This window comes from Pimephales promelas, chromosome 9 (assembly GCF_988280905.1).
Source record: "Pimephales promelas chromosome 9, fPimPro1.hap1.1, whole genome shotgun sequence".
NCBI lineage: Eukaryota > Metazoa > Chordata > Actinopteri > Cypriniformes > Leuciscidae > Pimephales > Pimephales promelas.
Window position 1 is genome coordinate 4,307,835 of NC_142777.1, and position 288,358 is coordinate 4,596,192.

A 288,358-nucleotide genomic window follows, 5' to 3' on the forward strand; every position below is an offset into this window, starting at 1 on the left:
TTTAAAAATAAGATATTATATAATTTAAAAGTTAAACTAAAAAATATTGAAATGTTGATTTGGCAATTATAAACTGAAATAAGTTTAAGTTGAAGCACTAATATTATTAACTGAAAATAAATAACTAAAACTGAAATAAAAATAAATTAAATTAGTTAAATAAAAATATGTGAAACCTATTTTAGTAAAATCTAATAAGGAAAACAGTTGTCATTATGCTTTTATCTCATTTGATTATCAAGTAAAAAATATTGTTTTATTTATATGACTAGCTCTTAATTGTGATTTTTTTTGAAGATTTGTAGACTCATAACAAGCATATTAAAACTTTAACAAATACGTTTATATCTGAATGTTACACCTGTGACATTTTAACATTTAAAATGTTTCATTTCCATTATTTTGACGTCTTTGTTTCTCTTTGACTCAATAAAAAACACAACTGCAAATAATTGCGTTTTAAGCAATTCGAATGACAATGTCCCGAGTGATGAATTGCTGTCCTCAGTTAGTGATTGATTGTGCTGATATGATGTGATTACAGATGTTCAGTGTTGCAGGAATCCATATGTTTACAGAGCAAAGATGCGCTCCACGAACGAGAGAGAAAACTGCACAGCGTAATAATGTAATAAAGACTGACAACAGGGAAATGATACGCATATGTCCATAGCATCACATGCATGGGTTGCTGGGAATTACTCTGCATTATAATGCAGGTTATAGGCCATATTTTCTAGTCATTAGGAGTTGATTATATAAGCCTCTGTCTTAAACGCACAGCACCTCATTATTGCAGATGAACTGAACCGGGTGAGCTCCATTTGCTCTGAACATTGTGAACTGAACACACTCGTCCTCTCTCTTGTTTTTCACGAATGGGATCTGCAGGTTTTCTATTGTGTCGTCTCCGGGCACGTAAAAGCCTGCCTCGACCCCCCTCTCAGCTTTTGTGCGAGAAGCACAAATAACACATCCTGCTTTACGTCTGTTCAAGCTGTTCCCTTTAATGTCCTCGCCACAGCATACCTCCTGAGTCTGAAATCTGATGAATTACACTGGAATATGTCGCGCAAGATGAATCATATGCAGATTCAAAATGGTAAATTTGAGCATTAGTAGCTGAGATTTCCTGACATCGTGGGACCGGTGGAGTGCGTTCTGCAGGTCTTAGAATGCGTTCTCTTATGTTGGTCTGAAAGGGAATAAGAGGCTCTCAGCATCTACAAGTGCCTTAACTAGAACAGCCTTCCTCAAACCCTGCTGCCGCTCAGATGGGGGTTTGGGGGGGCGCTGGACAAGCCTAATGTGCTTCCACATCACGGTCATTTTTTGGCTTCTCTTTAAAAGCATGAAAATGCTCTGCTCTTAGTTCCCGCTGTTCTTCGGGGCGTTGCAGACGGCAGGTTTGCGTATTATAATCAGGTGCTATTCGTGTGAAAATTCCCATTACTTTTGCAGAGGAGCCGTGCAATAACGCAAGTGTCGTTGAAATAGTTTTCACATTCAGAAAACAGAAAGCAATATATGGCATGCGTCAACATGAATTAATTGGTCTGATTCATTGGTGCATGTTATTGGAAATAAAACAAACAATTTAATATCTTGAAAACATAAACTGATGCTTAAAGGGTTAGTTCACCCAGAAATGAAAATTAAGTCATTAATTACTCACCCCCATGCTGTTCCAACCTAAGACCTTCGTTCACCTTCGGAACACAAATAAAGATATTTTTGATTGAATCTGAGAGCTGGATCAGTCCTACATAGACTGCCTAAGGGACTGGCTCTTGACGCCCCATAAAGTCATTAAAGAAAAGGTTTAAATATTCCATGTGCCTACAGCGGCTCAATTATAAGTTTATCAAGCGACGAGAATACTTTTTGTGCGAAAAAAACATAAATAACGACTTTATTCCACTATTCCATTACTTCCTTATGGGCGCATGCGCGAGAACTGAGACGAGGACGTTCTCATTCGTCTACTTTTTGTTACCGGCTGCTCACCGCTTAGGAGTTTTACCGCCCCCTACCGTATAAAATGATGATCCATATATAAGGCGCTCCGGATTATAAGGAACACTGTCGTTTTTTGAGAAGATTAAAGGCTTTTAAGTGCACAGCGCGCATCTTTCTCTGCTTGTACACAGAAAGTTTTGCGCTTCCAGCTATATCAGCACATCATCTTATACGGTAGGTGGCGGTAAAACTCCTAAGCGGTGAGCAGCCGGTAACAAGAAGTAGACGAATGAGAACGTCCTCGTCTCAGTTCTCGCGCATGCGCCCATAATGAAGTAATGGAATAGTGGAATAAAGTCGTTATTTATGTTTTTTTCGCACAAAAAGTATTCTCGTCGCTTGATAAACTTATAATTGAGCCACTGTAGGCACATGGAATATTTAAACCTTTTCTTTAATGACTTTATGGGCCGTCAAGAGCCAGTCCCTTAGGCAGTCTATGTAGGACTGATCCAGCTCTCAGATTCAATAAAAAATATCTTTATTTGTGTTCCGAAGATGAACGAAGGTCTTACGGGGTTGGAACAGCATGGGGGTGAGTAATTAATGACTTAATTTTCATTTTTGGGTGAACTAACCCTTTAACGTTGACCAACAGACATGCACTCACCTAAGGATTATGACCCTGACTGTGTTTGACCCCCTTTCGCCTTCAGAACTGGCTTGATTGATTCAACAAGGTGCTGAAAGCATTCTTTAGAAATGTAAAGATTCAGACCTGATCGATATGGGGAATTTGTATATAATAATTAAATAATTATTTATATAGGTTTGGACCAGCTCAGCCTTACATGTTCTTAAATCTCCTGAGAAGGGATGAAATCATGTTACCTGCATCTGCATGTGTACCTCAGCAATCAACCACAAATTGATTTACAGACAGGTAAAAATTAGTATATCAATATTTAATCAGAACGGATTATAATTAAATACTAATATGTCAATTATTGTCTTTCATATGTTTACTCCGACGATTTCCCTGTGAATCAATTGGTGGTCTGATGATCTGCTTGTCCAGCAAGACAGTCATGCGATCTTCATCGATTGTCATACAGAAATACTTTCAGAGACAGGAAAGGGAATTTCTGGCCGTGAACTAACCTTCCTGTTTAGATAGCCTGCTAACGTTAGTTAAAGGTGCCCTATACTGTTTTTTTTTAATGTTTCCTGGGTTGCCCTTATAATGTTAGTATGTTTTTTTAGATCAAAAATAGTCATAATTTAGAAATAAAAGGCATTTTTCCTAGCCTGATTTTAGCCTCTGCTTTGAACACTCTGTTTGAAGGGGCGTGTCTGCTGTGTGTAACCGGCCTCTGCTGTGATTGGCTGACATGCTTGCATATGAAATAGCTATGTATGACATGTGAAACTCTCTCGAATAATTTTACTACAGCTATTATAGGTTTTTACCATTACAGCTATCGATATTAACGAATCGTGAGATGTTTTTGAAGTATTTAGATCTATTCCCATCACATAAAGTGTTGCTGTGATTGAGCAAGCAAAGCACAGTGAGTGTGTCGATCGCGAGAATGAAGATCTTATCATTGCAATGCAGTCTCTCTAACGTTACTCTCTAATGAAGCAGACACAATGATGTAAATACAGTTAACGTTAGAGCTTCGTTGTGCAGTGTAACGTGCGTCATTGAATTCATAACGAGTTTGGCAAGTGTCCAGATAAACTCGCGCTGTGATTGTTCTTTGATCGCTTTCTTTCTGTATATAATTCACAATTTAAATAAGATTTTTTTTTCATCCTACTAAAAAAAACGATGTGAAGTTGATTTTTAATCACTGGCCTGACTTACTGATACGATTTTAAAGTGAAAGATTACCTGTCTGAACTTGAACAACACATCAGCTCGATTTGAGGCCAGCTCTCGGCAAGTTGAGGAAACAAGTCGTCGGTGAAATGGTTGAAAATTTCCAGAGAAAATAAAATTAATCCATTGTTTCTTCAGAGGCTCGGATGAAGGAACTAAAATATACTTAAAACCGTAATTTTCACGGTAAAAAACGGCAGCTGTGGTTGCCAGAACTTTACTGTTAAAAATATGATAGCAACGTTATTGGTTTTACAGTCTAAGCTTTAAATTTACAGCAATAAACCATATTTTATTATCTGATGTAATTTTAATTTACCAACTTATTGAAGTATTGATATCTGTTTTGTACCATTGTAATACACTGACAACAAACAGTTACAGCATGAGTCACATGATTTATCAAAGCTCATCACAAGCAGCTTTTCCACAAGCCGGATAATAATTATATAAAGAAGCTGCACAGTTTCATTCACTCAAACATTAAATGTCAAACATTCACACCATCATAAAATTAAAAAAAAACAACATTAACAACATTAAATGTATCATAAGACCCTAATGTACAAAACTGATTAGAAAAAAAGAAAACTATGAGGAAAAAATACACACAAATGGGAAGCACACACAGGGAACTGTGGGAATGTCAATTTACAGTTTGTCACTGTAGCATTTTTACAGTTTTTTACCGTTAAAATCACGATTATTTTTTACAGTGGGCATGAATCAAACAATGAATATAAATGAATTTAATAAAGGCAGACTAAATATACAATTACTAAGGTTACATGGGATATACAAACAGATAAACGAACAAACACAGAGGAGTTTTAAAAGTGAAAGTAATAATGGGAGAGAGAGAGTGAGAGAGAAGTTTGTTTGGCACAATTCACCTTGACAGTTTAAACCTTTAAGACAACACGGAAAAACACAATCTTAATGATCCGAAAGCTCGATAAAGAAATATGCTTCAAGTGTATATGGTTCTCTTTGTGTTGCTGAATAAGCCACCACCACCAGCCTGCCTAAAGTGTGCCAAGAAAACATCCCCACACCATTACACCACCACCAGCCTGCACAGTGGTAACAAGGCATGATGGGTCCATGTTCTCGTTCTGTTTACGCCAAATTCTGACTCTACCATCTGAATGTCTCAACAGAAATCCAGACTCATCAGACCAGGCAACATTTTTCCAGTCTTCAACTGTCCAATTTTGGTGAGCTCTTGCAAATTCTCGCCTCTTTTTCCTATTTCTAGTGGAGATGAGTGGTACCCGGTGGGGTCTTCTGCTGTTGTAGCCCATCCGCCTCAAGGTTGTGTGTGTTGTGGCTTCACAAATGCTTTACTGCATACCTCGGTTGTAACGAGTGGTTATTTCAGTCAAAGTGTCTCTTCTATCAGCTTGAATCAGTCGGCCCATTCTCCTCTGACCTCTAGCATCAACAAGGCATTTTGGCCCACAGGACTGCCGCATACTGGATGTTTTTCCCTTTTCACACCATTCTTTGTAAACCCTAGAAATGGTTGTGCTTGAAAATCCCAGTAACTGAGCAGATTGTGAAATACTCAGACACCAACAACCATGCCACGCTCAAAAATGCTTAAGTCACCTTTCTTTCCCATTCTGACATTCAGTTTGGAGTTCAGGAGATTGTCTTGACCAGGACCACACCTCTAAATGCATTGAAGCAACTGCCATGTGAATGGTTGATTAGATAATTGCATTAATGAGAAATTAAACGGGTGTTCCTAATAAACCTTTAGGTGAGTGTATATCATACCAACACTATCTCACGACCAATTCGTACGAATTCGACGCATGATTAAAAAGTGGATAATTCGTACGATTTGTCTAAACCCACGTGATGGTTAGGTTTAGGGGCGGGGTAAGGGGTAGGTCATTCGTACGAATTCATACGAATTGGACAATTCGTAAAATATGTACGATTTAGCAAAATCGTATTAATTCGTACGAGTGAGGTCGTGTGAATTGTTACGAATTAGCCACTTTTTAATCATTCGTCGAATTCGTACGACTTGGTCGTGAGATCGGGTTGATCATACCCATAGCATGTCAGCTCACATTTAGATCTGGATCAGATCCAGTCCCATACTCTCAGAAAGAAAGATAGACAGCTTTCTTGACAACATTTTAAAGAACACTGTATGTTAAAAGGTTTATAGAAGGATAAGAAGGTCTTTAATGATTGAATATACTCTTATGTTTAACTGGGTATTTAAATATATAAAGAAATCCTAGGGATACAAGTTGTTTAATTCATAAAATTGATTTTAAGTAAAAAATAATAATATTTCAAACAAATTTGAAGCAAATCAAGCAATTTGTTCCAGAAACATTTTTTTGTTATGTTGGTTGAAAGTCTCTTCACATCCTGATAGCAATCATTAAGTGAAGTGGTCTACATGTACTGTATTTATGTGTACACTGTACAGCTCCGGAAACAAATTAAGAAGCCACTTCAAAATTAGCAGTTTCTGTGGATTTGAGTTAAATGGATTTTTTATTTATGCTACAAACTATTGACAACATTTTCTTCCAGCATTTATTTGCAGAAAATGACAACGGGTCAAAATAACAGTCAAAATAAAAATATGCCATGTTTTCAGACCTTGAATAATGCAAAGAAAACAAGTTTATATTCATGTTTAAACAACACATTTCTAATGTTTTAACTTGGGAAGAGTTCAGAAATCAATATTTGGTGGATTTCCATTCCCAGCTTTCATGTCTTGGCATGTTCTTCACCAGTCGGTCACATTGCTGAGGCACATTTTCTTTCTATCACTCCTTAATGTGTGGTGAAGCTCTTGATCACGTTCCAGAGGTGTCCGGTGGTTCAGGTCTGGAGATTGTGACGGCCATGACAGGGTCTTGATCTCCTCAGCTCCATTGTCCTGGCTGTGTGGATTAGAGCTTTGTCCTGCGGGTAAAACCAATCCTTCCAGTTGGGGAACATTGTCAGATCAGAAGGAAGACGTTTTTCTTCCAGGAGAATGTTGTTCGTAAAGACAAAAACATCTTTCTGATTCGTCTAGTTTTCAGCTTTGCCCAACTCCTGGACCTCCACTGCTACGTACGTTCACACCGGACGAGGTCAAATTCACGTCTACCGTGTCTAGTTTGACGCTTGACCACTTTGTGTTAATTCGCGCGTCAAGAGTGAAACTGAAACCGCGTAAAATCAAAAGTTTGATTTTAAAAAAGAAATTTACGTGTCTCGCGAACCGTTTGGCGAACCGTTTGGCGAGTTTCACCATTTGCTCGCCCCAAGAGCTGCGCTGGATGACGGCCGCTGTCAGCGGTACTTCCGCCGGTTCCGCGCCCAGTTTGATGACCTGTTGTCCCGCATCGGAGCGAAGATCACCCTCGCTCTCATCTATCTAATCTGTCATTTGTTTTGATGATAAATAGAGCCAGCCTCCAAAAGTTATTAACCTGTCCTGTGAATTTTTTCTCTCTCACGTCCAGACACAAACTTATGCATATGTATATTGGTTGTCTTTACGTCATAATAATATTTCATATAATCTAGATATGGAATGAATAACATTCAATACAAAATGAACATGTCTCGTATATACTGTAGAAATAAAGTTTTAAGTGATAAAATATTTGCTTTGTTGCGTATTAGAACCACTCCAGGCATTTAGTCATATTACAAAATAATTTATTGAAGCATCCAGATACTTCACCACGTGAGCAAGCAGCTAGGCTCCTGATTGGTTAACACAGCACAAATTGACGCCAACGTTCTGTTATGGTTGGTCAACAATTCATATGTGTGTGTTTGCACTGATTGTCATCACCTGGACTGATTACCTGATTAGTACCTCATGATCATTGTTACATCTGTTAGTCGTTAGTTCTGTCTATTTAAGCATTTCCTGTTGGGTTGTTAACTGTTGGATCATTGTCATTGTTACCTGGTTCTTTGGCATGTCTTGGTTTCTTGTCATTCTGGATATCTGTTTCTGTGTTTAATAAATCTACGTTTGTTACTTGCATTTGCATCCTGATCATTATGACAAGTTCAGATTTTTCAACTCGGGCAATAGGCGCAAATCCGCGTCAAACGCGTGAATGCACAAATAACTAAATCATTCGCGCTTGAATGATTTAGTTAGTTAAATTAGTTACTAACTAAATCATTCGCACATTCTCAATTCGTGGCGTATTCGCGTCTACCGCGCCTCTACGCCCCAGTCGAGCCGTCTTTGCATTGACTTTAACATTGAAATCATTCGCGCCTGATGTGCTATTCACGTCTGGTGTGAACGTAGCATAATGGTTAGACGGAGACCTGGAATTCGTCCTACAGCCCACAGTCTCCCACACACTGCAGTTTGGTGGAGGATTGGTGATTCTTCAGAAAGGCTAGAATCAGGCAGATCTGTCTTTGTGAAGGATGCATAGCTCAAGCCACGTGCAAGATTATCCTGAACGAAAGATTGCTTCCCTCTGCTCGGACAATGTTCCCCATCTCGAAGGATGGTTCGACTGTCCTGCACAGTCATGCTAAACACGGAGACTGGAGCATTGCTGCTAGCTTCGGATAGAAAAAAGAAATAGAATAAAAAGACGAAGAAATGCAAAAGATGAAGAAATGCAGACGTCCGCGCCACTCACCAAGAAAATGAATGATTATGTGTGGAGGTCGTGAACTATCCTGGAGTCACCTTCAGTGCAGTGAACCGTGATGTTTGCTGTTCACTGATACGGATAGACTTCGCTTGACATTCTCTCCAATGATGGGATGATCTTTCCAAGTCAGTGAGACGTTGTTCACAGAATCCCATCTTCTTCTCTTCAGTGTTCAATCTCATCTCAACATGACTGACTTTGCCTTTAATTCAGCACATACGAAGTCCAGGTTTTTTTCAAACCTTCAACTTATAGGGCATTTTCACTCTGCATTTTTTTATGGTGTAAGAGAGTGTTAATCAGATTAGAGAGTGGCGAGATAACAGATGAGATGTCATCATCTGCCTTGCTCTTTTTGGATGCAGGTTTAGCTGGGATATCTGGAAGTGTGTTGGCCCCAGTCAGAGTTTCCTCAGACGCGTAGCTCTGTGAAAGCCCATCCTGTCGGACTGCCACGAAACGCGCCAAATCTTTCATTTTGTCAGCGGTCGACTTCATATTTCAAATCACAGAGAAAGCAGAAAGATAGATGTGGATGATTTTGCTCAAAATTAACTTTAAAGGTGCTGTATGTTAGTTATTTTTTACTGAAATCACAGCCATTCAGAACAGTTTGTGGGCGGAGTCTCTCTGTGAAAGCACACTGCTGGCCCGTAATCGCATTGGAAATGGGTAAGGACATAATCAATTCAAGAAATAACATTATTAAAAATCAAAACATTAACGAAATATACTCATTGACTAATTTTGTTATGAAGTACAGTTGTATGTTTGCATAGAATTCATTTTGAACGCTATATTACATGCTTTCAAAATCTGAGGTAAATTATCCACTATCGCTTGTGGCACAGTGACCTATTTTTAACTAAAGATAAATAACGTGAACTGATAACCAGTGTAATTTCTTCATTCTGTCAGCCGCGACGTCGCAGAAATAGGAACCGTTTCTAAATTAGAAACTTCGCGTGTCGCCGTCGCGTCTGGTTAGGAAAAAGACTGATTAAAATGGAAAAGATGTTGCGGCGTTGCGACTAACGTTAAAGGGTACCCTAAAACGTCGGATGTTGACGTATGGTCAAAAGCTTCAGTTAGATGACGTCGGTCTTGGGATAAGAACGGACTGGTAATTCTGCTTTTTGAGCCCATACATTCATTTCCCTATAGTGACCCAACTTGTACCCACATAGGGAGCCCATTTGGGAACTACCCAAGTTGTCCCAGATAAAATGCCCATTTTGGGCCCAGAGTATCCACCATGTGGGGCACACATACACATGTTGACTGGGATTTAGAGGCGCTACAGTGCCATATCATCTCATCTCAACTCGAACTTCGAAAAATCTGTGATAAAATATTTTGGAATGACAACTTTTGCAGGATTTTGCTTGTCTTCTAGTCTACTTTCCTGACAGTTAATTATCTAGAATAGAGTGCAATATAAATTGACATTTCTAAATTGGTTGGGCTGATTGTTACTCATTTGTTACTGTGATGAAGAACAACGTCCTCGCCATTTCTTATAGAATATTTGGCAGCTGAAGTGGTTCGACTGTGGAAGCGTGTGTTAGTTGTGCTGGTTTGTGATGGAAGGCCAACTGAACCTTAGCATCCACAGATGTCCATGTCTACAGTGATGTGTGTGTGCATCTTCCAGAGATCAGAGCTTAATGAGGAGGACTATATTCTCTGTTTACCAGGATAATGTCTCTACGTAGGCTGGGAATCACACAATGGAAAAGGAGACGGCAGGAGGGCAACGCTTACACAAATTGCCGCTTTGAACGACTGCCTCTAATATGCTGCTTTGCTCAACACCACAGATTGGATTTCAGTATTTTAGTTTTTTGACATGCAATAGCCTTTTACATCAGTTGTAGACAACTTCACGATTCTGCCTTGTCACGTGTGTTTGTTCAATCTATCAGCACTTCTGGTCTGGTTGTTCACACCTAGAACGATAACTATGCAGTAAAAAAAACGTTGGGTTATTTTTTAATAACCATATCAGGTCACATATTCACATATTGGGTCACTATGTTGGGTTATTTTGGGTAATTTCTAGTAATAAACCGGCTGTTGGGTTAAATACGTATGTTGTGCACTTATGTATTTTGAATATGTACACAATTATGTATATTTCTACATTAACTTCTAGACTCCCCAATATTTAGTTTGTAATTTAAAAATACATTTTTTTAAATCATATTTAGTGTTTTTTTTTTTTTTACAAATAAACAATCTGTATTATATTATTATATTATTAAAATAATGTCATATAAATAAAAATGAATATATAACTTAACCGTTGGATAACTTTTAACCCAACCTGCTTTTAACCCAATGTATTGGGTTAACATAACCGACCATTGGGAAGGTGCTATATTTGGGTCACTCGTTGAGTTATTTTTAACTCAACATTATTAAGTGAGTATAAAGATAACAACAGTATAACAAACTAGATTAGAGTCCACACACGATATTGTTCTGTTAAAAAAAAAGATTGTGATTTAGCATGACTACGTTAGCCTTACTGTTATATATAAGCTAGTGTGCTCCAAAACATTGACACAATTCACATGAGCATTTAAATCTTAGTCACATGAGCATTCAAACCTGGCTCTGGCTGAGCTGAGATTTAAAACAAACGCTATTGGCTATTTAAAAAAAGGGGTGGAGCTGTCCAATATGCCCCGCCCTGTCTTCCTGTTTTAGTGGAAATAACGAAATAGCTCTGTTCTGTGATGCGCATTCGCTACTCTCCTGTTCAAACTCGTTCATCAAAATGAACAAATCTTTTCCCGAGTCAATTCGTTCATTTCGTTCGTTAAATGAATCAAATGACGCGAAAAAAGATTTGTTCATTTTGAGTTCGAACAGGAGAGTCGCGAATGCGCATCACAGAACAGAGCAAGGCGAACATTTGAGCGTATAAAACTTAAACTTTGTGATTTTTTTTTTTAAATGAGTGATCGTTTCGCTTGATAAGACCCTTATTCATCGTCTGGTGTCGTTTAAAGCCCTTTGAACAGTTTGCACTGAAACTATATGGACTTTGAACCGTTTGGTTCAAAGTCCATTATATGGAGAAAATCATGGAATGTTTTCATCAAAAACCTTAATTTCTTTTCGACTGAAGAAAGAAAGACATGGACATCTTGGATGACATGGGGGTGAGTAAATTATCTGCAAAAGTTGTTTTTTTTAAAAAAGTGAACTAACAGCATATCTGCTCATCTGCATTTATTAGAAAACATGATCCAGCAGAGTCACAATACATGATTATGTTTACTTATTGCGTGTTATAAGGAAAAAAGGAAAAACAAAACTTTGTGGCCTTTTCACCTGTAGCACCTCCCCTTCACGCTCACGTCACGAGCCTCTGAGCACCGAGGGCGCGCGCACTCTGACGAGCCGGAGAGAGACGCGCGAGGCACAGGCACCGAGCAAGCGCGCTTACGAGACTGCGCCCATCATCATCACCACCACCACCACCACCACCACACCGAGACCCCGCAGCCCGAACAATGGCAGCATCCAGCGGCTGATGCACAGATGGAGACACGCTGGAGCTGACGAGTGGTCTTTTAAGACGCCGTCCTCACAGATGGAGCGATAGAGGAGAGAGAATCCGCGGGCTGTTCTCCATCACTGACGGGAGGCGCGTCCACCTGCGCTCGCACTGGAGGCCCGGGATGCGCGAAAACATGCACAAGTGCCTCTGATTAAAGGAAATTATTTCAACATTGTGCTCAAAAGAACTCGGCGTTAAGAACACATTCTGTCAGCTTAAAGAATGGGTAAGTGCTGTTCTGCATGAAATACGGACGAAAACGCACCACTTCACCAATGGTAGTGCTCATATGTAGTGCACATTGATATTATGAGGTGTTCGTAATGTGCGTATTAATGTTACTTTTGGATACATGAAAGCCTGCTCACTTCTGACACTTGACTCAAAACCAAGGTTTTTTTCTTTTTTTGCGGTGTGTATGTGTCGTGAAACCTAGTGCGCTGGCATAGACAGCATGTTTGGGCACCATAGACTCAACCTATACTGACAGCACAGTGGAACATCATGATCTCTAGAGCTGCATACATAGACATTTTTGGGGGGGCTTCATATGGTGTCCAAAAAACAAAAATAGTGAGGCGACCAATCGTTTTTGGACATTACGATTTCCTATAGAGGGCACTTTTGGGATTCTTAGTTGCATTTTTGGTGATCATAAGTGGACTGCTGACTTAGATGTCATGTGTTTTAAATATGCTCAATGATGATATCTAGGTAGGTAGTGTTGGAGCATAATACTTGTGCCAAAAAGTGTAGATGAAACAAACACGTTGAAAACTGAGTACTAAAATACATTATGATGCAAGATGCGTAATAGTTGTTATTATTAGCATTTGTCTCACTAACCTCAAGTTCTCTAGGTTTGATGGACCTAGACAGCGTTTTTGGGCATTATGGTCTCCAAACCGAGCTCTCCTGAGCTGTGTCCAGGTTCAGTGTGTCAGAAATGCTTGATGCATGATCCATTTGAAGAATTATGTGGTGACGACTGTTTGTTTGCAGTCATCTAAAAGAACTGAATCTCTTCTGATTGAACACATTGGCAGTTTTGAGCACTATGTCAGCTCAATCTGTGCCGCTCACTCAATGAGTCACAAGTCTATCAATGGGCTAGTGTGTTTCTTTCGTTCTTTTTTCCCTGCGTTTAGTCATAGCGTCTGCTGGTTTTCTTCCCTACGGTCTTCTCAACAATGCCCTCCGAGATGACGGCCGTAAGGATGGATGTTTGCGAGGTGAACAGATGGCATTGAACCAGTGAGATTCACGTATTGCGAGAGAAATAAAATAGACCTCTTCCACCCCCACATTGTATTTGTTCTCCATCATTTTTGATTTAATGACATTCCACAGTTCTGGTTACTATTTTTCTTTAATTTTTTTTACCCTTTATTTTGCAGCGTTCCATTAATTCCACCATTATTATTTTTTTCTCGCTTGCATTGATTTGCCTTGGACTGCAAGCGTCGTCGGTGTCATTGTGAGTGTATTGTTTTTGCTCGTTTAATTGAAAGATCTTGGCCTAAAGGATTTCTGAAAGCTTCTTTACTGCTTAGCTACTGCAGTGGGAAAAATCCCTTATTAGCCACATTACAACAACAGTTTTGCTAAGTGATTATGTGGTGAGAAGAGAACATAGGCTACCTTGATGATTCACAGGAAACTTGAGAATGTTTCAATTAGTGAGCCCAAGTTACGGCCCAGGCAGATTAATCGCTGTTATTCAGTCTTTATGAGATTATCAGCATTAGCGGCTATTAATGCCTGATTAACTGCTCATTGCACCAAAACATCGTTAGTTCAAATAGGGTCGTCTAATAAATGTGATTTTTGTTTTTAAATATTTTGAATGGAATTTGGCGTACATGTTGTGCAAAATACTGTTGATTTTAATTAAAAAAAAATAATTTATCTGTTATCAACTCTCTCGATTATTAACACCATACTAATACTGTGTTTGACCCCCTTTCGCCGTAATTCTACGTGGCATTGATTCAACAAGGTGCTGAAAGCATTCTTTAGAAATGTTGGCCCATATTGATAGGATAGCATCTTGCAGTTGATGGAGATTTGTGGGATGCACATCCAGGGCACGAAGCTCCCGTTCCACCTAGTGTTGTCACGGTACCAAAATTTCAGTATTCGGTACCGATACCAGTTAAAATTCACGGTTCTCGGTACCAATTTCGGTACCAAAGCTTAGTTTAAATTTACATATATTTAAGTGTTTATCAAGTATGGTTACAAGTATGGAAACTGTACATTTGTATTATAAACACTTTAGAAAAAGATTAGATAAAATGACCTAAAATAAACAATAGTATACACTAACACATTTTTAAAGTTGTTTGTAAAGTTTTAATCCATTATTTATTTAATGCACAATGAATTAAGTGAACAAACATGAACAATCAGGTGTTTGTAATAAATAACATTTTCAAACATTAATTAATGTTGTAAAAATATATTGTTCACTCAATGTGTTGATAACTAAGTAATGTTTATGAATGGTATCTTTGTAGCATTACCATAAAACATGTTTTATTTGACTTGACTGTCCTTTTATTAATCTAAAACTGCATTCATATTTAATTTTAAAAAGGCTTTTTAAACCTGCTGAGTTATAAAGGCAAGAATACGCCTAGAACTGGCACTGCCACTGACATTAAATGACAATACTAATACCATAGTACTCTGGTGTCGGGTAGATACTACTGTGCTCATGTACTCGTAAAACTACCCCGAAAGCACTTTAGAGGCCGTTCAAATGTCGCGCGTGTTTTTTAATTATATTTTTGCGCGTGCTTATTCTTTCCAATGCGCTTGCTCTCACGCGGCGTCTGTCGTTGCTATGCAACGCCAACGAGTTTTTATTAGGAGCGCGCTTGAATCACGCCTATATTTGAAATTGCGAATTTGCATGTAATCGGCCTCTTATGGCAACGTGACATTAGCCTAATCCAAAATATTTCCATATGTGGCTCTTTCCTCCTTTCGTTTCAACAAGTGGATTCAGAGAGAGAGCCATATCAGCGTTATGAAGAGGACGCAACTGTGCACGTTTCAGACATTGCGTCTAGAACAGAACTGGATTAACCTGGTACTCGGTACCTAGAAAAGCTGGTACCGTAACATTTTTTTTTTTTAGTACCGACTTGGTACCGAAGTACCGAGTTTTTTGACAACACTAGTTCCACCACATCCCAAAGATGCTCCATTGGGTTGAGATCTGGAGACTGTGGGGGCCATTTTAGTACAGTCAACTCATTGTCATGTTCAAGAAACCAATTTGAAATGATTCAAGCTTTGACATGGTGCATTATTCTGCTGGAAGTAGCCATCAGAGGATGGGGAAATGGTGGCCATAAAGGGATGGACATGGTCCTCAGGTAGGCCGTGGCATTTAAACGATGCCCAATTGGCATTAAGAGGCCTAAAGTGTGCCAAGAAAACATCCCCACACCATTACACCACCACCACCAGCCTGCACAGTGGTAACAAGGCATGATGGATCCATGTTCTCATTCTGTTTACGCCAAATTCTGACTATAATTGCATTAATGAGAACTTGAACAGGTGTTCCTATTATAATCCTTTAGGTGAGTGTATATATAAATAGCTAATTCAAAATCATTAACTCAGTGAGATCATTAAACGCAAACAAATTACCAAAGCCTGCAAAATTGCTTCATTAATGTAATTCACATCACACAGTTAGATGATCTCAGAAGTCGAGAGCATTTCCAACGCTAGGCAGGGATTTAAACCCCTCTAAAACGTTCCTAAGGATAAAAAAAAGATCTCTACTAATGCTATAAACTATAGGAGCCCTACTTGCACATTACTAGGTGAACAACAGATTAACTTTAAATCTAATTATGTTTTTCTCCAATTTGTTGTTGAAATATAATTATTTACACTGTAACTGGCATTTTTATGACAGGAATAATCAAGAAACTAAGTGTAATGAATATATATAATGAACATAGCGAAAGAGTTCATTTCTCTAGCTGACGAACAAGCTGTAGACACTGAAGGGATTTCCTGAGGTAAATGTTACAAGCTCTTTTATTGACGTTTTTCCACCGTTGAATTATCGATTGAGAGTTTACACGAGATATGATTTTTTTTTTGTTTGATCTCATAATAAAATGGGCCGAATTTGACAAACGCCGCTTTCTTTCGTATCAAAAGTAACACAAGAGCGTTATTGCGATTATTGTGGTGGTTGTAATTCATCAATTCCCCAACAGGAGACCTTAAAGTTGCAATGTAATGCATTCGGTAACTTACACATGTGCACCCTAACGGAAGTCCTGTAGTGAAATACATGCACCCCTAAAAGACGCCTAAATTGAACTTATAAAATGCTTGCAGAAAGTACAGTTTTGTGAGAATCACCCTTCAATCTGATGCTGGATATAGCAAATGATGACAAAATAAACAAGATAAAGGGTGTATGCTTAATTTCACGAGTGTGCGATTAATGGTTATTAAACATTGTAATAGCCTTCTGTCACGCTGCTTTCCAGTTATTAGAATCATTAAAAAATAGATCCACCGATCATTGGATGATTTGCATTGTCCACACTGATATCATCCGCACTCGGTCGCTACACGCTTCTCTGTGTTTGAGTCATATTGCAGCATGTCTTCTCTCGGAGCGTGGATAAGCTCAGTGAGACGCGCTGTAATTAAACAGAGGTGAGGTCCATGGGAGATTGTTCCGCTTCTTGATTGCTTTTCATGGCCGGAGGGGGAGAGAGCTCAGGCTTTTCCTCAGAGACAGAGAGAGAGAGAGAGAGAGAGCACAGGTTTACTGAGACTCACCCGAGGCTAAAGTTCAGGAGCCGGTGTAATGTTTCTCAGTAAATGACGTCAGAGATATTTATAATGATTCATGTTTGGCTTGTTAAAATGTCTTCCTTTTGATTGGACATTGTTCTGTAATTGACGATGAAGTGCAACATTCGGCCTCTGGAAGTAAAAAAAAAAAGAGAAAGAGATTTTTAACCATAACTTAAAACCTTTAATAGACAAAGTTCAGAGGTTGTTGAAAGTGAAATGCGTGGTGAAAACTACATTACCCATGATGCTGTGCAGAAAATATGACCAATGAGTCGCGAGCAAGTTAATTCCCTCTCTCATGACACACTGCAAATTATGTAATGGAGCGGTGCAGGATGATGTCACAACCCGAAAACTAATTCGCCGCTGGTTCCCTCAAGACAATATATTTTAAGGTTATTGACTATATATATATCTATATCTATATATATATGTATAAGAGCCAAACCGATATATCGGCCGGCCGATATTATCGGCCGATATTGGGCATTTTCCAAAATATCGGTATCTGCAGTTATAATGGCCGATAAATGAATATTTAAAAAATAAAATAAAAACGGACGAAACACACTTCAATCATCTCTCCTTGGCCTGTTGTATTGAAAATGTATGTTTTACAATTTGCAGTATGATGTGATCTATTGCTAAATTATGGCTCATCATAGACTAGCTAACCACAAAGCTAGCTAATGCCACTATAATCAGTGGAAGACCGCTAACGTTAACATTAATGAGCTTGGAAATCACAATGAACTTTTTCTGCCTAATGATTACTGTATTTATAACTAGCATATCAGTTACAGTCCCTGCATTGTAAAATGTAAGTTATACTTGCGTTGCGAGGAGTGAACATTTAGACATTTATCTTGTGCAGAAAAGTTAGCTTTTCTTTTACACGTGTGTGAAATCCAACATTATTTAATAAAAAAAAATTTCGGCCGATATATCGGAATATCGGATTTTAAAACCCCGAAATATTTGTATCGGTATCGGCCTTCAAAATCCTTTATCGGTCGGGCTCTAATATATATATTAAGGCTGTCAAACGATTAATTGTGATTAATTGCATCCAAAATAAAAGTTTGTGTTTACATAATATATGTGTGTGCGGTTGAGCCAGACCGATATATCGGTAGACCGATATTATCTGCCGATATTAGGCATTTTCCAAACTATCGGTATCGCCAGTTATAATGGCCGATAAATGAATATTTCAAAAATAAAATAAAAACGGACTAAACACGCTTGAACCATGTCATGAGTGTTGGAGTTGTATAGTTTGTCCACCAGTGGGCACTCTACACATCCCTGTTGGCAACACTCGTTGAGTTGGTCACGAGACATACATTGCTTTAATAACAATTATAAGAACATCCCCATCAGTTCTCTTAACTCAAATAAGCTTGACAAAATTTGTGACTATCATGTCCAGTTTAAAAAAATAAATAAATAAATAAATAAATAACTAAAATATCGGCCGATATATCGGAATATCGGGTTTTAAAACCCAAAAATATTTGTATCGGTATCGGCCTTCAAAATCCTTTATCGGTCGGGCTCTAGTGTGCACTGTGTATAATTATTTTGTATATATAAATAAAAACACATGCATGTATATTTAAGAAAAAATATTATTTATATATAAAATATTTATATTTATATATAATATAAAGTATAATCTATATACATGAAAATATTTCTTAAATATATACATATATTTATATATACATACACATATATACATAATAAACCCCTGAAGACTAATTTGGCACTGCCGCACTGGTTACTTTAAGATTTTCCTGTGAGTAAAATAAACATAACTTGGCAATACTCTGACGTTTTGTTCTACAAAGTAAATAATTAAATTACACAGAGCCATAGCCAAAAACGTGACTTTTGAAGCACTAATGTTTATTTTTGAAAAAAGTATGTTAAAACTAGATAAGCCAGTGTGTGCAGTTTACGCTGTAGAACAAAAGGTCAGTATCGTCAAGTTAGGTTTACCACAGGCTTTATTTTACTCACAGGAAAATCTTAAAGGAACCAGCGCCGAATTAGTCTTCAGGGGTTCATTATGTATATATATATATAACCTTAAAAATATTGTTTCTATATGTATATATAATCAATTTCTTTAATTGAATAGTTTTATATTTAACCATGATTTTAATTATGCAGTTATGTCCTTTACAATGTTTTTGCAATGAGATTGCAGTTCTTCTCCTCATTAATGTCTTGTCCCTTTTTCTGTTTGTCAGATTTTCAAGTACTTTTTTGTTTCAAATCGAAACCTAGTTGCTGGTTTGGTTGATTTGTGGCTTATAAGTTTCATTAAAATCCCTTTGGGAAAAGTACGGAAACAAAGCCACTGAAAACGAATGCACTAATGCACTCTACTGAGATGCTTCTAGTAGTTTCGGGCATTAGCCATGCTTTTCTCATGGTGTTGCAGTGTAAGTGAACCCTTCAGTAAAGCTGCCTAATTGGATTGTATTTTAGGGCATCTTGGTCTGAATACCCGGTGAGCAGTCTAGACAGAATTTCTGGCCATTTTATTATAAAATACGATGTCAGTCTGAGAAAAAAAAACTAACCTGCCTACCTAGACTGAATTGTGAGTTGCCAACATAGACAGCATTTTTTGGGGCACCATAGAGTCTAGTGAGTAGCCTACCTAGATGACATAACTATGCGTCATAGGTTAAAATCTAGCGTCCATACTTTGGGCTGCCTGTCTTGGGGTGCGTTTCGAGTCCTCCAGTAGTATTTTCAGTCATGCCTGACTTGTGTTGCAGTTCCCCATGCCGTTACAGTATAAGCCTTCAGGAAAGCGGTATACTGCACATTTCTCTACTCATTCTTGGCACATGTTAAAAGCTCACGTCTTTGGTTTCCCTCCATATTAAAATCCCATGCACATGGAATATGCTCTGGTTTAACTGTACTGTACTGAACAGAACACACACACGTCTTTCTGCATGATATAATAATTTGGTGAGTAAGCGTAGCTGTTGGGCTGAAGTAGCTCTTGATGGAGCGGGGGTTTTTTTCTTCGTGAATGCTGTGGTGGTTTTACGCCGTATGTAAATTGCTGGGTTGTAGTGGCTGTGGTCAAGAGCTCTTTGATGAAATCATATTCCAGCCATGTGCGACGCAGACCGTTGTCAACAGTGGGGATTCACGTAGAGAAGACTTCAGGTGAAACACAGCACTTAATTTCGTCGAAGACAAAGTGAATGGTCCACTCCACACGAAATATACTTGTAAGAGATAAAAAAAAACATTTGACCACAGAAAAGTTCAATGAACTGACTGAAAACGTCTCAAATTGATAGCTAGGAAGACAAAAGTGTTTTTTTTTTGTTTGTTTGTTTGTTTGTTTCTACCACCAGAGCAGATTCTTGATGTTATTCCACCTAAACAAAACTCAATGAAATATTAGCGTAAAATTAAAGTTTAATGGCCAGTAGGAAGTATTTATGGCCAATACATTTTCTCAATTTAAAACTGATAATTTTGGACTTTTACTGGTTTTATATTAATTTAATGGTCACCAAATAATATTTGAAGAGTTCAGATGCAAAAGCCTCTAAATGCCATTTGAAATTTCTTCTTTAATGATGATTTTTATCAAACTTGTACGTATATTTAAGTTCAGTAATTTCACTTAAATGGCAATGATAATTACCTATTAATTGTTATTTAAGTGAAATTACTGAACTTAAATATACAAGTTTGATAAAAATCATCATTAAAGAAGAAAATTTCAAATGGCATTTAGAGGCTTTTGCATCTGAACTCTTCATTTACACCTATTAAAAGAGTACCAAGAGCGTCAAAACACTTGTCGAGCTGTATACGTTTTTTTTATCCAGTTCAAACTATAGATGTATCTAAATTTCCTAAAAATAGTTGGTTATGCATTGATGAGGCTGACGGTTGCGTTGGAAACTGACTCGAAGTTAAGCTAACTGTCCCAAATGGCGCACTTCATGCAGATTTCGGTCTCGTGGACTTAGATTGCGCGTGCTCGCTGAGTCTACGAGTCCGTAGTAGGCCGTCCCATTTAGCATTTTAACGCTCTGAAGTGTGCTCAGCAGCGCCCCCTTTGTATCCTTAAAGCGGTCTTCCGCAAAGCCCGCATAGATGCCGGCTCCACGCACTTTAAATAACTACCCAGGAATCCTTGCGAAATTCCTATCAGGAAAAGAATGGGAGGAGATTTCGCTCGGGGACTGTAAACATGGCTAAGAAGAGAACATTTAAATGTTTAATTATGTTTTTTATGACATAGGTGTACATTTTACCAGTTGTTACTTACAGTTTATACAAACATATTATCGACCAGTGGTGGTATCTCTCTCCTTGGCCTGTTATATTGAAAATGTATGTTTTACAATTTGCAGTATGACGTTATCCATTGCTAAATTATGGCTCATCATAGACTAGCTAACCACAAAGCTAGCTAATGCCACTATCATCAGTCTGTTCTGTTGTGACAATAAAAGAAACAAGTAACTTTTTAAATTGCATTATCATAATTTTTTTTGGTTAAAACTCATAAATAACTACAAATAACTAATGTTAGGGGAATCTGTTAATGTTTTGTTGCGCGTTTCTGAATTTTTTTTAAAAAATATCGGCCGATATATCGGAATATCGGATTTTAAAACCAACAAATTTTTGTATCGGTATCGGCGTTCAAAATCTTTTATCGGTCGGGCTCTAGTCCACAAGTTCGGAGTGTGCCATTTGGGACAGGGCCTGTGGATCCAGCAAGTACACTTGGTCACTGGCCTATGCCAGTTCAAAATGGCAGCCATATTGGCTTTACTGATATATTTCAGATCAACCCAGGCTCATTGGAAAATCATTTTTTTTCCAGTGCAAAACTCCAAAAACGCATTTTTCACTATTACGATAACGATCAGATTAGTGATTTATAAAGATTTATTTTTGCAGAATTCCTTGCACATCACATTAAAAGAGCTCAAAGCTTTGTAGAAGCAAGATAAAATGGCACGATTGCTTCAGATGTTCATCTCTCGTTTGCTTTAGTTAACACTATTAGATTTAAGGTCGAGTTTAATGTAGGCGTTATTTTCCAGCGCAACTGAGCTTTAATCTTTTAGCGCCTTTTACCAGACATTTCATTTCAGAACTGCAGCGACACGTGCAACAAATAACATAATTAACGTAATGCATGCTATATGCCTTCATAACACATTAAAATAGCTCTATAATGCATTGTAGAGGCTTCAGAGATGGAGATCCTGCTTTATCTCGGGGGTTTTAATTGTGTGCTCGGTGGCGTTTTCATTCCCCAACCCCCATCATCAGTGGACTGCAGTGACACTAGAGTCTTTGTGTGTCTCGGCCTCTGAGGCTGGCGGCTCTGGTTTCAGGATCTTTAAACACCACCAAATGAGCGCCAAAAAAAAAATGAGCACTGTAATAATCTTTCATGCTCGTCTCTTTCATCCAGTTTTTAAAAGGTTGGTGTGATGGTGATCAGGGCTGTTAACCCAGTCAAGCCCCTGTAGGGTCAGTTTATAGGTGTGAGATTATGTATGTAAGGAGATGTCAAGCAAAAGGAATAAATGGGAATTAGTGACCATTTTGGATTTATTTCATGGCTTAAATTTTCAATGCATTTATTCATTTGTCTTCCCATTAATGGGACAATCAAAACAGATAAACATTTTAGTATATGTTAGGGCTGTCAAACGATTAATCGCGATTAATCGCATCCAAAATAAAAGCTTGTGTTTACATAATAATATATGTGGGTGCACTGTGTATAATTTTTTTTATATATATATAAATACACACACATGCATGTTATTATTAAAAAATATTATTTATATATAAGAGTTTTATATTTATATATAATATAAATTATATATAAATCTATATACATGAAAATATTTCTTAAATATATACAAGCATGTGTGTGTATATATATATATATATATATATATATATATATATAAAATAATTATACACAGTGCACCCACATATATTACGTAAACACAAGCTTTTATTTTTGATGCGATTAATCGCGATTAATCGTTTGACAGCCCTAGTTTTGGCCGTTCATTTGCACAACAATGGCGTTTTGGGCGCCTGAAATCGCAAACTTTTGAAAATGGGTTTCATAATGCAAGTTTTTGAAAACGATCTCTGATCAAATCTCTGAAAACGATGATGTCATGCACATGTGTATCACGTGTTCAGTCTATAGTGTTTCTTCGCCATCTAATGACTCGGCAGCAGAAGAATACAGTGTTTTTAGGCGTTTTCGCGGATCTGTGTGGATGATGGTGTCGTCTGTGCGCGGAAAACTCTTCTCTGTTTTAAGCATATCACTGTCATGTATACACACATCTGTTTCATGTGGTATGGCTGTCAGATGATAAGCGGTACTCGTTTATTCTCAGAGAGGTTGGCAGTATCATGTTTTGAAGTCCTTTGGCTTTTTACTCTGTGCCGCAAATGATTTCAGTCGTTCAGAACAGCGAACTTTGAAGGATGTTTGGATTTCTATGAGGTTGAAGCTAATATCATTTTAAACACTTTTAACACATGCTTTGTCCATGTGTTTATCACAGCTTCCATGCAGTACATTTCTTACTGGCTTATACATTGTATTGCATTATTTGCCCATTTTCCAGTATATACAGTAAATAATAGCACAGGTTATTGGGTCACTTGCTGCGTCGTATATATTCTAATTCCAATTTATTTATAAAGCATTAAAATATAACATACACAAATATACAAATAAAGAATATGCTAAATTTATTAGGGCTGGGTATTGAGACAAATTTCACAATTCGATTCGATTCCGATTCGATTCAATATCGATTATTTTGGATATCATTTCCAATAAATGGCAATTTTTCTCAAGGAAATCAAATCTCTTAACTAATGCTGTAAACTATGGGAGTCTAGTTGTAGCCTATAGGCTTCATTAGCCTAATATGAAGGTAATAATGAACTGTTTTGTAGCTATACAAACACTTAAATTACACTTTTATTCATTTTTATAATAAGAAGATTATATGAAATAAACATTTAAATGGTGCTGTCATAAAAACTTGCCAGATTTATCCAAATATGCATTAAATATTGAAGAACGTAGATTATAATGCACATGTAATATGGTGTATATATTTAGCAAAATGCTCCTCTCTAGTAGGGTTGGGTATCGTTTGAATTTGAACGATTCTGATTCCGATTACGATTCCTTGTTTCGATTCCGGTTCCTAACGATTCTCGATTCCGATTCTTTTAAGAGGCAGGGTCAAAAAATTTTAGCTAACCTTGCTAACCAACGGTCTTTCTGAAGGAAATACTCCTTCTGTAAAAATACTCCTTTTGTCACAAATTTTGCATTTTGCCGAGATTTCGTTATTTTTAGAAAAGTGAAGCCACACTTTGGATCGCCGACGTAAGCTACTCATGTTCGACTCGCGTGGTTATACCAACACTTCCGGTAGACGCTTCTTCGTTGGTGTTGTTTAGCTGTTTCTTCTTCCGCTCGGCGGACTGTGAATATCGAAACTAGGAATCGAAATTTTAACTTTTGAACGATTCCGGGAAAAACGAAAAGTTAGTCTCGGTTCCAATCGATACTCGATTCTCGATACCCAACCCTACTCTCTAGAGTTATTTTTTCTAGCTGACTAATGAGTTTATGTGGGTTTTCTGAGGTAAATATGACGATACATGACATTGATTACAAGCTGTTTAATTGACGTCTTTCCACGGTTGAAACGCTGATTGAGCGAATCAATGTGACATGATACGGATTTCGATAAGTTGTACTCTATCTTTAACACACTTTCAGATGCTCATTCATGTTTATTTCGCTCTGTAACTGGTATTATTAAGCCGGAAGAGAGATCAGCGCCGCTGCTTCTCCAGAGCGATCTCACGCCACAGCGCCAAAACGTCATTTATGTTTTTGAATTTCTAAAGAAAATGGACGTAATTTGAAAATTGAGACTTTGTTTCATATCAATAGTAACAAAGGACAAAGATTATTGCATTTTTTTTTGGATGCGCGCAGCCGCGATACAATGTAACATTCATTCAAATGAAACAGGATGACTAATCGATTCTTGAGATTTAAGAATCGATATCAGTTCGTAAAAATGAGAATCGATTAATATCGAGAAATCCATATTTATTACCCCAGCCCTAAAATGTATACTCTCAGATTCTTAAGTTTCTTAAATACACTTAAAATATCTTCAGACTCTTAAAAACCAATACATGTGACAACAGTTCCTCAACACTCATGTGTGACCAAAAGCTAACGTGTAAAAATGTTTTTTTTTTTTTTAATTGCCTTTTAAACTCACTAAGGGACAATAATAATGTAATATATTGGGTCGGCAGCTGCAAAGACACGGGACCCCTCTTGTTTTCAGAAAGTATATATGAAATGAGCCAGCCCTCATCTCTCAGTGACACAGTTTTACTTTAAAAATGAATATGCTTTATCTAATCAGTAGAATTGTGGCAACAGATTACAAGCAATATTATTAATTAAATTTAACAAATTAGAACTGAGTAATAATTAATCAAATTATTCCTTAAAAGTTAACCATTTAAAATGAGTAAAGTTTACACCAAAAATGTAACAAAAATATCTCATTAACAGACAGACGTCAAAGATGAATTAAGAACTCTTTATTTTATATTTTCAACATTGAATACACCTGATGTTAACAAGCAGAATCACTGAAGGAGAAAAACGTCATTTTAAAACAATCCTAAAACAAACACTGAGCACCATAATGGTGACTTCGATTGATGTTTTTTGGGTTGTTGTAAGTTTTACTCATTTTAAATGGTTAACTTTTAACAAATTAATTTGATTATTTTTTACTCAATTCTAATTTGTTCAATTTAATTAATAATATTGCTTGTAATCTGTTGCCACATTTTTTTTTTATTAGATAAAGCATATTCATTTTCACAGTGTGTGATTTGTTTCCTTATATATGGTGGTTTAAATATGACAAAAATGCATTATTTCAGATTCTGATTGCACAGCATACCGCCATCGCTCCTAGTCGCTCACTGGGAACCTATTCTGTAAACGGTGTCTCATCTCTCAGTGTAGGCAGCGAGACTTTCACCTGTTTGTACTCATTCTTGGCCGGGGAGCTTGAGCCGGCTGGCAGACAGGGTTGTCATCAGCATGCGGTGTCACACTGGGACCTGTCAAGGGTTCGCTTCTCCACCTCACTGGCACATCCTCACTGGACTCGAGACATTTCGAACACACCACCAGATCCAAACAGGAGAGGAAGAGAAACTCCTTTTTATCCATTATTAATCCACATATCTGCTCCAATGCCTTCAGCGGCACCAATTAATTTTCTATTAAGGTTCAAATTTGCTTAATTTCTTCATTTGTAGAGCATTGATGAATCTGTAGGAAGTCAAATCACTTACTGTAGAAGTGGCGTATTTAATCATAATTGTATTAATAACAGCACTCTAAATGCGTGTTCCTTGCAGTTATTCTGACTCACACATTAACCCGAGTTCATTGCACGCCGTCACCGACTGATGCAGTTGTGCTAGCGATGACAAAGACCCTACCTAGACGGCATTGCTCCCATATGTGAGGGCAACCCACCCTTCCCCGAAGGAGGGAATGGAGGACGCAGTCCCCTTGCCACTGCTGACTCCGAGTTACGCTCGGCTCCTCAGCGAAAAAGCAACTAGTGCGTGCATCCACTTCCGCATTTATACCCGGAGTGTGCGATGCACGAACGCCAAATTGACCTATGGATAAGCCACGCCCCCTCCACTCACTCGGACACACAGTCAACATTTGGGAACAGGTGCTGTGGCAGACATTTCACAGGAGGCAATTGGTGATTTTTTGGAGACAGAAAGATTATATATCATCTCGAAGTCACCTAAAGGGCATTAACTATGCATTGGAGGGTTATATTAATAATTTTATTGTTGAGAAGGTCGATGAAAAGCTTCAGCTCCAGGCAGAGATGTACAGGTCACAGTGTAAACATGATAACCCGCTTATCGTTGCCATCACCATTTGGTTCGACAGTATTTACATGAATCATTTAGCACAACATTGTTAACATTTGTTTTCTCGGTTATTTACAGATACGTTAAAGGTTTAGTTCACTTCTGAAAAAACTTTTGCTGATAACTTACTCACCCCCATGTCATCCAAGATGTCCATGTCTTTCTTTCTTCAGTCGAAAAGAAATTAAGGTTTTTGATGAAAACATTCCAGGATTTTCTCCATATAATGGACTTCAGTGGGAACCGGACGGTTCAAGTTCCAAAAGAAACTTTCAGTACAAACTGCGAACTTGTTCAAAGGGCTTTAAACGATTCCAGGCGATGAATAAGGGTCTTATCAAGCGAAACGATCGCTCATTTTTAAAAAAAATTTCAAAGTTTAAGTTTTATAAGATCAAACGCTCGCTTTCCTCTGTTCTGTGGTGCACGTTCGTGACTCTCCTGTTCGAACTCGTTTAACAAAATGAACAAATCTTTTTCCGAATCAATCTGTTCGTTTCTTTCGCCGAATGAACCAAATGACTCGGAAAAAGATTTGTTCATTTTGATGAACGAGTTCGAACAGTATTGCGTTACAGAACAGAGCAAGGCGAGCGTTTGAGCTTATAAAACTTAAACTTTGTTAAACTGGAATCGTTTAAAGCCCTTTGAACAAGTTTGCAGTTTGTACTTAAAATTTCTTTTGGACCTTGAACCGTTTGGTTCCCACTGAAGTCCATTATATGGAGAAAAATCCTCGAATGTTTTCATCAAAACCCTTAATTTCTTTTCGACTGAAGAAAGAAAGACATGGACATCTTGGATGACATGAGGGTGAGTAAATTATCAGCAAAAGTTTTTTCAAAAGTGAACTACTCCTTTAATGAAGCTAAGTGACATGATGTCCAATGCAACTAGAAGCTAACGTTTTCTAATGTACGTCTAACGTTAGCCTTAACGTTACGTTATATTTTAAAGATAACGTTCAAATACGTTGTTGACTTAACTTAGAACAGATGTAGACATCCTTGTTTAATTTATCCACGTTTAGTTGGTGTTGTGGTCTAGCTACCGCATAACTTAATCACGAGCATACACTTATCTCGGTTGAGATGTTGGGAAAGAGTAAAAGAAATACACACCGTCGCCCAGCCTCTCGGGATACCTAGTGTCGGAGCTGCCTCATGGACGGCGTTTGACCATTTTATACTTAAAATGACAAGAAAAAACGAATGAAAACTGACTAACTGCAATACATTTCAATGGACGTGGAAGCAGAGAATGTCCGAGTGTATTGGGTTAGCTGCGCACTGTGATTGGCTCATCGCGTTTGGGGGCGTGGCTTAGCCATAGGTCAATTCTATTGTCTCGTTCAATGGTACTCGAAGATGACTACCTCCCTGGCATGATCCCATTCAGTTGACCTCGACTACGTTTCATGTTATCACTGCATTCGCAACATGATTCAAGCGATTAGAAACTAAATTTATAAGACAGTTGTCAGATTTCATTGGTGATTTCAAATATGAAATTTAATCGTAAGCTTGGCGAAGAGTTTTGGAGAATTTGATGTTCTCCCATTTAAAGAGATGCACTCGCATTCACGTTTTAAAGATGGCCGCCAAGTGAAATAACTTGCCCTAAAGGGACTTTATTATAGTTTTAGCTAATCATCAACATGCTATTGGTAAACTCTATTGATCACTGTATGGATGAAGTGGCAGTGCTTTGTTGATTTTAACGGGAACACTTCAGTTTTGATGCATTGTGCCACTCACGTCCAGTCTAGATTGGGTGTAATTGCAGGTAGTTTATAGTTGCTGAGCAACTTGCTGCATTAATATAGAACTCATCTAATCAGCTATCATCAACATCCATTTCATCATGTTAGTTTTTAATGTGTTGTGTCTTGTTTTAACTTCTTAATAAAATGTTATTTTTGGCTTGTTTAGATCATGCTTTAAGTGAGAAAATAATCAAGTGATATAAAGTACCTTTCACTTATGAAGTATTGAATTCACTGGGCTGTCTAATAATAGTCATTACTGCAATGTTGTGTACATTTAAAACATTTTTGGGGTTGAATTTTCGGATAATGTAATCAATTAGCAGATGCTTTATCCAAACAAAGTGATTAACAAATCAGGAGGGCAATAGAAGCAATCAAACCAACAATAGGGAAACAATATGCAAGTGCTGTGACTTGTCCCTGTTAGTATGCATTATGAGGTTTAATATCAGAGCATGCTGCCTTATAAGCTTCCTAAAGCCGTGCACTAGCTTTCAAAACATATAGCTAATGTATTTGGTGGGCCAGTGAATGTTAATGTCGCTACACCAGTGATGAACAGGCCGTGCACATGCACCTGTTTTTCACAACAAGCAGGCGTTGTTAAATCAGCCGCCCCTGGGGCTATGACTCAAGAATTGGGCTTATGGGAAAAGCCAAAGCTGAACAACACTCAGGCCTCACTCCTGCTCTTATTTGTCAGTACAATACTTTAATGAAGATGCATTATAAGCCACCACATCATTAAAAATAAATATGAGTGATTGTAGACAAAGATAGATATAGTCACTGCTGCCAGTTTGAAGGATCAGGCTTGTGCAAGAATGTTGGATGAACCCCTCTCCGACTGATGTTTGAAATGTCTAATACACAAGCCTCTATTTGGAAAACCCTACTTTAGATGTTTAAACAATATTCCTCCTCTCCCCCCATCTGCCATTGGTCAGAACAAACGAGCTGTCCCATCCTCCACTTGCACCATTCATCGAACTGGTGCTGTTCAAGTATTGATGCTGCATACCTGAATCATTACCCAAACTAGTGGTTATGCACATGCACTATTCAACTGAGTCTGGGCTGGGTTTCCCAAAAGCATCATTAGCTAAAGTTGATCGTTGAACAATTGCCACCAATGGTCTCTGTGATCAGCGTAGGCTAAGAATACTTTAGCAGCCCCACAGTATTTTCCTCCATACTGTCACCTGATGGGCTTTTGGCTTGCTTGGGGACACTTAATATACAACAATACTATTGATCTGCCTGCATTCAGACCATTATATGAGAACTGAACTAAGCTGGGCGATGACATCACGATTTTCAACTAAAGTAATAACTTTTTTCTACAAAAATGAACCATCACTGAACTTACTTTAGCTGGACTGTGACACTATTTTCTTTTTAGGGATGTAACGATATTTAAACCAAACCGATTCGAATCGCGATACTCTCATTGCGTTCCGAACACGCCCCGCCCCCTGCCACCGCGGCCACGCCCACCCCGGCTCAATAGACCTCATGTCTTATGTGTAACTTACAGTACACAGCGAATTCAGTTTTGTAGCCTAACACACCAAATAACAAGCTCCGTGTTTTGTTACTTTCGATAATAAGCAATGTGTAATCTTTCAAATTCTGTCTATTTGATCACGAAATTCAAACAGTAAATGGCGTTTTGGCGCTCTTTGATGTGGCGTGACAGATCGCTTTAGGTCTAGCTCCTCATTTCAAGCGGCAGCGCGGCGCGCGAGTAAACGCGATCATCTCTTCCTCAGTCACAGAAAAGACACCTGAAGGTATGTTGAAAGATACAGCATACTTACTGAAAGACATCATAACTCGTGTAATCGCTCAATCAGCAGCGTAAAGACGTCAATAAAACAGCATATCTTGTCACTAGCATTATATTTACCTCAACAGGCAAGTGATTCAGTGTCCACAACTTATGAACTCTTGCACTAAATAAATGCACTATGTTAGTCTATATATTATATTTTACTTAACCTGTTAATGATATCTTGATTATTTAATGTACAGTAGTATGTATAAAATATCTTTCATGAAAATGACAACTGTGTAAGATTATATTTCAATAAGAAATTAGAGTAAAAACACAAGTTAATGTGAAAACTGCCTTATGTTCAGTTTACATGTTTTCATACAATGTGTTGTGTGTTGATTATTGTATCTAAAAAAAATAAATAGCATCTGAATTTAGGTAAAAGTCTAGGCTTCAACCTTTAATGTTATAGTAATGTGCGGCTCCCTATATAGTGTACAACATTAGCGGATTTTGTTAATCCTTGTGAAATGTTTAATTGTAATTGAATTAATTTAAAGACAGATTAATTTTTTTTTATTAAACCACTGTTTAAAAAAAAAAAAGAGAAGTAATTTTAGCTTTCTAAACGGAACCGAGACGTCAAAACCGTGGGAAAACCGAACCGTCAGTTTTGTGTATCGTATCGTTACACCCCTATTTCTTTTAGAAAAAAACAACAAAAAAAAACAAACTTTGTTGCATTATTATCTCTATAAAGCTGCTTTGAAACAATCTGTATTGTAAAAAGCGCTATATAAATAAAGTTGACTTGACGTGAATTTTTCTAGTAAAATCAATCCAGTTTGATCCAGGGAATGGATCCATGTTGATCCACATGTGTAATAATTATATTTTCAGAAACCCCCAAACAAGAAACGTTCACATATTCCGTTTCTCCGTTGTAAGGCTTCACGTGACACTTTTTTTTTCTTGCTAATGTCTATTTTAGCAGAGTATTTAATACTGCCGGAGTGTTAATTGTAATCTTCATAGAGCCGCGTTCCCACTGCCATTTCCGCTGTGATGAGCTCCACTTTTCTCCGGAGACCGTGGCTTCCCCCATCACATTTAAAATCAATTACATCTCATTCTGTCCGGCATTTCTCACTTTCTCATTTTCCCCGGACTCTCCTCATTTCAGGTTCTCTCTTCTACCGAACATTTTTTTTTAAGGCCTTCTAGGGGCAATTTGCGATAAATAATTAACCCTCCAGAGACTCGAATATCCATACGTGCCTTCCTCGTGCTATTGACTCGTTTAATGCTTCTGTAGAGATTCATATTACTGCATCTTTCCACTCGGACGTAATGAACAAGTCTTTCCCATTCTGGTACGGGAAACCTACGGATGTTTGTGACACAGCAGATACAAAAGCCATTAGGTGTCTGAAGAGCACGCATTGTAAGGGTTGTGCACACGCTTCCACGCACACGGCGCGGAGCGTGTTTGCCGAGCAGAATTAACATATATGTTCTTGACGGCTCCTGTCTATTTTAGGACACGCCAGGTAGGCGGATAACTTGAACTGCGGAGGATCTCTGTGCAGCGAAGACTGCGTCTAATTAGTTTGTCTAATTATGTCTTTGTGCTGGAAATTTTCTCGAATTAGTGGTATCGTGCAGAACGTGAGGATGTTCATTAGAGTTGTCAGGAGAAATGAGGACGGTCACTTCACTGCAAGCATCAGTTCAAGATTAACCTGTTCAGATCCCCGTTTCCTGTGCTAAACGAGCTGTTTACGTGCTACATGTAATGACCACACACACTATATATCGCAATACAAAAATGCAAGAATATGTATCGTGGATAGTGACGATCTGTATTGTTGTAGTTCACCTAAAATCAAAATGACTTTGTGAGAAAAGAGCTTTAGTGTCAGTACTTCATTAAACTGCTCTATATATATAATGTCGAATGTAATATAGTGCAAGTTTGCAGATATCCTCAAAATACAAGTTGCTACAAACCATTAAATGGTCACAGTGTTTCTATTCATTTAGCTGCTATAGGCTTCTGAACACTTTTTGATTTAAAGCAACTTGATACAGCACTCACAACCCATGTCATTCCATTGTTTGACATATTTATGAGTGAAGTTGGTTATTAAATAAGAAAAAACAAAACATTGATTGGTGAAAGGTTAGCATTGAAGAATGGAACTTGATAAATAACACTATGCAGCTGTGGATAGTGACAATATGTGTGTAATGCACTGAACATGAAAATGAATATGAAAAAATTCAAGTTTACAGAGTTTTAGTGTCAGTACTACATTAAACTGATGTATATATAATGGATAATAATGCAATGGAGGAATATTTGTGTCTAATAATGCCAGATGTCTGTTACCAGTAAAAAGTGGGCGACATTATTATAAATATATCTAGTCAGTGACTGACGTCAAGCATATTTGTCAAAAATAATTCAGTATTTTCATCTTCAGAATCATGAATATTGTTATTCTGGTGTCTCTATATTCCTGTGCTTTGGGTTTCAGCACCGAGTCCAAGACTATTCATTTACACACTCAATGTAACACCAAATTTAGCATTTTAATCAACAGTACATCTTTTGTTAAACTTTCACCATGTCTTGGAGTATCGCAATAATATTGTAGCATCAGTATGTGTCGAATCATATGACATGAGGGTCTCGTTACACCCCTACTGCGTATAGTAGATGTCCTCTAAATTTGTTACTAGTAGCTTTTTTATGTTCCTGATCACTTGAGTAATTATTTGTTACAAAACATGCATCATATGGTTTTGTTGTTTATATCTAGGAGTCGTAATCGCAAGAGAATTGGTTTGCGAACTGATAACTGATTCTTATCAACTGATTGCAAAAATACTGGCAAATGACATGTGCTTTCATTACTATTTTTGGAAATACATTCAAACAAACACTTTTCTGAACACTTTTGTTTAAGAGCTCTGGATCTACAGCATGAAACATTCGATTCATGAATAAGTGACTCTGATGTTTCGCCACCTTTAGTGGCTTTATAAACATGAATGAAATGAATGCTACCTTCCACATTTGTTTTTATTTTGTATTTTTTTCATTTATAGGTAATGTAATAGTTCACCCAAAACTTCAATCATGTGCTCATCCACTCAAAACTTGTAAGCTTTTTTTTTTTCCATAGAGCAGGAAGAATGACACACTTTTTTCCGATGGAATGAAACTGAATTGGGACTGAGACTTTCCATTATGGTTTACCAATTACTGACAGGTCTGCGAAAGTATAGAAATGTACAAGATTCATTTTTATTTGTCTGTTCAGTTGAAATGTCATTATTACGCAGGTGATTGTTTTTTTTTTCCTCTTAATATTTTTCCTGCAAAAAATCAAAACAAAAAATAAATAAATAAAGAACCATTAATTGAATCGTTAACAAACCAGTCTTTATGTGGAATCAAACAACAATCACTTATTCTATCTATACACTATTTTACCAAAAGATTTTTTTTTTCCCGAGAGATTGATTTCGTTGGTAATAGTACAGTAAACACATCGTTGGTTGCCGTCGCTCCTTCAGCTGTTGTATTAGAAACACGCATTACTGATATGAAAACCTTTTCACAACATTCTAATTTTGAATTTAGGGTTTTCATAAGCTGTAAGTCATAATCATGAAAATTATAACAAATAAATGCTTGAAATATCTCACATTGCATGTAATGAGTCAATATAATTTATTAGTTTCACCGTTAAGTTGAATTACTGAAATAAATGAACTTTATGTATCGTATTAATAAACTCTACGTATTAACGACATTCTAATTTTTCGAGTTTCACCTGTAATTATCTGACTGGCATGTAAAGCAACCAATCACAGTGTGTTTTGTTCAGTGTCAGACTGATCTCACGAAATTGCGTATGTATGACACGCCGATTCGTATTTCCATTTTTGGCGCGCTATCAACACGCATAATCGCTTTTCAGCGTGTTTATTAATAGGGCTGGGCAAAAAAATCGATTTTTCGATTAATCGTTTTTTAAAATGTGGTCGATTCAAAATCAATTCTCAACGGCCACGAATCGATTTTTTTCCATATAAAGGGCTCGCGGACGCGGTGCTGCATCTTCTCGTCTCTCTGCACTAGGCAAGCGCCAAGCGCTGCAGCTGTCGATACACACACGCGTTTAGGAGTCGGGACACGACGGAATATTCACTTAACAATCGGGCCAGCATTGCATCGTAACCTATGATCGTTACTAACATTTATCATTTAATTGCTCAAGCAATGTTAAACCATCCCGTGCTCGCGCACTCTCAGAGATTTCTTTCACTGCGTGCACAGCCTAAATCTGCCTCACAAACAGCTCGCCAGAAACAAAAGTTTTATCCCTGGATTATATCACTTTAACAGTTAAAACACGCAACATTATGTCAAAACTCTGGTCTTGGTGAGTAACCTCCTAAAGACAGTCGGTAATGTCTTAAATTAGCATTAAACGCGTGTGACAGAAAGTTAATGAAACAGTAATGGATTCGCGCACTAGTTCTTAAAGTGAACGCATCCATTTGTGTCAGTCATTAATTCTGTTGTCATAACAACAGAATATAGTATTAATTGTAAGCAATCAGAATTAATAGCCTTTGTATTTAATTCAGTCTGGACTAAAAAGACTATCCAATGTTATTTTACATTGGATTACTTTAGTCAGTTTCTGTAGTATTTCTGACATACCCAAAAAACTACCCCAAAATGTCTCTTAATTTTTGTCTTTATTCTATTGTATTATTTGTGCTACTTTTTTCAATTTAATTCAAAGATTGAAATCAAGCATCCATACATAAACTCTTAACAAAAAAAATACATTAACATTTAGGTAAGATCAATGTAAAAAAATGTCTAAATATTTATATATTTATCTATCTTAAACATAAAATAACATGATACTGTTTGATCAAGCTGTGCGACTGTTCTGTGCGACTCTTTTTTTGCATATTGCATCAAAATCCTGTCTAGTCTTTGTATGCATTTAGTGTACCTAAAATAAAAAGTGTTTTATATATAGGTTTATGGCTCTTAATTTTCTTGTATTAATTAACCACTAGTAAACTTATGTCCACTGTTCTTTTTTATAAATTATAAATATAGGATTTTTATTACATCTTCATTATAGTTGAATCGAGAATCAAATCCGGAATCGAGAATCGAAAATCGAATCGAAATCGAATCGAACTGAGAGCTTGCGAATCGAAATCGAATCGAAATTGAAATGTGAATCGATACCCAGCCCTATTTATGAACGCCGTTGACTTAACGTTATTACTGTATATATAAATATATGACCTACCCCAACCCCGTCCCTAAACCTACCCGTCACTGGGGTTAATAGCATTTATGAGTCTTCCCCTACCATCCTAGGAAAAAAAAATATCGCTCCCCAGATGTAGATCTGCATTTTGCTTCGTTTTGCTCGAACATTTAACGACATTTAACACGTGGAATCACGCGGACATTTAACGGTGTAGACATACACGCATACACGCGGATAGCTCAAAATGCGGATAGATAACACGCCACTGGACTTGAAAGTGGCGTGTATATGTGTATGCAAAAGTCATGATGTCATGTTGTCAGCGTCATGTTTAGGTATTTGTGAAAACGTAACATTGATGTCCTTTCAATAACAGACTGGCATGTAAAACTTTTCTATGCCTCAAACTTCCCATACTTTTGAAAATCCAGAATTCAGAGACAGGACTCGTTTCAAATCCTTTATACATAAGAGACTAGGGTTGGGTATCGAGAATCGAGTATCGATTGGAACCGAGACTAACTTTTCGTTTTTCCCGGAATCGTTCAAAAGTTAAAATTTCGATTCCTAGTTTCGATATTCACAGTCCGCTGAGCGGAAGAAGAAACCGCTGAACAACACCAACGAAGAAGCGTCTACCGGAAGTGTTGGCATAACCGCGCGTGTCGAACATGAGTACCTTACGTCGGCGATCCAAAGTGTGGCTTCACTTTTCTAAAAATAACGAAATCTCGGCAAAATGCAAAATTTGTGACAAAAGGAGTATTTGTGACAGAAGGAGTATTTCCTTCAGAAAGACCGTTGGTTAGCAAGGTTAGCTAAACTTTTTTGACCCTGCCTCTTAAAAGAATCGCAATCGAGAATCGTTAGGAACCGGAATTGAAACAAGGAATCGGAATCGGAATCAAAATCGTTCAAATTCAAACGATACCCAACCCTATAAGAGACATTACAATCGAGTTGGTTTCAGTACCCATTAACTAACCCCCCCCCCCAAACGGCTCAGTCTTCAAGATGCTCGTCATATAGCAACACTGATTCAAAATGACTTCTTGGAAGCTGCAAAGACCTTCTTGCTGTTTTGTGTTTTAGTATCCTCTCTCTCTCTTTCTCTCTCTCTCACTGTAAAGGTAGCACTGATCTAGCTGTGTTTGCCCCCCCCCCCTCCCTCTGTAAGCACACAGTAATTGGTATTCAGAGTGGCAGCTGGGAGCCACATAGACATTTTAGACCAAGCGCAAATTCAGTGAGTCAATACACTGGTTCATTAGAGCACTGAGTCACTGCAAGCTGCCTCATTTGTTTGTGTTTGTCCAATACTTGCTCTTAAGAAGCACCCGCTGTCCATTGACATGAGAGACCTGACAAAAGGATAGCTCTGTTTCTCAGTCATGTCGTTCTTGCGGTCAGTGGAACAATATCACACTGACACTGCACTCGGATGGAAGCGACAAGCGTATTTTGGGATTTCTGTTATTGCGCCATCCACGTGATATTGAAGGGAACACATTTGCACTCGCTATTAGGATTGAAAACTAGTGCTCTGAATAGGCTGTCGTATATAGAGGGGTCCTGGTGCTAGATTGGTTTAGAGGAAGTGGGACTTTAATGTTTGTCTCCAAATGGCTTGTTTGTTCCAGGAGCTTTCAGTCGTACACATGGACCAGCGTGACCCTCATTATGGTTGCTTGGGAGAGCGTGTAAATGGGCTAGTTTTCAGCACAACTCCAAAGGGCAGCTGAGTAGAGGCGCCTAACCTTTCCAACTCATAGAAGACGTCAACCATACAAATAACTCATTAACCTTATCCACTTAATGGGATGCCCACACCCCCCACACACTGCACTGGACTCTTTTAATTGGCCATCGCCTAAGCCTAAAATGGCACGTCCCTTTACGAGCTGGCGAAGTCACGGGCCGCCGTGCGAGTGGGGAATTGAAGGGTGTTGCTTTGGGGGTTGTACGCTATCATTGATTGGGTGAGCTCAATAAGAAGTGGCTTTTCATCACCTCATTCGGTAGTGGGATTGTCTTAGAGTAAACGCCCCTAAAGCTCCAGTGGATTTGCATGCCTCCTTCTTTCTCCCACACAAAGACCTGGAGAAGCGTCTACACCCACCAATCAATATTCCTGATTACTACAGGGCGAATAACTAGAGCCTGCCGTTTCTTTTTGAAGAACTGCCCAGAATCCTCTTTCCACAAAGCACTCTCTTTTCTGTAATGTTGTGGACGGACAATATAATTTCCCGTCTTATAGTAATGCTCTGCATTATGTGTGGATATTGATTAACATCGACTGGTTAAGCTAGAAAATCTATGACTGGTGCTGTGCTTTTGATCATGTGGGAAATAAGGAACACTTTGCAAGTATCACACATACTCTATACGTACTCAAATGCCTGCCATTCATTGGATGTAATATAATTCAAGTCAAAGGCTTCAACCATGTTGATAGGTAAACTTAACTGTAACAATTTATTATAGGGCGAAGGCGATGCGGTTACATGTACTTACTATAGTAATAGCAGTGATTGAATTATGCATGGCTGTCAGTTAATGGTATTGTAGGTAGGAATTTTATAATTTTCCCAAATTTGTTTAAACTTTCTGTATATATCAATGCATAATTAAAATGTAAGTACTCTGAAAAAGAAAGTATAAAAATCGAGTGTCTGTAGACCTCTCACGACTGTTTTAAAGACAGCTCATTATTTCCATTCACTTCACCCCCTCCCTTCTGGGCTCCTTCCAAAGCCACGCCCCCAAAACACATGAACGCGCGACTCCGACCGCTGAGCTGAAGACGCATTATTTACCTGAGATGAGCGGGGAGGAAGGCGCGCAGTGCATGGCGTGACGCCATGTCAGAATCACATGTAATAAAAAAATCGAACTTTATCATTATGAAGATAAACAAATAAGATGTATTTTAGTAACTATCAAGAGTCAAGCTCTTGGTAAAGTTTAAAATATATATTTATTGATTTGCTAACGACCTAGTTATCTATAAGGCAAAGCTAAAAACATGTGGCATGATACACGTTTTTCCATTGCCATCATTTACACTGTGATAAAGATGAATTTCGTGTAAGATTCATAACATATATATGGTGTTCTGCATGTAAGAGTTTCCATGATGAAAGCATTGTTGACTCTGATGAGGACTACACTCCCGAGACAAGATCTCATGAAATGGCATATGTATGACACGCCAATTCGTATTTCCGTTTTTGGCGTGCTATCAACACGCATAATCGCTTTTCAGTGTGTTTATGAACGCTGTTGACTTAAAGGGTTAGTTCACCCAAAAATAAAAATTAAGTCATTAATTACTCACCCCCATGCTGTACCAACCCCGTAAGACCTTCGTTCATCTTCGGAACACAAATAAAGATATTTTTGATTGAATCTGTGGGCTGGATCACTCTTCCATAGACAGCCTGAGGGACTGCCCCTTGACGGCCCAGAAAGTCATTAAAGAAAAGGTTTAAATATTCCATGTGCCTACAGTGGCTCAACTATAACTTTATCAAGCGACGAGACTACTTTTTGTGCGAAAAAAAAACGTAAATAACGACTTTATTCGACTTTCCATTACTTCCTTATGGGCGCATGCGCGAGAACTGAGACGAGACCGTTCTTCTTCGACTACTTTTTGTTACCGGCTGCTCACCGCTTAGGAGTTTTACCGCCCCCTACCATATAAGATGACGTACTGCTTGTAAACAGAACGTTTTGCGCCTCCGGCTATATCAGTACGTCATCTTATACGGTAGGGGGCGGTAAAACTCCTAAGCGGTGAGCAGCCGGTAACAAAAAGTAGTCGAAGAAGAACGGTCTCGTCTCAGTTCTCGCGCATGCGCCCATAAGGAAGTAATGGAAAGTCGAATAAAGTCTTATTTACGTTTTTTTTTCGCACAAAAAGTAGTCTCGTCGCTTGATAAAGTTATAGTTGAGCCGCTGTAGGCACATGGAATATTTAAACCTTTTCTTTAATGACTTTCTGGGCCGTCAAGAGGCAGTCCCTCAGGCTGTCTATGGAAAAGTGATCCAGCCCTCAGATTCAATCAAAAATATCTTTATTTGTGTTCCGAAGATGAACGAAGGTCTTACGGGGTTGGTACAGCATGGGGGTGAGTAATTAATGACTTAATTTTCATTTTTGGGTGAACTAACCCTTTAACGGTACATTACTGTATAAATATATGATCTACCCCAACCCCGTTCCTAAACCTACCCGTCACTGGGGTTAATGGCATTTATGAGTCTTCACCTACCATCCTAGGAAAAAAAAAATATCGCTCCCCAGATGTAGATCTACATTTTGCTTCGTTTCGCTTGGACATTTAACGCATACACGTGGAATCACTCGGACATTTAACGGCGTAGACATACACGCGGATAGCTCAAAATGCGTATAGATAACATGCCACTTGACTTGAAAGTGGCTTGTATGTTTACGCAAAAGTCATGATGTCATGTTACCGCATCGTCAGCTCGAGGACAGATCACCAACGAAGAAGCGTCTACCGGAAGTGTTGGCATAACCGCGCGTGTCGAACATGAGTACCTTACGTCGGCGATCCAAAGTGTGGCTTCACTTTTCTAAAAATAACGAAATCTCGGCAAAAAAAAAAAGCGAAGCAGAGGAGGTCGTTCAACTAGGGTCTGAGGAAGTAGAGGCCGAGGACAGGGTGGTCGAAGTGCAGGGCAAGGAGCACTTCTTGGACAAGAGGACCTGCGTCGAGTTTTGCATCTTCAAGCTCAAACAAGGGCATGTGAACCGGTATGATCTGGATACAAGCAACTGGGCAGGTCCTGTGTGGCAAAAGGGTGGTTGCCATGGTTGCGAGAGAGTGACGGTCGTCTAAGCCAATCCTTTGTTTCGTCCCGGTTGGAAATAATGAGCTGTGTTTAGTGCAGATTAAACGGTCTAGAGTCACTCGATTTTTATACTCTTTTTATCAGAGTACTTACATTTTAAATATGCATTATATATAGAGAAAGTTGAAACAAATTTGGAAAAAAGTTTTATATAAAATTCCTACCTACAATACCTTTAAACGCATTATTAACGGCGTTAACGCAAACCCGTTTTAACGGCGTAGCAAACTTAGTAGTTTTTTTCCACATGCTTTTGCAACAGGGCGTGGCATGCGCGAGGACGTTTTGTTGCTTCGTTGACCAAAGCACAAGTGGATCTAGCTAGACCGGAAACAAAACAACAGGCTCGCCACACACACTCGATTGGGCTTGCGAGCCGGCCAAATAGTTGGTTAACGTTACATTTTGAGTGGATGACGAGCGCAAGATGCCGAAATGGATGCCAATAAGATTCTGAATGGAATCTTGAATTGAATTCTCCGCCCCTCGTCAATATCAAGACCTCGTCAGTATTTCTTTCACCTTTTTATTGACGGACAGTGTTAAATTATGTGTGAGATTATTTGCTCCAAGTGAGAATGTTAGTGTGAATTTGAACACAGTATATGTTGTTTTCAATAAAAAAAACGTTTGCACAAAGCAAGCCGATCCACTTTTCCCATGTTGATAAGAGCATTAAAATGAGATAATAATTATGGGACAAAATGTGTGATTAATAATGGGACAAAATGATAAAAATGTGTGATTAATCGTGACATTAATGCGATTAATCGTGATTAAATATTTTAATCGTCTGACAGCAAGTAACTAACCCTAAACCAAACCCTAACTGTAACTATATATTAAAGGTGCTCTAAGCAATGGGTAAAAAGTAACCCTAAAATAAAGCGTTACCCTTTATTTTAAGGTGTCATTGTTACAGTGAAATTATATATTTAGGTACTGAGTAAGATTAATTAACAACATGTACTCACTATAAGGTTAGGATTATGAATTGGTTTAGGGCTAGTTACTTCAATTTACTGCGATTACTATAGTAAGTACATGTACCAAGCACACTTTAAAATATAGTTTCCAAATAAAGTAAAACCAAATTAACTTTCTCAGCAAGATTCTCTTCTCCCTGTCGCTTCACTGGGGCTGTCCTCGACCAAAACCAAATGATATGTGACTTTAAACATAATGGGTATTCAAATGGATATTCATTTTGTGATTTGCAAAAGATTAACAGTGTTTTGTTTTTTTTTAAAAATGAACTTTTAAGTGAATTTTAGATGATGGCAAATGTAATCTAAATGTAAAAATAGCTAAAACGAGTGCCCAATTAAAAACGGCTATTTTTGCAAATATAACCATAAGACCTAAAGACCACAGAAATATGAAATCTTTCTGTATAAGCTGATACTCTTTCTTTCTTTCTTTCTTTCTTTCTTTCTTTCTTTCTTTCTTTCTTTCTTTCACAAAGAACAAAGACCAAGCACCCTTGGATTTATAATGTTTCCTCACCGTAAGAGGTAAATATCTTCAAGTGCTATTTATACCTCATTTTAACCCACAGAAAATATTCTTGTTGCAATACAATTTGGTTGATTCGGTGATGTTAAATAGTATTTTTGACTTGAAGAAAACCAGTTCATTTAGATGCTACCCTTTTTTCCAGTGTTGAAACAAAAAGTCTAGTTATCTGTGTAAAACAGACAGCGATCAGGACACAGTCAGTCATATTTGATTGTTCGTGCTTTAAAACCATGTGGGTTATTTGCTGTTTGAGTCAGGTTTCAAAAATAATCAGAGTAGGCATGTCAGCGACAGAGTGGTGACGCGAGTCGCTGGTGTTTGTGTGGATTTCAACAGTGTCGCAGATATATCTGCCTATATATACACTGCAGTACAACTACAGCGTTTAAGTGTTAATCGCCATTCGTGTTTGTAGACATGAAAACGGCTGATTTGATGTCCTTGGTCTGTATCAAATCGAGCCAGTCTCTGTTAGCTGGAGCACAGGACTGAACCCGGGACAAAAGCAGAAGTGCTTGTGGGTTTAATTGAATGGTTGTAATTATCTGTGGCTCATTACTTAGCAAAATATACAAAAGAAAAGAAGTCGTCCATAATGGAGAGAAGGCCGCAGACAGCATTGCCCACAAGACGCAAATTAAAGCAGAGATTGTACGTGATGGATGGCATTAGTTATGCAATTATGTGTCCTGAATTTTTATATTCTGCTGTTATATGCGTTGTAATGGGAGTCCTTTAGAGGGTAATTTAGGCTCTTGACCCAGAGTATGCACATTTTGCAAACATTCTGACACTTAGTAAACACAATTACAAGATCAGTCCCAAGTGCAGGTTACATGTCAACGAAAAAATGGTCAAATTAAATGGGGAAAAAAAGGAAGAAAAATGGTTAAACCTTTCTTGAAAAATCTTCAAGTCTGTTCAATTCTGCCCTTTTCTTTCTGAGGAATCAAAGTTAGACAAGCGTCTTTAATTGATGAACAACAAAAGAAGTAATCTCACAAACAACAATTTCACTTCTAATCTATCTCATCTTCACATGAAGCATATCGTCGCTGTCGGTAATAATAACACTGTATTTTTGTGTTTTTTAGACTGCACCGTCAAACTTGATATTGTGGCTTTATATATGATCCGACACTTGCATGTGTCATCATTAACATTTGACCAAAATCAACTATAATCGAGACCAGCGAATTTCGCACATGCAAGTTTTGTCCGTCACGGTTGCAGTAAGTGCAGTATGAAGTTTACTGTAACTATGTGGGTAAAATCTCATGTTATAATGAAAGCATTTCAGGCTATTTAACAGTCCCTCCAGGATTTCACGATTTTTTTTTGGTGATTTTTGCGATCAAAATGACAAAAATCAAAATTTGTGAAAAAATTTGCGATTTATATATAACATTTACCATAATAGTATTCAGTCCTTCCAGAAAAACGCGGAGTTTTTTTTATGATTGTTGCGGGCAAAAATTGATTGATTACTCGGCCCGTTTTCTTTAAAAATGCGATGGAATATGCGGGATATTTATGCAATTTTATGCGATGAAATTGCAGAAATTTGCAAAAATTGAGAGAACTTGCTAAAATTGCGGTTTAATGAAAAAGATTTCTCTTTTTCAGTGATTCCCCCAACCTCCTGTTCTCACTAGGCTAATGTAAGAGTAATTTCTTATTACTTCCTTTGATAAGCAAGCAGACTACATCATAGAAAGTGCTGGGAATATTTAATTTCTCATCTTGTTTTATTTCAGACTATAACGAGTGTAAATAAGGTGTGGCCCCTTTAAGAGCTGCGCGCTCCCTGTTGAACTCTCTGCAGTGTCTCAAACACCCCATGTGTGCGTGTAATTTCTGTTTGATGCTACTTCTTTTATCTTATGTTGTTTATTAAGTAACGATGTGACGGTAGAACGTGTGACAGACAGTTATACGAGTTCGATTTGTGAGATGTCAATCGCCTCCGCGAGTCGGTCCGGCGTCGCGTAATTGCGTCACTTCATAACGTTCCCATGGAAACTGGGAAATGGCTGCTCTTGTGGGAAGCAAACAGAACATTTTTCAACTTTCTGCTAAAATACATGACTTTTTTTGCAACGAAAATGCGAGGATTATGAAATTATGCAAACCCCGCATATTTTGCAAGGAAATCGGCAATTTATGCGGCGAAAGTGCGGCGTATTTGAAAAAATGCGGCCCCCGCATAAATATGCGGACTTTGGCTGATTTTGCATTGAATTCAGCGATCGCATAATCGCGTTTTTCTGGAGGGACTGATTTAAGACACTACTGGCAATGTCTCAACGAAGACACTCTTATCCGCTCCTCAAAACTTAAAGAGTTGCCTATATAGTGTTTCTTGAGTAAAGAAAACGCTGTACTTTTTTAAAGATCAAGTTCTTTAATTACCATTGCATTGCAAACAAGCAGAGACGGTCCAATGTAAGGCACCCTCATTTGGACCGCAACTTTGTATTTTGACGCACTTCTTGCGTTGTTTTTGCCTCCTCACGATGACTCGCTTGGTTTAGTCCTGGATAAAGGCGTCTGCTAAATGATTAAATGTAAATGTAAGGCACTTCATTCACTATAGAGGCTTGACTGACAGTTTGAGGATCCAATGAAGTTACAAGTCACAAGATTTTTTAAATACGTTTCATAGGTTAAATATTTGGGCTTTCATAGGTTAAGCTTTCAAGGGCGACAACATGCCATTAATATGAACTTCAGTTGTATATGAGCTCGATTTAGAAGCTCAGTTGTTGTGGATTTCCAGTCATGATGGAGCTGGTTGTTGGTCTCAGGAAAAGTGTGAAATGACGTTTCGTTTTCAGTATGAGAAGAACACTGGTGATTTTACATCAAGACAATTTATGATATTTAGAGATAATTTGTTAGTATAATATTTTTTTTGTCGCAGTCACTTGTCATAATCACACATGAATTGAAGTGTGTGCTTATAAGTCAGTCTAGTCAAGTGGAACGACTGACTTGTAGTTTATAATTTATGGATTGTATATCCTTAATTACATGCTGTTGTCTGTGTGGAGAGAGCGTGTGATGTGATGAGGATGAAGATGAGGATGAGGAGGAGAGACCATTGATCCCTCTCACTGGAGATCACAGCAAGAGCTCTGACACGAGACACACACAGGTCTTGCCTCACACACACTTTTCCCTCCGCTTCCTTGACAGTGAACTCGAGGCAGAGCTCAGAATAGCTGCGTTCATAAATCTCCATTTGATCTGAACTGGATGACACCCGTTCTTATAGGTTAAGTTCACCCAAACATGATGATCCTGTCATCATTTCTTCACCCTCGTGTTGTTCCAAACAAATATGAGTTTCTGGTTAAGTGTCTTTAAATACTATGTACTAATTAGCCGTTTGAGACGAATCTACTTCCGAATCGTTCATGCAATGGACACTACTATCCCATGAGGCCACGGGAGAGGATTGTGAATGACAGTGAAGCAACACAGCTGACGCTGGGAGATCACATGATAATTACGTCTAGATTACATTCATACTAAACTATCTAAAACATACTATTTAGCGGTCATGAATTAATTACTTATAGAGCCCGACCGATAAAGGATTTTAAAGGCCGATACCGATAAAATCCGATATTCCAATATATCGGCCGATTTTTTTTTTATTAATTTTTTTATTTGCGCAACAAAAAATTAACAGATTTCCCTAACATTAGTTATTTGTAGTTATTTATGAGTTTTAACTAAAATAATATGATAATTCATTTTATAAAGAAACTTGTTTCTTTTATTGTCACAACAGAACAGACTGATGATGGTGGCATTAGCTAGCTTTGTGGTTAGCTAGTCTATGATGAGCCATAATTTAGCAATGGATAACGTCATACTGCAAATTGTAAAACATAAATTTTCAATATAACAGGCCAAGGAGAGATGATGCGTATCATTGCTATGACGGTCAAGCGCTATTAAAGAAATACTTCAGTCACATTGTCAAAAGTTAAAAGGACAGTCAGTCAACTACACTGTAACAACGTAACGTAACTATTACTAGCTAATTCCGCTTCACTCTCGGCTTATTTAACAGCAGCAAAACTGGACATGATAGTCACTAATTTTGTCAAGCTTATTTGAGTTAAGAGAACTGATGGGGATGTTCTTTTAATTGTTATTCAAGCAATGTATGTCTCATGACCAACTCAACGAGTGTTGCCAACAGGGACGTGTAGAGTGCCCACTGGTGGACAAACTATACAACTCCAACACTCATGACATGGTTCAAGCTTGTTTCGTCCGTTTTTATTTTATTTTTGAAATATTCATTTATCGGCCATTATGACTGCTGATATCGATAGTTTGGAAAATGCCTAATATCGGCCGATAATATCAGTCTGCCGATATATCGGTCTGGCTCTAATTACTTATTCAAAATATAGGGATGCACCAATATGACAATTTTGACCGATACGATAACCGATATCTCTATATATTCGAAAGGCGATGACTGAGAAATTGGCCGATAAATTTAAAACGAAATTTTTAAATAATTTGAGAGCCTGATTAGAAAAACAAAAGTCTCACCATTAAAAGCCATGACCCAAACACAAATATGTTTTCATTATGATTTTAAGTCTCTTATATGACCGATTTCCTTGCACTTTACTGTATTTGACTTTTTTTGAAAAGATTATATCATATTTCAGCAATTCAAAACCATCATGGCGAATAGTGCGTATCTAAAGTGTATGATCTGCAAGGAAATCATCCATAATTTATCGGCTTTAATATATCAGCCAAATTTTCTTACCAGGCCGATAACGATAACATTAAAAGTAAACATATATTAGCCGATACCGATATGGTGGCCGATATACCGAGCATCCCTATCAAAATAAGTACCTACTCATGAGAGTATGCGATTTCAGACTCTATATAAACTCAATTATAAATGTGTTTAGCATTCTGTAACAAACATTTTCAGATTTTCTTGACTATTCTAAAATGAGAGCAGGATATACTAAAATTGAGTGTGTGTATTATGAAACTAAGCAGGTCAATGTAAATGTAAATCTGTGGTGAAAAGTGGAACTGCAGTCATTGAGAGCTATACGCTGATTTCACGCAGCCGCCATTTTGAAATGGCTCCGGTGGGAAGAAAACAGGAAGTGTCGCTTTTAATCATAGGAGAGTTGTGAATACGATGGCGTATTGTTGAGTTTAATGTAGAAATTAGTCATTCTAAAAATGTATATGCATTTCTTTCATACTTTAGACTATATACAGTGAAATTCAATTATAAATAAAACGATTAAATGTTAAACGTAAAAAAAAGATATATACATATCCTATATTGGGTATATTAACATCTAATAGTGTAAATCGCTGCAGCAGCTTCAGGTTGGTAGTCCAAGGCATTGTTGTCTATCTGTACTTCCGGGGTTTTCTCCCACCGGAGCCTTGCTTTCGATTTCAAAATGGCCGCTGCGTGAAATCAGCGTATTGGGTTGCTTCAACTATGTGTAGATTAGTCAGCATAGCAACTAGTAGGCATGTCTGTTCGTATCATATTAATGAAAGTTGAAATGTGCTGATGTAAATAGCTTTTATATAGTACTGTTGTTTTTTTTTTTTTTTTAATTTTTGTTCTGAGATTAGACATGACTTTGTTTTCCTCACAGGAATTCAGTCAATTCTAAGATGGCATTCTATGCGCGCCTGTCAATCAACATTAGAGCGCCACCCTCAGGCTAAATAGCACAGGGATGTTAGACCTCTGCCAAAAGTGTGAATACTAAGCAGGGCCGGATTAACCATTGGGCGAACTGGGCACTTGCCCAGGGGCCCACGACATCTAAGGGGCCCTGGGCACCAGCGGCGGAGTGGCAATCGGGAGAGTCGGGAGTTTCCCCGGTGGGCCGGTAGTGTTTCGAGGCCGCGAGGGATGGTTTAATAAAACGGAGCGTATGTTTGCACTAAGTGCCTGTCTTTTCATGAAAAAAGACGCCGATCACGTCACAGCTAAAGTGGCGTAGGTCGTAACGCGCTGAGCGCGTGAATGAGCTTTATTCATTCATTTCATTCATTTTCAATGGAGAGTCGTACGGGAGCTGCGGGGAGTTCTGATCATATGCGTATGCGGAAAATTCGGATCCGTTTTGAGCTTTGGATCCGTTGAAATATCTGAACTTCTGCGGCTAGACCGTATGCGACCGGCCAACCGGAAGTGATGTATTCTAATAAAAACTATGAGCGCGAGGCTAGAATTACCAATATTTTAACTCTTTAATGTTTTTCTGTAAACGCTCGCTCTGTAAAATGTTGGTTATAATTAACTATAGCAGAAAATATATTTTATAATTATTAAACCAATATTTATACTACTATATTTTTATTTGAGATGAATTGAGGGTCATTTGTTTTGTGTAGATATATTCATGCATGCATTACATTTATTAAAATCATTAATTTTACCATTGTGAATATCCTAGGGTAACGGTTGCTTCACGACCAATTTCAAAGTTCTGTGCGACACTAGGGGGCGAAATGCGACAATCGTATGCGAATGTTGTGTGCAGTGGAAAGGCGGCTTTTAGATCCGCAGCGCTCGGACGCGAGTTCGAATCCGCTTTTTCCCGAAGTTTCTTCTCCCTTTTCCCAACACATATGAGATGTAAAATGTTTAACCTAACATAGGTCTCTAGCGTGTTATTTTGCCAACAAACTAAAAATCTAAACCATGACATGGCCTTTTGCGTTTATAAAACAGCACAAGACTTTAAGAATAGGCATCAGTGCTGGGTGATTTAAAGAAAAGTGTGCACATTGCTCACGTGATCAGGATGGTCTTTTCTCCTAAATACAAGCTCAAGGGTTTATTTCTTGCAAGTAATGAAATAAGGACAAAAGTATTTAAATTTTCCTATATTATAGTGTAATGTAGACCAAAATATACTTTTGAAATATTCATTTTCATTTATATAGTACATTTATACAGTAGTAGGCTACATGGATTTTACGTCATTATAATAATTATATAAATTATTATTACATTATTATAATAATTGTTTGGGATCCTAAAACTCCATTGATAATGTAATGTAGACTGAGACTCAACTAAAAAGATGTTTGAGCCCTGTTTATTGTCCTGGTACAAATCAATGCGTTTTCTTTGTTCAACAAGCAGTTCATGGGTTGAAGCTCTTAATTTTGATCTCTCAGAGAGCACGAGATTGATGTATTTAACCTTAAAATGTACAAAATTTTCTTGCGGGGGAGCATGCCCCTTAACCCCCCTAGAGGAAAAGTTAATCAGTAAAACTATAAATGCTATATTAAGGGTCCACCCAACATAGTTTTACAAATTCCTATAGGAAAGAACAACCATTTATGAACTTTACTCCAGCATAGTTCAACAAAGTTAATTAGTAAAACTGTACATGCCATATTAAAATGTCCTTGGTCAAAATATACATTTGGCCTGCTTAAGAGGGGGCCTACAAGACAGGGGCCTCTGAACTCTTAATCCGGCCCTGATACTAAGCTTGCAAAATGATTATCATAAAGCGCTAAGGCCGCTGAATACAACTATACCACCAAACCTGTCCCTACGCCTACCAGTATCCTACATTAATAGCAGCAAAAGTGTTTTGCAGTACAACTTGAGCACAATAAGTACACTGTACCTAATAATATTTTATGTACGTAGTAGTTAAAAAGACATCTGATATAGTGTAAAGTGCAACCGATCGTTATCTTTCCACCAAATAATCTTCACATTGTTTTTTTTACATGTAATGAAGGCATAAAGTGACAAAGTGACAAAACAAGCATTATGAAAGTAGTCATAAGTCTTTTGAAGTCATAGCTTTATGTGAGAAACAGATTGAACTCAACTGAAAAACAACTTTTTGTGTAGAAGAAAGAAAGTCATACAGGTTTGGAACAACATGTAGGTGAGTAAATGATGACATTATTTTTTTATACCAACTTTTAATGTTGTTTATACGTCTGTGTGATGTTTTTAATGTGCTTTAAGACAAACCATGTGCAAATTCGTAAGTCGAGTATTTTCTCCTTAAAACTGCAGTGAATCAAAGACAGTCTCAAAAACACGGTGTGAAATCCCTGGTGTTTTTGACATCACACACGCCCTTGTAATCAATCAGGGGTGCGTTTCCCGAAAGCATCGTTAGCCAACTATGGTCGCAAGTTCCGTCGTTATCAGCAGAGTTCAACGAGTCGGTGTTTCCCGAAACCATCGTTCCAACGAACATTCGGAAACAGCATCGCAAAGTTATGTGGTTTGTACGACAGCTCTCGACCTGTGGTTAGAGGCATCGTTTCTACATTGCAACACATTTGGAGGTAAATCCTTATCTTGAGCAAAATAAGCAAGCTGACATTCAGTACAACCAGTGTCTTTTATTTAGAATACAAACAAATGGAATTTACGTCTTTAGTTTTTCAAAAGATTTGAAGTAACGTGTTTGAAGAGTGCGCATGTGCGAAATGAGCCAAACGTTGAGTCTGGTAATAAAGCAAAACAACTTAGAACAAGTAGAAATTGTCCTCAGATGACATGTCTGTAATTTATATAAAACGAAACTAGCGTTAATTGGATCTCAAACAGTTTCATTAAAAGTATTATTACTCCACCACGTGCGAAACCAACGTGGTTGAACGATACTTTGCGACAGTTGGTTTCGGGAAACAGTCGTGACTAGCTAGTTGATTTTTCCAACGATGCATCGTACTAATCAGCGAACTACGCCGTTGTATGAAAAACACACCCCTGATGTGATTGTCAATCAGTGGATCTCTGAGCTGAGTGAGTGGAGGCGGGGCTCATTTGCATATTCATAGAACCACACATACTAAATGAGGCAAGGGTGTTGAGTTACATTGAAGATATTTTTAGGCACACGTTTTTTAGGTTTAAATTTGTCATTTTGGTGAACAAAAATGAGTTTTAAGGGATAATTGATAAAATGATTGACTACAGGGGGACTTTAATTGATAATTCTGATATATCCCTGTGTGAGTGTTTTTGTACATATGTAATAAGATTTAGCAGAGCTTCTGCCCTTGCTGGTGCAGGTAGCAGATCTTCAGTGTTGTGCTAGCTTTTGTTTGGCTGAGTTCATCACACACACACACACACACACACACACACACACACACACACCCAGCGTTTCAGCCCAGCTGCTTCAGAATCACCAGAATCACAATTAGCTCTGCTTCCCTCTCTCCTGGGGACACCTGGAAATGTTCTGTCACATTGCCTTCTTGTGATCATCTATCTTTACAGATAGTTTTTTTTTTTTTATTCCATGCTGAGGTACAGTAGTGAACAGACAAGACTCTACTGTAGGGATGCTCAATAAATCGGCCAATGTATTGGTCGATATAGGTGATATATTGTCTTCCGGTTCTGTTGTGGATCCGCGACCAGTGACGCTGCTGACGTGTGTCTGGTGCGTCCGTGTATTCGGGTTTAAATAAATATGGCTGGGCAAAAAAAATGCAAGTCTTCCTCTGTGTGGAAATCCTTAGACATGTTTGTGAAGATTGTTTTGTACAGCTAGTGTTGTTTTTGGCGGCCTGTTTTAATTTTAGTTTTAGTCTAGTCTTTGTGTCAAGCTGACATTTTAGTTTTTGTTAGTTTTAGTCACCTTCATACTCTTTTTAGTCTAGTCTAGTTTTAGTCGACGAAAACTGATGACATTTTAGTCTAGTTTTAGTCGACGAAAACGGATGACATTTTAGTCTAGTTTTAGTCGACGAAAACTGATGCCATTTTAGTCTAGTTTTAGTCAATGAAAATTTTATTTTAGTCTCTTTTTAGTAGGCAATTCTATTTAACCCAGTCAATGTATAAGAAGCCTACCTAGTAGTAGGCTAGCCTATACAAAACCAATTTTTTTTATTTTAGCCAAACCCATTTCAAACAATATCTTCTTATAGTTTTCTTCTTATATTATTGTTAGCTTATAGACTCAAGAATACATCCAGGAAGACGCTCTGAATTTAATTTACATATTTATTTTACCATTTTATTTATTTTACCAACCAAACATGTTAGTAGCCTACACGCATGATGAAATGAAAGTTTTTCCAAATGTCATTTCTTCTTTTTCTCCCACAGATGAATCCCTTTCTCTCTGTCAGACTTAACTTTGTTTGTTGTCGTTGTGTGCTAACGCCTGTTTCACACATACTCCAGTTGCAGTGCGTATGTTTCCCGCACCCATGTTACAGTTATAACAGTTATAGATTAGCGCTCATACCGCGCGCTCTAGGACGGGTGCGTGCATAACAGCAGAGCAGAAATCTACACAGTACCTCAACAACGTGACACAATGGATGTAGGCTAAAATACTGATTTGAAATAAAAAATAGAGAATAAATGTTGTGATTGTGGTACAGCCGTAGATCAGTTGCGCACTGCAAACGCAGCACATGTGAAAGCAATAACGCACGCTGCTCCTGCATACACACTGCAACACGAACCGCATACACGCTACACACGGATTGTGTGTGAAACAGCTGTAACTCACGCAACTGCTTCTTCTAAATAATGCCGCGAGTGGGGCTTGAGGATCTGAAGTCGCATGCGTTTGCACAGTGCGATCTAATGCAGCCCCTGAAGTGACACAGGAAACAGAAATGCTGCATACTAATAATGCAAGTAGGCTAAACGAGACAATCTAACGTTAAAAAACATTTCGGCTCGTCTCGTTTTGGTCAACGAAAATGGAGAGACATTTTAGCATAGTTTTTATTTTTGTAAACCACATTTAGTCTCGTTTTTATTCGTCAACGTTATTGCATTATACATTTAGTTATAGTCATCGTCACACGACCAGCATTTACGTTGCGTCTCGTCTCGTTTTCGTCACGTGATAAAGGTTCGTTGACGATGATATTTCGTCATAATTTTCGTTGACGAAAGCAACACTATGTACAGCGTGCGTCTCCCTCAGACTGACACACGTCAGCAGCGTCACTGAACGCGGATCCACAACAGAACCGGAAGACAATACAATGCTGAATAAAGTTGTATTTTTAGTTATTTTTGGACCAAAATGTATTTTCGATGCTTCAAAACATTGTAATAACCCACTGATGTCACATGGACTACTTTGATGATGTCTTTATTTCCTTTCTGGACAAGGACAGCATATCGTACACACACGTTTTATGGAGGGACAGAAAGCTCTCGGACTAAATCTAAAATATCTTAAACTGTGTTCTGAAGATGAACGGAGGTCTGACGGGCTTGGGACGACATGAAGGAGAGTCATTAATAACGCCGCTCAGACCGATCGGTATATGACACGGCGCTGCGAGAGCATGTAAACACACATAAGAGACAAGGGAAGCAGTAGGGCTGTACAATTAATCGAATTTGTAATCGCGATTACAATTATGGATGCCACAATTATGTAATTGTTCTAAGGCACAATTATAAAAAGTCCACTTACATTATTCTGTGTGCTTAAAATGTGTTTTTTTACAGCTTATCTTGAGGGTTTTTTCCCCATTGTTTTAATTTTAGTTAGTGTAACATTATAATTATAATTAGCATTAAAGCAACACTATCTAACATTGTTTACTTAAAATAATGTTTCCAAAATCTTATCAGTGGTTCATCAAGTCGTAACAGGGTGAAAGGCACTTCTGCCGTCTGACGGGGTCTGTATCACTTTTACTGGCACTATGTAACTTCGGGGTTCGGGTAGGAAACCGACCACAAAAAAAAACTACAAAATTCGACAGCTTTACATCAAGCACTATAATAGTCATTTTTTTTTTCGTTTTTCTTCGTTTCTGATGTCGCAATACATCATCCTTTCATGAAATCATGTAACATACTCTACCTTGTCTGTGGACATCGTTCATTCTAAAGCCGCTGCTGGATAAACAGCAAGCGTGCGTGTGACGGTAGGCTAAATTGTTTGCGACAGCGGCAATGGACAATTTCGTTTCCAACCAGTAGGGCGACCGAAGAGGAAAAGTTACTTGGTGTTACTTTAAACCATAGAAAAGCATTGAAAGTTTTTCAGGAGTTTTCAGCCGTTTTATTTTAACAATTTGCATGCAGTCACTTCGAACAATGGCATAAAGCTGTTCAAAACATCATTCAATGTAAATTGTGATAATCGTAATTAATAATCGCAATTATAATTTCAAGGCAATACTCGACAATTATGATTTTTGTCATAATCGTGCAGCCCTAGGAAGCACATGACATGATCAACTAACAGGAAACATGACTAACCTAAACACAGTTGAGTTGGAAGAAAGAAATCGATTCTCTGATGCATCACAATTCTCTCTTCAGTGATTCTGAATCAATTCTGTGAATAGAGGGAATGCATTGACGTCACTTTCCCGCCAGAACAACCTCCCTCAGCCTGACTGAGTGGCAAAAGAACTGCAGCGTGACTGGATTTAATAGGGGAAACTGCGAAAATGCGACTATAACGAACAATTTTATCAATTTTAACTAAACGTTGGACTCAATATACTGTAGTCTTCCTTACAACTTACTAAAGATCCAGTGATCCGTGGATATTGACATGCGGCCAGGAATCGTGTTGAGTGACATTTATGTTTGTCTGATTTCCACACCGGGGAAATAAAAGCAATATAGACCTAAACATAAAGCATATTTGCCTGTGAACGCTTTATATAAATACAATATGGGTCTAAATCCAGCTGATCACTTATATCAGTGTTATATATAGCCTATATCATCATATCAGCCCTAAAATTTATAGTTTTTTTGGTCAGTGTTTATTAGAAATCATCCAATAATACAGAATATGCAATGATGAATATTTAATTGATGAGTTGTTAATATATAACAATACAAAATATATGGGTCTGGTTTTACAGCTAAATTCAGCATATTGACACAAAATGATAACTGCAAATCCGCCGTTCGCTCACTGGAGTCCAGTTGTTTCTGTGAATTGCAGTGATCCATTTGCTCCTCTTTCTATCGCAGTCTGTAAAAATATACCTCTGATTTTTTTTTGTCAAATCTAGTTGTACAGTCAATCGCAAACCTCTTTCCCACTTTTTATGTGTTGTGTTTGTTTTTCGCGGCATTCACGCTGATAACAAATAAAGCCGCTCAGTCTTTTTGCCACTCACTGTGAGTAACTGCAGGCACTCCGGCTGACGGTGACGTCACGCGCATACCCTCTATTATGTGATGGAACAGCTGTATATTTCCTTGCTTCCATTTCTACACAGACACACACACACATTTCCTTAAAATCATCTTCTATAAAGTTTGAAAAGATTGACGTGAAATACAAGGGGTTGGGCTTCGCTGCACGCTATGCATGTTACGCTAACTACTAGGGGTGGCACGGTACATGAAAAAACACCCGAACCGTTCGGTTCGCTTGTCTCGGTTCGGAGCGCGTGTGCGTCTCACGGTTCGACGCATGCGCAATGTAACCTCGTGCCCGTATGTGACGTGTTTTCTTTTCGCTTGACATAAACTTGTTCGACTTGGACCGGCGCTGCACAGAGCGATCGGTGAATAACATCAATCTAGCGCGAGTCGGCTCCGTATGCATTCACTTTCGCGGTATTTGATGTCATTACCGATCGCTCTGTGCAGCGCCGGTTCAAGTTAATAAACAAGCCAGTAAAAGTGGAGTATGGAGCGCTGCAGGTCACGGCACGCGGAGAAATGGCAAGTGGGAGAGATGAGGGAGTTGGAGGACGCGCCAGCGTCGTATAAGTCTATGGTATAAGTCCGGTGTGTGGGAACATTTTGGATTTCATGTTATGATATTTTAATTTAACTACAGTGGCACTTTATGTATAGATAAGAGCTTCAGTCATACGTTTCCAAATCCTGCACTTTAATTTTAAGTGGAAAAAAGTACCCTCACATTTTGGGAATAGAAGCATTGTTGATACTGTTTTTGTGTTGAGGTTGAACTTCAATTTCACTTTATGTTTATGGCCTTTGCTATTGCAATAGCTTAATTATCTATAGGCAATGAGGTTTCATGTATATTGACATTTAAAAGACAGTGTTTTAAGAGTTGCTCTCTTTTTCTTTTAAAAGATAGAATTTTGGTAAGAGCTACAAAAGTTAGCAGTTGATACATGAAAGTTAATTTCTTTGTGTAAATAAGATTTATGTGATAAAAATGCACAAGTTATTGTATGATAGTGATACACATTCTCCTTTTTTTGCCAAATAAACAAAAAGCATGTCAATTTCTTCTCTCTTGCTGTATCTAAATCTCACCATAGCTTTCCTCTGAGATAGTCCCAAAATGTGCTTAAAATCAAAGAGTCAAATTCAGTTTGTGCATGATTGCATGAATATAATATATATATTTTTAATACTGTATCCTAAAGTGTGGATAATTAAGCTATATATCACATGCTGAAGTACATTTCTGGAGTGTTAAAGATTAAAAGAAAAAATAACAAGAACCGTACAGAACCGAAAACCGTGACCCTAAAACCGTGATACAAACCGAACCGTGGGTTTTGTGAACCGTGCCACCCCTACTAACTACTGATGTACAGTTCGCCAACGAATCGGTCTATTGATCCGGTTCTTTTTTAGTGGACTGGCGGAACCGGTTTAGAAGGACATGAGGGCGAGTAAATGATGACAGAATTGGGTCTAAATCATAATTCTCAAACTTGACATTTCTCTCACCTTGCAATGAATTCTGGGATTAGCTTTTCTGGGAAGGCCAAGTACAGCCAAAAATTGTTATCTTTGAAGGGAACATAATGTGTCTGCTTTCCTCTTGGAAGAGCCTTCATGTTGGGATTTGGCCTAACAAGTATGCAGTTCACTAAGGTTTGGGACGGTCTAAATAGGCTGTATTCTGCTCAATATACCAGTGATTGAAAATGCACAAGATGAACGTCAGATGGTGTTACCGCTGACAGCTCCGCCGGCTGGGTGTTCTGTTCTCGCAGTGTTTTCTTTAAAAGCATTCTCCAAATGAGAGGGCTGTTTTTATCAGCTGTCTGTCACAGTCAGAGCTGCTGGATGAAGGAGAGGAGATGAGCTTTCTCTCAGGGCCAGTGTTCTGGAAACATGTGAAATGGGCAGAAAGCACAGCACAAGTGTCGATTTAATTGCACTGTGTGGGTATTGACACAATTTGCGGTTCACAAGCTTGCGATTCGTTTTGATATCGTTTCATTGGGGTGTGTATCAGATAAAGCACATGGCACATTATAAATTCAGGAAGCCCTAATAAAGGATACAGTTAACTGATTTGTATAAGCTACTTGCATTTAATTTCATTTGTTCGTTATAATAATATACATTTAATAATTACATAATTGTGTTTCTATTAGTTTTTTTTGAAATATCAACATTTAAATAGTTCCTGTCATAGAAATACAGGACATACAGTATATACACTCGCCTAAAGGATTATTAGGAACACCATACTAATACTGTGTTTGACCCCCTTTCACCTTGAGATCTGCCTTAAGTCTACGTGGCGTTGACTCAAATTCAATTCTTTAGAAATGTTGGCCCATATTGATAGGATAGCATCTTGCAGTTGATGGAGATTTGTGGGATGCACATCCAGGGCACGAAGCTCCCGTTCCACCACATCCCAAAGATGCTCTATTGGGTTGAGATCTGGAGACTGTGGCGGCCATTTTAGTACAGTCAACTCATTGTCATGTTCAAGAAACCAATTTGAAATGATCCAAGCTTTGTGACATGGTGCATTATCCTGCTGGAAGTAGCCATCAGAGGATGGGGACATGGTGGCCATAAAGGGATGGACATGGTCAGAAACAATGCTCAGGTAGGCATATAATGATGCCCAATTGGCACTAAGGGGCCTAAAGTGTGCCAAGAAAACATCCCCACACCATTACACCACCACCACCAGCCTGCACAGTGGGAACAAGGCATGATGGATCCATGTTCTCATTCTGTTTACGCCAAATTCTGACTCTACCATCTGAATGTCTCAACAGAAATCGAGACTCATCAGACCAGGCAACATTTTTCCAGTCTTCAACTGTCCAATTTTGGTGAGCTCTTGCAAATTGTCGCCTCTTTTTCCTATTAGTAGTGGAGATGAGTGGTACCCGGTGGGGTCTTCTGCTGTTGTAGCCCATCCGCCTCAAGGTTGTGTGTGTTGTGGCTTCACAAATGCTTTGCTGCATACCTCGGTTGTTACGAGTGGTTATTTCAGTCAAAGTTGCTCTTCTATCAGCTTGAATCAGTCGGCCCATTCTCCTCTGACCTCTAGCATCAACAAGGCATTTTCGTCCACAGGACTGACGCATACTGGATGTTTTTCCCTTTTCACACCATTCTTTGTAAACCCTAGAAATGGTTGTGTGTGAAAATCCCAGTAACTGAGCAGATTGTGAAATACTCAGACACCAACAACCATGCCACGCTCAAAATTGCTTAAATCACCTTTCTTTCCCATTCTGTCATTCAGTTTGGAGTTCAGGAGATTGTCTTGACCAGGACCACACCCCTAAATGCATTCAAGCAACTGCCATGTGATTGGTTGATTAGATAATTCCATGACAAATTTAACAGGTGTCCCTAATAATCCTTTAGGTGAGTGTATATATACTTTATATATATATATATATTTTTTTTTGTTCACCTTCATGTCGTTAAAATTCTGTATGACAAAAAAAAAAAGTCCATGGGGTTCAAAACTACTTTTTCTACAATATTTTTTTCCACAGAAGAAAGAAAATCATACAGGTTTGGAGGAACATGAGGATGAATAAATAATTTGTGTTTACATCAATAACCTGTCAAGGTGGGCATTTTCGACAATTGCATTTGGCTTTTTACAAACGCAGACCCATCACTGACTTCACAAGTGCTCAAATTATAACCTTGTTACTGTAAAACATGTGTGAAGCCAATGAGTATAATAACCACAATTTGGGACAAATATCATTTAGGACTTTGAGTGCTTTAGAGTCGTACTGGGCTCAAAGAAATAATATGTTTGGATTTTAGGACGCACTGTGTCATCCTCCCGACCTCCGTTAATTAATCTGCATATTGCAGTACAGCTGTATAGTTGTAGTTTTGTTCTGTTTCTTGTGGGAGATTTCGTAACGAAAGCAACCTGGTCTCTTTGCTGTGTTTTGTGAAATGCTGAATATGAACACTTAGGGCTGAGAGTTAAGATGTTTGCTGCAACGCTCCTTACCTCAGGGATTTCCCCCTCAGGGACAAATCACTTAACACAGTACTTTAAATATCCGTAACGGTAACATCTCACATTCGCATGGATTCTCATGCCATATATGAACAACTGCTTCATGAAAGATGGATGAATGGAGGTATAAGTGTGCATCAAACGCTGATAATGCAGATATTGCTTTTGAATCTCTTAGTAGATGCACACAGCGCGTGTGTCTAATGATGGTGTGTGTGTGTGTGTGGCACAGAAGGAGAAGAGCCTGCTTTGGATCAAACCCTTCCTTCATTCACACATCTCTCGCTTTCACACGCACACATTCGCTTGCTTGCCTTATCTCTTTATTCTTCACACACATGAATATACTCAGTGGATTAAAATCCAGCTTATTCACGCTGCAGCGAACACACTGTAGCCTAATTTAATGCGCCTGCTTTACAATTGCTTCCTTATTCAGAGGATTGATGTTTAAAAAACAACATTTTAGATGAAGTTTAGAGGTTAGCATATGAAACCATGTTAAATGGTGTTTTTTTCAGCACAGTTGCGGTGTTGTTGTACAGCATCTTAAATCATGTGTTGTGCTGCAGTGCTTGAGATTCTCTCAAAGGTCTCATTGACAGAATTGATCTTCAATAGTGTTGGCTCCTGAACTGAAAACATATCCCTGGGTAGTATGTTGTGAACAGTAACAAGAGGGACGTTTTAGTCGCTCAGAGGTTCTTTCATTTCTCAGTTACGTTTAGATGAACTATAATGCTCCTACATTCCTTAAAGGGATAGTTCACTTGGAAATTAATTTTTGGTATGTTTTAGCTTACCTCAAGGGCATCCAAGATGTAGGTGTCTTTGTTTCCACAGTATTTTCAATTTTAATATTTTTAGGTCAAACCGTTCTTGTCTGTCAGTCATATAATGCAGGTCTATGGTCACCACCTCAAAGAGCATGCACAGAGAAGTCCAACTTAAACATGATTTAATGACTCGTAAATGCCTAAGACACGAAACGAGCGGTTTGTGTGAGAAAACGAACAGTATTTATATCGTTTTTAGCTCTTGTAACCGAGGCCACGTCCAACTGATCTGAAGGCACGGCCGCTTCGGTCTGTGCAAGCGCCGGAAGTGCTCTCTCGCGCGTGTGCGTCATTTAGTGTTTACACAGAGATTTTATAAGTGTTATCCTTCACTGTGAAGATGTAAACATATTTAGACATACAGGAAATCACAATGGAAGACAATTTCGATACATCAACAGACAACGTTGATTTTTTTCGCAACCGCGCAAGTTCCGCTGTTTTCCGGCGCTTGTGCAGATCACTTGGAGGTGGCTGTGGTTACAAGAGGTAAAAACGATATAAATACTGTTCGTTTCCTCACACAAACCGCTCGTTTCGTGTCTTAGGCCATCAATGTGTACTTACATTTATGAGTCATTAAATCATGTTTAATTTGGACTTCTCTGTGCATGCTCTTTGAGGTGGTGACCATAGACCTGCATTATATGACTGACAGACAAGAACGGTTTGACCTAAAAAAATATCAAAATTGAAACTACTGCGGAATAACGAACACGCCTACATCTTGGATGGCCTTGAGGTAAGCTAAAAAATAATTTCAAAGTGAACTATCCCTTTAAACAAGCGCAGCAGTCAGTCATCGACATCACTCACCGGTCAAATAAGTCTTTGGCGGGACAAAAATACGCCTTAGTAAGGCGCGCCACTTCCAGTCTGCCTCCGCTTGATGTTTAAACTGACAGGACTTGCACTGGTAACGTATGCGCTCGTGAAAAAACAAACATCCCCGCCCCCACACTCTAGCTACACACACGTCAAATACAAAGGAATGATTATTGACCCTATTTTGACATCGGAACGATACCGATGTGTAAAAAATGGTCTATCGGCGGCCGATATATCGTGCACAACTAGTTGAAACTTGTGAACTTATGGTGTTATGGATAAAACTTAAAACTATTATGGACATGGCCAGCTTTGATACTGCCGTGATGGTGGAGTTATGACTTGTTGTCCAGTGTTGTAGTACTCGGACTCGGTCTCGAGACCATATTTTAATGGTCTTGGTCTTATCATGGACTCGTGTCCATTTGGACTCGGAATTGACTCGTACTCGAACATTTTTTTTTTAGGACTCGGAATTATTCCCGAGTCCACTCGAGTTCAATTAAAAATATTTTTCATGATTATTAATGTATGTTGATAAAAATATTTCTTTAAATTGATTGACACGCCCAGTGATTGATGATTTTCTAGTGCGCAACTGCGCATGACATATTGTAATAAAATTACTTTTAACACCACCTACTATGTGGCCTTTTTACCCTAAACTGATCATATTTTTTAAACTCTAAGTAAATTCAGTAAAAAAAAAAAAAAAAAACTCGACTGTCTCTGGTCTCGGACTCGACTCGGACTCGACTCTCTCTGGTCTCGGTGTCGACTCGGACTCGAGTGAGGTGGTCTCGACTACAACACTGTTGTCGTCATTGTTTATGAGGGCAAATTTGGAATCTGTTATTATTTCCGAATCACACATTTTTAGCGGCCATCCGATCAATCGGCACTCTTCACGTTTCATAAGCTCCCCCAACACCGGTGAAACTGCACCACAACATGTCCCACAGCAGATTTTGCATGTGTGGCACAGTAAAGCCTGTTTTTGACTCAGGCTGCTCTCTGATGCGATCCAAGTTCCCGAAGGCTAGGCCTGCATTAGTACGCTCCATCAGCAGTATTTCCCAGGCCTGCCAGCTTCTTTGTGGCAAATCTCACTCCGACAAGTAGGCGATTGGCATGAAACCAGAGGCTAGTGACAACAGTGGAGATGCATTGGGAAGTGCCAAGTCTATTCTTCTGCAGCAAGAAACGGTGCCAAGTGGAGCTCACCTCCCTATCTGTAATGCATGTAAACTCGCACTACGTGAGAAACGCTGTTTTTCAATTGTTAGTCGTCGCCAATGATTTTACGTGCGCCAGCTCGGACTGATCATCTGCCCTCCGGTTGCTCTCGGGAATTAAACGATGTTGCAATCGTTGCGGCGGCACCTGTGTCGTGTAAAGACGACTCTTCCCGCTCTATCAATCCTGCGTCACATTCTTGAGGAAACAACAATTTTCTGCCTATGCAAAGCAAACGATCTTCCCCCTGGCTGTGTGTCACAGATGGTGAGAAAACCTTTGTAATGCTAATATAATATCACACTGTGCAGGGACAGCTTAGCAGCACATTTCGTGCACCGAGCGCCCTTTCCCATTGAGTGATTTAACTGGAGTCGGATGAAGCGACGGCCACCCTTGGACCAGAATGAAAAGCCAGTGTTGTGAGTGGGTTGTTTCACACAGCATAACATGCAAAGGCCTGATTTCCCTCATTGCTAAGTGCAGTTAATTAATGTCAACGCGGGATATGCGCCACAATGCGTAATGCGTCAGGCTGACATTTTAAAAACGTTCCTTAAAGGAATACACGGGGTTCAAAACAAATTAAACTCTCCCGGCAACATCTGTGACACACTATCAATTACCACAGGAAATAATTTAGACTCTTAGTTTGTAAAACCTAATAGTGTTCAGTGCACTTTGGATAATGGAGCGAGGCATTTCAGAGGGTTTAAAATCAGACGTGTGAAGCTCATAGTTTTGAGAAGTCACTGTTTATTGATGATTTTTCCTTATAGAAATGTGTCATTTGTGGTGTAAAGCTCGTCAAATAACCCTTTTAGTGGTTGACGATCACCGATCACAGCAAGGCTTTCTATTTTTCATGTTGTGTTATTAATTTATAGGGGTGAGACGAGACCCTCGTGTCAGGATATCCCGATACTAAACTCACGATATGATATTATTGTGATACTCCAAGACATACTAAAGGTTAACAAAAGATTGGTGTCACATTGTGTGCGTAAATGAATAGTCTTGGACTCGGTGCTCAAAACCCAACAATAGAGACACCAGAATAACAATATTCATGATTCTGAAGATGAAAATACTGAATTATTTTAGACGAATATGTTTGCGCTGTCGCTGACTAGATATATTTAATTTATATTTACTTTATTTGATTACCAGTTCTGAAGCCCCCAGTTCTGTCAAAACGTATTAGATATGACTGACAGAGATCGTAAACTAATGAAGACGGAGAATGTGAGGTGAGCGCTGTGTGATAAAAGTCTGCGCCGTCAAAATAAAAGTCCCGCTTTCAACACATCGGCCAATCAGAAAAAATTATCGGCTGACGCTGATATTTTAAAAATGCAGAATAACGGTCGACCACTACAAATATTCCCCCATTGCATTATTATATATCGTCACTATCCACAATACATAATGTAGAATTTTTGTATTGTGATATATTGTGACACGATATATTGTTAAACCCCTATTTATTTATTTAGCTATTCTTAACAAAAATTCAGATTTCAAAAATAACAAATTTCAGTAAATTGTCTTGAACTGAAAGTGAATTACTGTGCACACAATTTTTTTTTTTTTTTTTGACCAAATGAGCAAAAAATCTGTTAAAAAGCTTTGCATTTCTACACAGTTAAGCAGATTTGGAACGTGTCGATGATTCGGTGGCCCGTTGGAGACAAACTGGCAGAGCCGCCCACACACCAGCAATACCTTTTCTGTTTCTCCTTGTCACTTGCGAAGAGTTCAAAAGATAATGAGGAAAGCCAGGAAAGGAGCGTTAGAAGTGCGGCGTGGAAAACGAGAGGTTGTTAGGGCAGCATCAGGAAAACACTGAGGCGACAGACGTCCTCTGAGCTCCTTCAACTCCTCGCTTGCAGATCACTCTTTCCCCGCTCGTGTGTGTGTGTGTGTGAAGTCTTAGTTACTGCGTCACTCTCATTTTGTTTCTTTTCCTGCTATTTGAATCACAAGAGAGGCTTTGGGATCTCGCCGGGTGAAGCCCATTGCCTGTCAGTGTAATAGTGCATGCTGGATTACGGGGTTATTTCCCTGGAGTGCAGATATGAGAGAGCATGTCACTCATCCGCTTCTGGCTCAATCGTTGCCAGGGAGCCTCCTTGCACCAATTTTTGCGAGGCCGCGTTGCGGACCCGGTGCCACGCGGCGGAGAGCGAGATGAAATATGCCATTTGGAGAATTGTTGTTATTCCAGTCACACTTCAGATGCGGCGAGCTCCTCTAATTGGCAGACAGACCCTCTCCAGCACACGTGGGGTTTACACTCGGCTTTATTAAAATGCCTCTTTCTTTAATTAGCAACTCTAATATGTGTGTTAATCAGGACAGAGCTCTGATTGAAAGAGCCACAGATTGCAAATGTCAAGATTAAACTTAATTGCCGTTATATATATATATAAAAAGACATAACACATTGTATTTACCTTTCATGACAATCACTTCTTCTCAAGTTATTATAAATATTGAGAAATAGTAAAAAGACATTCAGCTTTTATCTAAATTTTTTTTTTCAAATGTAAAAGACAAAATCTGTTAAAGGGTTAGTTCACCCAAAAATGAAAATTAAGTCATTAATTACTCACCCCCATGCTGTACCAACCCCGTAAGACCTTCGTTCGTCTTCGGAACACAAATGAAGATATTTTTTTATTAAATTTGAGAGCTGTATAACTACCACATTGGCTCCTAAGGGACTGGCTCTTGACGGCCCAGAAAGTCAATGAAGAAAATGTTTAAATATCCCAAGTGACTACCGTGGCTCAACTATATGTTTATCAAGCGACGAGAATACTTTTTGTGCGAAAAAACAAACAAAAATAACGACTTTATTCGACTATTTCTTTTCTTCCTTGTTGGCCTGAAACGAGATTTCCTTAGATTTCCACGACGCATGCGCGAGAACTGAGGTAGTTGAAGGAGATCGCAATTCTCGCGCATGCGTCGTGGAAATCTAAGGAAGTCTCGTTTCAGGCCAACAAGGAAGAAAAGGAATAGTCGAATAAAGTCGTTATTTTTGTTTGTTTTTTCACACAAAAAGTATTCTCGTCGCTTGATAAACTTATAGTTGAGCCGCTGTAGTCACATGAAATATTTAAACATTTTCTTCATTGACTTTCTGGGCCGTCAAGAGTCATTCCCTTAGGCAGCCTATGTGGTAGTGATACAGCTCTCAAATTTAATAAAAAATGTCTTCATTTGTGTTCCGAAGACGAACGAAGGTCTTACGGGGTTGGTACAGCATGGGGGTGAGTAATTAATGACTTAATTTTCATTTTTGGGTGAACTAACCCTTTAAGGATTTAAGTGCAACAAATCATGTATAAACTTTATATGCTTCCTCTAGGGGGCGTAATTATCAGCACGGTAGGTGGCGCTGTTGCACATCTTCTGAAAGAGCACTGCATCTCCACATCTAAAAACCAGCCAAAAAGAAGATTTGCGTATACCCGGAAGCCTTTTGCTGCGTCCCAAACCGCCTACTTATACTCCGCCCTAAAAGTATGAGCTCTTTTTTGTGAATATAAAGTCGTTCCTTTTAAGTGTGTAGCAGAAGAGCACACAAGCTTTGGGACAGACTATGACGTCTGTAACGGTTGCGTCCTGTCACAGTAAACTGACCTGTCGATCATCTTGTCACAGTTAAAATCCTTCACATTTCATTTCATTTCCTACCGTATGGATAGCTTGTGAAATGCAGAAACACGTAGATCTGTAGTCGCGGGTCTTTCAGGCGGAGACTCTCCTCATATTAATGCATAATGATGATTAAAGTGAGACACTACAGGTGAATAGGGTACAAATTTTAAATAATAGATATCAACATTAAACTATGAAAGTATATAACAAATGTATCATAAGTTTTTGAAATTTGTGTGTTTAATTATGCAAATTAGGCATTATCTCATTAAATATGCGCAATTTTGCATATATTTTCGGTAGATAGATCTGAACATATGATAGAACCAGGTGCAAAATTCTTTTTTCATTTTGTTTACACACAAGATGAAGAAAATGTTCAGAGGGATTTCAGGATATATGCTTTCATTACCTAGGAAATCAAAATATACCATCCATGCCCTTAAAAAAATTGATTTTCGCCAAATTATTTTTATTAAAATGTCACATAAATCAGGCCAGGAATGATTTATTAACAAATCCCTCTGAAAACGTCTTCAGATACTGCTAAGTGTATAACTGGACTGTTCATAGGTGCTACATAGGCTGAGATGTGTGTCCTGAATGAAAAAGGCATTTAAAGAGTTAAGTAGGGAATTTAATACATTTCTATTGGAAAACTTTGCTCAAAAACAGAATAAATGCTCAGGCCCTTAGTAATAATAATATATAATATTTCAAGCTAATGAAAACTGATTATTTAATAACATTTAAGGCCTACAACTGCAGTAACTCAATGAATTAACATTGGCAGAGTACACCATGTGATGCCTCTGAGCGAATCACGTTAGCAGAAACCAGCGGTAGCCAATGAGATTTCGTCATTAGCTTTAAAATCACATTCACGATTGATCACTGATAGAAAGGAAATGCCCAGCGTTGTGCAGGAGACTCAGAGCTTTACAACGATACCAATCATGACAGACTTCAGTAACAGACGGAGCGCGGCGTGACGCGTTGGAATGCTAACTTCTTGGTAAATTCGGGAGAAATTTACTGCCGCAAGTAAACTAAATGTACTACAATAAACATCTTAATGTATATTTTCAACGTTTTTTTTTTATAGCAGCTTGAAAGAACACATATTGAAGGAGTAAATAGCCCAAAATCTCAAAACTGATCATTGCATGACAAATCGATGTTTTTGCCTGCAGTGTTTCGTCTTAATCTAACACACTGTTTAGGATGGACAGTATGAACACTGAGACGCAGGGATCATGTTTAGACAGTTGCCCCGTCCAAATATCAGGGATCAAGTGCGCCAGACTGTCCCATCTCTCAGAAATGCCAAAGTGCAGTGCCCTGGACACACAATAAACCATAGACTGTAGGGATGCACCGAATATTCGGCCGCCGAAAATTTTCGGCCGAAAATAGCATTTTCGGTTTTCGGCCGAAAGACTTTTATCACCGAAACAATACGGCCGAAATGTTGTGATGACGCAAACAGAAACCGCGACCTGCACGTGCTTGTCTGAAGCAACATGTCTGCGGTGTGGACGTATTTCAGTGCATCTGAACCCGCGAGGATACGGAAGCCTTGTTTATCCATCTGCTCTAAACAATGCGCGCCGCCATGACGACGACTCCGGTTGCGAGCGGGTCAAGAGCGGTGCGCGCGCTGTCTGTGGAGACTCGCGCTGCGGAGGCAGGCGAAAGTAAACAAGGCAGCGCGAGTCTCCACAGACAGCGCGCGCACCGCTCCAAACGGTCGAGGCGTTTATACTTGACCCGCTCGCCGTTGTACTATTCCTTGGGACGACTCAAGTAACTGTCCTCTAACCATCAGGAATCGGTGAGAAGAAGAAAGATAAACACATGACAATGCTTATTTTTTTAGTAGGCTATTCCACCACCAATACAAAAATAATCATGTAAAACTCAGTAAACTTTGAGATTATTACTTGTGCCATTACAAAAAAAATATGTATATGGGATTGGGAACTATGTATATTATGTATGTATAGAACTAAATTAATGCTCTCTTAAATATTTAAATACATTCACTAGACATGTTTCATTAAGTTTCATGTACATTTGTATTAAACATGAACCATTGTTCATTTAAAAAGGCTTTTTATGCTATTGTATGCTAAATTTAACTAATTTAGACATGCAAACTGGGTGCTGGTTGGTTTGATGAGAAGTTTGCGCTCGGCTTTGTTTTTGAGAGAACATTTCATTTTAAAACCTTTCTGCAGGCCAGTAAATTATTATTTAGTGTACACATGAGTGGAGTCAAGTTAAACATTTTAGTTTGAATTTTATTTTATACTGTGCATTGTGCTAAATATATATTTGCATAATTTGTAATTGATTTATTCTTTGAAAATGTGATATTAATATGCAATTGCAATGCCTTGATTTTAGTAAAGTTTGTACACAGTCATAGCCATAAATGCAATGATACTAATAATTCTTTCGGTGTTTCGGTTTCGGTTTTTTTTCGGCCTTGGTTTCCTCTTTTTCGGTTTTCGGTTTCGGCCAAGAATTTTCATTTCGGTGCATCCCTAATAGACTGTAAAAAAAAAGATGGACGACGCCCCTTCGCTCTTTTCCATCAGGGAGAACTGAAGCCGCCAGCGTCCCGATATAGAGTGCCGAAGTGATGATGTCACTTTGTAGGAAGTTAGCGGCACATTGGGTTCCCTCGATCAAAAAGCTATGCATTTTCCCCATAGACTTTTGGAAAATCGCAAAAAATAAGATCTCTGTTCAACACAGATACACGTTTCGTCTATCAAGATAATCTTTACAAGTTAATCCAAAATGAAGCCTATATAAAGTTTTTAAAAAACACAAGCAGACACAATAAAGTTTAAAAAACACAAGCAGGTTATAACTGTGCGTTCGATGTCATAGATCAACACGTGAAAATATTTAGAGGCTTTGTTCACCACAGACCTTATTTCAGGCGATTTAGCAAAAAAACATTCAAAAATCCCATAGACTTTAGAGCGAGGGAACCGGGAGTGCTAAAATGCTAACTCACTTCCGCGTTTGGCCTACAGAGTGACGTCGTAACTTCGGCACTCTATGGCGCTGACATCTTGGAACTTGAGTCTGCGCACTTGCGTTTTCGGGACCAGTCATGCGCAGTCGTGAGCAGGAAGTAAAGCCGCGAAATCAAGGCCGCGCCCTCATTCTCGCTGAATCAATCTCAAGTACGCCCCGCACTTTTCTTAAGCGGCCTCTGTCTGCTCCGTTCCTCTCCATTGATGTCTGCTGATTGCAGAACCTCGTTAAAATAAGGTAAATACAACTATCCACATTATGAAAAAAGTCTGCTGGGGCTTCAGTGACTACTTCGCACAGAGAACCTGTCAATCATGATGTCACAGCAACGCATCAAATAACTAACTAAAAACAAATTTATTTTAAAAACAAGCACTTGAAATTACATCAACGTGATAGAAACTACAGTAAATGACAGGAACTATCTTTTGGGAAAAGGAAATGTGAAATGTAATTGAATTGTTTAGTTGGTCTCACGTCCTGTTGAATAACATGGGGAGGCGGGGGTTATGAGCTATACTAGAACTGGCCACCGGGGGGCGATCGAGACGTTTTGGCTTCTCTTTTGAGGGCTTGTGCGGCACGCTTGCACTAAACCCACACTATCTATCTGGAATAGCTCTTCTCCGGAGCTGGGGAAGAGTTAACGGCACAAATATTTAATGAGAACTCTATCGCGCTCTTGAGCAAGAGGTTTGTTACCACCACAGAAACTCATGAATACAGGTGAAACTCGAAAAATTAGAATATCGAGCAAAAGTTCACTTATTTCAGTAATTCAACTTAAACGGTGAAACTAATATATTAGCCTCATTACATGCAAAGTGAGATATTTCAAGCCTTTATTTGTTATAATTTTGATGATTATGGTTCACAGCATGTGAAAACCACACATTCAAAATTAGTCTTCTTATCTGTCAGCCTTAATCATCAAAATTATAACAAGTAAAGGTTTTAAATATCTCACTTTGGATGGAACGAGTCTATATTAGTTTCACCGTTTGAGTTGAATTACTGAAATAAATGAACTTTTGCAGTTTCACCTGTACATGCTAATATGTAATGCTAATGCTAATGTTGGCCAAGCATTTGTGTCTGCGTACTTTTGGCCAAAGACAGCAGATCTCAGAGATTGGCTTTCTTTCTTCTCCTATTTAATCTTTCTGTTCTGAAACGCTATAGATTGTATAACGCTTTGAGCAATAGAGCAGCTAAAAAGATAAAAGGTAAAGATTGACCTATGTACTCCCGGACCATAATGCACCAGTCGAGCAGATACATAACAAAAGGCTGAATGTGTCAAGTCACTGGAGGAAAAAGCTGATTAATGAAGATTCGTCGTCTCGTGAGACAAGATGATAGATCCGAGTCTGATGGACAATTATGAACAGAGCCCAAGTCTTTTTCAGAGCAGAGAGAACATGGATGTTATCTGAACATTTTTTGTTCTTAACTGATGTAGGCAGATACCTCCTCGTATTAAGAGCGGTCCAATGTATGGTTCGAGTCTTAGTTTTATGGCGGCAGTGGCTCATGTAGGTCTACAAACCGGAAGGTTGCTGGTTCAATCCCCGGTTCCACCTGACCAGTGTCGAGGTGTCCATGAGCATGACCCCTGACCCCAGCTGTGTGTGCGTGAATGTGAGGCAATATGTTAAGCGTTTTGGTGGCTATTGGGTCTGTGAAAGCGCTATATAAATGCAGTCCATTTACTATTTTATGTGTGTCTGGAGGCTTTTTCACCCACCGGATGACAATCTGAAGTACATTTACTTTGAAAAGAGTTACGTGGGACTAACCCTGTGCAGTAGAAAATGTGATACGGCTTGAAAATTAAGAAATTAGTAACTATTAAGTATACTAATTAGTTGTTGTTTATTATCATCGGGAAATTGCGATAGTAATGTTTATTAGTTTTCATTAAAAAAATGAATGAATTATTTTTTTTATTTAATAATAATAATAATGATTGGTAATATTATTAATAATAATAATTTAATTATTATTCAGGGCAAGGCAAGTTTATTTATGTAGCACATTTCACACGGTGATAATTCAAAGTGCTTCACAAAAAAATGATTAAAAAAGGGTAATCATAAAAAGGTTAAAAAATAAACGTAAGAATAATAGAGGTTATAAGAGAAAAAGTATGTAAATAAAAACTGTTAAAGGGATAGTTCACTTTGAAATTAATTTTTGGTATGTTTTAGCTTACCTCAAGGGCATCCAAGATGTAGGTGTCTTTGTTTCCACAGTAGTTTCAATTTTGATATTTTTAGGTCAAACCGTTCTTGTCTGTCAGTCATATAATGGAGGTCTATGGTCACCACCTCAAAGAGCATGCACAGAGAAGTCCAAATTAAACATGATTTAATGAACACATTGATGGCCTAAGACACGAAACGAGCGGTTTGTGTGAGAAAACGAACAGTATTTATATCGTTTTTACCTCTTGTAACCACAGCCACGTCCAAGTGATCTGAGGGCACAAGCACTTCGGTCTGAGCAAGCGCCGGAAAGCCCCAGAAGAGATCTCTCACGTGTTTACGTCACTCATTGTTTACACACTGTGAAGATCTAGACATATTTAGATATACAGGAAATTGCAAAAGGAAGACAATTTCGATATATCAACAGACAACTTTGTTTGTTTTTTTCCGCAACTGGGCAAGAGATCACTTCCGGCCCTTCCGCAGACCGAAACGCCAGCGTCAGATCAGTTGGACGTGGCTGTGGTTACAAGAGGTAAAACGATATAAATACTGTTCGTTTTCTTTTGTTTTCGTTACCGCTCGTTTCGTGTCTTAGGCCATCAATGTGTACTTACATTCACGAGTCATTCAATCATGTTTAATTTGGTCTTCTCTGTGCATGCTCTTTGAGGTGGTGACCATAGACCTCCATTATATGACTGACAGACAAGAACGGTTTGACCTAAAAATATCAAAATTGAAACTACTGCGGAAACAAAGACACCTACATCTTGGATGCCCTTGAGGTAAGCTAAAACATCCCAAAAATGTATTTCAAAGTGAATTAATTTCTATGTGCGATCAGTACATTATTATAATAATTCTTATTTTATTGCCATATATAATCACTATATTTTAGAGCCCTACAAACAAGCACAGCAAACTGGTTTATTTATTGCAATCACTTTTTTTTTTCCCATCAAAAACACAATTGGATATTTTTTTCCTCGGCAGCTGATGTGTTAAAGCGTAAACTGAAAAATGGCAGCAAATCAATATTGATGACACTGAGCAATAGCCTGTGAAAGTAATGTTGTGTGACACGTTTGTGGACATCTCTGCGGTTGAATCGGCACCACCACTGATTTCCATTCCCTCAAACATTCAGTAATTTTATTCGGGCTAACTGACCTAAGTAACCATACGATTTAGATCAATGTGTTCTCGCTGTACTAGCTGTCAATAATCTATCTGGATGGGGTTTCGTCAGTTCGAGCGTTTCTCTCTCGGCGGCTCGGCTCCATTAAGTAAATTCAGCAGGATTCAGCTCATTAAGTCTGTGACTGCAGTCCAATGTGATAGTGACAGCTTCGGCTATATGACCTTTAGACACCTAATCAACTTCTAACACCTCGCTGACTCTCCTCAGCCGAGAGACCGAGAGGAAGATGACCGACCGGCTGAAATCACCCAATCTGCTCGATAGCAGTGCGTCGGCCCCCGAGGTGTCACTTCAGCGAGAGAAATCTGTTGAGCGGCGATCTCTGTGAAGCTAGAGGCTTTTTATAGGAGACGACAAGAACAATGTGATCCGCACAACAACTAAACAGACAAATCAAGATCAAGTCATTTCTGTACAAACTGCACAGGGACAATTGGCATTCTTCAGTGGCACGTCTCAGCCTATTGTTAGTACAGGCGCCAGTTTCTTTAATTCTCTTTAATTGCTTGTCAGAATCTTTCGACACAGTGTTTCTCAGTGATTTCATTTATGTATGTTGAAACACAATGTCTCACAAAGTTTGCAAGTAGATTGCAAGTCGCGGGGTTAAATTGACGTGAGCTATGTCCTCAGTGAGACATACTACCGGTGGATTCCAGCTAAAACTACTTTAAATGTCATCACTTTGTTATAAAATAATAGCTGTTTTATTTTCGTGGCACTTGTCACATTTCCACTGAAATTGCATTACTGCAATATCTACTTTTTATGCTTGTTTTCAATTAGATTTTTATTGCTATTTTGTTTTGTTTCCCACTTTAAATCAGCGTAAATCCAGTACATCGGACATTAACATTTTGTATACACACTTTTCTATTTAAAGGGATACTTCACCTCTGGAAAGATGAATGTGTATTTAAAATGGGTCATTTATGTAGAAGAAATATGAAATTATTTTTGAATTTGGAGCTTTCTAGATTGAGAATAGCCAGAAAATGTGTTTTCGGCTTACAGTATGTGGAAAGACAACAACTCCCAGTATGCACTTGCTTCGCTGCCCTAGGAGGCCACGCCTACCGATAACAGAGCGCAGTAGTTAAACAACAAGTCTAGGCTACTAGTGAGTCTCCGTGACGAGTCCGCCCGAAAATGTGTTTCGAGATCGCCCAAAATGTCCGGGATTGGGCTTTTGCGTTCTACAGTCGCCATTCATCATGTTTACTGTGGCGAGCGGGACGAGTGAGGGCCGCGGGAGAACGGCGCGAGGCCGGGGGCGTGATTACCGATGGGCACCGGTCTCGTATCTCTCACGGAGGAGCGGGGATTTTCTTAGCAATGTTAAAACGCACATCAACCGATCACTTGTTTAGCGTTCATATAAACACTACATTCAGATTCACCAATCGGAATGAATTCAGTTAGACTGAAACAAAAGCTCTGCATGTAAACAATGAATGGAGACTGCAGAGAGCAAAAGCTGAATCCTGGACATTTTGTACGATCTCGACGACCGGACATGTCAGGGAAAAAGAGGACGGTAACCCCTACTACTCAGCTTTCTCCACAGAACAAGAGCCTGCTAGCTTAGCTTCCAAAAAAAAGATGGCTAACACTATGTGTTCATTCTGTAAGTGAGATCCTCCCTCTATGGGCGGGTTGAGGACATGCGGGACAGACCCTACTACTGACTGTATTTTTTAGCCTCTGATGACGCAAAATGACGATTTTTGCATCATCTTAGGATTTTTTCCAGACAAAAAATACATAAATCTCTTGTCTCAGGGGGGATATGAGGGTGGAAAACATGGTAATTCGAAAATACTACAGGTTTTCTACTAATACAAAACTTAAAGGATTAGTTCACTTTTGAAAAAATTTTTGCTGATAATTTACTCACCACCATGTCATCCAAGATGTCCATGTCTTTCTTTCCTCAGTCGAAAAGAAATTAAGGTTTTTGATGAAAACATTTCAGGATTTTTCTCCTTATAATGGACTTCAATGGGAACCAGGTCCAACCGAGGTCCAAACGACAGTTAATAACAGTTTCAGATGCAGCTTCACATGTCATTAAATGACACCAGACGATGAATAAGGGTCTTATCATGCGAAACGATCGGTTATTTCAAAACTTATTCCAAAAATGTAACTTTTCTAAGGACAAATGCTAGCCTTTCACCATTCTGTGAGGCGCGTTTGCAACGTCACGTAATACGTAATTACGTTCAAAAGGTCACGGGCGACGTAGCCGGAAGTACAGAATCAAAATCGTCCGACATCGTTGTTTTACCTTTTAATTCCTTTTTTGTAAACGGCGTTTGAGTTAGTTTTCACGTTCAACCTATGCGTTCAACTTGTAAACACTCTGACTCTGTACTTCTGGCTACGTCGCCCGTGACCTTTTGAACGTAATTACGTATTACGTGACGTTACAAACGCGCCTCACAGAATGGAGAAAGGCTAGCATTTGTCCTTAAAAAAGTTAAATTTTTGGAATAAGCATTGAAATAACCGATCGTTTCGCATGATAAGACCCTTATTCATCGTCTGGTGTCGTTTAAAGACATTTGAAGCTGCATCTGAAACTGTTATTAACTGTCGTTTGGACCTCGGTTGGACCTGGTTCCCATGGAAGTCCATTATAAGGTGAAAAATCCTGGAATGTTTTCATCAAAAACCTTGATTTCTTTTCGACTGAGGAAAGAAAGACATGGACATCTTGGATGACATGGGGGTGAGTAAATGATCAGCAAAAGTTTTTTCAAAAGTGAACTAATCCTTTAATGCTGAATCATGAAATATCATGAAGTTTTTGTTTTTTTTAAGTAATGTATTAAAACTATTAGAGACAAATGTGCTAAATTGTAAAAAAAAAAAAAATACAAAATGTTTTTTTAAAGCATAATGATTTTTTTTTTAAAAAGGTACTTAAAAAAAAAAGAACATTACAATTATGTAAAAACACAACAATAACCCATTGCCAGTCCACTTTATGGAAAATAATGGAACATTTTATTGCCCTTCAGTTCTCAAACACATACGCAGTTGGTTTTGAGCCTCTGAAGAACAATAGACTAATTTACTTGTGTTAAAGCACATTGCTGTTTTTAAGATGCACATTTTGGAGTGAGATACTAAAAGCTGTTCTCTAAAGCAGAGGAATAATGAGAGGTATATGAGAACAGATGGTTAATTTAACCCTTGCTGTCCGCCTGCCTCCAGTTCTCAGATCAACAGCACACTACATTCACAGCTTTGACTCAGTAGGGATTTGTCTGTGAAACACAACGAGTGTTTTTTTTTTTCTGTTCAGACATTAATGTTTATTTATGACCTTTTTAGAATAGATGCTCTAGGGTGGATGGCCAATATTATTACAATATGAGTAATGTTATTTCACTATAACGACACGTACATCACAATGGAGCTTTAAACTAAGAAAAACTAATACTAGCCTAGCTAATGTGCAGTAAAAATAAAAAAAGGGTTACGTACATAACCAAGGCGTTCTCAAGGATACTCACGACAAATAAAATGTCATAAATAATAAAATGAGAACAAAGAATGTTAATAAATTTGACAAAACAGAAATTTGATTTTTAATTTTCTTCATCAGGTAGACACACACTCTAACAAAAGTAAGAAATGCTACAGAAATTAAATAATCAAATGTAAAAATAGAGAACTTCTTAGAGAAACTTTCTTCTTATTTAAGCTAGTGAAGTTATTTAAGAGCAGTGAGTGATTTTCTCTTTGTCTTTTGTTGTTTGATTAATATTACTGGCCAATGTGGGCATTTTGAAATAACCTTGTGTGTATTTAAGTGTTTAAGCACAATAAACAGTGGGTGAGAGCTGAATTGGGTTTTTATTTTGTCTTATTAAGGCCCGAGCACTAACAGTGCGAGGACCCTATTGAAACTGTTAGGGTTATTTTTTTTTTCTTTTTTCTTTTTTTTTTTCTGCAAAGTAAGCGCCATTTTCGGGGCCGCAACATCCTCAAAAAGTCACCAAATTTGGCATGCATGTCAGGACTGGTGAAAAATTTCGTATTTTGTGGGTTTCACGGATGGGCGGGGCAAAATGGCTCGCTAGCGCCACCTACAAAATTGGAAAAAATTAGCCCCTCGTCCACGTTCAACCTACATGCACGAAATTTGGTGGGGATGTGTATCATATCAAGATGCACAAAAAAGCCTCAAGAACCCATACCCTAAACTCGACAGGAAGTCCGCCATTTTGAATTTGGCGACCGATTTCGGACGATTTACACACTCCGTACTTTAACGAACTCCTCCTAGGGATTTAGTCGGATCAACTTCAAATTTCTGCTGTGCCTTCTAAAGGCATTGACGATGTAAAGTTGTGCTATCTGCGCGTTTTCGTCCATAAACGTGTCCGTGGCGTCGATGATTCGCCATGAAACAGGAAGTTGTAGTAACTTGGCTGTAAATGCCCAGATCTGCACCAAATTGTACACATTTGACAAGAGTCCCGCCCTGAACAAATCTACATGCCGACATTCACCCACAATCATAGCGCCACCTGCTGGCAACAGGAAGTGACCTTTAATTAAGCAGCGTAGCAAATTCACAGCCGCACCGGCTGAGCTGCAAAATATGCAACGCGGCCGCCTCACACCCCGACGCGCTACAGGTGCGAGGGCCCGCCCATCGCTGCTTGCAGCTTTAATTGCATTTGAATAGCTAAAAATCACTTTAAAGGTCTGAACTGCCGATGTTTCTATTGGTTTATCTAGTGGACTAGTAGTGGTATATCACTCACACTTACTCTAGATCTAGATCTCTAGGAACAGGGTTATTTATGTCCTACTGTCATCAGGACACCTCACAGAATGTCCCTCATTCAACACACACAACAAGCTGATGAGTTGAATCTGGGGCCTGTCAACTCAAAGTCAGGGATACAGGATTAGTTTCGAGTTGACAAAACCAAACCAATCTAGGCTTTGTTGGTACCATGATGGTTCTCGCCTCCTTTTTCCCATAACAACTGAACCCCGTTACAAATGTACTAGCAAACCTTATCTAGCATTAGGCCTACATATCGCTAGAATAATTACGATTACAATTAAGTTACTTTATCTTTATATTATCTTATAACTATTATCTTATAGTCAATCACTGAGTGGCTCAACAGGTAGATCTATAGATAAACTTTCTTTCATATATTCTTTCATATATTAAATATCTTTCAGACATTTGACCGACCGGGGATGCGTTTCCCATACAACTATGTAGTTCGCTGCTTCACTACCATAGTACGTTGCATCGTTGGACGATGGTCACGACTGTTTCCCGAAACAGATTGTCGCAAAGTATCGTTCAACCACGTTGGTTTCGCACGTTGTGGAGTAATAACTACTTTTAAAGAAACTGTTTGAGATCCAATTAACGCTAGATTTTTTATATATAAATTACAAACATGTCATCTGAGGACTATTTCTGATTGTTCTCAGTTGTTTTGTTTTATTACCAGACTCAATATTTGGCTCGTTCTTACATAGTAGAGCACGTTCGCACATGCGCACTCTTCAAAATCGGTACAAAATCTTTTTAAAAACTAAAAGACGTAAATGACATTTGTTTGTATTCTAAATAAAAGACACTGGTTGTACTGAATGTCAGCTTGCTTATTTGCTCAAGATGTGGATTTATTACCTCCAAATGTGTTGAAATATAGAAACGATGCTTCTAACCACAGGTCGAGAGCTGTCATTTGCGATGCTGTTTGCGAATGTTCGTTGGAACGATGGTTTCGGGAAACACCGAGTCGTTGAACTATGCTGATAACGATGGAACTTGCGACCATAGTTGGCTAACGATGCTTTCGGGAAACGCACCCCGGGTTGACACTTCAGCCTGAGAAATCATGTGTGTGGCATGAGATCGTGAGAATTGGGTCAATTGCGTGAGATTTGAATGTTCTCAAAGAACCTAGTGAAGCTTTAAAGCGTAAAGCCTTGTTTAAATCGACGCGTCCGCTTGAGCCCAAAGGTGCGTGTGGCAAAAAATTATATGATTGTAACAGCGCACGCCTCCGCATGAGTTTCGTTTACCATTTACTACACACAATAGGCTTTTTTGTCTGATTTTGAAAACTCTTCGCGATCGACTTAAAAGTGCTTCCAAGATCGACTTGTGGACCGCGATCAACGGGTTGGTGATTCCTCTAACATTACTGTTTTATGGTCTATGACAAGAGTATGAATCAGCGATCTCACGAACGTAACCAGCACATTTATCCCCACATAGCAAAGCCATAACACAGCGAGGGAGTACTAAGTTACATGAAACAGTCCAACTACATATTTTACACCCCTGAAGGCCTGTTCACACCGCGATATTCGTTGACGTTTAACACCTCGTGACTAAACAATGGACGCCAATGTGAGTGTTCACACCGACGCGATAAACGCCACGCGTAAAAGCGTCATTTTTTAAAAACCGCCTCGGGATCGGGATTTTTTTGGTTTGACGCGCTGCGTCAAAAACTTTCGGACCAATGAGATTGGCGGGTTTGCTCACGTGTCTGGTACTTCTGAAGTTACAGTAAAAAACAACTTGGGGGCGCTCAAACACAAAACGGTCTTGCCGAGCACACATACGGCGAAAAAGATATAAGATATGGGCAAGATGAATGTTGAGCTGCTGGTCTCGGAGCATAAAGAGCTATATGATAATATTTATATTAGTATTTCTGTAATAATAGTATAGTATAGTATAGGGTGACCAACAGTCCTGTTTTCCCGGGACATGTGTAAAACGGTCACTTTGTGCTTTATAGAAATCTGAGTTGAGATGAGAACTGCGCATAGTGTGCGTATAGTGTCAGTTAGATTTTGACAAGTGAGGAGAGGAGATAAATAACCGCTCTGCCGACTCTTTGTATTCTTTCTTTTCTTTTATTTTTCTATTGTGACCTGATGTTTGTTTGTGTTTTTTTTTCTCGCTCGATCCCCATGTATGAGGAGGACGAGTGTAACGTTTGAGTGGTTTTATTAAACGCGGGGAAATACGACAACTCTCGTCTCTCGTTCATCTGTTCATCCGACAATGCTATGTTTTTATCTCTGGGCAACATCTCAACTTTGCGTTACACATGTCCTGTTTCCACGTCCTGTCCTGACTGTTTTTAAGTGATGAAAATGTCCTGGTTTTCAAACAAACAAAAAAACTGCTGGGAAAGATCAGTTCTACAGCAAAATATAGATGGGCAAACAAGGTGGATGAGGAAGAAAAACAGGATAAAGAGGATGAAAACTAAAGATACAGTATAAATAGATTTTGTTAGTTCATTTTTGTTACTTTGTGAGAGCTATTTTTTGTTACATTTGGAGGCATTTCTTTTAGTTATTTATTATTTATATATTTATTTTTCTAATACAGAAGACATTATTTCTATCATTATTTCATACGTTTTTTTATCTGTCATAATAAAACATTGAGACATGAATATGATCACCCTAGTATAGTATTCTATTATTATTTCTGTTTTACATTAAGCGCCATCTAATGTCAGGGATTGAATTTGCATGTTCACTCGGCTCATCGTCAGCGAAAAACGCTTGGGTGTGAACACAAAAAACGCTGACGAATAAAGCGCGCTGATATTCGTCCCGGTGTGTACGGGCCTTGACAAGGGAAAAGTCACTACTCACGTTGTTTATGGCTAGCTTCTAGCTTTCTGCGACTTCTCTGTCAAGGTATTGATGAAACGCGCTCTGTAGCGCTGTTGTGTGTTCGCTGTCGGCTACGGTAGAAACATGATGTCACAATATGTTGACCTTCATAGAAGGGGGTAGATATAAACGTCTCATTCTAAGGTAATAAAAACATTAGGGTTTATTTAGTAAGTTCTTTATACATCACTGAAAACATAGTTATGGATGTCATATTGCATTTCTGTTAATATACTCAAAATTTGTTCACATTGCACCTTTAATTAATGAGACATCTAACACATTCTCCCCAGCACTGGAGTCGAGAAACACTGACCTAGACTTTGAATACATCTAGTTAAGAGTTGTATAGTTATATGAGGATTTGTTGCTGTGTACTGTGCAATGATTTATTGATATTTTCTTGCGCTGAAGCTCTGGAAATGTTAGAGATCAGCAGAAAAACAAATTAGGAGAAAGACAAATAAACAATTGTTTTAGGCTTAAAGTGGGAGTACAGTGCATTTCATTGTGCATGTGGAATTTTAATCAGAATAAAATATAAATGAGTTGTGGGGTTACGGTAATGGTTACAGTTTATGTATAGGTTACCCAACAGATTTATGGCTTCATGAGCCAAAATTGACTGCATTTAGATTTAAAGATGTCATGAACAGGTCAAAGTGAAGACTAATGTTCAGTTTATATTATTTAAGTTGATGTGTCCTGTGTAGACAATTATTATATTATATTAAAATGCTGCTCGACTCCTGAAAATCAAAAAAGAGAATCAAGATCACAAAAACAAGACAGAATCAATGAAAGTCGTGAATGTGAATGTCTTACAATTTAATCAGCATCACGATTTCTGCACAATGAACAATATTGCAACTCACAGAACAAAACTTAACATCTATCCCTGACACTCTTTGTTTTCATTCATGTCAACAGTTGTAAGGAAAGAGACAATGTTAGGCCTTCCACTACAGTACCGTGTACTGACACAAAGATGCATTCAACACATCCCCGGAGAGAGGTTTACTCTGAAATGCATAAGCCGGAGATATTCAGTACAATCAACATCCGTAAACTGACATTTAAGGCAACAGGAACATAATAGCTCAACTGTTTCTTTCCCTCTCAAATGCTTCAGGCAGTTTCTGGTGCCAACTAACCTCCGTCCAGACGTTAATGGAGGCTCGCTGTGTTTCTCGAGAGAGATTTGACTGTCTTTCTTTAAAGACAAATTAGCTCTGTTCCACAAGGTAAGAGCTCCTATCTAAGCAGTATTTTAAGGCTCCTGACATGAAGGGTCTTCCAGAAAGAAGGCATCAACATTAGGGCCAAAATGAAAGGCAGTTAAGGCTTTAATGTGTGAACCTACCATGAACTCTGATGCTGTTCAGTGAGGTTGACCGATATGGTTTTTTTCACGCCAATGCCGATACCGATCTTTTGAAATCCAGGATTAATGCTGCCGATTTATTTTGGCCGATATTTGCTTGGTTTTTTACGGAGGCGTATTGCATTCACTTGAAGAAAAAAAATCTACTCTGTTTTTCTGAATTAACGAGTTAATTTTTCATGAGAATTTTTTTTGCTCTGTTTTTCTGAATTAATGAGTTAATTTTTCATGAGAAAAAAAAATTTGCTCTGTTTTTCTGAATTAACGAGTTAATTTTTCATGAGAAATTTTTTTTTTGCTCTGTTTTTCTGAATTAACGAGTTAATTTTTCATGAGAAAAAAATTTTTTGCTCTGTTTTTCTGAATTAATGAGTTAATTTTTCATGAGAAAAACATTTTTTGCTCTGTTTTTCTGAATTAATGAGTTAATTTTTAGTGAGAAAAAAAGTTTTTGCTCTGTTTTTTCTGAATTAACTCATTAATTCAGAAAAACAGAGCAAAAAAAAAAAATCCATGAAAAATTAACTCGTTAATTCAGAAAAACGAAGCAAAAAAAAAAAATCCATGAAAAATTAACTCATTAATTCAGAAAAACAGAGCAAAATATTTTTTTTTCCTCATGAAAAATTAACTCATTAATTCAGAAAAACAGAGCAAAAAAAATTCCATGAAAAATTAACTCGTTAATTCAGAAAAACAGAACAAAAACTTTTTTTCTCATGAAAAATTAACTCATTAATTCAGAAAAACAGAGCAATTTTTTTTCTCATGAAAAATTAACTCGTTAATTCAGAAAAACAGAGTAGATTTTTTTTTTCTTTAAGTGAATGCAATACGCCTCCGTAGTTTTTAACCTCTATTTGAAAGATAAAATGTAAAAGAAATGATAATTACTTAACATAGACAAACTTTCTCAACAAAAACATTTTATCCTCTCAAAAACATGTAACATGTCCTGAAACATGTATTTTTGTTTTGTTTTGTTTGTTGACGGACAAAGACAAATGGACATAACCTAATTATCACAAAAAAGGAGAAAAAAAACTTTAAATGATTTAATTTTTTATATATGAGATTTAATTTAATTTAATTTAAATTCTAACAATAACGTATTTGACAGTATGCTATCATAGAAGTTATATCAGTGTGAAATAAGTACATTACCCATAATTCTGAGGAGAGATTGATCAGAAGTCTCTTGCTACAGTACATTCCAATTCGCATACTACTGTATCTGTTCGGTTCAGGACTACAAACACAAATAAAAAGTGCTAAAAACCAGGCATGCCAGATAAGCGAGACAAGATGGTTAGGTAGAGAGGTTTAGATAAAAGGGTCCGAGCGATTCATTCATTAGGGTCGGGAATCGAAAATCGGTTCCAATTCTGAAATCGGATACTTCGGATAATATCTCCTATCAATTTCTCTGTGTGCATTTTAACATTACTTTAAACCATTCAAGCACAAGAAGACCCGCATGCTGTTTTCTGTGCTGTGCTCACATCCGGTTCTCTTTCCTATCTGTTTACACTTGAATGGACAAATACACACAAAACTGTCAAAATATTCTCATACACAGTTGGTTACAGAGCTCCGACTAACTTTTCCACTGGTTGAACTGGTGCTACCAACTTTCTCAGTTGGTCGCACCAGCATTTGATTTGGTCGCACCTTTTTTTTTTTTTTTTTGCTACATGCCATGGGATAAATCAGTGCATGCTGATGAATAACAGTTTTAATGGACCAAAGCTAGCAAAGGCTTTCTGGGTTGCAGCATAAATACCTGTAAAATAGGAATTATCATTGTCAAATTTCAGGATTTTCATGGATTCTGGACAGTAATTTTAATTTGTAATTTTAAGCATTTTACATTTGAATTATACACAATCTATCTATTTACATTTGAATCATAATCGACTGTATCTATCTATCTATCTATCTATCTATCTATCTATCTATCTATCTATCTATCTATATTTTATCATCTTTCAGCATCTTTCTATCTTTTAAAAATCATTAAACATTCACATGTATGCATTGCATTTTAAAAGGTTATAGTATTATAATAAGCAATACAGATTTTTTGTTATCAAAGTTTATAGTCAAAAATCAGAAATCTCACATTCCTTACCTTCTGCATTTTATAATAATTTCCTTTTCCTCAGTCGAGCGATTACTCTCATCTAACCGCTGAAAAGATGTAGGAAGGGGCACGCTGTTTCGTGAGACATTTTCATTTTTATATGCCTTAATTTGTCAATTCGCCTTTTAATTGACCATCAATCCGCGAGACGTCTATGTTACGTGTCTTGTGTATGGCGATTCATCCGCATCCGAGTCGACCCCGGGATAAAATAGTCTGAATATAAACACTTATTATAGGCATACCGTAGTGATTCGGGATAAGTCAAAAACACGGTTTGGAAAATGGATTAATGATGTAGCCGACTCGTCCATTTTGAACATAAGTTACGGACTGCAGCAGCGGATACAACGGCGTTCTGTTGCGCGAGCGTCCACTCGCACATATGCGACCACATACAATTGTAACTCGCACATTCTCAAAAAATGGTCGCAGTCTGGAACCCTGGGTTATGTCTTAAAGTGAACGAAAACAGTTGAGAAAGAAAACGCACGTGTAACCAGTGTTGTGCAAGTTACTTCCAAACGTAATACATTAGGTATTACTTGTTACTGTTATTTAAAAGTAATTCATTACCTTACAATATTACTGTCCCACAATTGTAATGCGTTACATTACTCATGTATTACTTTTGAGTTACTTTCACCAAAATAACTAAGTAGTACTTAACTTTTGGGCTGTAACGATATGCAATATAAAACCGAAATCGCGATTCGCCACACGACTCAGATCAACGAACCTACAGAATCGCGACACACCTCTTCCAACTCCAGCGTTATTCTCCTTACCGTCCATATCCAATGCTGCCTTATCTTTAAATTAGGCTATTAGTATTATTTGAAGTTAACATTATAAAATACGTGGACCTACACCACAAAACTAGTTGAGGATAAATTATTTAAAATTGGGGAAGACCAGAATTATGGACATGACATTTGCAGTCAAAACTTGAAATAAAAATTCTCAGAAAATACATGTATTGAAACGTATATAGGCTACTTCCTTAAAGGACTCCAGACATTAGACAAATATCAGTCTATGTTTTATTTTTAATATTAGGGAAAAGACACACATTCATGCGTGACAAAAAAATAGGAGGCAAAATATATTTTTTGTAATTCTGTTAATTACACTGCGCAAATCGGATGAGGAGGGGTTGGCTCTCCAGTCTCCATAGAACTTAAAATATTCATTTTATTTTAGTTTTCGTGTTCGCATTTATGAGGAAAAAACAATGTTACAGACGCGACCGCTCTGAACTGGCTCTAAAAGACTGCTTTAAAACTTTCACATAGTCTGTTGCCTTTAAGTAAAAGCAGACAATACACTGTAATACAACTGTAATACAAGCCTCACTGAATATGTAACGAGTAAAATATTACTGAAAATTGATTAGTAATGCCTTACACTACTGCGTTACAGCAAAAAGTAATATGTTACTGTAATGTATCACTTTTGTAATGCGTTACTCCCAACACTGCGTGTACCATTATGGGCCCTATTTTAACGATCTGAAACGCAAGTGTCAAAGCGCATGGCGCAAGTAACTTTGTGGGCGGGTCCCGGCGCTGTTGCTATTTTCCCGGCGGGATAAATGCCTCTTGCGCCTGGAGCAAATCTAAAAGAGGTTGATCTGAAGTAGCTTCATTATTCATAGGTGTGGTTTGGGCGTTACGTGGAATAAACCAATCAGAGCGCCATCCAACATACCCTTTAAGAGCAGGTGCGCATGTTGCATGACGGATTGTTATTATAACGGCGGGTTCACCAGGCGCGCGCCAGGAGCGTTCACAGCCGATGAGACCGACGTTCTTTTCAGGACAGTTAAAAGACAGAGAGGTGACGTTGTATGGGGATGGAAGAAACCCTCGCACATCAGCGTCGGTTAAAGATTATATACGTATGTTTCTTGCCACTATTAGGCAAACAGGCCTGATCCAGTACTACAATTAGCCTTAAAAAATGGGTAATTCGTTTTTTTTCATCTTCATGTAAACCACTTTGATTTCCCTCATGTGTTAATATTTTTCCTTGTTATAATGTATGATTCATAAAAATAAAAACTGCATCTGTGTTGATGAGAGAATCACAGTGTATCCGCGTTGTGCACCCGCTACATTATGGCCAAGCATGCGCGCTTAAAATAGCATTATGAACAACGCGCCACTGACTTTAGAGCAGTTTTTTCTGGTCAGTGGCGCAATTGTTTTCTGGAAGTGTAAAATAGCACCAGGGAATGTTTGCGCCGAAACACGCCTCCTTTTTGCACCGATCCGCCCAGGGAGCGCAAGTTCATTCCCTAGTTTACTGACGTGCGACTGTGGAGGGAAAAATCCCACTTTGCGCGCGTGTAAAACAGGAATGAGACATGCGTTTGTGTATAAAGTCATTTGCGCCGAGTACAAGATGGAGCCCTATATTGAATCTGTGCATCTCTTAAAGTGACAGCAGCCTAATATCACTGCTGTCATCTCTATAATATTACATTAATCAAACAATAAAGACAAAGAGATACTTCACCCGCTGTTCTTGACTGAATAACTATATTTGAAGAGTTTGGTTCCAAAACGCTATAAATCCATTTAGATTAATTTGAGCAAAACTGTGTTTTCTTTAGCAAGAAAATGCGAAGATGAAAACCACTATTTTCGGTTTCAAATTTTCACATAGCATTTGTAGGTTATAATAACAATAAAAAATGAAATCCAGGTTTTGATGTCCAAAGATTTATTATAAAACAGATCGTTTTTTCCCCCCAAAATGCAATAAATCCAATAATTTATTTTTTTTCAAAATGCAATTAATCAAAATAAAATTTTATACACATTGAATTTCTTGTGCATACTATAAATCCATTGCTTTAATATAACAATATTCGGTAACACTTTAAGGGTACATGTCATGAATTATCATGAATTCGTGGATAAATGAATCATGCATGAATTATGCATTCATTCATATTAATATCATCAGGAACTAACAACGTTTTTTTTAACAGTTCAACGTTTTTCATTCATGACTTCATGGATGAACAAAACCTTAATTAAAACATTAACTAAGATGAGCACATCATCATGAATTATGATTTATTAAGCATGATCTAACGTTATGCATATCGCTGTTGTCAACCTTGGGACGTCGCCGCTGAACTTTTTTGACGGCGATCAGCTGTAAAGCGGCTCGGTCCTGCTCGGTTTTCGTTGACTTTGAATAAAACAACTGAAAGTTTTTTAAAAGATCCTCTGGGGGTCAGTGTGTCAGCGTGACAGAAGTTTGATGCTGTCGTGTGAGAACAAGCAACAGCCGGCATTTCCTCCTCCCGAGTCCATCTTCTTCCTCACGTAAATGATTCGATGTCACGTTTACCCATGCAGGATGCCTTACCCTCCGCAGGTTCACCAATGCTGTCAAAATTATTCATTTTTTTTGTTTGTTTGTTGATCGAAAGGACAAAATAGAGAAAACCTAGGAAGCCGGGTTAGTTAAAGCGCTGCCGTTACTGTTTACATTGCGTGGAATGGTGCGTTGTGATTGGTTGAGAGCGGATGTATCGCATTTTGCAGAAAAGGGAGACTGGCGTTTGTCACGGTTTGGAAAGAAAGGGAGAAAACATTACATAATAACACGACGGATATCCCATTTTACGTAAAATTAAACATTGTTTTGTATCTGGTCGGTATTGAAAAGTCAGATTTTTGCAGTAACTCTGGTGTCTAAAAATGGCGTTTATCGCGTTTTGGAACCAAACTCTTCATTTGTAATGTATGTGTTATTTATAAAGTACAGTGTTATTTTACATTTGATTAGTTTCTGTACCTGTATACTTCAATTTCAATCGTATCTTTGTTCAGTTGTATTTATTTGTGCGATTCCTAATGTTTTTGTTTGTTCTTTTTTAACTACTAAACGTTTACAAGTCTTTAATAATGTTACGTTTTATTTTTACCTTATTGAAATAGAAATTGGGAGTCGATAAGTATTGCAATCGTTATAAATCAAACGATACACAACCATATTAAAGGGTTAGTTCACCCAAAAACGAAAATTAAGTCATTAATTACTCACCCCCATGCTGTACCAACCCCGTAAGACCTTCGTTCGTCTTCGGAACACAAATGAAGATATTTTTGATTAAATTTGAGAGCTGTATAACTACCACATTGGCTCCTAAGGGACTGCCTCTTGACGGCCCAGAAAGTCAATGAAGAAAATGTTTAAATATCCCAAGTGACTACCGTGGCTCAACTATATGTTTATCAAGCGACGAGAATACTTTTTGTGCGAAAAAACAAACAAAAATAACGAGTTTATTCGACTATTCCTTTTCTTCCTTGTAGCCCAGAAACGAGACTTCCTTAGATTTCCACGACGCATGCGCGAGAATTGCGATCTGAAGTAGTGTAAGCTGGTGTAAGCAGATCGCAATTCTCGCGCATGCGTCGTGGAAATCTAAGGAAATCTCGTTTCTGGCCTACAAGGAAGAAAAGAAATAGTCGAATAAACTCGTTATTTTTGTTTGTTTTTTCACACAAAAAGTATTTGCGTCGCTTGATAAACATATAGTTGAGCCACGGTAGTCACTTGGGATATTTAAACATTTTCTTCATTGACTTTCTGGGCCGTCAAGAGCCAGTCCCTTAGGAGCCAATGTGGTAGTGATACAGCTCTCGAATTTAATCAAAAATATCTTCATTTGTGTTCCGAAGACGAACGAAGGTCTTACGGGGTTGGTACAGCATGGGGGTGAGTAAATAATGACTTAATTTTCATTTTTGGGTGAACTAACCCTTTAATGATCAATATTTAATCTGCAACAACTTGTATAAAGATACCAATCACAAAAAAGATATGTTTGGCCATAAACTTTTAAATATGCCAGTATGCACAAAAACACGAGGGGAGCTTTTGTCACACGTCTAATCTGTTCTGCTCTCCATGATCTTGTTTTTCTGAGTTGTCTTGATTTGTCGTTATTTATACCCGGTGTCTAGTTATTATCTCATTTGTTCTCTTTGTTTGGTCCATGCTTATGAGTCCTCAGTGTTTGTCGGTTCTCGTTTATGCCTTCCTGTCTCCAGTATATTTGTCATTAAAGTCTATTTCCTAGTGTTTATCTTCGTCTCTATGAGTTTTATTACTGGCTGATAAAGTTTTTTTCTCTGAACGTAGTGATTCATTTCGTTCGGTTCAAGAACTCTTGACATCTCCGGCCAAGTTGTTTCCTATGTAGTGCGTTTCAAACCGTTCCCCCGTGTTCAGTATGGTTTAGGATGTGCCCTGTGAAGGCTTAGTCCTGGTTCGTCACAGCTACACGTTGATTTATAGCACCCAGTTCCTTTCGCCTGCTGTGAAAAATCGTGACGGCTCGATGTAATTACCATAAACAAATATGTGGTATGAGTGGTATATATACACACAAAGTTTCCAGGGGTTAACAAACGTAGTATGAGTGTTAAATTGAGCCTAAAATAGTAGACTGTTGCATGCAGTTGTCGTGGTGATGGAAGCTCTGGATCTTTACTTACATCTTCTTGCCTTGCAGCTTTCAATTTCAAACATTTAGTTTATAGGAGAGAAATCATTAGCCCTTGATCTCTTTCAGATATGTTCAGCCAGACATTATTTACTCACCCTCACGTCATTCAAACTTCATTGTGTTTCTTTATGTAGGTAGCGGCGGTGTAATGAAGCCCCAAACGAGCAGGACAGACTCCCATTGATGGACTGGAAACAGGGTTTGGGCTCAACAGAAACGAGCGGACTGGACCAGTCGGGTAAGAAAATCAACCTCAGTAAAATTTCTTAATAATTAGCTTTTTTCTTCTTTATAATTTCACGTCACTTTGATATCTTATTAAAGGAGTGCATGGTTTGGTTAAATTGGTTAATTTTTTTTCCATATCATTTGATAACGATTTTTATCATGATGTTAATTTACCATTAATGGGAAAGGAAATGCTTTCCACATATTTATTAGACATTGAGAATTAAAATAAACACAACTTGTTTGTTCACCATTAAACTCCTTTCAATTTAGGGCCCCATGAAGTCCATTTAATTTTTCCCTAAATGATGTGTTTTTCATTAATAAAAATTCTGGATTGCAATTTTTATGATTTAATACAAATCTCTCATCAAAAATGTCGTCTAATAAAAGGAATCAATAAAACTTCAACAATCTAATCGAGATGAATATATAAGATGCTGCACAACAGAACTGTATAAATTAAACCATCGATAAATGATGATATTCTTTAAAAATAATAATAATATCATCATTACTTAAACAATTACATTTTAGAATGCAGTAGTGATATATTTCTGTCATGATTTCTTCAAGGTAAACCGAACTTTTATTTTGACGGATTGTCGTGAAGATCTTTCAGTTTTATTTTCAATTTCAATGTATTTGATGGTAGTTTTTTCCTCAAATGAAAGGGTGAAAAGCTTGTGAAGTGACTCAGCTCTGGAGATGAAGGTCATGTGTTTATGTCCTCATATATTTAGACGCCAGGCACTGAAAACACTGCGAGCGTCACATGATTTTGTGTATCAGATGAATCCGCGCCATTCCCTCACAGAAACATTCAGAAATCACTTATTAGCGACAGGCAGTCTCCAGTGTGAAAAGCCGTTAAGATTAATCCATATCAAGGACAAATGTCCGGAGCTTATCATCGTTATCGACATAAATTTTATCTCGATATGATTTTGTTTATCGCCCAGCCTTACAACCAACACCTTTTTGTTTTGTTGTGTTTTTCTTGCCTCATAGGTCTGGGATTATTAAGTAGCTCATATTAGGGGTGTGGGAGATGTATCATCTACGACAGTATTGCAATTGTCGTTTTAACGATGTGCAATCTGAATAATGCAATCTTTTGTAATAATGTCCCTGTAACGAGTTCGTTGTTGTGGGAAGAACGATGCGGGAACCGGGGAACGTTCAACAACTTTAATAGAATAAATGAAACAAATGCAAAACTAAAGTAAAGACATATAATAAAACAGAAACATAAATGCAGGCCTGGTCCTCTCTCATCCTTCACTGTCGTCGCTCCTCCTTTATGATTCCGCTCCTCCGTGAGAGATACGAGACCGGTGTGTCGCGCAGGTGTCGCTCATTAGCAGTGTTGGGAATAACAGCGTTATAAATAAATGATGTTACTAATGGCGTTATCTTTTTTAGTAACGAGTAATCAAACCCGTTACCGTTACTGACAATTAAATCTGCCGTTACTATAATTGAGTTCAATGAAGCGGTTTTCATCCGAGTACGCTCTCTCTCCACCATAGGACTTGCAAAGTTTTCTGTCTGGTGTGTGTGTGTGTGTGTGTGTTTATGGACTGGACAAAACAAAGCAAACTCCTCGAGCGAGTGACAGAGGGTGTCCGAGCATTATATAGTTTGATTATAAATAAATGACACATTTCAGCATTAGAATAATCGCTAGAATAAATAAATACATTTTAATTCGTTTACATGGTTATAAAAAAAAAAAATCTAAAAACTAACATAAATTAAACCCAAGAATAACCTGAGGGAACGTTCCCAGAAAGCATCGTCGTTCAACACGTGTGGCAAACACGCCTAGAATGTGGCTTAAATGACCTCTGATGATGGAAATAAATATTTTATTTTATTTTTATTTATTTTTGGTACTTTGTGTCCTGTTAGTATGTTGACTTAAAAAAAAATATATTATTTTTTTTTTTTTTTTTTTTTTTACATTAACACATTTTTTACTGACTTAAACTTAACACTTTGTGTATTAAATTTAGAGCACTTCTTGTTAAACGGTTTACTTCTGTGAGGAAGAAAATACTTCAAGTAGGTTACAGTATGTCTACCAGTGGTGAAGTCGTCTGACAGTTTCAGTATCATTTTAATTTGCACACACAAAGAGTGTATGTATATTTTGTATTATTATTGAATCAATCATTTCTCAAGAAGCATAATTTAATTTTTGATTATTTGTTATTGTGTGTGCAATAAATATTAAAAGTTCCATCTATTGTGTTTTAATGTTCCACTAGTAATGATAATATTTACAATGATATATTGAATTTAATAGGTGTCTCTCCCATTGCCCCACACACAGTAACATTCATTTTATACAACAGGTTTATAGACTTACATTTTAGACACAATATTTGCTTTATTTCGCCTACAGAATACTTCCAAACAAAACCAGTGTCGCTATTTTGCAACACACCACAGTGTTTCGTTACTGAATGATTCGGTCCATTCATTTGAATGAATCGGTTGAATTAATGACTCAATGATTCGCTCATTAACAGTGACCCCTACTGGCAGTTTTACTTTCATATTTAAAGTATCTTTTCCTTTTTTTAAAGCATTTCATTTATTATCAATGTTTTATCTTTAAAACATCAAAACATTATGTGTGCATTTGTAACTGCAGGTTAAATGCATTCATGAGTGCATAAATGTCACTTCAGATGCAGCTTCTGCTTCCTCTGCATTGCAAAGATTTAGTTGATACTGATTTAATTTAATTGGTGACAGCCCTGTCTTATTATTCTAAATAAGTTTATTGATTAAATGCAATAATTTGACTTAAACAATCGTTGTAGGCTACATTTAATTAGGTAAGGGGAAAAAAAGCCCTCACATAACTCAGAAAACAAAGTGCCACATACAGTTCTCCGTCTAGTTTACTACACTGTAAAAATTATTTTCAAGATTTATCACAACATATTTTCTTTTGTCAAATCAACTTCATAATAATTTATTTAGTTGAGATAACTTATTATTTTGAGTTTCTGATGATTAAATTAATCTCCTTCATTGTATTAACTCACTTTTTCCAGTTCAATCAACTTAAAATTTTAATGCAACCCAAGTTACTTACTTTTTTAAGTTAAACCAACAATATTTTTTTTTTACAGTGTAGTAATCACAACATTTTTTGTTTTGTCAAATCAACTTAAATACTTTATTTAGTTCAGATAACATATAATTTTGAGTTTCTGATGATTAAATCATTCTCCTTCATTGTATTAACTCACTTTTTCCATTCCAATCAACTTAAAATTTTAAGGCAACCCAGGTTACTTACTTTTTTAAGTTAAACCAACAATATTTTTTTACAGCGTGTCCTCACCACCAGTGGCGATGCAATAAAATGTCAGGGAGTGACTAGCAAAGATACTTTTACCATTAAATAAAGCACATAATTAGCACCTTCCATCCGCGATGTCACAGAAATAGAAACCGCTTCTAAAATAGTATCGCAGTCATGTTTTTTTTCTTTTTTTGGACAAAAACTCAGCTTTTATTGCGTGTCCTTGCATCGTACCGTGGTGTAACTCAGTCAATTTCAATTTCTTTCTAATATTTGGTTCCACAAACCTGGCAAATCCTGTAATTGTTTCATCAGCTGAAGTGCTTGCTGCATCAACATGCCTAAACACGTCTTTGTTTCCAGGCAGACTGATAAAAACACCTCTGTTTCCTTACTGATGTTATTGGAGGATACTAGATGGAGATAGTGCTCGCTTTGAGTTTTGTGTGCCATATGCCGTATATCAATCTGCAAAGTATTGTGAAATATAAGTGAAAGCTATTCCGTTTAAAATGAACCCGGCAAGCTCCGGCTACTCTTTATCAATCTTTTTGGCTTTGTCAAGCATTGACCTCTTTCTGGACACCAATCTTCAAGTCAATTTCATTTTTATTATAGATGTTGAACTATGCCCCTTAGTGGCGCTTTTTGGCCTTATCCCGCAAAGGTGTCCTTATCATCTCCACAATCAAATGCTGTAGCTTTTTACTAAAACTAAAACCCTTCCACACCTAGTTATGTTCATTGGATGTACAACCTGTTGCAGTTTATTCAAATAGAAAAATAGAAGCTTGAACAATTTCACACAATTTGGCAACCTTTCATTTTGTACTTGTAACCCTATATGTAACCCTTCCTCTGCATTCGACCCTTTGTCACCTTGGAAATATAAGGTTATATCTTACATTTTTGTCAAAATTGAGATGCTCACGTATTCTTATTTTGTGACAACCTTATTTACAGAATGTGGAAACACAACCACGAATGTTTCCATTTTTAAAAAATGCGATATTATCTAAATGTTGATAAAAGACTATTGCACAATGACAGCGTTTTCATTAACCGATGTCATGTTACAGAAATGTATTTTTTTTTTCCAAAAATCGAGGCAATGTTGGTACACTGATAAAAATAATCTGCTTGATTTACTTAAAAAATATAATGAATTTTTTTGCATAACTTTATTACGTAGATCCAACAAGACAAGTCTTTGTTGAAACTACTTAATTTTTCTGTTTGTTGAAATAGAATTTTCACATAAAGTTAACTTAATTTTAGTATTGCTGTAGTAATTTATTTATGTGTGTGATCTACATAACTTTAAGAGTTCTGAATGAGTAATTTTGATTGAATCCAACAAGCTTTTTACATTTCCATATTACAAATTTCAAGTGGGATCTATTTTTTATTTTTATTTTTTTTTTTAATGTTAGTGTATTTTAAAGTTACATTTACTCATTATTAAAAACTTAGTTTTTTACTGAAAGTATAAATGCAAATAGTTATTTTTTACTACTACTATTTCAAAACTGGTACTATCCCCGTGGAATGTGCTAATCAAATATAAGTTGACATTTTCGCCATTTGATAGTAAAAACTGACAAGGTCAGTATACAAAATTTAAAAGTATAATAAAATATATTCACCTCACAGGTTGAAACATTGTGTACAATAGAAAATTGTGCTTTATGGTGGTGCTAAAGGAATGGACGTGGAACATTAAGTGGAAGTTGACAGGCTTTATTGTCTTCAGGAATATGGTAACAAAATTCCCCTTCAATACTTCAAGATGTGCATGCTGTGACCAAGGGTTAGTTCACCCAAAAAATGAAAATGAAGTCATTAATTACTCACCCCCAAGCTGTACCAACCCCGTAAGACCTTCGTTCGTCTTCGGAACACAAATGAAGATATTTTTGATTAAATTTGAGAGGTTGATCACTGCTACATAGGCTGCCTAAGACATTGAAACTTGACGGCCCAGAAAGTCAATGAAGAAAATGTTTAAATATTCCATGTGACTACCGTGGCTCAACTATAAGTTTATCAAGCGACGAGAATACTTTTTGTGCGAAAAAAGACGAGAGTTCAAGAGATTTCCACGACGCATGCGCGAGAACTGTGATCTTCAAATCTATATAAACTTATAGTTGAGCCACTGTAGTCACATGGAATATTTAAACATTTTCTTAATTGATTTTCTGGGCCGTCAAGTTTCAATGTCTTAGGCAGCCTATGTAGCAGTGATCCACCTCTCAAATTTAATCAAAAATATCTTCATTTGTGTTCCGAAGATGAATGAAGGTCTTACGGGGTTGGTACAGCATGGGGGTGAGTAATTAATGACTTCATTTTCATTTTTGGGTGAACTATCCCTTTAAACGTACTACATCAGTCTCAACCATCCAACCAGATGTTTAACTATATTTCAACACTCTCAGTAAGGACTTTTCAATAAAAATAAACATTTACAGAGTATTTTCTATACAATTGTGTTTTTCAGTCATGTACAGTAACATATTCTAAGACTTTAAAGGAACACTCTGACTTTTTGGGACTTAAGCTTATTCACCATATCCCCCAGAGTCAGATAAGTCCATACATACCTTTCTCATCTACGTGTGTGCCGTAACTCTGTCTGACCCACCCACTGCTAGCCTAGCTTAGCACAAAGACTGGTGGTAAATAGCAGTTTACCTAAGTAAACTAAGTCAGTAAGTCAGCAGTCCCGCTAGCATACTAATCCTAATAAGTGTCAAAATAACACCAACACTTTCCTATTTAAATGTTGTGATTTGTATAGTCACAGAGTGTTCAAATAACAAAGTCACATGAGACACAGCCATCTTCTAACCGTATACACACTGGATACTATATTCTCAGAAGGTGAAGCACTTCTTCTATGCAGTGATTTTCTCAAAGCACCTGAGAAGCCCCGTGGTGAGGAGCAGAGAGTTCGCTGAGAGTGTTGCGCTAATCACTCTGACCAAGTAGAAGTGATTCACCTTCTGAGAATATAGTTCCCTGTATGTATACGGTTTTGAAGATGGCTGTGTCTCATATGACCTTTTTATTTGTACACACAGTGACTATAAAAAACACAACATGTAAATAGGAAATGTTGGTGTTATTTTGTCATTTATTAAGATCAGTATGCTAGCTGGATCTGTTTACCTCCAGTCTTTGTGCTAAGCTAGGCTAACAGTGGGTGCGTCTGACTGTTACGGCATGCACAGAGATGAGAAGGGTATGTGTGGACTTATTTAACTCTGGGGGATATGGTGAATAAGCCAAAGTCCCAAAAAGTCCAAACAGAGTTATAAACAACAACGTCTGTCATACTTTTAGGCCATAAGCTGGATTTTGGAGGGCATGTTTTTGTTAACATCCTCCAAAGGTGTATTTTAGTTTATTTGGATAAATAATGCCCATAAGGTATAGGTGCAAGCATGTGCTACACTGGGAATTCCAAAAAGGACCTCTTCTCCCTTGATGGCTATTCCAGCTTGCTTCTCGAGACCTCCATCCCTGGTTTTGGTGACCACGAACATGTTGAGTACAAATGAAGTGATTTCCTCTTGGATGGCTGCAGAATCGTCGTCATCACAAAACTGTGAAATATACAAGAGAGAATTTAACCTACTTTTTGTTTGCTAATGTGAAGAATGTATACAGCTCTTTGCTCTAAACAGAAATCTTGGTGGGATTACGTGCTGTGGTAGTTTTGTTCTATATACTTATGTACATTTGTGCAAGCATGTGCTCGAAGAATGTGCAGTGTGGTGTAGGTCTATGTATTTTATAATGTTAACTTCAAAGAATACTAATAGTAATTTAAAAATGTGGTAGCATTGGATCTGGACGGGAAGGATAACTCTGATAGTTGGAAGTGGTGTGTTGTGATTCTGCCTTCTCACACAGTGACACAGGCAGTGTCGCAATTTCGGTTTCATATCGAATACCAGCCATCATTTCTACTAAAGAAAAGGACAAAAATAGTAACGCACAGTAACTTGGATAAGTAAATTTAATCTGATTACGTTTTTGGAAATAGTAGCACATTATTGCTTGTGACTGACAAAAGTGTTCAGATTTCAGTTACTTATCCAAGTTACTGTGCATTACTATTTTTGTCATTTTTTTTTTTTTGTAGAAATGCCAGCATCACTGGTCATGAGTAAGTGTGTCACATGTACTGTATTGAAGAACACTAAAACTTTCTATATAAACAGGACAACAGGAATTTTGCCATTTGACATTATAACTATACCCCCAGTTTTCTCACTACAATAAAACAATTTAGAGAAATTTACAAACCTTTATCCAGTGTAGCCTACTTGTCAGGAGGATCACCTGGTAAGGACACAGTGTTATAGTTAACTGACCAATGCAAGAAACCAAAAACATGGCAAAAAATTGTAACTACAACTATAGCCTAATTAAAAATAGTTTAACATTTTACTCTCCCCAGAACACTGCAATTAGTTGACCTGCTCATCAGTAAGCAAATTTTCTTCAGTTTCGGTTTAATTGTTAGCCTACTTTGGGTTTGTTTTCTCTCGGAGCTCCGATGGGGAAGCGTGCAGCGAACCGCGTCATTCTGAAGGCGGGACTATGTTCACGAGATGATTGACGGCTGAAAAACCCCAATTAACGCGCTCTAACCATAAAGTATAAAAAACACCTTTTACACAACCATGAAGAAAAACAGAGCGCGCAAACTAAATCAATATTTCTAAAAATGCGCCCACGTTTGGAGTTATTCGCGGATGCTGTCAATTCCATCTATGTGAACACAAATAAATTATAAGGATATTATAATGGTTATCTGCACTATTTGACAAAAGAAAAAAAAAGAAAGAAAGACAGAAAGTCATTGCAACTCAGTTTTGTCATAAATAGTGGCCAAATATCCAAGCTGGAATCTTAAATCTTTCTAATATGATAGTCAGTTTTTAGATCAAGTAAAATGATTTAACGAGTTAATTTTAACGCTGGAGCTGTCCGCGATCTTAGGTAATGTCGTCAGACACTTAGAATAGCATGTCAGTGGCAAAACAAGCAGGTTTTGTGGATGTAAAAGAACGCAATTACCCATATAACGTACGATTTGCCTAGGCCTAACGTTAATTCTTTCGCATCTACACACTGAAGCGGTCTAAGCCTGGCCAATTTAAAAGATTGTTGTTCCCATCAGTCACAAAACACAAATACATATTTTTTTAAAGAAGAAAATTAGGCCCAGGTTGGGGGAAAAAAACGATTGATGTTACCCTAATTTATTCATGGCTGCTCTAAAAATCCACGTGCTTGCACTAACATTACATTATTTTATTGCTGGATTATAACGCTGGCTTTAAATTACACTAGAACAAACCATTCTATGGCCACTTGCAAAGTTTCAATTAATGTTAGACTACACGTAAAGCAACATAAAGCAATCCCAGCGTTGCCACATGGTAATTAACAGAAAATCCACGTACGACAAAGCAATCTTCAAATTACATTTAAAGCCTAATTTTTGTACAACAATTGGAACACTGTAAAGAATGTACAAACCCAAGTAACCTTAATTGTTAGCCTACTTTTCTAACTTTATTCTTACCTTGAGTTCAGTCTCCACGTGTAGGCTTCCTCTTCGTTTGAAATGCAAGGGGTTTCCAGACCAAAAAACAGGAAGGGGAGTAATTTTTTGCACTGAGTAAATTAAACAAGGTATTGTTTGTTGAGTGCATGTGCCTCAAAAGATTGGTTGAGATTACTTAGATTCATTTTGTAAGGTAAAAATATGCACATTGTCTTGTGTTTTGAACAAATGAAGATAAATTCAAAACCAGATATATTATGTAAAGATATAAACGTAACATTTTATTGTTAATATTACACATTTTAACTACGTAACATTTACATGCACTCAGAATCATTTTTTTCAGTGTAGATTTACGTATATATCGGAGTCACTGCACTAGCTATGATATGGAGAAGAAGTTTCTGGGTGTTTCTCCCTCATTTCTGCTTCAAGCTCTTGATGAATTGTGGCATTTCTTTGTTGTTTAGAATCCAGTATTCCCATATTAGTTTTGTCTTTTATGAGTTTAATGAAGAACTCTCGTCTCGTCTAACACACCGCCCCATCTACGTCAGGTGACCTGTAGATGCACAAAAATTCAAACAGTTCATTCTCTCATTGCAGATTTGAGAAATATTCCTTTTTCGAATCTGTGTAAAACACCACCTCATGCGAACATAAAACCGATTTAGCGATAAATAGGAGTTTTTGCAATGATGGCGTTTCCATTGGGCGTTTTTTTTCAAGTCCCAATTTCAATTTGCGCAGTAATGGAAGCGCGGCAAATGACATCACTCAACAACAATGCATGACCCTAATTTAAAGGGTTACTCCACTTTTTTTGGAAATAGGCTCATTTTACCACTCCCCCAGAGTTAAACAGTTGGGGATTACCGTTTTCTAATATATTGAGCCGATTTTTTTATATTTAGAAGAGTATCAGTAACCAGACAGTTTCTGGTCTCATTGACTTCCATAGTATATATTTTTTCCTACTATGGAAGTCAATGAGACCAGAAACGGTCTGGTTACTGATACTCTTCTAAATATCAGAAAATCGGCTGAATGGATTCGAAAACGGTAAAACTCAACTGTTTAAGCTGTAAAATGAGCCTATTTCCAAAAAAAGTGGAGTATCCCTTTAAAAGTATCAATAGACCTTATTCACAGCAGCGCCATCTTTAATATTTAATGGGAATGAAACCGAAGCTGTGAGGGCTTATACATTTTATAGACACAGTCAACTTCGCGAATACAGGAAGAAGCCATCTTTGAAAAATAGTTTCTACCAGTCGATCTACGAACGCCGATCCAAGTGCGCTGAACTGTGCAGAATCTCATATGGTCCGTTGTTTCCGGAAGAATTACAAACTATTTACATTCGGCAATCATGAAAACAAATCTCAGAGAACGGTTGACTAGGTAACAATGTGTAATTAGACCAAAGGTTCATTTTGCGCCGGAGTTCTCCTTTAACAAATGAGTATCGACATGAATTCTGGTCCATTTTAGACGTTTATTGTAGCCAAAAACTCACTCACAAGAGATGATTATCATGTAAAACCACTAACCGATCGAGTTGTTTATTGTCATGTCTTTGCAGTGCAGATGATAAAGTATAGCATTGTGAAGTCTATGTTTTGGGAACAGTGGGATCGTGGGGTGGATGGGAAGTCACTTTCACATTATGGGGAGATCACCTGTCAGAGGAAAAGGTTCTTGATTGTCAGCTATGGTTCAATGAAGATCCATTAAAGCTACACTGTGTAACTCTTTTAGTTTATTCTTAGCTAAAAACACTTAGTTCTTTCAAAAATATATGTGCTCATTAATATATATTAATTGAATAATATATGTTAATTGAAGCGTTGCCTTTCGCGTTTACGTTTGAGTTAACACTCATGGACGAGGTCGAACTGGAAGCCATGTTAATCTTGGACTACATTGGCCACCGTAGGAGTTCAAACGAAATCGTAATTGAGAGGAACAGAAAGTAATATTCACTGGATGGTCATATATATTTTCACCGCTAGAAATCACACAGTGTAGCTTTAACATCCATGTGACCATGTCTATTCCACAAAAGGTTATTTTTCGTGGAAAAAATGTTCTTTAGATTTTTAAAACTTCACACTAACAACAACAAATAATCGATTGACTGAAAATCAGAGGTATATTTTTACAGACTGCGATAGAAAGAGGAGCAAATGGATCGCTGCAATTTACAGAAACAACTGGACTTGTTCATTTTGTGTCAATATGCTGAATTTAGCTGTAAAACCAGACCCATATATTTTGTATTGTTATATATTAACAACTCATCAATTCAATATTTATCATTGCATATTCTACATTATTGGATGTTTTTTTTAATAAACACTGACCAAAAAAAATATAAAGTTTTAGGGCTGGATATAAGTGATCACCCGGATTTAGACCTATATTGTATTTATATAAAGCGTTCACAGGCAAATTTGCTTTATGTTTAGGTCTATATTGCTTTTATTTCCCCGGTGTGGAAATCAGACAAACATAAATGCCACTCAACACGATTCCTGGCCGCATGTCAATATCCACGGATCACTGGATCTTTAGTAAGTTGTAAGGAACACTACAGTATATTGAGTCCAACGTTTAGTTTAAATTGATAAAATTGTTCGTTATAGTCGCATTTTCGCAGTTTCCCCTATTAAATCCAGTCACGCAGCAGATATTTTGCCACTCAGTCAGGCTGAGGGAGGTTGATCCGGCGGGAAAGTGACGTCAATGCATTCCCTCTATAGACTGGTATGAATGGCCTTCGGTGATGCTGGGGTTTCTCATGTTGGCCCTCTGGTGGTAGATGTCTTGCTGTAATGGTGATAGTCTGCAGTTTTTAGTGCTTTATGAGCCTGGGCAGAGCTGTTGCCATAACATACTGTGATATAGACAAGGATCTCTGTATGTTCAACTAATGAGACTATCCTTCCCTTCAGAACAGAAGTAGTAAGTATTGATTAGTTGACAGAAAACAATATACTGTTGACTTTGAAGATAGACAAACAAAACTCATGAATATATTTATCGAATCCAGCAACTCGTTCTTCCTCAGAAGTGCTCATCGTAGCAGATAAAAACCTGTGCGGTCTGACTCTTGAATATCATGTAAAGCAGAGGATGCAGTTTTGTGAAAGCCTTTTCCATTTTGTGTGCAGCATACATAGTTCACCCCAAAATCATCATCAAATCTGTCATTGTGGACCTTGGCAGTCAGAATGGTTGACATCTCCACTGACAATACCTTTTTTGTTCCATGGCTAGTCGCGAAAGATGTCCAAGATCTGTGGCTTTCATATTTTGAAAAGCAAAACTGGCTTATTCATGATCCAATTCATATTCATGCTCCAATTTCACCATCTGTGTTCCTGTTACAGTAGTGCAGTTATTGACGGGATGTGTAGCTCAAGGCCACATGAAGATACCGTAATATAGCAGAACTGAATCTTTGGTGAACAGGAATATTTTTCGCACTTCTCTAGTGCAAGTTAAGCCTCTGGGATTGGGATATTTAAGCACCTCACAATTCGATCCGATTCTGGGAGTCACGATCCGATTGCAAAACATTATGTTTTTCCCCCTTATTAACTAATTTATTGATTTTGAATCTTATACACTCTAAAAATGACTGGGTTGTTTTAACCCAACTTTGGGTCAAATATGGACAAACCCAAAGGTGGGGTTAAAAATGTAATTAAAAATCTTGACCCAATGGCTGGGTTTGTCCATATTTGACCCAAAGTTGGGTTAAAACAACCCAGCAATTTTTAGAGTTTATTTAATTGAATTCTTACGTAATTTTAAGTACATTTTAAAAGTCAAAATTAAATTGATTAGAATCTTCAACTGACTAAATATACCTTTAAAACATACCAGCAAATAGTGAAAAATAAACAGGAGCAAAGAAACAATAAACAAAGAGCGCTTTCAGCATCTGAACGTTTTCCAGTCAAGAGCGGCGAGTGATTTTCTCTTTCTCAGCTTTATTGCTGTTTTATTAACTGATGACATTCACATTAATGCGCATATCTAATTTGACAGATCAGATGGTTGTCCTGTTTAATACCGTAAGACATAATTGACCGTGTTTGCATTAATTTCTTGTCATAAAAGCATTGTGAGATGTAAGTGCGTTTAACCTCTTTGACGGAGACACACACGCTCTTCGCAAAGCACATGTGAGCATTTGAAAGCTGCTGTCGGTCAGCAGATTCCCTGAAGCACTTGGAAGGTAAAACACTGAAAGTGAAAAGGCCGCACTTTGTAAATGTAACATCAAGCAAAGTGCACGATTCTCACCGCGCGTATCCTGTGCAATGCAGCCTGTGATTGCCCTTGTAATTTGCTTCAACCTTTCTGAACTGTATGGAAGATTATTTTATGGTGTGTGTGTGTTTGTGTGGAATTGAAAGCAAGCAGAATACGACTGTTTCTAGAGCATCTGCGGTTAAAAACTAAACTAAGAATCGATTCAGAATCATCAAAGAGAGAATCGTGATGCATCTGATGCTGCAACAAGGCAGGTATGAGGACACTGGCAATTTCCAAAAGCCCGTATGCTTTCCTGTACTTCCCCATGGATTCATGACATCCAGTCAGTTGTCTGATACTGATAGAACATATTATCCTAGAAGAGTCTAATAACATTTCACTCATCTGTTTCACAGCGGTCAGAGATTTCAGATTTCTGTTTCATACGTGGTGGCTAATTGTAAAGTCTATGATATTCCGTAGCAAATTGAAAATGAGTCCCGCCCGGCGCCCGATGTCAGAAGCAATTAGTTGGCATACAAGAACTCCCTATAATGCTGCGGTATGACGTATAGATCTGTTGAACAGCTGAGGCTTCTGTTCTGGACAAGCATGCAAGTCTAGACTCAATCCTAGCAGAAACACCTTGCGGAAGGCAGACGCAAAATGTGTGGGGAAGCTATTTCTAGCTATTATTCTAGTGAATGAGAAACAGCCGCAGTGTTAACCGCCCTAGAGCCATTGACGCTAAAGAGCTAGAACTAGTGAATTCATTTTACAGGTTTCATAGAAAGAGAATGATGCGAGTCAAATCAGTGGCTGTATGAGTACTATAATGGTTGCGGTACAACGTAGCTCAATAGGAGAGGCAATGCAAACACAAAGACTTTAGAAAAAACATAATAATTGTGGAAAGCAGGGTGGGGCCGAGAGCTGTGGGAACACAGCGAGGCCGGTGGCGCGAGTGTTAATGATCGTCACCTGTGCGTCACACCGGTCTCGAGTACCACAGAGGAACTCCGGAAGGATAAAACAAGGAGTGACGATAGTGAAGAGAGAGGACCAGTCCTGCGATAATTTATGTTGTTTTTTTTTTTTTAGTTTATGCGGCAGTCGTCCATGAGGGGTTGCCGCTGTATTTTTAACTTTATGTTTAAAGGGATAGTTCACTTTGAAATTATTTTTTGGTATGTTTTAGCTTACCTCAAGGGCATCCAAGATGTAGGTGTCTTTGTTTCCACAGTATTTTCAATTTTGACATTTTTCAGTCAAACCGTTGTTGTCTATCAGTCATACACTGGAGGCTAAGGGGGTCCACCAAAAAGCATGCACAGAGAAGTCCAAATTAAACATGATTTAATGACTCGTAAATGTAAGTACACATTGATGGCCTAAGACACGAAACGAGCGGTGTGTGTGAGAAAACGAACAGTATTTCTATAGTTTTTACCTCGTGTAATCACAGTGACGTCCAAGTGATCTGAATCAGTGCAATGTCCAACTGAACCGAACTGAATCAGTTCAATGTTACGCCGAAAGTGATCGCTTGCGTGTGACGTCACTCAATATTTACACGGAGATTTCGGAAGATTTACCTTTTACTAAACATATTTAGATGGAAATCGTCTTCCATTGCGGTTTCCAGTATATCTAAATATGTTTAGTGAAAGGTAAAACTTCCGAAATCTCTGTATAAACAAAGAGTGACGTAGGCGCGCAAGTGATCACTTCCGGCACATGCGCAGACCGAAGCGCCCGTGCCGTCAGATCATTTTGTCATGGCTATGATTACAAGAGGTAAAACGATATAAATACTGTTCGTTTTCTCACACAAACAGCTGGTTTCGTGTGTCTTAGGCCATCAATGTGTACTTACATTTGCGAGTCATTAAATCATGTTTAATTTGGACTTCTCTGTGCATGCTCTTTGGTGGACCCCCTTAGCCTCCAGTGTATGACTGATAGACAACAACGGTTTGACTGAAAAATGTCAAAATTGAAAATACTGTGGAAACAAAGACACCTACATCTTGGATGCCCTTGAGGTAAGCTAAAACATATCAAAAATTAATTTCAAAGTGAACTATTCCTTTAACATTCACCGTTTCCCGCCTCCTCTTTTCCTTGTCTAAAAACCATTGTTCATTTCAATCATTTCAAGTTTAGGCCTACAGTATATGCTTCGGTTTGTTTTCTTATTAAGTTTGAAAACCCAAATTTGAAAACACAAGGCCAAAATCAAGCTGCATTTCCACCGTCAGCCCCGCAAGCCCCTGGGTTTTTATATGCTTATGCTAGCATAAGTGTACAGTTGAACTCATAACCTTTCAAACCGCACTCCATTTAATAGCATGCGTGAATGCTGGCCAGGGGCGGCAGGCCAATAGAGGGCACTAGGGCGCCGCCCTCCCTCGATGAGCCAGACCACAGTTTATGAGCCAAATGCAATAAATAAGTAAATACATAAATCATGTATACAAATTGCCAATATTAGTGTGTTTGAGATGTTAAATACACCCAGTATATGTGAAAAATAAAATAGAAATTCAAAATGTCTGGTTTTTCTACACTTCCCCTTCCTGTAGTGCACGCATAGAGAGCACGTGATCAGCTCTGGGGCGCTGGAGAAATCGCCCCAGGAAGGCGGGTCTCTGGAGCAGCTTAGCCAATCGCTGATTTAAGATATAAATGATTGACATAAACTGTAGCCAATCAGCGAGCTCAAATCTAGTCAGCTATGGCCGATTCTTGGATCGCCCCAAGCAAGCGCGCGGCCGCTCCCGCGCCCATGCGCACCACTACTAAAGTCAGGACGAGTCTTATTTACTGTACATGTGGAATATTTGCTTGAAAAATCACTCAAAATTGTTTTGAGTAATACTTTTTTTAATTTAATCAGCTAATTAAGCAATCAAGTATATTGTTTGAGTTCAATTTCAAACGGAAAGTTTATGCAATATGTTTGTTTTTGTGCAAGAATGCCTCAAACTTTTAATATTGCCATTAAATAATTACTTTTTCTCAGAGCACTGGTATCCTTAAATTGTATTTGGGTGGTTATTAAAATTAATTATAATAATAATTGTTAATTATATAGCCTTTCCAACACCCCAGGTTGCTTTACAATAGGTTAAGAAATTCAAAAAAATAAACCTCAACATGCATCATGACAGAAAGTAAAATTCAGAGGTTACTTACAATAATCTCTTACAATATCCTTAACAAGGCATGGAACCTTTAAAGATTGTGAGCTGAAGAGTAATATTCAGATTATTTAAGTGTTTTTAAGGGGTTTTTGATAGAGAGAATGCTTGACGGATGTCTTGAGGAAGAGCATGCCACAATGCTAAAAGACCTGAGTCCCATGGTTACCAGACTTTTGAAAATGCCAAATATGACACAGCCCCACCTAAGATATTTTTCACCATCCGCCACTGATGCTGGCAGTTGAAACTTGCACTCTAGAAAGTTAAATCAGTGTCTGTGCTATTTTTCTCCAGAGGTTATTACCAATAAAAATGTATTTTACTCTTTTAAGCTAAAGTTGCGGCTCTCACAACCCCATCACACAAATGCTTGTCAATGTGGGCTTCTATTGATGTTGCAGTCTCTTTATTTTCCGCTTTTGACTGTGCAACTACGGGCAGTGTTGCCACCTTGTGGAACAGCCGATCGACCTGCGCAAACAAAGTAATTCATATTGGTAACAAAATAAAAAAGCGTGTGGCATGCGTACGGTACACGTATACTATTCTGGTGACGGAATTTGCAACATGCACTGTAAGAGGCTTTAAAGGGTTTTGTTACACACACACACACACACAAAATCATAAATTACTCACCATGGTGTTGTTCCAATGTTGTTTCCCCTTCTTTAATTTATGGACCCAGAACGATCCCATTTGACTCATGTCATGTATTTCAAGTGTTCTGGGAGTATACGATATGATATGAAATTTAATGTATTATTTAACAAATAATTATAAATTCTCTGCACTGCTACGCGACGTGTGTATTCGTATGACTCTCTTAGCACAGCAGATCTCTTAAATTCGGTTAAATTGTACCATCCCAGTTGAGGTTCCAAGCGCTCCATATCGATGCAAAAATGTGACGTGTCACTGCAGATCACTGATTGGTCAAAGAGAATCGCCACTACCAGCATCATTATATTTGCGAAACGAGACACCAAAACCTGCTAACGACAACAGCCACCACAGTATCGTTTGTTCACACGACTTTTTTAAACGACTTGCTTTAAACGACCGTCGCACGCACCTTTTAAAAAAAATAAATGGCTGAATTGTGGTCAGTAGACTAGGTGTAGACGTTGGTAGCCGAGGGGTGGATGATGTCATTATTTTATTAATGATTCTTTAAAATAGAGTACTGCATTGTTCCACATGACAAATGGTAGCAAACTGAAACTTGAAATTGTCATTACTATTCTTAAGCTACAAATAAAATCTCTTTACATAATTATACAAATTAAGAAACAATACAAGTATAATTTGAGTGCATTTTACAGGTAGTGGATTCTTGGAAAGCACAATTCATAACTTTTCATAATTTGTTGCTCAAGTGAGTACAAAGTGCTTAAATCCTTTTTCTTTATTTTTATTTTCTTTTATTTTTTTTTACAATTATATCAACATCCATGACCCAATCAAATTCTGATGTTACCAATGTTACCAATTACCAATGTTTCACTTATACATCACATTACAAAAGTCAAATGCATTACAGTCGTCTTAAAAATATTACTATTTTAAAGGGTTATTGTAGTATTCATTAACATTTGAACCAGTATTAATGTTGTGCTTGTTTTTCTTTGTCTAGGATCACACAATCTGAATGGTGTCGCAGATGCTGCCTTACACACATCCTCCACAGCTGCTGCAGAGAGCACAAAGAGAGGCAATTCGTACTGTCACAGTGTTAAATTGGCCTTAAAGGAGCACTACTTAACACGGACACCATCAACACGGACTCCTCTAGAGAAGCTCCCAACTGATGAGTCCTCAAACTACACAGTATCCTTCACACCCTCTGCTGCCAAGGGCTTGAGCCCGCTGGGCCTTTCCAAGAAGACCGCAATCAGATCCATTTCACCATGATAGAACCTGCGAGCATCCCTGGGCTCACACAGGACTGTTTGACTCAGCAGAGTCCCACCTGTCCGGGCTGCTTCATTGAGACCAAGGATTTGTCCAATGTGGAGGCCAGTATCAACCTCAAAATGGCTGATATGACCCGGGACTACACCACCTGCCCTATCTCTGATATTAACATTCAATGTATGAGCACAAGTGAAACCGTAAGCTATGGAGAAGCGCTGCTCTCGGATCAGCTTTTGAGCTTTCCTGTCCCCAAAACCCAGCTGGTAGAGAAGAAGGACACAGAGAAAATAGACTTAGATGACCCAGCCTCCAAAAACCTGTATGAGGGACTGCTATTAGACAAGTGCAATGGAGACGATGGCTTGCTGACCAATCCAAATCAGGACTGGGGATATTTTGAGTCCTTCATTAGCGAGAGCAAGATGGAATTGCTGGATCTCTGCTCCAAGAACGAGTTATCCGTAAATCTCTTCTCTGAAGAGGACGTGGGCAATTATATGTTTGATGATGATGATGACTCCACTCTGAGCAGTGACGTGTGCTCGCTAAAGATCCGCTACGAGTCCTTCCAGGACAACATGAGGGAGAAAACCAATGTTCTGCAAGAAGAAACCCAGTTCAACTTTTTCCCAAGTGTTTTGGTAAACTGCACAAAGAAAGAGAGTAGTGGGGTAAAGCGAGTTGTGGATGATCTACCGCCAAAATCAGAGGAGCTTGGATTCCAAAATGACAGCAAAGGGGATGAAAACGACTGCTCCATAGAGCAGACGCCCGACTACAACCCCAAAATGAACTACTTCATTGATTCAAGCAACTCAGCTGAAGACTCAGGGGAGTATAGTGATGACAGCTCCTCCACCATTTCCTCTCTTGACACCTTCCAAGACAACAGGCCTAAAAGCTTGTTCTCACGAAAAAACGCGAGCTGCTCAAACCCTCTGAACTATGGATTGCGGGCCAAGAGAAAAGTTAGGTATAGTGATGACTACTTGTATTATGTTGAGTCCACCGATGGGGAAAGAAACATTGAAAAGCGAGAGAAACTACCGATTGGTCCAAAACAAGAAGAGGATCTTGACTGGTGCCCTAAAAAGAGACGAAAATACTCGCGCAAGGATCCGCCTGTAATCATCAAATACATTATCGTAAACAGGTTCAAAGGAGACAAATGCATGGCTGTGAAGCTGGGCAGAATCGAATCAGTCGACACGACGGTAAGCTTAAATGAGGATAAAATCAACAAATATGAAAAGCTTGCACCTCTGAAAGATTTCTGGCTGGAGAAACAGAGAGAAAGAGAGGAACAGCTTAAGCTGGCAGCAGGAGGTAAACACAATTCTCACCATCATGCCTTTAGTTCGAGTCCCTCCAAAAGAAAATTCAAGCTAGCAAACAGGCTTAGAATTCAGAGAATTCATACTGTGGAGCAATCACCCAACACACAGGGCCCCTTTGCCTCTGATCCCAGGCAGGAGGTTTCTTCCACAGATGAAACTGCCTCCATGGGAATGCCATTAACAATAGCCACCAGCTGCGCAAGCACATTAGACCCCAATGACATCATACACACTGCCACCCGGAAGAGCAGATCACAAGAGAGGGAGGAAGGCAGAATAGGAAATAAAATATTCAGAATACACAAATTCAGAAGCGAAGCCAGACTTAGAAGCAAGAAAATGAGAGACCTTGTGGAGAATAGCGAGAGCGTGACAGACCTGACAGAAGTTTGCTCGCTGCAGAAAAACATGGACGCAGTGGGAGTTGCTGAAGATGAAAACGTCAGCCCAGCTGCACACAGTCCCCATTTGTGTGAGAGTCAAACAGCTAATGCCTCTGAAAAATTTGCTTTTGTCACTACCACCTGCTCCCCGAACAAAGGCGAGGCATCGTCTGAGAATATGGCTGCAAGTGTTTCCGTTATCCCAGGGGGCTACCTGCAAACATTGTTAGATGCCTCTGATTCATCAGGTAGCACTGGCATCCAGTTTTTCCCTCAGCAGACCCACCACTCACTGGATCTCTCTTTGGAAAAGCAGCAATTCACCTCAATTCAGCTTGCACAAAGTTGCGTCCTTTCTCCACCGTCAGAATCGGAGCTCCAACAGTCACCCCAGAATTGTCCAACTCTTGCCCAGATGTGGCACCCGCAGCTTGGCCCCAACAGCTTCACCGGAGAGATGGCTATGCCAATGTCTGGGAGTCTGACTGTGTCAGGCTATAGTCAGCTGAGTCTGGAGAGCAACAGAATGCTTTATGAAAAAAATTACATGCCTGAGCAGCCGTTGCCTCCGGATGCTGAGTTTCAGACTTGTCAGGGGCAGCCGCAGTTTCAAAGAGCCACACTGCACACCGACAATGGCCGACTCATCAGTTTCGACTCGGTTGGCTCGTTGTCAGCTACTTCTAGCAATTACAGCTCTCTGAGTCTTAAGTCCTGCGAGAAGGACGGTGAGGATGATGTGAATGAGAACTTTATGGCCCACTGCAGTCCCAAACTGGTGATTCAGCAGAGTGTCGAAGCTATCACACCCCTGAGGGAGTCCACAGACTTGCTGGATATCTCCAACTTCACTCCCGATAAATTCAGACACACATCATTGTCAGAACTCTCGCCTCCAGAGACACCCAACTTATCCCCTCAAGTGATGGGCCGTGAGATGAAGATAGCTGGCAATGCCACCGACCTCCAGGATGGGGCTAAGATGTCATGCACCAAAGACGTGGACTGGAACTGCAAAATGATCGAGCAGCGAGATCTGTCTAGGTATTCAGTAGATGGTCATGAGTATCAATTGCACATTTTTAACGGCGAAGACAACTTGAGCCTGGGGACGAAGGAGGATAATCTACCTGACTTTGATGGTGATATGATGAGTGCAATTAAGGGGACCAAGGCAAAAAGGAAAAATGCCAACAAACAAACTGCAGGGCAGGGTACCAAAAAAAGCAAGGCCCCAAGAGCTCCTAAGGCAGACAAGGGCAAAATTCCACGTCAGACATCAAGAGCGTCTAAGAAGTTAAAGGCTTTACTTGATGATAAAGGCCAGACTGAGGGCGCTGCTCATCCACCACAGGACAGCGGCTCTGAGGAATGGACAGGAATAGTGAGCAAAAGTCAAGCCCACGATGACCAGCGAGAGTTTGAAGAGCCATCCAACATCTTGTCGAATATTGTCTCAGGGATGGCCGAGGTACAGAGATTCATGATGGCCTCTGTTGAGCCAATATGGGGCCCGGCAGCAAATGCCTGCTTGCCCTCAGAGGCTAACAGCCTCAAGTTAAAAACTCTCAAAATCCTTGCGGGAACCTCATCTGACCCGAAGAAGAAAGGCACCTGCGGGGCCAATGGGGGCACAAAAGGCCGAAAAGGTGGGACAAAAGGTGGCAAAAACCAGGCAAAGTTAAATGCCTCCCTGCCTTTTTTCCCTCAGTTGGCTTTGGGCTGTAACGTGTTTGACAAGCCTAGCCTTGGCGTTCCTGGTGTAAACGGGCCTGCGCACAAAAAGATGTACCGTCACAAAACCAGTGCAAAATTCCCTCGGATTGAAAATCTAAAGGGCACGCGACCAGACTCAAATAAGGACATATCATTAATGGCGTCTTTTGAGAAACTGAGGTAATATTTTATATCTAGCTGCTGATGCACGTTCCTCACTTTCCCACTTCCTCCTCATTTCTTGACTCAAGACCAGAGATGCATGGATTTACGTTATTCTTTAGTACCCCCTCCTTCTTTTTGCCCCCCCGAAGAGGATATTGATATCTTGCATGAGAAACTTCTTGTACTCGCAAACTACCTATTGATTGATTGTGCAAGGCTTGATTTGAGATTTTAAATGACCATGGCTGCATTTTTCTTCTGCATTCTTGTTTTTGCTGTTTTTTTCTCCCCCCTCGCAGTTGCTGATTAGTTTTTGTCTGAAGAAAAGGAAAAACTTTGTTAAGTGCAAATTCTCTTTTTGGACCTTTTTTGTTTTGTTTTGTTCAGTTCTCGGCGAATCTTGCTGCCCTCATGTAATTATATTTCTCTCTTCAAACATGTAGCTATTAAAATGTCTTTGTGTGAAACAAGCTCCCGATTTGATTATGTATGCTGAAACAGAAGCCCTCTCGACTCTTTTTACCCTTTTACTGCCTGACTTTTTTAAGTGTGAATTGCTCAGCCCCTCGTCTAAGATAACAACATCCTTGGTATATCCCGAAACGTTATCAGCACACAATGGGACCATTTTGTATCGAAGACATATCAGATTAATGTTGTTCTAATTACTTTCTTACTGTTGGAATGTACTTATGATTTTCTCTTATTACAGGAGTTGTACTGGAAAATGTTTAAATGGACATTTCTATGCCATGGAAATCTCCAAGTGCTTCATTTTTGATTTTTTTGGTTTTTTTTACAGTATATTTACTGTATCACTCTACAGAAATGCACTCTTTAAAATGAATTTGTGTCCCAAATATAAATGACCTGTGCCCGTTTATAATCCGAATGAATGCTGGCTGTTCTCGCAAGACTTGACAAGATCTGACATTTCGTTTTGGTTGGTTGTTTTGTCTGTTTTCTTTGGGCACCCTATCGTTTGAAGAGCACCTGCAGCTGACAGTGGTACAACCACTCAACCAAAACAACTAAACTCTGAACTTTTTTTTACTTTTCCCACCTTGCTTGCCAAACTCAATGTACCTCTTCTGCTTAGAAACAAAAAGAGAAGAAAAGATTGACTTCTAAACATGAGAAAGGTGGACGCTGTATGGTATCAGTTGGTAAGCAATCATTTCACATCTACCGTGACAGGGACTGGGAACATAATGTTCCATATTTTGCGTATTTGTTGAATAGAAAACTTTGATAATTAAGAAAGTGTTAAGGATGCCTCTTTTCCTTCAACCCACTTTTTGCCATAAATGTTTAAGTATCCTGTGTTAACAATTTCACCTGGCAACAAGTACATTTTGATTGGACATGCTGTTTGTTTTTTTGTGATTTGTTCAGCCTAGTTCGTTTTAATAGTGGAACACATTTGCTTTGCTTTTGTTGCAGAATTTCCACCTTTGAAACCAAATTGGTCCTTTCAAAAGCACATTGGCATTTTACCACATATAGATTTATAGATGACACCTTTGATTTAAAAGAGTTGATCTAGGAGGATATCTCAGGTAAAGTAATGCCTTACATATAGCTTTTACCTTAGAAAGATTTCACTCCGCCACCCCCTCCGGCCAAGTTTAGCACCGGGACGATGCTGATGGGAAACTGCACATGGGCCGCTCGCCCGACTTGCCTGCCTTCTCTCATTTCTGCCTGTTGTCAACTTGAATGTACTTCTAGTTTTTTACAATGTGCCACTGTTAAGCTGCCTCCTCCTACTGGTGCTAAGAAGGTAATTGATGAAACAAGGAATATTTGAATCGAAAACCCCTACTCCTCTCTTTATGAATGTACGATATATGGTTCTGTTTGATGTATTCACGACACAACTATTTGTCATTAATTGGAATTGCTTTTGCCTTTTTGTTGGAGAAATTATCAAGCTTTATAAATATTGTCTAGAGTCGATACCAGAGGGACTCTCGACGTCACGAAAAAATTGTATATTTTTCTCTGTGCCAATTTGTAAGATATTTTGTAAGTGTATATTTTTCTTAGAAAGTGCTGTGAAGTATTAGTATGTGTGTGCGTGTGTGCGTGCGTGTGTGTGTGTGTGTGAGTAACCTTTTTTGTGCCTCTGTAGGCAGTGAAAAGGATGTATAATGACAAGCTTTTTGGTTTTAAAAACCAAAATATTGCGAAACAAAAAATGAAAAGGATAAAAAACCTTTTGTTGCAAGTTTTGTAAGAGGAAAAGTATCTTGTTGTGAGAGTGTTGTGTTATTGTGAAAAACACATATAGGCAAAAAAGTTCAGACAAAAATTGTGAATTATTCGCTGTTTTATAGATTTTCTTGTAAATTATTCTTGTATTATTTTATGTTGTATCTGTTGCAAAGGTTTTAAATATTTGTGATCAAGCCTGTATGGTGAAATGTAATACTGGTAACTTGCTGAGTTTTGTAATAATGTTTATGGAGTACATATACAAATTAAAAGAAGATTTTGAATGCTGCCTTTTGAATGTTGTCACATTTCTCCCATGACTGTTTACATGTGAACAAAGATGACGATAGGTGATGTCATTGTTTGAAGGTTAAGTTAAGTTTAAGTGTTATTAGGGCTGTCAAACGATTAATCGCATCCAAAATAAAAGTTTGTGTTTACATAATATATGTGTGTGTAGTGTGTATAATTATTTTGTATATATAAATACACACGCATTTATTTATTTAAGAAAAATGTGTTATTAATATATCAAACATTTATATTTATACTTAATATTAATTATGTATAAATATATATAAAATATATACATGCAAATATTTCGTAAATATAAACATGCATGTGTGTGTATTTATATATACAAAATAATTATACACACTACACACACATATTATGTAAACAAACTTATTTTGGATGCATATATATATATATATAGATGTATATATATGTTATCATGCTTATGCATTCAATGGTACTATATGTCAGCATTTGTTAAAGTATATGTTGGCATATAAAGTCCTAATTTCTAATCATTTCTTATAGGGGACATTGCTATAGGCCTCTGCGTTGTAATAATGTGACATATCTCCAAAACGCTGCAGTGATGGTTTCATATGAGGTGTGCAGACAGCATCCCTATAAGAACTAGCCATTGTTTTGTCTACTTAGAAATGAAGTCTTTATAGGCATCTGAATGTGACGTATCCCCAAAATTGTGCAGTGAAATGCTTTCTTATGAGGTAGGTTATGGACATAGTATGGAACATGTGCAATAATAACTGAGTCAATAATGCATTGCATACATTTAGTTGTTATTCCAGGAAAGTAAAACAAATGAAATTGCAAAAAGAGGTATTTTGAAAGAGTAAACTCTTTAAGTTGTCTGCTTTTTGCAAATAATTATGCTGTGGTAATTATGTAATCTCCGGGACCTGTACCTGATAAGGTCAGGTAAACCCTCTTTTTTGTGCAACACCCTTGTAAATACATTTAATATTCATATCCCTTTCAGCTGCAGAAAAGTTAATTAACATGTTTGTTTTCTCTCGTATAATGCGCTTCTGTGGGGTTTCTAAGCATAGGCCTACTTTAAATAAGTTACAGTAGAATTTTAACTATATAGGACCAAACCTAGAGATCATATCACTCGCTACAGTCACTACATTGGCTACCAGTTAAAGAAATAGGAATGTATTTATTTCCAAGTCAATAGAGTGCCGAAGTGATGATGTCACTTTGTAGGACGACTCGGAAGTTAGCGGCGCGTGGGTTTCCTCGATCGAAAAGCAATGCATTTTCCCCATAGACTTTTGGAAAATCACAAAAAATAAGATCTGTGTTCAACAAAGAGTTGTGACCCTTACACGTTTTGTCTATCTTTACAAGTTAATCCAAAATGTATACATTTTGAAGCCTATATAAAGTTTTTTATAAAAAAAAACACAAGCAGGTTATAACTGTGTGTTTTATGTCATAGATCAAAACGTGAAAATATATAGAGGCTTTCTTCACCACAGACCTTATTTCAGGAGATTTAGCAAAAACCCATTCAAAAATCCCATAGACTTTAGAGCGAGGGAACCGGGAGGGCTAAAATGCTAACTCACTTCCGCGTTTTGGCCTACAGAGTGACGTCGTAACTTCGGCACTCTATGGGGTCCATCAAATGTCTAGTTATTTACATTCGTCACTCTTATCTTCTTTTGTGTTCAGCAGAAGAAAGAAACTCATACTGGTTTGAAGCAACTTGAGGATGAGCAAATTATGACAGAATTTTCATTTTTAAGCGGACTATTCCTTTAAGTATGATTAAGTTATCATGCAAAGTATTGTCTGGCCTCAGAGTAGTCCTATTGATCTCGACTTTTAACACCTTATTTTCCAAACCGAAGTCTTCACTCTTCTCAGCAGTTTGTTAGTTGTCCATCAAACATGGATACGGTTCATGGTGGACAGAGCTTTTTCTATAGCTCTGTTGTGGAACCAACTTCTAGTTGAAATCTCTTGGAATTTTTAAAACAAAGTTTTAAAAATAAATAAAAAATAGCCTATATATGAAGAGTTCAGATGCAAAAGCCTCTAAGTGCCATTTTAAATTTTCTAAAACGATAATTTTTATCAAGCTTGTATATTTAAGTTCAGTAATTTCACTTAAATGGCAATGAAGATTACCTATTAATTGTCATTTAAGTGAAATTACTGAACTTAAATTTTCATGTAGTTGTGATTTTTTGTGTCATGTTTATCAAAAGAAAAAAAAGTAGATGCCACTGCATTGCTATATAGAAGATCTTGACCAAACATGTATGCACCTATTGGTGAAAATAACAGCACAACATTTATTTCCATCAAGAGGTGCATACATTTTTGGTCAAGATCTTGTATTGTCAATGCAAGAGTCCCTCTGTGAAGTCTCTTTCAACACATCCCAAAGACTCTCATTGAATTTAAAGGGATAGTTCACTTGGAAATTAATTTTTGGTATGTTTTAGCTTACCTCAAGGGCATCCAAGATGTAGGTGTCTTTGTTTCCACAGTATTTTCAATTTTGACATTTTTCAGTCAAACCGTTTTTGTCTGTCAGTCATACACTGGAGGCTAAGGGGGTCCACCAAAAAGCATGCACAGAGAAGACAAAATTAAATATGATTTAATAACTAAATTAAAGGTATTTACTGAAGTAAAAACTATATAAATACTGTTCGTTTTCTCACACAAACCGCTCGTTTCGTGTCTTAGGCCATCAATGTGTACTTACATTTACGAGTCATTAAATAATGTTTAATTTTGTCTTCTCTGTGCATGCTTTTTGGTGGACCCCCTTAGCCTCCAGTGTATGACTGATAGACAACAACGGTTTGACTGAAAAATGTCAAAATTGAAAATACTGTGGACACAAAGACACCTATTGTACATCTTGGATGCCCTTGAGGTAAGATAAAACATACCAAAAATTAATTTCAAAGTGAGCTATCCCTTTAAGCCTGGACTCGTGTGACCCGATTCATAAGTGGAAACGGTTCTTCATGCTCCTCGCAACCATTCTTTCATAATCTGAGCCTGATGACTCTTGACATTGTCATCCTGGAATATGAACATGATGTGTCTTCCTACATGAATGAAAAACACTCAATTAGGGTTAAGAACTGTTGCCAAACATTTAGCATGATAGAAACATAATCACTGCAATAATGATCTAATCACTCTTAAGCAAAAAAAAAAAAAAAAGATCATGTTTTTAATACCGCATCTAACTTCATATTTCACTGTTTTGAGCCATCAGTTTGTCAAACATAGCTTTTGAATGGACACACACACAGACTTTGACATCAACAATCAAATTACATTTCTTCGCTCTTGCTTTTTAGCGGGTAAGCTCTTATTTTGTTATTCTATGCACAGTTATGAAATTTCTGATTTACATTGATTTGACCCAGAACCAATATGTAACCACTGTTCAGATGAGTCACCACCCTCCAGCAGAGAAGCGCTGAATTTGACCCTTGACAATCAAGAACAAAGAACAAAACAACATCAACAAAAATTCTGAAGAACAACACTGCTACGACAGATATAGGTTAAAAGGATAGTTCACTTTGAAATTAATTTTTGGTATGTTTTAACTTACCTCAAGGGCCTCCAAGATGTAGGTGTCTTTGTTCCCACAGTAGTTTCAATTTTGATATTTTTAGGTCAAACCGTTCTTGTCTGTCAGTCATATAATGCAGGTCTATACGCCTTATTCACGGCAGCGCCATCTTTGATTTTTAATGAGAATGAAAGCGAGGCTGTGAGGGATAGACTTGCATCTCTTCAATGGGCTGAACTGTTATTTAACGTGTTTTCAGATTGTTCTGCTTATGAAACACTGGAAAAATACCTTTCCTTTTGACAAAAAACTCCCGACAATGTAAGCTGTGGAAAATTGTAAGTAATCTAGGAGCTTCATTCAGCTTTTTACAGCGGATGCCATTGGAAACACGGTAAGTCTATCCCTCACAGCCTCACTTTCATACCTGTCATGGTGCTGCTCTGAATAAGGTCTATGGGGTCCACCTCAAAGAACGGTTTGTGTGAGAAAATGAACAGTATTTATATCGTTTTACCTCTTGTAACCACAGCCACGTCCAAGTGATCTGAGGGCGCATCGGTCTGTACAAGCACTGGAAGTGATCTCTCGCGCGAAAAGTGTTACCCTTCACTGAGAAGATCTAAACATAGTTAAAAAAAGACTGGAAAGAGCCTTCAGATCACTTGGACGTGACTGTGATAACAAGAGGTAAAAACGATATAAATCCTGTTCGTTTCCTCACACAAACCGCTCGTTTCGTGTCTTAGGCCATCAATGTGTACTTACATTTACGAGTCATTAAATCATGTTTAATTTGGACTTCTCTGTGCATGCTCTTTGAGGTGGTGACCATAGACCTGCATTATATGACTGACAGACAAGAACGGTTTGACCTAAAAATATCAAAATTGAAACTACCGCGGAAACAAAGACACCTACATCTTGGATGTCCTTGAGGTAAGCTGAAACATACCAAAAATTAATTTCAAAGTGAACTATCTCTTTAAGTACATTTATTTATTGACATCATTCAGGAACGAATGTTTTTGACTGTTATGAGGATCTTTTTCATTAAATTCTAAGCTTACTGTAATATTAAGGCTAATATTAAATAGGCCTACTCAACCAAAAATGAAAACGTCTGTCATCATTTTCTTGCCCTCATATCATTTAAAACGTGTATGACATTCTTCTTCTAGAACACAAGATGTTTCGATCGGACCCAAAGACTTTTCTATTTAAAATATCATCTTTTATGTTCCACAGAAGAAAGAAATGCATACAGGTTCAGAATGACATGGGTGAGAAAATGTATGTTTGTGTTTAGTAATAATAGGGAGTGAAAAGCAGATTTTTGGGGGTATAATTTCCCCTGTTTCTCTTACTTCTTTTCTACATAAAATTCATGCCCAAAAATACTTGTACTCCTTAATCACAGTTACTCTGAATTTAGCAATACATTGCTCACAAAAATTGCAGCACAAACACTTGTTTTGTTTTCCAGTACCTACTAGTTTTGTATTATTTCTGAAAGGGTGTTAAGGTGCTGCTAATAACATTGAATCCTTGCAAATATAAAAGTCAGCATCAAACATAAGTTGAAATTGTCTTTTCCTTATTATTGTGACTTATATTTGAGTATACATTTAGGACGGGTCTAGGTTTGTTGTATGTTAGCACTCATAAGGGGGGAAAGTTAGCTGTAAAATAGCTAATGAATTATAATGGTTTCACTTGACATAATTTTGAGCCTAAATAGCAAATCTGCCATGAATATTTTTCCTGGTTGATGAATATGTTGATGCTTTTGTTTCTCCTGGTATCTCTTTTAAAATTTCATAATAAAAGTAAAAGCTCTTGATGTTTAGAAAAGTGTTAGACAATTCATCAGCATGTGAACTTAAAACTGGATTTGTTTTGTCATTTGGACAAACATTTACAAACAGTGTTACATTTCGGTGTTATTTTGTGTAATAATGACTACTAGCCTATATTTAAAGATCCATAATGTTTTAGCAGGATAACTATATGTGTTTGATATACAGCTCTGGGGAAAAAAATTAAGAGAACACTACAAAATTAGTAGTTTCTCTGGATTTATCATCTGTTTATTCTGCAAATAAAAGCTCTAAATGACAATATTTTTATTTGGAAGTAATGCTGTCAGTAGTTTGTAGAATAAATAAAAAAAAATGTTAATTTTACTCAGATAGGCCTACATAATAATTCCAGAGAAACTGCTGTTTTTGCAGTGGTCTCTTTTTTCCCCCCAGAGCTGTATTTAATATTATCTCTGAGGCACATTCACTACTAAAGGACAGTCGGGTGGAGGTGAATATTCAGCCGAAATAAGCAACATTAGGTGACTGTACACTGATTTATTGAGTTGTTCTTAGGTATGGCACAAGCGCTGCTTCCAACAACATGCTGTTGTTGACATAACGTGAGTTTCCATTTCAGCGTTAAATAAGGACTTTTAAGTTGTATTACGTTTTCGCACAGTTCCGCACACCGGAAGTAGATTCATGCCGAAGAGACGCTTGAGAAAATGTACTCCTGAATAGCTGTCAAGAATAACACTTATAAACATCTACAAGGCAGACAAGGGAACTGTTACTAGATACGGCTTCGACGAGTTCATAAAGGTATACTTCTGTGTTTTTGCTTATTTCACCAGTCAGTGATTGAGGTCGTCGAAATGACGGAGAGCTCGCTGGCTGTTTTTATCTCATAGCCGTGCTAACATTAGCTTCGCATTAGCTTAGCATGAACAAGATAGCAGTTTCTCCATAGGCTTCGCGAGCTAACTTGAGCCCAGCTTGAGCTCATGCTACAGCTAACATTAGCCTTCACCCGTTTCCCCAGTTCTTAGTGTCGAGAGATTTGTCGTCACACATTAAGAAATGTACAGTTACTGTAATTTTAGTGTGATTAAGTTAGTCCTAGCAGGACTCGCTTCCATTGGTAATGCATTCATTGTATGTACTATCGAGGACACACGCATGTTAATGGTTGTTTTCCTTTGAATTTCCCGAGCTTTACTAGCCTGTTTAGCTCACTGATGCCATTTTGTTTTCAGTCAGCTCTTTATATCTGATTCTGAACAGAGAGACTCGAGAGATCACAGCCTAACTCACAATATTACGTTTTTTTAAGAAGATTATTCTAGTCACCCAGCACGTTCACGTTTTAATCATTTATATTAGCTACATGTAACGTTAAAAGGCACGTATCCTATAGTAACTGTGGCCATATGATGATGGTGATGCTATCATAGAGAGAAGCTATGGTACTGAATGATTGCTGTAACCATTTATCATATAGTCACATACTTCTCATGTTGGGTTGAATGGAATGGTTTTGACTGGTTGACACTGTGTTGTAGTTGGATCTGACATCTGGGTCGCAGTGATGGAGGGTCAGGATAATGCAGATCAGGGCAGCAGCGATCAGTCTGAAACACAACGCCGGAGACAGCTGGACCGTCTGGACAGAGAAGAGGCCTTCTACCAGTTTGTCAACAATCTCAGCGAGGAAGACTACAGGCTCATGAGAGATAACAATCTGCTTGGCACGCCTGGTAAATCAAATTTTATTTATTTTTTCTGTGAAAAACAACTAATGTCTTCATTGAGACATTTTGGTCATGTGTAATAGCGGGGTCATTCCTTGTCAACTCAACCAGAGGTCCCCAGCTCAAACGTTTAATTACGTTCATGTTTTATGTGAAGAAAGTTTGAATAAATTAAATAAATATAAAAAAGTTTATAAATCCATCCTGGGTTTATTACCATCATATCTTTGTACATATATCTGTAAAAAGTATCCTTCTAGCTATAGCCTCCGATCACAGGACTTATTTTTACTGTCTGTTCCAGTGGTACGAACTGAATTTGGGAAAAAGGCATTTAAATTTGCTGCTCCCTGTGCCTGGAATTGTTTACAAAGTACATTGAAACTGAGGAAACTGGTTTCGTTGGACACTTTTAAATCAATTTTAAATGATTTAGAGAATGAAACATCGGGCTGTAGATGTTTTAGCTAGTTCTGTATTTTGATTTTGAAATTGTACTTGAGTTGCTTGTGTGTATATATGTGTTTGTATTGTTGGATGTTATTTGTTACACTCAAATGTGCTGTGTCTGTCAGTTTTGGCCAGGACGCTCTTGTAAAAGAGATTTTTAATCTCAATGTGCTTCTTTCCTGGTAAAATAAAGGTAACAAACAAATGCCATTGCTGAGTAATCCACCATTTTGTAGAGCGGGTTAAAATGGCTATTTTCACCTGTAATTTAAAGCCAAATTACAGTGAGGAGATGATGAGAGCATCATTATTTTCTTATTACACATTGATTGGTAGGTCTTGTCTTTAGCAATGTTACATTATATACCAATGGTGACAATTCATAAATGTGGAGATGTATGTTTTTTTTCTTTCAAAGTTCGCCTATAACTCATCGGTATGGTTTTAGATTCCCGCTCTTAAACTTTTCTTTTGGTGTCTTTTTAAGGATACTGGGATCTCAATATGGTTTTATGAGTAAACTGTTAAATTGTACACATTTTCAGTGGTCAAAAAATAAATGTGGGTTGAAACTGACTTTGTATACAGATGATTCTTTTTTCTTTTAAAGAGGAATGTCGGCAGAACAGATAATATTGGTCAAATATAAATCTAGAGCACTGAAAATGTGTACAATTTAACCGTTTACTTGTGGAGCTTGGGATCCCATTATCTCTGGGATTGAACCATATAGAGCCTTAAAATGAAGATCCCAAAAGATAAGTTAAAAACATATGAAGAGTTCATTTGCAAAAACAGATAACCCCGTTTTTTATTAATTTTCATAAATATTGTTTTTTAAATTGTATTTCAAAGTAATATCAACTAAACTGTAGTTGGGTTGTTTTGATTAAGGTATTAATAACTCATTATACCATTATATCAAAATTAAAGTTCATTGACACTTTTATATGCATATAAAACTTAAACTACTTTTCTGTATTTTTTTAATGCAAAAGGATGGTTAAAGTCAGCAGATTTAACTAATAGGTAAAAAATAAAATAATTATGCTGCCATTTCGCCCCCTGTAATCTGGCTCCAAATCTTAAAAAAAAAGAAGCAAAAAACAAAAAAAAACAACAGTCCACCAAAAGCAGAGAGAAGGCAGCGGTTTAAGGAGAGGTCGAAAATTGTTATTTTTACCCCTCTTTACAAAGTAGTGGATTATTTAATAAATATATCCAAGGCATTTGATTTTTTGGCTTTCATCACTATGTATATGAACAACATCAAAATGTCAGCCTGGTAATGTTAACTAAATTTGTTTGGTTTGACAGTGAATGTTTATATTTTAATAAGAAATAAATTATTTTGGATTTTAAATTGAATGGATTTTAACCTTTTAATATTCGTGATGCGGTCGTAACACCTAAACCACATGAAGGACCATATTAGTTGAGTGCAGCAGAAATTATAGTTCCTGTTGTCTTTCAGTTAGTGGCTTATAGGAGCAAATATACAGACTACATGTTAGAGTAATTGCCACTGACATTTATTGGTTCCTTTCCTCTCAATATTGAAGTGTTACTGATACTGAAGTATGAATTGCATCCGTTTTGCCTTAGCCACTCATTTCATTTTACTGAGTAACGATGTGGTTTCCCTGCATCCAGTGTTATATTTATCTCTCTCATGAGACTTGCAGAATTCAGTGGTAATTAGTATACGGTCAAACTTCATAGAGGAATTATTGAGCCTCTTAGGTCACTTTTTTACTAACATTTAACATGGTCGGACAAAACGATTCATTCTCAAATGGTTTGATCAATGTAATTGATAATTATTTCACTATTTTAATGTTTTTTTTGTTGTTGTGAAAGATCAGAGAGGTTATTTTACTGAATTTCAGTGCTGGTATTTACCCTGATATTTAGTCAGTCTTGGTGATGATGACCTTCAAAATGACAAAAAAAGAAACACTGTACTGTAAGAAAGTACTGGGTAATATAAGTTAACTGCATGGGTTAAGGTTGGTTAGGATCAGGGTTAGTGTAGTATTTACCCAGTTATTGAAATTGCTATATAAGTACATAGTATGCACTAGGGCTGCCCGATTAATCGCAATTGTTTGCGTTTGTTTTCTGTATAATTTCTGCACTATTTTTAAAAAAGTTTGCAATAAGCGTAATCTTCCTACGAACAAAGAAGCACATTAAGTAGAACAAGTGTCAGGTCTATTAATTTACTCTCCAAGACTTAATGCAAATGCATCTGTCATGACATACATTATCGGATTTTTTTTTTGTCGTATTGTTGCTATGGTTATCACCGTCAATTGTTGCGTTTTCAGATTCAATCTCACATTTAAATATGCCTGTCAATCCTAGGGCTGTGTTGAAATATCGATTCACCAATTCAGAATCGATTTTCATATTAATTTCTAAAGATCCATCCATAACTCGGAGAATCGATTTATTAATAGGCCTACATTTTCCCCGTGAACTTTAACTTGCCGCGACTGATCCCTATGTGTGCATTTCACTCAGCGCGCATATTGTTACGACAATGGACTTTGATTCATTAAACCGTTCATTCAACGAACACGTTCAAAAAAGCAGATTCATTAAATTAGATTTAATGAAACAACTTCAAGGTGTTAATTATTTTTAACTTTGAGTTCCACTTTTCAAGGCTCAGCTGAGCAGCAATGCGTCGCATGGGCAACGCTGAAGCTGATGCTTCATTATTTTATGGCATTGATTCAATGCGTGACTCACTGATTTTTCCCCGCTGATCAGCGCTGCTGCTGACGCGCATTTATGGTAAATACGTGTAACGTGAACGTTAAAAGGATGATTCGACAACTATTTCGCGTTCCTTTGACACGGCAAGCTTTCCACGAATACATATGACTTCAAAGACAGACGCAGGTAATCGCACGCGCTCTGCCGATCTTTCATTCACTGTCTGCGCGAAGCCTCTGTAGGCTACACATCACCACGATAAACAGTCTCGTTATCATTATGAACTTGTCTAACATTCAATACACATGCATGAAGTTCAAAACAAGAAGGGTATAGCCTTAAAAAAACGTTAATATCACGGTTTCTGCAGTTACTTGCAATCCTCCTGCTGATATACCTCTGCGTCCTCTGTCGTCTACACCAGTGCAAGTTTGTGAAAGCAGTTGTATCAACACGGAAGGGGATTGTTCTTTACAACAATCAATACTACATCAATTTTTACAAAGTTGAATGTCTATAATAATAGTATCAATATGTTGCATACCTACAGTCCTGTAATCGGATCAAATCGAATACTGAAATTCGATTCAAGATCTTGAGAATCGGAATTGATTCTTGAAATTTGAATCGAAACCCAGCTCTAGTCAATCCAGAAACTGCAGTGTGTCGCCAGTAGCATAAGAAACATGAACATTTTGAATGGGTTAGCTATAAACAAGCGAGTTTTCCCTTTATAATCACTGAAGCCCTCAAACACGTTAGCAGCTCTGTACTCTTGACGAAAAACCCTGTTATAATCAAATAAGTTGTCTACTGCACATTAAATGTCTTATTTACATTGTGTTTACACTTTGTTGGTTATAATGAAAGGATTTGTGAATGTGTCGAACAGTCAGTGAGGCGTGCTGAACGATCTCCAGCGTTTGGAGCGGCGGCATTGAGTGGATTTTGTCTAAGTTAATCAGAGGTGTTTAAGTTAAACACCTCAATCACAAACAGACATGTTTGTGATTGGCTATAATGCAAAGCGCAATGTAAATATAAACCTTTGATGCTGTTCACAAAACGCTTTACACAAAAATGCAAGGGAGCGTCTGCCGTCACTTTTGAGAATCATCAGAGTCTTTATAAGCAAATATACACAATTTTCCATAAATTTGTATCATCAACCAAAAAAGATGGATATTGTTAAAATTTGACATATTGCCCAGCCCTAGTGTGTACTGTGTGCTGTTAGACGTCTTCTAAAGCCTTATAAAGAACAGACCAAAGTTCCTTATATTACAGTCATTATACACAGAAAATCTCCCATTACATCGTCACTCTCGCATATAAACATATTCAGACCTAGTGTCTCAAAATATATCACACCACGTTTGATGGTAGTGATGAGAACCAATGATATTTGACATGTGATTCATGACCATTCAGTGCTTGTGAGATATAAGACATTCCAGTAAGTTTGTTTGTTTCAGCATATCTGCAGATGTTTAATGTATATTTCTTGCTGTACTGTAACTTAGGGCTGCATGATTTAGGAACAAATCTTAATTGTGATTTTTCTGGTTAAGATTGTGATTTAAAATGCATTGCAGATGCAAATGCGAATAAAGAACATTAAGTTTGTTGTGCTTTTGTGGTTTTTAGGGCTGCACAATTTACCCAAAAAGTTTTATGACTAATAATTATTATGATTATTATTTAAAAAAATATTATTTTATATTGAACAACAAATTAAGAAATATTACTATTGTAATTACACTTTTTCACTATATAATCGTAATAGTATTTAGGATATATTATTATCGTTTACATTTTATAAAAAAAAGCCTAAAATATTAAATGATTAGAAAGGTGTGCATTTTTATTATAAAATATGAAAAATTTATTCCAAAAAACAAAGCAAAAAAAATATTTTTTAAGGCTATTGACAGTATTCTGATTTATAGGATAACAAAAGTGGATATCCATAAATCCCTCTGTAATTTTTCCCATCTAATATGTGAACACAATGAAACAAGAATTTAGATTTTTTTTTTTCATTTTAATTTTGCAAATGAGTGCATATTTAATTAAATAATACCTAATTTGCATATTTTGACATTAAATTACAGAACTTGTAATCTTTTTTTTAAATCTTAATGTAGGTAATCAACTGGGAAAGTTCATGGTGATATCTGCTAGTTAAAAAAATGACCCCATTCACCTGTAGTGTCTCACCTTATGAATATGGGTAACCAAACAGTTGTTTGGCCCCATTAGCCGCGTTTCCACTGCCGGGCTAGGGCTGGGCCAGAGCTAACAGCGAGCCGGGCCGAGCTAGTGGCCTCGGGCCTCAAGCACCGGGCTTGCGTTTCCACTGCCGGGCCAGTAGCCCCACAGCGCTGCCCCAGACCCCACCCCTAACACGCCTTTCAGGATCAAACGTCATAAAACCCAACCCATTTCAGCGGGTATTATGAATTAATTTATTTTTTAAATTAGGAAGATAGCATGTATATTAACTCAACTGCCGTAGTGGCTGCAATAGTGTCCCGAGACCAGTACAGGCGATTCTCCATTTCAAGCAGCGATTTTTTGCGCGATATAACAAGTAGGGCTGCGGGCACGTTTTCAAGTTATTCATTAATCGTTAACCGAGGCCCATCGGTTAATACTCGGTGCATAGTGTGCGCGCCGCAACCTCGAGATACAGAGTAAATTTTTAACACCTTTAATAACTGATTGGACCCCATTTGAAACAAAATTAATTTCTAGAAATAAAACGCAGCAAGTACGGAGCAGTTAAAGCCCCATTTCCATCACCCTTCAAACTGAAATTGCCAATTGAAAATAAGCAAAACGTCCATTTCACAAAAACTCCGTGTCTGCAAATAATAATAATAATAATAATAACCATCATTATTGTAACATTTTATTAGGCTGCATATGTAGAAGACGTCTTTTTCCAAAAAAGGAACAGAGCACAAATAAACACAATATTTTTGACAAATATCAGCGCATATCCAGTGTGTGTGGAGCACGCACTGATGGCTGCGAGACGCCCATGTGAACAGTTTCATTGCATTTCTTTCAGTGGAAACAACTTAAAATACTCTTTAATTTCTGGTCATACAGAAAATAATAATACATTATTCGCAAATAAATTTATTTATAACAAGAAAACGTTGTGCTTTAACAATTAATCAAGGCTCGCGTCATGATCTCCGTGAACTGAAGCGCGAGACCTGAAACAGCCACCGCATTCGAATTTCGCATCCGGAGATGGAGATATGTTTTTAGCCGAAAATCATTTAGAAAACAATAGTTTATTAATAAACGATTAATGCCTCGTTATTTTATATTATTTTATTATCAGACACATTTATTATAGCCTATAAATCACCCATAAATCCCCTTTCTGTAGGCTGTGGTTACGGCTCTTCTCATTCAGCACTGCGGGGAAAATATCATTTCCAGGTTCTAATTTGGCCTCAGAAAACCAGTAAAATATATATTTTTTTCATATTAATTTGTCAAATATTTTAAATGTTTAAGGGGCAAAAAAATCAAACAAATATCTGAAAATTCGTCGATATGTAGCTATATATAGCCTATATATTGTTGCGCAGCATGTGGCATAGGCCTACAGTTCAAATTAAAATGTTATGCAATTTTAAACGGTTAATCGGTTAAACATGGACACCCCTATGTGCATCTTGCTTCAGATCATAACGTTCCATAACACCGATAAACTCCGCCTTTTACCTTGAACACGCCTCTAGCCCGAGCTGGCCCCCTCTGGCCCAAGGTATTCGACGGGCCAGAAATCCTGGCCGTTGGCCCTGAGGAAGCCCCGATCAAGCCCCGGAAGTGACAGTGGAAACGCGACTGGCCCTGGCACGCACTAGCACGGCCCGGCCCTGGCCCGGCAGTGGAAACGCGGCTATTGACTTCCGTAGTATAGAGAAAAAAAATACAATGGAAGTTAATGCGGCCTGTTTGGGCAAGAAGAAATGCTGATTACCGACAAATATGTCATGCTCAGTCATGGAAACCCATTCCATGAAGCTCCCAGCACACAGTTTTTGTGCTGATATTAATGCTAGTGGAAGTTTTGAGCTGTTCAGCAGTGTGTGGTGAGCTATGAACTTTTACTAACCATTCTCCTCAGGAATCAGTGACCCCGTTCTGTGGTTGCTGCTGTTCCTAAATGCTTCCACTTTCCAATAATACTTCTTACAGTTGACCGTGGAGTATCAAGCCGGGATGAAATTTCACAAATAGATTTATTGCAAATAGGGCTGAACGATTTTGGAAAATAATCTAATTGCGATTTTTTTTTAACCAATATTGCGATTGCGATTTAATATGCGATTTAAAAAAAAAAAGTTATTTACCTTCTGTGTTAGTCGACAAAGACGAACAATAAATCATTGTACAGTAGGGATGGGAATCTTTAGATAGCTCATGATCCGATCTACTTTTTTTCTTATTAATTAATCTTAATAACTCTTAAAATATGTATTTAATTACATGTGTAAAAACACATATTTTAAAAAATAAATATAAAAAACATTTAATTAAACCAATTACATGTTAAGAATTTTAAATAGGCTATATAAAATAATATAGCTTCAAAATATAAAAGCTAGTAAATAAAGAGAAACAACAAAAAAAAAAAACATTACAAGCAATAAACAAAGAGTGGTCTCAGTGTTTAAAAAGTAGGCTGTCTGAATGTTTATCATTCAAGAGTTGGAGTGATTTCCCCTCAGTTTAGATACGATAAACTGCATTCACACACTAATGCATATATCGCTTTTAAAAATTGTAAATGTGGTTTGTCCTGTTGGTTTAAGATATAACTGACCGTGTTTACATTAATTTTGCGTCATAAAAGCATTTTGACATGCAAGTACATTTACCAATGAGTCGCTCACAGCCGCATGCAAGAGCGCTCTTTACAAAGCACGCGTTAGTATTTTAAAATGAAAGCAGCCTTCAGTGATTTCCACGGTTTTAATATATAAGCCAACTGCTTTCCAAAAGACATAAATAATGCCTCTGTGAAGCATTTGTAAAGAAAATTCCCGCGGGAGAGAACGCGCACTGCAAGTGTAACGTTATAACATCAAGCAAAGCGGCAAAACCTGTTCAATGAAGCCCGCGAATGTCCTTGTAATTCGGTTCAATCCCGAACTTTATGAAATAACGTTACTATGTTTTGGAAGGTTCGAGCGGTGTCGTGTGTGTGTGAGTGAGGAAGAGAGAGAGCGAGAGAGGCTCGTTTCTAAAGCACGCGCAGCGTTATCACGCATCTGTGTTTAAAAACTAAGCTCATACTCGATTCTGAAATTCTCTGAATCGATCCAGGATTGTTGAGGAGAGGAGAGAATAAATAACACAATATCACATGCATTAAAAATAAACTGTTCTTGTCTGAACGCCAGACCGCGTAGCGTGGCAAGTTGATGCTTTATCTCAGACTTACAGACTGCTTTTCTCTCGCGTGTCACGTGACCAGTGTAATCGCAGCTCTTGCGATTACAAAATCGCGTTTCATCATATCGCGATTTTATCGCAAATGCAATTAATCGTTCAGCCCTAATTGCAAAGGAGGCGTCCTATCCCAGTACCACGCTTGAATTCACTGAGCTCCTCAGGACGAGCCATTTTTTCACATATGTTTGTAAATGCACTGCAGACTACATGGCTTGGTGCTTGATGTTATACGATTGTGGCAATGGGTCTGATTGAAACACCTGAATTCATTATAAGAGATGTGTCCCAATACTTTTGTCCATGGAGTGCACATCTATGTTCTTTTTAAGGACCAGAACACACTCAGCTGTCTCGCTGTTTTGATTCTGAAATTGTCAATATAAAAGGGTCTTTCAGTTCCCATCTTAGGTCTTTTTGTAAGAAGACATATTCCCATTTAGCAGTTTAGTTATAGTTTTACTGGTTTGCCTGTTGTTTATGTGCTCATAAACAAGTAAACAAACTTATGAAACAAATTCTTTTATTTCCCAGAACAGTTGAGAGGAATGTTATTTTGGAGCATCCTTTAACCGTGCGGCCTGCCAGAAGATGGCATTGAATGGACATTTCTTGTCCTGGTAAGTCGGTGGTTTTCAGAGTCTTTCTGGACAGCTACTGCATAAAGACCAGATTCATTTAGTTTATAAACTCTCGTTTGATGCAAAATTCAATTCATTTGCACCTGGCATTAATGTGCATTCTGTGATTGTATCACAATCAGATCTTACTTGGATCACAATAAATCCCAGGGGTAAATGCACCTAAAAGGCATTGTGAACGTAAACCCGATCTCTGTAAACCCGGGGGGAAAAAAACGTGGGAAAAAACCCCATTAGATTAATTAGCTGCACAGTACTTTTACTTTGGCTCTGACAGCGTTGCATTACGTTCAGCTGCGCAATATTATGGCTAGCCTATGATTTCCGAAAATAGTACTATGTCAGCTAGTGATATCAGCATAAGAACTGTTGAGGAATATGTGACATTTAGATAATTGTTTTTGTCGCATGTTAAAATAACTGACAGACACTATTATTTTAGCCGCTCTGTGCGAGGGATGTCCCGATACCACTCTTTCACTTCCGAGACCGGACATCAATGCGATATTTAGATTTTTTTTTCTTGAACTAATACTAATTAAATATATGGAAACACTTTGTTCAATTAGCAACCTAAAAACATCTCACTCAAATGGAGAGCAAATACTTCTCCAGTATATAGTCCACAACAACGTTTGATTATGAAAGACTGCCACTCTTTAATCAAACACTACAAAAAAAAAGTACAGGTAGGCTACTTCAGTACTTAAAGCTACCAACAGGTTTAAAGTTAATCATTGAAAAGCTTTAAAATTACCAATTGATCCGTGTACTTTTGCGTCCATTTTTTTTCCTTTTTTAACCCGTAAAACGGTTGTATGTTTAAAACGCAAAGTTGAACACCAAAATTTTAATTTGAACTCTAGGTGCACCAAGTGCTGGGTGAAAAAATAAATATTGATGTATTTTCAGATTTTTATGACTTTTTTGCCCCTTTATTAAACATTTAAAATATCCACAAATTAATATGGAAAAATTTCAATTTTACTGTTTTTCTAATGGTGCATTCACACCGGACTCGAATGCCGTGTCAGGCGTGAATGATTTCAATGTAAAGTCAATGCAAAGATGCGTTATGCGCGTAAAAAATCCTGCGGCGTGAATGAGGCGTTGAGCGCGGCGCGGTAGACGCGAATACGCCTCGTTCACGCGTCAAGTTCACGCGAATTGAGTGTCTGGCGCATTAAGCGCATATGATTTAGTTAGTGCTATTTGTGCATTCACACGTTTGACGCGAATTCGCGTCTGCCGCCTGAGTTGAAAAATCTGAACTTTGGCGTCAATTTGCGCCGTGTTGACCAATCAGGAGCTGCTTGCTCACGTGGTGAAGGATCTGGATGCTTCAATAAATTATTTTGTAATAACTAAATGCCTGGTGTGGTTCTAATGCACAACAAAGCAAATATTTTATCACTTAAAGGTGCTCTAAGCGATGTCGGGTGATGTGACTTGTTGTTGACGTTTAAAGTATTTTCAAACAAAACGGAGGCTAGATAGACCCTCCCTCCTCCTCATCTTCACTGACCCCCCCAAACCCCACCCCCAGGGCCTTCTTGTCAGTTATTGGCTGGAAAAGTTTGTTATGTTTCGTGGAGCGGGTCGCCGCAGTTTGCTTTTGTTGCCATTTGTGGAGCCTGGGCTGTCTGCATAGACCGCGTTTTTTTATAGTGTGTTTAGGGGACAGGCAGCTAGCGGATAGTGAGTAGATGTTTGCTGTATGTGACAAAAAAGGTTTTGCCCTAAAAAACATGTGACATCGGTTAGAGCACCTTTAAAACTTTATTTGAATATGCGAGACATGTTCATTTTGTATTATATCTAGATTATATTAAATATTATGATGTAAAGACTACCAACATATGCATAAGTTCATGTATGGACATGAGAGACAAAAAAATCACAAGACGGGTTAATAACTTTTGGAGGCTGGCTCTATTTATCATCAAAACAAATGACAGATTAGATGGATTAAGGGGGAGGGTCCTCGCTCCGATGCTGGACAACAGGTCATCAAACTGGGCGTGGGACAGGCGGAAGTACCGCTGACAGCGGCCGTCATCCAGTGCAGCTCCTGGAGCGAGCAAATGGTGAAACTCGCCAAACGGTTCGCCTCTGAAGGGTCCGGTGGACACAAATATGGCGACGATGATCCACACGCCGCTGTTCTGCTCTCCAGAGAAAATACAGAGCCGTGACTCTCTCGATGAATGCTCGATCAACATAAAAAAGATGGCCGTCAAAGGGTTTCGATTCTGATGCGCTTGACACGTGTACATTTCGCTTCAAACTTTTGTTTTTACTTGCGTCAGTTTCACTCTTCACCCGCGAATTAACACAAAACAGTCAAGCGTCAAACTAGACACAGTAGACGCGAATTTGACACGCTATTCGCGTCCAGTGTGAACACACAGCAAGGCGTTCACACCGTAAACTCATTTTTGCCCGCAAAATAGATTGCAAAACAAGCAGGCTGCACCGCTTAACTGGATGTCGCAGCAAGAGATTTGTTAATATTCGAGCATTGTTGGCTAGGTATCGGATCATATTTTTTTCTCCCCTGCAATCTAGTGTTCTGGGCCAGTATGGGCACGATACTGATGCTGTGGATCGGATCGGGACATCCCTACTCTGTGCATGTCCTCGCACGGAGCAAGGCTGAACATAGGAGCTCAGCTTCACAGCTGAGACGCGAATAGACTATTAACTTAAAGATTTTAGTCTTAAACACAAAAGTCACGTTTACTTTAATAAAACATTAGGTTTAGGCATTGGTTGGGCTAATCCAAAAAATGTGAAAACAAGGGGGGTACAAACACCCCCATTTGCAATTAGTGCTTTCCACCTGATGAAATTAAAGGTAGGGTATGGGATTTGAAAAACGGCCGGCAGATTTTGAAAATGCACAACTCAAAAGGTCCTACCCTCTTTCCTCCAACGCTGGCCTTGACTCCACCCATTCAAAGAACATGGATGCGCAATCATGCATCGGCAAAACTCAGATGCACAAGATATTATTTACTCTCTCTCGCTCTCTGTCCCGGTGTGACTTGCACTTACTGTGACTGGGTCACAAGCTTTGAGTATGCGCACGAAGGGGACACGTGCGCAAGTGGAAGGGGTGTATGGTATGGCCGTTTGATTTGACCCACTTACTGTCCAATGATTCTAGGTGGTCTTGGAAATGATTGGCTGGAGTTTTTTTGAGTCCTGCCTGTTCCACAGAAAATCACATACCCTACCTTTAACATGGCAAAAAAAAAAAAATCGACCAATAAATCGACTAGTCGACTGGGAGATTATACTGCCCTAGATACAACATTGTCAAGAGCAGTGAGTGATTTTTCTCTTTGCCTATTGCAGTTTAATAGCATTCACACAGCATCACAACAGCACAGGTTTATGAGGTTGCTATCACTTTAAGACCCAATGCAGAGGTCTGATATACTGACACCAGGGCTCCAGACTAACTTTTTTTACTAGGAGCGCCGTTGCCCCTGACTGAAAATTTTAGGAGCGCAAGCAGAAAATTTAGGGGCACACCTTAAATCAGCTCGCAATGCAATTATTCAAATTTTCCCCAATATAACTGTAATACTGACAAATTCTTTAATAATAAAGACTTAACATTATGATTTGCTGTTTTATTTTAAGTTCACAGGGCTCCAGACTCAAATTTGAGGGCAGCACCACCTCAAATCAGAACTCGAGTTATACAAAAAAAAAAAAAAAACACAGCACTGGGGCTGACAATAAATCACTTAGATTAATTTAGTTATCCTCTTATAATGTCTTAATATTAATTAAAAACAAAAGGAGAGAAAACATGTATGTATATAAGGACTTGGAGTGAATAGCCAATAAACATCTTACTGTTTACAATGTTTGTTTTTTTTAAAATAATAATAATAATAATAATAATTTTAATGTTTAAATAAGAGTTTTCCAACATCTTAAAATTTTTCGTTTTAGGACACTCTTTGAAGAATGAACAAAAAATGTGTTGATCATCACAAAAAAATACAAAAAATAAAACATTTATATATGATTATATTATCGTTTTGAAGAGCAGGACAAAGATGTGTAGGCTACGTTGTAAGCGTTTGACATCATATTTATGGTTAGAGTTAACTTACTAGCCTAAATCCATGGTGAATGTTGCTGATTTGTGGACTGAAAGCCTTCTATAAGTGTTTCTCCTGGTTTCCACGTCTGCGCTGTTTGATCTGATATGGTTTTTAACAGAACTCTGCGCCGAATCGGAATGTTTCTCACTGGATCTCGTAGCGATGATGTTATTAATTCTGAGGCGAATTCAATGGATTTATTCACTGGATCTGCTAGTAACAGTGTCGCGTGATCGAGATCGGCCCGCGACTGGCAAGTTCGGGGCTTTATTACTGTCAGTGGTTCGGGGGGCTCCACTACGCGCTGCTCTGCCCATTATGCACAGTCCAACCTAATAAAAACGCTAACGGTCCGTCCGTGAGTTGCGCATTTTAGTTCCACTTTCATTTTGTTTGTATTCGCTGCTAGGTAACGTGTCGATGGATCGCTTATTGCTCAGACGCACATTGCAGGTTGTGATATTTGTCTCCGTCTCCTTCCCACAGACATTTATTCGCGCTATTCTTGTCACGGATTCATTGACGCGTCCCTTCCACGCTTACCATGCGTTTAACGTGTGGCAAATTTACCGGTCGCACATGTGCGACTGGATGTAAAATTCAGTCGCACACTCTCAAATTTTGGTCGCAAAATGCGACTATTTGGTCGCAGTCTGGAGCCCTGGACACACATCTGGTGTTTACTCTTTTGTTTGTTCCCTTAAGTCATTTTGACAATTGTGTGTGTATTTGACTATTCAAGTGCAAAAAGCTACGAAAGAACACCGAATTCAGCAATTGCATGCTGTCTGAGAGAGGCTCACTTCAGGTGTGTCAGTCAGCATGAGCACCGCATCTTTTTAACATCATGCTCTTTATTTTTTCAGTCATGAATATTTCTTTATCATTGTAAATAAGTACATTTTTGTATTGTTAATAATCACGCTCAACAGATATGTCTGTGATTGGTGCTAAATTGGTAATAATCACGCTCAACAGATGTGTGTAAGTGTACTAAGCTCCTCACCAATGGTGGTTAATGGGGTTAAATGTACCCCATTAACCACCATTGGTGACAAGCTTAATACACTTTTCTATTTCCCATTGAAATAGGAAGTTTGGTTGGGACTTTGTTAGACTTCAAGACCCACCAGTGAACTATGATTTGCAGCATGCTGTTGCTAGTCAGAGACAGGTGGTGTTAGAGGGAGGAGACTTCTAGAGAGCCTTTTATTGAATGACTATTTGGAATTTCCTTTCAGTGCAAGAAGGGTTGTCAGTGTTTTTTAACCTTGTTCTCCAAAGAACAAGACTGTTTTAAATGTTCATAGCTTCTGAAAGTTTGTTTTCTTTAAGAGGTCTTAACGGAAAAACATTGAAAATTTGCATGTATGAAATTGTATGGAATGGACAACAGTAATCAATACATTTAATCGGTCTGATTGACTTTTCCTAGGTTACACATCCCTGCAAAATGCCCACTTTTTCTCTGGTGTCATAATTCTAACTAATATGTTTCTTGGTTAGGTGAAATTACAGCAGATGAACTCTTGAGCCGCCTTCGACAGGTCAAGGATGGCCCTGAGTCTCCCAGCAATGGCGCTACTGAGGAAAGAAGGGAGGGGCCTAGTGGTAAGTCAACTAAATTGCCTTGTTAGTATATAAAATCCATACCCATCCAGGTGACTTTACTGGTCATTCTGCCCTGTTTTAATAATTTCTTGTTTTTCTCAGCAACAGAGGTGGAGGGCACTGAAGAAAATCCCAGTGGTGAGACCCTTCTTGACTGGCTCAACACAGTACGACAGACAGGGAATACAACAAGGAGTGGTTACCGGGGTAATCAGTCATGGCGGGCTGTCAGCCAAACCAATCCCAACAGTGGTGATTTCCGTTTCAGCTTGGAGATCAATGTCAATCGCAATATAGCTGAACAGCAAACGCAGACAGAAAGGCTGGAAGGGGGCCAGGAAAGAGCAGATGGCCCTGTGTCTGAGCCGGAAAGTCTTATGGAGACTGCAGAGGTGGTTGAGGAACCAGTGGTAGACGAGCTGGCTGTTATAGTAGAGCCAGAGCTGGAAGTTCCCAACACCCTGTCTCTAAATGGGGAAGTTAATGCTCCAGATTCACCAACTTTAGCTCCCCCAACCATAGCTCCCCCAACCATAGTTCCCCCAACCATAGCTCCCCCAGCCATAGCTCCCCCAACCATAGCTCCCCCAGCCATGGTTCCCCCAACCGTGGTTCCCCCAGCCTTGGTTCCGCCAACCGTAGTTCCCCCAACCGTAGTTCCCCCAACCGTGAGTCCCCCAACCGTGGCTCCCCCAACCTTGGCTCCCCCAACCGTGGCTCCCCCAACCGTGGCTCCCCCAACCGTGGCTCCCCCAACTTTAGCTCCCCCAACCGTGGCTCCCCCAACCGTGGCTCCCCCAACTTTAGCTCCCCCAACCGTGGCTCCCCCAACTTTAGCTCCCCCAACCGTGGCTCCCCCAACTTTGGCTCCCCCAACTTTAGCTCCCCCAACCGTGGCTCCTCCAACTTTAGCTCCCCCAACCGTGGCTCCTCCAACTTTAGCTCCCCCAACCGTGGCTCCTCCAACTTTAGCTCCTCCAACCGTGGCTCCTCCAACTTTAGCTCCCCCAAATTTAGCTCCTCCCACATTGGCTCCTCCCACCTTGTCTCCCCCAACCTTGCCTACAGTGGAGCAACCACGTAGGGGTCAAATAAGGGCTCGCAGTAGAAGCCCAGAGCAGCGACGGACAAGGGCTCGTACTGCAAGAGGACGTTCACCACTCAACCTTGAAAGATTGGACGGACTTCCGCCTACTCAGCATGGTATACCTTCTCGCCATCCTGAGATCCTGCCTGAGCCCCAGGTAGAAGGAAGCTCAAGGACTCGGCAATTGTTTTTGTCTAGGCAGAGCACCGTGGATATGGATACTCAAGAGTTGGGAGCAGCACCTGAGTTACCTGGAACACCACAGGAAAGAGAGACAAATGCTGGGGAAGCAGGAGCTTCAGGTCGTCGTCCTCCAACCATAATGCTGGATTTGCAGGTACGTAGGGTGCGTCCCGGAGAGTACCGCCAGAGAGACAGCATTGCTAACCGTACAAGGTCTCGTTCTCAGACCTCCAATAACACTTTATTATACGAGACTGAGCGCGGGGGTTTCCGTCGGACTTTCTCCCGCTCTGAGCGGGCTGGAGTGAGAACATACGTCAGCACTATCCGGATTCCCATTCGGAGGATCTCAGATGCTGGACTTGGTGAAGCCACTTCTTTGGCTCTGCAGTCTATGATTCGTCAAATCATGACTGGCTTCGGTGAACTTAGCTACTTTATGGACTCGGACTATCCAGACTCGAACCGTGAAGACAGCCCACCAGCAGACCTTACTGATGCACTGGGGAACCCCGATGCTTCTCCTGAAACTGCTGCAAGTGAAGCGGATTCCCATCTTCCTGGGAATGGAGTCTCGAACCAGGGTGGTTTAGAGGCACGGACAGAGGAAAGGGAAGCGGAAGGTGGACTTCCCGGTGCTGCTGGTCCTCGGGAGAACCGAGGCAGACAACGGGCTCCCATCAGCCTGGATGAAACTGGATCTCTGCCCTTTCTGCGGCTTGCACACTTCTTCTTGCTCAACGAGGAAGATGATGACCAGCCCAGAGGTCTCACCAAAGAGCAGATTGACAACCTATCCATGCGAAACTTTGGTGAAAGCGATGCACTCAAAACCTGCAGTGTCTGCATTACGGAGTATGCTGAAGGCAACAAATTGCGAAAGCTGCCCTGCTCTCACGAGTACCATGTGCACTGTATCGACCGCTGGCTTTCAGAGAACTCAACCTGCCCTATTTGCCGCAGAGCGGTTCTTGTTTCCACCAACCGCGAGAGTGTTGTCTAGCCCGACTTGGTTTTGTGGCACTCTCGACAGGTTTAATGTCTCTTTTCCTCTCTTCCTTTTACATTTATTACTTAGTCATATGAGGACTCTTACTGAGATTTTTCCATACATCCTATATGAAGTCATTAAGTTTTATCAGATTTGCTGGTGCCAAGATTTTTCCCCACGAACTATACATCAATGTATTTTGACCCATCTTACAATAAATATTGGTGCAAGACACAACCGAGCAAGACCGTGCTGCAATCCCTTATCTTTTACTTTAATTGAAGAGCAACATTTGACAAAATCATTGGAGGAGGGGCAATGTAGTGAGGTGTACTAGAAGGAGAGATTTGAGTTGTACTTTTAAGCAAGTATTATCAGATCATTACAAAGATTGTGTTTTAATAAATGTTAATGATTTGATAATATTGTAGAGCAAGGATCAAGAATGGTGCAATCTGCTCAGCATTCACAAATACATTTCAATTGGGAAAAAAAATGCATTGAAACTGTCACACTGTGCTGCATCTGATCTTATTTTGGTTTCACAGTGTCGGTATGAAAGCATAGTATGTGTTGTCCCAATTGCAGCAGTATCATAAATGATTAAATAGTAGGAAATTCATGGAATAGTCCTTAATGAATTTGTCATCCTTTATAGAATAGGTTTTGATTTGGCGTTTGAAAGTGTTCTGCAATACTGGTTTTGAAAACCATATGGTCAGACACTTTTTTTTATTTTTTATTAAACAAACAAAAAAGGCTGTAAATATGCTGTGTTGCCGCATCAGGTTGTATTTCCGCCTGTCTTCCCAATTGACGATAATGCATCAGTTAGCTGACTCAAACATGTTTCAAATATCTTAAGAAATAAACTTGGCTGCATATAGGCGATGTTGTGCAATGCTAATAAGGAAAATGTAAAGGAAGTTTTGACAAATTGACTTGTATGTTGTAGTCTGTAAATATTAACATTTAAAATGAAGACTTAAATGGAAGTTTTTCTAACAGTTCTGTACATTGAGAATAGCACCATTTATCTTACTCTGAGGAGGAAATTATTTTTCTCATTATGTAATGGTTGGTTTATATGGGAGCTGAGGTTCTTTATTCCCGCGCGAGTAAAAAATGCAGTGTTATTTAGAAACAATAGATGTTGTTTCCTTTGTTTCTGTTTTGACTTGGAAGAAGAACCCCAAGCAAAATGTTCTCAACCATGAGTGACATCAACATTTCATGTATCGTAAGCAAGCCAACCATGCATTCAGTTCCGAGGTCATGTATTATAAGAGCGAGTTACTCAATAGAATTTCTTAATTTTCTCAGCATATTTATAGGTTATATTTTGAGTCAATATTTTGACTAGCTTCCAGTTTGCTGTGTTTGAAATGAATAAAATGATTTCCTCACCTGACCATTTCTCTGTGGCCTCACCAGTGTCTCCCATCATGTCGAAGAAACGTAAAGTGAATCATGCAGCCCTGCTATCGAGGAATCGAATTTAGCAATACTTTCCCTTGAACATCTCAAAAACGTGATGCTGTGAGAATGAAATGAATATATACACGCACACGTATATGTTCTGGTTTGTATTTTAATGAATAATTAAGATATTCCAGAAATGTTCAATATTATTTTGGGTTACATTTGGATTACTTAGGTGACATTTGCTTGTAACCACACCAGTGCTTACTGCACAGATGTTGCACACTTTCTGCTATACAACATAATGATCGGTTTGTTCTGGCTTCATCAAGCCATAATGTTATTTGTATATTACAATAAAAAGTGTACAGCAACAAGACTGGTTTGTTGTTTAAAAAGGAGTGTTTTTTAACTGTTAATTATTTATGGAATGACTGCATTATTTGAGCTTTTCTAACACACAACAAAACATCACAATATCAAAAACACAATTCAATCTGAGATGCGGTGTCTTTCCAGTATAGTCATGTCATCTGATAAAACTGCTCCAAATTATAGTAGCCTAATGAAGTAACTGTTGCATTACTTGTAATGCATAATTTTATGGAAACTGATGAACGCTACCATGTTTAGATCATGAAATGTTCAATGAAATACTGTTTCAGATTTGACGTTGCTCGATGTATGCCAAACCCACAAAGACAAAGTCTCGATGGAAATAGCGGTACAGTTCTCAATTTTTTTTCAGTAAACCAGATGATGAACACTGCTATTGAAGATTATGGTGTTTTTCTATATTGCAATTATATTTGCTTTGATTCAAAGAAACTATCCAATGCATTGTGTCTAGATCATGTAAATTAAAGGAGTAGTTCACATTTTAAAAAAACTTGCTGATTTACTCACCTCCATGTCATCCTTCAGTTGAAAAGACCCTTATTCATCGTCTGGTGTCGTTTAAAGACATATGAAGCTGCACTGAAACTCTCATTTCGACCTTGAACCGTTTGGTTCCCAATGAATTCCATTATATGGAGAAATCCTGGAATATTTTCATCAAAAAGAAAGAAAGACATGGACATCTTGGATGACATGGGGGTGAGTAAATTATCAGCAAAAGTTTGTGAACTACTTTAAAGTTCCTGTGGTGTTTTATGATAAATAAATTTCATAATTAAAAATAAAGTTTTGGGACTAGAGTTTTCAGAATTATTAATACAAATCTGAAATTAGTGTCATTATTTGTAGCTGTGAAAGGGTGCTATTTTACATCTTGGACATGGCAAACGTGACTGTTCCTCGTTTGTAGGCACAAGAGAAGAGATTGGCCATCCCTGAGCAGCGCTGAGAAAAGTAATAGGTACCATGCGGGACAACGTGCTACTTCAGTTGCGGGATAACGTACTTTAACTTTAACATATTTTGAATTGAAAATACATCGTTCAAATACATTGTAACTATTATTTAGACATCTCCTGGGCCACATTGTTTACTTTATTAAGATGGCTACACTATGTTGCATCCGATGGCGTGTGTAATAGAGTGATTACGGCAGGGTGTCTAACGCTTCTCGTTCTCCAAGTGGACTTGCTTTTCTGAGTTTGTTATTCCGGACAGGTTAGGACAGGTGATATCGTCAGTCTCATTGACTTTCCATTGTTAAGATGGCTCTACGCGTTTGCAGTTCTTTTCTGCGTTCTTACGCGACACGCGGCAAGGTAACACAATCTCTCTTTTTAGTTTGAAAATTACTTCCTAGTTTCTTTTAGAAAGCTGGAATGTAAAGTAGAGCATGTAAACAATTTAATTAAATGACACGAGACTAAGCTATTACTTACTTACTGATTAATAATGTCTTATTACAGTACAAAAAAATGTGAGTTTCCTGGAAGTGAATTTGAATGAATGTTTGGTGCATAAATATTCATGAGTGACGTCTCAAAGTGATGGTTCTACTGATTGGCTCAAAGTGCCATTAGACACTTCTGGATTGTATGTGAGATAAATAAATGCGAGTAACCTTCACGGTTACTATAAGAAGACGTTTGTGTTTTATTTATATTCATAAGTTAAACCTTGGTTTAATTTCACTTCCGGGAAAATTTTATTTGGGCAATGGTAGCAAACGGTATCTGCCCTTGATATAAAATTATTGTTTGTTTTTCATCTCCACGGAATCAGACTCAAATTATTTAAGACAAGTTGAAAAGCGGATTGTTTATCAAATCGCAAATTTTATTGTGAATCATCTCGAATCTTTCACCTGAATTTGTCATGCTCATTTAACGTTATGTTTAACTCCTGAGCCCAAATATTACTTTTTTTTTTGGCCTTATGATATTGGTATGCTCTCTGTCCTGCTTTGTAAATGAGAGGTGAAAAAAAAGTAATTTAAAACAATTCACATTTCCACTTTCGATTTCAAATTCAATTGTAAACTTCGTTCATCAAAACATCTTGATAAAAAAAATGTAAAAAATACTTCCACATATTCTTTCCACAATTTCAATAAGCAGCACCAGCGTGTTCAGATAAATGTTTATTGAGCATAAGTTCTGAAGGACCATGTGACACTGAGTAACAGGAGGTAAAACATTTTCAAATATATTCAAATAAAACAGTCCTTTGAAATGAATATAAAGTTTTTAAAGTTACACAGGAACTTTAAAGTAGTTAACTTAAAAAAAAATAAAAAAAACTTTTGCTAATAATATACTCACCACCCCCCCATGTCATCCAAGATGTCCATGTTTTTTTTTCTTCAATCGAAAATAAATTAGGGTTTTTGATGAAATCATTCCAGGATATTCTCCATATAATGGACTTCAATGGGAACCAAATGGTTCAAGGTCCAAATGAGAGTTTCAGTGCAGCTTCAAAGGGCTTTAAACGATTCCAGACGATGAATAAGGGTCTTATCTAGCGAAACGATCGCTCATTTCCAAAATAAATATAAAGGTTTGTTTCATAAGCACAAATGCTCGCCTTGCTCTGTTCTGTGATGCGCGTTTGTGACTCTCCTGTTCGAACTCATTCATCAAAATGAACAAATCTTTTTTTGAGTCATAGACTCGGAGGGTCCTAGAAAAGACCCTTATTCATCATCTGGAATCGTTTAAAACCCTTTGAACAGTTTGCATTGAAACTGTCTTTTGGACCTTGGACCGTTTGGTTCCCATTGAAGTGCATTATATGGAGAAAATCCTGGAATGTTTTCATCAAAAACCTTAATTTCTTTTCGACTGAAGAAAAAAAGACATGGACATCTTGGTTGACATGGGGGTGAGTAAATTATCAGCAAAATGTTTTTAAAGTGAACTACTCCTTTAAAAGTGTTACTTACTGATATAGTATACAGTACAACAAATAACAACCCCAATGTTGTTCTTATATCTTGTTTTTTTTCATAAAGAAAAATTATACTACTTTTAGGACCATTAAGATTCTTTTTTTTTTTATTATTTATTTTTTATTGACGTTGCAAGACATAAAATACACGTTTGGTCATATTATACAACATATTTGTCCTTGTCCTACATCATCATTTTTTCCAAAACGAAACAGAAAATCAATAATATAAAAAAATAAATAAATAAATAAAAAAACATGGTAGCAAGAACAAAAACAGGGCAGTGCCTCAGGTATTATGAATCAGACGAAGTCTGATCTTATTGTTTGAATAAATTTCAAGAATCCATTCCACAACCTCTTGAATTTATCCATTTCAAGTCTACAAGTGGAGGTCAATTTCTCCATAACATATATATCATGCATCACATCAACCCAATTTTCCTTTCTTGGCGCTTCCACCTTTAGCCATTTCCTAGTAATTCCCTTTTTTCCTGCTAGTAACATGATTTTAAACATTTTCCAATTCAGATTCTTTTTACCTTGCATATTAAGTCTTCCCAAATAAAGTGTAGGACCATTAAGATTCTTGTTTCAGTAATGCTGAATAAATCAAAAATACCCAAAATTGCAAACTATTCATTTTTGTGATATTCTGCCATATACATTTATCCCAAACTATAATTTCAATATGTTTTTTTTTTTTTTTTTTTTTTTGCCTTCACATCCAGCCGTTTCTCAGTGGACTGTCATCAGTCCGGTTCAGAAGTTCCTGTCCTGTTGACATCAGTCATCTGGACCACCTGGTGCTCACTGTCCGGGACCTGAACAAAACCACTCATTTTTACTCCAAGGTTTTGGGAATGGAGGTCGTCACTTTTAAGGTAAAACGTCACACAAAAACCTCACAATACCACATGGTGGCAGCAAAGTATAAGGATTCTCACCTATCAATGCCTACGTTTCAGGGTGACCGTAAAGCTTTGAGCTTTGGAGAGCAGAAAATCAACCTGCATGAGGCTGGGAAGGAGTTTGAGCCGAAAGCCAAAAGCCCAACACCAGGATCTGCTGACTTGTGCCTTATCACCAAGACCCCGCTGACAAATGTTGCTGCCCACCTCAAGGTATTAATTGCAATTCATTTGACAAATAAAATCAATAGTCCAACACTAGTTTTGCTAAATAAATGAATAAAATAATGACTATTAATTTGGACTTTTTATTCATATTCATTAATTATGTCATACAGCACCACAGAACGTCTGAGAATGCTTCATAAATAAGCAATACCACACAGTGCTGTTATTTTTAATATTAATTATAGGCATGTTCGAATTCAGTACAACATGATTGTGATATTGCTTTTATACAGCAGGACTATAAACAAGAAGTTACTGCTGAGTAACTTACATTTTAGACACAATATTGACAATATTCAACCGAGTAATATCATTCTACTTTTACGGACAAAACATATTTCCAGACGAAGCCAAAGCAAAATCTGAAGGAAATTTTCATGTTTTCGAACTCAGTCAGATTCGAGGGCCAAAACAAACTATTCAATAAAGTGAACCTCAATGATTAAATAAAATATTTAAATATTTTTACATTTGAAATATTAATAATGTCAATCAACTGTTTCTAAAACCCTTCACCCTTCCTTTTGTTTTATTATTATGCAATAATAAAAAAAAACCAAGACAATAATAAACAATACAGAGGGTTACATTACATAATCATAAAGAATATTAAACTAGATAAAATGATTGAAAACATTTCAGAGTCGTACATGCAGCAGTGTTTTTACAGTTCCTCAAAGAATTTAGATATCAAAAAAGTGAAAATTTACACTTGTGAAAATAAAATTTGGCAAGAAAAGTAGCAAGTTAAGAACAAATTAAAAATGTTATGGGTCTAATTATACAGAAGTTTAAAGCTATATACCTTTTAACAAAAATTTTCCCAAAACAAATGAATAAGTGTCTCCTCAAACTCATGACAAAAGGAGCACAAGGGGGAAATAAAATTATTACAAATTTATAGGGCTGGGTAATAAATATGGATTTCTCGATATTAATCGATTCTTATTTTTACGAACCGATATCGATTCTTAAATCTCAAGAATCGATTAGTCATCCTGTTTCATTTGAATGAATGGGACATTGTATCGCGGCTGCGCGCATCCAAAAAAACGCAATAATCTTTGTCCTTTGTTACTATTGATATGAAACAAAATCTCAATTTTTTAAATTACGTCCATTTTCTTTAGAAATTCAAAAACATAAGTAACGTTTTGGCGCTGTGGCGTGAGATCGCTCTGTCGGAGCTCAAGAAGCAGCAGCGCTGATCTCTCTTCCGGCTCACAGCGCCAAATAATAAACATGAACGAGCATCTGAAAGTGTGTTTAAAGATAGACTACAACTTATCGAAATCCGTATCATGTCACATTGATTCGCTCAATCAGCGTTTCAACCGTGGAAACACGTTTAAGTTAAACAGCTTGTAATTAATGTCATGTATCGTCATATTTACCTCAGAAAACCCACATAAACTCGTTAGTCAGCTAGAAAAAATAACTCTAGAGAGGAGCATTTTGCTAAATATATACACCATATTACATGTGCATTATAATCTTAATGTTCTTCAATATTTAATTAAAGTTTGAATAAATCTGGCAAGTTTTTATGACAGCCACCATTTAAATGTTTATATTTCAAATAATCTTCTTATTATAAAAATAAATAAAAGTGTAATTTAAGTGTTTGTATAGCTACAAAACAGTTCATTATTACCTTCATATTAGGCTAATGAAGTCTATAGGCTACAACTAGACTCCCATAGTTTACAGCATTAGTTAAGAGATTTGATTTCCCTGAGAAAAATTGCCATTTATTGTAACTGATATCCAAAATAATTGATATTGAATCGAATCAAATCGAAATCGAATCGAATTGCAAGCTTGTGAATCGAAATCGAATCGAATTGTGAAATTTGTCTCAATACCCAGCCCTACAAATTTATAATTAACTGTGTAGCAATTGTGAATCGTTTCAATAGAGACTTCAACCACTTTATTAGATAACAAGAATTTCTGGTGAAGAAGCCAGACATTCTCTCATACTATATCATCAAATGTATTATTATTACAAAAGCTTACACAAGCAGGCAAAGAAATCTGAAAGGTGCTGAGAAGACATTGATCAACTAATAGATTAGTGCGGTCAAAAATAGCTGGAGAGCATAAAGGACCTTTATCTAAATGTATCTAAAGGTTTCACACAATCAGGAATTTCACCAATTTTTTTTTTCCTGATCTTTACATATGATTATACCCAAGTATTTAATTTCCGATTCGACTTTAACATCAGTGGAACGTTTAATAGATAAAAGTTCACATATTAAGAACTAAGAAGCAGATGAAAAGAGATCAATTATATTTAAGGCTACAGAAACTCAATCCGGTAACACTTGACTTGAAGGAGTGTGCATGAGACCTTCATAACCATGGCATGACATATGTCTTGAATATGAAGTAGGGTTCATGCATGTTTATGACAATTGTCATTAAGTGTCTTTCGCAAAATTATGACATTTTGAATGCAAATATAACATTGTTTGAGATGTCTTTGTTATGGCATACATACCTCTGTCGTCTCGACCTAGGACGGTGACAACAAATAAAACGTTGCGCTTTTCTAAGCGTGTAAAATTGCTAACTATATTGTATGGCGGAATACCAAAGCAAGTGATTGGGAGCACTTCGACTCGGCGCAATAATATCATCACTCCGGAGGGGGAGATGACTTTTCTCGAGTGATGATATTACTGCGCAGAGTCGAAGTGCTCCCAGTCACTTGCTGTGGTATTCCGCCATACAATATAGTTATTCACTTCACACGCTTAGAAAAGTGCAATGTTTTATTTTGTGTCACCATCCTAAGTCGAGTTGCACTGCTCGAGTAACTGTATTTAAATAGGGGAAACGTGGAGGTGTTTGGTCGCTTCTCTGCTTGAAATAGTCTCTGTTATTTTACTTTTAAACTTGTGCTTTAAAGTTAAGACTCCTGCTGAAAGATTAGAACCATATGAAGAAAACAACTCATCACCCCATTGTGATTTCCCAAACTTCAAAATAATTGCTGTTTGCATGAGAATCTTATAAAACTAAAATCAGAGGTAAGAGATTTGGCATACGGAACAATAGCTTTACTTTTAATGTCGTTATGCAACCCTTGTGCGTTAATTGAGCAAACAGAAAGTTCAGGAAACATTAGAACAATATGACACAAGAACTGTTACAAGTGAGTCAATCCATGGCATCCTGTAAAAAAAAAAACGCAGATGAACCTCAAAGTGACTTTGTTAATCTTTCAGTAAGCATTTTGAAGACTGAGAACTGTTACTTAAGACAGAAACATGACAATAAAGGCAGAACAGTAATTACCAAACCAAAGTTATGCTACTATAGTCACTAAGATTTTTTTAATATTTTCGAAAAAAGTTTTGATGTTGTTTTTTGTTGGGTTTTTTATGTTAAAGTTTTATATATATTGTTATATATGAAGAGTTCAGATGCAAAAGCCTCTAAATGCCATTTGAAATTTTCTTCTTTAATGATGATTTTTATCAAACTTGTATATTTAAGTTCAGTAATTTCACTTAAATAACAATTAATAGGTAATTATCATTGGCATTTCAGTGAAATTACTGAACTTAAATATACAAGCTTGATAAAAATCATCATTAAAGAAGAAAATTTCAAATGGCATTTAGAGGCTTTTGCATCTGAACTCTTCATATATAGATTAGGCAATACAAAAACGCAACAATATGCATCGTGTGAGGGAAAAAAAATAGTGTTAGTACTAGGGTTGGGTATCGTTTGAATTTGAACGATTCTGATTCCGATTCTGATTCCTTGTTTCGATTCCGGTTCCTAACGATTCTCGATTTCGATTCTTTTAAGAGGCAGGGTCAAAAAAGTTTAGCTAACCTTGCTAACCAATGGTCTTTCTGAAGGAAATACTACTTCTGTCACAAATACTTGTCACAAATTTTGCATTTTGCCGAGATTTCGTTTAGATTTCATTTAGAAAAGTGAAGCCACACTTTGGATCGCCGACGTAAGCTACTCATGTTCGACTCGCGCGGTTATGCCAACACTTCCGGTAGACGCTTCTTCGTTGGTGTTGTTCAGCGGTTTTTCTTCCGCTCGGCGGACTGTGAATATCGAAACTAGGAATTGAAATTTTAACTTTTGAACGATTCCGGGAAAAACGAAAAGTTAGTCCCGGTTCCAATCGATACTCGATTCCCGATACCCAACCCTAGTTAGTACTACAATATATAATCTTGTTGATTATATTGTATAATAATGCAATGGGGAAACATTTGTGGTTCCTGATAATGCCAAATGTCTGAAAGTGGCTAACATTTATTTTAAATAGGCTATATCTAGTCAGTGACGGAGTACAAGCATATTCGTCTAAAATAATTTTGTATTTTCAGCCTCAGAATCATGAATATTTTTATTCTGGTGTCACCATTGTCCTTGGGTTATAAGCACCAAGTCCAAGCCTATTCATTTAAACCCACAATGTAATGTCAAATTTAGCATTTTAATCAACAGTACATTTTTGTTAACGTCTTGGAGTATCGCAATAATATCGTATCGTGAGTTCAGTATCGTGATATGTATCGAATCATGACATGAGGATATCGTTGCACCCCTAATATATATATATATATATATATATATACATATATATATTGGCACCCATGCTAAAGTTGCCTAAAAAGAGGAATAAAAAATCATCTTTTGGATATTGATCTTAATGCCTTAATTAGAAAAATGAGGAAAAGTCCAACCTTTAAGGACACCAATTTTCTTTGTGAATGAATAATGTATCATAAATAAATAAATGTTTTTCCTTAAAATACAGGGTGCATAAGTCATTGCCCCCCTATGTTAAATTCCCATAGAGTCAGGCAGATTTTTATTTTTAAAAGCCAGTTATTTCATGGATCCAGGATAATATGCATCCTGATAAAGTTCCCTTGGCCTTTGGAATTAAAATATCCCCACATCATCACACACCTTCCTCCACACCTAGAGATTGGAATGGTTTTACTTCAGTTAGCCTAATAGCTAGTTTGATTTGCATTGAAAGATGATCTTATGGAAAGTACCCCATGCCAATTTCTAGGTGTGGTGGAAGGTGTGTGATGATGTGGGGATATTTTAATTGACTTTTTTAAATTGATTTTAATATTTTAATTGCCTTGACTTATGCACACTGTCTTTTAAGGAAAAACATTTATTTATTTATGATACATTATTCATTCACAAAGAAAATGTGTGTCCTTAAAGGTTGGACTTTTCCTCATTTTTCTAATTAAGGCATTAAAATCAATATCCAAAAGATGATTTTTTTATTCCTCTTTTTAGGCAACTTTAATGGAATGTATAATTGTAATTGAAAACATTTTTGTGGATTTTAAATTATTGACCCCATACTTTTAAATGGCAGTGTACTTCTATCCGAAGATAAGCAACAGTTTTGCTATTGCTCATACTTGGGTTTAGTGATTTGAACAAAACCCTAAGTGTTTTTTTTTTTCTGCCTTTCTGTCTGTACAAGAGCACCTTCTATCATTTTGACGTTTTAAAACTCAACTTTTTCATGGCACCGTCTGGGGAGACCTCTCAGAAAGGCTAACATCACCCAGAGTTCAGCAGTATCAATGGTGAAATCTTGTGACCTTGGCCCAGTTTGTTTATTTGGATATGTGATGACTGGACCTTCTCTCCCGGCCACTCTGGGTTTTCCAGAAGGCCTTTAGATGGTTGCACTCTGATGGGGCTCTTTGCGGTTATCAGCTCTAATGCTGTAAGCAGTCCAGGAGAGATAGAAACAGCCTGCAATCCTGCAGCCCACATGATTATTATTATTATTATTATTATTATTTTTTTGCTGTGTATAACCCAAACATACCTGCGGGTGATGTTGAAGGTCTTCACATGCAAGCAAAGTGTGGTGAGTTCAAGTTCAGATGCTGCACAACTTAATTATTTTGAATTAAGACCTGAAGATGGATAGTCACAGGACTGACTTCTGAGGCTGTGTTATGTTGATAATATAGTCAACATAATGCACAGCAAAGTTTTAAATGCTTTTAGATTTTTTTATATTATGTAATTGGCAAGTAAAAGTTTGTAGGTGCATTCTGCACCTTAAGTATTGCCTGCAGAATGAATTTAAAAAAATAGTCCTGTCAACAAAATTGGTTGGAAAAGAATTGCATCATATAAAAATTAATGGATAAGAATAGTTTGGCCGAAATATAAATTGTCTTTCGAAACGTGGTTTATTTTTGTAGAACAAAATGAGTCGGTGTCCAGGCTGCTGTTTTCCATACATTGAAGTGAATGGTTTTTGTTTTGTTTTCGTTTTTTAGTCAAACTTATCGTTGTATTCAGAAGATTTAGATTTAAATTTATTTTTGGAGCTTGACAGCCCCTTTCCCCGTCTACTTTTATTGTCCGAAAGCAGCTCACTCGTTTTGCTAAACTGTTTTTTTTTTTGTCTTTGCCAAGAAAGAATGTCATACAGATTTGTGACGACATATGGGGAATATGGCAAAATTTTAATTTGTTGGGTGAACTGTCCCTTTAAGTTCCATCCTTCCGCAGCAAGATATAGTCCCTGGTTGACAGTCGGGTCTCTATGGATGCTGCGCAGTGATATAGTAACTAGGTAAACAGGTGTTTCGCGTTTCTACACTGAAAAATGTCTTGTCAGGTAACCTAAAATGTGATTCATGTGATAACTGTTTTTTTTTTTTTTAATTTAAGCTAAAAATATGAAATATCACGAGTTAGAAATAATCAAGTTAGTTAGAACAAAGTAAGGTAGATATTAAGCTAAACTATCCACACCGTTTCGCTTTTAACTGTTTATCGCACTAATATATTGTATATTTAGGCCTACCAATCTGCATCCAGAACCGAAAGTATCCGTTTTTTTATCCGTCATCCTGTCAGATCAGGACGTAAAAACTAAATTACGTTTCTCCTTTAAAAAATAACTCAAAAACCCTGACAGAGACAAGCACTCACAAATAGACAGGGGTAGTCAGTTAATAATTGTCCACCTCACAATGTTTGTGCGCGAGCAAAGTCTGCGCGTCAGGGGAAAAAAAAAGAAAAGTTCCTCCACGAGTGCGACAGTGACGCGCACCGAGAGTTGCGGAGCGTGTGAGTCCTGAAGGGCAAATATAGCAACATCATCAAATTCAAATCATTCAGTGTGTTCACATCACATTTTAGTATTGTTACGGTACGCTTGGAACCTCAACAGAGGTCATACCATTTAAAGCGAGGCGAAGCGAGTCGAGCCGAACCGTACCATGCAGTGGAAATGTGCCAAAGAGTACCTAACCGAACCGTGCCGTACCCTACTATACAGTGGAAAAGTGCCACAAGTGAGCTGTACCGAACCATGCCGTACCATACCTTGCAGTGGAAAAGTGAAAAACTAAAAATAGAATTGTTCTTTCTCTTCTCATTCTTCATGTGTGATAATCCTTTTTTTATGATTGACATGATTGGCACACTGACATGATTTCCTTTTGTCACTTGATGCGTCACTGATCAGTATTGTTTCCTCAAACCTCTTATGTAATATAGAAATCTTGACTAGACACTTTTTCCTTGTTCCATTACATAAACAGTTTCGACGGAAACGTTTTAGTTTTTTGCTTTTATTTTTGTCCTCATCCTCATACCATAGATGACAGGTATTTTGCCATCACAAAGGAGGTGGGTTTGACGACAGCTTCCTTTGACTTCAAAATCCATCAAATAAAGATTTGAACCAGGTGTCCGGAGCACCATATCTATCCTGAAAAGTTTATCTTAACTTAAGATAAGATTAACTTTAAATCGAGGCACAGAGACGGGCATTCTCTGTACTTATCTTTTGACCTTACTATTACAATAAGATGTTTCTGCAGGAATTTTCAGATTTTTTATCATCGAGGGTACTGTATTTTTGACAAACTATTAATTTTAGGCGATTTTAACGTACATGTTTGTTGTCCCTCTCATCGTTTGGTTAAGGAATTTCTTCAAATCATTGACTCACTCAGATTAAGTCTAAATCAGATTAAATCTCACTCATAAACAAGGCCATACTCTCGATTTGGAAAAGTGCCACAAGTGAGCCGTACCGTGCCAAGCCGTACCGTACCATGCAGTGGAAAAGTGAAAAAGTGTGCCGAACCGAATCGTGCCATACCGTACCATGCAGTGGAGAAGCACCAAAGCGTGCCGAACCGAATCGTGCCATACCGTACCATGCAGTGGAAAAGTGCCAAAGCGTACCGATCCATACCGTACCATGCAGTGGAAAAGTGCCAAAGCATACCGATCCAAACCGTGCCATACCGTACCATGCAGTGGAAAAGTGCCAAAGTGTGCTGAACCGAATCGGGCCATACCGTACCATGCAGTGGAAAAGTGCCAAAGTGTGCTGAACCGAATCGGGCCATACCGTACCATGCAGTGGAAAAGTGCCAAAGCGTACCGATCCAAACCGTGCCGTACCGTACCATGCAGTGGAAAAGTGCCAAAGCATACCGAACCAAACCGTACCATGCAGTGGAAAAGCGCCAAAGTGTGCTGAACCGAATCGGGCCATACCGTACCATGCAGTGGAAAAGCGCCAAAGCGTACCGATCCAAATTGTGCCGTACCGTACCATGCAGTGGAAAAGCGCCAAAGTGTGCCGAACCGAATCGGGCCAAACCGTACCATGCAGTGGAAAAGTGCCAAAGCGTACCGATCCAAACCGTACCATGCAGTGGAAAAGTACCAAAGCATACCGATCCAAACCGTGCCATACCGTACCATGCAGTGGAAAAGTACCAAAGCATACCGATCCAAACCGTGCCATACCGTACCATGCAGTGGAAAAGCGCCAAAGTGTGCTGAACCGAATCGGGCCATACCGTACCATGCAGTGGAAAAGTGCCAAAGCGTACCGATCCAAATCGTGCCGTACCGTACCATGCAGTGGAAAAGCGCCAAAGTGTGCTGAACCGAATCGGGCCATACCGTACCATGCAGTGGAAAAGTGCCAAAGCGTACCGATCCAAACCGTGCCATACCGTACCATGCAGTGGAAAAGCGCCAAAACGTGCCATACCGAACCGTGCCATAACGTACCATGTAGTGGAAAAGCACCACAAGTAGAGGGACGACTGAACCAGAGCACGAGTCGAAGGCTATGTATACACGGAAACGATTCTGAAGAGAAAATGCAAAAGTGGCGTTGCGTTATCACTGTTTATTCTGCGTTTAGACGAGTGTTTTGGGTGGGAAATCCTATTGCATATGGTGACGCAAAACTGTGTGAAATTCAATGTAGTAAGCACTCCAGGCGGCTAGGTGGCAATGTGGAGCACAGCGCACACGCCTGCATACAACCTTCACTGTCAAGCAGACTTTTGCGTTTTTACCCTTTACACAGGAACGCGGCGGAGTGTTTTTAAGATTTCCACACTGGAGGGTGGTTTCACTTTTTTGCGTTTTTAAGCCTCAAAAACGCTGTCGCCGTGTAAACGAAAGGCACATCCGATAAAATATTTTTACGTTTTCACCCGCGAGCGTTCTCGTGTAAACAGGGCCTTAGTCCACAACACTTGCACCAAGATCTAAAGATGAATCCGTCCGCCTCGATTTGCGTTTTTTTATGTTTTGTCATAGTTAAAAAAAAGGTCGTTTCGAGCACGTAACTCTAATGTGTTAGGCCTAAGTATGGAAAATCTAAATAAAAGGATGGGCCTAATTCATGACAATGAACATCCCAAAAGTAGAATAAAAATTAAATAAGTAACAAAACAGATCCCTAAATGATCAAAAATGCTTTCGATTAGAAAATAGTGTTAAACGAGATGCACTTTAAATTGTGCCATTTGTGCCAACTTCCACCCTTCATCTTTGAGTCTTTCCTGCTGAACAGTATATATAAACTTGTTCGAATTGCATTCTTCTATAATGTTACATACTTTAATTCAAACGTTAATTCTGCTTTCTGTTTCCAACTCAATTTCAACTGAAATTTAAAAAGCTTCTAGATTCAGCTCTACATGTTGCTCATCCCTGGCTTTAGAGGACAGAACACTGAAGTATAACCCATTGTTTTTTTCATAGAATGATATATTCTCTGATTTTCCTGTGTTTCCAGGCGTGTGGAGTGACAATCGAGGAGGGCCCAGTTGACAGGACTGGCGCTGTGGGTCCCATCCGTTCTCTCTATTTTCGTGACCCTGACAACAACTTGATTGAAGTGTCCAATTACCAACAATAGACGTTGCGTTGTATCATTGCCTGGAGAAGAATATAAATCGCTTTGTAATTAAATAATAAACAACTCCCATCAAGGTTTGAAGGAAGGAAACTATTTGCTTTTGATTTTGGCTGAGCTAATATTTCCTTCTTTTTAAAACTTCCTTATGTCGTGGCCTCATTATCAAACCATTTTGGGGCAAGCACGTACTGAGACACTGTATATGATTTTCAATTATAATTATTATGTGGGGTAAATTCATTTGAAGCCATTAAGTTCTAAGATTCTGACTATATTCACTTATAATCTTCCTCTGTTCTTTGGATAATGTTAAAGAGAATTCATTTAAATTTAAATGATAATGATAGTACTTTTAATATTAATAATATTAATTTAAAATGGTAATATGTCATGATATTATTGGTCCATTGCTATCCCTTAGTGATGATGATGATGATGAGTTTTATTATTACTACCATAATAAAGGCAATAAAACAAATAACAACCATGATGTCCGTGTTATATGTCATAAAGAAAGGAGATTTAGGTATGAAGATAAAGGTTAGGAGCATTACTAAGTGTGTGATTGCAACATTTGTCATTTGCTTTTACGAGCTGATTGAGCGTTTGACGTCGGTCACACTTTGCAAATGAAAACTGACGTATGAAATGAGACCATTGGAAATTCTCTGTAAATGACACCTGAAGGAATTCTAGTGGAGATAAGAGTTTCATTCTTCCTCAGAAATACACACACACTAGTGGACGTAGCCACGCAATAAAAAGTAAGAAGGCTCATCACAGTTACAAGAACAATACTAGTTTCAATAATACAATGCTCCAGTCTGAACACGTGAAAACAACACCACAAATAAATGAATGTTGTCTTATGATGCTATTTATAACACTATAACACTTTATTTTACAGTGTCCTTGTTACACGTTACATGTACTGACTGTATTAATGATAGAAAAATATGCATAAGTGCACAAAACAGACTTTAATTATCCTGTAAAGCCCAAACTGAAAAATAGAATGGTTATTTCTCTTCTCATTCTACATGTGTGATAAAATCATTTTTTATGAGCACACTGACCTGATTTCCTTTTGTCACTTGTTGTGTCACTGATCAGTATTGTTTCCTCAAACCTCTTATGTAATATAGAAATCTTGACTAGACACTTTTTCCTTGTTCCATTACATAAACAGTTTCAACGGAAACGTTTTAGTTTTTGCTTTTATGTTTGTCCTCATCCTCATACCATAGATGACAGGTATTGTGCCATCACAAAGGACGTGGGTTTGACGACAGCTTCCTTTGACTTCAAAATCCATCAAATAAAGATTTGAAGCAGGTGTCCCGAGCCGCTCTAGACCCTTCCAGAGCTGAGATCTCGAAACTCAAAAATTCGACCCGAAAAAAAAAAAAAAACGACAGTGGTACCCCTTTCGTTTTTTTTGGGGGGCGAAAAATTAAGTTTCTCCAATTTTCCCAAAACTCAGGATTCTTATAGAGGACCATGAGACTTAGACCTGAGTGCAAAAATGGAGGCTCTAGCCCCTTACAGAGCTGAGATATCGAAACTCAAAAATTCGGCCCGAAAAAAAAAACGACAGTGGTACCCCTTTCGTTTGTTTTTTTTTCGGGCGAAAAATTAAGTTTCTCCAATCTTCTCAAAACTCTGTATTCTGATAGAGGGCCATGAGACTTTAACCTGAGTGCAAAAATGGAGGCTCTAGACCCTTCCAGAGCTGAGATATCGAAACTCAAAAATTCGACCCGAAAAAAAAAAAAACGACAGTGGTCGTTTTTGTTTTTTTTCGGCCCTTTCGTTTTTTTTTTTGGGCGAAAAATTAAGTTTCTCCAATCTTCTCAAAACTCTGGATTCTGATAGAGGGCCATGAGACTTTAACCTGAGTGCAAAAATGGAGGCTCTAGCCCCTTCCAGAGCTGAGATATCGAAACTCAAAAATTCGACCCGAAAAAAAAAACCGACAGTGGTACCCCTTTGGGTTTTTTTTTTTCGGGCAAAAAATTAAGTTTATCCAATCTTCTCAAAACTCTGGATTCTGATAGAGGGCCATGAGACTTTAACCTTAGTGCAAAAATGGAGGCTCTAGACCCTTCCAGAGCTGAGATATCGAAACTCAAAAATGCGACCCGAAAAAAAAAACGACAGTGGTACCCCTTTCGTTTTTGTTTTTTTTCGGGCGAAAAATTAAGTTTCTCTAATCTTCTCAAAACTCTGGATTCTGATAGAGGGCCATGAGACTTTAACCTGAGTGCAAAAATTGAGGCTCTAGAACCTTCCAGAGCTGAGATATCGAAACTCAAAAATTCGACCCGAAAAAAAAAAACGACAGTGGTACCCCTTTCGTTTTTTTTTTTTCGGGCGAAAAATTAAGTTTCTCCAATCTTCTCAAAACTCTGGATTCTGATAATGGGCCATGAGACTTTAACCTGAGTGCAAAAATGGAGGCTCTAGACTCTTCCAGAGCTGAGACATCGAAACTCAAAAATTCGACCCGAAAAAAAAAAACGACAGTGGTACCCCTTACGTTTTTTTCTTTTTGGGCGAAAAATTAAGTTTCTCTAATCTTCTCAAAACTCTGGATTCTGATAGAGGGCCATGAGACTTTAACCTGAGTGCAAAAATTGAGGCTCTAGACCCTTCCAGAGCTGAGATATGGAAACTCAAAAATTCGACCCGAAAAAAAAACGACAGTGGTACCCCTTTCGTTTTTTTTTTTTTGGGCTAAAAATTAAGTTTCTCCAATCTTCTCGAAACTCTGGATTCTGATAGAGGGCCATGAGACTTAGACCTGAGTGCAAAAATGGAGGCTCTAGTCTAGCCCCTTCCAGAGCTGAGATATCGAAACTCAAAAATTCGGCCCGAAAAAAAACCGACAGTGGTGCCCCTTACGTTTTTTTTTTGGGCGAAAAATTAAGTTTCTCCTATCTTCCCAAAACTCTGGATTCTGATAGAGGGCCATGAGACTTAGACCTGAGTGCAAAAATGGAGGCTCTAGCCCCTTCCAGAGCTGAGATATCGAAACTCAAAAATTCGACCCGAAAAAAAACGTTTTTTTTTTTGGGGCGAAAAATTAAGTTTCTCCAATCTTCCCAAAACTCTGGATTCTCATAGAGGGCCATGAGACTTAGACCTGAGTGCAAAAATGGAGGCTCTAGCCCCTTCCAGAGCTGAGATATCGAAACTCAAAAATTCGGCCCGAAAAAAAAAACGACAGTGGTACCCCTTACGTTTTTTTTTTTGGCGAAAAATTAAGTTTCTCCAATCTTCCCAAAACTCTGGATTCTGATAGAGGGCCATGAGACTTAGACCTGAGTGCAAAAATGGAGGCTCTAGCCCCTTCCAGAGCTGAGATATCAAAATTCAAAATTTCGACCCGAAAAAAAAACGACAGTGGTACCCCTTACGTTTTTTTTTTCGGGCGAAAAATTAAGTTTCTCCAATCTTCCCAAAACTCTGGATTCTGATAGAGGGCCATGAGACTTAGACCTGAGTGCAAAAATGGAGGCTCTAGCCCCTTCCAGAGCTGAGATATCGAAACTCAAAAATTCGGCCCGAAAAAAAAAAACGACAGTGGTACCCCTTACGTTTTGTTTTTTTGGGGCGAAAAATTAAGTTTCTCCAATCTTCCCAAAACTCTGGATTCTCATAGAGGGCCATGAGACTTAGACCTGAGTGCAAAAATGGAGGCTCTAGCCCCTTCCAGAGCTGAGATATCGAAACTCAAAAATTCGGCCCGAAAAAAAAAAACGACAGTGGTACCCCTTACATTTTTTTTTTTTGGGCGAAAAATTAAGTTTCTCCAATCTTCCCAAAACTCTGGATTCTGATAGAGGGCCATGAGACTTAGACCTGAGTGCAAAAATGGAGGCTCTAGCCCCTTCCAGAGCTGAGATATCGAAACTCAAAAATTCGGCCCGAAAAAAAAAACGACAGTGGTACCCCTTACGTTTTTTTTTTGGGCGAAAAATTAAGTTTCTCCAATCTTCCCAAAACTCTGGATTCTGATAGAGGGCCATGAGACTTAGACCTGAGTGCAAAAATGGAGGCTCTAGCCCCTTCCAGAGCTGAGATATCGAAACTCAAAAATTCGGCCCGAAAAAAAAAAAACGACAGTGGTACCCCTTACGTTTTTTTTTCGGGCGAAAAATTAAGTTTCTCCAATCTTCCCAAAACTCTGGATTCTGATAGAGGGCCATGAGACTTAGACCTGAGTGCAAAAATGCAGGCTCTAGCCCCTTCCAGAGCTGAGATATCGAAACTCAAAAATTCGGCCCGAAAAAAAAACGACAGTGGTACCCCTTACGTTTTTTTTTTTTCAGGCGAAAAATTAAGTTTCTCCAATCTTCCCAAAACTCTGGATTCTGATAGAGGGCCATGAGACTTAGACCTGAGTGCAAAAATGGAAGCTCTAGCCCCTTCCAGAGCTGAGATATCGAAATTCAACATTTCGACCCGAAAAAAAAAACGACAGTGTTACCCCTTACGTTTTTTTTTTTCAGGCGAAAAATTAAGTTTCTCCAATCTTCCCAAAACTCTGGATTCTGATAGAGGGCCATGAGACTTAGACCTAAGTGCAAAAATGGAGGCTCTAGCCCCTTCCAGAGCTGAGATATCGAAACTCAAAAATTCGGCCCGAAAAAAGAAACGACAGTGGTACCCCTTACGTTTTTTTTTCGGGCGAAAAATTAAGTTTCTCCAATCTTCCCAAAACTCTGGATTCTGATAGAGGGCCATGAGACTTAGACCTGAGTGCAAAAATGGAGGCTCTAGCCCCTTCCAGAGCTGAGATATCGAAACTCGAAAATTCGGCCCGAAAAAAAAAAACGACAGTGGTACCCCTTACGTTTTTTTTTTCAGGCGAAAAATTAAGTTTCTCCAATCTTCCCAAAACTCTGGATTCTGATAGAGGGCCATGAGACTTAGACCTGAGTGCAAAAATGGAAGCTCTAGCCCCTTCCAGAGCTGAGATATCGAAATTCAACATTTCGACCCGAAAAAAAAAACGACAGTGTTACCCCTTACGTTTTTTTTTTTGGGCGAAAAATTAAGTTTCTCCAATCTTCCCAAAACTCTGGATTCTGATAGAGGGCCATGAGACTTAGACCTGAGTGCAAAAATGGAGGCTCTAGCCCCTTCCAGAGCTGAGATATCGAAATTCAACATTTCGACCCGAAAAAAAAAACGACAGTGTTACCCCTTACGTTTTTTTTTTTGGGCGAAAAATTAAGTTTCTCCTATCTTCCCAAAACTCTGGATTCTGATAGAGGGCCATGAGACTTAGACCTGAGTGCAAAAATGGAGGCTCTAGCCCCTTCCAGAGCTGAGATATCGAAACTCAAAAATTCGGCCCGAAAAAAAACGTTTTTTTTTTTTGGGCGAAAAATTAAGTTTCTCCAATCTTCCCAAAACTCTGGATTCTGATAGAGGGCCATGAGACTTAGACCTGAGTGCAAAAATGCAGGCTCTAGCCCCTTCCAGAGCTGAGATATCGAAACTCAAAAATTCGGCCCGAAAAAAAAAACGACAGTGGTACCCCTTACGTTTTGTTTTTTTGGGGCGAAAAATTAAGTTTCTCCAATCTTCCCAAAACTCTGGATTCTCATAGAGGGCCATGAGACTTAGACCTGAGTGCAAAAATGGAGGCTCTAGCCCCTTCCAGAGCTGAGATATCGAAACTCAAAAATTCGACCCGAAAAAAAAACGACAGTGGTACCCCTTACGTTTTTTTTTTTTGGGCGAAAAATTAAGTTTCTCCAATCTTCCCAAAACTCTGGATTCTGATAGAGGGCCATGAGACTTAGACCTGAGTGCAAAAATGGAGGCTCTAGCCCCTTCCAGAGCTGAGATATCGAAACTCAAAAATTCGGCCCGAAAAAAAAAAAACGACAGTGGTACCTCTTACGTTTTTTTTTCGGGCGAAAAATTAAGTTTCTCCAATCTTCCCAAAACTCTGGATTCTGATAGAGGGCCATGAGACTTAGACCTGAGTGCAAAAATGGAGGCTCTAGCCCCTTCCAGAGCTGAGATATCGAAACTTAAAAATTCGGCCCGAAAAAAAAAACCGACAGTGGTACCCCTTACGTTTTTTTTTTTTTGGGCGAAAAATTAAGTTTCTCCAATCTTCCCAAAACTCTGGATTCTGATAGAGGGCCATGAGACTTAGACCTAAGTGCAAAAATGGAGGCTCTAGCCCCTTCCAGAGCTGAGATATCGAAACTCAAAAATTCGGCCCGAAAAAAGAAACGACAGTGGTACCCCTTACGTTTTTTTTTCGGGCGAAAAATTAAGTTTCTCCAATCTTCCCAAAACTCTGGATTCTGATAGAGGGCCATGAGACTTAGACCTGAGTGCAAAAATGGAGGCTCTAGCCCCTTCCAGAGCTGAGATATCGAAACTCGAAAATTCGGCCCGAAAAAAAAAAACGACAGTGGTACCCCTTACGTTTTTTTTTTCAGGCGAAAAATTAAGTTTCTCCAATCTTCCCAAAACTCTGGATTCTGATAGAGGGCCATGAGACTTAGACCTGAGTGCAAAAATGGAAGCTCTAGCCCCTTCCAGAGCTGAGATATCGAAATTCAACATTTCGACCCGAAAAAAAAAACGACAGTGTTACCCCTTACGTTTTTTTTTTTTGGGCGAAAAATTAAGTTTCTCCAATCTTCCCAAAACTCTGGATTCTGATAGAGGGCCATGAGACTTAGACCTGAGTGCAAAAATGGAGGCTCTAGCCCCTTCCAGAGCTGAGATATCGAAATTCAACATTTCGACCCGAAAAAAAAAACGACAGTGTTACCCCTTACGTTTTTTTTTTTGGGCGAAAAATTAAGTTTCTCCTATCTTCCCAAAACTTTGGATTCTGATAGAGGGCCATGAGACTTAGACCTGAGTGCAAAAATGGAGGCTCTAGCCCCTTCCAGAGCTGAGATATCGAAACTCAAAAATTCGGCCCGAAAAAAAACGTTTTTTTTTTTGGGCGAAAAATTAAGTTTCTCCAATCTTCCCAAAACTCTGGATTCTGATAGAGGGCCATGAGACTTAGACCTGAGTGCAAAAATGCAGGCTCTAGCCCCTTCCAGAGCTGAGATATCGAAACTCAAAAATTCGGCCCGAAAAAAAAAACGACAGTGGTACCCCTTACGTTTTGTTTTTTTGGGGCGAAAAATTAAGTTTCTCCAATCTTCCCAAAACTCTGGATTCTCATAGAGGGCCATGAGACTTAGACCTGAGTGCAAAAATGGAGGCTCTAGCCCCTTCCAGAGCTGAGATATCGAAACTCAAAAATTCGACCCGAAAAAAAAACGACAGTGGTACCCCTTACGTTTTTTTTTTTTTGGGCGAAAAATTAAGTTTCTCCAATCTTCCCAAAACTCTGGATTCTGATAGAGGGCCATGAGACTTAGACCTGAGTGCAAAAATGGAGGCTCTAGCCCCTTCCAGAGCTGAGATATCGAAACTCAAAAATTCGGCCCGAAAAAAAAAAAACGACAGTGGTACCTCTTACGTTTTTTTTTCGGGCGAAAAATTAAGTTTCTCCAATCTTCCCAAAACTCTGGATTCTGATAGAGGGCCATGAGACTTAGACCTGAGTGCAAAAATGGAGGCTCTAGCCCCTTCCAGAGCTGAGATATCGAAACTTAAAAATTCGGCCCGAAAAAAAAAACCGACAGTGGTACCCCTTACGTTTTTTTTTTTTTGGGCGAAAAATTAAGTTTCTCCAATCTTCCCAAAACTCTGGATTCTGATAGAGGGCCATGAGACTTAGACGTGAGTGCAAAAATGGAGGCTCTAGCCCCTTCCAGAGCTGAGATATCGAAACTCAAAAATTCGGCCCGAAAAAAAAACGACAGTGGTACCCCCTACGTTTTTTTTTTTTGGGCGAAAAATTAAGTTTCTCCAATCTTCCCAAAACTCTGGATTCTGATAGAGGGCCATGAGACTTAGACCTGAGTGCAAAAATGGAGGCTCTAGCCCCTTCCAAAGCTGAGATATCGAAACTCAAAAATTCGGCCCGAAAAAAAAACGACAGTGGTACCCCTTACGTTTTTTTCTTTTTGGGCGAAAAATTAAGTTTCTCCAATTTTCCCAAAACTCTGGATTCTGATAGAGGACCATGAGACTTAGACCTGAGTGCAAAAATGGAGGCTCTCGCCCCTTACAGAGCTGAGATATCGAAACTCAAAAATTCGGCCCGAAAAAAAAAACGACAGTGGTACCCCTTACGTTTTTTTTTTTGGGCGAAAAATTAAGTTTCTCCAATCTTCCCAAAACTCTGGATTCTGATAGAGGGCCATGAGACTTAGACCTGAGTGCAAAAATGGAGGCTCTAGCCCCTTCCAGAGCTGAGATATCGAAACTCAAAAATTCGGCCCGAAAAAAAAACGACAGTGGTACCCCCTACGTTTTTTTCTTTTTGGGCGAAAAATTAAGTTTCTCCAATCTTCCCAAAACTCTGGATTCTGATAGAGGACCATGAGACTTAGACCTGAGTGCAAAAATGGAGGCTCTAGCCCCTTCCAGAGCTGAGATATCGAAACTTAAAAATTCGGCCCGAAAAAAAAAACCGACAGTGGTACCCCTTACGTTTTTTTTTTTTGGGCGAAAAATTAAGTTTCTCCAATCTTCCCAAAACTCTGGATTCTGATAGAGGGCCATGAGACTTAGACGTGAGTGCAAAAATGGAGGCTCTAGCCCCTTCCAGAGCTGAGATATCGAAACTCAAAAATTCGGCCCGAAAAAAAAACGACAGTGGTACCCCCTACGTTTTTTTTTTTTGGGCGAAAAATTAAGTTTCTCCAATCTTCCCAAAACTCTGGATTCTGATAGAGGGCCATGAGACTTAGACCTGAGTGCAAAAATGGAGGCTCTAGCCCCTTCCAAAGCTGAGATATCGAAACTCAAAAATTCGGCCCGAAAAAAAAACGACAGTGGTACCCCTTACGTTTTTTTCTTTTTGGGCGAAAAATTAAGTTTCTCCAATTTTCCCAAAACTCTGGATTCTGATAGAGGACCATGAGACTTAGACCTGAGTGCAAAAATGGAGGCTCTCGCCCCTTACAGAGCTGAGATATCGAAACTCAAAAATTCGGCCCGAAAAAAAAAACGACAGTGGTACCCCTTACGTTTTTTTTTTTGGGCGAAAAATTAAGTTTCTCCAATCTTCCCAAAACTCTGGATTCTGATAGAGGGCCATGAGACTTAGACCTGAGTGCAAAAATGGAGGCTCTAGCCCCTTCCAGAGCTGAGATATCGAAACTCAAAAATTCGGCCCGAAAAAAAAACGACAGTGGTACCCCCTACGTTTTTTTCTTTTTGGGCGAAAAATTAAGTTTCTCCAATCTTCCCAAAACTCTGGATTCTGATAGAGGACCATGAGACTTAGATCTGAGTGCAAAAATGGAGGCTCTAGCCCCTTACAGAGCTGAGATATCGAAACTCAAAAATTCGGCCCGAAAAAAAAACGACAGTGGTACCCCTTACGTTTTTTTTTTTGGGCGAAAAATTAAGTTTCTCCAATCTTCCCAAAACTCTGGATTCTGATAGAGGGCCATGAGACTTAGACCTGAGTGCAAAAATGGAGGCTCTAGCCCCTTCCAGAGCTGAGATATCGAAACTCAAAAATTCGGCCCGAAAAAAAAACGACAGTGGTACTCCTTACGTTTTTTTTTTTTTGGGCGAAAAATTAAGTTTCTCCAATCTTCCCAAAACTCTGGATTCTGATAGAGGGCCATGAGACTTGGACCTGAGTGCAAAAATGGAGGCTCTAGCCCCTTCCAGAGCTGAGATATCAAAATTCAAAATTTCGACCCGAAAAAAAAAACGACAGTGGTACCCCTTACGTTTTTTTTTTCGGGCGAAAAATTAAGTTTCTCCAATCTTCCCAAAACTCTGGATTCTGATAGAGGGCCATGAGACTTAGACCTGAGTGCAAAAATGGAGGCTCTAGCCCCTTCCAGATCTGAGATATCGAAACTCAAAAATTCGGCCCGAAAAAAAAAACGACAGTGGTACCCCTTACGTTTTTTTTTTTGGGCGAAAAATTAAGTTTCTCCAATCTTCCCAAAACTCTGGATTCTGATAGAGGGCCATGAGACTTAGACCTGAGTGCAAAAATGGAGGCTCTAGCCCCTTCCAGAGCTGAGATATCGAAACTCAAAAATTCGGCCCGAAAAAAAAACGATAGTGGTACCCCTTACGTTTTTTTTTTGGGCGAAAAAATTAAGTTTCTCCAATCTTCCCAAAACTCTGGATTCTGATAGAGGACCATGAGACTTAGACCTGAGTGCAAAAATGGAGGCTCTCGCCCCTTACAGAGCTGAGATATCGAAACTCAAAAATTCGGCCCGAAAAAAAAAACGACAGTGGTACCCTTTACGTTTTTTTTTTTGGGCGAAAAATTAAGTTTCTCCAATCTTCCCAAAACTCTGGATTCTGATAGAGGGCCATGAGACTTAGACCTGAGTGCAAAAATGGAGGCTCTAGCCCCTTCCAGAGCTGAGATATCGAAACTCAAAAATTCGGCCCGAAAAAAAAACGACAGTGGTACCCCCTACGTTTTTTTCTTTTTGGGCGAAAAATTAAGTTTCTCCAATCTTCCCAAAACTCTGGATTCTGATAGAGGACCATGAGACTTAGACCTGAGTGCAAAAATGGAGGCTCTAGCCCCTTACAGAGCTGAGATATCGAAACTCAAAAATTCGGCCCGAAAAAAAAAACGACAGTGGTACCCCTTACGTTTTTTTTTTTTTGGGCGAAAAATTAAGTTTCTCCAATCTTCTCGAAACTCTGGATTCTGATAGAGGGCCATGAGACTTAGACCTGAGTGCAAAAATGGAGGCTCTAGACCCTTCCAGAGCTGAGATATCGAAACTCAAAAATTCGGCCCGAAAAAAAAAACGACAGTGGTACCCCTCACGTTTTTTTTTTTGGGCGAAAAATTAAGTTTCTCCAATCTTCCCAAAACTCTGGATTCTCATAGAGGGCCATGAGACTTAGACCTGAGTGCAAAAATGGAGGCTCTAGCCCCTTCCAGAGCTGAGATATAGAAACTCAAAAATTCGGCCCGAAAAAAAAACGACAGTGGTACTCCTTACGTTTTTTTTTTTTGGGCGAAAAATTAAGTTTCTCCAATCTTCCCAAAACTTTGGATTCTGATAGAGGGCCATGAGACTTAGACCTGAGTGCAAAAATGGAGGCTCTAGCCCCTTCCAGAGCTGAGATATCGAAACTCAAAAATTCGGCCCGAAAAAAAAAACGACAGTGGTACCCCTTACGTTTTTTTTTTTGGGCGAAAAATTAAGTTTCTCCAATCTTCCCAAAACTCTGGATTCTGATAGAGGGCCATGAGACTTAGACCTGAGTGCAAAAATGGAGGCTCTAGCCCCTTCCAGAGCTGAGATATCGAAACTCAAAAATTCGGCCCGAAAAAAAAACCATAGTGGTACCCCTTACGGTTTTTTTTTGGGCGAAAAATTAAGTTTCTCCAATCTTCCCAAAACTCTGGATTCTGATAGAGGGCCATGAGACTTAGACCTGAGTGCAAAAATGGAGGCTCTAGCCCCTTCCAGAGCTGAGATATCGAAACTCAAAAATTCGGCCCGAGAAAAAAAACGACAGTGGTACCCCTTACGTTTTTTTCTTTTTGGGCGAAAAATTAAGTTTCTCCAATCTTCCCAAAACTCTGGATTCTGATAGAGGACCATGAGACTTAGACCTGAGTGCAAAAATGGAGGCTCTAGCCCCTTCCAGAGCTGAGATATCGAAACTCAAAAATTCGGCCCGAAAAAAAAAACGACAGTGGTACCCCTTACGTTTTTTTTTTTTGGGCGAAAAATTAAGTTTCTCCAATCTTCTCGAAACTCTGGATTCTGATAGAGGGCCATGAGACTTAGACCTGAGTGCAAAAATGGAGGCTCTAGCCCCTTCCAGAGCTGAGATATCGAAACTCAAAAATTCGGCCCGAAAAAAAAAACGACAGTGGTACTCCTTACGTTTTTTTTTTTTGGGGCGAAAAATTAAGTTTCTCCAATCTTCCCAAAACTCTGGATTCTGATAGAGGGCCATGAGACTTGGACCTGAGTGCAAAAATGGAGGCTCTAGCCCCTTCCAGAGCTGAGATATCAAAATTCAAAATTTCGACCCGAAAAAAAAAACGACAGTGGTACCCCTTACGTTTTTTTTTTCGGGCGAAAAATTAAGTTTCTCCAATCTTCCCAAAACTCTGGATTCTGATAGAGGGCCATGAGACTTAGACCTGAGTGCAAAAATGGAGGCTCTAGCCCCTTCCAGATCTGAGATATCGAAACTCAAAAATTCGGCCCGAAAAAAAAAACGACAGTGGTACCCCTTACGTTTTTTTTTTTTGAGCGAAAAATTAAGTTTCTCCAATCTTCCCAAAACTCTGGATTCTGATAGAGGGCCATGAGACTTAGACCTGAGTGCAAAAATGGAGGCTCTAGACCCTTCCAGAGCTGAGATATCGAAACTCAAAAATTCGGCCCGAAAAAAAAAACGACAGTGGTACCCCTCACGTTTTTTTTTTTGGGCGAAAAATTAAGTTTCTCCAATCTTCCCAAAACTCTGGATTCTCATAGAGGGCCATGAGACTTAGACCTGAGTGCAAAAATGGAGGCTCTAGCCCCTTCCAGAGCTGAGATATAGAAACTCAAAAATTCGGCCCGAAAAAAAAACGACAGTGGTACTCCTTACGTTTTTTTTTTTTGGGCGAAAAATTAAGTTTCTCCAATCTTCCCAAAACTTTGGATTCTGATAGAGGGCCATGAGACTTAGACCTGAGTGCAAAAATGGAGGCTCTAGCCCCTTCCAGAGCTGAGATATCGAAACTCAAAAATTCGGCCCGAAAAAAAAAACGACAGTGGTACCCCTTACGTTTTTTTTTTTGGGCGAAAAATTAAGTTTCTCCAATCTTCCCAAAACTCTGGATTCTGATAGAGGGCCATGAGACTTAGACCTGAGTGCAAAAATGGAGGCTCTAGCCCCTTCCAGAGCTGAGATATCGAAACTCAAAAATTCGGCCCGAAAAAAAAACCATAGTGGTACCCCTTACGGTTTTTTTTTGGGCGAAAAATTAAGTTTCTCCAATCTTCCCAAAACTCTGGATTCTGATAGAGGGCCATGAGACTTAGACCTGAGTGCAAAAATGGAGGCTCTAGCCCCTTCCAGAGCTGAGATATCGAAACTCAAAAATTCGGCCCGAGAAAAAAAACGACAGTGGTACCCCTTACGTTTTTTTCTTTTTGGGCGAAAAATTAAGTTTCTCCAATCTTCCCAAAACTCTGGATTCTGATAGAGGACCATGAGACTTAGACCTGAGTGCAAAAATGGAGGCTCTAGCCCCTTCCAGAGCTGAGATATCGAAACTCAAAAATTCGGCCCGAAAAAAAAAACGACAGTGGTACCCCTTACGTTTTTTTTTTTTTGGGCGAAAAATTAAGTTTCTCCAATCTTCTCGAAACTCTGGATTCTGATAGAGGGCCATGAGACTTAGACCTGAGTGCAAAAATGGAGGCTCTAGCCCCTTCCAGAGCTGAGATATCGAAACTCAAAAATTCGGCCCGAAAAAAAAAACGACAGTGGTACTCCTTACGTTTTTTTTTTTTGGGGCGAAAAATTAAGTTTCTCCAATCTTCCCAAAACTCTGGATTCTGATAGAGGGCCATGAGACTTGGACCTGAGTGCAAAAATGGAGGCTCTAGCCCCTTCCAGAGCTGAGATATCAAAATTCAAAATTTCGACCCGAAAAAAAAAACGACAGTGGTACCCCTTACGTTTTTTTTTTCGGGCGAAAAATTAAGTTTCTCCAATCTTCCCAAAACTCTGGATTCTGATAGAGGGCCATGAGACTTAGACCTGAGTGCAAAAATGGAGGCTCTAGCCCCTTCCAGATCTGAGATATCGAAACTCAAAAATTCGGCCCGAAAAAAAAAACGACAGTGGTACCCCTTACGTTTTTTTTTTTTGAGCGAAAAATTAAGTTTCTCCAATCTTCCCAAAACTCTGGATTCTGATAGAGGGCCATGAGACTTAGACCTGAGTGCAAAAATGGAGGCTCTAGCCCCTTCCAGAGCTGAGATATCGAAACTCAAAAATTCGGTCCGAAAAAAAAACGATATAGTGGTACCCCTTACGTTTTTTTTTTGGGCGAAAAATTAAGTTTCTCCAATCTTCCCAAAACTCTGGATTCTGATAGAGGGCCATGAGACTTAGACCTGAGTGCAAAAATGGAGGCTCTAGCCCCTTCCAGAGCTGAGATATCGAAACTCAAAAATTCGGCCCGAGAAAAAAAACGACAGTGGTACCCCTTACGTTTTTTTTTTTGGGTGAAAAATTAAGTTTCTCCAATCTTCCCAAAACTCTGGATTCTGATAGAGGGCCATGAGACTTAGACCTGAGTGCAAAAATGGAGGCTCTAGCCCCTTCCAGAGCTGAGATATCGAAACTCAAAAATTCGACCCGAAAAAAAAAACGACAGTGGTACCCCTTACGTTTTTTTTTTTGGGCGAAAAATTAAGTTTCTCCAATCTTCCCAAAACTCTGGATTCTGATAGAGGGCCATGAGACTTAGACCTGAGTGCAAAAATGGAGGCTCTAGCCCCTTCCAGAGCTGAGATATCGAAACTCAAAATTCGGCCCGAAAAAAAAAAAACGACAGTGGTACGTACCCCTTACGTTTTTTTTTTGGGCGAAAAATTAAGTTTTTCCAATCTTCCCAAAACTCTGGATTCTGATAGAGGGCCATGAGACTTAGACCTGAGTGCAAAAATGGAGGCTCTAGCCCCTTCCAGAGCTGAGATATCGAAACTCAAAAATTCGGCCCGAAAAAAAAACGACAGTGGTACCCCTTACGTTTTTTCTTTTTGGGCGAAAAATTAAGTTTCTCCAATCTTCCCAAAACTCTGGATTCTGATAGAGGGCCATGAGACTTAGACCTGATTGCAAAAATGGAGGCTCTAGCCCCTTCCAGAGCTGAGATATCGAAACTCAAAAATTCGGCCCGAAAAAAAAAACGACAGTGGTACCCCTTACGTTTTTTTTTTTGGGCGAAAAATTAAGTTTCTCCAATCTTCCCAAAACTCTGGATTCTGATAGAGGGCCATGAGACTTAGACCTGAGTGCAAAAATGGAGGCTCTAGCCCCTTCCAGAGCTGAGATATCGAAACTCAAAAATTCGGCCCGAAAAAAAAAACGACAGTGGTACCCCTTACGTTTTTTTTTTTTTTGTGCGAAAAATTAAGTTTCTCCATACATACATACATACATACATCTTCTTCCGCTCATCCGGGGCCGGGTCGCGGGGGCAGCAGTCTAAGCAGAGATGCCCAGACTTCCCTCTCCCTAGACACTTCCTCCAGCTCTTCTGGGGGGATACCGAGGCGTTCCCAGGCCAGCCGGGAGACATAGTCTCTCCAGCGTGTCCTAGGTCTTCCCCGGGGCCTCCGCCCAGTGGGACGTGCCCGGAACACCTCCCCAGGAAGGCGTCCAGGAGGCATCCGGAACAGATGCCCGAGCCACCTCAGCTGACCCCTCTCGATGTGGAGGAGCAGCGCTCTACTCTGAGCTCCTCCCGAGTGACCGAGCTTCTCACCCTATCTCTAAGGGATCGCCCAGCCACCCTGCGGAGAAAGCTCATTTCAGCCGCCTGTATCCGGGATCTTGTCCTTTCGGTCATGACCCAAAGCTCATGACCATAAGTTTCTCCAATCTTCCCAAAACTCTGGATTCTGATAGAGGGCCATGAGACTTAGACCTGAGTGCAAAAATGGAGGCTCTAGCCCCTTCCAGAGCTGAGATATCGAAACTCAAAAATTCGGCCCGAAAAAAAAACGACAGTGGTACCCCTTACGTTTTTTTCTTTTTGGGCGAAAAATTAAGTTTCTCCAATCTTCCCAAAACTCTGGATTCTGATAGAGGGCCATGAGACTTAGACCTGATTGCAAAAATGGAGGCTCTAGCCCCTTCCAGAGCTGAGATATCGAAACTCAAAAATTCGGCCCGAAAAAAAAACGACAGTGGAACCCCTTACGTTTTTTTTTTTTGGGCGAAAAATTAAGTTTCTCCAATCTTCCCAAAACTCTGGATTCTGATAGAGGGCCATGAGACTTAGACCTGAGTGCAAAAATGGAGGCTCTAGCCCCTTCCAGAGCTGAGATATCGAAACTCAAAAATTCGGCCCGAAAAAAAAAACGTCAGTGGTACCCCTTACGTTTTTTTTTTTTGCGCGAAAAATTAAGTTTCTCCAATCTTCCCAAAACTCTGGATTCTGATAGAGGGCCATGAGACTTATACCTGAGTGCAAAAATGGAGGCTCTAGCCCCTTCCAGAGCTGAGATATCGAAACTCAAAAATTCGGCCCGAAAAAAAAACGACAGTGGTACCCCTTACGTTTTTTTTTTTTTGGGCGAAAAATTAAGTTTCTCCAATCTTCCCAAAACTCTGGATTCTGATAGAGGGCCATGAGACTTAGACCTGAGTGCAAAAATTGAGGCTCTAGCCCCTTCCAGAGCTGAGATATCGAAACTCAAAAATTCGGCCCGAAAAAAAAACGACAGTGGTACCCCTTACGTTTTTTTTTTTTGGGCGAAAAATTAAGTTTCTCCAATCTTCCCAAAACTCTGGATTCTGATAGAGGGCCATGAGACTTAGACCTGAGTGCAAAAATGGAGGCTCTAGCCCCTTCCAGAGCTGAGATATCGAAACTCAAAAATTCGGCCCGAAAAAAAAACGACAGTGGTACCCCTTACGTTTTTTTCTTTTTGGGCGAAAAATTAAGTTTCTCCAATCTTCCCAAAACTCTGGATTCTGATAGAGGGCCATGAGACTTAGACCTGAGTGCAAAAATGGAGGCTCTAGCCCCTTCCAGACCTGAGATATCGAAACTCAAAAATTCGGCCCGAAAAAAAAAAAACGACAGTGGTACCCCTTACGTTTTTTTTTTTTTTGGGCGAAAAACTAAGTTTCTCCAATCTTCCCAAAACTCTGGATTCTGATAGAGGGCCATGAGACTTAGACCTGAGTGCAAAAATGGAGGCTCTAGCCCCTTCCAGAGCTGAGATATCGAAACTAAAAAATTCGGCCCGAAAAAAAAACGACAGTGGTACCCCTTACGTTTTTTTTTTTGGGCGAAAAATTAAGTTTCTCCAATCTTCCCAAAACTCTGGATTCTGATAGAGGGCCATGAGACTTAGACCTGAGTGCAAAAATGGAGGCTCTAGCCCCTTCCAGAGCTGAGATATCGAAACTCAAAAATTCGGCCCGAAAAAAAAACGACAGTGGTACCCCTTACGTTTTTTTCTTTTTGGGCGAAAAATTAAGTTTCTCCAATCTTCCCAAAACTCTGGATTCTGATAGAGGGCCATGAGACTTAGACCTGATTGCAAAAATGGAGGCTCTAGCCCCTTCCAGAGCTGAGATATCGAAACTCAAAAATTCGGCCCGAAAAAAAAAACGACAGTGGTACCCCTTACGTTTTTTTTTTTTTGGGCGAAAAATTAAGTTTCTCCAATCTTCCCAAAACTCTGGATTCTGATAGAGGGCCATGAGACTTAGACCTGAGTGCAAAAATGGAGGCTCTAGCCCCTTCCAGAGCTGAGATATCGAAACTCAAAAATTCGTCCCGAGAAAAAAAACGACAGTGGTACCCCTTACGTTTTTGTTTTTTTTGGGCGAAAAATTAAGTTTCTCCAATCTTCCCAAAACTCTGGATTCTGATAGAGGGCCATGAGACTTAGACCTGAGTGCAAAAATGGAGGCTCTAGCCCCTTCCAGAGCTGAGATATCGAAACTCAAAAATTCGGCCCGAAAAAAAAACGACAGTGGTACCCCTTACGTTTTTTTTTTTTTGGGCGAAAAATTAAGTTTCTCCAATCTTCCCAAAACTCTGGATTCTGATAGAGGGCCATGAGACTTAGACCTGAGTGCAAAAATGGAGGCTCTAGCCCCTTCCAGAGCTGAGATATCGAAACTCAAAAATTCGGCCCGAAAAAAAAACGACAGTGGTACCCCTTACGTTTTTTTTTTTTTGGTCGAAAAATTAAGTTTCTCCAATCTTCTCAAAACTCTGGATTCTGATAGAGGGCCATGAGACTTAGACCTGAGTGCAAAAATGGAGGCTCTAGCCCCTTCCAGAGCTGAGATATCGAAACTCAAAAATTCGGCCCGAAAAAAAAACCGACAGTGGTACCCCTTACGTTTTTTTTTTTTGGGCGAAAAATTAAGTTTCTCCAATCTTCCCAAAACTCTGGATTCTGATAGAGGGCCATGAGACTTAGACCTGAGTGCAAAAATGGAGGCTCTAGCCCCTTCCAGAGCTGAGATATCGAAACTCAAAAATTCGGCCCGAAAAAAAAAACGTCAGTGGTACCCCTTACGTTTTTTTTTTTTGCGCGAAAAATTAAGTTTCTCCAATCTTCCCAAAACTCTGGATTCTGATAGAGGGCCATGAGACTTATACCTGAGTGCAAAAATGGAGGCTCTAGCCCCTTCCAGAGCTGAGATATCGAAACTCAAAAATTCGGCCCGAAAAAAAAACGACAGTGGTACCCCTTACGGTTTTTTTTTTTTTTTCGGCGAAAAATTAAGTTTCTCCAATCTTCCCAAAACTCTGGATTCTGATAGAGGGCCATGAGACTTAGACCTGAGTGCAAAAATGGAGGCTCTAGCCCCTTCCAGAGCTGAGATATCGAAACTCAAAAATTCGGCCCGAAAAAAAAAACGACAGTGGTACCCCTTACGTTTTTTTTTTTTTTGGGCGAAAAATTAAGTTTCTCCATACATACATACATACATACATATATCTTCTTCCGCTCATCCGGGGCCGGGTCGCGGGGGCAGCAGTCTAAGCAGAGATGCCCAGACTTCCCTCTCCCTAGACACTTCCTCCAGCTCTTCTGGGGGGATACCGAGGCGTTCCCAGGCCAGCCGGGAGACATAGTCTCTCCAGCGTGTCCTAGGTCTTCCCCGGGGCCTCCGCCCAGTGGGACGTGCCCGGAACACCTCCCCAGGAAGGCGTCCAGGAGGCATCCGGAACAGATGCCCGAGCCACCTCAGCTGACCCCTCTCGATGTGGAGGAGCAGCGGCTCTACTCTGAGCTCCTCCCGAGTGACCGAGCTTCTCACCCTATCTCTAAGGGATCGCCCAGCCACCCTGCGGAGAAAGCTCATTTCAGCCGCCTGTATCCGGGATCTTGTCCTTTCGGTCATGACCCAAAGCTCATGACCATAAGTTTCTCCAATCTTCCCAAAACTCTGGATTCTGATAGAGGGCCATGAGACTTAGACCTGAGTGCAAAAATGGAGGCTCTAGCCCCTTCCAGAGCTGAGATATCGAAACTCAAAAATTCGACCCGAAAAAAAAAACGACAGTGGTACCCCTTACGTTTTTTTTTTTGGGCGAAAAATTAAGTTTCTCCAATCTTCCCAAAACTCTGGATTCTGATAGAGGGCCATGAGACTTAGACCTGAGTGCAAAAATGGAGGCTCTAGCCCCTTCCAGAGCTGAGATATCGAAACTCAAAATTCGGCCCGAAAAAAAAAAAAACGACAGTGGTACGTACCCCTTACGTTTTTTTTTTGGGCGAAAAATTAAGTTTTTCCAATCTTCCCAAAACTCTGGATTCTGATAGAGGGCCATGAGACTTAGACCTGAGTGCAAAAATGGAGGCTCTAGCCCCTTCCAGAGCTGAGATATCGAAACTCAAAAATTCGGCCCGAAAAAAAAACGACAGTGGTACCCCTTACGTTTTTTCTTTTTGGGCGAAAAATTAAGTTTCTCCAATCTTCCCAAAACTCTGGATTCTGATAGAGGGCCATGAGACTTAGACCTGATTGCAAAAATGGAGGCTCTAGCCCCTTCCAGAGCTGAGATATCGAAACTCAAAAATTCGGCCCGAAAAAAAAAACGACAGTGGTACCCCTTACGTTTTTTTTTTTGGGCGAAAAATTAAGTTTCTCCAATCTTCCCAAAACTCTGGATTCTGATAGAGGGCCATGAGACTTAGACCTGAGTGCAAAAATGGAGGCTCTAGCCCCTTCCAGAGCTGAGATATCGAAACTCAAAAATTCGGCCCGAAAAAAAAAAACGACAGTGGTACCCCTTACGTTTTTTTTTTTTTTGTGCGAAAAATTAAGTTTCTCCATACATACATACATACATACATCTTCTTCCGCTCATCCGGGGCCGGGTCGCGGGGGCAGCAGTCTAAGCAGAGATGCCCAGACTTCCCTCTCCCTAGACACTTCCTCCAGCTCTTCTGGGGGGATACCGAGGCGTTCCCAGGCCAGCCGGGAGACATAGTCTCTCCAGCGTGTCCTAGGTCTTCCCCGGGGCCTCCGCCCAGTGGGACGTGCCCGGAACACCTCCCCAGGAAGGCGTCCAGGAGGCATCCGGAACAGATGCCCGAGCCACCTCAGCTGACCCCTCTCGATGTGGAGGAGCAGCGCTCTACTCTGAGCTCCTCCCGAGTGACCGAGCTTCTCACCCTATCTCTAAGGGATCGCCCAGCCACCCTGCGGAGAAAGCTCATTTCAGCCGCCTGTATCCGGGATCTTGTCCTTTCGGTCATGACCCAAAGCTCATGACCATAAGTTTCTCCAATCTTCCCAAAACTCTGGATTCTGATAGAGGGCCATGAGACTTAGACCTGAGTGCAAAAATGGAGGCTCTAGCCCCTTCCAGAGCTGAGATATCGAAACTCAAAAATTCGGCCCGAAAAAAAAACGACAGTGGTACCCCTTACGTTTTTTTCTTTTTGGGCGAAAAATTAAGTTTCTCCAATCTTCCCAAAACTCTGGATTCTGATAGAGGGCCATGAGACTTAGACCTGATTGCAAAAATGGAGGCTCTAGCCCCTTCCAGAGCTGAGATATCGAAACTCAAAAATTCGGCCCGAAAAAAAAACGACAGTGGAACCCCTTACGTTTTTTTTTTTTGGGCGAAAAATTAAGTTTCTCCAATCTTCCCAAAACTCTGGATTCTGATAGAGGGCCATGAGACTTAGACCTGAGTGCAAAAATGGAGGCTCTAGCCCCTTCCAGAGCTGAGATATCGAAACTCAAAAATTCGGCCCGAAAAAAAAAACGTCAGTGGTACCCCTTACGTTTTTTTTTTTTGCGCGAAAAATTAAGTTTCTCCAATCTTCCCAAAACTCTGGATTCTGATAGAGGGCCATGAGACTTATACCTGAGTGCAAAAATGGAGGCTCTAGCCCCTTCCAGAGCTGAGATATCGAAACTCAAAAATTCGGCCCGAAAAAAAAACGACAGTGGTACCCCTTACGTTTTTTTTTTTTTGGGCGAAAAATTAAGTTTCTCCAATCTTCCCAAAACTCTGGATTCTGATAGAGGGCCATGAGACTTAGACCTGAGTGCAAAAATTGAGGCTCTAGCCCCTTCCAGAGCTGAGATATCGAAACTCAAAAATTCGGCCCGAAAAAAAAACGACAGTGGTACCCCTTACGTTTTTTTTTTTTGGGCGAAAAATTAAGTTTCTCCAATCTTCCCAAAACTCTGGATTCTGATAGAGGGCCATGAGACTTAGACCTGAGTGCAAAAATGGAGGCTCTAGCCCCTTCCAGAGCTGAGATATCGAAACTCAAAAATTCGGCCCGAAAAAAAAACGACAGTGGTACCCCTTACGTTTTTTTCTTTTTGGGCGAAAAATTAAGTTTCTCCAATCTTCCCAAAACTCTGGATTCTGATAGAGGGCCATGAGACTTAGACCTGAGTGCAAAAATGGAGGCTCTAGCCCCTTCCAGACCTGAGATATCGAAACTCAAAAATTCGGCCCGAAAAAAAAAAAACGACAGTGGTACCCCTTACGTTTTTTTTTTTTTTGGGCGAAAAACTAAGTTTCTCCAATCTTCCCAAAACTCTGGATTCTGATAGAGGGCCATGAGACTTAGACCTGAGTGCAAAAATGGAGGCTCTAGCCCCTTCCAGAGCTGAGATATCGAAACTAAAAAATTCGGCCCGAAAAAAAAACGACAGTGGTACCCCTTACGTTTTTTTTTTTGGGCGAAAAATTAAGTTTCTCCAATCTTCCCAAAACTCTGGATTCTGATAGAGGGCCATGAGACTTAGACCTGAGTGCAAAAATGGAGGCTCTAGCCCCTTCCAGAGCTGAGATATCGAAACTCAAAAATTCGGCCCGAAAAAAAAACGACAGTGGTACCCCTTACGTTTTTTTCTTTTTGGGCGAAAAATTAAGTTTCTCCAATCTTCCCAAAACTCTGGATTCTGATAGAGGGCCATGAGACTTAGACCTGATTGCAAAAATGGAGGCTCTAGCCCCTTCCAGAGCTGAGATATCGAAACTCAAAAATTCGGCCCGAAAAAAAAAACGACAGTGGTACCCCTTACGTTTTTTTTTTTTTGGGCGAAAAATTAAGTTTCTCCAATCTTCCCAAAACTCTGGATTCTGATAGAGGGCCATGAGACTTAGACCTGAGTGCAAAAATGGAGGCTCTAGCCCCTTCCAGAGCTGAGATATCGAAACTCAAAAATTCGTCCCGAGAAAAAAAACGACAGTGGTACCCCTTACGTTTTTGTTTTTTTTGGGCGAAAAATTAAGTTTCTCCAATCTTCCCAAAACTCTGGATTCTGATAGAGGGCCATGAGACTTAGACCTGAGTGCAAAAATGGAGGCTCTAGCCCCTTCCAGAGCTGAGATATCGAAACTCAAAAATTCGGCCCGAAAAAAAAACGACAGTGGTACCCCTTACGTTTTTTTTTTTTTGGGCGAAAAATTAAGTTTCTCCAATCTTCCCAAAACTCTGGATTCTGATAGAGGGCCATGAGACTTAGACCTGAGTGCAAAAATGGAGGCTCTAGCCCCTTCCAGAGCTGAGATATCGAAACTCAAAAATTCGGCCCGAAAAAAAAACGACAGTGGTACCCCTTACGTTTTTTTTTTTTTGGTCGAAAAATTAAGTTTCTCCAATCTTCTCAAAACTCTGGATTCTGATAGAGGGCCATGAGACTTAGACCTGAGTGCAAAAATGGAGGCTCTAGCCCCTTCCAGAGCTGAGATATCGAAACTCAAAAATTCGGCCCGAAAAAAAAACCGACAGTGGTACCCCTTACGTTTTTTTTTTTTGGGCGAAAAATTAAGTTTCTCCAATCTTCCCAAAACTCTGGATTCTGATAGAGGGCCATGAGACTTAGACCTGAGTGCAAAAATGGAGGCTCTAGCCCCTTCCAGAGCTGAGATATCGAAACTCAAAAATTCGGCCCGAAAAAAAAAACGTCAGTGGTACCCCTTACGTTTTTTTTTTTTGCGCGAAAAATTAAGTTTCTCCAATCTTCCCAAAACTCTGGATTCTGATAGAGGGCCATGAGACTTATACCTGAGTGCAAAAATGGAGGCTCTAGCCCCTTCCAGAGCTGAGATATCGAAACTCAAAAATTCGGCCCGAAAAAAAAACGACAGTGGTACCCCTTACGGTTTTTTTTTTTTTTTCGGCGAAAAATTAAGTTTCTCCAATCTTCCCAAAACTCTGGATTCTGATAGAGGGCCATGAGACTTAGACCTGAGTGCAAAAATGGAGGCTCTAGCCCCTTCCAGAGCTGAGATATCGAAACTCAAAAATTCGGCCCGAAAAAAAAAACGACAGTGGTACCCCTTACGTTTTTTTTTTTTTTGGGCGAAAAATTAAGTTTCTCCATACATACATACATACATACATCTTCTTCCGCTCATCCGGGGCCGGGTCGCGGGGGCAGCAGTCTAAGCAGAGATGCCCAGACTTCCCTCTCCCTAGACACTTCCTCCAGCTCTTCTGGGGGGATACCGAGGCGTTCCCAGGCCAGCCGGGAGACATAGTCTCTCCAGCGTGTCCTAGGTCTTCCCCGGGGCCTCCGCCCAGTGGGACGTGCCCGGAACACCTCCCCAGGAAGGCGTCCAGGAGGCATCCGGAACAGATGCCCGAGCCACCTCAGCTGACCCCTCTCGATGTGGAGGAGCAGCGGCTCTACTCTGAGCTCCTCCCGAGTGACCGAGCTTCTCACCCTATCTCTAAGGGATCGCCCAGCCACCCTGCGGAGAAAGCTCATTTCAGCCGCCTGTATCCGGGATCTTGTCCTTTCGGTCATGACCCAAAGCTCATGACCATAAGTTTCTCCAATCTTCCCAAAACTCTGGATTCTGATAGAGGGCCATGAGACTTAGACCTGAGTGCAAAAATGGAGGCTCTAGCCCCTTCCAGAGCTGAGATATCGAAACTCAAAAATTCGGCCCGAAAAAAAAACGACAGTGGTACCCCTTACGTTTTTTTTTTTTGGGCGAAAAATTAAGTTTCTCCAATCTTCCCAAAACTCTGGATTCTGATAGAGGGCCATGAGACTTAGACTTGAGTGCAAAAATGGAGGCTCTAGCCCCTTCCAGAGCTGAGATATCGAAACTCAAAAATTCGGCCCGAAAAAAAAACGACAGTGGTACCCCTTACGTTTTTTTCTTTTTGGGCGAAAAATTAAGTTTCTCCAATCTTCCCAAAACTCTGGATTCTGATAGAGGGCCATGAGACTTAGACCTGAGTGCAAAAATGGAGGCTCTAGCCCCTTCCAGAGCTGAGATATCGAAACTCAAAAATTCGGCCCGAAAAAAAAACGACAGTGGTACCCCTTACGTTTTTTTCTTTTTGGGCGAAAAATTAAGTTTCTCCAATCTTCCCAAAACTCTGGATTCTGATAGAGGGCCATGAGACTTAGACCTGATTGCAAAAATGGAGGCTCTAGCCCCTTCCAGAGCTGAGATATCGAAACTCAAAAATTCGGCCCGAAAAAAAAAACGACAGTGGTACCCCTTACGTTTTTTTTTTTGGGCGAAAAATTAAGTTTCTCCAATCTTCCCAAAACTCTGGATTCTGATAGAGGGCCATGAGACTTAGACCTGAGTGCAAAAATGGAGGCTCTAGCCCCTTCCAGAGCTGAGATATCGAAACTCAAAAATTCGTCCCGAAAAAAAAAACGACAGTGGTACCCCTTACGTTTTTTTTTTTTGGGCGAAAAATTAAGTTTCTCCAATCTTCCCAAAACTCTGGATTCTGATAGATGGCCATGAGACTTAGACCTGAGTGCAAAAATGGAGGCTCTAGCCCCTTCCAGAGCTGAGATATCGAAACTCAAAAATTCGGCCCGAAAAAAAAACGACAGTGGTACCCCTTACGTTTTTTTCTTTTTGGGCGAAAAATTAAGTTTCTCCAATCTTCCCAAAACTCTGGATTCTGATAGAGGGCCATGAGACTTAGACCTGATTGCAAAAATGGAGGCTCTAGCCCCTTCCAGAGCTGAGATATCGAAACTCAAAAATTCGGCCCGAAAAAAAAACGACAGTGGTACCCCTTACGTTTTTTTTTTTTGGGCGAAAAATTAAGTTTCTCCAATCTTCCCAAAACTCTGGATTCTGATAGAGGGCCATGAGACTTAGACCTGAGTGCAAAAATGGAGGCTCTAGCCCCTTCCAGAGCTGAGATATCGAAACTTAAAAATTCGGCCCGAAAAAAAAAACGTCAGTGGTACCCCTTACGTTTTTTTTTTTTGCGCGAAAAATTAAGTTTCTCCAATCTTCCCAAAACTCTGGATTCTGATAGAGGGCCATGAGACTTATACCTGAGTGCAAAAATGGAGGCTCTAGCCCCTTCCAGAGCTGAGATATCGAAACTCAAAAATTCGGCCCGAAAAAAAAACGACAGTGGTACCCCTTACGTTTTTTTTTTTTTGGGCGAAAAATTAAGTTTCTCCAATCTTCCCAAAACTCTGGATTCTGATAGAGGGCCATGAGACTTAGACCTGAGTGCAAAAATTGAGGCTCTAGCCCCTTCCAGAGCTGAGATATCGAAACTCAAAAATTCGGCCCGAAAAAAAAACGACAGTGGTACCCCTTACGTTTTTTTTTTTTGGGCGAAAAATTACGTTTCTCCAATCTTCCCAAAACTCTGGATTCTGATAGAGGGCCATGAGACTTAGACCTGAGTGCAAAAATGGAGGCTCTAGCCCCTTCCAGAGCTGAGATATCGAAACTCAAAAATTCGGCCCGAAAAAAAAACGACAGTGGTACCCCTTACGTTTTTTTTTTTTTTGGGCGAAAAATTAAGTTTCTCCAATCTTCCCAAAACTCTGGATTCTGATAGAGGGCCATGAGACTTAGACCTGAGTGCAAAAATGGAGGCTCTAGCCCCTTCCAGAGCTGAGATATCGAAACTCAAAAATTCGGCCCGAAAAAAAAACGACAGTGGTACCCCTTACGTTTTTTTTTTTTTGGGCGAAAAATTAAGTTTCTCCAATCTTCCCAAAACTCTGGATTCTGATAGAGGGCCATGAGACTTAGACCTGAGTGCAAAAATGGAGGCTCTAGCCCCTTCCAGAGCTGAGATATCGAAACTCAAAAATTCGGCCCGAAAAAAAAACGACAGTGGTACCCCTTACGTTTTTTTTTTTTGGTCGAAAAATTAAGTTTCTCCAATCTTCTCAAAACTCTGGATTCTGATAGAGGGCCATGAGACTTAGACCTGAGTGCAAAAATGGAGGCTCTAGCCCCTTCCAGAGCTGAGATATCGAAACTCAAAAATTCGGCCCGAAAAAAAAACCGACAGTGGTACCCCTTACGTTTTTTTTTTTTGGGCGAAAAATTAAGTTTCTCCAATCTTCCCAAAACTCTGGATTCTGATAGAGGGCCATGAGACTTAGACCTGAGTGCAAAAATGGAGGCTCTAGCCCCTTCCAGAGCTGAGATATCGAAACTCAAAAATTCGGCCCGAAAAAAAAAACGTCAGTGGTACCCCTTACGTTTTTTTTTTTTGCGCGAAAAATTAAGTTTCTCCAATCTTCCCAAAACTCTGGATTCTGATAGAGGGCCATGAGACTTATACCTGAGTGCAAAAATGGAGGCTCTAGCCCCTTCCAGAGCTGAGATATCGAAACTCAAAAATTCGGCCCGAAAAAAAAACGACAGTGGTACCCCTTACGGGTTTTTTTTTTTTTTCGGCGAAAAATTAAGTTTCTCCAATCTTCCCAAAACTCTGGATTCTGATAGAGGGCCATGAGACTTAGACCTGAGTGCAAAAATGGAGGCTCTAGCCCCTTCCAGAGCTGAGATATCGAAACTCAAAAATTCGGCCCGAAAAAAAAAACGACAGTGGTACCCCTTACGTTTTTTTTTTTTTTGGGCGAAAAATTAAGTTTCTCCATACATACATACATACATACATCTTCTTCCGCTCATCCGGGGCCGGGTCGCGGGGGCAGCAGTCTAAGCAGAGATGCCCAGACTTCCCTCTCCCTAGACACTTCCTCCAGCTCTTCTGGGGGGATACCGAGGCGTTCCCAGGCCAGCCGGGAGACATAGTCTCTCCAGCGTGTCCTAGGTCTTCCCCGGGGCCTCCGCCCAGTGGGACGTGCCCGGAACACCTCCCCAGGAAGGCGTCCAGGAGGCATCCGGAACAGATGCCCGAGCCACCTCAGCTGACCCCTCTCGATGTGGAGGAGCAGCGGCTCTACTCTGAGCTCCTCCCGAGTGACCGAGCTTCTCACCCTATCTCTAAGGGATCGCCCAGCCACCCTGCGGAGAAAGCTCATTTCAGCCGCCTGTATCCGGGATCTTGTCCTTTCGGTCATGACCCAAAGCTCATGACCATAAGTTTCTCCAATCTTCCCAAAACTCTGGATTCTGATAGAGGGCCATGAGACTTAGACCTGAGTGCAAAAATGGAGGCTCTAGCCCCTTCCAGAGCTGAGATATCGAAACTCAAAAATTCGGCCCGAAAAAAAAACGACAGTGGTACCCCTTACGTTTTTTTTTTTGGGCGAAAAATTAAGTTTCTCCAATCTTCCCAAAACTCTGGATTCTGATAGAGGGCCATGAGACTTAGACTTGAGTGCAAAAATGGAGGCTCTAGCCCCTTCCAGAGCTGAGATATCGAAACTCAAAAATTCGGCCCGAAAAAAAAACGACAGTGGTACCCCTTACGTTTTTTTCTTTTTGGGCGAAAAATTAAGTTTCTCCAATCTTCCCAAAACTCTGGATTCTGATAGAGGGCCATGAGACTTAGACCTGAGTGCAAAAATGGAGGCTCTAGCCCCTTCCAGAGCTGAGATATCGAAACTCAAAAATTCGGCCCGAAAAAAAAACGACAGTGGTACCCCTTACGTTTTTTTCTTTTTGGGCGAAAAATTAAGTTTCTCCAATCTTCCCAAAACTCTGGATTCTGATAGAGGGCCATGAGACTTAGACCTGATTGCAAAAATGGAGGCTCTAGCCCCTTCCAGAGCTGAGATATCGAAACTCAAAAATTCGGCCCGAAAAAAAAAACGACAGTGGTACCCCTTACGTTTTTTTTTTTGGGCGAAAAATTAAGTTTCTCCAATCTTCCCAAAACTCTGGATTCTGATAGAGGGCCATGAGACTTAGACCTGAGTGCAAAAATGGAGGCTCTAGCCCCTTCCAGAGCTGAGATATCGAAACTCAAAAATTCGTCCCGAAAAAAAAAACGACAGTGGTACCCCTTACGTTTTTTTTTTTTGGGCGAAAAATTAAGTTTCTCCAATCTTCCCAAAACTCTGGATTCTGATAGATGGCCATGAGACTTAGACCTGAGTGCAAAAATGGAGGCTCTAGCCCCTTCCAGAGCTGAGATATCGAAACTCAAAAATTCGGCCCGAAAAAAAAACGACAGTGGTACCCCTTACGTTTTTTTCTTTTTGGGCGAAAAATTAAGTTTCTCCAATCTTCCCAAAACTCTGGATTCTGATAGAGGGCCATGAGACTTAGACCTGATTGCAAAAATGGAGGCTCTAGCCCCTTCCAGAGCTGAGATATCGAAACTCAAAAATTCGGCCCGAAAAAAAAAACGACAGTGGTACCCCTTACGTTTTTTTTTTTTGGGCGAAAAATTAAGTTTCTCCAATCTTCCCAAAACTCTGGATTCTGATAGAGGGCCATGAGACTTAGACCTGAGTGCAAAAATGGAGGCTCTAGCCCCTTCCAGAGCTGAGATATCGAAACTTAAAAATTCGGCCCGAAAAAAAAAACGTCAGTGGTACCCCTTACGTTTTTTTTTTTTGCGCGAAAAATTAAGTTTCTCCAATCTTCCCAAAACTCTGGATTCTGATAGAGGGCCATGAGACTTATACCTGAGTGCAAAAATGGAGGCTCTAGCCCCTTCCAGAGCTGAGATATCGAAACTCAAAAATTCGGCCCGAAAAAAAAACGACAGTGGTACCCCTTACGTTTTTTTTTTTTTGGGCGAAAAATTAAGTTTCTCCAATCTTCCCAAAACTCTGGATTCTGATAGAGGGCCATGAGACTTAGACCTGAGTGCAAAAATTGAGGCTCTAGCCCCTTCCAGAGCTGAGATATCGAAACTCAAAAATTCGGCCCGAAAAAAAAACGACAGTGGTACCCCTTACGTTTTTTTTTTTTGGGCGAAAAATTACGTTTCTCCAATCTTCCCAAAACTCTGGATTCTGATAGAGGGCCATGAGACTTAGACCTGAGTGCAAAAATGGAGGCTCTAGCCCCTTCCAGAGCTGAGATATCGAAACTCAAAAATTCGGCCCGAAAAAAAAACGACAGTGGTACCCCTTACGTTTTGTTTTTTTGGGGCGAAAAATTAAGTTTCTCCAATCTTCCCAAAACTCTGGATTCTCATAGAGGGCCATGAGACTTAGACCTGAGTGCAAAAATGGAGGCTCTAGCCCCTTCCAGAGCTGAGATATCGAAACTCAAAAATTCGACCCGAAAAAAAAACGACAGTGGTACCTCTTACGTTTTTTTTTCGGGCGAAAAATTAAGTTTCTCCAATCTTCCCAAAACTCTGGATTCTGATAGAGGGCCATGAGACTTAGACCTGAGTGCAAAAATGGAGGCTCTAGCCCCTTCCAGAGCTGAGATATCGAAACTTAAAAATTCGGCCCGAAAAAAAAAACCGACAGTGGTACCCCTTACGTTTTTTTTTTTTGGGCGAAAAATTAAGTTTCTCCAATCTTCCCAAAACTCTGGATTCTGATAGAGGGCCATGAGACTTAGACGTGAGTGCAAAAATGGAGGCTCTAGCCCCTTCCAGAGCTGAGATATCGAAACTCAAAAATTCGGCCCGAAAAAAAAACGACAGTGGTACCCCCTACGTTTTTTTTTTTTGGGCGAAAAATTAAGTTTCTCCAATCTTCCCAAAACTCTGGATTCTGATAGAGGGCCATGAGACTTAGACCTGAGTGCAAAAATGGAGGCTCTAGCCCCTTCCAGAGCTGAGATATCGAAACTTAAAAATTCGGCCCGAAAAAAAAAACCGACAGTGGTACCCCTTACGTTTTTTTTTTTTTGGGCGAAAAATTAAGTTTCTCCAATCTTCCCAAAACTCTGGATTCTGATAGAGGGCCATGAGACTTAGACGTGAGTGCAAAAATGGAGGCTCTAGCCCCTTCCAGAGCTGAGATATCGAAACTCAAAAATTCGGCCCGAAAAAAAAACGACAGTGGTACCCCCTACGTTTTTTTTTTTTGGGCGGAAAATTAAGTTTCTCCAATCTTCCCAAAACTCTGGATTCTGATAGAGGGCCATGAGACTTAGACCTGAGTGCAAAAATGGAGGCTCTAGCCCCTTCCAAAGCTGAGATATCGAAACTCAAAAATTCGGCCCGAAAAAAAAACGACAGTGGTACCCCTTACGTTTTTTTCTTTTTGGGCGAAAAATTAAGTTTCTCCAATTTTCCCAAAACTCTGGATTCTGATAGAGGACCATGAGACTTAGACCTGAGTGCAAAAATGGAGGCTCTCGCCCCTTACAGAGCTGAGATATCGAAACTCAAAAATTCGGCCCGAAAAAAAAAACGACAGTGGTACCCCTTACGTTTTTTTTTTTGGGCGAAAAATTAAGTTTCTCCAATCTTCCCAAAACTCTGGATTCTGATAGAGGGCCATGAGACTTAGACCTGAGTGCAAAAATGGAGGCTCTAGCCCCTTCCAGAGCTGAGATATCGAAACTCAAAAATTCGGCCCGAAAAAAAAACGACAGTGGTACCCCCTACGTTTTTTTCTTTTTGGGCGAAAAATTAAGTTTCTCCAATCTTCCCAAAACTCTGGATTCTGATAGAGGACCATGAGACTTAGACCTGAGTGCAAAAATGGAGGCTCTAGCCCCTTACAGAGCTGAGATATCGAAACTCAAAAATTCGGCCCGAAAAAAAAACGACAGTGGTACCCCTTACGTTTTTTTTTTTGGGCGAAAAATTAAGTTTCTCCAATCTTCCCAAAACTCTGGATTCTGATAGAGGGCCATGAGACTTAGACCTGAGTGCAAAAATGGAGGCTCTAGCCCCTTCCAGAGCTGAGATATCGAAACTCAAAAATTCGGCCCGAAAAAAAAACGACAGTGGTACTCCTTACGTTTTTTTTTTTTGGGCGAAAAATTAAGTTTCTCCAATCTTCCCAAAACTCTGGATTCTGATAGAGGGCCATGAGACTTGGACCTGAGTGCAAAAATGGAGGCTCTAGCCCCTTCCAGAGCTGAGATATCAAAATTCAAAATTTCGACCCGAAAAAAAAAACGACAGTGGTACCCCTTACGTTTTTTTTTTCGGGCGAAAAATTAAGTTTCTCCAATCTTCCCAAAACTCTGGATTCTGATAGAGGGCCATGAGACTTAGACCTGAGTGCAAAAATGGAGGCTCTAGCCCCTTCCAGATCTGAGATATCGAAACTCAAAAATTCGGCCCGAAAAAAAAAACGACAGTGGTACCCCTTACGTTTTTTTTTTTGGGCGAAAAATTAAGTTTCTCCAATCTTCCCAAAACTCTGGATTCTGATAGAGGGCCATGAGACTTAGACCTGAGTGCAAAAATGGAGGCTCTAGCCCCTTCCAGAGCTGAGATATCGAAACTCAAAAATTCGGCCCGAAAAAAAAACGATAGTGGTACCCCTTACGTTTTTTTTTTGGGCGAAAAATTAAGTTTCTCCAATCTTCCCAAAACTCTGGATTCTGATAGAGGACCATGAGACTTAGACCTGAGTGCAAAAATGGAGGCTCTCGCCCCTTACAGAGCTGAGATATCGAAACTCAAAAATTCGGCCCGAAAAAAAAAACGACAGTGGTACCCTTTACGTTTTTTTTTTTGGGCGAAAAATTAAGTTTCTCCAATCTTCCCAAAACTCTGGATTCTGATAGAGGGCCATGAGACTTAGACCTGAGTGCAAAAATGGAGGCTCTAGCCCCTTCCAGAGCTGAGATATCGAAACTCAAAAATTCGGCCCGAAAAAAAAACGACAGTGGTACCCCCTACGTTTTTTTCTTTTTGGGCGAAAAATTAAGTTTCTCCAATCTTCCCAAAACTCTGGATTCTGATAGAGGACCATGAGACTTAGACCTGAGTGCAAAAATGGAGGCTCTAGCCCCTTACAGAGCTGAGATATCGAAACTCAAAAATTCGGCCCGAAAAAAAAAACGACAGTGGTACCCCTTACGTTTTTTTTTTTGGGCGAAAAATTAAGTTTCTCCAATCTTCTCGAAACTCTGGATTCTGATAGAGGGCCATGAGACTTAGACCTGAGTGCAAAAATGGAGGCTCTAGACCCTTCCAGAGCTGAGATATCGAAACTCAAAAATTCGGCCCGAAAAAAAAACGACAGTGGTACCCCTCACGTTTTTTTTTTTGGGCGAAAAATTAAGTTTCTCCAATCTTCCCAAAACTCTGGATTCTGATAGAGGGCCATGAGACTTAGACCTGAGTGCAAAAATGGAGGCTCTAGCCCCTTCCAGAGCTGAGATATAGAAACTCAAAAATTCGGCCCGAAAAAAAAACGACAGTGGTACTCCTTACGTTTTTTTTTTTTGGGCGAAAAATTAAGTTTCTCCAATCTTCCCAAAACTTTGGATTCTGATAGAGGGCCATGAGACTTGGACCTGAGTGCAAAAATGGAGGCTCTAGCCCCTTCCAGAGCTGAGATATCAAAATTCAAAATTTCGACCCGAAAAAAAAAAACGACAGTGGTACCCCTTACGTTTTTTTTTTCGGGCGAAAAATTAAGTTTCTCCAATCTTCCCAAAACTCTGGATTCTGATAGAGGGCCATGAGACTTAGACCTGAGTGCAAAAATGGAGGCTCTAGCCCCTTCCAGATCTGAGATATCGAAACTCAAAAATTCGGCCAGAAAAAAAAAACGACAGTGGTACCCCTTACGTTTTTTTTTTTGGGCGAAAAATTAAGTTTCTCCAATCTTCCCAAAACTCTGGATTCTGATAGAGGGCCATGAGACTTAGACCTGATTGCAAAAATGGAGGCTCTAGCCCCTTCCAGAGCTGAGATATCGAAACTCAAAAATTCGGCCCGAAAAAAAAACGACAGTGGTACCCCTTACGTTTTTTTTTTTGGGCGAAAAATTAAGTTTCTCCAATCTTCCTAAAACTCTGGATTCTGATAGAGGGCCATGAGACTTAGACCTGAGTGCAAAAATGGAGGCTCTAGCCCCTTCCAGAGCTGAGATATCGAAACTCAAAAATTCGGCCCGAAAAAAAAAACGTCAGTGGTACCCCTTACGTTTTTTTTTTTTGCGCGAAAAATTAAGTTTCTCCAATCTTCCCAAAACTCTGGATTCTGATAGAGGGCCATGAGACTTATACCTGAGTGCAAAAATGGAGGCTCTAGCCCCTTCCAGAGCTGAGATATCGAAACTCAAAAATTCGGCCCGAAAAAAAAACGACAGTGGTACCCCTTACGTTTTTTTTTTTTTGGGCGAAAAATTAAGTTTCTCCAATCTTCCCAAAACTCTGGATTCTGATAGAGGGCCATGAGACTTAGACCTGAGTGCAAAAATTGAGGCTCTAGCCCCTTCCAGAGCTGAGATATCGAAACTCAAAAATTCGGCCCGAAAAAAAAACAACAGTGGTACCCCTTACGTTTTTTTTTTTTGGGCGAAAAATTACGTTTCTCCAATCTTCCCAAAACTCTGGATTCTGATAGAGGGCCATGAGACTTAGACCTGAGTGCAAAAATGGAGGCTCTAGCCCCTTCCAGAGCTGAGATATCGAAACTCAAAAATTCGGCCCGAAAAAAAAACGACAGTGGTACCCCTTACGTTTTTTTTTTTTTGGGCGAAAAATTAAGTTTCTCCAATCTTCCCAAAACTCTGGATTCTGATAGAGGGCCATGAGACTTAGACCTGAGTGCAAAAATGCAGGCTCTAGCCCCTTCCAGAGCTGAGATATCGAAACTCAAAAATTCGGCCCGAAAAAAAAAACGACAGTGGTACCCCTTACGTTTTGTTTTTTTGGGGCGAAAAATTAAGTTTCTCCAATCTTCCCAAAACTCTGGATTCTCATAGAGGGCCATGAGACTTAGACCTGAGTGCAAAAATGGAGGCTCTAGCCCCTTCCAGAGCTGAGATATCGAAACTCAAAAATTCGGCCCGAAAAAAAAACGACAGTGGTACCCCTTACGTTTTTTTCTTTTTGGGCGAAAAATTAAGTTTCTCCAATCTTCCCAAAACTCTGGATTCTGATAGAGGGCCATGAGACTTAGACCTGAGTGCAAAAATGGAGGCTCTAGCCCCTTCCAAAGCTGAGATATCGAAACTCAAAAATTCGGCCCGAAAAAAAAACGACAGTGGTACCCCTTACGTTTTTTTCTTTTTGGGCGAAAAATTAAGTTTCTCCAATTTTCCCAAAACTCTGGATTCTGATAGAGGACCATGAGACTTAGACCTGAGTGCAAAAATGGAGGCTCTCGCCCCTTACAGAGCTGAGATATCGAAACTCAAAAATTCGGCCCGAAAAAAAAAACGACAGTGGTACCCCTTACGTTTTTTTTTTTGGGCGAAAAATTAAGTTTCTCCAATCTTCCCAAAACTCTGGATTCTGATAGAGGGCCATGAGACTTAGACCTGAGTGCAAAAATGGAGGCTCTAGCCCCTTCCAGAGCTGAGATATCGAAACTCAAAAATTCGGCCCGAAAAAAAAACGACAGTGGTACCCCCTACGTTTTTTTCTTTTTGGGCGAAAAATTAAGTTTCTCCAATCTTCCCAAAACTCTGGATTCTGATAGAGGACCATGAGACTTAGACCTGAGTGCAAAAATGGAGGCTCTAGCCCCTTACAGAGCTGAGATATCGAAACTCAAAAATTCGGCCCGAAAAAAAAAACGACAGTGGTACCCCTTACGTTTTTTTTTTTGGGCGAAAAATTAAGTTTCTCCAATCTTCCCAAAACTCTGGATTCTGATAGAGGGCCATGAGACTTAGACCTGAGTGCAAAAATGGAGGCTCTAGCCCCTTCCAGAGCTGAGATATCGAAACTCAAAAATTCGGCCCGAAAAAAAAAACGACAGTGGTACTCCTTACGTTTTTTTTTTTTTTGGGCGAAAAATTAAGTTTCTCCAATCTTCCCAAAACTCTGGATTCTGATAGAGGGCCATGAGACTTGGACCTGAGTGCAAAAATGGAGGCTCTAGCCCCTTCCAGAGCTGAGATATCAAAATTCAAAATTTCGACCCGAAAAAAAAAACGACAGTGGTACCCCTTACGTTTTTTTTTTCGGGCGAAAAATTAAGTTTCTCCAATCTTCCCAAAACTCTGGATTCTGATAGAGGGCCATGAGACTTAGACCTGAGTGCAAAAATGGAGGCTCTAGCCCCTTCCAGATCTGAGATATCGAAACTCAAAAATTCGGCCCGAAAAAAAAAACGACAGTGGTACCCCTTACGTTTTTTTTTTTGGGCGAAAAATTAAGTTTCTCCAATCTTCCCAAAACTCTGGATTCTGATAGAGGGCCATGAGACTTAGACCTGAGTGCAAAAATGGAGGCTCTAGCCCCTTCCAGAGCTGAGATATCGAAACTCAAAAATTCGGCCCGAAAAAAAAACGATAGTGGTACCCCTTACGTTTTTTTTTTGGGCGAAAAATTAAGTTTCTCCAATCTTCCCAAAACTCTGGATTCTGATAGAGGACCATGAGACTTAGACCTGAGTGCAAAAATGGAGGCTCTCGCCCCTTACAGAGCTGAGATATCGAAACTCAAAAATTCGGCCCGAAAAAAAAAACGACAGTGGTACCCTTTACGTTTTTTTTTTTGGGCGAAAAATTAAGTTTCTCCAATCTTCCCAAAACTCTGGATTCTGATAGAGGGCCATGAGACTTAGACCTGAGTGCAAAAATGGAGGCTCTAGCCCCTTCCAGAGCTGAGATATCGAAACTCAAAAATTCGGCCCGAAAAAAAAACGACAGTGGTACCCCCTACGTTTTTTTCTTTTTGGGCGAAAAATTAAGTTTCTCCAATCTTCCCAAAACTCTGGATTCTGATAGAGGACCATGAGACTTAGACCTGAGTGCAAAAATGGAGGCTCTAGCCCCTTCCAGAGCTGAGATATCGAAACTCAAAAATTTGGCCCGAAAAAAAAAACGACAGTGGTACCCCTTACGTTTTTTTTTTTTGGGCGAAAAATTAAGTTTCTCCAATCTTCTCGAAACTCTGGATTCTGATAGAGGGCCATGAGACTTAGACCTGAGTGCAAAAATGGAGGCTCTAGACCCTTCCAGAGCTGAGATATCGAAACTCAAAAATTCGGCCCGAAAAAAAAACGACAGTGGTACCCCTCACGTTTTTTTTTTTGGGCGAAAAATTAAGTTTCTCCAATCTTCCCAAAACTCTGGATTCTGATAGAGGGCCATGAGACTTAGACCTGAGTGCAAAAATGGAGGCTCTAGCCCCTTCCAGAGCTGAGATATAGAAACTCAAAAATTCGGCCCGAAAAAAAAACGACAGTGGTACTCCTTACGTTTTTTTTTTTTTGGGCGAAAAATTAAGTTTCTCCAATCTTCCCAAAACTTTGGATTCTGATAGAGGGCCATGAGACTTGGACCTGAGTGCAAAAATGGAGGCTCTAGCCCCTTCCAGAGCTGAGATATCAAAATTCAAAATTTCGACCCGAAAAAAAAAAACGACAGTGGTACCCCTTACGTTTTTTTTTTCGGGCGAAAAATTAAGTTTCTCCAATCTTCCCAAAACTCTGGATTCTGATAGAGGGCCATGAGACTTAGACCTGAGTGCAAAAATGGAGGCTCTAGCCCCTTCCAGATCTGAGATATCGAAACTCAAAAATTCGGCCCGAAAAAAAAAACGACAGTGGTACCCCTTACGTTTTTTTTTTTTGGGCGAAAAATTAAGTTTCTCCAATCTTCTCGAAACTCTGGATTCTGATAGAGGGCCATGAGACTTAGACCTGAGTGCAAAAATGGAGGCTCTAGCCCCTTCCAGAGCTGAGATATCGAAACTCAAAAATTCGGCCCGAAAAAAAAACGACAGTGGTACTCCTTACGTTTTTTTTTTTTTTGGGCGAAAAATTAAGTTTCTCCAATCTTCCCAAAACTCTGGATTCTGATAGAGGGCCATGAGACTTGGACCTGAGTGCAAAAATGGAGGCTCTAGCCCCTTCCAGAGCTGAGATGTCAAAATTCAAAATTTCGACCCGAAAAAAAAAACGACAGTGGTACCCCTTACGTTTTTTTTTTCGGGCGAAAAATTAAGTTTCTCCAATCTTCCCAAAACTCTGGATTCTGATAGAGGGCCATGAGACTTAGACCTGAGTGCAAAAATGGAGGCTCTAGCCCCTTCCAGATCTGAGATATCGAAACTCAAAAATTCGGCCCGAAAAAAAAAACGACAGTGGTACCCCTTACGTTTTTTTTTTTTGAGCGAAAAATTAAGTTTCTCCAATCTTCCCAAAACTCTGGATTCTGATAGAGGGCCATGAGACTTAGACCTGAGTGCAAAAATGGAGGCTCTAGCCCCTTCCAGAGCTGAGATATCGAAACTCAAAAATTCGGTCCGAAAAAAAAAACGATATAGTGGTACCCCTTACGTTTTTTTTTTGGGCGAAAAATTAAGTTTCTCCAATCTTCCCAAAACTCTGGATTCTGATAGAGGGCCATGAGACTTAGACCTGAGTGCAAAAATGGAGGCTCTAGCCCCTTCCAGAGCTGAGATATCGAAACTCAAAAATTCGGCCCGAGAAAAAAAACGACAGTGGTACCCCTTACGTTTTTTTTTTTTGGGTGAAAAATTAAGTTTCTCCAATCTTCCCAAAACTCTGGATTCTGATAGAGGGCCATGAGACTTAGACCTGAGTGCAAAAATGGAGGCTCTAGCCCCTTCCAGAGCTGAGATATCGAAACTCAAAAATTCGACCCGAAAAAAAAAACGACAGTGGTACCCCTTACGTTTTTTTTTTTGGGCGAAAAATTAAGTTTCTCCAATCTTCCCAAAACTCTGGATTCTGATAGAGGGCCATGAGACTTAGACCTGAGTGCAAAAATGGAGGCTCTAGCCCCTTCCAGAGCTGAGATATCGAAACTCAAAATTCGGCCCGAAAAAAAAAAAACGACAGTGGTACGTACCCCTTACGTTTTTTTTTTGGGCGAAAAATTAAGTTTTTCCAATCTTCCCAAAACTCTGGATTCTGATAGAGGGCCATGAGACTTAGACCTGAGTGCAAAAATGGAGGCTCTAGCCCCTTCCAGAGCTGAGATATCGAAACTCAAAAATTCGGCCCGAAAAAAAAACGACAGTGGTACCCCTTACGTTTTTTTCTTTTTGGGCGAAAAATTAAGTTTCTCCAATCTTCCCAAAACTCTGGATTCTGATAGAGGGCCATGAGACTTAGACCTGATTGCAAAAATGGAGGCTCTAGCCCCTTCCAGAGCTGAGATATCGAAACTCAAAAATTCGGCCCGAAAAAAAAAACGACAGTGGTACCCCTTACGTTTTTTTTTTTTGGGCGAAAAATTAAGTTTCTCCAATCTTCCCAAAACTCTGGATTCTGATAGAGGGCCATGAGACTTAGACCTGAGTGCAAAAATGGAGGCTCTAGCCCCTTCCAGAGCTGAGATATCGAAACTCAAAAATTCGGCCCGAAAAAAAAAACGACAGTGGTACCCCTTACGTTTTTTTTTTTTTTTGTGCGAAAAATTAAGTTTCTCCATACATACATACATACATACATCTTCTTCCGCTCATCCGGGGCCGGGTCGCGGGGGCAGCAGTCTAAGCAGAGATGCCCAGACTTCCCTCTCCCTAGACACTTCCTCCAGCTCTTCTGGGGGGATACCGAGGCGTTCCCAGGCCAGCCGGGAGACATAGTCTCTCCAGCGTGTCCTAGGTCTTCCCCGGGGCCTCCGCCCAGTGGGACGTGCCCGGAACACCTCCCCAGGAAGGCGTCCAGGAGGCATCCGGAACAGATGCCCGAGCCACCTCAGCTGACCCCTCTCGATGTGGAGGAGCAGCGCTCTACTCTGAGCTCCTCCCGAGTGACCGAGCTTCTCACCCTATCTCTAAGGGATCGCCCAGCCACCCTGCGGAGAAAGCTCATTTCAGCCGCCTGTATCCGGGATCTTGTCCTTTCGGTCATGACCCAAAGCTCATGACCATAAGTTTCTCCAATCTTCCCAAAACTCTGGATTCTGATAGAGGGCCATGAGACTTAGACCTGAGTGCAAAAATGGAGGCTCTAGCCCCTTCCAGAGCTGAGATATCGAAACTCAAAAATTCGGCCCGAAAAAAAAACGACAGTGGTACCCCTTACGTTTTTTTCTTTTTGGGCGAAAAATTAAGTTTCTCCAATCTTCCCAAAACTCTGGATTCTGATAGAGGGCCATGAGACTTAGACCTGATTGCAAAAATGGAGGCTCTAGCCCCTTCCAGAGCTGAGATATCGAAACTCAAAAATTCGGCCCGAAAAAAAAACGACAGTGGAACCCCTTACGTTTTTTTTTTTTGGGCGAAAAATTAAGTTTCTCCAATCTTCCCAAAACTCTGGATTCTGATAGAGGGCCATGAGACTTAGACCTGAGTGCAAAAATGGAGGCTCTAGCCCCTTCCAGAGCTGAGATATCGAAACTCAAAAATTCGGCCCGAAAAAAAAAACGTCAGTGGTACCCCTTACGTTTTTTTTTTTTGCGCGAAAAATTAAGTTTCTCCAATCTTCCCAAAACTCTGGATTCTGATAGAGGGCCATGAGACTTATACCTGAGTGCAAAAATGGAGGCTCTAGCCCCTTCCAGAGCTGAGATATCGAAACTCAAAAATTCGGCCCGAAAAAAAAAACGTCAGTGGTACCCCTTACGTTTTTTTTTTTTGCGCGAAAAATTAAGTTTCTCCAATCTTCCCAAAACTCTGGATTCTGATAGAGGGCCATGAGACTTATACCTGAGTGCAAAAATGGAGGCTCTAGCCCCTTCCAGAGCTGAGATATCGAAACTCAAAAATTCGGCCCGAAAAAAAAACGACAGTGGTACCCCTTACGTTTTTTTTTTTTGGGCGAAAAATTAAGTTTCTCCAATCTTCCCAAAACTCTGGATTCTGATAGAGGGCCATGAGACTTAGACCTGAGTGCAAAAATGGAGGCTCTAGCCCCTTCCAGAGCTGAGATATCGAAACTCAAAAATTCGGCCCGAAAAAAAAACGACAGTGGTACCCCTTACGTTTTTTTCTTTTTGGGCGAAAAATTAAGTTTCTCCAATCTTCCCAAAACTCTGGATTCTGATAGAGGGCCATGAGACTTAGACCTGAGTGCAAAAATGGAGGCTCTAGCCCCTTCCAGACCTGAGATATCGAAACTCAAAAATTCGGCCCGAAAAAAAAAAAACGACAGTGGTACCCCTTACGTTTTTTTTTTTTGGGCGAAAAACTAAGTTTCTCCAATCTTCCCAAAACTCTGGATTCTGATAGAGGGCCATGAGACTTAGACCTGAGTGCAAAAATGGAGGCTCTAGCCCCTTCCAGAGCTGAGATATCGAAACTAAAAAATTCGGCCCGAAAAAAAAACGACAGTGGTACCCCTTACGTTTTTTTTTTTGGGCGAAAAATTAAGTTTCTCCAATCTTCCCAAAACTCTGGATTCTGATAGAGGGCCATGAGACTTAGACCTGAGTGCAAAAATGGAGGCTCTAGCCCCTTCCAGAGCTGAGATATCGAAACTCAAAAATTCGGCCCGAAAAAAAAACGACAGTGGTACCCCTTACGTTTTTTTCTTTTTGGGCGAAAAATTAAGTTTCTCCAATCTTCCCAAAACTCTGGATTCTGATAGAGGGCCATGAGACTTAGACCTGATTGCAAAAATGGAGGCTCTAGCCCCTTCCAGAGCTGAGATATCGAAACTCAAAAATTCGGCCCGAAAAAAAAAACGACAGTGGTACCCCTTACGTTTTTTTTTTTTGGGCGAAAAATTAAGTTTCTCCAATCTTCCCAAAACTCTGGATTCTGATAGAGGGCCATGAGACTTAGACCTGAGTGCAAAAATGGAGGCTCTAGCCCCTTCCAGAGCTGAGATATCGAAACTCAAAAATTCGTCCCGAGAAAAAAAACGACAGTGGTACCCCTTACGTTTTTGTTTTTTTTGGGCGAAAAATTAAGTTTCTCCAATCTTCCCAAAACTCTGGATTCTGATAGAGGGCCATGAGACTTAGACCTGAGTGCAAAAATGGAGGCTCTAGCCCCTTCCAGAGCTGAGATATCGAAACTCAAAAATTCGGCCCGAAAAAAAAACGACAGTGGTACCCCTTACGTTTTTTTTTTTTTGGTCGAAAAATTAAGTTTCTCCAATCTTCTCAAAACTCTGGATTCTGATAGAGGGCCATGAGACTTAGACCTGAGTGCAAAAATGGAGGCTCTAGCCCCTTCCAGAGCTGAGATATCGAAACTCAAAAATTCGGCCCGAAAAAAAAACCGACAGTGGTACCCCTTACGTTTTTTTTTTTTGGGCGAAAAATTAAGTTTCTCCAATCTTCCCAAAACTCTGGATTCTGATAGAGGGCCATGAGACTTAGACCTGAGTGCAAAAATGGAGGCTCTAGCCCCTTCCAGAGCTGAGATATCGAAACTCAAAAATTCGGCCCGAAAAAAAAAACGTCAGTGGTACCCCTTACGTTTTTTTTTTTTGCGCGAAAAATTAAGTTTCTCCAATCTTCCCAAAACTCTGGATTCTGATAGAGGGCCATGAGACTTATACCTGAGTGCAAAAATGGAGGCTCTAGCCCCTTCCAGAGCTGAGATATCGAAACTCAAAAATTCGGCCCGAAAAAAAAACGACAGTGGTACCCCTTACGTTTTTTTTTTTTTTTGGGCGAAAAATTAAGTTTCTCCAATCTTCCCAAAACTCTGGATTCTGATAGAGGGCCATGAGACTTAGACCTGAGTGCAAAAATGGAGGCTCTAGCCCCTTCCAGAGCTGAGATATCGAAACTCAAAAATTCGGCCCGAAAAAAAAAACGACAGTGGTACCCCTTACGTTTTTTTTTTTTTTGGGCGAAAAATTAAGTTTCTCCATACATACATACATACATACATCTTCTTCCGCTCATCCGGGGCCGGGTCGCGGGGGCAGCAGTCTAAGCAGAGATGCCCAGACTTCCCTCTCCCTAGACACTTCCTCCAGCTCTTCTGGGGGGATACCGAGGCGTTCCCAGGCCAGCCGGGAGACATAGTCTCTCCAGCGTGTCCTAGGTCTTCCCCGGGGCCTCCGCCCAGTGGGACGTGCCCGGAACACCTCCCCAGGAAGGCGTCCAGGAGGCATCCGGAACAGATGCCCGAGCCACCTCAGCTGACCCCTCTCGATGTGGAGGAGCAGCGGCTCTACTCTGAGCTCCTCCCGAGTGACCGAGCTTCTCACCCTATCTCTAAGGGATCGCCCAGCCACCCTGCGGAGAAAGCTCATTTCAGCCGCCTGTATCCGGGATCTTGTCCTTTCGGTCATGACCCAAAGCTCATGACCATAAGTTTCTCCAATCTTCCCAAAACTCTGGATTCTGATAGAGGGCCATGAGACTTAGACCTGAGTGCAAAAATGGAGGCTCTAGCCCCTTCCAGAGCTGAGATATCGAAACTCAAAAATTCGGCCCGAAAAAAAAACGACAGTGGTACCCCTTACGTTTTTTTTTTTTGGGCGAAAAATTAAGTTTCTCCAATCTTCCCAAAACTCTGGATTCTGATAGAGGGCCATGAGACTTAGACTTGAGTGCAAAAATGGAGGCTCTAGCCCCTTCCAGAGCTGAGATATTGAAACTCAAAAATTCGGCCCGAAAAAAAAACGACAGTGGTACCCCTTACGTTTTTTTCTTTTTGGGCGAAAAATTAAGTTTCTCCAATCTTCCCAAAACTCTGGATTCTGATAGAGGGCCATGAGACTTAGACCTGAGTGCAAAAGTGGTACCCCTTACGTTTTTTTTTTTGGGCGAAAAATTAAGTTTCTCCAATCTTCCCAAAACTCTGGATTCTGATAGAGGGCCATGAGACTTAGACCTGAGTGCAAAAATGGAGGCTCTAGCCCCTTCCAGAGCTGAGATATCGAAACTCAAAAATTCGTCCCGAAAAAAAAACGACAGTGGTACCCCTTACGTTTTTTTTTTTTGGGCGAAAAATTAAGTTTCTCCAATCTTCCCAAAACTCTGGATTCTGATAGATGGCCATGAGACTTAGACCTGAGTGCAAAAATGGAGGCTCTAGCCCCTTCCAGAGCTGAGATATCGAAACTCAAAAATTCGGCCCGAAAAAAAAACGACAGTGGTACCCCTTACGTTTTTTTCTTTTTGGGCGAAAAATTAAGTTTCTCCAATCTTCCCAAAACTCTGGATTCTGATAGAGGGCCATGAGACTTAGACCTGATTGCAAAAATGGAGGCTCTAGCCCCTTCCAGAGCTGAGATATCGAAACTCAAAAATTCGGCCCGAAAAAAAAAACGACAGTGGTACCCCTTACGTTTTTTTTTTTTGGGCGAAAAATTAAGTTTCTCCAATCTTCCCAAAACTCTGGATTCTGATAGAGGGCCATGAGACTTAGACCTGAGTGCAAAAATGGAGGCTCTAGCCCCTTCCAGAGCTGAGATATCGAAACTCAAAAATTCGGCCCGAAAAAAAAACCGTCAGTGGTACCCCTTACGTTTTTTTTTTTTGCGCGAAAAATTAAGTTTCTCCAATCTTCCCAAAACTCTGGATTCTGATAGAGGGCCATGAGACTTATACCTGAGTGCAAAAATGGAGGCTCTAGCCCCTTCCAGAGCTGAGATATCGAAACTCAAAAATTCGGCCCGAAAAAAAAACGACAGTGGTACCCCTTACGTTTTTTTTTTTTTTGGGCGAAAAATTAAGTTTCTCCAATCTTCCCAAAACTCTGGATTCTGATAGAGGGCCATGAGACTTAGACCTGAGTGCAAAAATTGAGGCTCTAGCCCCTTCCAGAGCTGAGATATCGAAACTCAAAAATTCGGCCCGAAAAAAAAACGACAGTGGTACCCCTTACGTTTTTTTTTTTTGGGCGAAAAATTACGTTTCTCCAATCTTCCCAAAACTCTGGATTCTGATAGAGGGCCATGAGACTTAGACCTGAGTGCAAAAATGGAGGCTCTAGCCCCTTCCAGAGCTGAGATATCGAAACTCAAAAATTCGGCCCGAAAAAAAAACGACAGTGGTACCCCTTACGTTTTTTTCTTTTTGGGCGAAAAATTAAGTTTCTCCAATCTTCCCAAAACTCTGGATTCTGATAGAGGGCCATGAGACTTAGACCTGATTGCAAAAATGGAGGCTCTAGCCCCTTCCAGAGCTGAGATATCGAAACTCAAAAATTCGGCCCGAAAAAAAAAACGACAGTGGTACCCCTTACGTTTTTTTTTTTGGGCGAAAAATTAAGTTTCTCCAATCTTCCCAAAACTCTGGATTCTGATAGAGGGCCATGAGACTTAGAGCTGAGTGCAAAAATGGAGGCTCTAGCCCCTTCCAGAGCTGAGATATCGAAACTCAAAAATTCGGCCCGAAAAAAAAACGACAGTGGTACCCCTTACGTTTTTTTCTTTTTGGGCGAAAAATTAAGTTTCTCCAATCTTCCCAAAACTCTGGATTCTGATAGAGGGCCATGAGACTTAGACCTGATTGCAAAAATGGAGGCTCTAGCCCCTTCCAGAGCTGAGATATCGAAACTCAAAAATTCGGCCCGAAAAAAAAACGACAGTGGTACCCCTTACGTTTTTTTTTTTTTGGGCGAAAAATTAAGTTTCTCCAATCTTCCCAAAACTCTGGATTCTGATAGAGGGCCATGAGACTTAGACCTGAGTGCAAAAATGGAGGCTCTAGCCCCTTCCAGAGCTGAGATATCGAAACTCAAAAATTCGGCCCGAAAAAAAAAACGACAGTGGTACCCCTTACGTTTTTTTTTTTTGGGCGAAAAATTAAGTTTCTCCAATCTTCCCAAAACTCTGGATTCTGATAGAGGGCCATGAGACTTAGACCTGAGTGCAAAAATGGAGGCTCTAGCCCCTTCCAGAGCTGAGATATCGAAACTCAAAAATTCGGCCCGAAAAAAAAACGACAGTGGTACCCCTTAAGTTTTTTTTTTTTTGGGCGAAAAATTAAGTTTCTCCAATCTTCCCAAAACTCTGGATTCTGATAGAGGGCCATGAGACTTAGACCTGAGTGCAAAAATGGAGGCTCTAGCCCCTTCCAGAGCTGAGATATCGAAACTCAAAAATTCGACCCGAAAAAAAAAACGACAGTGGTACCCCTTACGGTTTTTTCTTTTTGGGCGAAAAATTAAGTTTCTCCAATCTTCCCAAAACTCTGGATTCTGATAGAGGGCCATGAGACTTAGACCTGATTGCAAAAATGGAGGCTCTAGCCCCTTCCAGAGCTGAGATATCGAAACTCAAAAATTCGGCCCGAAAAAAAAAACGACAGTGGTACCCCTTACGTTTTTTTTTTGGGCGAAAAATTAAGTTTCTCCAATCTTCCCAAAACTCTGGATTCTGATAGAGGGCCATGAGACTTAGACCTGAGTGCAAAAATGGAGGCTCTAGCCCCTTCCAGAGCTGAGATATCGAAACTCAAAAATTCGACCCGAGAAAAAAAACGACAGTGGTACCCCTTACGTTTTTTTTTTTTTTGGGCGAAAAATTAAGTTTCTCCAATCTTCCCAAAACTCTGGATTCTGATAGAGGGCCATGAGACTTAGACCTGAGTGCAAAAATGGAGGCTCTAGCCCCTTCCAGAGCTGAGATATCGAAACTCAAAAATTCGGCCCGAGAAAAAAAAACGACAGTGGTACCCCTTACGTTTTTTTTTTTTTGGGTGAAAAATTAAGTTTCTCCAATCTTCCCAAAACTCTGGATTCTGATAGAGGGCCATGAGACTTAGACCTGAGTGCAAAAATGGAGGCTCTAGCCCCTTCCAGAGCTGAGATATCGAAACTCAAAAATTCGGCCCGAAAAAAAAAACGACAGTGGTACCCCTTAAGTTTTTTTTTTTTTGGGCGAAAAATTAAGTTTCTCCAATCTTCCCAAAACTCTGGATTCTGATAGAGGGCCATGAGACTTAGACCTGAGTGCAAAAATGGAGGCTCTAGCCCCTTCCAGAGCTGAGATATCGAAACTCAAAAATTCGGCCCGAGAAAAAAAAACGAAAGTGGTACCCCTTACGTTTTTTTTTTTGGGTGAAAAATTAAGTTTCTCCAATCTTCCCAAAACTCTGGATTCTGATAGAGGGCCATGAGACTTAGACCTGAGTGCAAAAATGGAGGCTCTAGCCCCTTCCAGAGCTGAGATATCGAAACTCAAAAATTCGGCCCGAAAAAAAAAACGACAGTGGTACCCCTTACGTTTTTTTTTGGGGGGCGAAAAATTAAGTTTCTCCAATCTTCCCAAAACTCTGGATTCTGATAGAGGGCCACGAGACTTAGACCTGAGTGCAAAAATGGAGGCTCTAGCCCCTTCCAGAGCTGAGATATCGAAACTCAAAAATTCGGTCCGAAAAAAAAACGACAGTGGTACCCCTTACGTTTTTTTCTTTTTGGGCGAAAAATTAAGTTTCTCCAATCTTCCCAAAACTCTGGATTCTGATAGAGGGCCACGAGACTTAGACCTGAGTGCAAAAATGGAGGCTCTAGCCCCTTCCAGAGCTGAGATATCGAAACTCAAAAATTCGGCCCGAAAAAAAAAACGACAGTGGTACCCCTTACGTTTTTTTCTTTTTGGGCGAAAAATTAAGTTTCTCCAATCTTCCCAAAACTCTGGATTCTGATAGAGGGCCATGAGACTTGGACCTGATTGCAAAAATGGAGGCTCTAGCCCCTTCCAGAGCTGAGATATCGAAACTCAAAAATTCGGCCCGAAAAAAAAAACGACAGTGGTACCCCTTACGTTTTTTTTTTTTTTTTTGGGCGAAAAATTAAGTTTCTCCAATCTTCCCAAAACTCTGGATTCTGATAGAGGGCCATGAGACTTAGACCTGAGTGCAAAAATGGAGGCTCTAGCCCCTTCCAGAGCTGAGATATCGAAACTCAAAAATTCGGCCCGAAAAAAAAAACGACAGTGGTACCCCTTACGTTTTTTTTTTTTGGGCGAAAAATTAAGTTTCTCCAATCTTCCCAAAACTCTGGATTCTCATAGAGGGCCATGAGACTTAGACCTGAGTGCAAAAATGGAGGCTCTAGCCCCTTCCAGAGCTGAGATATCGAAACTCAAAAATTCGGCCCGAAAAAAAAAACGACAGTGGTACCCCTTACGTTTTTTTTTTTTGGGTGAAAAATTAAGTTTCTCCAATCTTCCCAAAACTCTGGATTCTGATAGAGGGCCATGAGACTTAGACCTGAGTGCAAAAATGGAGGCTCTAGCCCCTTCCAGAGCTGAGATATCGAAACTCAAAAATTCGGCCCGAAAAAAAAACCGACAGTGGTACCCCTTACGTTTTTTTTTTTTGGGCGAAAAATTAAGTTTCTACAATCTTCCCAAAACTCTGGATTCTGATAGAGGGCCATGAGACTTAGACCTGAGTGCAAAAATGGAGGCTCTAGCCCCTTCCAGAGCTGAGATATCGAAACTCAAAAATTCGGCCCGAAAAAAAAACGACAGTGGTACCCCTTACGTTTTTTTTTGGGGGGCGAAAAATTAAGTTTCTCCAATCTTCCCAAAACTCTGGATTCTGATAGAGGGCCATGAGACTTAGACCTGAGTGCAAAAATGGAGGCTCTAGCCCCTTCCAGAGCTGAGATATCGAAACTCAAAAATTCGGCCCGAAAAAAAAAACGACAGTGGTACCCCTTACGTTTTTTTCTTTTTGGGCGAAAAATTAAGTTTCTCCAATCTTCCCAAAACTCTGGATTCTGATAGAGGGCCATGAGACTTAGACCTGATTGCAAAAATGGAGGCTCTAGCCCCTTCCAGAGCTGAGATATCGAAACTCAAAAATTCGGCCCGAAAAAAAAACGACAGTGGTACCCCTTACGTTTTTTTTTTTTGGGCGAAAAATTAAGTTTCTCCAATCTTCCCAAAACTCTGGATTCTGATAGAGGGCCATGAGACTTAGACCTGAGTGCAAAAATGGAGGCTCTAGCCCCTTCCAGAGCTGAGATATCGAAACTCAAAAATTCGGCCCGAAAAAAAAAACGACAGTGGTACCCCTTACGTTTTTTTTTTTTTTTGGGCGAAAAATTAAGTTTCTCCAATCTTCCCAAAACTCTGGATTCTGATAGAGGGCCATGAGACTTAGACCTGAGTGCAAAAATGGAGGCTCTAGCCCCTTCCAGAGCTGAGATATCGAAACTCAAAAATTCGGCCCGAAAAAAAAAACGACAGTGGTACCCCTTACGTTTTTTTTTTTTTTTGGGCGAAAAATTAAGTTTCTCCAATCTTCCCAAAACTCTGGATTCTGATAGAGGGCCATGAGACTTAGACCTGAGTGCAAAAATGGAGGCTCTAGCCCCTTCCAGAGCTGAGATATCGAAACTCAAAAATTCGGCCCGAAAAAAAAACGACAGTGGTACCCCTTACGTTTTTTTTTTTTGGGCGAAAAATTAAATTTCTCCAATCTTCCCAAAACTCTGGATTCTGATAGAGGGCCATGAGACTTAGACCTGAGTGCAAAAATGGAGGCTCTAGCCTCTTCCAGAGCTGAGATATCGAAACTCAAAAATTCGGCCCGAAAAAAAAACGACAGTGGTACCCCTTACGTTTTTTTTTTTTTGGGCGAAAAATTAAGTTTCTCCAATCTTCCCAAAACTCTGGATTCTGATAGAGGGCCATGAGACTTAGACCTGAGTGCAAAAATGGAGGCTCTAGCCCCTTCCAGAGCTGAGATATCGAAACTCAAAAATTCGTCCCGAAAAAAAAACGACAGTGGTACCCCTTACATTTTTTTTTTGGGGCGAAAAATTAAGTTTCTCCAATCTTCCCAAAACTCTGGATTCTGATAGAGGGCCATGAGACTTAGACCTGAGTGCAAAAATGGAGGCTCTAGCCCCTTCCAGAGCTGAGATATCGAAACTCAAAAATTCGGCCCGAAAAAAAAACGACAGTGGTACCCCTTACGTTTTTTTCTTTTTGGGCGAAAAATTAAGTTTCTCCAATCTTCCCAAAACTCTGGATTCTGATAGAGGGCCATGAGACTTAGACCTGATTGCAAAAATGGAGGCTCTAGCCCCTTCCAGAGCTGAGATATCGAAACTCAAAAATTCGGCCCGAAAAAAAAACGACAGTGGTACCCCTTACGTTTTTTTTTTTGGGCGAAAAATTAAGTTTCTCCAATCTTCCCAAAACTCTGGATTCTGATAGAGGGCCATGAGACTTAGACCTGAGTGCAAAAATGGAGGCTCTAGCCCCTTCCAGAGCTGAGATATCGAAACTCAAAAATTCGGCCCGAAAAAAAAACGACAGTGGTACCCCTTACGTTTTTTTTTTTTGGGCGAAAAATTACGTTTCTCCAATCTTCCCAAAACTCTGGATTCTGATAGAGGGCCATGAGACTTAGACCTGAGTGCAAAAATGGAGGCTCTAGCCCCTTCCAGAGCTGAGATATCGAAACTCAAAAATTCGGCCCGAAAAAAAAACGACAGTGGTACCCCTTACGTTTTTTTCTTTTTGGGCGAAAAATTAAGTTTCTCCAATCTTCCCAAAACTCTGGATTCTGATAGAGGGCCATGAGACTTAGACCTGATTGCAAAAATGGAGGCTCTAGCCCCTTCCAGAGCTGAGATATCGAAACTCAAAAATTCGGCCCGAAAAAAAAAACGACAGTGGTACCCCTTACGTTTTTTTTTTTGGGCGAAAAATTAAGTTTCTCCAATCTTCCCAAAACTCTGGATTCTGATAGAGGGCCATGAGACTTAGAGCTGAGTGCAAAAATGGAGGCTCTAGCCCCTTCCAGAGCTGAGATATCGAAACTCAAAAATTCGGCCCGAAAAAAAAAACGACAGTGGTACCCCTTACGTTTTTTTTTTTTTTGGGCGAAAAATTAAGTTTCTCCATACATACATACATACATACATCTTCTTCCGCTCATCCGGGGCCGGGTCGCGGGGGCAGCAGTCTAAGCAGAGATGCCCAGACTTCCCTCTCCCTAGACACTTCCTCCAGCTCTTCTGGGGGGATACCGAGGCGTTCCCAGGCCAGCCGGGAGACATAGTCTCTCCAGCGTGTCCTAGGTCTTCCCCGGGGCCTCCGCCCAGTGGGACGTGCCCGGAACACCTCCCCAGGAAGGCGTCCAGGAGGCATCCGGAACAGATGCCCGAGCCACCTCAGCTGACCCCTCTCCATGTGGAGGAGCAGCGGCTCTACTCTGAGCTCCTCCCGAGTGACCGAGCTTCTCACCCTATCTCTAAGGGATCGCCCAGCCACCCTGCGGAGAAAGCTCATTTCAGCCGCCTGTATCCGGGATCTTGTCCTTTCGGTCATGACCCAAAGCTCATGACCATAAGTTTCTCCAATCTTCCCAAAACTCTGGATTCTGATAGAGGGCCATGAGACTTAGACCTGAGTGCAAAAATGGAGGCTCTAGCCCCTTCCAGAGCTGAGATATCGAAACTCAAAAATTCGGCCCGAAAAAAAAACGACAGTGGTACCCCTTACGTTTTTTTTTTTTGGGCGAAAAATTAAGTTTCTCCAATCTTCCCAAAACTCTGGATTCTGATAGAGGGCCATGAGACTTAGACCTGAGTGCAAAAATGGAGGCTCTAGCCCCTTCCAGAGCTGAGATATCGAAACTCAAAAATTCGGCCCGAAAAAAAAACGACAGTGGTACCCCTTACGTTTTTTTCTTTTTGGGCGAAAAATTAAGTTTCTCCAATCTTCCCAAAACTCTGGATTCTGATAGAGGGCCATGAGACTTAGACCTGATTGCAAAAATGGAGGCTCTAGCCCCTTCCAGAGCTGAGATATCGAAACTCAAAAATTCAGCCCGAAAAAAAAACGACAGTGGTACCCCTTACGTTTTTTTTTTTTTGGGCGAAAAATTAAGTTTCTCCAATCTTCCCAAAACTCTGGATTCTGATAGAGGGCCATGAGACTTAGACCTGAGTGCAAAAATGGAGGCTCTAGCCCCTTCCAGAGCTGAGATATCGAAACTCAAAAATTCGGCCCGAAAAAAAAAACGACAGTGGTACCCCTTACGTTTTTTTTTTTTGGGCGAAAAATTAAGTTTCTCCAATCTTCCCAAAACTCTGGATTCTGATAGAGGGCCATGAGACTTAGACCTGAGTGCAAAAATGGAGGCTCTAGCCCCTTCCAGAGCTGAGATATCGAAACTCAAAAATTCGGCCCGAAAAAAAAACGACAGTGGTACCCCTTACGTTTTTTTTTTTTGGGCGAAAAATTAAGTTTCTCCAATCTTCCCAAAACTCTGGATTCTGATAGAGGGCCATGAGACTTAGACCTGAGTGCAAAAATGGAGGCTCTAGCCCCTTCCAGAGCTGAGATATCGAAACTCAAAAATTCGGCCCGAAAAAAAAAACGACAGTGGTACCCCTTACGTTTTTTTTTTTTTTGGGCGAAAAATTAAGTTTCTCCAAACTTCCCAAAACTCTGGATTCTGATAGAGGGCCATGAAACTTAGACCTGAGTGCAAAAATGGAGGCTCTAGCCCCTTCCAGAGCTGAGATATCGAAACTCAAAAATTCGGCCCGAAAAAAAAACGACAGTGGTACCCCTTACGTTTTTTTTTTTGGGCGAAAAATTAAGTTTCTCCAATCTTCCCAAAACTCTGGATTCTGATAGAGGGCCATGAGACTTAGACCTGAGTGCAAAAATGGAGGCTCTAGCCCCTTCCAGAGCTGAGATATCGAAACTCAAAAATTCGACCCGAAAAAAAAACGACAGTGGTACCCCTTACGGTTTTTTCTTTTTGGGCGAAAAATTAAGTTTCTCCAATCTTCCCAAAACTCTGGATTCTGATAGAGGGCCATGAGACTTAGACCTGATTGCAAAAATGGAGGCTCTAGCCCCTTCCAGAGCTGAGATATCGAAACTCAAAAATTCGGCCCGAAAAAAAAACGACAGTGGTACCCCTTACGTTTTTTTTTTTGGGCGAAAAATTAAGTTTCTCCAATCTTCCCAAAACTCTGGATTCTGATAGAGGGCCATGAGACTTAGACCTGAGTGCAAAAATGGAGGCTCTAGCCCCTTCCAGAGCTGAGATATCGAAACTCAAAAATTCGACCCGAGAAAAAAAACGACAGTGGTACCCCTTACGTTTTTTTTTTTTGGGCGAAAAATTAAGTTTCTCCAATCTTCCCAAAACTCTGGATTCTGATAGAGGGCCATGAGACTTAGACCTGAGTGCAAAAATGGAGGCTCTAGCCCCTTCCAGAGCTGAGATATCGAAACTCAAAAATTCGGCCCGAGAAAAAAAAACGACAGTGGTACCCCTTACGTTTTTTTTTTTTTGGGTGAAAAATTAAGTTTCTCCAATCTTCCCAAAACTCTGGATTCTGATAGAGGGCCATGAGACTTAGACCTGAGTGCAAAAATGGAGGCTCTAGCCCCTTCCAGAGCTGAGATATCGAAACTCAAAAATTCGGCCCGAAAAAAAAAACGACAGTGGTACCCCTTAAGTTTTTTTTTTTTTGGGCGAAAAATTAAGTTTCTCCAATCTTCCCAAAACTCTGGATTCTGATAGAGGGCCATGAGACTTAGACCTGAGTGCAAAAATGGAGGCTCTAGCCCCTTCCAGAGCTGAGATATCGAAACTCAAAAATTCGGCCCGAGAAAAAAAAACGAAAGTGGTACCCCTTACGTTTTTTTTTGGGTGAAAAATTAAGTTTCTCCAATCTTCCCAAAACTCTGGATTCTGATAGAGGGCCATGAGACTTAGACCTGAGTGCAAAAATGGAGGCTCTAGCCCCTTCCAGAGCTGAGATATTGAAACTCAAAAATTCGGCCCGAAAAAAAAAACGACAGTGGTACCCCTTACGTTTTTTTTTGGGGGGCGAAAAAATTAAGTTTCTCCAATCTTCCCAAAACTCTGGATTCTGATAGAGGGCCACGAGACTTAGACCTGAGTGCAAAAATGGAGGCTCTAGCCCCTTCCAGAGCTGAGATATCGAAACTCAAAAATTCGGTCCGAAAAAAAAACGACAGTGGTACCCCTTACGTTTTTTTCTTTTTGGGCGAAAAATTAAGTTTCTCCAATCTTCCCAAAACTCTGGATTCTGATAGAGGGCCATGAGACTTAGACCTGATTGCAAAAATGGAGGCTCTAGCCCCTTCCAGAGCTGAGATATCGAAACTCAAAAATTCGGCCCGAAAAAAAAACGACAGTGGTACCCCTTACGTTTTTTTTTGGGGGGCGAAAAATTAAGTTTCTCCAATCTTCCCAAAACTCTGGATTCTGATAGAGGGCCATGAGACTTAGACCTGAGTGCAAAAATGGAGGCTCTAGCCCCTTCCAGAGCTGAGATATCGAAACTCAAAAATTCGGCCCGAAAAAAAAAACGACAGTGGTACCCCTTACGTTTTTTTTTTTTGGGCGAAAAATTAAGTTTCTCCAATCTTCCCAAAACTCTGGATTCTGATAGAGGGCCATGAGACTTAGACCTGAGTGCAAAAATGGAGGCTCTAGCCCCTTCCAGAGCTGAGATATCGAAACTCAAAAATTCGGCCCGAAAAAAAAAACGACAGTGGTACCCCTTACGTTTTTTTTTTTTTTGGGCGAAAAATTAAGTTTCTCCAATCTTCCCAAAACTCTGGATTCTGATAGAGGGCCATGAGACTTAGACCTGAGTGCAAAAATGGAGGCTCTAGCCCCTTCCAGAGCTGAGATATCGAAACTCAAAAATTCGGCCCGAAAAAAAAAACGACAGTGGTACCCCTTACGTTTTTTTTTTTTTTTGGGCGAAAAATTAAGTTTCTCCAATCTTCCCAAAACTCTGGATTCTGATAGAGGGCCATGAGACTTAGACCTGAGTGCAAAAATGGAGGCTCTAGCCCCTTCCAGAGCTGAGATATCGAAACTCAAAAATTCGGCCCGAAAAAAAAACGACAGTGGTACCCCTTACGTTTTTTTTTTTTGGGCGAAAAATTAAATTTCTCCAATCTTCCCAAAACTCTGGATTCTGATAGAGGGCCATGAGACTTAGACCTGAGTGCAAAAATGGAGGCTCTAGCCTCTTCCAGAGCTGAGATATCGAAACTCAAAAATTCGGCCCGAAAAAAAAACGACAGTGGTACCCCTTACGTTTTTTTTTTTTTGGGCGAAAAATTAAGTTTCTCCAATCTTCCCAAAACTCTGGATTCTGATAGAGGGCCATGAGACTTAGACCTGAGTGCAAAAATGGAGGCTCTAGCCCCTTCCAGAGCTGAGATATCGAAACTCAAAAATTCGTCCCGAAAAAAAAACGACAGTGGTACCCCTTACATTTTTTTTTTGGGGCGAAAAATTAAGTTTCTCCAATCTTCCCAAAACTCTGGATTCTGATAGAGGGCCATGAGACTTAGACCTGAGTGCAAAAATGGAGGCTCTAGCCCCTTCCAGAGCTGAGATATCGAAACTCAAAAATTCGGCCCGAAAAAAAAACGACAGTGGTACCCCTTACGTTTTTTTCTTTTTGGGCGAAAAATTAAGTTTCTCCAATCTTCCCAAAACTCTGGATTCTGATAGAGGGCCATGAGACTTAGACCTGATTGCAAAAATGGAGGCTCTAGCCCCTTCCAGAGCTGAGATATCGAAACTCAAAAATTCGGCCCGAAAAAAAAACGACAGTGGTACCCCTTACGTTTTTTTTTTTGGGCGAAAAATTAAGTTTCTCCAATCTTCCCAAAACTCTGGATTCTGATAGAGGGCCATGAGACTTAGACCTGAGTGCAAAAATGGAGGCTCTAGCCCCTTCCAGAGCTGAGATATCGAAACTCAAAAATTCGGCCCGAAAAAAAAACGACAGTGGTACCCCTTACGTTTTTTTTTTTTGGGCGAAAAATTACGTTTCTCCAATCTTCCCAAAACTCTGGATTCTGATAGAGGGCCATGAGACTTAGACCTGAGTGCAAAAATGGAGGCTCTAGCCCCTTCCAGAGCTGAGATATCGAAACTCAAAAATTCGGCCCGAAAAAAAAACGACAGTGGTACCCCTTACGTTTTTTTCTTTTTGGGCGAAAAATTAAGTTTCTCCAATCTTCCCAAAACTCTGGATTCTGATAGAGGGCCATGAGACTTAGACCTGATTGCAAAAATGGAGGCTCTAGCCCCTTCCAGAGCTGAGATATCGAAACTCAAAAATTCGGCCCGAAAAAAAAAACGACAGTGGTACCCCTTACGTTTTTTTTTTTGGGCGAAAAATTAAGTTTCTCCAATCTTCCCAAAACTCTGGATTCTGATAGAGGGCCATGAGACTTAGAGCTGAGTGCAAAAATGGAGGCTCTAGCCCCTTCCAGAGCTGAGATATCGAAACTCAAAAATTCGGCCCGAAAAAAAAAACGACAGTGGTACCCCTTACGTTTTTTTTTTTTTTGGGCGAAAAATTAAGTTTCTCCATACATACATACATACATACATCTTCTTCCGCTCATCCGGGGCCGGGTCGCGGGGGCAGCAGTCTAAGCAGAGATGCCCAGACTTCCCTCTCCCTAGACACTTCCTCCAGCTCTTCTGGGGGGATACCGAGGCGTTCCCAGGCCAGCCGGGAGACATAGTCTCTCCAGCGTGTCCTAGGTCTTCCCCGGGGCCTCCGCCCAGTGGGACGTGCCCGGAACACCTCCCCAGGAAGGCGTCCAGGAGGCATCCGGAACAGATGCCCGAGCCACCTCAGCTGACCCCTCTCCATGTGGAGGAGCAGCGGCTCTACTCTGAGCTCCTCCCGAGTGACCGAGCTTCTCACCCTATCTCTAAGGGATCGCCCAGCCACCCTGCGGAGAAAGCTCATTTCAGCCGCCTGTATCCGGGATCTTGTCCTTTCGGTCATGACCCAAAGCTCATGACCATAAGTTTCTCCAATCTTCCCAAAACTCTGGATTCTGATAGAGGGCCATGAGACTTAGACCTGAGTGCAAAAATGGAGGCTCTAGCCCCTTCCAGAGCTGAGATATCGAAACTCAAAAATTCGGCCCGAAAAAAAAACGACAGTGGTACCCCTTACGTTTTTTTTTTTGGGCGAAAAATTAAGTTTCTCCAATCTTCCCAAAACTCTGGATTCTGATAGAGGGCCATGAGACTTAGACCTGAGTGCAAAAATGGAGGCTCTAGCCCCTTCCAGAGCTGAGATATCGAAACTCAAAAATTCGGCCCGAAAAAAAAACGACAGTGGTACCCCTTACGTTTTTTTCTTTTTGGGCGAAAAATTAAGTTTCTCCAATCTTCCCAAAACTCTGGATTCTGATAGAGGGCCATGAGACTTAGACCTGATTGCAAAAATGGAGGCTCTAGCCCCTTCCAGAGCTGAGATATCGAAACTCAAAAATTCAGCCCGAAAAAAAAACGACAGTGGTACCCCTTACGTTTTTTTTTTTTTGGGCGAAAAATTAAGTTTCTCCAATCTTCCCAAAACTCTGGATTCTGATAGAGGGCCATGAGACTTAGACCTGAGTGCAAAAATGGAGGCTCTAGCCCCTTCCAGAGCTGAGATATCGAAACTCAAAAATTCGGCCCGAAAAAAAAAACGACAGTGGTACCCCTTACGTTTTTTTTTTTTGGGCGAAAAATTAAGTTTCTCCAATCTTCCCAAAACTCTGGATTCTGATAGAGGGCCATGAGACTTAGACCTGAGTGCAAAAATGGAGGCTCTAGCCCCTTCCAGAGCTGAGATATCGAAACTCAAAAATTCGGCCCGAAAAAAAAACGACAGTGGTACCCCTTACGTTTTTTTTTTTTGGGCGAAAAATTAAGTTTCTCCAATCTTCCCAAAACTCTGGATTCTGATAGAGGGCCATGAGACTTAGACCTGAGTGCAAAAATGGAGGCTCTAGCCCCTTCCAGAGCTGAGATATCGAAACTCAAAAATTCGGCCCGAAAAAAAAAACGACAGTGGTACCCCTTACGTTTTTTTTTTTTTTGGGCGAAAAATTAAGTTTCTCCAAACTTCCCAAAACTCTGGATTCTGATAGAGGGCCATGAAACTTAGACCTGAGTGCAAAAATGGAGGCTCTAGCCCCTTCCAGAGCTGAGATATCGAAACTCAAAAATTCGGCCCGAAAAAAAAACGACAGTGGTACCCCTTACGTTTTTTTTTTTGGGCGAAAAATTAAGTTTCTCCAATCTTCCCAAAACTCTGGATTCTGATAGAGGGCCATGAGACTTAGACCTGAGTGCAAAAATGGAGGCTCTAGCCCCTTCCAGAGCTGAGATATCGAAACTCAAAAATTCGACCCGAAAAAAAAACGACAGTGGTACCCCTTACGGTTTTTTCTTTTTGGGCGAAAAATTAAGTTTCTCCAATCTTCCCAAAACTCTGGATTCTGATAGAGGGCCATGAGACTTAGACCTGATTGCAAAAATGGAGGCTCTAGCCCCTTCCAGAGCTGAGATATCGAAACTCAAAAATTCGGCCCGAAAAAAAAACGACAGTGGTACCCCTTACGTTTTTTTTTTTGGGCGAAAAATTAAGTTTCTCCAATCTTCCCAAAACTCTGGATTCTGATAGAGGGCCATGAGACTTAGACCTGAGTGCAAAAATGGAGGCTCTAGCCCCTTCCAGAGCTGAGATATCGAAACTCAAAAATTCGACCCGAGAAAAAAAACGACAGTGGTACCCCTTACGTTTTTTTTTTTTGGGCGAAAAATTAAGTTTCTCCAATCTTCCCAAAACTCTGGATTCTGATAGAGGGCCATGAGACTTAGACCTGAGTGCAAAAATGGAGGCTCTAGCCCCTTCCAGAGCTGAGATATCGAAACTCAAAAATTCGGCCCGAGAAAAAAAAACGACAGTGGTACCCCTTACGTTTTTTTTTTTTTGGGTGAAAAATTAAGTTTCTCCAATCTTCCCAAAACTCTGGATTCTGATAGAGGGCCATGAGACTTAGACCTGAGTGCAAAAATGGAGGCTCTAGCCCCTTCCAGAGCTGAGATATCGAAACTCAAAAATTCGGCCCGAAAAAAAAAACGACAGTGGTACCCCTTACATTTTTTTTTTTTTGGGCGAAAAATTAAGTTTCTCCAATCTTCCCAAAACTCTGGATTCTGATAGAGGGCCATGAGACTTAGACCTGAGTGCAAAAATGGAGGCTCTAGCCCCTTCCAGAGCTGAGATATCGAAACTCAAAAATTCGGCCCGAGAAAAAAAAACGAAAGTGGTACCCCTTACGTTTTTTTTTGGGTGAAAAATTAAGTTTCTCCAATCTTCCCAAAACTCTGGATTCTGATAGAGGGCCATGAGACTTAGACCTGAGTGCAAAAATGGAGGCTCTAGCCCCTTCCAGAGCTGAGATATTGAAACTCAAAAATTCGGCCCGAAAAAAAAAACGACAGTGGTACCCCTTACGTTTTTTTTTGGGGGGCGAAAAAATTAAGTTTCTCCAATCTTCCCAAAACTCTGGATTCTGATAGAGGGCCACGAGACTTAGACCTGAGTGCAAAAATGGAGGCTCTAGCCCCTTCCAGAGCTGAGATATCGAAACTCAAAAATTCGGTCCGAAAAAAAAACGACAGTGGTACCCCTTACGTTTTTTTCTTTTTGGGCGAAAAATTAAGTTTCTCCAATCTTCCCAAAACTCTGGATTCTGATAGAGGGCCACGAGACTTAGACCTGAGTGCAAAAATGGAGGCTCTAGCCCCTTCCAGAGCTGAGATATCGAAACTCAAAAATTCGGCCCGAAAAAAAAAACGACAGTGGTACCCCTTACGTTTTTTTTTTTTGGGCGAAAAATTAAGTTTCTCCAATCTTCCCAAAACTCTGGATTCTGATAGAGGGCCATGAGACTTAGACCTGAGTGCAAAAATGGAGGCTCTAGCCCCTTCCAGAGCTGAGATATCGAAACTCAAAAATTCGGCCCGAAAAAAAAAACGACAGTGGTACCCCTTACGTTTTTTTTTTTTGGGTGAAAAATTAAGTTTCTCCAATCTTCCCAAAACTCTGGATTCTGATAGAGGGCCATGAGACTTAGACCTGAGTGCAAAAATGGAGGCTCTAGCCCCTTCCAGAGCTGAGATATCGAAACTCAAAAATTCGGCCCGAAAAAAAAACCGACAGTGGTACCCCTTACGTTTTTTTTTTTTGGGCGAAAAATTAAGTTTCTACAATCTTCCCAAAACTCTGGATTCTGATAGAGGGCCATGAGACTTAGACCTGAGTGCAAAAATGGAGGCTCTAGCCCCTTCCAGAGCTGAGATATCGAAACTCAAAAATTCGGCCCGAAAAAAAAACGACAGTGGTACCCCTTACGTTTTTTTTTGGGGGGCGAAAAATTAAGTTTCTCCAATCTTCCCAAAACTCTGGATTCTGATAGAGGGCCATGAGACTTAGACCTGAGTGCAAAAATGGAGGCTCTAGCCCCTTCCAGAGCTGAGATATCGAAACTCAAAAATTCGGCCCGAAAAAAAAACGACAGTGGTACCCCTTACATTTTTTTCTTTTTGGGCGAAAAATTAAGTTTCTCCAATCTTCCCAAAACTCTGGATTCTGATAGAGGGCCATGAGACTTAGACCTGATTGCAAAAATGGAGGCTCTAGCCCCTTCCAGAGCTGAGATATCGAAACTCAAAAATTCGGCCCGAAAAAAAAACGACAGTGGTACCCCTTACGTTTTTTTTTTTTGGGCGAAAAATTAAGTTTCTCCAATCTTCCCAAAACTCTGGATTCTGATAGAGGGCCATGAGACTTAGACCTGAGTGCAAAAATGGAGGCTCTAGCCCCTTCCAGAGCTGAGATATCGAAACTCAAAAATTCGGCCCGAAAAAAAAAACGACAGTGGTACCCCTTACGTTTTTTTTTTTTTTGGGCGAAAAATTAAGTTTCTCCAATCTTCCCAAAACTCTGGATTCTGATAGAGGGCCATGAGACTTAGACCTGAGTGCAAAAATGGAGGCTCTAGCCCCTTCCAGAGCTGAGATATCGAAACTCAAAAATTCGGCCCGAAAAAAAAACGACAGTGGTACCCCTTACGTTTTTTTTTTTTGGGCGAAAAATTAAGTTTCTCCAATCTTCCCAAAACTCTGGATTCTGATAGAGGGCCATGAGACTTAGACCTGAGTGCAAAAATGGAGGCTCTAGCCTCTTCCAGAGCTGAGATATCGAAACTCAAAAATTCGGCCCGAAAAAAAAACGACAGTGGTACCCCTTACGTTTTTTTTTTTTTGGGCGAAAAATTAAGTTTCTCCAATCTTCCCAAAACTCTGGATTCTGATAGAGGGCCATGAGACTTAGACCTGAGTGCAAAAATGGAGGCTCTAGCCCCTTCCAGAGCTGAGATATCGAAACTCAAAAATTCGTCCCGAAAAAAAAACGACAGTGGTACCCCTTACGTTTTTTTTTTGGGGCGAAAAATTAAGTTTCTCCAATCTTCCCAAAACTCTGGATTCTGATAGAGGGCCATGAGACTTAGACCTGAGTGCAAAAATGGAGGCTCTAGCCCCTTACAGAGCTGAGATATCGAAACTCAAAAATTCGGCCCGAAAAAAAAACGACAGTGGTACCCCTTACGTTTTTTTCTTTTTGGGCGAAAAATTAAGTTTCTCCAATCTTCCCAAAACTCTGGATTCTGATAGAGGGCCATGAGACTTAGACCTGATTGCAAAAATGGAGGCTCTAGCCCCTTCCAGAGCTGAGATATCGAAACTCAAAAATTCGGCCCGAAAAAAAAAACGACAGTGGTACCCCTTACGTTTTTTTTTTTGGGCGAAAAATTAAGTTTCTCCAATCTTCCCAAAACTCTGGATTCTGATAGAGGGCCATGAGACTTAGACCTGAGTGCAAAAATGGAGGCTCTAGCCCCTTCCAGAGCTGAGATATCGAAACTCAAAAATTCGGCCCGAAAAAAAAACGACAGTGGTACCCCTTACGTTTTTTTTTTTTGGGCGAAAAATTAAGTTTCTCCAATCTTCCCAAAACCCTGGATTCTGATAGAGGGCCATGAGACTTAGACCTGAGTGCAAAAATGGAGGCTCTAGCCCCTTCCAGAGCTGAGATATCGAAACTCAAAAATTCGGCCCGAGAAAAAAAACGACAGTGGTACCTCTTACGTTTTTGTTTTTTTTGGGCGAAAAATTAAGTTTCTCCAATCTTCCCAAAACTCTGGATTCTGATAGAGGGCCATGAGACTTGGACCTGAGTGCAAAAATGGAGGCTCTAGCCCCTTCCAGAGCTGAGATATCGAAACTCAAAAATTCGGCCCGAAAAAAAACGACAGTGGTACCCCTTACGTTTTTTTTTTTTTGGGCGAAAAATTAAGTTTCTCCAATCTTCCCAAAACTCTGGATTCTGATAGAGGGCCATGAGACTTGGACCTGAGTGCAAAAATGGAGGCTCTAGCCCCTTCCAGAGCTGAGATATCGAAACTCAAAAATTCGGCCCGAAAAAAAAACGACAGTGGTACCCCTTACGTTTTTTTTTTGGGGCGAAAAATTAAGTTTCTCCAATCTTCCCAAAACTCTGGATTCTGATAGAGGGCCATGAGACTTAGACCTGAGTGCAAAAATGGAGGCTCTAGCCCCTTCCAGAGCTGAGATATCGAAACTCAAAAATTCGGCCCGAAAAAAAAACGACAGTGGTACCCCTTACGTTTTTTTCTTTTTGGGCGAAAAATTACGTTTCTCCAATCTTCCCAAAACTCTGGATTCTGATAGAGGGCCATGAGACTTAGACCTGATTGCAAAAATGGAGGCTCTAGCCCCTTCCAGAGCTGAGATATCGAAACTCAAAAATTCGGCCCGAAAAAAAAACGACAGTGGTACCCCTTACGTTTTTTTTTTTTGGGCGAAAAATTAAGTTTCTCCAATCTTCCCAAAACTCTGGATTCTGATAGAGGGCCATGAGACTTAGACCTGAGTGCAAAAATGGAGGCTCTAGCCCCTTCCAGAGCTGAGATATCGAAACTCAAAAATTCGGCCCGAAAAAAAAAACGACAGTGGTACCCCTTATGTTTTTTTTTTTTTTGGGCGAAAAATTAAGTTTCTCCAATCTTCCCAAAACTCTGGATTCTGATAGAGGGCCATGAGACTTAGACCTGAGGGCAAAAATGGAGGCTCTAGCCCCTTCCAGAGCTGAGATATCGAAACTCAAAAATTCGGCCCGAAAAAAAAACGACAGTGGTACCCCTTACGTTTTTTTTTTTTGGGCGAAAAATTAAGTTTCTCAAATCTTCCCAAAACTCTGGATTCTGATAGAGGGCCATGAGACTTAGACCTGAGTGCAAAAATGGAGGCTCTAGCCCCTTCCAGAGCTGAGATATCGAAACTCAAAAATTCGACCCGAAAAAAAAAACGACAGTGGTACCCCTTACGTTTTTTTCTTTTTGGGCGAAAAATTAAGTTTCTCCAATCTTCCCAAAACTCTGGATTCTGATAGAGGGCCATGAGACTTAGACCTGAGTGCAAAAATGGAGGCTCTAGCCCCTTACAGAGCTGAGATATCGAAACTCAAAAATTCGGCCCGAAAAAAAAACGACAGTGGTACCCCTTACGTTTTTTTTTTTTGGGCGAAAAATTAAGTTTCTCCAATCTTCCCAAAACTCTGGATTCTGATAGAGGGCCATGAGACTTAGACCTGAGTGCAAAAATGGAGGCTCTAGCCCCTTCCAGAGCTGAGATATCGAAACTCAAAAATTCGGCCCGAAAAAAAAAACGACAGTGGTACCCCTTACGTTTTTTTTTTTTTTGGGCGAAAAATTAAGTTTCTCCAAACTTCCCAAAACTCTGGATTCTGATAGAGGGCCATGAAACTTAGACCTGAGTGCAAAAATGGAGGCTCTAGCCCCTTCCAGAGCTGAGATATCGAAACTCAAAAATTCGGCCCGAAAAAAAAACGACAGTGGTACCCCTTACGTTTTTTTTTTTGGGCGAAAAATTAAGTTTCTCCAATCTTCCCAAAACTCTGGATTCTGATAGAGGGCCATGAGACTTAGACCTGAGTGCAAAAATGGAGGCTCTAGCCCCTTCCAGAGCTGAGATATCGAAACTCAAAAATTCGACCCGAAAAAAAAACGACAGTGGTACCCCTTACGGTTTTTTCTTTTTGGGCGAAAAATTAAGTTTCTCCAATCTTCCCAAAACTCTGGATTCTGATAGAGGGCCATGAGACTTAGACCTGATTGCAAAAATGGAGGCTCTAGCCCCTTCCAGAGCTGAGATATCGAAACTCAAAAATTCGGCCCGAAAAAAAAACGACAGTGGTACCCCTTACGTTTTTTTTTTTGGGCGAAAAATTAAGTTTCTCCAATCTTCCCAAAACTCTGGATTCTGATAGAGGGCCATGAGACTTAGACCTGAGTGCAAAAATGGAGGCTCTAGCCCCTTCCAGAGCTGAGATATCGAAACTCAAAAATTCGACCCGAGAAAAAAAACGACAGTGGTACCCCTTACGTTTTTTTTTTTTGGGCGAAAAATTAAGTTTCTCCAATCTTCCCAAAACTCTGGATTCTGATAGAGGGCCATGAGACTTAGACCTGAGTGCAAAAATGGAGGCTCTAGCCCCTTCCAGAGCTGAGATATCGAAACTCAAAAATTCGGCCCGAGAAAAAAAAACGACAGTGGTACCCCTTACGTTTTTTTTTTTTTGGGTGAAAAATTAAGTTTCTCCAATCTTCCCAAAACTCTGGATTCTGATAGAGGGCCATGAGACTTAGACCTGAGTGCAAAAATGGAGGCTCTAGCCCCTTCCAGAGCTGAGATATCGAAACTCAAAAATTCGGCCCGAAAAAAAAAACGACAGTGGTACCCCTTAAGTTTTTTTTTTTTTGGGCGAAAAATTAAGTTTCTCCAATCTTCCCAAAACTCTGGATTCTGATAGAGGGCCATGAGACTTAGACCTGAGTGCAAAAATGGAGGCTCTAGCCCCTTCCAGAGCTGAGATATCGAAACTCAAAAATTCGGCCCGAGAAAAAAAAACGAAAGTGGTACCCCTTACGTTTTTTTTTGGGTGAAAAATTAAGTTTCTCCAATCTTCCCAAAACTCTGGATTCTGATAGAGGGCCATGAGACTTAGACCTGAGTGCAAAAATGGAGGCTCTAGCCCCTTCCAGAGCTGAGATATTGAAACTCAAAAATTCGGCCCGAAAAAAAAAACGACAGTGGTACCCCTTACGTTTTTTTTTGGGGGGCGAAAAAATTAAGTTTCTCCAATCTTCCCAAAACTCTGGATTCTGATAGAGGGCCACGAGACTTAGACCTGAGTGCAAAAATGGAGGCTCTAGCCCCTTCCAGAGCTGAGATATCGAAACTCAAAAATTCGGCCCGAAAAAAAAACGACAGTGGTACCCCTTACGTTTTTTTCTTTTTGGGCGAAAAATTAAGTTTCTCCAATCTTCCCAAAACTCTGGATTCTGATAGAGGGCCACGAGACTTAGACCTGAGTGCAAAAATGGAGGCTCTAGCCCCTTCCAGAGCTGAGATATCGAAACTCAAAAATTCGGCCCGAAAAAAAAAACGACAGTGGTACCCCTTACGTTTTTTTTTTTTTGGGCGAAAAATTAAGTTTCTCCAATCTTCCCAAAACTCTGGATTCTGATAGAGGGCCATGAGACTTAGACCTGAGTGCAAAAATGGAGGCTCTAGCCCCTTCCAGAGCTGAGATATCGAAACTCAAAAATTCGGCCCGAAAAAAAAAACGACAGTGGTACCCCTTACGTTTTTTTTTTTTGGGCGAAAAATTAAGTTTCTCCAATCTTCCCAAAACTCTGGATTCTCATAGAGGGCCATGAGACTTAGACCTGAGTGCAAAAATGGAGGCTCTAGCCCCTTCCAGAGCTGAGATATCGAAACTCAAAAATTCGGCCCGAAAAAAAAAACGACAGTGGTACCCCTTACGTTTTTTTTTTTTGGGTGAAAAATTAAGTTTCTCCAATCTTCCCAAAACTCTGGATTCTGATAGAGGGCCATGAGACTTAGACCTGAGTGCAAAAATGGAGGCTCTAGCCCCTTCCAGAGCTGAGATATCGAAACTCAAAAATTCGGCCCGAAAAAAAAACCGACAGTGGTACCCCTTACGTTTTTTTTTTTTTGGGCGAAAAATTAAGTTTCTACAATCTTCCCAAAACTCTGGATTCTGATAGAGGGCCATGAGACTTAGACCTGAGTGCAAAAATGGAGGCTCTAGCCCCTTCCAGAGCTGAGATATCGAAACTCAAAAATTCGGCCCGAAAAAAAAACGACAGTGGTACCCCTTACGTTTTTTTTTGGGGGGCGAAAAATTAAGTTTCTCCAATCTTCCCAAAACTCTGGATTCTGATAGAGGGCCATGAGACTTAGACCTGAGTGCAAAAATGGAGGCTCTAGCCCCTTCCAGAGCTGAGATATCGAAACTCAAAAATTCGGCCCGAAAAAAAAACGACAGTGGTACCCCTTACGTTTTTTTCTTTTTGGGCGAAAAATTAAGTTTCTCCAATCTTCCCAAAACTCTGGATTCTGATAGAGGGCCATGAGACTTAGACCTGATTGCAAAAATGGAGGCTCTAGCCCCTTCCAGAGCTGAGATATCGAAACTCAAAAATTCGGCCCGAAAAAAAAACGACAGTGGTACCCCTTACGTTTTTTTTTTTTGGGCGAAAAATTAAGTTTCTCCAATCTTCCCAAAACTCTGGATTCTGATAGAGGGCCATGAGACTTAGACCTGAGTGCAAAAATGGAGGCTCTAGCCCCTTCCAGAGCTGAGATATCGAAACTCAAAAATTCGGCCCGAAAAAAAAAACGACAGTGGTACCCCTTACGTTTTTTTTTTTTTTGGGCGAAAAATTAAGTTTCTCCAATCTTCCCAAAACTCTGGATTCTGATAGAGGGCCATGAGACTTAGACCTGAGTGCAAAAATGGAGGCTCTAGCCCCTTCCAGAGCTGAGATATCGAAACTCAAAAATTCGGCCCGAAAAAAAAACGACAGTGGTACCCCTTACGTTTTTTTTTTTTGGGCGAAAAATTAAGTTTCTCCAATCTTCCCAAAACTCTGGATTCTGATAGAGGGCCATGAGACTTAGACCTGAGTGCAAAAATGGAGGCTCTAGCCTCTTCCAGAGCTGAGATATCGAAACTCAAAAATTCGGCCCGAAAAAAAAACGACAGTGGTACCCCTTACGTTTTTTTTTTTTTGGGCGAAAAATTAAGTTTCTCCAATCTTCCCAAAACTCTGGATTCTGATAGAGGGCCATGAGACTTAGACCTGAGTGCAAAAATGGAGGCTCTAGCCCCTTCCAGAGCTGAGATATCGAAACTCAAAAATTCGTCCCGAAAAAAAAACGACAGTGGTACCCCTTACGTTTTTTTTTTGGGGCGAAAAATTAAGTTTCTCCAATCTTCCCAAAACTCTGGATTCTGATAGAGGGCCATGAGACTTAGACCTGAGTGCAAAAATGGAGGCTCTAGCCCCTTACAGAGCTGAGATATCGAAACTCAAAAATTCGGCCCGAAAAAAAAACGACAGTGGTACCCCTTACGTTTTTTTCTTTTTGGGCGAAAAATTAAGTTTCTCCAATCTTCCCAAAACTCTGGATTCTGATAGAGGGCCATGAGACTTAGACCTGATTGCAAAAATGGAGGCTCTAGCCCCTTCCAGAGCTGAGATATCGAAACTCAAAAATTCGGCCCGAAAAAAAAACGACAGTGGTACCCCTTACGTTTTTTTTTTTGGGCGAAAAATTAAGTTTCTCCAATCTTCCCAAAACTCTGGATTCTGATAGAGGGCCATGAGACTTAGACCTGAGTGCAAAAATGGAGGCTCTAGCCCCTTCCAGAGCTGAGATATCGAAACTCAAAAATTCGGCCCGAAAAAAAAACGACAGTGGTACCCCTTACGTTTTTTTTTTTTGGGCGAAAAATTAAGTTTCTCCAATCTTCCCAAAACCCTGGATTCTGATAGAGGGCCATGAGACTTAGACCTGAGTGCAAAAATGGAGGCTCTAGCCCCTTCCAGAGCTGAGATATCGAAACTCAAAAATTCGGCCCGAGAAAAAAAACGACAGTGGTACCTCTTACGTTTTTGTTTTTTTTGGGCGAAAAATTAAGTTTCTCCAATCTTCCCAAAACTCTGGATTCTGATAGAGGGCCATGAGACTTAGACCTGAGTGCAAAAATGGAGGCTCTAGCCCCTTCCAGAGCTGAGATATCGAAACTCAAAAATTCGGCCCGAAAAAAAACGACAGTGGTACCCCTTACGTTTTTTTTTTTTTGGGCGAAAAATTAAGTTTCTCCAATCTTCCCAAAACTCTGGATTCTGATAGAGGGCCATGAGACTTAGACCTGAGTGCAAAAATGGAGGCTCTAGCCCCTTCCAGAGCTGAGATATCGAAACTCAAAAATTCGGCCCGAAAAAAAAACGACAGTGGTACCCCTTACGTTTTTTTTTTGGGGCGAAAAATTAAGTTTCTCCAATCTTCCCAAAACTCTGGATTCTGATAGAGGGCCATGAGACTTAGACCTGAGTGCAAAAATGGAGGCTCTAGCCCCTTCCAGAGCTGAGATATCGAAACTCAAAAATTCGGCCCGAAAAAAAAACGACAGTGGTACCCCTTACGTTTTTTTCTTTTTGGGCGAAAAATTAAGTTTCTCCAATCTTCCCAAAACTCTGGATTCTGATAGAGGGCCATGAGACTTAGACCTGATTGCAAAAATGGAGGCTCTAGCCCCTTCCAGAGCTGAGATATCGAAACTCAAAAATTCGGCCCGAAAAAAAAACGACAGTGGTACCCCTTACGTTTTTTTTTTTTGGGCGAAAAATTAAGTTTCTCCAATCTTCCCAAAACTCTGGATTCTGATAGAGGGCCATGAGACTTAGACCTGAGTGCAAAAATGGAGGCTCTAGCCCCTTCCAGAGCTGAGATATCGAAACTCAAAAATTCGGCCCGAAAAAAAAAACGACAGTGGTACCCCTTATGTTTTTTTTTTTTTTGGGCGAAAAATTAAGTTTCTCCAATCTTCCCAAAACTCTGGATTCTGATAGAGGGCCATGAGACTTAGACCTGAGGGCAAAAATGGAGGCTCTAGCCCCTTCCAGAGCTGAGATATCGAAACTCAAAAATTCGGCCCGAAAAAAAAACGACAGTGGTACCCCTTACGTTTTTTTTTTTTGGGCGAAAAATTAAGTTTCTCAAATCTTCCCAAAACTCTGGATTCTGATAGAGGGCCATGAGACTTAGACCTGAGTGCAAAAATGGAGGCTCTAGCCCCTTCCAGAGCTGAGATATCGAAACTCAAAAATTCGACCCGAAAAAAAAACGACAGTGGTACCCCTTACGTTTTTTTCTTTTTGGGCGAAAAATTAAGTTTCTCCAATCTTCCCAAAACTCTGGATTCTGATAGAGGGCCATGAGACTTAGACCTGAGTGCAAAAATGGAGGCTCTAGCCCCTTACAGAGCTGAGATATCGAAACTCAAAAATTCGGCCCGAAAAAAAACGACAGTGGTACCCCTTACGTTTTTTTCTTTTTGGGCGAAAAATTAAGTTTCTCCAATCTTCCCAAAACTCTGGATTCTGATAGAGGGCCATGAGACTTAGACCTGATTGCAAAAATGGAGGCTCTAGCCCCTTCCAGAGCTGAGATATCGAAACTAAAAAATTCGGCCCAAAAAAAAAACGACAGTGGTACCCCTTACGTTTTTTTCTTTTTGGGCGAAAAATTAAGTTTCTCCAATCTTCCCAAAACTCTGGATTCTGATAGAGGGCCATGAGACTTAGACCTGAGTGCAAAAATGGAGGCTCTAGCCCCTTACAGAGCTGAGATATCGAAACTCAAAAATTCGGCCCGAAAAAAAAACGACAGTGGTACCCCTTACGTTTTTTTCTTTTTGGGCGAAAAATTAAGTTTCTCCAATCTTCCCAAAACTCTGGATTCTGATAGAGGGCCATGAGACTTAGACCTGAGTGCAAAAATGGAGGCTCTAGCCCCTTCCAGAGCTGAGATATCGAAACTCAAAAATTCGGCCCGAAAAAAAAACGACAGTGGTACCCCTTACGTTTTTTTTTTTTGGGCGAAAAATTAAGTTTCTCCAATCTTCCCAAAACTCTGGATTCTGATAGAGGGCCATGAGACTTAGACCTGAGTGCAAAAATGGAGGCTCTAGCCCCTTCCAGAGCTGAGATATCGAAACTCAAAAATTCGGCCCGAGAAAAAAAACGACAGTGGTACCTCTTACGTTTTTGTTTTTTTTGGGCGAAAAATTAAGTTTCTCCAATCTTCCCAAAACTCTGGATTCTGATAGAGGGCCATGAGACTTAGACCTGAGTGCAAAAATGGAGGCTCTAGCCCCTTCCAGAGCTGAGATATCGAAACTCAAAAATTCGGCCCGAAAAAAAACGACAGTGGTACCCCTTACGTTTTTTTTTTTTGGGCGAAAAATTAAGTTTCTCCAATCTTCCCAAAACTCTGGATTCTGATAGAGGGCCATGAGACTTAGACCTGAGTGCAAAAATGGAGGCTCTAGCCCCTTCCAGAGCTGAGATATCGAAACTCAAAAATTCGGCCCGAAAAAAAAACGACAGTGGTACCCCTTACGTTTTTTTTTTGGGGCGAAAAATTAAGTTTCTCCAATCTTCCCAAAACTCTGGATTCTGATAGAGGGCCATGAGACTTAGACCTGAGTGCAAAAATGGAGGCTCTAGCCCCTTCCAGAGCTGAGATATCGAAACTCAAAAATTCGGCCCGAAAAAAAAACGACAGTGGTACCCCTTACGTTTTTTTCTTTTTGGGCGAAAAATTAAGTTTCTCCAATCTTCCCAAAACTCTGGATTCTGATAGAGGGCCATGAGACTTAGACCTGATTGCAAAAATGGAGGCTCTAGCCCCTTCCAGAGCTGAGATATCGAAACTCAAAAATTCGGCCCGAAAAAAAAACGACAGTGGTACCCCTTACGTTTTTTTTTTTTGGGCGAAAAATTAAGTTTCTCCAATCTTCCCAAAACTCTGGATTCTGATAGAGGGCCATGAGACTTAGACCTGAGTGCAAAAATGGAGGCTCTAGCCCCTTCCAGAGCTGAGATATCGAAACTCAAAAATTCGGCCCGAAAAAAAAAACGACAGTGGTACCCCTTATGTTTTTTTTTTTTTTTGGGCGAAAAATTAAGTTTCTCCAATCTTCCCAAAACTCTGGATTCTGATAGAGGGCCATGAGACTTAGACCTGAGGGCAAAAATGGAGGCTCTAGCCCCTTCCAGAGCTGAGATATCGAAACTCAAAAATTCGGCCCGAAAAAAAAACGACAGTGGTACCCCTTACGTTTTTTTTTTTTGGGCGAAAAATTAAGTTTCTCAAATCTTCCCAAAACTCTGGATTCTGATAGAGGGCCATGAGACTTAGACCTGAGTGCAAAAATGGAGGCTCTAGCCCCTTCCAGAGCTGAGATATCGAAACTCAAAAATTCGACCCGAAAAAAAAACGACAGTGGTACCCCTTACGTTTTTTTCTTTTTGGGCGAAAAATTAAGTTTCTCCAATCTTCCCAAAACTCTGGATTCTGATAGAGGGCCATGAGACTTAGACCTGATTGCAAAAATGGAGGCTCTAGCCCCTTCCAGAGCTGAGATATCGAAACTCAAAAATTCGGCCCGAAAAAAAAACGACAGTGGTACCCCTTACATTTTTTTTTTTTGGGCGAAAAATTAAGTTTCTCCAATCTTCCCAAAACTCTGGATTCTGATAGAGGGCCATGAGACTTAGACCTGAGTGCAAAAATGGAGGCTCTAGCCCCTTCCAGAGCTGAGATATCGAAACTCAAAAATTCGGCCCGAAAAAAAACGACAGTGGTACCCCTTACGTTTTTTTTTTTTGGGCGAAAAATTAAGTTTCTCCAATCTTCCCAAAACTCTGGATTCTGATAGAGGGCCATGAGACTTAGACCTGAGTGCAAAAATGGAGGCTCTAGCCCCTTCCAGAGCTGAGATATCGAAACTCAAAAATTCGGCCCGAGAAAAAAAACGACAGTGGTACCCTTTACGTTTTTTTTTTTTGGGCGAAAAATTAAGTTTCTCCAATCTTCCCAAAACTCTGGATTCTGATAGAGGGCCATGAGACTTAGACCTGAGTGCAAAAATGGAGGCTCTAGCCCCTTCCAGAGCTGAGATATCGAAACTCAAAAATTTGGCCCGAGAAAAAAACGACAGTGGTACCCCTTACGTTTTTTTTTTTTTGGCGAAAAATTAAGTTTCTCCAATCTTCCCAAAACTCTGGATTCTGATAGAGGGCCATGAGACTTAGACCTGAGTGCAAAAATGGAGGCTCTAGCCCCTTCCAGAGCTGAGATATCGAAACTCAAAAATTCGGCCCGAAAAAAAAACGACAGTGGTACCCCTTACGTTTTTTTTTTTGGGCGAAAAATTAAGTTTCTCCAATCTTCCCAAAACTCTGGATTCTGATAGAGGGCCATGAGACTTAGACCTGAGTGCAAAAATGGAGGCTCTAGCCCCTTCCAGAGCTGAGATATCGAAACTCAAAAATTCGGCCCGAAAAAAAAACGACAGTGGTACCCCTTACGTTTTTTTCTTTTTGGGCGAAAAATTAAGTTTCTCCAATCTTCCCAAAAACTCTGGATTCTGATAGAGGGCCATGAGACTTAGACCTGATTGCAAAAATGGAGGCTCTAGCCCCTTCCAGAGCTGAGATATCGAAACTCAAAAATTCGGCCCGAAAAAAAAACGACAGTGGTACCCCTTACGTTTTTTTTTTTGGGCGAAAAATTAAGTTTTTCCAATCTTCCCAAAACTCTGGATTCTGATAGAGGGCCATGAGACTTAGACCTGAGTGCAAAAATGGAGGCTCTAGCCCCTTCCAGAGCTGAGATATCGAAACTCAAAAATTCGGCCCGAAAAAAAAAACGACAGTGGTACCCCTTACGTTTTTTTCTTTTTGGGCGAAAAATTAAGTTTCTCCAATCTTCCCAAAACTCTGGATTCTGATAGAGGGCCATGAGACTTAGACCTGATTGCAAAAATGGAGGCTCTAGCCCCTTCCAGAGCTGAGATATCGAAACTCAAAAATTCGGCCCGAAAAAAAAACGACAGTGGTACCCCTTACATTTTTTTTTTTTGGGCGAAAAATTAAGTTTCTCCAATCTTCCCAAAACTCTGGATTCTGATAGAGGGCCATGAGACTTAGACCTGAGTGCAAAAATGGAGGCTCTAGCCCCTTCCAGAGCTGAGATATCGAAACTCAAAAATTCGGCCCGAAAAAAAAAACGACAGTGGTACCCCTTACGTTTTTTTTTTTTGGGCGAAAAATTAAGTTTCTCCAATCTTCCCAAAACTCTGGATTCTGATAGAGGGCCATGAGACTTAGACCTGAGTGCAAAAATGGAGGCTCTAGCCCCTTCCAGAGCTGAGATATCGAAACTCAAAAATTCGGCCCGAAAAAAAAAAACGACAGTGGTACCCCTTACGTTTTTTTTTTTTTTGGGCGAAAAATTAAGTTTCTCCAATCTTCCCAAAACTCTGGATTCTGATAGAGGGCCATGAGACTTAGACCTGAGTGCAAAAATGGAGGCTCTAGCCCCTTCCAGAGCTGAGATATCGAAACTCAAAAATTCGGCCCGAAAAAAAAACGACAGTGGTACCCCTTACGTTTTTTTTTTTTGGGCGAAAAATTAAGTTTCTCCAATCTTCCCAAAACTCTGGATTCTGATAGAGGGCCATGAGACTTAGACCTGAGTGCAAAAATGGAGGCTCTAGCCCCTTCCAGAGCTGAGATATCGAAACTCAAAAATTCGGCCCGAAAAAAAAACGACAGTGGTACCCCTTACGTTTTTTTTTTTGCGCGAAAAATTAAGTTTCTCCAATCTTCCCAAAACTCTGGATTCTGATAGAGGGCCATGAGACTTAGACCTGAGTGCAAAAATGGAGGCTCTAGCCCCTTCCAGAGCTGAGATATCGAAACTAAAAAATTCGGCCTGAAAAAAAAAAACGACAGTGGTACCCCTTACGTTTTTTTTTTTGGGCGAAAAATTAAGTTTCTCCAATCTTCCCAAAACTCTGGATTCTGATAGAGGGCCATGAGACTTAGACCTGAGTGCAAAAATGGAGGCTCTAGCCCCTTCCAGAGCTGAGATATCGAAACTCAAAAATTCGGCCCGAGAAAAAAAACGACAGTGGTACCCCTTACGTTTTTTTTTTTTGGGCGAAAAATTAAGTTTCTCCAATCTTTCCAAAACTCTGGATTCTGATAGAGGGCCATGAGACTTAGACCTGAGTGCAAAAATGGAGGCTCTAGCCCCTTCCAGAGCTGAGATATCGAAACTCAAAAATTTGGCCCGAGAAAAAAACGACAGTGGTACCCCTTACGTTTTTTTTTTTTTGGGCGAAAAATTAAGTTTCTCCAATCTTCCCAAAACTCTGGATTCTGATAGAGGGCCATGAGACTTAGACCTGAGTGCAAAAATGGAGGCTCTAGCCCCTTCCAGAGCTGAGATATCGAAACTCAAAAATTCGGCCCGAAAAAAAAACGACAGTGGTACCCCTTACGTTTTTTTTTTTGGGCGAAAAATTAAGTTTCTCCAATCTTCCCAAAACTCTGGATTCTGATAGAGGGCCATGAGAGTGAGACTTAGACCTGAGTGCAAAAATGGAGGCTCTAGCCCCTTCCAGAGCTGAGATATCGAAACTCAAAAATTCGGCCCGAAAAAAAAACGACAGTGGTACCCCTTACGTTTTTTTCTTTTTGGGCGAAAAATTAAGTTTCTCCAATCTTCCCAAAACTCTGGATTCTGATAGAGGGCCATGAGACTTAGACCTGATTGCAAAAATGGAGGCTCTAGCCCCTTCCAGAGCTGAGATATCGAAACTCAAAAATTCGGCCCGAAAAAAAAACGACAGTGGTACCCCTTACGTTTTTTTTTTTTGGGCGAAAAATTAAGTTTTTCCAATCTTCCCAAAACTCTGGATTCTGATAGAGGGCCATGAGACTTAGACCTGAGTGCAAAAATGGAGGCTCTAGCCCCTTCCAGAGCTGAGATATCGAAACTCAAAAATTCGGCCCGAAAAAAAAACGACAGTGGTACCCCTTACGTTTTTTTTTTTTGGGCGAAAAATTAAGTTTCTCCAATCTTCCCAAAACTCTGGATTCTGATAGAGGGCCATGAGACTTAGACCTGAGTGCAAAAATGGAGGCTCTAGCCCCTTCCAGAGCTGAGATATCGAAACTCAAAAATTCGGCCCGAAAAAAAAAACGACAGTGGTACCCCTTACGTTTTTTTTTTTTTTTTGGGCGAAAAATTAAGTTTCTCCAATCTTCCCAAAACTCTGGATTCTGATAGAGGGCCATGAGACTTAGACCTGAGTGCAAAAATGGAGGCTCTAGCCCCTTCCAGAGCTGAGATATCGAAACTCAAAAATTCGGCCCGAAAAAAAAACGACAGTGGTACCCCTTACGTTTTTTTTTTTTGGGCGAAAAATTAAGTTTCTCCAATCTTCCCAAAACTCTGGATTCTGATAGAGGGCCATGAGACTTAGACCTGAGTGCAAAAATGGAGGCTCTAGCCTCTTCCAGAGCTGAGATATCGAAACTCAAAAATTCGGCCCGAAAAAAAAACGACAGTGGTACCCCTTACGTTTTTTTTTTTTGGGCGAAAAATTAAGTTTCTCCAATCTTCCCAAAACTCTGGATTCTGATAGAGGGCCATGAGACTTAGACCTGATTGCAAAAATGGAGGCTCTAGCCCCTTCCAGAGCTGAGATATCGAAACTCAAAAATTCGGCCCGAAAAAAAAACGACAGTGGTACCCCTTACATTTTTTTTTTTTGGGCGAAAAATTAAGTTTCTCCAATCTTCCCAAAACTCTGGATTCTGATAGAGGGCCATGAGACTTAGACCTGAGTGCAAAAATGGAGGCTCTAGCCCCTTCCAGAGCTGAGATATCGAAACTCAAAAATTCGGCCCGAGAAAAAAAACGACAGTGGTACCCCTTACGTTTTTTTTTTTTGGGCGAAAAATTAAGTTTCTCCAATCTTCCCAAAACTCTGGATTCTGATAGAGGGCCATGAGACTTAGACCTGAGTGCAAAAATGGAGGCTCTAGCCCCTTCCAGAGCTGAGATATCGAAACTCAAAAATTCGGCCCGAGAAAAAAAAACGACAGTGGTACCCCTTACGTTTTTTTTTTTGGGTGAAAAATTAAGTTTCTCCAATCTTCCCAAAACTCTGGATTCTGATAGAGGGCCATGAGACTTAGACCTGAGTGCAAAAATGGAGGCTCTAGCCCCTTCCAGAGCTGAGATATCGAAACTCAAAAATTCGGCCCGAAAAAAAAAACGACAGTGGTACCCCTTACGTTTTTTTTTTTGGGCGAAAAATTAAGTTTCTCCAATCTTCCCAAAACTCTGGATTCTGATAGAGGGCCATGGGACTTAGACCTGAGTGCAAAAATGGAGGCTCTAGCCCCTTCCAGAGCTGAGATATCGAAACTCAAAAATTCGGCCCGAGAAAAAAAAACGACAGTGGTACCCCTTACGTTTTTTTTTTTTGGGTGAAAAATTAAGTTTCTCCAATCTTCCCAAAACTCTGGATTCTGATAGAGGGCCATGAGACTTAGACCTGAGTGCAAAAATGGAGGCTCTAGCCCCTTCCAGAGCTGAGATATCGAAACTCAAAAATTCGGCCCGAAAAAAAAAACGACAGTGGTACCCCTTACGTTTTTTTTTTTTGGGCGAAAAATTAAGTTTCTCCAATCTTCCCAAAACTCTGGATTCTGATAGAGGGCCATGAGACTTAGACCTGAGTGCAAAAATGGAGGCTCTAGCCCCTTCCAGAGCTGAGATATCGAAACTCAAAAATTCGGCCCGAAAAAAAAAAACGACAGTGGTACCCCTTACGTTTTTTTTTTTTGGGCGAAAAATTAAGTTTCTCCAATCTTCCCAAAACTCTGGATTCTGATAGAGGGCCATGAGACTTAGACCTGAGTGCAAAAATGGAGGCTCTAGCCCCTTCCAGAGCTGAGATATCGAAACTCAAAAATTCGGCCCGAAAAAAAACGACAGTGGTACCCCTTACGTTTTTTTTTTTTGGGAGAAAAATTAAGTTTCTCCAATCTTCCCAAAACTCTGGATTCTGATAGAGGGCCATGAGACTTAGACCTGAGTGCAAAAATGGAGGCTCTAGCCCCTTCCAGAGCTGAGATATCGAAACTCAAAAATTCGGCCCGAAAAAAAAACGACAGTGGTACCCCTTACGTTTTTTTTTTTGGGCGAAAAATTAAGTTTCTCCAATCTTCCCAAAACTCTGGATTCTGATAGAGGGCCATGAGACTTAGACCTGAGTGCAAAAATGGAGGCTCTAGCCCCTTCCAGAGCTGAGATATCGAAACTAAAAAATTCGGCCAGAAAAAAAAAACGACAGTAGTACCCCTTACGTTTTTTTTTTTGGGCGAAAAATTAAGTTTCTCCAATCTTCCCAAAACTCTGGATTCTGATAGAGGGCCATGAGACTTAGACCTGAGTGCAAAAATGGAGGCTCTAGCCCCTTCCAGAGCTGAGATATCGAAACTCAAAAATTCGGCCCGAGAAAAAAAACGACAGTGGTACCCCTTACGTTTTTTTTTTTTTTTGGGCGAAAAATTAAGTTTCTCCAATCTTCCCAAAACTCTGGATTCTGATAGAGGGCCATGAGACTTAGACCTGAGTGCAAAAATGGAGGCTCTAGCCCCTTCCAGAGCTGAGATATCGAAACTCAAAAATTTGGCCCGAGAAAAAAACGACAGTGGTACCCCTTACGTTTTTTTTTTTTGGGCGAAAAATTAAGTTTCTCCAATCTTCCCAAAACTCTGGATTCTGATAGAGGGCCATGAGACTTAGACCTGAGTGCAAAAATGGAGGCTCTAGCCCCTTCCAGAGCTGAGATATCGAAACTCAAAAATTCGGCCCGAAAAAAAAACGACAGTGGTACCCCTTACGTTTTTTTTTTTGGGCGAAAAATTAAGTTTCTCCAATCTTCCCAAAACTCTGGATTCTGATAGAGGGCCATGAGAGTGAGACTTAGACCTGAGTGCAAAAATGGAGGCTCTAGCCCCTTCCAGAGCTGAGATATCGAAACTCAAAAATTCGGCCCGAAAAAAAAACGACAGTGGTACCCCTTACGTTTTTTTCTTTTTGGGCGAAAAATTAAGTTTCTCCAATCTTCCCAAAACTCTGGATTCTGATAGAGGGCCATGAGACTTAGACCTGATTGCAAAAATGGAGGCTCTAGCCCCTTCCAGAGCTGAGATATCGAAACTCAAAAATTCGGCCCGAAAAAAAAACGACAGTGGTACCCCTTACGTTTTTTTTTTTTGGGCGAAAAATTAAGTTTTTCCAATCTTCCCAAAACTCTGGATTCTGATAGAGGGCCATGAGACTTAGACCTGAGTGCAAAAATGGAGGCTCTAGCCCCTTCCAGAGCTGAGATATCGAAACTCAAAAATTCGGCCCGAAAAAAAAACGACAGTGGTACCCCTTACGTTTTTTTTTTTTGGGCGAAAAATTAAGTTTCTCCAATCTTCCCAAAACTCTGGATTCTGATAGAGGGCCATGAGACTTAGACCTGAGTGCAAAAATGGAGGCTCTAGCCCCTTCCAGAGCTGAGATATCGAAACTCAAAAATTCGGCCCGAAAAAAAAAACGACAGTGGTACCCCTTACGTTTTTTTTTTTTTTGGGCGAAAAATTAAGTTTCTCCAATCTTCCCAAAACTCTGGATTCTGATAGAGGGCCATGAGACTTAGACCTGAGTGCAAAAATGGAGGCTCTAGCCCCTTCCAGAGCTGAGATATCGAAACTCAAAAATTCGGCCCGAAAAAAAAACGACAGTGGTACCCCTTACGTTTTTTTTTTTTGGGCGAAAAATTAAGTTTCTCCAATCTTCCCAAAACTCTGGATTCTGATAGAGGGCCATGAGACTTAGACCTGAGTGCAAAAATGGAGGCTCTAGCCTCTTCCAGAGCTGAGATATCGAAACTCAAAAATTCGGCCCGAAAAAAAAACGACAGTGGTACCCCTTACGTTTTTTTTTTTTTGGGCGAAAAATTAAGTTTCTCCAGTCTTCCCAAAACTCTGGATTCTGATAGAGGGCCATGAGACTTAGACCTGAGTGCAAAAATGGAGGCTCTAGCCCCTTCCAGAGCTGAGATATCGAAACTCAAAAATTCGTCCCGAAAAAAAAACGACAGTGGTACCCCTTACGTTTTTTTTTTGGGGCGAAAAATTAAGTTTCTCCAATCTTCCCAAAACTCTGGATTCTGATAGAGGGCCATGAGACTTAGACCTGAGTGCAAAAATGGAGGCTCTAGCCCCTTCCAGAGCTGAGATATCGAAACTCAAAAATTCGGCCCGAAAAAAAAACGACAGTGGTACCCCTTACGTTTTTTTCTTTTTGGGCGAAAAATTAAGTTTCTCCAATCTTCCCAAAACTCTGGATTCTGATAGAGGGCCATGAGACTTAGACCTGATTGCAAAAATGGAGGCTCTAGCCCCTTCCAGAGCTGAGATATCGAAACTCAAAAATTCGGCCCGAAAAAAAAACGACAGTGGTACCCCTTACGTTTTTTTTTTTGGGCGAAAAATTAAGTTTCTCCAATCTTCCCAAAACTCTGGATTCTGATAGAGGGCCATGAGACTTAGACCTGAGTGCAAAAATGGAGGCTCTAGCCCCTTCCAGAGCTGAGATATCGAAACTCAAAAATTCGGCCCGAAAAAAAAAACGACAGTGGTACCCCTTACGTTTTTTTTTTTGGGCGAAAAATTACGTTTCTCCAATCTTCCCAAAACTCTGGATTCTGATAGAGGGCCATGAGACTTAGACCTGAGTGCAAAAATGGAGGCTCTAGCCCCTTCCAGAGCTGAGATATCGAAACTCAAAAATTCGGCCCGAAAAAAAAACGACAGTGGTACCCCTTACGTTTTTTTCTTTTTGGGCGAAAAATTAAGTTTCTCCAATCTTCCCAAAACTCTGGATTCTGATAGAGGGCCATGAGACTTAGACCTGAGTGCAAAAATGGAGGCTCTAGCCCCTTCCAGAGCTGAGATATCGAAACTCAAAAATTCGGCCCGAGAAAAAAAACGACAGTGGTACCCTTTACGTTTTTTTTTTTTGGGCGAAAAATTAAGTTTCTCCAATCTTCCCAAAACTCTGGATTCTGATAGAGGGCCATGAGACTTAGACCTGAGTGCAAAAATGGAGGCTCTAGCCCCTTCCAGAGCTGAGATATCGAAACTCAAAAATTTGGCCCGAGAAAAAAACGACAGTGGTACCCCTTACGTTTTTTTTTTTTGGGCGAAAAATTAAGTTTCTCCAATCTTCCCAAAACTCTGGATTCTGATAGAGGGCCATGAGACTTAGACCTGAGTGCAAAAATGGAGGCTCTAGCCCCTTCCAGAGCTGAGATATCGAAACTCAAAAATTCGGCCCGAAAAAAAAACGACAGTGGTACCCCTTACGTTTTTTTTTTTGGGCGAAAAATTAAGTTTCTCCAATCTTCCCAAAACTCTGGATTCTGATAGAGGGCCATGAGACTTAGACCTGAGTGCAAAAATGGAGGCTCTAGCCCCTTCCAGAGCTGAGATATCGAAACTCAAAAATTCGGCCCGAAAAAAAAACGACAGTGGTACCCCTTACGTTTTTTTCTTTTTGGGCGAAAAATTAAGTTTCTCCAATCTTCCCAAAACTCTGGATTCTGATAGAGGGCCATGAGACTTAGACCTGAGTGCAAAAATGGAGGCTCTAGCCCCTTCCAGAGCTGAGATATCGAAACTCAAAAATTCGGCCCGAGAAAAAAAACGACAGTGGTACCCCATACGTTTTTTTCTTTTTGGGCGAAAAATTAAGTTTCTCCAATCTTCCCAAAACTCTGGATTCTGATAGAGGGCCATGAGACTTAGACCTGATTGCAAAAATGGAGGCTCTAGCCCCTTCCAGAGCTGAGATATCGAAACTCAAAAATTCGGCCCGAAAAAAAAACGACAGTGGTACCCCTTACATTTTTTTTTTTTGGGCGAAAAATTAAGTTTCTCCAATCTTCCCAAAACTCTGGATTCTGATAGAGGGCCATGAGACTTAGACCTGAGTGCAAAAATGGAGGCTCTAGCCCCTTCCAGAGCTGAGATATCGAAACTCAAAAATTCGGCCCGAGAAAAAAAACGACAGTGGTACCCCTTACGTTTTTTTTTTTTGGGCGAAAAATTAAGTTTCTCCAATCTTCCCAAAACTCTGGATTCTGATAGAGGGCCATGAGACTTAGACCTGAGTGCAAAAATGGAGGCTCTAGCCCCTTCCAGAGCTGAGATATCGAAACTCAAAAATTCGGCCCGAGAAAAAAAAACGACAGTGGTACCCCTTACGTTTTTTTTTTTTGGGTGAAAAATTAAGTTTCTCCAATCTTCCCAAAACTCTGGATTCTGATAGAGGGCCATGAGACTTAGACCTGAGTGCAAAAATGGAGGCTCTAGCCCCTTCCAGAGCTGAGATATCGAAACTCAAAAATTCGGCCCGAAAAAAAAAACGACAGTGGTACCCCTTACGTTTTTTTTTTTGGGCGAAAAATTAAGTTTCTCCAATCTTCCCAAAACTCTGGATTCTGATAGAGGGCCATGGGACTTAGACCTGAGTGCAAAAATGGAGGCTCTAGCCCCTTCCAGAGCTGAGATATCGAAACTCAAAAATTCGGCCCGAGAAAAAAAAACGACAGTGGTACCCCTTACGTTTTTTTTTTTTGGGTGAAAAATTAAGTTTCTCCAATCTTCCCAAAACTCTGGATTCTGATAGAGGGCCATGAGACTTAGACCTGAGTGCAAAAATGGAGGCTCTAGCCCCTTCCAGAGCTGAGATATCGAAACTCAAAAATTCGGCCCGAAAAAAAAAACGACAGTGGTACCCCTTACGTTTTTTTTTTTTGGGCGAAAAATTAAGTTTCTCCAATCTTCCCAAAACTCTGGATTCTGATAGAGGGCCATGAGACTTAGACCTGAGTGCAAAAATGGAGGCTCTAGCCCCTTCCAGAGCTGAGATATCGAAACTCAAAAATTCGGCCCGAAAAAAAAAAACGACAGTGGTACCCCTTACGTTTTTTTTTTTTGGGCGAAAAATTAAGTTTCTCCAATCTTCCCAAAACTCTGGATTCTGATAGAGGGCCATGAGACTTAGACCTGAGTGCAAAAATGGAGGCTCTAGCCCCTTCCAGAGCTGAGATATCGAAACTCAAAAATTCGGCCCGAAAAAAAAACGACAGTGGTACCCCTTACGTTTTTTTTTTTTGGGCGAAAAATTAAGTTTCTCCAATCTTCCCAAAACTCTGGATTCTGATAGAGGGCCATGAGACTTAGACCTGAGTGCAAAAATGGAGGCTCTAGCCCCTTCCAGAGCTGAGATATCGAAACTCAAAAATTCGGCCCGAAAAAAAAACGACAGTGGTACCCCTTACGTTTTTTTTTTTGCGCGAAAAATTAAGTTTCTCCAATCTTCCCAAAACTCTGGATTCTGATAGAGGGCCATGAGACTTAGACCTGAGTGCAAAAATGGAGGCTCTAGCCCCTTCCAGAGCTGAGATATCGAAACTAAAAAATTCGGCCTGAAAAAAAAAAACGACAGTGGTACCCCTTACGTTTTTTTTTTTGGGCGAAAAATTAAGTTTCTCCAATCTTCCCAAAACTCTGGATTCTGATAGAGGGCCATGAGACTTAGACCTGAGTGCAAAAATGGAGGCTCTAGCCCCTTCCAGAGCTGAGATATCGAAACTCAAAAATTCGGCCCGAGAAAAAAAACGACAGTGGTACCCCTTACGTTTTTTTTTTTTGGGCGAAAAATTAAGTTTCTCCAATCTTCCCAAAACTCTGGATTCTGATAGAGGGCCATGAGACTTAGACCTGAGTGCAAAAATGGAGGCTCTAGCCCCTTCCAGAGCTGAGATATCGAAACTCAAAAATTTGGCCCGAGAAAAAAACGACAGTGGTACCCCTTACGTTTTTTTTTTTTGGGCGAAAAATTAAGTTTCTCCAATCTTCCCAAAACTCTGGATTCTGATAGAGGGCCATGAGACTTAGACCTGAGTGCAAAAATGGAGGCTCTAGCCCCTTCCAGAGCTGAGATATCGAAACTCAAAAATTCGGCCCGAAAAAAAAACGACAGTGGTACCCCTTACGTTTTTTTTTTTGGGCGAAAAATTAAGTTTCTCCAATCTTCCCAAAACTCTGGATTCTGATAGAGGGCCATGAGAGTGAGACTTAGACCTGAGTGCAAAAATGGAGGCTCTAGCCCCTTCCAGAGCTGAGATATCGAAACTCAAAAATTCGGCCCGAAAAAAAAACGACAGTGGTACCCCTTACGTTTTTTTCTTTTTGGGCGAAAAATTAAGTTTCTCCAATCTTCCCAAAACTCTGGATTCTGATAGAGGGCCATGAGACTTAGACCTGATTGCAAAAATGGAGGCTCTAGCCCCTTCCAGAGCTGAGATATCGAAACTCAAAAATTCGGCCCGAAAAAAAAAACGACAGTGGTACCCCTTACGTTTTTTTTTTTTGGGCGAAAAATTAAGTTTTTCCAATCTTCCCAAAACTCTGGATTCTGATAGAGGGCCATGAGACTTAGACCTGAGTGCAAAAATGGAGGCTCTAGCCCCTTCCAGAGCTGAGATATCGAAACTCAAAAATTCGGCCCGAAAAAAAAAACGACAGTGGTACCCCTTACGTTTTTTTTTTTTGGGCGAAAAATTAAGTTTCTCCAATCTTCCCAAAACTCTGGATTCTGATAGAGGGCCATGAGACTTAGACCTGAGTGCAAAAATGGAGGCTCTAGCCCCTTCCAGAGCTGAGATATCGAAACTCAAAAATTCGGCCCGAAAAAAAAAACGACAGTGGTACCCCTTACGTTTTTTTTTTTTTTTGGGCGAAAAATTAAGTTTCTCCAATCTTCCCAAAACTCTGGATTCTGATAGAGGGCCATGAGACTTAGACCTGAGTGCAAAAATGGAGGCTCTAGCCCCTTCCAGAGCTGAGATATCGAAACTCAAAAATTCGGCCCGAAAAAAAAACGACAGTGGTACCCCTTACGTTTTTTTTTTTTGGGCGAAAAATTAAGTTTCTCCAATCTTCCCAAAACTCTGGATTCTGATAGAGGGCCATGAGACTTAGACCTGAGTGCAAAAATGGAGGCTCTAGCCCCTTCCAGAGCTGAGATATCGAAACTCAAAAATTCGGCCCGAAAAAAAAACGACAGTGGTACCCCTTACGTTTTTTTTTTTTGGGCGAAAAATTAAGTTTCTCCAATCTTCCCAAAACTCTGGATTCTGATAGAGGGCCATGAGACTTAGACCTGAGTGCAAAAATGGAGGCTCTAGCCCCTTCCAGAGCTGAGATATCGAAACTCAAAAATTCGGCCCGAAAAAAAAACGACAGTGGTACCCCTTACGTTTTTTTTTTTTGGGCGAAAAATTAAGTTTCTCCAATCTTCCCAAAACTCTGGATTCTGATAGAGGGCCATGAGACTTAGACCTGAGTGCAAAAATGGAGGCTCTAGCCCCTTCCAGAGCTGAGATATCGAAACTCAAAAATTCGGCCCGAAAAAAAAAACGACAGTGGTACCCCTTACGTTTTTTTTTTTTTGGGCGAAAAATTAAGTTTCTCCAATCTTCCCAAAACTCTGGATTCTGATAGAGGGCCATGAGACTTAGACCTGATTGCAAAAATGGAGGCTCTAGCCCCTTCCAGAGCTGAGATATCGAAACTCAAAAATTCGGCCCGAAAAAAAAAACGACAGTGGTACCCCTTACGTTTTTTTTTTTTGGGCGAAAAATTAAGTTTCTCCAATCTTCCCAAAACTCTGGATTCTGATAGAGGGCCATGAGACTTAGACCTGATTGCAAAAATGGAGGCTCTAGCCCCTTCCAGAGCTGAGATATCGAAACTCAAAAATTCGGCCCGAAAAAAAAACGACAGTGGTACCCCTTACGTTTTTTTTTTTGGGCGAAAAATTAAGTTTCTCCAATCTTCCCAAAACTCTGGATTCTGATAGAGGGCCATGAGACTTAGACCTGAGTGCAAAAATGGAGGCTCTAGCCCCTTCCAGAGCTGAGATATCGAAACTCAAAAATTCGGCCCGAAAAAAAAACGACAGTGGTACCCCTTACGTTTTTTTTTTTTGGGCGAAAAATTAAGTTTCTCCAATCTTCCCAAAACTCTGGATTCTGATAGAGGGCCATGAGACTTAGACCTGATTGCAAAAATGGAGGCTCTAGCCCCTTCCAGAGCTGAGATATCGAAACTCAAAAATTCGGCCCGAAAAAAAAAACGACAGTGGTACCCCTTACGTTTTTTTTTTTGGGCGAAAAATTAAGTTTCTCCAATCTTCCCAAAACTCTGGATTCTGATAGAGGGCCATGAGACTTAGAGCTGAGTGCAAAAATGGAGGCTCTAGCCCCTTCCAGAGCTGAGATATCGAAACTCAAAAATTCGGCCCGAAAAAAAAAACGACAGTGGTACCCCTTACGTTTTTTTTTTTTTTGGGCGAAAAATTAAGTTTCTCCATACATACATACATACATACATCTTCTTCCGCTCATCCGGGGCCGGGTCGCGGGGGCAGCAGTCTAAGCAGAGATGCCCAGACTTCCCTCTCCCTAGACACTTCCTCCAGCTCTTCTGGGGGGATACCGAGGCGTTCCCAGGCCAGCCGGGAGACATAGTCTCTCCAGCGTGTCCTAGGTCTTCCCCGGGGCCTCCGCCCAGTGGGACGTGCCCGGAACACCTCCCCAGGAAGGCGTCCAGGAGGCATCCGGAACAGATGCCCGAGCCACCTCAGCTGACCCCTCTCCATGTGGAGGAGCAGCGGCTCTACTCTGAGCTCCTCCCGAGTGACCGAGCTTCTCACCCTATCTCTAAGGGATCGCCCAGCCACCCTGCGGAGAAAGCTCATTTCAGCCGCCTGTATCCGGGATCTTGTCCTTTCGGTCATGACCCAAAGCTCATGACCATAAGTTTCTCCAATCTTCCCAAAACTCTGGATTCTGATAGAGGGCCATGAGACTTAGACCTGAGTGCAAAAATGGAGGCTCTAGCCCCTTCCAGAGCTGAGATATCGAAACTCAAAAATTCGGCCCGAAAAAAAAACGACAGTGGTACCCCTTACGTTTTTTTTTTTGGGCGAAAAATTAAGTTTCTCCAATCTTCCCAAAACTCTGGATTCTGATAGAGGGCCATGAGACTTAGACCTGAGTGCAAAAATGGAGGCTCTAGCCCCTTCCAGAGCTGAGATATCGAAACTCAAAAATTCGGCCCGAAAAAAAAACGACAGTGGTACCCCTTACGTTTTTTTCTTTTTGGGCGAAAAATTAAGTTTCTCCAATCTTCCCAAAACTCTGGATTCTGATAGAGGGCCATGAGACTTAGACCTGATTGCAAAAATGGAGGCTCTAGCCCCTTCCAGAGCTGAGATATCGAAACTCAAAAATTCAGCCCGAAAAAAAAACGACAGTGGTACCCCTTACGTTTTTTTTTTTTTGGGCGAAAAATTAAGTTTCTCCAATCTTCCCAAAACTCTGGATTCTGATAGAGGGCCATGAGACTTAGACCTGAGTGCAAAAATGGAGGCTCTAGCCCCTTCCAGAGCTGAGATATCGAAACTCAAAAATTCGGCCCGAAAAAAAAAACGACAGTGGTACCCCTTACGTTTTTTTTTTTTGGGCGAAAAATTAAGTTTCTCCAATCTTCCCAAAACTCTGGATTCTGATAGAGGGCCATGAGACTTAGACCTGAGTGCAAAAATGGAGGCTCTAGCCCCTTCCAGAGCTGAGATATCGAAACTCAAAAATTCGGCCCGAAAAAAAAACGACAGTGGTACCCCTTACGTTTTTTTTTTTTGGGCGAAAAATTAAGTTTCTCCAATCTTCCCAAAACTCTGGATTCTGATAGAGGGCCATGAGACTTAGACCTGAGTGCAAAAATGGAGGCTCTAGCCCCTTCCAGAGCTGAGATATCGAAACTCAAAAATTCGGCCCGAAAAAAAAAACGACAGTGGTACCCCTTACGTTTTTTTTTTTTTGGGCGAAAAATTAAGTTTCTCCAAACTTCCCAAAACTCTGGATTCTGATAGAGGGCCATGAAACTTAGACCTGAGTGCAAAAATGGAGGCTCTAGCCCCTTCCAGAGCTGAGATATCGAAACTCAAAAATTCGGCCCGAAAAAAAAACGACAGTGGTACCCCTTACGTTTTTTTTTTTGGGCGAAAAATTAAGTTTATCCAATCTTCCCAAAACTCTGGATTCTGATAGAGGGCCATGAGACTTAGACCTGAGTGCAAAAATGGAGGCTCTAGCCCCTTCCAGAGCTGAGATATCGAAACTCAAAAATTCGACCCGAAAAAAAAACGACAGTGGTACCCCTTACGGTTTTTTCTTTTTGGGCGAAAAATTAAGTTTCTCCAATCTTCCCAAAACTCTGGATTCTGATAGAGGGCCATGAGACTTAGACCTGATTGCAAAAATGGAGGCTCTAGCCCCTTCCAGAGCTGAGATATCGAAACTCAAAAATTCGGCCCGAAAAAAAAACGACAGTGGTACCCCTTACGTTTTTTTTTTTGGGCGAAAAATTAAGTTTCTCCAATCTTCCCAAAACTCTGGATTCTGATAGAGGGCCATGAGACTTAGACCTGAGTGCAAAAATGGAGGCTCTAGCCCCTTCCAGAGCTGAGATATCGAAACTCAAAAATTCGGCCCGAGAAAAAAAAACGACAGTGGTACCCCTTACGTTTTTTTTTTTTTGGGTGAAAAATTAAGTTTCTCCAATCTTCCCAAAACTCTGGATTCTGATAGAGGGCCATGAGACTTAGACCTGAGTGCAAAAATGGAGGCTCTAGCCCCTTCCAGAGCTGAGATATCGAAACTCAAAAATTCGGCCCGAAAAAAAAAACGACAGTGGTACCCCTTAAGTTTTTTTTTTTTTGGGCGAAAAATTAAGTTTCTCCAATCTTCCCAAAACTCTGGATTCTGATAGAGGGCCATGAGACTTAGACCTGAGTGCAAAAATGGAGGCTCTAGCCCCTTCCAGAGCTGAGATATCGAAACTCAAAAATTCGGCCCGAGAAAAAAAAACGAAAGTGGTACCCCTTACGTTTTTTTTTGGGTGAAAAATTAAGTTTCTCCAATCTTCCCAAAACTCTGGATTCTGATAGAGGGCCATGAGACTTAGACCTGAGTGCAAAAATGGAGGCTCTAGCCCCTTCCAGAGCTGAGATATTGAAACTCAAAAATTCGGCCCGAAAAAAAAAACGACAGTGGTACCCCTTACGTTTTTTTTTGGGGGGCGAAAAAATTAAGTTTCTCCAATCTTCCCAAAACTCTGGATTCTGATAGAGGGCCACGAGACTTAGACCTGAGTGCAAAAATGGAGGCTCTAGCCCCTTCCAGAGCTGAGATATCGAAACTCAAAAATTCGGTCCGAAAAAAAAACGACAGTGGTACCCCTTACGTTTTTTTCTTTTTGGGCGAAAAATTAAGTTTCTCCAATCTTCCCAAAACTCTGGATTCTGATAGAGGGCCATGAGACTTAGACCTGATTGCAAAAATGGAGGCTCTAGCCCCTTCCAGAGCTGAGATATCGAAACTCAAAAATTCGGCCCGAAAAAAAAACGACTGTGGTACCCCTTACGTTTTTTTTGGGGGGGCGAAAAATTAAGTTTCTCCAATCTTCCCAAAACTCTGGATTCTGATAGAGGGCCATGAGACTTAGACCTGAGTGCAAAAATGGAGGCTCTAGCCCCTTCCAGAGCTGAGATATCGAAACTCAAAAATTCGGCCCGAAAAAAAAAACGACAGTGGTACCCCTTACGTTTTTTTCTTTTTGGGCGAAAAATTAAGTTTCTCCAATCTTCCCAAAACTCTGGATTCTGATAGAGGGCCATGAGACTTAGACCTGATTGCAAAAATGGAGGCTCTAGCCCCTTCCAGAGCTGAGATATCGAAACTCAAAAATTCGGCCCGAAAAAAAAACGACAGTGGTACCCCTTACGTTTTTTTTTTTTGGGCGAAAAATTAAGTTTCTCCAATCTTCCCAAAACTCTGGATTCTGATAGAGGGCCATGAGACTTAGACCTGAGTGCAAAAATGGAGGCTCTAGCCCCTTCCAGAGCTGAGATATCGAAACTCAAAAATTCGGCCCGAAAAAAAAAACGACAGTGGTACCCCTTACGTTTTTTTTTTTTTTTGGGCGAAAAATTAAGTTTCTCCAATCTTCCCAAAACTCTGGATTCTGATAGAGGGCCATGAGACTTAGACCTGAGTGCAAAAATGGAGGCTCTAGCCCCTTCCAGAGCTGAGATATCGAAACTCAAAAATTCGGCCCGAAAAAAAAAACGACAGTGGTACCCCTTACGTTTTTTTTTTTTTTTGGGCGAAAAATTAAGTTTCTCCAATCTTCCCAAAACTCTGGATTCTGATAGAGGGCCATGAGACTTAGACCTGAGTGCAAAAATGGAGGCTCTAGCCCCTTCCAGAGCTGAGATATCGAAACTCAAAAATTCGGCCCGAAAAAAAAACGACAGTGGTACCCCTTACGTTTTTTTTTTTGGGCGAAAAATTAAATTTCTCCAATCTTCCCAAAACTCTGGATTCTGATAGAGGGCCATGAGACTTAGACCTGAGTGCAAAAATGGAGGCTCTAGCCTCTTCCAGAGCTGAGATATCGAAACTCAAAAATTCGGCCCGAAAAAAAAACGACAGTGGTACCCCTTACGTTTTTTTTTTTTGGGCGAAAAATTAAGTTTCTCCAATCTTCCCAAAACTCTGGATTCTGATAGAGGGCCATGAGACTTAGACCTGAGTGCAAAAATGGAGGCTCTAGCCCCTTCCAGAGCTGAGATATCGAAACTCAAAAATTCGGCCCGAAAAAAAAACGACAGTGGTACCCCTTACGTTTTTTTCTTTTTGGGCGAAAAATTAAGTTTCTCCAATCTTCCCAAAACTCTGGATTCTGATAGAGGGCCATGAGACTTAGACCTGATTGCAAAAATGGAGGCTCTAGCCCCTTCCAGAGCTGAGATATCGAAACTCAAAAATTCGGCCCGAAAAAAAAACGACAGTGGTACCCCTTACGTTTTTTTTTTTGGGCGAAAAATTAAGTTTCTCCAATCTTCCCAAAACTCTGGATTCTGATAGAGGGCCATGAGACTTAGACCTGAGTGCAAAAATGGAGGCTCTAGCCCCTTCCAGAGCTGAGATATCGAAACTCAAAAATTCGGCCCGAAAAAAAAACGACAGTGGTACCCCTTACGTTTTTTTTTTGGGCGAAAAATTACGTTTCTCCAATCTTCCCAAAACTCTGGATTCTGATAGAGGGCCATGAGACTTAGACCTGAGTGCAAAAATGGAGGCTCTAGCCCCTTCCAGAGCTGAGATATCGAAACTCAAAAATTCGGCCCGAAAAAAAAACGACAGTGGTACCCCTTACGTTTTTTTCTTTTTGGGCGAAAAATTAAGTTTCTCCAATCTTCCCAAAACTCTGGATTCTGATAGAGGGCCATGAGACTTAGACCTGATTGCAAAAATGGAGGCTCTAGCCCCTTCCAGAGCTGAGATATCGAAACTCAAAAATTCGGCCCGAAAAAAAAAACGACAGTGGTACCCCTTACGTTTTTTTTTTTGGGCGAAAAATTAAGTTTCTCCAATCTTCCCAAAACTCTGGATTCTGATAGAGGGCCATGAGACTTAGAGCTGAGTGCAAAAATGGAGGCTCTAGCCCCTTCCAGAGCTGAGATATCGAAACTCAAAAATTCGGCCCGAAAAAAAAAAACGACAGTGGTACCCCTTACGTTTTTTTTTTTTTTTGGGCGAAAAATTAAGTTTCTCCATACATACATACATACATACATCTTCTTCCGCTCATCCGGGGCCGGGTCGCGGGGGCAGCAGTCTAAGCAGAGATGCCCAGACTTCCCTCTCCCTAGACACTTCCTCCAGCTCTTCTGGGGGGATACCGAGGCGTTCCCAGGCCAGCCGGGAGACATAGTCTCTCCAGCGTGTCCTAGGTCTTCCCCGGGGCCTCCGCCCAGTGGGACGTGCCCGGAACACCTCCCCAGGAAGGCGTCCAGGAGGCATCCGGAACAGATGCCCGAGCCACCTCAGCTGACCCCTCTCCATGTGGAGGAGCAGCGGCTCTACTCTGAGCTCCTCCCGAGTGACCGAGCTTCTCACCCTATCTCTAAGGGATCGCCCAGCCACCCTGCGGAGAAAGCTCATTTCAGCCGCCTGTATCCGGGATCTTGTCCTTTCGGTCATGACCCAAAGCTCATGACCATAAGTTTCTCCAATCTTCCCAAAACTCTGGATTCTGATAGAGGGCCATGAGACTTAGACCTGAGTGCAAAAATGGAGGCTCTAGCCCCTTCCAGAGCTGAGATATCGAAACTCAAAAATTCGGCCCGAAAAAAAAACGACAGTGGTACCCCTTACGTTTTTTTTTTTTGGGCGAAAAATTAAGTTTCTCCAATCTTCCCAAAACTCTGGATTCTGATAGAGGGCCATGAGACTTAGACCTGAGTGCAAAAATGGAGGCTCTAGCCCCTTCCAGAGCTGAGATATCGAAACTCAAAAATTCGGCCCGAAAAAAAAACGACAGTGGTACCCCTTACGTTTTTTTCTTTTTGGGCGAAAAATTAAGTTTCTCCAATCTTCCCAAAACTCTGGATTCTGATAGAGGGCCATGAGACTTAGACCTGATTGCAAAAATGGAGGCTCTAGCCCCTTCCAGAGCTGAGATATCGAAACTCAAAAATTCAGCCCGAAAAAAAAACGACAGTGGTACCCCTTACGTTTTTTTTTTTTTGGGCGAAAAATTAAGTTTCTCCAATCTTCCCAAAACTCTGGATTCTGATAGAGGGCCATGAGACTTAGACCTGAGTGCAAAAATGGAGGCTCTAGCCCCTTCCAGAGCTGAGATATCGAAACTCAAAAATTCGGCCCGAAAAAAAAAACGACAGTGGTACCCCTTACGTTTTTTTTTTTTGGGCGAAAAATTAAGTTTCTCCAATCTTCCCAAAACTCTGGATTCTGATAGAGGGCCATGAGACTTAGACCTGAGTGCAAAAATGGAGGCTCTAGCCCCTTCCAGAGCTGAGATATCGAAACTCAAAAATTCGGCCCGAAAAAAAAACGACAGTGGTACCCCTTACGTTTTTTTTTTTTGGGCGAAAAATTAAGTTTCTCCAATCTTCCCAAAACTCTGGATTCTGATAGAGGGCCATGAGACTTAGACCTGAGTGCAAAAATGGAGGCTCTAGCCCCTTCCAGAGCTGAGATATCGAAACTCAAAAATTCGGCCCGAAAAAAAAAACGACAGTGGTACCCCTTACGTTTTTTTTTTTTTTGGGCGAAAAATTAAGTTTCTCCAAACTTCCCAAAACTCTGGATTCTGATAGAGGGCCATGAAACTTAGACCTGAGTGCAAAAATGGAGGCTCTAGCCCCTTCCAGAGCTGAGATATCGAAACTCAAAAATTCGGCCCGAAAAAAAAACGACAGTGGTACCCCTTACGTTTTTTTTTTTGGGCGAAAAATTAAGTTTCTCCAATCTTCCCAAAACTCTGGATTCTGATAGAGGGCCATGAGACTTAGACCTGAGTGCAAAAATGGAGGCTCTAGCCCCTTCCAGAGCTGAGATATCGAAACTCAAAAATTCGACCCGAAAAAAAAACGACAGTGGTACCCCTTACGGTTTTTTCTTTTTGGGCGAAAAATTAAGTTTCTCCAATCTTCCCAAAACTCTGGATTCTGATAGAGGGCCATGAGACTTAGACCTGATTGCAAAAATGGAGGCTCTAGCCCCTTCCAGAGCTGAGATATCGAAACTCAAAAATTCGGCCCGAAAAAAAAACGACAGTGGTACCCCTTACGTTTTTTTTTTTGGGCGAAAAATTAAGTTTCTCCAATCTTCCCAAAACTCTGGATTCTGATAGAGGGCCATGAGACTTAGACCTGAGTGCAAAAATGGAGGCTCTAGCCCCTTCCAGAGCTGAGATATCGAAACTCAAAAATTCGACCCGAGAAAAAAAACGACAGTGGTACCCCTTACGTTTTTTTTTTTTGGGCGAAAAATTAAGTTTCTCCAATCTTCCCAAAACTCTGGATTCTGATAGAGGGCCATGAGACTTAGACCTGAGTGCAAAAATGGAGGCTCTAGCCCCTTCCAGAGCTGAGATATCGAAACTCAAAAATTCGGCCCGAGAAAAAAAAACGACAGTGGTACCCCTTACGTTTTTTTTTTTTTGGGTGAAAAATTAAGTTTCTCCAATCTTCCCAAAACTCTGGATTCTGATAGAGGGCCATGAGACTTAGACCTGAGTGCAAAAATGGAGGCTCTAGCCCCTTCCAGAGCTGAGATATCGAAACTCAAAAATTCGGCCCGAAAAAAAAAAACGACAGTGGTACCCCTTAAGTTTTTTTTTTTTTGGGCGAAAAATTAAGTTTCTCCAATCTTCCCAAAACTCTGGATTCTGATAGAGGGCCATGAGACTTAGACCTGAGTGCAAAAATGGAGGCTCTAGCCCCTTCCAGAGCTGAGATATCGAAACTCAAAAATTCGGCCCGAGAAAAAAAAACGAAAGTGGTACCCCTTACGTTTTTTTTTGGGTGAAAAATTAAGTTTCTCCAATCTTCCCAAAACTCTGGATTCTGATAGAGGGCCATGAGACTTAGACCTGAGTGCAAAAATGGAGGCTCTAGCCCCTTCCAGAGCTGAGATATTGAAACTCAAAAATTCGGCCCGAAAAAAAAAACGACAGTGGTACCCCTTACGTTTTTTTTTGGGGGGCGAAAAAATTAAGTTTCTCCAATCTTCCCAAAACTCTGGATTCTGATAGAGGGCCACGAGACTTAGACCTGAGTGCAAAAATGGAGGCTCTAGCCCCTTCCAGAGCTGAGATATCGAAACTCAAAAATTCGGTCCGAAAAAAAAACGACAGTGGTACCCCTTACGTTTTTTTCTTTTTGGGCGAAAAATTAAGTTTCTCCAATCTTCCCAAAACTCTGGATTCTGATAGAGGGCCACGAGACTTAGACCTGAGTGCAAAAATGGAGGCTCTAGCCCCTTCCAGAGCTGAGATATCGAAACTCAAAAATTCGGCCCGAAAAAAAAAACGACAGTGGTACCCCTTACGTTTTTTTTTTTTTTGGGCGAAAAATTAAGTTTCTCCAATCTTCCCAAAACTCTGGATTCTGATAGAGGGCCATGAGACTTAGACCTGAGTGCAAAAATGGAGGCTCTAGCCCCTTCCAGAGCTGAGATATCGAAACTCAAAAATTCGGCCCGAAAAAAAAAACGACAGTGGTACCCCTTACGTTTTTTTTTTTTGGGCGAAAAATTAAGTTTCTCCAATCTTCCCAAAACTCTGGATTCTCATAGAGGGCCATGAGACTTAGACCTGAGTGCAAAAATGGAGGCTCTAGCCCCTTCCAGAGCTGAGATATCGAAACTCAAAAATTCGGCCCGAAAAAAAAAACGACAGTGGTACCCCTTACGTTTTTTTTTTTTGGGTGAAAAATTAAGTTTCTCCAATCTTCCCAAAACTCTGGATTCTGATAGAGGGCCATGAGACTTAGACCTGAGTGCAAAAATGGAGGCTCTAGCCCCTTCCAGAGCTGAGATATCGAAACTCAAAAATTCGGCCCGAAAAAAAAACCGACAGTGGTACCCCTTACGTTTTTTTTTTTGGGCGAAAAATTAAGTTTCTACAATCTTCCCAAAACTCTGGATTCTGATAGAGGGCCATGAGACTTAGACCTGAGTGCAAAAATGGAGGCTCTAGCCCCTTCCAGAGCTGAGATATCGAAACTCAAAAATTCGGCCCGAAAAAAAAACGACAGTGGTACCCCTTACGTTTTTTTTTGGGGGGCGAAAAATTAAGTTTCTCCAATCTTCCCAAAACTCTGGATTCTGATAGAGGGCCATGAGACTTAGACCTGAGTGCAAAAATGGAGGCTCTAGCCCCTTCCAGAGCTGAGATATCGAAACTCAAAAATTCGGCCCGAAAAAAAAACGACAGTGGTACCCCTTACGTTTTTTTCTTTTTGGGCGAAAAATTAAGTTTCTCCAATCTTCCCAAAACTCTGGATTCTGATAGAGGGCCATGAGACTTAGACCTGATTGCAAAAATGGAGGCTCTAGCCCCTTCCAGAGCTGAGATATCGAAACTCAAAAATTCGGCCCGAAAAAAAAACGACAGTGGTACCCCTTACGTTTTTTTTTTTTGGGCGAAAAATTAAGTTTCTCCAATCTTCCCAAAACTCTGGATTCTGATAGAGGGCCATGAGACTTAGACCTGAGTGCAAAAATGGAGGCTCTAGCCCCTTCCAGAGCTGAGATATCGAAACTCAAAAATTCGGCCCGAAAAAAAAAACGACAGTGGTACCCCTTACGTTTTTTTTTTTTTTGGGCGAAAAATTAAGTTTCTCCAATCTTCCCAAAACGTCTCGGTTACGTATGTAACCCTCGTTCCCTGAGTAGGGAACGGAGACGTTACGTCAGAAGTGACGGAGATTGGGGGTTTCGCATAGAAAGCCAATCCTCTTCGAGTATTTAAACACGAGCCAATGGCATGCAATGCCTTGGGGCTGCGGAAATTTGCATAGCGTACTCCGCCCTACTCCGTGAGTATAAAAGGAGGAAGTGAACGCAACCGCAGTATGTCTTCGCTGAGGAGCCAAGACTGAACTCGGCATCTACCCAGCGATACAGCAGAAGTGGCAGGGAGACGTAACGTCTCCGTTCCCTACTCAGGGAACGAGGGTTACATACGTAACCGAGACGTTCCCTTTCGTAGTCACTTCGAGTTACGTCAGAAGTGACGGAGATTGGGGGTCTGTGCCATCACGCCAACTTCAGGCTGTCTTCCAGTGCCCTGCGAAAGTCTGAACCCCCGAGCCTTACCTGTTTTCCTTAGGGGATCCGACTTAGACACAGGATTACCAAGGTACACTGGGAAACATATCCCGAAGGGGACATGCTACCAGCTGCCTACCGAAGGGAGGACTTACGAATACACATATGGCCACATAGGAACACATATGGAATCACTGGAGCACCAACCGCAGGTGGCTGCTAATTTCAGCTCCAGGGGTGGCAGATGGCTTGCCAAGGGAAGACACATGCTCAGAGAGGCTTACAGTGGATAATACACATGAGACGGTTACCAAGGGGGAACCGTACGCATGGAGGCACCTAGCCAGCATCCAGAGCCACAGCAGTGGTGCCCGCATCGTCGGTGCTGGAGGACTCAAGGCTTCAATGGAAGAACTGAGGAAATATCGCACTTATCCAGTCCGGGGAGTGGAGTGGCGAGCAAGCGAAGACACCTGAGCGGATCCAGAACTGGCCGAAACGAGTACGTGAGAGGATACCGGCTCAATTCGCAGATTATAGAATCTGGCGAAGGTGTTGGGTGTCGCCCAGCCTGCAGCTCCGCAGATGTCTGTTAGCGAGGCGCCGTGCGCTAAAGCCCAAGAGGAGGCCACACTCCGAGTGGAATGGGCCGTCACACCAAGGGGGCACGGAAGGCCTTGCTGCTGGTAAGACAAAGCAATGGCATCCACAATCCCGTGGGACAGCCGTTGCTTTGAGAGAGCCCTTCCCTTCTGGCTCCCTCCATGACAGACAAAGAGCTGGTCTGAGGTCCTGAAACACTGCGTTCTGTCGACATAGGTGCGGAGAGCACGTACCGGACAGAGCAGTGCCAAGGCTGGGTCTGCCTCCTCCGGGGGCAGCGCTTGCAGGTTCACCACCTGGTCCCGGAAGGGAGTGGTGGGAACCTTGGGCACATATCCAGGCCGGGGTCTCAGGATCACGTGAGAGTAAGCCGGCCCGAACTCCAGGCACGCTTCGTCAACGGAGAATGCGTGCAGGTCCCCCACCCTCTTGATGGAGGCCAATGCAACCAGGAGTGCTGTCTTCATGGACAGAACTTTAACTCTACCGATTGCAAAGGCTCAAAGGGATGCCTCTGCAGAGCACTTAAAACTACCGAGAGGTCCCAAGAGGGTACGAGGGGAGGACGAGGCGGATGCAGCCTCCTCGCTCCCCTCAGGAACCTGATGACCAGGTCGTGCTTCCCTAAGGACTTACCTTCCCCTGCTTCATGAGAGGCGGCAATGGCCGCGACGTAAACCTTAAGGGTGGAGGGCGACAGCCTGCGCTCCAACCCTTCTTGCAGGAAGGAAAGCACGACACTGATCGAACATCTCCGGGGGTCTTCTCCGCGAGAAGAGCACCAATTGACGAAGAGGTTCCACTTCAACGCATAAAGGTGTCTCGTGGACGACGCTCTTGCGGAAGTGATGGTTGCCGCCACCGCAGGTGGCAGCGAACTCAAACCTGCCTCGTCCCGTCCAGGAGCCACACGTGCAGCCTCCAAAGATCGGGACGAGGGTGCCACAGAGTGCCCCGTCTCTGAGAGAGTAGGTCTTGTCTCAGAGGAATAGGCCAAGGAGGTGCTGTCGCGAGGAGCATGAGATCGGAGAACCACGTCTTGGTGGGCCAGTAGGGGGCTACCAGCAAGACCTGCTCCTCGTCCTCCTTGATCTTGCACAACACCTGTGCAAGGAGGCTCACTGGGGGAAACGCATACTTGCGTGGGCCCCGTGGCCAGCTGTGCGCCAGCACATCCGAGCCGAGAGGCCGCGGGTCAGAGAATAAAACTGGGCGCAGTGGGACGAGTCCCGAGAGGCGAACAGGTCTATCTGTGCCTCCCCGAACTCGTCCCAATCAGCTGGACCGACTGGGGATGGAGTCGCCATTCGCCGGAGAGGGGACGGACCCGGGACAGCTCGTCGGCTGCCCAGTTCCGGTCTCCAGGAATGTAAACTGCACGAAGGGACCTCAGGTGCTTCTGACTCCATAACAAGAGGTGGCGGGCGAGCTGCGACAACTGGCGTGAGCGTAGACCCCCCTGGTGGTTGATGTACGCTACTGCCGTAGTGTTGTCTGAGCGGACAAGCACATGCTGGCCCTTGAGCAACGCTCGGAAGCGGTGTAGGGCGAGCCGTACTGCCAACAGCTCGAGGCAATTGATGTGCATGAGGCGCTGGGCTCCTGTCCAGGAACCGGCGGCTGCATGCCCATTGCACATGGCACCCCAACCCGTGGTAGATGCATCCGTGGAGACAACAAGACGCCTGGAAACTCGCTGAATAGGGACGCCGGTCCGTAAGAAGCTGAGGTTCGACCACGGGAAGAAGGTTCGGCGGCACGCTGGAGTCACTGGAACTCGGAGCGAGCCGCGATGCCATGCCCACCTCGGGACTCGATCGCGAAGCCACAGCTGAAGCGGTCTCATATGAAGCAAACCGAGCGGCGTTGCCGCGGCCGCGGATGCCATATGCCCCAGGAGCCTCTGAAATAGTTTCAGTGGAACCGCACTCTTGCCCTCGAACTGTCGAAGACAAGTCAGCAGTGAGTGTGCGCGCTCGTTCGTGAGCTGCGCGGACATGGCGACCGAGTCTATCTCCATGCCGAGAAAAGAGATCCTCTGCACGGGGCAAAGTTTGCTCTTTTTTCCCGGTTGACCCGAAGGCCCAAACGGGCTAGGTGCTGGAGCACCAAGTCTCTGTGTTCGCAAAGCTGAGCTCGAGAGTGTGCTAGTATCAGCCAGTCGTCGAGATAATTCAGGATGCGAACCCCGTGTTCGCGAAGGGGAACAAGGGCTGCCTCGACGATCTTCGTGAAGACGCGAGGGGACAGAGCTAACCCGAATGGGAGAACGGCGTACTGATATGCCTGGCCCTCGAAGGCAAACCGAAGAAACGGTCTGTGTCGAGGTAAGATGGACACATGGAAGTACGCGTCCTTCAGGTCGATCGCTGCAAACCAATCCTGATACCGAACCCATTCGAAAATGCGTTTGGCCGTGAGCATTTTGAACGGTAGTCGATGGAGAGAACGGTTCAAAATGCGCAGGTCCAGGATCGGTCGTAACCCACCGGTCTTCTTGGGGACAATGAAGTAGGGGCTGTAAAACCCGGACTCCACCTCGGCTGGAGGGACCGTCTCGATTGCACCCTTCGCCAGCAGGGTCGCAATCTCCGCTCTGAGGAGTGGGGCATTGCCACCAACTATCGTGGAGCGAACTCCCCTGAAGCGGGGAGGAGACCGTGCGAACTGAATCGCGTAGCCGAATCTGATCGTTCTGATGACCCAGCGGGATATCCCGGGAAGCACTAGCCAGGCTTCCAGGAAATGAGCCAACGGGGTCATGTGAACCACAGACGTCCCCCCGGAGGGGCAGCGTGGCGGGTCGACTGGCACGCGTGCAGGGATGACCCCGCTCGGATGCGTCGAAGCCCGCTCCCCGACGGAAGGGACCAGGGAAAGCGGAGCGTTCCACGGGGGTCCGTTCCGCCGGGGGTCTGGCGACAGAGGGGGAAGGGATTGGCGTAGCCCGGGGACGACACTCGCACCCTTCCGCACCCTCAGAGACAGAGAGGAATGTGTGGGCTGACGCACTGGAACGTCGAGCGCACTCATTCCAGTCTGTGGGCTCAGTGATGATGTCAAGTCTTTCTTAACCAACTCAGGGCGCTGCCCACCCGTGGGCGAGCAGCGGGAACTGAAAACGAAAGATTTTCCCCCCGGCCCTCCACCGGGGGCAGGAGGGGGCCTGCTCCCGCTTCCTGGGGAAAAACTCAACTCCATCACTGAGCAGCCCGTATCAGGATCATCGCTTACCTGGCGTTTAGCGGGGTGTGCGGCCTGAGGGGGCTGTGACGCCTGCCGGCGGCCTCCTCCACGCCGTGGCCCGGATGAAGGCTGCTGCTGGGGCGGGGCGGGAGGCAGGGGAGCCGCGGGGGGGCGTCCTCGGCGGCGAGCAGCGGGAGGCATCTGTGCCGACGACTGGGTGGAGGCAGCAGCTGGTCGTCGGGGCAGAACATGTTTGATTGCCTCCGTCTGCTCCTGGGCAGTGGAGACTGCTGGGCAAGAGTTCTCGACTGCACCGCCAAAAAAGGCCAACCTGGGAGAGAAGGGCGTCGAGCAGACGAATCCGCTCAGCGCTCCGAGTGTGCCAGGTTGACGCTCCTGGACCACACTAGTGGCCATCACCTGACCAACGGCGCGAGCGGCCACTTTCGTTGCCCTTTTGGAGAGCAAGGTCAGTGGCGGATCGCAAATCTTCGAATGCCGTTGGATCAGTCCCGCCCTCGAGCATATCTCTGAGCATCTGCGCCTGCACAGTGCTCATCGCATGCAAAGCGGAGGCCGCCCGCCCCGCCGCTCTATAGGAACGCGCCGCCATGGCAGACGAGAACCTACAGGCTTTGGATGGGTGCCTAGGAGGACCACGGAGGAGGCGCCCTGTGGACACAGCTGTATCGCAAAAGAACGCTCCAGCGGGGGCATCCCAGTGCACCCACGGGCGGCCCCCCCATCGAGGGGGGAAAGGCGGGGGAGAGATCGCGCTCTCGAGTGGACAGAGGAGTCCCCCAAGAGCGCAATAACTCCGCATGCAGCTCGGGGAAAAAAGGCAATGGAGTTGGCCGTGGCCTTGCGGCGGCAGCTTTGTCCAAAAACCAATTATCCCTCCGTGAGAGATCGGGGGAAAATGGAGGATGCCACTCTAACCCAATACTCCCAGCGGCTTGAGACAGCATGCCGTCAGCTCGGGATCCGACACGGGCAGCACTGGCTCTCCCGAAGGGGGCAGTGCAGCCGCATCCTCATCTCCCGAGGACTGTAGCCCACCTAGTGATGCTGCGATCGACGTCACATCATCATCTGGAGCGCTGCTCGAAGCAGCCGGTACCACTGAAGAGGCAGCCGACTGAATCGAACTAACGCTCGCTGGCTCACGCACTGAGGCGGGAGGTGTGGCCCGAGAAATCGTCGGGGCTTTATGCCACACCGTCACCGTTAATTCGCCGGGTCCCCGGTCGACGGGCCCCCTTTCGTGAAGGAAGCCGATCGAGTAAGGGGGACCGGGGCTCTCACTCTAGTGAGATTTTTTTTTTTTATATATATATAAAAATATATATTCTATATATAAAATATAATTTTTTATATATATATCTTTTTTTTTTTTTTTTTTAACCTCAGTGTGGAGACGGTCATGTCCCCATAGCAGGAACATGAGTCATCCACGAACGCTGCTGCTGCATGCTGAATGCCCAGGCATACAGAGCAGCGATCGCGACCATCAGATGACGACAGAATCGACCGCATCCAGAAGAACACGGGCGAACCGTCTTTAAAAAGACGTGCCGCGTGTAGCTCTTTTACAGAGAGGAGGAAATTCACTCTTTCAGCGCTGAGGCGACCAGGGAGAAGCGCAAAGTCTGGCAGACCACTGCACAGATCGCAGGCAATGCAGAAACTCGCTGGGTACCGCCGTCACACCAACACTGAAGAGGACGCTCGTCTCGAAGAGTCTTGTAATAGCTTTCAGGAGTGAAGAGGTTCTCTTGGCTCCGAAGCGAAAACATACTGCGGTTGCGTTCACTTCCTCCTTTTATACTCACGGAGTAGGGCGGAGTACGCTATGCAAATTTCCGCAGCCCCAAGGCATTGCATGCCATTGGCTCGTGTTTAAATACTCGAAGAGGATTGGCTTTCTATGCGAAACCCCCAATCTCCGTCACTTCTGACGTAACTCGAAGTGACTACGAAAGGGAACTCTGGATTCTGATAGAGGGCCATGAGACTTAGACCTGAGTGCAAAAATGGAGGCTCTAGCCCCTTCCAGAGCTGAGATATCGAAACTCAAAAATTCGGCCCGAAAAAAAAACGACAGTGGTACCCCTTACGTTTTTTTTTTTTGGGCGAAAAATTAAGTTTCTCCAATCTTCCCAAAACTCTGGATTCTGATAGAGGGCCATGAGACTTAGACCTGAGTGCAAAAATGGAGGCTCTAGCCTCTTCCAGAGCTGAGATATCGAAACTCAAAAATTCGGCCCGAAAAAAAAACGACAGTGGTACCCCTTACGTTTTTTTTTTTTGGGCGAAAAATTAAGTTTCTCCAATCTTCCCAAAACTCTGGATTCTGATAGAGGGCCATGAGACTTAGACCTGAGTGCAAAAATGGAGGCTCTAGCCCCTTCCAGAGCTGAGATATCGAAACTCAAAAATTCGTCCCGAAAAAAAAACGACAGTGGTACCCCTTACGTTTTTTTTTTGGGGCGAAAAATTAAGTTTCTCCAATCTTCCCAAAACTCTGGATTCTGATAGAGGGCCATGAGACTTAGACCTGAGTGCAAAAATGGAGGCTCTAGCCCCTTACAGAGCTGAGATATCGAAACTCAAAAATTCGGCCCGAAAAAAAAAACGACAGTGGTACCCCTTACGTTTTTTTCTTTTTGGGCGAAAAATTAAGTTTCTCCAATCTTCCCAAAACTCTGGATTCTGATAGAGGGCCATGAGACTTAGACCTGATTGCAAAAATGGAGGCTCTAGCCCCTTCCAGAGCTGAGATATCGAAACTCAAAAATTCGGCCCGAAAAAAAAACGACAGTGGTACCCCTTACGTTTTTTTTTTTGGGCGAAAAATTAAGTTTCTCCAATCTTCCCAAAACTCTGGATTCTGATAGAGGGCCATGAGACTTAGACCTGAGTGCAAAAATGGAGGCTCTAGCCCCTTCCAGAGCTGAGATATCGAAACTCAAAAATTCGGCCCGAAAAAAAAACGACAGTGGTACCCCTTACGTTTTTTTTTTTTGGGCGAAAAATTAAGTTTCTCCAATCTTCCCAAAACTCTGGATTCTGATAGAGGGGCATGAGACTTAGACCTGAGTGCAAAAATGGAGGCTCTAGCCCCTTCCAGAGCTGAGATATCGAAACTCAAAAATTCGGCCCGAGAAAAAAAACGACAGTGGTACCTCTTACGTTTTTGTTTTTTTTGGGCGAAAAATTAAATTTCTCCAATCTTCCCAAAACTCTGGATTCTGATAGAGGGCCATGAGACTTAGACCTGAGTGCAAAAATGGAGGCTCTAGCCCCTTCCAGAGCTGAGATATCGAAACTCAAAAATTCGGCCCGAAAAAAAACGACAGTGGTACCCCTTACGTTTTTTTTTTTTTGGGCGAAAAATTAAGTTTCTCCAATCTTCCCAAAACTCTGGATTCTGATAGAGGGCCATGAGACTTAGACCTGAGTGCAAAAATGGAGGCTCTAGCCCCTTCCAGAGCTGAGATATCGAAACTCAAAAATTCGGCCCGAAAAAAAAACGACAGTGGTACCCCTTACGTTTTTTTTTTGGGGCGAAAAATTAAGTTTCTCCAATCTTCCCAAAACTCTGGATTCTGATAGAGGGCCATGAGACTTAGACCTGAGTGCAAAAATGGAGGCTCTAGCCCCTTCCAGAGCTGAGATATCGAAACTCAAAAATTCGGCCCGAAAAAAAAACGACAGTGGTACCCCTTACGTTTTTTTCTTTTTGGGCGAAAAATTAAGTTTCTCCAATCTTCCCAAAACTCTGGATTCTGATAGAGGGCCATGAGACTTAGACCTGATTGCAAAAATGGAGGCTCTAGCCCCTTCCAGAGCTGAGATATCGAAACTCAAAAATTCGGCCCGAAAAAAAAACGACAGTGGTACCCCTTACGTTTTTTTTTTTTGGGCGAAAAATTAAGTTTCTCCAATCTTCCCAAAACTCTGGATTCTGATAGAGGGCCATGAGACTTAGACCTGAGTGCAAAAATGGAGGCTCTAGCCCCTTCCAGAGCTGAGATATCGAAACTCAAAAATTCGGCCCGAAAAAAAAAACGACAGTGGTACCCCTTATGTTTTTTTTTTTTTTGGGCGAAAAATTAAGTTTCTCCAATCTTCCCAAAACTCTGGATTCTGATAGAGGGCCATGAGACTTAGACCTGAGGGCAAAAATGGAGGCTCTAGCCCCTTCCAGAGCTGAGATATCGAAACTCAAAAATTCGGTCCGAAAAAAAAACGACAGTGGTACCCCTTACGTTTTTTTTTTTTGGGCGAAAAATTAAGTTTCTCAAATCTTCCCAAAACTCTGGATTCTGATAGAGGGCCATGAGACTTAGACCTGAGTGCAAAAATGGAGGCTCTAGCCCCTTCCAGAGCTGAGATATCGAAACTCAAAAATTCGACCCGAAAAAAAAACGACAGTGGTACCCCTTACGTTTTTTTCTTTTTGGGCGAAAAATTAAGTTTCTCCAATCTTCCCAAAACTCTGGATTCTGATAGAGGGCCATGAGACTTAGACCTGAGTGCAAAAATGGAGGCTCTAGCCCCTTACAGAGCTGAGATATCGAAACTCAAAAATTCGGCCCGAAAAAAAAAACGACAGTGGTACCCCTTACGTTTTTTTCTTTTTGGGCGAAAAATTAAGTTTCTCCAATCTTCCCAAAACTCTGGATTCTGATAGAGGGCCATGAGACTTAGACCTGATTGCAAAAATGGAGGCTCTAGCCCCTTCCAGAGCTGAGATATCGAAACTCAAAAATTCGGCCCGAAAAAAAAACGACAGTGGTACCCCTTACGTTTTTTTTTTTGGGCGAAAAATTAAGTTTCTCCAATCTTCCCAAAACTCTGGATTCTGATAGAGGGCCATGAGACTTAGACCTGAGTGCAAAAATGGAGGCTCTAGCCCCTTCCAGAGCTGAGATATCGAAACTCAAAAATTCGGCCCGAAAAAAAAACGACAGTGGTACCCCTTACGTTTTTTTTTTTTGGGCGAAAAATTAAGTTTCTCCAATCTTCCCAAAACTCTGGATTCTGATAGAGGGCCATGAGACTTAGACCTGAGTGCAAAAATGGAGGCTCTAGCCCCTTCCAGAGCTGAGATATCGAAACTCAAAAATTCGGCCCGAGAAAAAAAACGACAGTGGTACCTCTTACGTTTTTGTTTTTTTTGGGCGAAAAATTAAGTTTCTCCAATCTTCCCAAAACTCTGGATTCTGATAGAGGGGCATGAGACTTAGACCTGAGTGCAAAAATGGAGGCTCTAGCCCCTTCCAGAGCTGAGATATCGAAACTCAAAAATTCGGCCCGAGAAAAAAAACGACAGTGGTACCTCTTACGTTTTTGTTTTTTTTGGGCGAAAAATTAAGTTTCTCCAATCTTCCCAAAACTCTGGATTCTGATAGAGGGCCATGAGACTTAGACCTGAGTGCAAAAATGGAGGCTCTAGCCCCTTCCAGAGCTGAGATATCGAAACTCAAAAATTCGGCCCGAAAAAAAACGACAGTGGTACCCCTTACGTTTTTTTTTTTTTGGGCGAAAAATTAAGTTTCTCCAATCTTCCCAAAACTCTGGATTCTGATAGAGGGCCATGAGACTTAGACCTGAGTGCAAAAATGGAGGCTCTAGCCCCTTCCAGAGCTGAGATATCGAAACTCAAAAATTCGGCCCGAAAAAAAAACGACAGTGGTACCCCTTACGTTTTTTTTTTGGGGCGAAAAATTAAGTTTCTCCAATCTTCCCAAAACTCTGGATTCTGATAGAGGGCCATGAGACTTAGACCTGAGTGCAAAAATGGAGGCTCTAGCCCCTTCCAGAGCTGAGATATCGAAACTCAAAAATTCGGCCCGAAAAAAAAACGACAGTGGTACCCCTTACGTTTTTTTCTTTTTGGGCGAAAAATTAAGTTTCTCCAATCTTCCCAAAACTCTGGATTCTGATAGAGGGCCATGAGACTTAGACCTGATTGCAAAAATGGAGGCTCTAGCCCCTTCCAGAGCTGAGATATCGAAACTCAAAAATTCGGCCCGAAAAAAAAACGACAGTGGTACCCCTTACGTTTTTTTTTTTTGGGCGAAAAATTAAGTTTCTCCAATCTTCCCAAAACTCTGGATTCTGATAGAGGGCCATGAGACTTAGACCTGAGTGCAAAAATGGAGGCTCTAGCCCCTTCCAGAGCTGAGATATCGAAACTCAAAAATTCGGCCCGAAAAAAAAAACGACAGTGGTACCCCTTATGTTTTTTTTTTTTTTGGGCGAAAAATTAAGTTTCTCCAATCTTCCCAAAACTCTGGATTCTGATAGAGGGCCATGAGACTTAGACCTGAGGGCAAAAATGGAGGCTCTAGCCCCTTCCAGAGCTGAGATATCGAAACTCAAAAATTCGGTCCGAAAAAAAAACGACAGTGGTACCCCTTACGTTTTTTTTTTTTGGGCGAAAAATTAAGTTTCTCAAATCTTCCCAAAACTCTGGATTCTGATAGAGGGCCATGAGACTTAGACCTGAGTGCAAAAATGGAGGCTCTAGCCCCTTCCAGAGCTGAGATATCGAAACTCAAAAATTCGACCCGAAAAAAAAACGACAGTGGTACCCCTTACGTTTTTTTCTTTTTGGGCGAAAAATTAAGTTTCTCCAATCTTCCCAAAACTCTGGATTCTGATAGAGGGCCATGAGACTTAGACCTGAGTGCAAAAATGGAGGCTCTAGCCCCTTACAGAGCTGAGATATCGAAACTCAAAAATTCGGCCCGAAAAAAAAAACGACAGTGGTACCCCTTACGTTTTTTTCTTTTTGGGCGAAAAATTAAGTTTCTCCAATCTTCCCAAAACTCTGGATTCTGATAGAGGGCCATGAGACTTAGACCTGATTGCAAAAATGGAGGCTCTAGCCCCTTCCAGAGCTGAGATATCGAAACTCAAAAATTCGGCCCGAAAAAAAAACGACAGTGGTACCCCTTACGTTTTTTTTTTTGGGCGAAAAATTAAGTTTCTCCAATCTTCCCAAAACTCTGGATTCTGATAGAGGGCCATGAGACTTAGACCTGAGTGCAAAAATGGAGGCTCTAGCCCCTTCCAGAGCTGAGATATCGAAACTCAAAAATTCGGCCCGAAAAAAAAACGACAGTGGTACCCCTTACGTTTTTTTTTTTTGGGCGAAAAATTAAGTTTCTCCAATCTTCCCAAAACTCTGGATTCTGATAGAGGGCCATGAGACTTAGACCTGAGTGCAAAAATGGAGGCTCTAGCCCCTTCCAGAGCTGAGATATCGAAACTCAAAAATTCGGCCCGAGAAAAAAAACGACAGTGGTACCTCTTACGTTTTTGTTTTTTTTGGGCGAAAAATTAAGTTTCTCCAATCTTCCCAAAACTCTGGATTCTGATAGAGGGCCATGAGACTTAGACCTGAGTGCAAAAATGGAGGCTCTAGCCCCTTCCAGAGCTGAGATATCGAAACTCAAAAATTCGGCCCGAAAAAAAACGACAGTGGTACCCCTTACGTTTTTTTTTTTTGGGCGAAAAATTAAGTTTCTCCAATCTTCCCAAAACTCTGGATTCTGATAGAGGGCCATGAGACTTAGACCTGAGTGCAAAAATGGAGGCTCTAGCCCCTTCCAGAGCTGAGATATCGAAACTCAAAAATTCGGCCCGAAAAAAAAACGACAGTGGTACCCCTTACGTTTTTTTTTTGGGGCGAAAAATTAAGTTTCTCCAATCTTCCCAAAACTCTGGATTCTGATAGAGGGCCATGAGACTTAGACCTGAGTGCAAAAATGGAGGCTCTAGCCCCTTCCAGAGCTGAGATATCGAAACTCAAAAATTCGGCCCGAAAAAAAAACGACAGTGGTACCCCTTACGTTTTTTTCTTTTTGGGCGAAAAATTAAGTTTCTCCAATCTTCCCAAAACTCTGGATTCTGATAGAGGGCCATGAGACTTAGACCTGATTGCAAAAATGGAGGCTCTAGCCCCTTCCAGAGCTGAGATATCGAAACTCAAAAATTCGGCCCGAAAAAAAAACGACAGTGGTACCCCTTACGTTTTTTTTTTTTGGGCGAAAAATTAAGTTTCTCCAATCTTCCCAAAACTCTGGATTCTGATAGAGGGCCATGAGACTTAGACCTGAGTGCAAAAATGGAGGCTCTAGCCCCTTCCAGAGCTGAGATATCGAAACTCAAAAATTCGGCCCGAAAAAAAAAACGACAGTGGTACCCCTTATGTTTTTTTTTTTTTTTGGGCGAAAAATTAAGTTTCTCCAATCTTCCCAAAACTCTGGATTCTGATAGAGGGCCATGAGACTTAGACCTGAGGGCAAAAATGGAGGCTCTAGCCCCTTCCAGAGCTGAGATATCGAAACTCAAAAATTCGGCCCGAAAAAAAAACGACAGTGGTACCCCTTACGTTTTTTTTTTTTGGGCGAAAAATTAAGTTTCTCAAATCTTCCCAAAACTCTGGATTCTGATAGAGGGCCATGAGACTTAGACCTGAGTGCAAAAATGGAGGCTCTAGCCCCTTCCAGAGCTGAGATATCGAAACTCAAAAATTCGACCCGAAAAAAAAACGACAGTGGTACCCCTTACGTTTTTTTCTTTTTGGGCGAAAAATTAAGTTTCTCCAATCTTCCCAAAACTCTGGATTCTGATAGAGGGCCATGAGACTTAGACCTGATTGCAAAAATGGAGGCTCTAGCCCCTTCCAGAGCTGAGATATCGAAACTCAAAAATTCGGCCCGAAAAAAAAACGACAGTGGTACCCCTTACGTTTTTTTTTTTGGGCGAAAAATTAAGTTTCTCCAATCTTCCCAAAACTCTGGATTCTGATAGAGGGCCATGAGACTTAGACCTGAGTGCAAAAATGGAGGCTCTAGCCCCTTCCAGAGCTGAGATATCGAAACTCAAAAATTCGGCCCGAAAAAAAAACGACAGTGGTACCCCTTACGTTTTTTTTTTTTGGGCGAAAAATTAAGTTTCTCCAATCTTCCCAAAACTCTGGATTCTGATAGAGGGCCATGAGACTTAGACCTGAGTGCAAAAATGGAGGCTCTAGCCCCTTCCAGAGCTGAGATATCGAAACTCAAAAATTCGGCCCGAGAAAAAAAACGACAGTGGTACCTCTTACGTTTTTGTTTTTTTTGGGCGAAAAATTAAGTTTCTCCAATCTTCCCAAAACTCTGGATTCTGATAGAGGGCCATGAGACTTAGACCTGAGTGCAAAAATGGAGGCTCTAGCCCCTTCCAGAGCTGAGATATCGAAACTCAAAAATTCGGCCCGAAAAAAAACGACAGTGGTACCCCTTACGTTTTTTTTTTTTGGGCGAAAAATTAAGTTTCTCCAATCTTCCCAAAACTCTGGATTCTGATAGAGGGCCACGAGACTTAGACCTGAGTGCAAAAATGGAGGCTCTAGCCCCTTCCAGAGCTGAGATATCGAAACTCAAAAATTCGGCCCGAAAAAAAAACGACAGTGGTACCCCTTACGTTTTTTTTTTGGGGCGAAAAATTAAGTTTCTCCAATCTTCCCAAAACTCTGGATTCTGATAGAGGGCCATGAGACTTAGACCTGAGTGCAAAAATGGAGGCTCTAGCCCCTTCCAGAGCTGAGATATCGAAACTCAAAAATTCGGCCCGAAAAAAAAACGACAGTGGTACCCCTTACGTTTTTTTCTTTTTGGGCGAAAAATTAAGTTTCTCCAATCTTCCCAAAACTCTGGATTCTGATAGAGGGCCATGAGACTTAGACCTGATTGCAAAAATGGAGGCTCTAGCCCCTTCCAGAGCTGAGATATCGAAACTCAAAAATTCGGCCCGAAAAAAAAACGACAGTGGTACCCCTTACGTTTTTTTTTTTTGGGCGAAAAATTAAGTTTCTCCAATCTTCCCAAAACTCTGGATTCTGATAGAGGGCCATGAGACTTAGACCTGAGTGCAAAAATGGAGGCTCTAGCCCCTTCCAGAGCTGAGATATCGAAACTCAAAAATTCGGCCCGAAAAAAAAAACGACAGTGGTACCCCTTATGTTTTTTTTTTTTTTGGGCGAAAAATTAAGTTTCTCCAATCTTCCCAAAACTCTGGATTCTGATAGAGGGCCATGAGACTTAGACCTGAGGGCAAAAATGGAGGCTCTAGCCCCTTCCAGAGCTGAGATATCGAAACTCAAAAATTCGGCCCGAAAAAAAAACGACAGTGGTACCCCTTACGTTTTTTTTTTTTGGGCGAAAAATTAAGTTTCTCAAATCTTCCCAAAACTCTGGATTCTGATAGAGGGCCATGAGACTTAGACCTGAGTGCAAAAATGGAGGCTCTAGCCCCTTCCAGAGCTGAGATATCGAAACTCAAAAATTCGACCCGAAAAAAAAACGACAGTGGTACCCCTTACGTTTTTTTCTTTTTGGGCGAAAAATTAAGTTTCTCCAATCTTCCCAAAACTCTGGATTCTGATAGAGGGCCATGAGACTTAGACCTGATTGCAAAAATGGAGGCTCTAGCCCCTTCCAGAGCTGAGATATCGAAACTCAAAAATTCGGCCCGAAAAAAAAACGACAGTGGTACCCCTTACATTTTTTTTTTTTGGGCGAAAAATTAAGTTTCTCCAATCTTCCCAAAACTCTGGATTCTGATAGAGGGCCATGAGACTTAGACCTGAGTGCAAAAATGGAGGCTCTAGCCCCTTCCAGAGCTGAGATATCGAAACTCAAAAATTCGGCCCGAGAAAAAAAACGACAGTGGTACCCCTTACGTTTTTTTTTTTTGGGCGAAAAATTAAGTTTCTCCAATCTTCCCAAAACTCTGGATTCTGATAGAGGGCCATGAGACTTAGACCTGAGTGCAAAAATGGAGGCTCTAGCCCCTTCCAGAGCTGAGATATCGAAACTCAAAAATTCGGCCCGAGAAAAAAAAACGACAGTGGTACCCCTTACGTTTTTTTTTTTTTGGGTGAAAAATTAAGTTTCTCCAATCTTCCCAAAACTCTGGATTCTGATAGAGGGCCATGAGACTTAGACCTGAGTGCAAAAATGGAGGCTCTAGCCCCTTCCAGAGCTGAGATATCGAAACTCAAAAATTCGGCCCGAAAAAAAAAACGACAGTGGTACCCCTTACGTTTTTTTTTTTTGGGCGAAAAATTAAGTTTCTCCAATCTTCCCAAAACTCTGGATTCTGATAGAGGGCCATGGGACTTAGACCTGAGTGCAAAAATGGAGGCTCTAGCCCCTTCCAGAGCTGAGATATCGAAACTCAAAAATTCGGCCCGAGAAAAAAAAACGACAGTGGTACCCCTTACGTTTTTTTTTTTTGGGTGAAAAATTAAGTTTCTCCAATCTTCCCAAAACTCTGGATTCTGATAGAGGGCCATGAGACTTAGACCTGAGTGCAAAAATGGAGGCTCTAGCCCCTTCCAGAGCTGAGATATCGAAACTCAAAAATTCGGCCCGAAAAAAAAAACGACAGTGGTACCCCTTACGTTTTTTTTTTTTTGGGCGAAAAATTAAGTTTCTCCAATCTTCCCAAAACTCTGGATTCTGATAGAGGGCCATGAGACTTAGACCTGAGTGCAAAAATGGAGGCTCTAGCCCCTTCCAGAGCTGAGATATCGAAACTCAAAAATTCGGCCCGAAAAAAAAAACGACAGTGGTACCCCTTACGTTTTTTTTTTTTTTGGGCGAAAAATTAAGTTTCTCCAATCTTCCCAAAACTCTGGATTCTGATAGAGGGCCATGAGACTTAGACCTGAGTGCAAAAATGGAGGCTCTAGCCCCTTCCAGAGCTGAGATATCGAAACTCAAAAATTCGGCCCGAAAAAAAAACGACAGTGGTACCCCTTACGTTTTTTTTTTTTGGGCGAAAAATTAAGTTTCTCCAATCTTCCCAAAACTCTGGATTCTGATAGAGGGCCATGAGACTTAGACCTGAGTGCAAAAATGGAGGCTCTAGCCCCTTCCAGAGCTGAGATATCGAAACTCAAAAATTCGGCCCGAAAAAAAAACGACAGTGGTACCCCTTACGTTTTTTTTTTTGCGCGAAAAATTAAGTTTCTCCAATCTTCCCAAAACTCTGGATTCTGATAGAGGGCCATGAGACTTAGACCTGAGTGCAAAAATGGAGGCTCTAGCCCCTTCCAGAGCTGAGATATCGAAACTAAAAAATTCGGCCTGAAAAAAAAAAACGACAGTGGTACCCCTTACGTTTTTTTTTTTGGGCGAAAAATTAAGTTTCTCCAATCTTCCCAAAACTCTGGATTCTGATAGAGGGCCATGAGACTTAGACCTGAGTGCAAAAATGGAGGCTCTAGCCCCTTCCAGAGCTGAGATATCGAAACTCAAAAATTCGGCCCGAGAAAAAAAACGACAGTGGTACCCTTTACGTTTTTTTTTTTTGGGCGAAAAATTAAGTTTCTCCAATCTTCCCAAAACTCTGGATTCTGATAGAGGGCCATGAGACTTAGACCTGAGTGCAAAAATGGAGGCTCTAGCCCCTTCCAGAGCTGAGATATCGAAACTCAAAAATTTGGCCCGAGAAAAAAACGACAGTGGTACCCCTTACGTTTTTTTTTTTTGGGCGAAAAATTAAGTTTCTCCAATCTTCCCAAAACTCTGGATTCTGATAGAGGGCCATGAGACTTAGACCTGAGTGCAAAAATGGAGGCTCTAGCCCCTTCCAGAGCTGAGATATCGAAACTCAAAAATTCGGCCCGAAAAAAAAACGACAGTGGTACCCCTTACGTTTTTTTTTTTGGGCGAAAAATTAAGTTTCTCCAATCTTCCCAAAACTCTGGATTCTGATAGAGGGCCATGAGACTTAGACCTGAGTGCAAAAATGGAGGCTCTAGCCCCTTCCAGAGCTGAGATATCGAAACTCAAAAATTCGGCCCGAAAAAAAAACGACAGTGGTACCCCTTACGTTTTTTTCTTTTTGGGCGAAAAATTAAGTTTCTCCAATCTTCCCAAAACTCTGGATTCTGATAGAGGGCCATGAGACTTAGACCTGATTGCAAAAATGGAGGCTCTAGCCCCTTCCAGAGCTGAGATATCGAAACTCAAAAATTCGGCCCGAAAAAAAAACGACAGTGGTACCCCTTACGTTTTTTTTTTTTGGGCGAAAAATTAAGTTTTTCCAATCTTCCCAAAACTCTGGATTCTGATAGAGGGCCATGAGACTTAGACCTGAGTGCAAAAATGGAGGCTCTAGCCCCTTCCAGAGCTGAGATATCGAAACTCAAAAATTCGGCCCGAGAAAAAAAACGACAGTGGTACCCCTTACGTTTTTTTCTTTTTGGGCGAAAAATTAAGTTTCTCCAATCTTCCCAAAACTCTGGATTCTGATAGAGGGCCATGAGACTTAGACCTGATTGCAAAAATGGAGGCTCTAGCCCCTTCCAGAGCTGAGATATCGAAACTCAAAAATTCGGCCCGAAAAAAAAACGACAGTGGTACCCCTTACATTTTTTTTTTTTGGGCGAAAAATTAAGTTTCTCCAATCTTCCCAAAACTCTGGATTCTGATAGAGGGCCATGAGACTTAGACCTGAGTGCAAAAATGGAGGCTCTAGCCCCTTCCAGAGCTGAGATATCGAAACTCAAAAATTCGGCCCGAGAAAAAAAACGACAGTGGTACCCCTTACGTTTTTTTTTTTTGGGCGAAAAATTAAGTTTCTCCAATCTTCCCAAAACTCTGGATTCTGATAGAGGGCCATGAGACTTAGACCTGAGTGCAAAAATGGAGGCTCTAGCCCCTTCCAGAGCTGAGATATCGAAACTCAAAAATTCGGCCCGAGAAAAAAAAACGACAGTGGTACCCCTTACGTTTTTTTTTTTTGGGTGAAAAATTAAGTTTCTCCAATCTTCCCAAAACTCTGGATTCTGATAGAGGGCCATGAGACTTAGACCTGAGTGCAAAAATGGAGGCTCTAGCCCCTTCCAGAGCTGAGATATCGAAACTCAAAAATTCGGCCCGAAAAAAAAAACGACAGTGGTACCCCTTACGTTTTTTTTTTGGGCGAAAAATTAAGTTTCTCCAATCTTCCCAAAACTCTGGATTCTGATAGAGGGCCATGGGACTTAGACCTGAGTGCAAAAATGGAGGCTCTAGCCCCTTCCAGAGCTGAGATATCGAAACTCAAAAATTCGGCCCGAGAAAAAAAAACGACAGTGGTACCCCTTACGTTTTTTTTTTTTGGGTGAAAAATTAAGTTTCTCCAATCTTCCCAAAACTCTGGATTCTGATAGAGGGCCATGAGACTTAGACCTGAGTGCAAAAATGGAGGCTCTAGCCCCTTCCAGAGCTGAGATATCGAAACTCAAAAATTCGGCCCGAAAAAAAAAACGACAGTGGTACCCCTTACGTTTTTTTTTTTTGGGCGAAAAATTAAGTTTCTCCAATCTTCCCAAAACTCTGGATTCTGATAGAGGGCCATGAGACTTAGACCTGAGTGCAAAAATGGAGGCTCTAGCCCCTTCCAGAGCTGAGATATCGAAACTCAAAAATTCGGCCCGAAAAAAAAAAAACGACAGTGGTACCCCTTACGTTTTTTTTTTTTTTGGGCGAAAAATTAAGTTTCTCCAATCTTCCCAAAACTCTGGATTCTGATAGAGGGCCATGAGACTTAGACCTGAGTGCAAAAATGGAGGCTCTAGCCCCTTCCAGAGCTGAGATATCGAAACTCAAAAATTCGGCCCGAAAAAAAAACGACAGTGGTACCCCTTACGTTTTTTTTTTTTGGGCGAAAAATTAAGTTTCTCCAATCTTCCCAAAACTCTGGATTCTGATAGAGGGCCATGAGACTTAGACCTGAGTGCAAAAATGGAGGCTCTAGCCCCTTCCAGAGCTGAGATATCGAAACTCAAAAATTCGGCCCGAAAAAAAAACGACAGTGGTACCCCTTACGTTTTTTTTTTTTGCGCGAAAAATTAAGTTTCTCCAATCTTCCCAAAACTCTGGATTCTGATAGAGGGCCATGAGACTTAGACCTGAGTGCAAAAATGGAGGCTCTAGCCCCTTCCAGAGCTGAGATATCGAAACTAAAAAATTCTGCCTGAAAAAAAAAAACGACAGTGGTACCCCTTACGTTTTTTTTTTTGGGCGAAAAATTAAGTTTCTCCAATCTTCCCAAAACTCTGGATTCTGATAGAGGGCCATGAGACTTAGACCTGAGTGCAAAAATGGAGGCTCTAGCCCCTTCCAGAGCTGAGATATCGAAACTCAAAAATTCGGCCCGAAAAAAAAACGACAGTGGTACCCCTTACGTTTTTTTTTTTTGGGCGAAAAATTAAGTTTCTCCAATCTTCCCAAAACTCTGGATTCTGATAGAGGGCCATGAGACTTAGACCTGAGTGCAAAAATGGAGGCTCTAGCCCCTTCCAGAGCTGAGATATCGAAACTCAAAAATTCGGCCCGAAAAAAAAAACGACAGTGGTACCCCTTACGTTTTTTTTTTTTTTGGGCGAAAAATTAAGTTTCTCCAATCTTCCCAAAACTCTGGATTCTGATAGAGGGCCATGAGACTTAGACCTGAGTGCAAAAATGGAGGCTCTAGCCCCTTCCAGAGCTGAGATATCGAAACTCAAAAATTCGGCCCGAAAAAAAAACGACAGTGGTACCCCTTACGTTTTTTTTTTTTGGGCGAAAAATTAAGTTTCTCCAATCTTCCCAAAACTCTGGATTCTGATAGAGGGCCATGAGACTTAGACCTGAGTGCAAAAATGGAGGCTCTAGCCTCTTCCAGAGCTGAGATATCGAAACTCAAAAATTCGGCCCGAAAAAAAAACGACAGTGGTACCCCTTACGTTTTTTTTTTTTTGGGCGAAAAATTAAGTTTCTCCAATCTTCCCAAAACTCTGGATTCTGATAGAGGGCCATGAGACTTAGACCTGAGTGCAAAAATGGAGGCTCTAGCCCCTTCCAGAGCTGAGATATCGAAACTCAAAAATTCGTCCCGAAAAAAAAACGACAGTGGTACCCCTTACGTTTTTTTTTTGGGGCGAAAAATTAAGTTTCTCCAATCTTCCCAAAACTCTGGATTCTGATAGAGGGCCATGAGACTTAGACCTGAGTGCAAAAATGGAGGCTCTAGCCCCTTCCAGAGCTGAGATATCGAAACTCAAAAATTCGGCCCGAAAAAAAAACGACAGTGGTACCCCTTACGTTTTTTTCTTTTTGGGCGAAAAATTAAGTTTCTCCAATCTTCCCAAAACTCTGGATTCTGATAGAGGGCCATGAGACTTAGACCTGATTGCAAAAATGGAGGCTCTAGCCCCTTCCAGAGCTGAGATATCGAAACTCAAAAATTCGGCCCGAAAAAAAAACGACAGTGGTACCCCTTACGTTTTTTTTTTTGGGCGAAAAATTAAGTTTCTCCAATCTTCCCAAAACTCTGGATTCTGATAGAGGGCCATGAGACTTAGACCTGAGTGCAAAAATGGAGGCTCTAGCCCCTTCCAGAGCTGAGATATCGAAACTCAAAAATTCGGCCCGAAAAAAAAACGACAGTGGTACCCCTTACGTTTTTTTTTTTGGGCGAAAAATTACGTTTCTCCAATCTTCCCAAAACTCTGGATTCTGATAGAGGGCCATGAGACTTAGACCTGAGTGCAAAAATGGAGGCTCTAGCCCCTTCCAGAGCTGAGATATCGAAACTCAAAAATTCGGCCCGAAAAAAAAACGACAGTGGTACCCCTTACGTTTTTTTCTTTTTGGGCGAAAAATTAAGTTTCTCCAATCTTCCCAAAACTCTGGATTCTGATAGAGGGCCATGAGACTTAGACCTGATTGCAAAAATGGAGGCTCTAGCCCCTTCCAGAGCTGAGATATCGAAACTCAAAAATTCGGCCCGAAAAAAAAAACGACAGTGGTACCCCTTACGTTTTTTTTTTTGGGCGAAAAATTAAGTTTCTCCAATCTTCCCAAAACTCTGGATTCTGATAGAGGGCCATGAGACTTAGAGCTGAGTGCAAAAATGGAGGCTCTAGCCCCTTCCAGAGCTGAGATATCGAAACTCAAAAATTCGGCCCGAAAAAAAAAACGACAGTGGTACCCCTTACGGTTTTTTTTTTTTTGGGCGAAAAATTAAGTTTCTCCATACATACATACATACATACATCTTCTTCCGCTCATCCGGGGCCGGGTCGCGGGGGCAGCAGTCTAAGCAGAGATGCCCAGACTTCCCTCTCCCTAGACACTTCCTCCAGCTCTTCTGGGGGGATACCGAGGCGTTCCCAGGCCAGCCGGGAGACATAGTCTCTCCAGCGTGTCCTAGGTCTTCCCCGGGGCCTCCGCCCAGTGGGACGTGCCCGGAACACCTCCCCAGGAAGGCGTCCAGGAGGCATCCGGAACAGATGCCCGAGCCACCTCAGCTGACCCCTCTCCATGTGGAGGAGCAGCGGCTCTACTCTGAGCTCCTCCCGAGTGACCGAGCTTCTCACCCTATCTCTAAGGGATCGCCCAGCCACCCTGCGGAGAAAGCTCATTTCAGCCGCCTGTATCCGGGATCTTGTCCTTTCGGTCATGACCCAAAGCTCATGACCATAAGTTTCTCCAATCTTCCCAAAACTCTGGATTCTGATAGAGGGCCATGAGACTTAGACCTGAGTGCAAAAATGGAGGCTCTAGCCCCTTCCAGAGCTGAGATATCGAAACTCAAAAATTCGGCCCGAAAAAAAAACGACAGTGGTACCCCTTACGTTTTTTTTTTTGGGCGAAAAATTAAGTTTCTCCAATCTTCCCAAAACTCTGGATTCTGATAGAGGGCCATGAGACTTAGACCTGAGTGCAAAAATGGAGGCTCTAGCCCCTTCCAGAGCTGAGATATCGAAACTCAAAAATTCGGCCCGAAAAAAAAACGACAGTGGTACCCCTTACGTTTTTTTCTTTTTGGGCGAAAAATTAAGTTTCTCCAATCTTCCCAAAACTCTGGATTCTGATAGAGGGCCATGAGACTTAGACCTGATTGCAAAAATGGAGGCTCTAGCCCCTTCCAGAGCTGAGATATCGAAACTCAAAAATTCAGCCCGAAAAAAAAACGACAGTGGTACCCCTTACGTTTTTTTTTTTTGGGCGAAAAATTAAGTTTCTCCAATCTTCCCAAAACTCTGGATTCTGATAGAGGGCCATGAGACTTAGACCTGAGTGCAAAAATGGAGGCTCTAGCCCCTTCCAGAGCTGAGATATCGAAACTCAAAAATTCGGCCCGAAAAAAAAAACGACAGTGGTACCCCTTACGTTTTTTTTTTTTGGGCGAAAAATTAAGTTTCTCCAATCTTCCCAAAACTCTGGATTCTGATAGAGGGCCATGAGACTTAGACCTGAGTGCAAAAATGGAGGCTCTAGCCCCTTCCAGAGCTGAGATATCGAAACTCAAAAATTCGGCCCGAAAAAAAAAACGACAGTGGTACCCCTTACGTTTTTTTTTTTTGGGCGAAAAATTAAGTTTCTCCAATCTTCCCAAAACTCTGGATTCTGATAGAGGGCCATGAGACTTAGACCTGATTGCAAAAATGGAGGCTCTAGCCCCTTCCAGAGCTGAGATATCGAAACTCAAAAATTCGGCCCGAAAAAAAAACGACAGTGGTACCCCTTACGTTTTTTTTTTTGGGCGAAAAATTAAGTTTCTCCAATCTTCCCAAAACTCTGGATTCTGATAGAGGGCCATGAGACTTAGACCTGAGTGCAAAAATGGAGGCTCTAGCCCCTTCCAGAGCTGAGATATCGAAACTCAAAAATTCGGCCCGAAAAAAAAACGACAGTGGTACCCCTTACGTTTTGTTTTTTTTGGGCGAAAAATTAAGTTTCTCCAATCTTCCCAAAACTCTGGATTCTGATAGAGGGCCATGAGACTTAGACCTGATTGCAAAAATGGAGGCTCTAGCCCCTTCCAGAGCTGAGATATCGAAACTCAAAAATTCAGCCCGAAAAAAAAACGACAGTGGTACCCCTTACGTTTTTTTTTTTTTGGGCGAAAAATTAAGTTTCTCCAATCTTCCCAAAACTCTGGATTCTGATAGAGGGCCATGAGACTTAGACCTGAGTGCAAAAATGGAGGCTCTAGCCCCTTCCAGAGCTGAGATATCGAAACTCAAAAATTCGGCCCAAAAAAAAAAACGACAGTGGTACCCCTTACGTTTTTTTTTTTTGGGCGAAAAATTAAGTTTCTCCAATCTTCCCAAAACTCTGGATTCTGATAGAGGGCCATGAGACTTAGACCTGAGTGCAAAAATGGAGGCTCTAGCCCCTTCCAGAGCTGAGATATCGAAACTCAAAAATTCGGCCCGAAAAAAAAACGACAGTGGTACCCCTTACGTTTTTTTTTTTTGGGCGAAAAATTAAGTTTCTCCAATCTTCCCAAAACTCTGGATTCTGATAGAGGGCCATGAGACTTAGACCTGATTGCAAAAATGGAGGCTCTAGCCCCTTCCAGAGCTGAGATATCGAAACTCAAAAATTCGGCCCGAAAAAAAAACGACAGTGGTACCCCTTACGTTTTTTTTTTTGGGCGAAAAATTAAGTTTCTCCAATCTTCCCAAAACTCTGGATTCTGATAGAGGGCCATGAGACTTAGACCTGAGTGCAAAAATGGAGGCTCTAGCCCCTTCCAGAGCTGAGATATCGAAACTCAAAAATTCGACCCGAGAAAAAAAACGACAGTGGTACCCCTTACGTTTTTTTTTTTTGGGCGAAAAATTAAGTTTCTCCAATCTTCCCAAAACTCTGGATTCTGATAGAGGGCCATGAGACTTAGACCTGAGTGCAAAAATGGAGGCTCTAGCCCCTTCCAGAGCTGAGATATCGAAACTCAAAAATTCGGCCCGAGAAAAAAAAACGACAGTGGTACCCCTTACGTTTTTTTTTTTTTGGGTGAAAAATTAAGTTTCTCCAATCTTCCCAAAACTCTGGATTCTGATAGAGGGCCATGAGACTTAGACCTGAGTGCAAAAATGGAGGCTCTAGCCCCTTCCAGAGCTGAGATATCGAAACTCAAAAATTCGGCCCGAAAAAAAAAACGACAGTGGTACCCCTTAAGTTTTTTTTTTTTTGGGCGAAAAATTAAGTTTCTCCAATCTTCCCAAAACTCTGGATTCTGATAGAGGGCCATGAGACTTAGACCTGAGTGCAAAAATGGAGGCTCTAGCCCCTTCCAGAGCTGAGATATCGAAACTCAAAAATTCGGCCCGAGAAAAAAAAACGAAAGTGGTACCCCTTACGTTTTTTTTTTTGGGTGAAAAATTAAGTTTCTCCAATCTTCCCAAAACTCTGGATTCTGATAGAGGGCCATGAGACTTAGACCTGAGTGCAAAAATGGAGGCTCTAGCCCCTTCCAGAGCTGAGATATCGAAACTCAAAAATTCGGCCCGAAAAAAAAAACGACAGTGGTACCCCTTACGTTTTTTTTTGGGGGGCGAAAAAATTAAGTTTCTCCAATCTTCCCAAAACTCTGGATTCTGATAGAGGGCCACGAGACTTAGACCTGAGTGCAAAAATGGAGGCTCTAGCCCCTTCCAGAGCTGAGATATCGAAACTCAAAAATTCGGTCCGAAAAAAAAACGACAGTGGTACCCCTTACGTTTTTTTCTTTTTGGGCGAAAAATTAAGTTTCTCCAATCTTCCCAAAACTCTGGATTCTGATAGAGGGCCACGAGACTTAGACCTGAGTGCAAAAATGGAGGCTCTAGCCCCTTCCAGAGCTGAGATATCGAAACTCAAAAATTCGGCCCGAAAAAAAAAACGACAGTGGTACCCCTTACGTTTTTTTTTTTTTGGGCGAAAAATTAAGTTTCTCCAATCTTCCCAAAACTCTGGATTCTGATAGAGGGCCATGAGACTTAGACCTGAGTGCAAAAATGGAGGCTCTAGCCCCTTCCAGAGCTGAGATATCGAAACTCAAAAATTCGGCCCGAAAAAAAAAACGACAGTGGTACCCCTTACGTTTTTTTTTTTTGGGCGAAAAATTAAGTTTCTCCAATCTTCCCAAAACTCTGGATTCTCATAGAGGGCCATGAGACTTAGACCTGAGTGCAAAAATGGAGGCTCTAGCCCCTTCCAGAGCTGAGATATCGAAACTCAAAAATTCGGCCCGAAAAAAAAAACGACAGTGGTACCCCTTACGTTTTTTTTTTTTGGGTGAAAAATTAAGTTTCTCCAATCTTCCCAAAACTCTGGATTCTGATAGAGGGCCATGAGACTTAGACCTGAGTGCAAAAATGGAGGCTCTAGCCCCTTCCAGAGCTGAGATATCGAAACTCAAAAATTCGGCCCGAAAAAAAAACCGACAGTGGTACCCCTTACGTTTTTTTTTTTTGGGCGAAAAATTAAGTTTCTACAATCTTCCCAAAACTCTGGATTCTGATAGAGGGCCATGAGACTTAGACCTGAGTGCAAAAATGGAGGCTCTAGCCCCTTCCAGAGCTGAGATATCGAAACTCAAAAATTCGGCCCGAAAAAAAAACGACAGTGGTACCCCTTACGTTTTTTTTTGGGGGGCGAAAAATTAAGTTTCTCCAATCTTCCCAAAACTCTGGATTCTGATAGAGGGCCATGAGACTTAGACCTGAGTGCAAAAATGGAGGCTCTAGCCCCTTCCAGAGCTGAGATATCGAAACTCAAAAATTCGGCCCGAAAAAAAAACGACAGTGGTACCCCTTACGTTTTTTTCTTTTTGGGCGAAAAATTAAGTTTCTCCAATCTTCCCAAAACTCTGGATTCTGATAGAGGGCCATGAGACTTAGACCTGATTGCAAAAATGGAGGCTCTAGCCCCTTCCAGAGCTGAGATATCGAAACTCAAAAATTCGGCCCGAAAAAAAAACGACAGTGGTACCCCTTACGTTTTTTTTTTTTTTTGGGCGAAAAATTAAGTTTCTCCAATCTTCCCAAAACTCTGGATTCTGATAGAGGGCCATGAGACTTAGACCTGAGTGCAAAAATGGAGGCTCTAGCCCCTTCCAGAGCTGAGATATCGAAACTCAAAAATTCGGCCCGAAAAAAAAACGACAGTGGTACCCCTTACGTTTTTTTTTTTGGGCGAAAAATTAAGTTTCTCCAATCTTCCCAAAACTCTGGATTCTGATAGAGGGCCATGAGACTTAGACCTGAGTGCAAAAATGGAGGCTCTAGCCTCTTCCAGAGCTGAGATATCGAAACTCAAAAATTCGGCCCGAGAAAAAAAAACGACAGTGGTACCCCTTACGTTTTTTTTTTTTGGGTGAAAAATTAAGTTTCTCCAATCTTCCCAAAACTCTGGATTCTGATAGAGGGCCATGAGACTTAGACCTGAGTGCAAAAATGGAGGCTCTAGCCCCTTCCAGAGCTGAGATATCGAAACTCAAAAATTCGGCCCGAAAAAAAAAACGACAGTGGTACCCCTTACGTTTTTTTTTTTTGGGCGAAAAATTAAGTTTCTCCAATCTTCCCAAAACTCTGGATTCTGATAGAGGGCCATGGGACTTAGACCTGAGTGCAAAAATGGAGGCTCTAGCCCCTTCCAGAGCTGAGATATCGAAACTCAAAAATTCGGCCCGAGAAAAAAAAACGACAGTGGTACCCCTTACGTTTTTTTTTTTTGGGTGAAAAATTAAGTTTCTCCAATCTTCCCAAAACTCTGGATTCTGATAGAGGGCCATGAGACTTAGACCTGAGTGCAAAAATGGAGGCTCTAGCCCCTTCCAGAGCTGAGATATCGAAACTCAAAAATTCGGCCCGAAAAAAAAAACGACAGTGGTACCCCTTACGTTTTTTTTTTTTGGGCGAAAAATTAAGTTTCTCCAATCTTCCCAAAACTCTGGATTCTGATAGAGGGCCATGAGACTTAGACCTGAGTGCAAAAATGGAGGCTCTAGCCCCTTCCAGAGCTGAGATATCGAAACTCAAAAATTCGGCCCGAAAAAAAAAACGACAGTGGTACCCCTTACGTTTTTTTTTTTTTGGGCGAAAAATTAAGTTTCTCCAATCTTCCCAAAACTCTGGATTCTGATAGAGGGCCATGAGACTTAGACCTGAGTGCAAAAATGGAGGCTCTAGCCCCTTCCAGAGCTGAGATATTGAAACTCAAAAATTCGGCCCGAAAAAAAAACGACAGTGGTACCCCTTACGTTTTTTTTTTGGGCGAAAAATTAAGTTTCTCCAATCTTCCCAAAACTCTGGATTCTGATAGAGGGCCATGAGACTTAGACCTGAGTGCAAAAATGGAGGCTCTAGCCCCTTCCAGAGCTGAGATATCGAAACTCAAAAATTCGGCCCGAAAAAAAAACGACAGTGGTACCCCTTACGTTTTTTTTTTTGCGCGAAAAATTAAGTTTCTCCAATCTTCCCAAAACTCTGGATTCTGATAGAGGGCCATGAGACTTAGACCTGAGTGCAAAAATGGAGGCTCTAGCCCCTTCCAGAGCTGAGATATCGAAACTAAAAAATTCGGCCTGAAAAAAAAAAACGACAGTGGTACCCCTTACGTTTTTTTTTTTGGGCGAAAAATTAAGTTTCTCCAATCTTCCCAAAACTCTGGATTCTGATAGAGGGCCATGAGACTTAGACCTGAGTGCAAAAATGGAGGCTCTAGCCCCTTCCAGAGCTGAGATATCGAAACTCAAAAATTCGGCCCGAGAAAAAAAACGACAGTGGTACCCTTTACGTTTTTTTTTTTTGGGCGAAAAATTAAGTTTCTCCAATCTTCCCAAAACTCTGGATTCTGATAGAGGGCCATGAGACTTAGACCTGAGTGCAAAAATGGAGGCTCTAGCCCCTTCCAGAGCTGAGATATCGAAACTCAAAAATTTGGCCCGAGAAAAAAACGACAGTGGTACCCCTTACGTTTTTTTTTTTTGGGCGAAAAATTAAGTTTCTCCAATCTTCCCAAAACTCTGGATTCTGATAGAGGGCCATGAGACTTAGACCTGAGTGCAAAAATGGAGGCTCTAGCCCCTTCCAGAGCTGAGATATCGAAACTCAAAAATTCGGCCCGAAAAAAAAACGACAGTGGTACCCCTTACGTTTTTTTTTTTGGGCGAAAAATTAAGTTTCTCCAATCTTCCCAAAACTCTGGATTCTGATAGAGGGCCATGAGACTTAGACCTGAGTGCAAAAATGGAGGCTCTAGCCCCTTCCAGAGCTGAGATATCGAAACTCAAAAATTCGGCCCGAAAAAAAAACGACAGTGGTACCCCTTACGTTTTTTTCTTTTTGGGCGAAAAATTAAGTTTCTCCAATCTTCCCAAAACTCTGGATTCTGATAGAGGGCCATGAGACTTAGACCTGATTGCAAAAATGGAGGCTCTAGCCCCTTCCAGAGCTGAGATATCGAAACTCAAAAATTCGGCCCGAAAAAAAAACGACAGTGGTACCCCTTACGTTTTTTTTTTTGCGCGAAAAATTAAGTTTCTCCAATCTTCCCAAAACTCTGGATTCTGATAGAGGGCCATGAGACTTAGACCTGAGTGCAAAAATGGAGGCTCTAGCCCCTTCCAGAGCTGAGATATCGAAACTCAAAAATTCGGCCCGAAAAAAAAACGACAGTGGTACCCCTTACGTTTTTTTTTTTGCGCGAAAAATTAAGTTTCTCCAATCTTCCCAAAACTCTGGATTCTGATAGAGGGCCATGAGACTTAGACCTGAGTGCAAAAATGGAGGCTCTAGCCCCTTCCAGAGCTGAGATATCGAAACTAAAAAATTCGGCCTGAAAAAAAAAAACGACAGTGGTACCCCTTACGTTTTTTTTTTTGGGCGAAAAATTAAGTTTCTCCAATCTTCCCAAAACTCTGGATTCTGATAGAGGGCCATGAGACTTAGACCTGAGTGCAAAAATGGAGGCTCTAGCCCCTTCCAGAGCTGAGATATCGAAACTCAAAAATTCGGCCCGAGAAAAAAAACGACAGTGGTACCCTTTACGTTTTTTTTTTTTGGGCGAAAAATTAAGTTTCTCCAATCTTCCCAAAACTCTGGATTCTGATAGAGGGCCATGAGACTTAGACCTGAGTGCAAAAATGGAGGCTCTAGCCCCTTCCAGAGCTGAGATATCGAAACTCAAAAATTTGGCCCGAGAAAAAAACGACAGTGGTACCCCTTACGTTTTTTTTTTTTGGGCGAAAAATTAAGTTTCTCCAATCTTCCCAAAACTCTGGATTCTGATAGAGGGCCATGAGACTTAGACCTGAGTGCAAAAATGGAGGCTCTAGCCCCTTCCAGAGCTGAGATATCGAAACTCAAAAATTCGGCCCGAAAAAAAAACGACAGTGGTACCCCTTACGTTTTTTTTTTTGGGCGAAAAATTAAGTTTCTCCAATCTTCCCAAAACTCTGGATTCTGATAGAGGGCCATGAGACTTAGACCTGAGTGCAAAAATGGAGGCTCTAGCCCCTTCCAGAGCTGAGATATCGAAACTCAAAAATTCGGCCCGAAAAAAAAACGACAGTGGTACCCCTTACGTTTTTTTCTTTTTGGGCGAAAAATTAAGTTTCTCCAATCTTCCCAAAACTCTGGATTCTGATAGAGGGCCATGAGACTTAGACCTGATTGCAAAAATGGAGGCTCTAGCCCCTTCCAGAGCTGAGATATCGAAACTCAAAAATTCGGCCCGAAAAAAAAACGACAGTGGTACCCCTTACGTTTTTTTTTTTTGGGCGAAAAATTAAGTTTTTCCAATCTTCCCAAAACTCTGGATTCTGATAGAGGGCCATGAGACTTAGACCTGAGTGCAAAAATGGAGGCTCTAGCCCCTTCCAGAGCTGAGATATCGAAACTCAAAAATTCGGCCCGAGAAAAAAAACGACAGTGGTACCCCTTACGTTTTTTTCTTTTTGGGCGAAAAATTAAGTTTCTCCAATCTTCCCAAAACTCTGGATTCTGATAGAGGGCCATGAGACTTAGACCTGATTGCAAAAATGGAGGCTCTAGCCCCTTCCAGAGCTGAGATATCGAAACTCAAAAATTCGGCCCGAAAAAAAAACGACAGTGGTACCCCTTACATTTTTTGTTTTGGGCGAAAAATTAAGTTTCTCCAATCTTCCCAAAACTCTGGATTCTGATAGAGGGCCATGAGACTTAGACCTGAGTGCAAAAATGGAGGCTCTAGCCCCTTCCAGAGCTGAGATATCGAAACTCAAAAATTCGGCCCGAGAAAAAAAACGACAGTGGTACCCCTTACGTTTTTTTTTTTTTGGGCGAAAAATTAAGTTTCTCCAATCTTCCCAAAACTCTGGATTCTGATAGAGGGCCATGAGACTTAGACCTGAGTGCAAAAATGGAGGCTCTAGCCCCTTCCAGAGCTGAGATATCGAAACTCAAAAATTCGGCCCGAGAAAAAAAACGACAGTGGTACCCCTTACGTTTTTTTCTTTTTGGGCGAAAAATTAAGTTTCTCCAATCTTCCCAAAACTCTGGATTCTGATAGAGGGCCATGAGACTTAGACCTGATTGCAAAAATGGAGGCTCTAGCCCCTTCCAGAGCTGAGATATCGAAACTCAAAAATTCGGCCCGAAAAAAAAACGACAGTGGTACCCCTTACATTTTTTGTTTTGGGCGAAAAATTAAGTTTCTCCAATCTTCCCAAAACTCTGGATTCTGATAGAGGGCCATGAGACTTAGACCTGAGTGCAAAAATGGAGGCTCTAGCCCCTTCCAGAGCTGAGATATCGAAACTCAAAAATTCGGCCCGAGAAAAAAAACGACAGTGGTACCCCTTACGTTTTTTTTTTTTGGGCGAAAAATTAAGTTTCTCCAATCTTCCCAAAACTCTGGATTCTGATAGAGGGCCATGAGACTTAGACCTGAGTGCAAAAATGGAGGCTCTAGCCCCTTCCAGAGCTGAGATATCGAAACTCAAAAATTCGGCCCGAAAAAAAAACGACAGTGGTACCCCTTACGTTTTTTTTTTTTGGGCGAAAAATTAAGTTTCTCCAATCTTCCCAAAACTCTGGATTCTGATAGAGGGCCATGAGACTTAGACCTGAGTGCAAAAATGGAGGCTCTAGCCCCTTCCAGAGCTGAGATATCGAAACTCAAAAATTCGGCCCGAAAAAAAAACGACAGTGGTACCCCTTACGTTTTTTTTTTTGCGCGAAAAATTAAGTTTCTCCAATCTTCCCAAAACTCTGGATTCTGATAGAGGGCCATGAGACTTAGACCTGAGTGCAAAAATGGAGGCTCTAGCCCCTTCCAGAGCTGAGATATCGAAACTAAAAAATTCGGCCTGAAAAAAAAAACGACAGTGGTACCCCTTACGTTTTTTTTTTTGGGCGAAAAATTAAGTTTCTCCAATCTTCCCAAAACTCTGGATTCTGATAGAGGGCCATGAGACTTAGACCTGAGTGCAAAAATGGAGGCTCTAGCCCCTTCCAGAGCTGAGATATCGAAACTCAAAAATTCGGCCCGAGAAAAAAAACGACAGTGGTACCCCTTACGTTTTTTTTTTTTTGGGCGAAAAATTAAGTTTCTCCAATCTTCCCAAAACTCTGGATTCTGATAGAGGGCCATGAGACTTAGACCTGAGTGCAAAAATGGAGGCTCTAGCCCCTTCCAGAGCTGAGATATCGAAACTCAAAAATTTGGCCCGAGAAAAAAACGACAGTGGTACCCCTTACGTTTTTTTTTTTTGGGCGAAAAATTAAGTTTCTCCAATCTTCCCAAAACTCTGGATTCTGATAGAGGGCCATGAGACTTAGACCTGAGTGCAAAAATGGAGGCTCTAGCCCCTTCCAGAGCTGAGATATCGAAACTCAAAAATTCGGCCCGAAAAAAAAACGACAGTGGTACCCCTTACGTTTTTCTTTTTGGGCGAAAAATTAAGTTTCTCCAATCTTCCCAAAACTCTGGATTCTGATAGAGGGCCATGAGACTTATACCTGAGTGCAAAAATGGAGGCTCTAGCCCCTTCCAGAGCTGAGATATCGAAACTCAAAAATTCGGCCCGAAAAAAAAAAAACGACAGTGGTACCCCTTACGTTTTTTTTTTTTTGGGCGAAAAATTAAGTTTCTCCAATCTTCCCAAAACTCTGGATTCTGATAGAGGGCCATGAGACTTAGACCTGAGGGCAAAAATGGAGGCTCTAGCCCCTTCCAGAGCTGAGATATCGAAACTCAAAAATTCGGCCCGAAAAAAAAACGACAGTGGTACCCCTTACGTTTTTTTTTTTTGGGCGAAAAATTAAGTTTCTCAAATCTTCCCAAAACTCTGGATTCTGATAGAGGGCAATGAGACTTAGACCTGAGTGCAAAAATGGAGGCTCTAGCCCCTTCCAGAGCTGAGATATCGAAACTCAAAAATTCGACCCGAAAAAAAAACGACAGTGGTACCCCTTACGTTTTTTTCTTTTTGGGCGAAAAATTAAGTTTCTCCAATCTTCCCAAAACTCTGGATTCTGATAGAGGGCCATGAGACTTAGACCTGATTGCAAAAATGGAGGCTCTAGCCCCTTCCAGAGCTGAGATATCGAAACTCAAAAATTCGGCCCGAAAAAAAAACGACAGTGGTACCCCTTACATTTTTTTTTTTTGGGCGAAAAATTAAGTTTCTCCAATCTTCCCAAAACTCTGGATTCTGATAGAGGGCCATGAGACTTAGACCTGAGTGCAAAAATGGAGGCTCTAGCCCCTTCCAGAGCTGAGATATCGAAACTCAAAAATTCGGCCCGAGAAAAAAAACGACAGTGGTACCCCTTACGTTTTTTTTTTTTGGGCGAAAAATTAAGTTTCTCCAATCTTCCCAAAACTCTGGATTCTGATAGAGGGCCATGAGACTTAGACCTGAGTGCAAAAATGGAGGCTCTAGCCCCTTCCAGAGCTGAGATATCGAAACTCAAAAATTCGGCCCGAGAAAAAAAAACGACAGTGGTACCCCTTACGTTTTTTTTTTTTTGGGTGAAAAATTAAGTTTCTCCAATCTTCCCAAAACTCTGGATTCTGATAGAGGGCCATGAGACTTAGACCTGAGTGCAAAAATGGAGGCTCTAGCCCCTTCCAGAGCTGAGATATCGAAACTCAAAAATTCGGCCCGAAAAAAAAAACGACAGTGGTACCCCTTACGTTTTTTTTTTTTTTGGGCGAAAAATTAAGTTTCTCCAATCTTCCCAAAACTCTGGATTCTGATAGAGGGCCATGGGACTTAGACCTGAGTGCAAAAATGGAGGCTCTAGCCCCTTCCAGAGCTGAGATATCGAAACTCAAAAATTCGGCCCGAGAAAAAAAAACGACAGTGGTACCCCTTACGTTTTTTTTTTTTGGGTGAAAAATTAAGTTTCTCCAATCTTCCCAAAACTCTGGATTCTGATAGAGGGCCATGAGACTTAGACCTGAGTGCAAAAATGGAGGCTCTAGCCCCTTCCAGAGCTGAGATATCGAAACTCAAAAATTCGGCCCGAAAAAAAAAACGACAGTGGTACCCCTTACGTTTTTTTTTTTTTGGGCGAAAAATTAAGTTTCTCCAATCTTCCCAAAACTCTGGATTCTGATAGAGGGCCATGAGACTTAGACCTGAGTGCAAAAATGGAGGCTCTAGCCCCGTCCAGAGCTGAGATATCGAAACTCAAAAATTCGGCCCGAAAAAAAAAACGACAGTGGTACCCCTTACGTTTTTTTTTTTTTTGGGCGAAAAATTAAGTTTCTCCAATCTTCCCAAAACTCTGGATTCTGATAGAGGGCCATGAGACTTAGACCTGAGTGCAAAAATGGAGGCTCTAGCCCCTTCCAGAGCTGAGATATTGAAACTCAAAAATTCGGCCCGAAAAAAAAACGACAGTGGTACCCCTTACGTTTTTTTTTTTTGGGCGAAAAATTAAGTTTCTCCAATCTTCCCAAAACTCTGGATTCTGATAGAGGGCCATGAGACTTAGACCTGAGTGCAAAAATGGAGGCTCTAGCCCCTTCCAGAGCTGAGATATCGAAACTCAAAAATTCGGCCCGAAAAAAAAACGACAGTGGTACCCCTTACGTTTTTTTTTTTGCGCGAAAAATTAAGTTTCTCCAATCTTCCCAAAACTCTGGATTCTGATAGAGGGCCATGAGACTTAGACCTGAGTGCAAAAATGGAGGCTCTAGCCCCTTCCAGAGCTGAGATATCGAAACTAAAAAATTCGGCCTGAAAAAAAAAAACGACAGTGGTACCCCTTACGTTTTTTTTTTTGGGCGAAAAATTAAGTTTCTCCAATCTTCCCAAAACTCTGGATTCTGATAGAGGGCCATGAGACTTAGACCTGAGTGCAAAAATGGAGGCTCTAGCCCCTTCCAGAGCTGAGATATCGAAACTCAAAAATTCGGCCCGAGAAAAAAAACGACAGTGGTACCCTTTACGTTTTTTTTTTTTGGGCGAAAAATTAAGTTTCTCCAATCTTCCCAAAACTCTGGATTCTGATAGAGGGCCATGAGACTTAGACCTGAGTGCAAAAATGGAGGCTCTAGCCCCTTCCAGAGCTGAGATATCGAAACTCAAAAATTTGGCCCGAGAAAAAAACGACAGTGGTACCCCTTACGTTTTTTTTTTTTGGGCGAAAAATTAAGTTTCTCCAATCTTCCCAAAACTCTGGATTCTGATAGAGGGCCATGAGACTTAGACCTGAGTGCAAAAATGGAGGCTCTAGCCCCTTCCAGAGCTGAGATATCGAAACTCAAAAATTCGGCCCGAAAAAAAAACGACAGTGGTACCCCTTACGTTTTTTTTTTTTGGGCGAAAAATTAAGTTTCTCCAATCTTCCCAAAACTCTGGATTCTGATAGAGGGCCATGAGACTTAGACCTGAGTGCAAAAATGGAGGCTCTAGCCCCTTCCAGAGCTGAGATATCGAAACTCAAAAATTCGGCCCGAAAAAAAAACGACAGTGGTACCCCTTACGTTTTTTTCTTTTTGGGCGAAAAATTAAGTTTCTCCAATCTTCCCAAAACTCTGGATTCTGATAGAGGGCCATGAGACTTAGACCTGATTGCAAAAATGGAGGCTCTAGCCCCTTCCAGAGCTGAGATATCGAAACTCAAAAATTCGGCCCGAAAAAAAAACGACAGTGGTACCCCTTACGTTTTTTTTTTTTGGGCGAAAAATTAAGTTTTTCCAATCTTCCCAAAACTCTGGATTCTGATAGAGGGCCATGAGACTTAGACCTGAGTGCAAAAATGGAGGCTCTAGCCCCTTCCAGAGCTGAGATATCGAAACTCAAAAATTCGGCCCGAGAAAAAAAACGACAGTGGTACCCCTTACGTTTTTTTCTTTTTGGGCGAAAAATTAAGTTTCTCCAATCTTCCCAAAACTCTGGATTCTGATAGAGGGCCATGAGACTTAGACCTGATTGCAAAAATGGAGGCTCTAGCCCCTTCCAGAGCTGAGATATCGAAACTCAAAAATTCGGCCCGAAAAAAAAACGACAGTGGTACCCCTTACATTTTTTTTTTTGGGCGAAAAATTAAGTTTCTCCAATCTTCCCAAAACTCTGGATTCTGATAGAGGGCCATGAGACTTAGACCTGAGTGCAAAAATGGAGGCTCTAGCCCCTTCCAGAGCTGAGATATCGAAACTCAAAAATTCGGCCCGAGAAAAAAAACGACAGTGGTACCCCTTACGTTTTTTTTTTTTTGGGCGAAAAATTAAGTTTCTCCAATCTTCCCAAAACTCTGGATTCTGATAGAGGGCCATGAGACTTAGACCTGAGTGCAAAAATGGAGGCTCTAGCCCCTTCCAGAGCTGAGATATCGAAACTCAAAAATTCGTCCCGAGAAAAAAAAACGACAGTGGTACCCCTTACGTTTTTTTTTTTTTGGGTGAAAAATTAAGTTTCTCCAATCTTCCCAAAACTCTGGATTCTGATAGAGGGCCATGAGACTTAGACCTGAGTGCAAAAATGGAGGCTCTAGCCCCTTCCAGAGCTGAGATATCGAAACTCAAAAATTCGGCCCGAAAAAAAAAACGACAGTGGTACCCCTTACGTTTTTTTTTTTTGGGCGAAAAATTAAGTTTCTCCAATCTTCCCAAAACTCTGGATTCTGATAGAGGGCCATGGGACTTAGACCTGAGTGCAAAAATGGAGGCTCTAGCCCCTTCCAGAGCTGAGATATCGAAACTCAAAAATTCGGCCCGAGAAAAAAAAACGACAATGGTACCCCTTACGTTTTTTTTTTTTGGGTGAAAAATTAAGTTTCTCCAATCTTCCCAAAACTCTGGATTCTGATAGAGGGCCATGAGACTTAGACCTGAGTGCAAAAATGGAGGCTCTAGCCCCTTCCAGAGCTGAGATATCGAAACTCAAAAATTCGGCCCGAAAAAAAAAACGACAGTGGTACCCCTTACGTTTTTTTTTTTTGGGCGAAAAATTAAGTTTCTCCAATCTTCCCAAAACTCTGGATTCTGATAGAGGGCCATGAGACTTAGACCTGAGTGCAAAAATGGAGGCTCTAGCCCCTTCCAGAGCTGAGATATCGAAACTCAAAAATTCGGCCCGAAAAAAAAAACGACAGTGGTACCCCTTACGTTTTTTTTTTTTTGGGCGAAAAATTAAGTTTCTCCAATCTTCCCAAAACTCTGGATTCTGATAGAGGGCCATGAGACTTAGACCTGAGTGCAAAAATGGAGGCTCTAGCCCCTTCCAGAGCTGAGATATCGAAACTCAAAAATTCGGCCCGAAAAAAAAACGACAGTGGTACCCCTTACGTTTTTTTTTTTTGGGCGAAAAATTAAGTTTCTCCAATCTTCCCAAAACTCTGGATTCTGATAGAGGGCCATGAGACTTAGACCTGAGTGCAAAAATGGAGGCTCTAGCCCCTTCCAGAGCTGAGATATCGAAACTCAAAAATTCGGCCCGAAAAAAAAACGACAGTGGTACCCCTTACGTTTTTTTTTTGCGCGAAAAATTAAGTTTCTCCAATCTTCCCAAAACTCTGGATTCTGATAGAGGGCCATGAGACTTAGACCTGAGTGCAAAAATGGAGGCTCTAGCCCCTTCCAGAGCTGAGATATCGAAACTAAAAAATTCGGCCTGAAAAAAAAAAACGACAGTGGTACCCCTTACGTTTTTTTTTTTGGGCGAAAAATTAAGTTTCTCCAATCTTCCCAAAACTCTGGATTCTGATAGAGGGCCATGAGACTTAGACCTGAGTGCAAAAATGGAGGCTCTAGCCCCTTCCAGAGCTGAGATATCGAAACTCAAAAATTCGGCCCGAGAAAAAAAACGACAGTGGTACCCCTTACGTTTTTTTTTTTTGGGCGAAAAATTAAGTTTCTCCAATCTTCCCAAAACTCTGGATTCTGATAGAGGGCCATGAGACTTAGACCTGAGTGCAAAAATGGAGGCTCTAGCCCCTTCCAGAGCTGAGATATCGAAACTCAAAAATTTGGCCCGAGAAAAAAACGACAGTGGTACCCCTTACGTTTTTTTTTTTTGGGCGAAAAATTAAGTTTCTCCAATCTTCCCAAAACTCTGGATTCTGATAGAGGGCCATGAGACTTAGACCTGAGTGCAAAAATGGAGGCTCTAGCCCCTTCCAGAGCTGAGATATCGAAACTCAAAAATTCGGCCCGAAAAAAAAACGACAGTGGTACCCCTTACGTTTTTTTTTTTGGGCGAAAAATTAAGTTTCTCCAATCTTCCCAAAACTCTGGATTCTGATAGAGGGCCATGAGACTTAGACCTGAGTGCAAAAATGGAGGCTCTAGCCCCTTCCAGAGCTGAGATATCGAAACTCAAAAATTCGGCCCGAAAAAAAAACGACAGTGGTACCCCTTACGTTTTTTTCTTTTTGGGCGAAAAATTAAGTTTCTCCAATCTTCCCAAAACTCTGGATTCTGATAGAGGGCCATGAGACTTAGACCTGATTGCAAAAATGGAGGCTCTAGCCCCTTCCAGAGCTGAGATATCGAAACTCAAAAATTCGGCCCGAAAAAAAAACGACAGTGGTACCCCTTACGTTTTTTTTTTTTGGGCGAAAAATTAAGTTTTTCCAATCTTCCCAAAACTCTGGATTCTGATAGAGGGCCATGAGACTTAGACCTGAGTGCAAAAATGGAGGCTCTAGCCCCTTCCAGAGCTGAGATATCGAAACTCAAAAATTCGGCCCGAGAAAAAAAACGACAGTGGTACCCCTTACGTTTTTTTTTTTTGGGCGAAAAATTAAGTTTCTCCAATCTTCCCAAAACTCTGGATTCTGATAGAGGGCCATGAGACTTAGACCTGAGTGCAAAAATGGAGGCTCTAGCCCCTTCCAGAGCTGAGATATCGAAACTCAAAAATTCGGCCCGAAAAAAAAAACGACAGTGGTACCCCTTACGTTTTTTTTTTTTGGGCGAAAAATTAAGTTTCTCCAATCTTCCCAAAACTCTGGATTCTGATAGAGGGCCATGAGACTTAGACCTGAGTGCAAAAATGGAGGCCCTAGCCCCTTCCAGAGCTAAGATATCGAAACTCAAAAATTCGGACCGAAAAAAAAAACGACAGTGGTACCCCTTACGTTTTTTTTTTTTGCGCGAAAAATTAAGTTTCTCCAATCTTCCCAAAACTCTGGATTCTGATAGAGGGCCATGAGACTTAGACCTGAGTGCAAAAATTGAGGCTCTAGCCCCTTCCAGAGCTGAGATATCGAAACTCAAAAATTCGGCCTGAAAAAAAAAACGACAGTGGTACCCCTTACGTTTTTTTTTTTTGGGCGAAAAATTGAGTTTCTCCAATCTTCCCAAAACTCTGGATTCTGATAGAGGGCCATGAGACTTATACCTGAGTGCAAAAATGGAGGCTCTAGCCCCTTCCAGAGCTGAGATATCGAAACTCAAAAATTCGGCCCGAAAAAAAAAAACGACAGTGGTACCCCTTACGTTTTTTTTTTTTTGGGCGAAAAATTAAGTTTCTCCAATCTTCCCAAAACTCTGGATTCTGATAGAGGGCCATGAGACTTAGACCTGAGTGCAAAAATGGAGGCTCTAGCCCCTTCCAGAGCTGAGATATCGAAACTCAAAAATTCGGCCCGAAAAAAAAAA

At 40.6% G+C, this 288,358-nt stretch overlaps 3 protein-coding genes across 4 annotated transcripts; all 3 read left to right on the forward strand.

Annotated features, from left to right (window-relative positions):
* Positions 1-11,926: 11,926 nt before the first annotated feature.
* On the forward strand, positions 11,927-113,928 carry nexmifb (neurite extension and migration factor b). Its single transcript, XM_039694193.2, has 3 exons — positions 11,927-12,305; positions 89,427-89,530; positions 107,541-113,928. Exon 3 carries the CDS (start codon positions 107,815-107,817, stop codon positions 111,439-111,441), a length of 3,627 nt encoding a protein of 1,208 aa, XP_039550127.2. The 5' UTR covers positions 11,927-12,305; positions 89,427-89,530; positions 107,541-107,814; the 3' UTR covers positions 111,442-113,928.
* A 6,062-nt stretch (positions 113,929-119,990) lies between these two features.
* rlim (ring finger protein, LIM domain interacting) lies at positions 119,991-138,600 on the forward strand. 2 transcript variants are annotated; one of them, XM_089134690.1, is made up of 4 exons: positions 119,991-120,134; positions 120,875-121,069; positions 135,990-136,094; positions 136,197-138,600. In XM_089134690.1, exons 2-4 carry the CDS (start codon positions 120,901-120,903, stop codon positions 138,365-138,367), a joined length of 2,445 nt encoding a protein of 814 aa, XP_088990816.1. In that variant the 5' UTR covers positions 119,991-120,134; positions 120,875-120,900; the 3' UTR covers positions 138,368-138,600. The 2 variants fall into 2 exon arrangements, with proteins under 2 accessions (XP_088990816.1, XP_088990817.1); XM_089134691.1 differs by having other exon boundaries at positions 119,995-120,134; positions 136,203-138,600.
* A 2,548-nt stretch (positions 138,601-141,148) lies between these two features.
* On the forward strand, positions 141,149-154,982 carry glod5 (glyoxalase domain containing 5). The gene is made up of 4 exons (XM_039694146.2): positions 141,149-141,495; positions 143,857-144,009; positions 144,094-144,249; positions 154,376-154,982. Exons 1-4 carry the CDS (start codon positions 141,442-141,444, stop codon positions 154,496-154,498), a joined length of 486 nt encoding a protein of 161 aa, XP_039550080.2. The 5' UTR covers positions 141,149-141,441; the 3' UTR covers positions 154,499-154,982.
* The last annotated feature ends 133,376 nt before the right edge of the window (positions 154,983-288,358 follow it).

Bases quoted from the DNA above. Each gene is read 5' to 3' on its own strand.
- nexmifb (XM_039694193.2), top strand. From the start codon at position 107,815: ATGATAGAACCTGCGAGCATCCCTGGGCTCACACAGGACTGTTTGACT.
- rlim (XM_089134690.1), top strand. From the start codon at position 120,901: ATGGAGGGTCAGGATAATGCAGATCAGGGCAGCAGCGATCAGTCTGAA. The intron at 121,070-135,989 runs GTAAATCAAATT...TTTCTTGGTTAG, and splicing joins CAATCTGCTTGGCACGCCTG to GTGAAATTACAGCAGATGAA. The intron at 136,095-136,196 runs GTAAGTCAACTA...TGTTTTTCTCAG, and splicing joins AAGAAGGGAGGGGCCTAGTG to CAACAGAGGTGGAGGGCACT.
- glod5 (XM_039694146.2), top strand. From the start codon at position 141,442: ATGGCTCTACGCGTTTGCAGTTCTTTTCTGCGTTCTTACGCGACACGC. The intron at 141,496-143,856 runs GTAACACAATCT...CTTCACATCCAG, and splicing joins CTTACGCGACACGCGGCAAG to CCGTTTCTCAGTGGACTGTC. The intron at 144,250-154,375 runs GTATTAATTGCA...CTGTGTTTCCAG, and splicing joins ATGTTGCTGCCCACCTCAAG to GCGTGTGGAGTGACAATCGA.